The following is a 288,358-nucleotide window of genomic DNA, read 5'->3' as shown; positions in this document are numbered from 1 at the left end:
TGCTGCGTCGTAAAACGCACTTGTCAACACTCTACGACCTCCGAAAAGCGATTCCCACAAAACGCTTCTTCCACCTGCGTTGTATTTATGACATTGTTTCGAGGTGATGGCGCAACTTTCTCGTTTGCCATGCTGGCATATTGTTTCCTGCAAATAAGAACTCAGAGGCGGTTTTGCTCACGAATTCCTCTTCTGCCGGCCACACGGAGAACCTGGGGACGATTTTCACCGCTACTAAGACTTAGTCCTTAGTTGAAGGACTGGCATGTGGTGGAAAACGTGATATTAACAGCTGAAAGAGCTGTGTGTCATCTATTTACTGCTTCATACAGTCGTCCAATGACCAGGCTCACAACTTTATTTCTCTGCACCTGATAGTTCAATGCCCACAAGATAGCTAACTGAGAAGCAGATGAAATTCTGGAGATAACAGCCGATAGTAGAAGCTATTTTTGTACTAAAAATAGTTGTTGGAGAAAAACAGTCCAGATCGTAAACAGTTAATCGCTTTATTGGTTTCTAAACAACATCTGTTCGCTGAACAAAGATACGACATGGAAAATTGTAAATAGATTGCCAAAATCCCGAGCTGGTTGTAGGGCGCTGCCCATAATACTCCAAACGCTCTCAGCTGGGGAGAGATCCGACGACCGAGCTGGCCAAGGTAGGTTTTGGAAACTTCGGAGACAAACAGTAGAAACTCTCGTCGTGCGCGGGCGTGCATTATCTTACTAAAATGTAAGACCATATGACTTGCCGTCGAGGGCAACAAAACGGGGTGTACAATATCGACGACGTACCACTGTCCTGAAAGGACATAAACAAGTCCTGGAGTTACACGAAATGCCACCCCAGACCGTCACTGTTGGTTGTCTGGTCGTATGGCGGACGACAAGTACGTTGTTAACTCACCGCTTCCAGGACATCTCCAGACAGGTCTGTGGCCTGGAACTTCGTTGACTGGAGCAGAACTGTCTTCCGTGATGAGTCCCGCTGCGAAATGAGCCTGAAGAGCAGTGATGACCCAGCCAGTGGTGAGACAGCATCCCGACTGTCGCCCGTCATATGGCCTGACAACCAGGAGTGGTAGTCCAGGGTGCTACTTCTTTTCATAGCAGTACGCCCTCTGGCTGTCATCCGAGACACTCCTACAGCACAGTAGTACGCTGATGATATTTTATATCCCATTTTGTTGTCCTTCATAGTAAGGCATCTTGGGCTTACATTTCAGCAATATAATGACCGCCCACATACAGCGAGAGTTTCTGTTGCTTACCTTCTTGCTTCCCAAATGCTACCTTGGGCCAATGTCGTCCTTTCTCTGCGCAACGCAAAATGTTTGGAGTATCATAGGCAGGGCCCTTCAACGACGTCGGGATTTTGACGATCTGATAAGCCAGTTGGACAGAATTTGGTACAACATCGCTCAGGACATCCAACAATTCTCGGGTATCGAAAAAATTTTCACTCCATTATTTCGCCAACAAGGGGAGGAGAGGTGGTAGCTCACTGTTGATGGTGAACCATCCGTCGGATGAGGACGTTAAGCTTGGAGGCTCCCTTGGAGGTATTTCTGACGTATATACACACAATGCATACATTTAGTATTACGAATATTCTAATGAGGCATGTTGTAAATAAAGAAACAAAATGAAAAATAACTTTGTCAATCAATGCCTAGCGGAATAACTGCTTGCATGAGGGCCAGAGGTGAAACAGTGGGTTATTGACAAGCTCCCTTTGTGAAGCTTTTCCTATCGAATAAATCATGCAGTTTTTCTGAAATTGTAATCATTTATTTGTCTGTCCATCTACATCACATCTATAAATTTCCATCCCATTCGGATAATTATTTCGTGTTGCGTCGTTTTTTCTTCTTTTTTTTCCTTTTTCTCTTTGAGTATAATAATGACTTAAAGAGCGTCTGCCTTTTCTTTTATTGTTTATTAAATACGTACATACGAATTTTATGCTCGTTAGGGGTATGTTAGTATCAAATTTTATTCAAAATGGTTCAAATGGCTCTAAGCAGTATAGGACATAACACCTGAGGTCATCAGTCCCCTAGAACTTAGAACTACTTAAACCTAACTAACCTAAGGACATCACACACATCCATACCCGAGGCAGGATTCGAACCTGCGACCGTAGCGGTCTCGCGGTTCCGTACTGTAGCGCCTAGAACCGCACGGCCACTCCGGCCGGCCAGAATCTTTTATTCAGCTGGCAGTATTGGCGCACGATGTATTGCAGTAGTTCGAGTAACGAAGATTTTTGTAAGGTAAGTGATTCATGAAAGGTATAGGTTATTGTTAGTCAGGGCCATTCTTTTGTAGGGAGTTTTGAAAGTCAGATTACGTTGCGCCAAAAATATTGTGTGTCAGTTTAAGCACCATCATTTGTAATTTTTCTAACGGGACGTTTCACGGTTCCGGACTGAAGCGCCTAGAACCGCTCGGTCACAGCGGCCGTAGTGGATCTCTTTGAGGGAAACAAATATGGTGGTGAATTAGTGGGTACTACAGTCTACGGTCGACGTGAATGTGTAAAGAGTAAACACAAACACTGGCTCACTGACTGCTAATGCACAACATTGAGTTGAGAGACCTGCTGACACGTGATTAGCACGTGAAATGTTCGTGTTCGTCTCAGACTCTTGAGGTCTGCAAGCGGTCACTACTGGGCTGAGGCCGCTGCCAGCAAAGCTTAAGTACTGTAAACATGTCTCGTTACAGCTGTTCGCATCCTGGCAAGTTACTATCCTAGATTGTAAAAGTGTTCGCTGAGTGCCAACTGACATGCCTGTGTTCTTGAAAGTCTCTACTCCACCCAAGGTCGAAGAATATTGTAACGAACCCCACTGGCTGAGCACTAGCGGCCAGAAATTTTATTGGTTTTAGAAAAATTAGATGCTCGTGGTGTGTCTTTTTTCTGTCTTAGAGTGTATATCTGCTGTGAATAGATATCATCAGCACATAGGACCTCAAGAACGGTTCGTTGATGGATTTTGTCGTTAGTTCTATGGCACAGATGTATAACCCGCATTTTGTCTGATTTAACATTCAAGTCGCTGCTGTTCTTTAGTTTAGTCTACATCACAGCAACAAAGAAGATCGTCAAAAGTGTGGTAGCCATGCCAGCACCCTGCTTCGCACCATGTCATGGCTGTAATGGTTTGTTAATATAAGAGGTCAAATATTATTGATGTAAGAAGGGCCATGGACGCTATGAAAAGAATGGAAACTTTATTACATAGTAAATCACTGGCATGGAGGTGGAAAGACACGCTGCATATGGCCAGCAGGAAACGGAGAAAGCGAGCGCAACGATTAGCAAAACCCTGATGAACATTTTCCGCTGCCTCAGTCGCGGTCAATGCCATGCTGACAACACGTTACACACAACAGAAATAGCAACGGCAAGCAAATTACGGCCAAAATAAGGAAGTGCTGGAGGAGGTGGGGCGATTGTAGGCTGTTCGAGGGGATTCGAGAAGCTTCTGGAATGATTGCAGTCGTTAGAAAGGTCTTCAGTGGAAGCAGAAGAAAGCAACTCTGGCAGCAAACTCCTCCAGGACCCTGAAAAAGCAGTATACAAACCTCAACCGCAAGGTGTTCCGACAGTAGCAGATGAGTTAAGCAGTTAGAGAGTGAGTCGCAGACATAGCCGTAGATATCACCAGGGAGCAGCTGAGTCATTGGGAACTGTCGATGTAAGACAACAGATGCCGCAATAAACTACGCAAAGACTGTACACATTCATGGGAGGCACTGATTGTTCCAATAAGTGTCCAGTTGTAGTTCTTACGCTCAGTTTCCTGCCTGTTGGTAAACAAGAAGCTCTGTAGAGTTTTTCTGTAGAAGAAGCACAAGCTAATCCTATGTCTGTGTGGCAGAATATACAGAGAAACAAGTGTCTCCTAACACTTGTCTCCTAGCATCTAGTTTCGGGAGTTACAAGGAGGAAAATTTGATAGTTCACCGTGTATAGGAAGGATGGTTCAAATGGCTCTGAGCACTATGGGACTTAACATCTGAGGTCATCAGTCCCCTAGAACTTAGAACTATTTAAACCTAACTAACCTAAGGACATCACACACATCCATGCCCGAGGCAGGATTCGAACCTGTGACCGTTGCGGTCGCGCGGTTCCAGACTGTAGCGCCTACAACCGCTCGGCCACCCGGCCGGCTATGGGAAGGAATCAGCTGTCTTGCACTCGTCGCCTATCTTGATTCTAGTATTCGGTGACATCATCGAAACGAGTCGCTAGCAAAGCAATCGTCTTTGACATTAAAAGTTAGTACTCGGGAACTGGAGGTTGCTAGAGTGATAGAGTGTAATCATTGGTGGATAAGAAGCGACTGTAGGACAAAGTGTTCTTAAATCGTATGTGGAAGTGTTAGCATCCTTATTGACTTGCTACAAACCTCTCCTCTCCAGTCCAATATTACTACCAAATATCCTAGGAGTCTTTCTCCGTCTCACTCCGTTAAGGAGAAATTAGGAGATCTCAGTGCACACTGCTGTCGACGTCCTGATTGCGCCACGCATGTCACGTTCTCGTATAAGGCGGTTGGGACTAGACAGCCAGTTGTCACAGGTACTGATCTTTGAGGCTGCCTGCTGTGACGTGAGCAGACAGATGTCCCACCACAAAACGTATAAATCAAGTAATCGAGCTTCTGAGGCATTCTACTTGCTCTCAAACAATAACCAGGGCAGTCTTTGGCTTGTCTCCTGTATTTATCGTAATGGAATTTTGCGCTCCGTTCCTGTGCTTGCAGAAAATAATAACAAATTAAAGAGCGTCCGCCTTTTCTTGTGTATGAAATACATATATAAAAAATTTTGTCGTTTTTGGGAAAGTTACGTTTCATGTAGGTTTATTTTTATTTTTATTTATTTATTTATTTATTTATTTATTTTGCTTAAACTAAAACACAATTTGATGTCATCATATTCCTAACCTTCAAATAATTTGCATGTATGCATTTCACAAGCAATAAAAGAAAAAACCCACTGAAGATGCCACAACTGTGGTGAAATATGTTAAAAAAACAAAAGAAAATTGTTCTTGCAAGAAAGTGGACCATCTCTAATTCTTTACTACTCTCTCCTGTAGTTTATTAATTACAGGAAGAGCCTCGACAATGAGTCGATTTGGTAGTTTGGTAGCAAGCCACATGAACGTTCGGGAAGTGTTTGCTCCGCAGTAGAATTTAGACGTGTATTAATGGTGTTTGACACGACTTCTCCAGTTACTACTAATTGTGTCTCCCATGTGATTACATTTTCATTGGAGTGACATGCTTCATCATTGATGCTACCCAGCATTTAGTAGTCAATTATTTTCAATATTTCTCGTGTTGAGTCCGCAGGTGCCGAGACGGTTCTGATTTTGTACACCTAAAAATATTTTGACGCGTTTTGGATTTCATTGTTATTTCTTACCATCTATTCTTCTGAAGTAATGTCGACAGGAACCACCCAAAATACTGTTACAGACAAAAACATTAAACTGACTGTAATTAAAACAGTGAATCAAAATCGCATTGTAACCTATAAATGCTATAACGTTTTGAACTATGGCATATTACTGCTGGTGTCAAAGATTTGTTCACGTATATCTTTCATTATGAAAATACGTTCAGTCTTCTAAAATCGTAAATAATATTCACTTCATCCATGTGTGTGGCTTGTCTTCGTGGAGCTCGGAACAAGAAATTTAATTTCGTTCACTATATTAATGTTTAGGGAAAGCCTGCAACTCTGCCACTCATTATTTAAATATCGAAAACTGCACCAATTACTTATTTTTCGCTTCCTAGCACAACGCGTTTCGAGAGTTTATTCTCATTTTCAAGTGCATTTGAGCACATGAACGTGTTTAGTGATGTTTGCATGTGTGATTTTCTGCCTCTCTTGCGTCTATTAGAAATTAGACTGCCATTGGAAAATCGGACAAAATGAATTTCTTACAGTTTTCAAATGCTGATGTTAAAAATAGTATTTTTGACTGTTTACCCACGGGTATTGTGCCTCCTCCATTGCATAGGATAACATACATACGCAGATCATCACTTACACTGTTTGCTTAGAAAACATGTTGCAAAGATGTTACGACACTATGGCTTCACAAACACTTTGCGCGCAGTCAGAATCGTTACAGTGATTTCGATTATGTTATTTGTATATAACCACTATTCACATCTAAATTATCGATTACAACTTTTTTTAAATGAGTAAATGTACATATTTATGAAACTTGTCACAGTTATCAGATGCAGGAGAAACTTTTGATGAAATTAACTGATTCACTGTCTAGCTTGTCACTGAGATTTTTTTTTTTTTTTTCCTCTTGCTTTTTGCGGTGCACAAAAGTTTCACACTCCTTCATTAAATCATTGTATAAGAATCCTGGAAGTGGTGGAGAATCTTACAATCTTCTTGTATTTTTTCGAATGGGTGTTTTTCATGTGTTTCTATTGCTGATTTTGTAAACTGGTTATGTGTGTAACAGTTGATGTGATCAGTGTATCTAATTCGAAAATTCCTGTCAGCTTGTCCTATGTAGTAGCTTGAACAAGTTTTACATGTATTTTGTATATTCCTGAATCTGAGAATTTGTTTTTTATTGAATAATATGTGGACTGGTTTCTGTTGAAGTTCGTTGTTTGTGGTGAAAGCTACTTTCACTTCATGTGACCTAAGTAGATTTACAATTTTTTGAGAAATGTTACCTACCTAAGGTATACTAGCCATACATTTGATTGCATTATTGGTTCCTTCTTTTTTTGTTATTTGTCTTTACATACTGTCTATCAATGAGATGGGGAAATCATTCGCCATTCCAATTTTCTTGATGATGTCTAATTCTTTCTCCCTGTCCTCTTTGTTCGCTCTTTCTTCCTTTCACAATGACAATTCTGTGGCTTTTCTTGGACTTACAGGTTAGTGTCTGATTTTCTCGAAGTTAGCGGCAACAAAGAATGCAACAGACATTGGGGGGCATTTTTAAGGGGGGGGGGCACTGAAACCTGTGGGCATACTCCTTTTTTAGACTACGATCAGTGTGCAGTCATCCAACATTGATTGAATTTAAGCTTAATGAGAAGATCAGACAGGCAAGTACCAGAGATGTTAAAATATCACAAAATTCTCATAACAGTACAGTGAAAAATAAAGTTAGTATGTCACAAGATTCTCATAAAAGCACAGTGATGTTAGTGTATTGCATCAGAATATCAGGGGATATTATCAAATTGCATAGGATTGCCCCTTCCATTAGTGTCCTTCATTTTCTAATGAATAGCTGGATCCTACTTTCTCTACAACTCTTAAAAATGATTATTAAAAATGTTACTACTTCTATTTGTTAACAAACTGTTCATTGAATCTGATAGAAATACAGTCCTCCTGTGCTCTTAGTTGACCTGTTTCCCTTTTAACAGTATTCCAAATTGTTTTAATTTTATCATCAGATGTGCTAATCTCAGACATTGAATCAATTTCATCAAATGTTTCTCCTGCATCTGATAACTGTGACAATTTTCTTAAATATGTACATTTACTCATTATAAAAAAAGTTGTAATCGATAATTTAGAAGTGAATAGTGGTAAAAATACACTTTATTATTTATATATATATATATATATATATATATATATATATATATATATATATATATATATATAATCGAAATCACTGTAACGACTCTGTCTGTGCACCAACTCTTTGTGAAGCCATAGTGTCGTAACATCTTTGCAACATGTTTTGTAAATAAACGGTGTAAGTAATGATATGCATATGTATGTTATCCTATACAACGGAGAAGGCACAATAGCTGTAACTGAATTTAAAAGAATACCATTTTTAACATCAGCATTTGAAAACTGTCAAAAATTCATTTTGTGCGATTTTCTAATGGCATTCTAATTTCTAATAGACGCAAGGCGGCAGAAAATCACACACACAAACATCACTTAACACATTCATGTAAACAAACGCACAAATGCTCTTGGAAACGAGAATAAATTCTCGAAACACATTGTGCTAAGCTGCGAAAAATAAGCAACTGGTGTGGTTTTCATTATTTAAAACAAGATATTTAGTTAACGATCGACAACACGTTTTATCATTATGAAACAAGTCACGAAGGAAGATCACATTTCGTCAATCTATAAAAATTGACCTAACACTTGTGTACTGTCTTCAGCATGGTTTTCCATCAGATAAACTTATTGCAGATCACTGGTTTATCACGCTTCTTTGAGATATTGAAACTATATTAGTTACATCGCCTGAATTCATTTCAATATCAATTATTCGGACCGTGCGCAACTGTTAATCAAGTGCGGGATAGCACTTAGTTCGCCAGGCACATATCAAGAGTTCGTCGTCTGCCAGCCGTTAGGACGCTTCCGCCATTGTGTACTCCTGGAGAGATTTCACCATGCGTGGCACGATGTGTTGCGTTACTCTGACGATTCGGCTGCATGATAATGAGCGGAACACACAGTGGGCAGTGGGATACACAAAAATCAAATTTAATTGATTTAAAACAGTAACGAATTGTCTTAAGGGGCTCCGGAACGCCCTATACTTGCAATGTTAAAATAACGCTTATAAATTACATCTTTCCTCACAAAGTATTTGAGGTAGGAAGTTGAACTTTTCACAGATTATTTATTGAAATATGGGCTACAACTTAACACAGGGATTTTACAAAATTTTAGTTCAGTTATTAAAGATGATTTTTTTTTCAATTGAAAATTCACAACATTTTTTTGCAATTTTTTATTTATATATTCAAAAATATACAGTTTTTTGGAAAAAGGCTGTGTTAAATTATGCAGAAGGTACTGTGTAACATTTACTGAAAGTTTGAAACAAATATGTTTGGAAGATCCTTAGAAAACACGTAATTAGTATGAGAAAATAAAAGTTTTGGGAATCGAGCGACAAAGATTGGATTAACTTTTTAGTGCATTCCAGGTCCATAGGATGGATTATCTTCATCCTCTGCAAACTACTCCTCCAGCTTCCTCTTGTTCCTCCTCCTGTTTACTCTTGCTTGTATTTCTAGACTCAGAAAATTGCACCTGCAGTAGCACCCTTACCAACTGAACGCAGGGAATAAACAAATCTAATGTTGTGTTCGTAGATTTTGCTACCATTTTCTTCAGTTGCAGTTACTGCAACACTGTTCCAAAAGGTGGTCATGTATGAACACTTATCACATTTCAGTTGTATTTCACTAGCAAGTCCTACGTGCTTTATTATGGAGAGTTCCAGACCAACTTCACTACAATGAATACATCTTACACAGTTTGAAAAAATTCCTTTGAGAACCGACGTATCAAATATTTCATTCACATCCGATTCGCCCATAAAACATTCATAGTTTTCACTCATTGAACCAAGCTTCTTCTGTGAAGTATTTTCTTTCCCACTTTGACTGCTATGGGCAGGTGTACTTGAGAGGTTAGGTTCACTCACATGGTTATCGTCTTTATTGTTTACAGTAATAACACATGCCTTTGGCTTTCCAACATTTCTCCTTTTCTTAAAAGCCTTCAGAGGATTTCTAATAACTTTGCTTTTACTCATTATTATACTTAAACAAAACAGAGACTCAAGAAACAGAATTAATTACGAATATTTTCGAGATAACGACAGAGTAAATAAACATGAAACAATCGACAATCACACCAGCGATATATATTGAACCATCACAGGTCAGCCACAACACATACTTTATCTCACATCACTAAAATGTACCTGATGAACACGGACGTTAATAATACCATTTGACAGCAGTTTAACAGCGCCACAGTGGGTCACGCCCATGTAGAACACATTTCAAAAAAAAATTAAAAATAGTTGTCTTCGGAATTGAATAAATTATATATCTATTAAAAGCTAATAGTCTGCAGATTCAGAAAACGCAAAAAAGTAAAAATTGAACTTTTCATGATTTTGAGCCTTTCCGGAGCCCCTTAACTTGATTACGCAACAAAATTAATTTTGGACATCAATAAAACATGCTAACCATTGATAAAGACTTCCAGGAAGTAATTAGTAACTCAGACCGAACAAACATAATTTCTGTCAGTGATTATTTATTTTTCGCGATGATTGTTAAGGTTATGTAGGAACAGATCATGTTTCCTAGCTTTGGAAATGCAGACAGTGAGGTCATAAGCCTAAATGAGTTAGGATAAAAGTGTGGAATCTGCCATGACAGAAGGGATAGTAACTGCAGTAATTCCACATATAAGAGGAGTATCACCATTAGACCATCTCCCTCTCTGCAATAATTGTTTTATATTAATTGAAACTTGCCTAGGGCCGTTGAGACGAGTAGACAAAGTTATACGTCATTGATGGTACTGAAGTGTACGGAATTACTTTTCTTTTTTGTAGTACATATTGCAATATAGAGCTATTCAAGTATCAACTTTATCTGCGGAATAGTTTTCATTAGATGAAATTTTAAGTAACCGTGTTGTGTGGGTTTTGTTCAAATGAATAATTTGGAGTGCCATGCCAACGTACAAATTGTACGCCACGTATGGCTCAACGACAATGGAAATCTGTCCAGTGTTGGTAGAGATTTATACGGAATAAATTCCTTCATTGTCAACAGTTACATACGGACAGCTGCAATCAAACGTGGTCGCACTTCTGTTGAAGATGGTTGACTTGAAACACGCCTCAAAACTACAACCACACCATACACTCTGGTACCAGGTGATTGGTGATTAAACGTGTATGTAAGCACCTTAACATAAGGAGTACGCAACATTTAACGTGAAAAATCAACTGCAACAACACTGTGTGAAAGATGGGTACCACGTTTATTGAATACTGGTAATACGGAAATGCCGAATTTCTCAGCAACTTTTGGCCATATTATGCCTGAGTTGGCAGACCGATTTGTTGCTGAGACTGAGCAGCGTCACCACTTAAAAATGTGACAGTAGTCAAAGTTGAAGTGTTGAAGTCACCAGTCCTGAACAAGATAAGGAGAAGTACATTTCTGTGACAGGCCATTGTTTCTGGGATGCATCTATTATTGTTCTAAACACTCTATAGGCTAAAGTGATGTCTTACATAACTACTCAAATCTTCTGAACCAAAAGGATCAAAATACGCAAGATGAGACATGGATTACAAAAGAAAAAATCGCGATAACGCACCTGCCCACAGAGGTACCTTGTTAATGGAAGAAGAATTTATGAAGTAAAAATTGTAACACACCGTTTGCTGATTTGGTCTCCGCTGATTACCACCTACTCCATCTAAAGAAATTTACGGCTGGTGAAAGTTTCATAGCTAATGGAAAGGTTGTGTTAGGCTTAAACTGGTATTTTACAAACCTTGCAGAATCGCTCTTAAAATGAATCTGTATTACAGGGAACTTCTGTCGACAGTACATTCTTATAACTTTCCTGGCTGACAAAACTTTCGATTACTCTTTTGTCAACTTTTTTTACCTGAAATTGTAAGTCTGATGTTCAATGGGAGCCTATGCGGTATGGGAATATTTATTTACATTTCATTCTTCAAGGTTTTTTTTATAATGTTTAGGATCTCCGTAACTATCTTTGGTTTTAAGGAAGTTAATATCCTTTACATTGCTTTTGTTTCATTTTGACACTGTTGGCATATATTTTATATTACGCCATATTTGGTTACGAATTTTTCTCAGAAATTTTACTGTCCATTACATTAGGTATCGTTACAATTTTTCAGAAAAAACAAGCGATTTGGCATACTTCATAAATTTTATAAAACCTCCACTTCAAAATTACATTTAATAATATATAATTATTTTATTTCTATAAATTATGCTTATCTAAGAGAATCATAACTTCTCTGTAACAGTTCATTCATGTACGCAGGAAAATGTGTTCCAATATTATTTTGATCAATTACTGGTTCTGGAGCAATCTAGAATTCTAACCTATGATATAACACTGGGCTACGCGCCAAAAGTAGGACGGTCTCTGCTTAACTTCGTTTTTAGAGTTGCGTGGTATATTTGGTCTGAGCACTTTGAATGACGTGTGCATCATGAACGTCATTTTTATTCATACTGCCGACTTTTAATTGAAAATGTATAAGAAAAGTTACAGTCTTCTCAATTTTTGGACAGTGTTTAACATAAAAAAACGTGGAAGACTCTTATTTAGCACAGTGCACAATGCTGAGGCGTGAAGTTGATTGCCTGCCGTGTGCAAAATAGAAATAAACAACGATGTTCTGAATATGTGAATAACTATCTTCACTTATATTTAAAACCCTAGACCTGATCATCATGCCCTAGACAACAAGATCCTTTCTAGTCATTGCAGCAGTGATTTCAAAACTTGATTTCTGCATTGCTGTTTCCATTTCTACTCAACTACGTATTTACACAGCAGATGATCTTACTAAAGAAATGCAAATACATCACTAACAGTTTATGTAACAAAGATTTGTATTTGGACTTTAGGAAAGACAATGTTAGACACTTCAGGGTTACAATCAGCTCCCTAGAAAAAACTTCGGAGTTCATTGACCTAACGGGAGGCTAGCCTAACACTAAGTTTGACCCAAGCAGCCTTCCGTCGCCTTCCAGTATTCTGTTGACGGTTTCATGCCATGACAACCATTTACATCTTCTTTATCACTAGTTTATATGCCGTTTCTACACGTGAAGATGAAGCTTTCGTACCATACAGTGCTAATGATTCCATATAGTGGACTGTAGGCAGGATTTTCAGTTGTGTAACACCAGGCTTGCAGCGGTTTCGTACGACAGTCAAGGAGAAGTGCCGAAACCGCTTCTTTGGTATTCCTTGTGTGTGTCGTACATCATTCATTTCTATTCCCGACTTCCCTCTTTATCCTTCCTTCCTGCAACTGATACCCATTAATCCACTTTGGAAATCGAAAAAAGAACACATTGACACCGGTGTGTCAGACCCACCATACTTGCTCCGGACACTGCGAGAGGGCTGTACAAGCAATGATCACACGCACGGCACAGCGGACACACCAGGAACCGCGGTGTTGGCCGTCGAATGGCGCTAGCTGCGCAGCATTTGTGCACCGCCGCCGTCAGTGTCAGCCAGTTTGCCGTGGCATACGGAGCTCCATCGCAGTCTTTAACACTGGTAGCATGCCGCGACAGCGTGGACGTGAACCGTATGTGCAGTTGACGGACTTTGAGCGAGGGCGTATAGTGGGCATGCGGGAGGCCGGGTGGACGTACCGCCGAATTGCTCAACACGTGGGGCGTGAGGTCTCCACAGTACATCGATGTTGTCGCCAGTGGTCGGCGGAAGGTGCACGTGCCCGTCGACCTGGAACCGGACCGCAGCGACGCACGGATGCACGCCAAGACCGTAGGATCCTACGCAGTGCCGTAGGGGACCGCACCGCCACTTCCCAGCAAATTAGGGACACTGTTGCTCCAGGAATCGGCGAGGACCATTCGCAACCGTCTCCATGAAGCTGGGCTACGGTCCCGCACACCGTTAGGCCGTCTTCCGCTCACGCCCCAACATCGTGCAGCCCGCCTCCAGTGGTGTCGCGACAGGCGTGAATGGAGGGACGAATGGAGACGTGTCGTCTTCAGCGATGAGAGTCGCTTCTGCCTTGGTGCCAATGATGGTCGTATGCGTGTTTGGCGCCGTGCAGGTGAGCGCCACAATCAGGACTGCATACGACCGAGGCACACAGGGCCAACACCCGGCATCATGGTGTGGGGAGCGATCTCCTACACTGGCCGTACACCACTGGTGATCGTCGAGGGGACACTGAATAGTGCACGGTACATCCAAACCGTCATCGAACCCATCGTTCTACCATTCCTAGACCGGCAAGGGAACTTGCTGTTCCAACAGGACAATGCACGTCCGCATGTATCCCGTGCCACCCAACGTGCTCTAGAAGGTGTAAGTCAACTACCCTGGCCAGCAAGATCTCCGGATCTGTCCCCCATTGAGCATGTTTGGGACTGGATGAAGCGTCGTCTCACGCGGTCTGCACGTCCAGCACGAACGCTGGTCCAACTGAGGCGCCAAGTGGAAATGGCATGGCAAGCCGTTCCACAGGACTTCATCCAGCATCTCTACGATCGTCTCCATGGGAGAATAGCAGCCTGCATTGCTGCGAAAGGTGGATATACACTGTACTAGTGCCGACATTGTGCATGCTCTGTTGCCTGTGTCTATGTGCCTGTGGTTCTGTCAGTGTGATCATGTGATGTATCTGACCCCAGGAATGTGTCAATAAAGTTTCCCCTTCCTGGGACAATGAATTCACGGTGTTCTTATTTCAATTTCCAGGAGTATATATATATATATATATATATATATATATATATATATATATATATATATATATATATGAGAGAGAGGGGGGGGGGGTCCAAAAAAATGTATTCACCGTTTAACAGTCCATAACATGCAAACTATATGACGGAGTTGTTTCATTTTTGTTGAAAGTGTTGCTTAAAGTCCAAGTTAAAGATATCACTGTAGGTGTTCGAAATGGTCACCATCAACATCAAGACACAAACGATGCCGCCGAACTGCAGCACGAACTGCTGACTGCAACGTGTTCAGTTAGACATTTGCACATGAATGTACGATGGATTCTCGAAGTTCATCCAATGTGCGTGGCTTTTGTCGATAAACGACGTCCTTCAGTGTTCCCCACAGGTAAAAGTCCAGAGGAGTTAGGTCTGGGGAACATGGTGGATACTCCACAGCACCTCTACAGCCTATCCATCTTCCTGGTAGATTTTCGTTGAGATACGCTCTAACACGATTTTGGTAGAGGTCTGGGGCACCATCTTGTTGAAAGTAAACTCTTCCATCGCCATACAAGTCTCGGATGGCAGGTAAAATGGATGTCAGAAGCTTCTGAAGGTACACCTCACTGGTAACTGTACCGTCACAGAAGAATGGCCCAATCAAGCCCCGGCAAGACAACCCACACTACACATTTACTCCTGGCAAATTCACGGCTTTGTCTTCATGGACTTTCGAATTTTCGGCGGCCCAGTAGATGCAATTGTGGCGATTTAATGTAGCATTGAGTTTGAGCCGTGCCTCATCAGACCACACAATCATCTCTGCAAACTGTTCATTGTTGCGCACCATGTTAGTAAACCACTCGCAGTACCTCATTCTACGATCTGGGTCGTCCTCGTTCATTGCGTGTAGCAATCGTGGGATGCAGCACTTCCACTTTGCTGTCTTCAAAACACTGAAGGATGTCGTTTATCGACAAAAGCCACACACACATTGGATGAACTTCGAGAATCCATCGTACATTCGTGTGCAAATATCCAACTGAACACGCTGCAGACAGTAGTTCGTGCTGCAGTTCGGCGGCATCGTTTGTGTCTTGATGTTGATGCTGACCATTTCGAACACCTACAGTGATATCTTTAAGCTGGACTTTAAGCTACACTTTCACCAAAAATGAGACGACTTCGTCAATTAGTTTGCAAGTTATGGACTTTCAAACAGTGGATACATTTTTTTTCACGCAATGTACTCCTATGAAATTTTCTTATTTTAGATGGAAAGTAATCTTCGGACAGAGAAGTATACGGGGCGATCAAGAGATTGCCCTTTGAGTGCGTTGCTGCAGCGTATACGCAACCAACCGCGACTCCGATGCGACTATATAAGCACCGGCGTATAGGCAATCGATCAGTGTGGGCTTCGAACTGAAACTTTTTGATCTCCTCTTACAATTTCATCTGCACGTCAGAAAAGTGTCACATGACATTCGTTGCTGGTGTTAGATGTTGAAGTAATTTGCAGTCTTCTTGAAAATCATGCAGTAATTTAGAAGTCATTGTGTTTCAATAAAAAAATGTTGCGATATCTACGCAAAATATTAACGTTTCGCAACACGCAGGAATACCAAATGTCGAGAAATGTAATCGAAGTTGCAACCTACACCATACTATAATGGGTAATGTACACCGCCACCAAAAGATGGACTTAGGATGAAACCGGTTTTCATCAAATGAATCCTTGTATGCAAAATGTAGGCTGCTTTAGGATACAGCGCGAGAATCCTTAACTGCATATTAGTAAGCGCTGTGGGAACGAACCAGTGAGCGTGCGTAAGTCCAGTCCAAGTCTTCACACCGTCCAGCTGTCGGTACCATTAAGAAAATCTTGGTGTGGATCTCTTTGAGGGAAACAAGTATGCTGATGGGCTAGTGGGTACAATAGTCTACGGTCGCCGTGAATGCGTAAAGAGTAAACACAAAGACTGGCAGACTGACTGCTGGTGGACAACACTGAGTTCAGAGATCTGATGGCACGTGATGAGCACGTGAGATGTTCGTGTTCGCCTCTGACCCTGAGCTTTGCAAGCGCTCACTCCTAGGCTGAGACCGCTTCGCCCACAGCTTTAGTACTGTACACATGTCTCGTCACAGCTCTTCGCATCCTGCAAGCTACTGTCCCAGATTGTAGAAGCGTTCGCGGGGAACCTGCTGCAATGCGCAAGTTCTTGAAAATTTCTACTCCGGCCAGGGCAGAAGAATACTGTGAGCCGGCCGCTGTGGCCGAGCGGTCCTAGGCGCTTCAGTCTGGAACCGCGCCGCTGCTACGGTCTCAGGTTCGAATCCTGCGTCGGGCATGGATGTGTTTGATGTCCTTAGTTAGGTTTAAGTAGGTCTACGTCTAGGGGACTGATGACCTCAGATGCTAAATCTTATAGTCCTTAGAGCCATTTGAATATTGTGAGGAAACTCACCGACTGAGCTCCGGGTAGAACTGCCTTTCTGTGCGCACACATCTGTATGAAGTCTTATCAACTTACATTTGGTAGTCATTTCTACATATTCTCTGAGTACAGCCTCATTTGGACGAACCTGGCTACGTGTTTAATTTTCGAAGACGTCAGTTTACGTTAATTTTCAGTACTGAAACCTTGCTGTGCGCACACATATACACTCGGACAAAAAATAAGACACCAGGAAGGAAGTATCCGAAAGCGATGGAAATCGTTAGACGTGGTGTGCATGCACAGACAAACAGTTGATCGCAGATTCAGAAAAAAATGGATTTGGGCTGGATATCATTAAAAGAAAGGCGTTTTTCGTTGCGACGGAATCTTCTCACGAAATTCCAATCACCATCAATCTCCTCCGAATGCGAAAATATTTTGTTGACACCGACCTACATTGGGAGAAACGATCACCACGATAAAATAAGGGAAATCAGAGCACGTACGGAAAGATATAGGTATTCGCTCTCTCCGCGCGCTATACGAGATTGGAATAATAGAGAATTGTGAAGGTGGTTCGATGAACCCTCTGCCAGGGACTTAAATGTGATTTGCAGAGTGTCCATGTAGATAAATGCCCAGTCTTTGGAAGCGGTAACATCCATCAAGTATCTGGGTGTGACTATTCAAAATGATCTCAAATTGAGCGATCAGATTACACAAGTAACGGGTAAGGCGAACTCTAGATTGCGGATTATTGGTAGAATCCTGAAGCGATGCAGTCCTTCAACAAAGGAAATTGCTTACAGTACTTAAGTTCATCTGGTCTTAGAGAATTGTTTGTCTGTATCTGCCCCTTACCGGTTGGATCTGATTCAAGAGATTCAGAACGTCCAAAGAAAACCAGCACGATTCGGAGTGGAACAGGGGGAGGCAATTTTGACTTTGGCACGAATAGTGCCCTCCGCCACACACCGCTTGGTGGCTAGCGGAGTATATATGTAGATGTAGATGTACTCAAGAGAAAGAACTTCGCAAACTCAGCAAGTCAATAACGCGCTCGTCCACCACTAGCCCTCATGCAAGCAGTTATTCGGATTGGAATTGATACAGTTGTTAGATGTTCTCCTGAGAGAGATCGTGCCAAATACTGTCCAGTTGGCGCGTTAGATCTACAAACTTCCGAGATGATTGGAGAGCCGTGCCCATAACGCTCAAGATTTTCTCAACTGTGGAGAGAGCTGGTGACGTGTCAGGACAAGGTAGGGTTTGGTAAGCACGGAGACAAGCGGTAAAACTCACCGCGCGTGCGACAGGGAATTACCTTGGTCAAGTACACTACTGGCCATTAAAATAGCTACACCAAGAAGAAATGCAGATGATGAACGGGTATTCATTGGACAAAAACATTATACTAGAACTGATATGTGATTACATTTTCACGCAATTTGGGTGCATAGATCCTGAGAAATCAGTACCCGGAACAACCACCTACGGCCGTAATAACGGTCTTGATACGCCTGGACATTGAGTCAAACAGAGCTTGGATGGCGCGTACAGGTACAGCTGCCCATGCAGCTTCAACACGATACCACAGTTCATCAAGAGTAGTGACTGGCGTATTGTGACGAGCCAGTTGCTCGGCCACCATTGACCAGACGTTTTCAATTGGAGAGAGATCTGGAGAATGTGCTGGCCAGGGCAGCAGTCGAACATTTTCTGTATCCAGAAAGGCCCGTACAGGACCTCCAACATGCGGTCGTGCATTTTCCTGCTGAAATGTAGGGTTTCGCGTGGATCGAATGAAGGGTAGAGCCACGGGTCGTAACACATCTGAAATGGAACGTCCACTGTTCAAAGTGCCGTCAATGCGAAGAAGAGGTGACAGAGACCTGTAACCAATGGCACCCCATACCATCACGCCGGGTGATACGCCAGTATGGCGATGACGAATACACGCTTCCAATGTGCGTTCACTGCGATGTCGCCAAACACGTATGCGACCGTCATGATGCTGTAAACAGAACCTGGATTCATCCGAAAAAATGACGTTTTGCCATTAGTGCACCCAGGTTCGTCGTTGAATACACCATCGCAGGCGCTCCTGTCTGTGATGCAGCGTCAAGGGTAACCGCAGCCATGGTCTCCGAGCTGGTAGTCCATGCTGCTGCAAACGTCGTCGAACTGCTCGTGCAGATGGTTATTGTCTTGCAAACGTCCCCATCTGTTGACTCAGGGATCGAGACGTGGCTGCACGATTCGTAACAGCCATGCGGATAAGATGCCTGTCATCTCGACTGCTAGTGATACGAGGCCGTTGGGATCGAGTACGGCGTTCCGTATTACCCTCCTGAACCCATCGATTCCATATTCTGCTAACAGTCATTGGATCTCGACCAATGCGAGCAGCAATGTCGCGATACGATAAACCGCAATCGCGATAGGCTACAATCCGACCTTTGTCAAAGTCGGAAACGTGATGGTATGAATTTCTCCTCCTTACCCGAGGCATCACAACAACGTTTCACCAGCCAACGCCGGTCAACTGATGTCTGTGTGTGAGAAATCGGTTGGAAACTTTCCTCATGTCAGCACGTTGTAGGTGCCGCCAACGGCGCCTACCTTGTGTGAATGCTCTGAAAAGCTAATCATTTGCATATCACAGCATCTTCTTCCTGTCGGTTACATTTCGCGTCTGTAGCACATCATCTTCGTGGTGTAGCAATTTTAATGGCCAGTAGTGTATAATCCCAGGATGGCTTGCCATGAAGGGCAAAAAAAAAGGACATAATACCGTCCACTACCGCTATGCTGTAAGCGTGCCACGGATGACAACTACTATGAAAAGAAATGGCACCCCAGACTATCACACCTAGCTGTCGGGCAATATGGCTGGCGACAGTCAGGTTGTTTTCCCACCGCTGTCTGGTTCGTCTCCTGACACGTCTTCGGCTTAGGATCTCACTGACCGACGTAGAACCGCCTTCAGTGATGAGTCCATCTTCGAACTGAGCCCGAGGATCAGTGACCACCGTGTCTGGAGATATCCTGGCCAACAGTGAGGTACCAACCTACCTGTCGCATGCTGTACGGTCCGACAACCAGAAGTGACCGTCTAGGGTGTCATTTCTATTCGTAGTAGGACGCCTTTGGTTGCCATCCGCGGCACCCTTACAGCTCAATCGACGAAATTTTACGTCTCGTTTTGTTGCCCTTCATGACAACTATCCCGGGCTTACATGTCACCAAGACAATGCCCGTCCGCACACGTTGAGAGTTCCTGCTAGTTGTGATCATGCTCGGCAAACCCTTCGTTGGTCAGAAAGTTCGCCCGATCTCTTCAGAGCTGACAACATTTGGAGCATAATGGGCAGGGACCTCAAATCATCTCGGCACTTTGACAGTCTAAGGCGCCAGCTGGACAGAATTTGGCTTGATATTGCTCAGGAGGACAGCCAACAACTCTGTCAATAAATGCCAAGAAGAGTAACTGCTTGTATAAGGGCCAAAGGTGGACCAAAGTTTTATTGAGTTGCTCAATTTGTGAAGCTCTTCCTCTTGAAAACATCATCAAATTTTTCTGAAATTATTATTTTTTTCCGAACGAAAAGACCATGTATGTTTGTGGTCAACGTATTGTCCAAGACATAGGACGACACGATTCGTGCTAGCAGGATACGAAAGGGACCAATTGGCATGATCCTTATTTCATGCTATACAGAGTGGTCCATTGATCGTGACTAGGCCAAATATCTCACGAAATAAGCGTCAAACGAAAAAACTGCAAAGAACGAAACTTGTCTAGCTTGAAGGGGGCAACCAGACGGCGCTATGCTTGGCCCGCTAGATGGTGCTGCCATACGTCAAACAGATATCAACTGCGTTTTTTTAACGTAGGAACCCCCATTTTTTTAAATTACATATTAGTGTAGTACGTAAAGAAATATGAATGTTTTAATCATACAATGTAGGCTTTCGAGGCCGGTGTTCTCTTCAGTTGAAACTTCCGGGCTGAGAGGCCGTGGTCGATGTATAAAATTTCCACCTGACGTTTCGTCTCCAGCTGCGGGAGACATCTTCTGAGGTCGTCCGGCTACTGCCACTTAGGCTCCATGTACTCTCGCATTTATAGAGCGCATAGAGGGCACCACCATTCGTCACGTGATGCTGACGGTATGCCTGTCTTTGGACGGCGTCGTCGTTCTCGATTAAGAGTAATCGATTGTCATTCTGCTGGCGCAACGTCTACATCCATATTTTGTCCAACTTTAAAACTTCCTCTTTTCTATTAAAATTGTTAGGGTGTTGGTGAATTTCTATTGCTTCTTTATACATGCGCGCATAATAATGGGATGTTCGTGCTAGGACGCTGTCTCATTAAATTTAATTTCGTGATTCCCATCTCGAAGATAAACCACAGGTCCCGTTGAGACCGATTGTCAGTGCCATATGATCTCCAACACAAGAGGTGGCCAGATATCTCGCCTGCTTGCTGCAACGACACATCGGCAGAACGGACAGTTACATTAAAAACTCGGCGCATTTTATTGAAAAACCGAGGGAGATTAACGTCAGCCACTTTTATTTTCTTTCACGTCGTTATTCAGGGGCTAAAACTCTCGTATTCAGTTGGCTCAGTGATTTACATATTTCTTTTCCTGGACATAGTCATTTGCCGGAAATAAAAAAGAGGAACCACAGATCCACCTGGAGAAGAGGGTGTAAACCCTTGAAGCACGTCATGGAAGAAAACCAAACTGACTGACACACAGTATTGTTTTCATTTGTCCTTTCTAATAAAAAGAGTTCCACATCTACATCGTTACACTCCAATTCACACTTAAAGTGCCTGGCAGAGGATTCATCGAACCATTTTCATACAACTTCTTTGTCATTCCACTCTCGAATGGCGCGTGGGAAAAAAGGAACACCTAAATCTCTACGTTGGAGATCTGATTCCTCTTATTATTATTTCTTTACTTTCTCAGACGTTAAGTCTGGTTGAGAATGGAAAGTGACGCGGACCTTGATCAAGCGTCACTTCCTATTAACTGTACGGTATGTGTTATATTGCATTTAGGAACTTTCGGGTAATTGAACATGTATCAATAATTACGGATTTCTGTAGTTGTATATATGTGTTTGGATGTAGCTGTATTGCATTGATGTACTGGTGGATATTGTGTGGTATGACTCCTGTAGTTGATACTATAATTGGTATGATGTCAACTTTATCCTGATGCCACATGTCTTTGACTTCCTCAGCCAGTTGGATGTATTTTTCAATTTTTTCTCCTGTTTTCTTTTGTATATTTGTTGTATTGGGTATGGATATTTCGATTAGTTGTGTTAATTTCTTCTTTTTATTGGTGAGTATGATGTCAGGTTTGTTATGTGGCGTTGTTTTATCTGTTATAATGGTTCTGTTCCAGTATAATTTGTATTCATCATTCTCCAGTACATTTTGTGGTGCATACTTGTATGTAGGAACTTGTTGTTTTAAAAGTTTATGTTGTAAGGCAAGCTGTTGATGTATTATTTTTGCGACATTGTCATGTCTTCTGGGGTATTCTGTATTTGCTAGTATTGTACATCCGCTTGTGATGTGATCTACTGTTTCTATTTGTTGTTTACAAAGTCTGCATTTATCTGTTGTGGTATTGGGATCTTTAATAATATGCTTGCTGTAATACCTGGTGTTTATTGTTTGATCCTGTATTGCAATCATGAATCCTTCTGTCTCACTGTATATATTGCCTTTTCTTAGCCATGTGTTGGATGCGTCTTGATCGATGTGTGGCTGTGTTAGATGATACGGGTGCTTGCCATGAAGTGTTTTCTTTTTCCAATTTACTTTCTTCGTATCTGTTGATGTTATGTGGTCTAAAGGGTTCTAGAGGTGGTTATGAAATTGTAGTGGTGTAGCCGATGTATTTATATGAGTGATTGCTTTGTGTATTTTGCTAGTTTCTGCTCGTTCTATAAAGAATTTTCTTAAATTGTCTACCTGTCCATAATGTAGGTTTTTTATATCGATAAATCCCCTTCCTCCTTCCTTTCTGCTTAATGTGAATCTTTCTGTTGCTGAATGTATGTGATGTATTCTATATTTATGGCATTGTGATCGTGTAAGTGTATTGAGTGCTTCTAGGTCTGTGTTACTCCATTTCACTACTCCAAATGAGTAGGTCAATATTGGTATGGCATAAGTATTTATAGCTTTGGTCTTGTTTCTTGCTGTCAATTCTGTTTTCAGTATTTTTGTTAGTCTTTGTCTATATTTTTCTTTTAGTTCTTCTTTAATATTTGTATTATCTATTCCTATTTTTTGTCTGTATCCTAGATATTTATAGGCATCCGTTTTTTCCATCGCTTCTATGCAGTCGCTGTGGTTATCCAATATGTAATCTTCTTGTTTAGTGTGTTTTCCCTTGACTATGCTATTTTTCTTACATTTGTCTGTTCCAAAAGCCATACTTATATCATTGCTGAATACTTCTGTTATCTTTAGTAATTGGTTGAGTTGTTGATTTGTTGCTGCCAGTAGTTTTAGATCATCCATGTATAGCAAATGTGTGATTTTGTGTGGGTATGTTCCAGTAATATTGTATCCATAATTTGTATTATTTAGCATGTTGGATAGTGGGTTCAGAGCAAGACAGAACCAGAAAGGACTTAATGAGTCTCGTTGGTATATTCCACGCTTAATCTGTATTGGCTGTGATGTGATATTATTTGAATTTGTTTGGGTATTAAGTGTGGTTTTCCAATTTTTCATTACTACGTTTAGGAACTGTATCAATTTAGGATCTACTTTGTGTATTTCCAATGTTTGTAGTAACCATGAGTGGGGTACACTATCAAAAGCTTTTTGGTAATCAATGTATGCGTAGTGTAGCGACCTTTGTTTAGTTTTAGCTTGATATGTCACCTCTGCATCTATTATCAGTTGCTCTTTACATCCTCGTGCTCCTTTGCAACAGCCTTTTTGTTCTTCATTTATAATTTTGTTCTGTGTTGTATGTGTCATTAATTTCTGTTTAATGATTGAAGTTAATATTTTGTATATTGTTGGTAGGCATGTTATGGGGCGATATTTAGCTGGGTTCGCTGTGTCTGCTTGATCTTTAGGTTTCAGATAAGTTATTCCATGTGTAAGTGTATCAGGGAATGTGTATGGGTCTGCAATGTAACTGTTAAATAATTTAGTTAGATGTGAATGTGTTGAGGTGAACTTCTTTAACCAGATATTTGCTATTTTATCATTTCCAGCGGCTTTCCAATTGTGAGTAGAATTAATTGCTTGGGTGACTTCATGTTGCAAAATTATCACTTCAGGCATTTGTGGTATCATCTTGTATGTGTCTGTTTCTGCTTGTATCCACCGTGCATGCCTGTTATGTTGTACCGGGTTAGACCATATGTTGCTCCAGAAGTGTTCCATGTCTGTTATGTTTGCTGGATTGTCTATTTTAATGTGTGTGTTATCTATTGTCTGGTAAAATTTATTTTGGTTTGTGTTGAATGTTTGGTTTTGTTTCCCTCTATTTTCACTTTTTTTGTATCTTCTGAGTCGTTTGGCTAAAGCTTGTAATTTCTGCTTCTTTTCGTCTAATTGCTCTGTCGCTTCTTGTTGTGAGATTTTACCTAACCTTTTTCGTTTTTTTTCCGAGATTTCATTTCTTATAAATTGTGTTAGCTGTCCGATGTCTTTTCTCAGTTTTTCTATTCTGATCTGTAGCCTGTGTTGCCATGCTGGTTTTGTGAGTTTCTTCTGTGTGTTGGTTGGTTCTGATCTCTGTCTAGTGTGTATATTTAGTGTAGTGAGTGCTCCTATATAAACCAGTAGTTGTAACTCTTCCATAGTTGTGTTTTCATTTATTTTGTTGTGTATGATTGTGTTGATAGTTTTTATTGTTGTTTCGACTTGTGGGTTATTTGGCGGTCTATGCAAGAATGGTCTAATGTCTGTATTTGTGTCTTTGTATTCTATATATGTCAGCTGAAATTTTTCTTCTATATCTAACATGTGTGTCACTTCGTGTTCTATTTGTGCTTGTTCTGGTGGCTGTCTTAAGATTTCGTTTTCCTCTGATTGTTTAATTGGTGCGTGGTGTTCTTTGTTTGTTTGCTCTGGGATGTTTGAGTCCATTACTGTATTTTCTTCTTCTTCTGATTGCACATTATTTTGTTTCAGTATTTGTTGTACTTGTTGTTTGATGTTTTCTAATTCTGACTGGGGTATCCTGTTATTTTTGTTTATTACACGGATCTGATCAGCTAGACGTTGTTCTGTTAAAAATTTTAATTCTGGGTATCTGGTAATAAATGTTGTGTATACTTGTGATCTGTATCCAGTTGTGTTGGTTCCTAGGTTTGTTGCTTGGTAATAACAGAACATGAGGTGTCGATTAACTTCATCTGACCATCTCATCCTCTGTCTTTGTTTTCCTTCCTATTATTATTATTATTATTATTATTATTATTATTATTATTATTATTATTTCTCCCTACGTGAGTGGGTGTCAACAAAATATTTTCGCATTCGGAAGAGAAAGTTGGTGATAGAAATTTCGTAGAAATCAGATGCCAGTTATGAGTCGAGGGACAGGAAAGGGAAGCAGTGGTTGGGAAGGGAGTGAGACAGGGTTGTAGCCTCTCCCCGATGCTATTCAATCTGTATATTGAGTAAGCAGTAAAGGAAACAAAAGAAAAATTCGGAGTAGCTATTAAAATCCATGGAGAAGAAATAAAAACTTTGATGCTTGCCGATGACATTGTAATTCTGTCTGACAGCAAAGGACTTGGAAGAGCAGTTGAACGGAATGGACAGTGTCTTGAAAGGAGGGTATAAGATGACATCAACAAAAGCAAAACGAGGATAATGGAATGTAGTCGAATTAAGTCTGGTAATTGTGAGGGAATTAGATTAGGAAATGAGACACTTAACGTAGTACAAGAGGTTTGCTATTTGGGGAGCACAGTAACTTATGATGGCCGAAGTAGAGAGGATAAAAAATGTAGACTGGCAATGGCAAGGAAAGCGTTTCTGAAGAAGAGAAATTTGTTAACATCGAGTATTGATTTAAGTGTCAGGAAGTCGTTTTTGAAAGTATTTGTATGGAGTGTAGCCATGTATGGAAGTGAAACATGGAGGATAAATAGTTTGGAGAAGAAGAGAATAGAAGCTTTCGAAATGTGGTGCTACAGAAGAATGCTGAAGATTACATGGGTAGATCACATAACTAATGATGTATTGAATAGAATTCGGGAGGAGTTTGTGGCACAACTTGACTAGAAGAAGGGATCGGTTGGTAGGACATGTTCTAAGGGATCACCAATTTAGTACTAGAGGGCAGCGTGGAGGGTAAAAATCGTAGAGGGAGACCAAGAGATGAATACACAAAACAGATTCTGTGGGATGTAGGCTGCAGCAGCTTGGACCGGATAGAGTAGCGTGGAGAACTGCATCAAACCAGTCTCAGTACTGAAGACCACAACAAAAAATTTATTGTTGAAGGGAAAAGATAGAACAAATAAATCTTCATTAAACTCTAGTATCTCGTCTTTTTTCTACATCCACGTTGAGGGCAGCGTGGAACGTTAACTTCTTAGAGGGAGACCAAGAGATGAATACACTAAACAGATTCAGAAGGATGTAGGTTTCAGTAGGTACTGGGAGATGAAAAAGCTTGCACAGGATAGAATAGCATGGAGAGCTGCATCAAACCAGTCTCAGGACTGAAGACCACAACAACAACAAATAGATCTCACCGCAAAGAAAACCGCCTTTGTTTCAGTGACTGCCACCCCAACTCGCGTATCATATCAGTGACACTCTCACCCCTATTGTGCGATAACACGAAACGAGCTGCCCTTCTTTTGCACTTTTTCGATGTCCCCCGTCAATCCCACTTGGTAGGGATCTCACAAAGCGCTGCAATGTTCCAGCATACGACGCACAAGTGTAATGTAGGCTGTCTCTTTAGCGGGTTTGACGCATCTTCTATTTGTCTTGCCAACAAAGCGCAGTCTTTTTTTCGCCTTCCCCACAATATTGTCTACCTGGTCTTTGCAATTTAAGTTGATCGTAATTGTAATTACTAGGTATTTAGCCTAATTGACAGCCCTTAGATTTGTGCGATTTATCGTACCCAAAATTTATCGGATTTCTTTTAGTACCCATGGGAATGACCTCGCACTTTTCTTTGTTTAGTGCTAATTGCCACTTTTCACATCATACAGAAATTCTCTCTAGATGATTTTGTAATTGGAATTGATCGTCTGATGCTTTTACTAGACGGTAAATTACAGCGTCATCTGCAAACAATCTAAGGGTTCTGCTCAGATTATGACCTAGATCATTTATGTATATCAGGAACAGCAGAGGGCCTATGACACTACCTTGCGGAACGCCAGGTATCACTTCTGTTCTACTCTATGATTTACCGTCTATCACTACGAACTGTGACCTCTCTGAGAGAAAATCACGAATCCACTCACACAAGTGAGACGATACTCCATATGCAAGCAATTTGATTAATAGTCACTTGTGAAGAACGATATCAAAAGCCTTCTGGAAATCTAAGAATATGGAATCGATCCGAGATCCCTTGTCGACAGCACTCATTACTTCATGGGAATAAAGAGCTAGCTGTGTTGCACAAGAACGATATTTTCTGAATTCGTGTTGGTTATGTATCAGTAAGTCATTTTCTTCAAGGTGATTCATAATGTTCGAGTACAGTCTATGCTCCAAAATCCTACTGCAAATTGAGGTCAGTGATATGGGTCTGTAATTCATTGAGTTACTCCCATTTCCTTTCTTGAATTTTGTTGTGACCTGTGCTACTTTCCAGTTTTTAGGAACAGACCTTTCGTCAAGTGAGCGGTTGTATATGATTGCTAAGAAAGGCGCAATTCTGTCTGCATACTCCGTGAGGAACCTGATTGGTATACCATCTGGACCGGAAGACTTGACTATCTTAAGTGATTTGTTTCGCAACACCTAAGATATCTACTTTTATGTCACTCATGCTAACAGCTGTTTTGGTTTCGAATTCTGGAATATTTACTTCGTCTTCTTTCGTGAAGGTATTACAGAAAACTGTGTTTAGTAACTCCGCTGTAGTGGCACCATTGTCGCTAACATTTCCAATGCTGTCGCACTGCGACGGTATTGACTGTTTTTTGCCACTGGTGTACTTTACATACGACCAGAGTCTCTTTGAGTTTTCTACCATATTTTGAGACAATGTTTCATTGTGCGAACTATTAAAAGCATTTCGCATTGACGTCCGCACTTAATTTCGAGCTTCCGTGAAACTTAGCCAGTCTTGGGGATTTTGTGTTCTTCTGAATTTGGCATGCTTTTTTCGTTGCTTCTGCAACAGTGTTCTGACGCGTTTTTTGTACCATGGTGGATCAGTCCCGTCTCTTATTAACTTATGCGGTATGAATCTATGAATTGCTGTCGATACTGTATCTTTGGATTTGAGCCATATCTGGTCTACCCTTACATAATTAGCTTGGAAGGAATGAAGACACGTTCTTAAGAAGGCAGCAAGCGAATTTTTATCTGCTGTTTTAAATAGATAGATTTGGCATTTATTTTAAGTGGTTTTGGTTGATATGGTTTTGTGACACTCTACAATGACCCACTAATCCCTGTATCCGTCATGTCGTCTCTGTTAGATCAGGATTATTTGTGGCTAAGAGGTCAAGTGTGTTTTCGCAACCATTTACAATTCGTGTGGGCTCATGAACTAACTGTTAAAAGTAATTCTCAGAGAAAGCATTTAGTACAATTTCGCAAGATGTTTCCTGTCTACCACCGGCTTTGAACATGTATTTTCGCCAACAAATCGATGGTAGATTGAAGTCTCCACCAACTATAACTGTATGAGTGGTGTACTTATTTGTAATGAGATTCAAGTATTCTTTGAACCGTTAAGCTATTATATCATCTGAGTCGGGGGTCGGTAGAAGGAGCCAATTATTATTTTGGTACGGCTGTTGAGTATAACCTCTACCCATAGTAATTCGCAGGAACTATCTATTTCATCTTCACTACAAGATAAACTACTACCAACAGACACAAACACACCACCACCTACTTTATTTAATCTGTCCTTTCGGAACACTGTTTGTGCCTCTGTAAAAATTTCGGCAGAATTTATCTCCGGCTTTAGCCAGCTTTCTGTTCCTATAACGATTTTAGCTTCAGTGCTTTCTATCAGCACTTAAAGCTTAAAGCTCCGGTACTTTTCCAACACAGCTATGACAATTTACAACTACAATACCGACTGTTGCTTGGTTGATTTTCGTCGTTTCTTTGCCCTGCACCCTTTGAGACTGGAGCCCTTTCTAGGCTAGTGTGAGGACGTCCATTAATTACGTGAGCACAATATGAGAGGAGTGGGGTCCGGCAGTGTCTCACTAAATCTCATTTAAAAAGGGGGGAGGGGGTTGGGATGAAAATTTCACGTCAGCTATTTTATTCACAGAATATACATTATTATAACGGATGACATTTTGTTTTATGTAATTAGCATAGACAGTATTAAAGTGCGCACCAGTCTTTATGACTCTCTGAACTGAACTGAATGCATTACACGCGTACATGCTTAGGATTCCCCGATGTGAAACAAGTGCCGCCCAAGTGCAAAATATCATTCGGCAAGTGCCCTACCGCGCGGGTGGAAATCACTGCGCGTCAGTCAGAAAGTCAGTCGTAATATTCAACAACGCATATAAAGCCTCTGTTGTTGTATGCAACTTAAATTCGTATCAAAATTTTTAGAATGCATCTTTTAAATGGCAAGCCCACACACGTTTGAACAGGAAATTAGCCTGTTATTATAGGTTATCTGTCTTGAGCTGACTGCAGTGTAATTAAAAAGAATTACACCAGACGCGTTTTGATTTTATTTACAAAGTATCTTCTTATCTGCCTACAATAACAGATGTTTAACAGTTGCTGCGGAAGATGGTCACACAAACAAAAGTATTAGGAAGTTAATCGTTTGTGGAAGGAAGCTAAGCTAAAGTTCACATACAAGAATTCACTTATAGTTATGTAAGTAAAGAGACTGAGAAGCTACAGTGTGTAAACTTTTAGATGGCAGACCTCTCCCTAGTCCTGAATCGGTAGAAGTCGGCAATCGTCGGGAGGCTTCGGTAGGCACGCAGTTTCGACTGCTGCCAACATTACGTAGCTGACTGTGTTGCACAAGGTAGCCATTGTCGTCTGCTTCGTTATTGTTTTGCGCTGTACTGTTCTGCGTGTTTTTATTGTGAAGTTATGCTAAACATTATCAAAATGAGTGAAGAGGCAGTTGCTGGCCCATCTAGGGAGTTTTTTAGGAATACGCCCGTGGTTTTATATACTTTTTTAACACGTTTGCGAAACGTGTTGCGAATAGTGTTAGTAGTGAAGAAATAATAGAACAAAACGTCATGCCTGACGCGGCACTTTTTCACGCATCTCGATGTTTACCACGTCATACCTCCTGAATTATATGTCGTAAAGAGACATAAATTTGCCGGCGCGTTTACTGATATATGTGGATACTGTATGCGAAATTTGTTGCGATTAGAGTTAATAGTAACGAAATAATACATTAAAACGTCATGCCTACTGCGGCAGATTTACGGTATGTACTGAGAAAATGTAGTAAGCGACAACCTTTCTTCCTTTCATTATTTTGTGGGGGTGTCAGCGAGAAAAATTTTCGTAAAGGTTTGAAATTGTATGTAACGTTTGTTGCTAGCCGCTAAGTGCTCTCATTCTCAAATAGTAGATACATAAATCTGGGCATTTTCCGCGGTGGCATCTCATTGTTTATGACGTCATATCTCCTCAAGAATGTGTCTTATTTCTTTTTTTTTCGGCTAGGAACCTTCGTGGGCGTACGGACAACAAACCACAAAAATTTCATCGCAATCGGATGAATGGTTTGGGAACGCACAGAGGGCAGACATACATACATTGATTTTTATATATAGAGATTGACATAGTTACATTATACTATATGACCTGTTTAAGTATATGTAAATTTTATAATTAATAGTTTAACATTGCGGGGAATGAAATAAAATCAAAAAGAAATTACGAACAGTGGGAATCGAACCTGAGTCCTCAGCTTGACAAGCCTGTACCTAATCAATTGCGCTACGCATGCTACAGTGACATAATTGTTGAAACATTGTCCATTAAGCTTGTAGGGGGTTCGGAGAACAACTCACCAAAGTTTCATTGCAATCGGATGAATGGTTTGTGAGTGCATAGAAGACAAACATACATACATTCATTTATATATATATGAATTCATTGTCCCAGGAAGGGGAAACTTCATTGACACATTCCTGGGGTCAGATACATCACATGATCACACTGACACAACCACAGGCACATAGACACGGGCAACAGAGCATGCACAATGTCGGCACTAGTACAGTGTATATCCACCTTTCGCAGCAATGCAGGCTGCTATTCTCCCATGGAGACGATCGTAGAGATGCTGGATGTAGTCCTGTGGAACGGCTTGCCATGCCATTTCCACCTGGCGCCTCAGTTGGACCAGCGTTCGTGCTGGACGTGCAGACCGCGTGAGACGACGCTTCATCCAGTCCCAAACATGCTCAATGGGGGACAGATCCGGAGATCTTGCTGGCCAGGGTAGTTGACTTACACCTTGTAGAGCACGTTGGGTGGCACGGGATACATGCGGACGTGCATTGTCCTGTTGGAACAGCAAGTTCCCTTGCCGGTCTAGGAATGGTAGAACGATGGGTTCGATGACGGTTTGGATGTACCGTGCACTATTCAGTGGCCCCTCGACGATCACCAGTGGTGTACGGCCAGTGTAGGAGATCGCTCCCCACACCATGATGCCGGGTGTTGGCCCTGTGTGCCTCGGTCGTATGCAGTCCTGATTGTGGCGCTCACCTGCACGGCGCCAAACACGCATACGACCATCATTGGCACCAAGGCAGAAGCGACTCTCATCGCTGAAGACGACACGTCTCCATTCGTCCCTCCATTCACGCCTGTCGCGACACCACTGGAGGCGGGCTGCACGATGTTGGGGCGTGAGCGGAAGACGGCCTAACGGTGTGCGGGACCGTAGCCCAGCTTCATGGAGACGGTTGCGAATGGTCCTCGCCGATACCCCAGGAGCAACAGTGTCCCTAATTTGCTGGGAAGTGGCGGTGCGGTCCCCTACGGCACTGCGTAGGATCCTACGGTCTTGGCGTGCATCCGTGCGTCGCTGCGGTCCGGTCCCAGGTCGACGGGCACGTGCACCTTCCGCCGACCACTGGCGACAACATCGATGTACTGTGGAGACCTCACGCCCCACGTGTTGAGCAATTCGGCGGTACGTCCACCCGGCCTCCCGCATGCCCACTATACGCCCTCGCACAAAGTCCGTCAACTACACATACGGTTCACGTCCACGCTGTCGCGGCATGCTACCAGTGTTAAAGACTGCGATGGAGCTCCGTATGCCACGGCAAACTGGCTGACACTGACGGCGGCGGTGCACAAATGCTGCGCAGCTAGCGCCATTCGACGGCCAACACCGCGGTTCCTGGTGTGTCCGCTGTGCCGTGCGTGTGATCATTGCTTGTACAGCCCTCTCGCAGTGTCCGGAGCAAGTATGGTGGGTGTGACACACCGGTGTCAATGTGTTCTTTTTTCCATTTCCAGGAGTATATATATATATATATATATATATATATATATATATATATATATGACGATTTCAGATTTGTTTACGAACAACATTTAAAGCGAGTTTTACTTCCAAGCCTTTCGTCTGCTTTCGTAAGCATGACGCGCAATTTATAGTGCCAGCACTGCAACTGGTAGGCATGCCTTGTCCCCCCCCCCCCCCCCCCCCGACGGTTCCTTGCCCCTCGCAAGCCAATGCTTGCTTCCTCCTCTCCCCGCACTCCCCTCACATCTCTTCCGTCTTACAGTTAACACACTGTACGTAATCTTCCGCTTCAAAGGAAGGAACAAACAATGTTTTCTTTCATTCGCAAACTAAGTAAAACAGTGGTTCCCAACCTAGGGGTAATTACCCCCTGAGGGGTAAAATGAAACTTTCTGAGGGGTACAAACTAAATGATTTGATTCTGTTTCAGTCCCGAAACTGTTATTTTCAAAAGATCATTACTATTATCACAATTTTGTAAGACTCTAATATTGATTACATAAGTTATCAATAATTACTTTTTCTCAATTAGTAGCATTAATGCGATGGAGGTTACAGGTTCCTCACACAGTCCAACCACTGCGCACACGTGTCGTGCTTTCTCCCTCACATCGCTGACAGTAAAAGTGAGACATGTACGTAAAAAAAGCTAAATATCTCAAGAAAATGTCTTCTCCATTTGTAGATAGTACCTGCAGTAGTCCGGAAATTGCTTCATTGCTCGCTTCGAAACAGATACATGAATTAATTGTCAGCATGTCACGGCAGTAACTACGTAACGGCTACTACAGTACTGTACACAGCATTATTATCGTTATTATTCTATTATTATTGTTGTTTTTGTTACTATTACTACTAGTGGCAGTTGTCAGAAACAAAATATTGACAGCCTGAAGTCTTCCAACTTGTGCCAGTTCAGAAGTAAGGACTGCAGCAATCAAGTGACATACGAACATTAAGTTTAGTGCACACGTTTTAACTTGATTGACTTTCATTGGGATTGCAGTGTGCAGGTCACGCAAGTGCCACATTGGAGAAGAATAATGCAAGGGAAGCATGTTTGGTAACAAGTGTGTACCCTCTCTGCACATAGTTAGCTTTGTTGTCTGAGGAGGAGTTATGAGTAGCACTTGCCAGAGATTCCGTCGTCACACACACACACACACACACACACACAAACTAAATATCATTCATCTTTCTTCATCTTAAAAATAACAGTTTCAAGAAAAATTTTTCTTTCTACAATTTAATTAGGCGCTAAAGGTGGTGAGTTGGTGATAATATGGGCGGGGGTAGTGGGGACGGAGGGGTACTAGCTAATGTCTAATTGCATTCAGGGGCAATAGTCTAAGAAAGTTTGGGAACCACTGAAGTAAAGGATCAGTGACATTTAATGTCTGTACTTCGTAATATACCATCAAAACATAATTTTATTGCGATCGTTCAAAACGGTTAATACTATTTTCGTGGAGCCTTTTTCTCTGCCTGCCTCTGACAGTTTGTTCGTCCTAACACAACTCATGGCTGGCATATTAAAATAAATTCTTTGTAATCTCGTGTTTAAAGAAACTGTTAATATACTTTATAAAAAAAACATGGTGTTATTCAAGCGTTGTAATCTATGTTTAAAACAGATTTAAAAATTCCATTTTTACGTATTTTTATCCGACTACAACAGGATAGACCTCACGTAAGGAGATGGGGAGGAGATCCCACTACATCTTAACAGATTTCAACAAAGGGAAAGATGGAGGCCAAATTTTAAAGAAAGTCCCTCATAATGAGATTTTCACTCTGCAGTGGAGTGTGCGCTGATATGAAATTTCCTGGCAGATTAAAACTGTGTGCCGGACCGAGACTCGAACTCTGGACCTTTGCCTTCAAGTTTGGAAGGTAGGAGACGAGATACTGGCAGAAGTAAAGCTGTGAGGACGGGGCGTGAGTCGTGCTTGGGTAGCTCAGTTGATAGATCACTTGCCCGCGAAAGGCAAAGGTCCCGAGTTCGAGTCTCGGTCCGGAACACAGTTTTAATCTGCCAGGAAGTTTCAAAGTCCCTCATGTTGTTAATGGACGTACGTTACCATCCTCTGCTCTTCGCAACATGGAAATCATTGGTCTTACTCGACACAGCGGTGGACTACGAGCCGCAGGAAGGTGACTCGAAGCTCCATTTTTTTTTATGTTCGGTCGATCGTAGTGGAACACTGCCAGAGGGAGCGAGCAAGCAGTCCGCAGCCGCGGTTTCTGACGAAACGTGTTCACCGCGGACAAAATCGAACCGCGCAACTCGACGTACCCGTGAAATCGGAAGCACAATGACACGGCCGCAGTTTTAAAAAAAGGTCTAAGGAAAAAGAAAGGACAGGGGAGGAGCAGGAGGAGAACGACCTTGAGCGAACGTGCAGGTGATCCCTCCACCGCCGGCTGTATAGGCAACGGGAGCAGGTGGGGGAAAGGGGGGGGGGCTTCTTGAATCCGGCAGGACGCGCTTTTGTGGCTGCGAGAAACGCGGGCTCTCGCTGATCGGCGAACCTGCAGCTGGTTGCGTGTACGGTTGTTTGTCTCTCTCTCTCTCTCTCTCTCTCTCTCTCTCTCTCTCTCTGTGTGTGTATATGTGTGTGTGTGTGTGTGTGTGTGTGTGTGTGTGTGTGTGTGATCTGGTTCTTACTGACGGCAGCTCAAGAGCGCGGTCAATGTGTTACATTTTTAGGACTGTACGCTATACGGCGCGACATTGGAAAAGCGTGCAAATGTTGAGCTGGAAGCAGGTGAAAGCTCTCTACACAGCACGTATAGGTAATGTGTATTCTCGGGTTCTCCGTTGTCTGCTTGAGAACGAAGTGGAATGTAACACGTCCTCTGTCATTGTGTTCACCGTACGTCTCTCTCTTTATGCTCCGCTCTTTGTCTTCCTCCTTGATCCTTTCATAAACAGCTGGCTGTATCATTGTGCTTCCGATTTCACAGGCACGCTGACGTGTTAAGCAATTCATTCAGTCTTCCACCTCAAAGTAGCTGTGTCATACAAGTTGTGAATAATCGAGAGTTCTTGACCGTTAGACCGCTCCAGCGCAACAGAACTAACTTCATCATCGGCGTTCACAACCGTGGCTTTCACACGGCACCTCTTACAGTTTCGTTAATTTTTCTTGGGCTGTGCCCCAGTTTGGTCCCATTTTATGTAAAAATAAGTTGTTGGAAATTAAGGCACGGGAGAATATTGGCAAATGGTGCGCCGATGATTTCAAAGTTGGAAAATCTATGAAAAACTATCAACATGAAACATATTACTCCTACATGACAAACGGATTCATTAACTACTGTACTCTGGTTGTTCACTCCAGTATCTTTAACTGAATTCGTTCTTATTTTACAGTTCCCATTGGCAGGGCGACATAACGGTCCAGGCCTGGTAAAGGGAAGGCGTAGCGAATAGAGCTGTTCCTTCTTAACAACCAGCTAGCACCATTCCAGTTGTCTTTCACTTTCGAGGGAAAGTAGCTGTGATTGCAGGCACATTTCGTTCGTCGTTCGTTCGTTTCTGAGAGAAAATTTATTTGTTCGGGTATCACCAACGCGAAATGCCTGGTAGCACGTCGTTATCTGACAGACGTAAGTTTTCTTTTAAAACTTGGAAGTTCGTAAGTTGACTGTACCAGACAATCAATGCTGTTCTCGGCGAATCACCACTTCGCAGCGTATCTCTGCATGTTCCAAGCGCTGTTCATCATGAAACGTGGATCACGAAAGCTGCTTACTGCTTGAAAACCTTTGTGTTCCGAAATGAACGTAAATTATCGGCTCAAGCAGAGAATGTAATTACGATACTCAGAGCCAGTCCGCGAATATTTTTCCACACAAGCGACTCATCAATTTGGAGCCCCCCTTTCCTCCATTCACCTTCCCTCGTACACTTTGTCATGGCAGTTTCCGTTACTACTTGTGATAACACGCTGTACACAAATCTTGAACTTGGGCTTCCCTCTCAGCTTGGCACCCTAAGCTCGGCTTGTGTTGCTTGGGCCTCAAATATGCCCTGATGATACTTGTCAGTATGTATGTCGAAGCGCGGTTCTATGCCACCTCTATAGCCAAGGAACGCTTTCTCAAGTTCAACATCCGTCCAAATTTTTATAACTATATGGTTGTCGTGTGGCTTTACAAAATCTGAAAAATCAATTATGGTACCTGCTTACTAAATCTGTTGCCTTGGTGACAGCTCAAAATCTTAGATCCCAATTTGTTTTCCGAAACGAAATCAAAAGTTTGATGAATAACCAATAAATCAGAAGATTAAAAGTGTTCTAACAGGGATCGAGCAGTTCCCGAAAGGTATCAATAATGTGATGAACACTTTGTTTCTAATGAAACAAGACTATTTTTCCAAAATTTGACTTGAGTGACTAATATCTTAAGACAGATCCTTCAGAGTGAAAGGAAAATGAAGATTTCGTCAACACTAGAGCGTTATCTAGGTACAAACTGAAAGTTGTAAATGTATCACCTGACAAAGCTGTCAGTCTCAAGGAGAACTACAATAAATTACCTACAGAAATCGAGAGACACAAGCAGTACGTACTTCAAATTATACCTGAGAATCGTCCAAATTTTCGAGGGTATAAAAACACAATTTATCGGAGAGTAACGCTAAATGCTTCCCACACTAATAATTACAGTAGATCAGCAACAGCCACCCACATAAAAGACACAGGCTACCCATTCCATGATATTGCGAATGATCATACATTACGTAAAAAGGGTAAGGGACACCAAATAAACTTCTATGGAGAACTGGAAATCTTCATACATTGCACAGCACATGGAGATGTATTTTTAAATGATAAGCTTGAAAGTAATAATGTTAACTTCTTCAAAAACTTCTCCAACATTAAATGTTTATTTCATTGACAGGATATTTTTCATTAAGTATCCATGTAACATTTTCTATATTACCAATACATCTAAACAAAAGTTTTCATCTTCACTACAGCTATATATTACTCTTTGAAATTGTAAGTAGTTTAGCTTGTTGTTGTTGTGGTCTTCAGTCCTGAGACTGGTTTGATGCAACTCTCCATGCTACTCTATCCTGTGCAAGCTTCTTCATCTCCCAGTACCTACTGCAACTTACATCCTTCTGAATCTGCTTCGTGTATACATCTCTTGGTCTCTCTCTACGATTTTTACCTTCCACGCTGCCCTCCAATACTAAATTGGTGATCCCTTGATGGCTCAGAACATGTCCTACCAACCGATCCCATCTTCTAGTCAAGTTGTGCCACAAACTTCTCTTCTCCCCAATCCTATTCAATACTTCCTTATTAGTTATGTGATCTACCCATCTAATCTTCAGCATTCTTCTGTAGCACCACATTTCGAAAGCTTCTATTCTCTTTTTTGTCTAAACTATTTATCGTCCATGTTTCACTTCCATAAATGGCTACACTCCATACAAATACTTTCGGAAACGACTTCCTGACACTTAAAACCTATACTCGATGTTAACAAATTTCTCTTCTTCAGAAAAGCTTTCCTTGCCATTGCCAGTCTACATTTTATATCCTCTCTACTTCGATCATCATCATCAGTTATTTTGCTCCCCAAATAGCAAAACTCCTTTACTATTTTAAGTGTCTTATTTCCTAATCTATTTCCCTCAGCATCACCCGACTTAATTCGACTACATTACATTATCCTCGTTTTTCTTTTGTTGGTGTTCATCTTATATCCTCGTTTCAAGACACTATCCATTCCGTTCAACTGCTCTTCCAAGTCCTTTGCTGCGTCTGACAGAATTACAATACAATTGGCGAACCTCAAAGTTTTTATTTCTTCTCCATGGATTTTAATACCTACTCCAAATTTTTCTTTTGTTTCCTTCGTTTCCTTCACTGCTTGCTCAATATACAGATTGAATAACATCTGGGAGAGGCTACAACCCTGTCTCACTCCCTTCCCAACCACTGCTCCCCTTTCATGCCCCTCAACTCTTATAACTATCATTTGGTTTCTATACAAATTGTAAATAGCTTTTCGCTCCCTATATTTTACCCCTGCCACCTTAAGAATTTGAAAGAGAGTATTCCAGTCAACATTGTCAAAAGCTTTCTCTAAGTCTACAAATGCTAGAAACGTAGGTTTGCCTTTTCTTGATCTAGCTTCTAAGATAACCCGTAGGGTCAGTATTGCCTCACGTGTTCCAATATTTATGCGGAATCCAAACTGATCTTCCCCAAGATCGGCTTCTACTAGTTTTTCCACTCGTCTGTAAAGAATTCGTGTTAGTATTTAGCAGCCGTGACTTATTAAACTGATAGTTCGGTAATTTTCACATCTGTCAACACCTGCGTTCTTTGGGATTGGAATTATTATATTCTTCTTGAAGTCTGAGGGTATTTCGCCTCTCTCATACATCTTGCTCACCAGATGGTAGAGTTTTGTCAGGACTGGCTCTCCCAAGGCTGTCAGTAGTTCTAATGGAATGTTGTCTACTACCGGCGCCTTGTTTTGATTTAGGTCTTTCAGTGCTCTGTCAAACTCTTCACACAGTATCTTATCTCCCATTTCATCTTCATCTACATCCTCTTCCATTTCCATAATATTGTCCTCAAGTACATCGCCCTTGTATAGACCCTCTATATACTCCTTCCACCTTTTTGCTTTCCCTTCTTTGCTTAGAACTGGGTTTCCATCTGAGCTCTTGATATTCATACAAGTGGATCTCTTTTGTCTAAAGGTCTCTTTAATTTTCCTGTAGGCAGTATCTAACTTACCCCTAGTGAGATAAGCCTCTACAGCCTTACATTTAGCCGGCCGTTAGTGGCCGAGCTGTTCTAGGCGCTTCAGTCTGGAACCGCGCGACCGCTACGGTCGCAGGTTCGAATCCTGCCTCGGGCATGGATGTGTGTGATGTCCTTAGGTTAGTTAGGTTTAAGTAGTTCTAAGTTCTAGGGGACTGATGACCTGAGATGTTAAGTCCCATAGCGCTCAGAGCCAGCCTTACATTTATCCTCTAGCCATCATTGCTTAGCCATTTTGGACTTCCTGTCGATCTCATTTTTGAGACGTTTGTATTCCTTTTTGCCTCCTTCATTTACTGCATTTTTATATTTTCTCCTTTCATCAATTAAGTTCAATATTTCTTCTGTTACCCAAGGATTTCTAGTAGCCCTCGTCTTTTTACCTACTTGATCCTCTGCTGCCTTCACTTCTTCATCCCTCAGAGCTACCCATTCTTCATCTACTGTTTTTCTTTCCCCCATTCCTGCCATTTGTTCCCTTACGCTCTCCCTGAAACTCTGTACAACCTCTGGTTTAGTCAGTTTATCCAGGTCCCATCTCCTTAAATTCCCACCGTTTTGCAATTTCTTCAGTTTTAATCTGCAGTTGATAACCAATAGATTGTGGTCAGAGTCCACATCTGCCCCTGGAAATGTCTTACAATTTAAAACCTGGTTCCTAAATCTCTGTCTTACCATTATATAATCTATCTGATACCTTTTAGTATCTCCAGGGTTCTTCCATGTATACAACCTTCTATCATGATTCTTAAACCAAGTGTTAGCTATGATTAAGTTGTGCTCTGTGCAAAATTCTACCAGCCGGCTTCCTCTTTCATTTTTTACCCCCTATCCATATTCACCTACTACGTTTCCTTCTCTCCCTTTTCCTACTACCGAATTTGTCACCCATGACTGTTAAATTTTCGTCTCCCTTCACTATCTGAATAATTTCTTTTAGTTTAGCTTAGATTTTATAATTCTCTGGAAAGATGTTAACAGTCTTTGAAATTTTGATCAGTTTATCTTAGATTTTAAAACTCTGTGGAAAGATGTAATCAGATGCTTCTGAAAATACTAAGTTGTGATTTACCTGTTACTGTGCTCTGTGTGCCATAAAATAAAATCGTCAACAGAAATGTAAGTATACGTATTAATATGTTACCTAATCGTGCTATTCACGTAATGTACACACTGTAACAGGTTTATCCTTCCACACAGGTATATTTTTCGATTCTTAACCCCACTGGCACACACAGCTAATGTAGACAACCTATCAGCTGATAATTAACTGTATAAAGGATGCTGCCGAAATGCATTTTGCTAGTAAAATATTAGTAAAAAGTGACCGCAGCAGTATAAATTATTCCACATAAGTAATGTGACGAATTATATTATCGAACCACCGACTAAGGTGGCGCAGTGGATAGCACACTGGCCTCGCTTTCGGGAGGACGTCGGTTCAAATCGCCGTCGCCACATCCAGATTTAGGTTTTCCGTTATTTCACAAAATCGCTTGAGGCTCCTTTCTTTGAAAAGGGCAGGATGATTTCCCTCCTCATCCTTCGGTAACCCAGGCTTGTACTCCGTCTCTATAGACTTCTTTGTCGACAGGACGTAAAACCCCAATGTGCCTACATACCAATACCGAAGCTAACGTAGCAATACTAATAAAGTTGTTAAGAATAATTAACCCGCTACTTATATACATCGTTTTTCCGGAAAGAAGATATCAGAGTTTTACGCTGTTTCTAGGTTTTGTAAATGTGGGGTTGGCGACACTCCTTTAATTTTCGTACTGAGAAAAACTACAGATAACTCTTCCTTCCGTGTAGGAGAACCAAACTGGTGCATAGGTCATAGAAAAAATCCAACTTGAAAATCAAGAGCCATCCTTGTAGCCAAAACAATTAAAATGCCACAATTTCTGTTTTGTGCCGTTATTGACATTTATTTCGCCAAGTGAATGACATTAAAGTAATACCGACATAGAAATACTCTGTTAATTGATAGTCGGTTGAGGACAATATCCTCTTCGCTGCAAAACACAATCTAATCAGTATGGAGTCCTTGAGCTACGTCCATTAATAGGCGAGAGTACGACCAACGACAGAAGAAATCTACAGTTAGTAGTCACTACAAGTTTACGAGGTGGCGATTACATAGCAACATGAGCGAAACACAGTATTCCTTGCCACTGTCTGTAGATGTCGATTTATTTTCGGCTGTCAATCGGAGACCCCGCCCAGTGTCTGCCGGTGAAGCTCTTAACCTGATACTTCAGTGTCAGTATCGATACCTATGTCGTTCAGCTGTGCATTTGTCGGGGATACTATAGCTTGAACATAAGAGTGGAAGAAATAAGAAATGTTACAATTCAAAGATCTGTCGAAGTCACTAGAGTCTGGGGACTGGCATATTTGGACACAAGCTGCAGTATGTGGCTTGTGGAATGTATATATGTATTGGGCAGATGTCAGCCTCCATGGAAACAGTTGTTCGCTCAGTGGTTCGTTGTAGGACGCAGTGCACCTATACCAGATGACACGACGCCACTGGTAACGAGCCCGTCAAAAGTATTACGTTGTTATTCTAGCGTGACTGGCACACTGAGTCACACTAAAGCATTTTAACTCTTCACTGTTTTTACCAACGACCGCTTTAAATGTTTACATCGTATAGTTCTTGTTTCGTATCTCATCAACCGATCAATTTATCTGTCCCTAAAGTGGTGCTCGTGTGAAAAATTGGAAATTTGTTGTAACGACTATGGGACCAAACTGCTGAGGTCATCGGTCCCTAGGCTTACGCACTACTTAATCAAACATAAACTAACTTACGCTAAGGACAACGCACACACACACACACACACACACACACACACACACACACACACACACACACACACACGCCCGAGGGAGGACTTGAACCTCCGACGGGGGGATCCGCGTGAACCGCGACAAGACGCCCTAAACCGCACGGCTACCCCGCGCGGCGGTGCTCGTGTGATCTTGTGGTTCTTATGTGCTGTGAAAAATGTGCGAAGCTGCTAAATGTACTTTAGGAAAACAGAGGCGCCGAAAACGATGGAAAACAGAGGGAAACAGATTGTGCTTGATGTCTCCGTGCGGAGTTTAACAAAAATGTCCGCCACTGTCGATACTGCATGTTTCAAAAGTAAAATTAAAGTTCACGGCGTTTCTCTTTCGAATGTATTCAGCGGGCGGAAAGCAAAACCAACTACTTTTGGCAAACGATAATCTTGTGTTACAAATGAGACAATTTTTTTAAAGGTGTGCTGTGCGATCGAAGCTGTATACGCGGGAATTAGATGGTTTCATGGATGCTGTTGTTGATGAGTCCCCCATCAACAGTTCCAGTTGCGAGTGGTGCCTTATATTTTGATACGGAAGGAGATGTGAGATAAGTGGACGACTGGTCATAAGCATTGCATTTTGTGGGTTAAGTATTTGGTTATAAGGTGAAATCACGACGGCATGGATATGCATTACATAAGCCTCACTGGAATAAAATACCCTACGTTTAAAACAGCTTATTCTGCTCCTCGTGCTCTGTCGTAACTTCCGCTTTCCGCCAGATATCTTTGCGAAGCATATGACTAAGTTTTACCGTATATTATTTCATTATTCTTACTGACTGCACTAAATCGAATCTGAGGTTATACCGTTTGTCATCTCACCGTTTTCTACGAACCAAGTACACAGGAAATTTGACGATTTGTTGTTACGACACGTTAATGCTAAAGCTGCAGACATATCCTGTTGTAGTGCGGTTTCCAGCGATTATGAGGACAGTGCACTGGAGTTAAAATGCACCAGTAAGACGAAATGCCACCTGTGAGGAGGGCCTGCAGCACAGACGTACCGCAATAATCGTTTACGACTGTACGCGGCAGGGCGTGATTTATGTTCCGCAGACGGAAACACCACCGGTTAGTACACATCGTAAGTACTATGACGGGCTGTTTGTCCCTTCATATTTTTGCACAAGAACCTCGAGTGTCTACTGACCAGAATATGACGAGAGTGACACTCATCGAAACGTCCCGGAATTTCAACGCAGCCACCCGAATGGAAGCTCGAGAAGATATCGTCAGCAGTATACGTCGCGAAAGTGTACGTTCCCTGCTCATGTGTCAAGGATTCTCACAAGAGTCAAGAGAATGCCACCAGGTAGTTCGACTGGATTACTGAAAAAAATCTCAGTTTCTCGTTTAGAGCCGCTCAGGCTCTTGGGAGGTGACTGAAATGGATTTCACGTATAAGGAGGGGGTGAATGAAACTAAGGAAACACAAAAGCACAATACATTACCGTGCCTAATACGGCGTAGGAAAACAGTTTGTAACATCATAATTAATACTGTAAATATTTTGTGCTGATTAATTCCGTTCAATGTCAAGTTTGTATTTTTCACTATGTAATGTCTTTGACCTATTGTAATGAAGTGGAAAGTTGTGTAAAATGTTTTCTCTTTACTGTTTAAATTCTTTGCATTAATTGAAGGAAAATTTTATAAAATTATGTGGCTTTTGTGTTGACGTATTTAAATATTAAGAATTTTAAAAAGATGTTGGTTTACAACTATGTAGAAACTGGTTCATACCTAGGGACTTGCTTTGTATAAAATGAAAAGCAACAGTACTTCCCATTTGAAACGGAACTGAGTTGGCGCGCACCAAAGTGTGGTTGGCGCTGGCTAGAAGGTGGATGTGGCGCTCAGTCCGGGTGCCAAGTGTGAGAGCCCTGTGAATCGGCAGCTAGCTACTGGGCAGTTTTGGTCTGAGCTGCAATAGAGTGAACTGCGCAGGTGCCGGGTCAGGCTCCCAATACCTGGGTGTAAGATGGTAAGGCCTCGGATGTGTGTACGACTATATAATGGTGCTCTATTAATGGAAAAGGTTCTAATGCTGGAAATGTCATCGCCAAGAAGAAGATAATAGAGCCAATTACATCCGGAGGAGAGAACGGTAGCCATTATGTACTCGCCACCGATATTGTGCAATCGCTTCGGCAGTTGTAAGAGGTCTGAATTTTGTCAAAGTATGAACCAGTACATTTAAGTGTTATTTAATTTGCAACAATCAGGCAAATTATTTTAAACTTGTGTCCGATCCTTCATTTGGTTCCCCCTCGTGATACCTCTTAGTATACACTCCACATAAATATTAACATCCGAGTGTCCTGTGTGTTAAAAACTGGTGAAAATGAATATTTGTTTATTTGCATGATTCTCAATGCAAAAAAAAATCTAGAGATACTGTGGTTTCAATTGACGTTAAGGGAGAAAGTATTGCATTTATAAAAACTTCCATAATGTTTGATTTGGTTTTATTCAAAGTATTTGTTCTTCAGAGATTAACTGCTTTTAATTCTGTCAGTGAAAATTATTGGTTGTGCTAAAGGCAAAAGAAAGCACGTTATTTTGAAGTTGGGGTAAAAATGAATGTAAAGTCATACTTCAGAACCTGTATAAAAGATCACCGACATTGTTTTAAGAGTCATGCAAGGTGAGTGAAATTAGTGAGAGAATAAATACCAAATTTGCATCTTACAAATTGTCTCAGAAAAATGTGTTTAGTTTGTTTTATGGTATTGGACAGTTTAAGGGTCCCCTATTTTGAGTTGCTTAAAATGATTAAACCTGATTGATTACTGAATGTATTAATTGCATTTGAAGTTAATTTTGAATTTTGTGCACTTTGTGTGATGAAAACTGCGAAGACAGTTTGAGGCCCCCAGCTAAGTCTTTGCCTATGAAAGATAAAGTTACTGTAATTGCTTTTATTCACAAAAATAGAAACAAGATTGCTTCATAGAGTGTGTAAAAATCCTATTGCAAGTGACTTTTAATTAATTTGGAAAGTAACTGTTGAAATAGGACTAAGTCCATGTCCATTTCTAGTTTAATTTTGACTTTCATAACTTTTGGTGATCGCATAATTCATATATAACGAAGTAATGACTGTTGAGAAAAAATAAGCTGCTTACTGTCTCTGTGAAAACTTGCGTATACTATTCACAGCTGCTGGTATTCACTGTATCACTTATCTGATTGTTATAGAGTTTCACTGCACTTCTCTGGGAAAAAAGTAAGAGTAGCTTTCTTTTACCAAAATTCTGTACGGGTTCTTTAAATGTAATGTTTTATATTACTATTCGTAATTAGGCTGGCGACCGTATTTTATTTCATTTAAGTAAACTTGGTTACTTAAGAAATTTTCCAAATTTTAATGTTCAGCTTTCTGAATTCTACTGTTGTGTTAAATTCAGATTCGATAATCCAAATCCATTAGGTAACTCACGGTCAATTTACTTAAATCCTTCCAGAGGGTAACATTTACTGCAACGTAGTACCATATTTGGTAATACACATTGTACCAGTATAACAAACAGCGCAGTATAGTGTTATATTTGGCTTCCTTGTGACAGGGCTAAAATCTTATTGTCACTCGGTAAACTGCATAATGATATGACAAACGTTGTAGTAGTGTTGTAAGTTGGCATTTAAAATGGCTTCCATTCGTCTCGGAAAGGATACATACAGATCCTGTACTCTGTTCAAGGGAATCTTATACTATTATCCCTCCAAAATAACAAGTTCAGGTAACGACGATAGTGGTGGACAGCGATCAAGCACCCTTCTCTCCAAAGTAGAGCTCAAATGCTCGATAATTCTGAGAATGGCCACTGAGATGGGCAGGGTAGATAGGAAAATTCATCCTCGTCCTCACAAAACCTGTCCTGGACGATGCGAAGTATGTGATCAGGGAGCTTGTCGCCTTGGAACACAGCGTCACACTGTGGAACAACCATTGAACCATTCGACAGGCCTGATCAGCCAAAATGGTGACACAGTCCTTAGCACCAATGCGACCTTGCAGTGCAACCATTAGGCCAATGGAATACCACGATATGGGCGTCCAAATTATCACCGAGTCCCTACCATGTTTCACCCTCTGGTCATAAACTGGGCCTGCGCGGAGTGGCTACGCGGTTCGAGGTGCCATGTCACGGATTGCGCCGCCCCTCCTGCCAGAGGTTCGAGTCCTCCCTCCGGCATTGGTGTGTGTGTGTGTGTGTGTGTGTGTTGTTGTTGTTGTTGTTGTTGTTGTTGTTAGCGTAAGTTAGTTTAAGTGCGTTTAAAGTAGTATGCAAGTCTAAGGATCGATGACACCTCAGCAGTTTGGTACCTTAAGAATTCACACACACACACACACACACACTCACACAACGTAAACTGGTCCAGAAGTTGGAAACAAGACTCATTTGATCAAGTGACTTTCTTTCATTGGTTCACAGTCCGATTTTTATGTCTTCGGTGCTACGTTTTCCTATTACGGACGTTTGCTTCACTAATGAATGATTTTGGAATTCTAGCTCTCCTGCAGTCCATTGGTAATGGAGCTCCTTTCGTGATGTTTTGCTACTGACGAGGTTCGCGTGTTCGACATTAAGTATTACAATGACTTTTGCAGCTGTCGTCCTCTTATTTTTCGTCACAATCCCCTTCAATGACGATCTGTCGCGATCTCTCAGCACACACTTCCGTCAGTGTTGTTATTTAGCGGGTTACGTTCATCCGCTTTCCCTGTACGCGGTATAAATCTTAGAGATGGTGCCTCTTGAAACACCAAACATTTCCGCTACCTTGATTATGGAAGGCCCTACCATACAAGCAGCAACAATTTTCCCCTCGTTCGAAGTCATTTAATTCGGACATTATGCACTCACGACTACACTGCACACTGTTTTTGACCACGTCTTATACTTGTAACATATTGAGAATTTTGGACACGAGCCGTTCGTGATCAAATACAACAGCGCAACTTGCAGGCTTAGCCAGCATCTGCATGTATATTCAAGCACGTATTTCGCACAGTGTTTCCCTATTTACGTCCAACCTCTCAAGTAAGGACTACGTTCTGCTTCTAATACACTTGCTCCTCAAATTCAGATGTCAGACTATCGTGTTGAAAAAAAGCGTAGCTCGATCGTGGGATATTTGCAACTTACAGCAGCGTTACAGAAGTATATCTCGTATTCTGGAGCGTTAATCTGAACGTAGCTTCAGTTTAACGCGCAAAGTTAACTTTTTTGCCGACAGATACCGTCTGGCTACCTCTCCTCCCCTTGTCCCCCCGCCCCCAATCACCCCACATTCCTCAAACTACAGCAAGGATAGACGGGACAACATTCCCCCTTTTTTGTGCTGTCTTTTTGTCACGCCAATTAATCGAACTGGTGCTGTTTTTGAAAAGAAGAAAAGGTATGTGAATCGCTAACTCCAGAAATTCAGCAAGTCCAAAATTCTGAAAATTCGTTTTATTGCTTCAGTGAAGTCCAACTGGATAGGCGCATCGTTTACTACGGGTACGCAACTCGTCCACAGTTAATACAGCGCCTCTAGCAGCAGCTACAACTCACTGCTTCTTGCAGAAAAGGATTTTGACATCAGGAGAAAACTGAGAAACCAGGTACGATATCACACTGTTATTAAGGTGATAGATCTCATGCTGGATTCTTCACGTAAGAAAGACAAATCTAGTGTTGCTGTCATAAAAACAGAAGAATTTACGGATTACAATACTTGGTGGCCAAAACTCTCAATGAAACCTTGCCTTAGTAATGATTGACTGAGAAGGTGTTCCAAAGGAGCAAAATATTTCTTTTGCCCAACCAAAGTATCACGAATTTAGATTCAGCAGATACTCCAAATGTAGCTCAATGTAAGATAAATATTAGTGTCCTGTGAGCAGATGGATTTTATTTAAGAAATATTCAAATGAATCTATTACTTCCCAAGGAAGCTGCCTACAAAGCCAAATTAACCATAAACCTCTTCAGAATGAATGATGAAACTTCCTGGCAGATTAAAACTGTGTGCCGGACCGAGACTCGAACTCGGGACCTTTTCCTTTCGCGGGCAAGTGCTCAACCAACTGAGTTGCACTTGCACTTGCCCGCGAAAGGCAAAGGTCCCGAGTTCGAGTCTCGGTCCGGCACACAGTTTTAATGTGCCAGGAAGTTTCATACCAGCGCACACTCCGCTGCAGAGTGAAAATCTCATTCTGGAAACATCCCCCAGGCTGTGGCTAAGCCATGTCTCCGCAATATCCTTTCTTTCAGGAGTGCTAGTTCTGCAAGTTTCGGAGGAGAGCTTCTGTAAAGTTTGGAGCGTAGGAGACGAGGTACTGGCAGAAGTAAAGCTGTGAGGACGGGGCGTGAGTCGTGCTTGGGTAGCTCAGTTGGTTGAGCACTTGCCCGCGAAACGCAAACAACCTGAAATCGGCGATGAGGAAAGTCATCAGTCCGTGGCAAACATGTGCGGTACCAGGGAAAAATATATTTGACGCCAGATGCACCTACAGGGACATAATAGCACAGGCAGCCACCACCAGAAGCGCAGGTGCCATAATTTCGGTGGACTTCAACAAAGCCTTCGACAGGATCGACCACAAATATCTCGTAGAGACACTAAACAGACTCGGGTTTGGGCAAAAATTCATCGCAATCATCCAGAAGATACTAAGTACTGCGAGATCGACAGTAATAATCAATAGTTGGGAAACAAAACTGATAAAAGTGGACAGATCCGTGAGCCAAGGCTGTCCACTGTCAATGGCTCTATTCGCTATAGCACTGGACCCGCTGCTGCGGAAACTCACAACCGACATCAGAGGCTTCTCCGTAGGAGGCAAAGCAGTAGCATATATAGCCTACGCTGACGACCTAGGCATCTTTATTGAAGACCAGGAAGATATTGGGAGAGTAGAAACCATCATGAATACATTCCAAAATGCGTCAGGCGCCCAAACCAACCCCAGAAAAACAGTGCTACTGCCGATAGGGAATCAACGACTCAAACCAGACAGCCAGTGGTATAAAATAGCAGAAAGCCATAAAGTTCTTGGAATATATATATAGAGTCTTGTCCACTTAGAATGGCCGCATACAACTGGAGGGACGTGCTACACACCATAAGAGGTCTCTCCAGACAGCACGCGAACCGGAAGCTAACAATCCACCAGAAAACAGAACTGATAAACACGACGATCCTGCCGAAAGCTTGGTACCTGGCGCAAATCTTAAGCATCCCGACAGAAATTGCGCGAGCACTAACGAGCGCAGTGTACTACCTGTTGTGACGTCGAAATATATTCAAAGTGGCGCAAGCAACGTCCTCGCTGCCAACGAAAGAAGGGGGACTAGGTGTAGTTGAAATAAAGACCAAATGTGCAGCCCTTCTACTGAAACGAACGCTCGCCATCCAGGACAAAAACCCTGACAGCGTCACAGCCAAGATAATTGGAAGATACAAGCCCGCATCACAAGAAGCGCCGGTCGACACGAGACACATTCCCTTCAGAATGCGACACGTCAGGCTGCACTACGCCAACAAAAGTTACGTTCTGGACACCGTGGCGAACCCCAGCCACAGAACAGCCGAGAGAATATGCTGGGCCCTCAGGGGGAAGCCGGCAAAAAACAAAATTGAACAAAAACTCCTCCAATATAATTGGAAACAAATATGGGGGAACGTCTCGGAAAACGTGTTGCCTAAACATGCGAAGGAGACACGGTACAAAATAATTAACAGAACGTTACCAACCAACCAAAGACTGGCGGATATAAAACTCGTCGCAAGTGACAAGTGTGACGTATGTGGCATGACCGACACCCTCGAGCACCGATTCACCTGCGGGAATGCCATCAACATCTGGGAAGCGTGCCAGCAGATGGTGGCCCTTGTCAACAGAACGGCGCCGGGAAGCATCACAGTGGAAGCAGTCACCGCCCCAGACTGCAACCCATTTCCACGGCCCGAGCGACTGGCGACTCTCTGGATCCTCGCCATGACGGCACACGCCATCGTAGCGCGGAGGCAGACCGACCAGCTGGCCTTCCTGATGGACCTCTGGGAGGAGAACAAGACGGCCCAGCAGCACAGGCGATACCACGAGAACTTCAGAAACTTCCTGCAGATTCCACTGCAGACAGCAATCGCCAGAGTCCTTCCCACCCTGTGACCCTCAGCACCGCCACCAGCCACCTCACCACAAGAATGACGTGTGCAGTGATAGCGAACAAGTGCAACACAAAAGATAAAGTGCTTTCTCCTCTCCCATCAAATAGTCAAGTATAGTAGTGTAAAGTGTTTCTTCTTAGTGAAATCAGTGATACAAAGTGCTTCTCACCAAACATCTGTCATACTCGCAGCCAAAACGGTGTCAAAAGTATGCACAGTAGTACCACCGGTTTTTTTAATTAACTTTTCTTCCATTATTTGTACTATACTGAATAGGAAACAAGCATTACTTAGTGGAAAGTGCCAACTACTCATTATTATTATTATTAGATATTTTTTTAATGATTTCCTTTACTTTGTGCCTATAAAATTCTATTGATTACTCGCGCTATCCTTTCTGCTTCTCTTATGTAATACGACAAAATTTTCTCTCAAGTTTCTTCCACTTCTGCCCCACCTATCATGGTGACGTTTCCCTCATACTGTCTCACTTAACAGTGTAACTACAGGAAGAGATCGAACCAGAATACACAATGTGCCTGTGGCATCACAAGTGCATCACATACAGAAACATAAACTCAAAATCAATGCATCGATGCCAAATATAAACTGTTATGCCTGTCCTGCAATGTCTACCCCCCTCAAAAAAAAAAAAAAAAGACGACAAATGGCCATGTAAAAGGGTTTAAGGAACAAACAATAAGAGAAAAACGAAAAAGGAAAATATAAAAACGAAAACATATAAAATGACAGTAATATTAACCATCACTAGGAATACAATAGATTAATAGAATAAAATGTTTTTTTTTTAAATGTATCGTTGTTAATATATTTAAATAAATATATATGGTTACAAAAAAAAAGTTTGAGTCTCGGTCCGGCACACAGTTTTAATCTGCCAGGAAGTTTTATACCATCGCACACTCCGCTGCAGAGTGAAAATCTCAGAATGGATGACGTAAAAAAAAAAAAAAAAAAAAAAAAAAACTTTGATTTACATTCTACAAGAAAAGATAAAAGTTTAAATGAAATTTTGACATACTCGACAACATAGAGATATGAAACAGATGATAATGTTTAAATCCATGAACTCATTTCTGTGTAGTAACGTTTAAAATGTATTTAGCTTGAGAAAAATGCGTACAACAAATTTATGTCCTCAAAATATAAGGATTTTAATTTATATTTCACATGGTTCACTGCAAACAGGGAACATGCCCAGTCGAAAAAATTGAAGCTACTGGTAACACAAACCTGAATAAAAATCATCCAATCTAAAGCAGCGTACAACCACATATCTTTTTAAAAAATATAGAATAATTTTACTGTAGAATTTTTGCATGAAGCAGTTTTTCTCTCTCCTGTGAAGTTTGTAGTGGTGGTCTCGTTCCTTTACTGTAGTTAGCAACTCATTTACACTATTGTTTGTAAAATGCGAAGCACTCAGGACCAGCGTCTGCAGCACGCCACGATAAGAGGAAGTGTAGAACAACGGAACCACAATAAGTGATTTAAAAGGCAGAGAGGTGATGTGCATGTAGGCCCAGCAGCGCCGTCTCTTGTATGGCCAGAGAGGTAAGTGTTACGCAACAGTGCGCAGCTGTCATGTGAAATGGTTTTGTAACAAAGTACCACTATACCTCACCAACATCACACGGTGGAAGATCAGCATGTGAATACGTTCGAAAGGGGCAGAATGATTGGTCTACGGGTGCGGGACTGTCGTTCCGTGACAATGCGACTCGTACAGGGCACGTAACGTCAACAGTGAGGCGTATGTGGAACCAGTCGAGAGAAAAGGGCCTTACACAGTGCCGACAGCGTACTGGACGAAGTAATGTGAGCACAGCGTGAGATGTTGCCATCGTGTCCGCTAGGCAGTAACGGGTTGAACAGCTTCGTACACAGTGTTGGCGCGACGTTGGACCACTGCAGTGGGTCTGGATATACAGGGTGATTACAATTAAAGTTACACTTTCAAAACGCTCTAGGAACAACACCACTGATAAGAACGACGTCAAATTGCAACGGAATATTATCGGAGAAGGGGAATACGTATGGCAGAAGAAAAAAGAATGAAAATTGATCAATAGATGGCGCTGTATGTATCACGTAAATGAAAACGTATCTCATCCGCACGACCCACTGAAGTTAATACAGGCACGCCGGGGACACGGCTGTTCCTCCTTTCGCGTCTGCGACGTTCGACATGACTGTCTCAACGCAGGATCGCGCTCTGCTTGTAAAGCTGTTTTACAATAATGATGACTGTGAACACATTGCCTTGCGGAAGTTCCGGACACTGAAGGGCTTGAAAAAAGGCGTTGGTCCGATGACTGCCGTGGGTCTGGAGAAAATGATTCGGAAATTCGAAAAGACGGGTTCTTTTGGTGTGCAACCTGGTAGACGGAGGAAACGAATTGATTCGACGTCAGTGGTACCAGTGGACACAACAATGCAGGAGGAGATCAGTGGTGGTGTGAAAACGTGTAGTGGACGGAGAATTGCCCGAACATTGGACGTATCCGTGAGCACGGAGCGTAAAATCCTACGAAACATCCTCTTTGCTATCCATTCCAAATTACCCATATGCACTAGTTGCTTCCTGTTGACCTGCTGCCACGAGAGACCTTCACCTTAGAATTTCTTGCTCGCATGGAAGTGGACAATGACTGGCTGTGGAAGATTTTGTGGACGGACGAAGCCCACTTCCATCTGACAGGATATGTCAGTATACAGAACTGTCGAAAATGGGCAATGGAAAATCCACACGCAAACCAACCAGTACCACTTCATCCTGAAAAGGTCACTGTGTGGTGGGGGTTTACGTCTTCGTTTATCATAGGGCCATATTTTTTCGAAGAGACAGGTGCTTCCGGTCCTGTTACCCGTACCATCACTGGTAAGCCTTATGAGTGTCTTTCGCGCAACCACGTCATTCCAGCTCTCCAGCAGCGTGTATCTGTGGATGGGGTCATTTTTATGCAAGATGGCGCACCTCCTCACATTGCAAATCCAGTTAAGCAGCTACTGAAGCGCCGTTTCGGAAATGCTAGAATAATCAGCCGCGCTTTCCCTACAGCCTGACCGTCCCGATCATCTAATGTTGATCCCTGTGACTTCTGGCTGTGGGGCTATGTGGAAGATGTTGTTTCAGTGTTCCGATTGCAAACTTAACTGCATTGAAGGCACGCATTGCGCAACTCATTCTGAACGTGACCCCGGAAACACTTCGATCAGTTGTGGATTATGCTGTTTCTCGATTTCAACTACTTGCAGAAAGCGGTAGGCAGCATATTGAACATGTTTTGCGCCAGTCACACAGAAATTAATAATCCGATTTGATTTTGATTGATGCTTGATATGCGGTCTTTGGTCTCAGGACAATTAAAACCCCGATTTTTCCCATCCGATGTGATTTGAGCTTGCCGTTGTGGACGAGTTTACGTAACCAACAGTATCACACCTGTACACCCATGCACACTGAGTAGTGCAGTTTGTTTAAAGTGTCTGATTCATTTGCCATTTGTAGGCGACTGCTATTAAATCATGATGCTTACAGCGCCATGTATTGCTACATTTTGTAACTATTTTGCTTCTGACATAAGTTTTCCCCCTTCTCCGATAATGTTCCGTTGCAATTTGACGTCATTCTGACCAGTGGTGTTATTTCTACAACGATTTTAAAGTTCAACTTTAATTACCCTGCATGTGCGTCAACGGTTCGAGGCCGTCTTATGCGAGCTGGACTGGTGACACGCTTGCCATTGTGTCTGCTGCCACAGGCCAGACCCTACTAATGGCGCACACTACAATGAGCGAGTGAACGCCGACACTGGCGAGCTGAGTGGCAAAATGTAGTGTTTTCGGACGAGTCCCGCCTCACAGTGATTGCAGCATCTGCGTTCGACGTCATCGCTACGATGAACGCCCTCGGACAGAATGTACACTACTGGCCATTTAAATTGCTACACCAAGAACAAATGCAGGTGATAAACGAGTATTCATTGGACAAATATATTATACTAGAACTGACATTTGATTACATTTTCACGCAATTTGGGTGCATAGATCCTGAGAAATCAGTACCCAGAACAACCACCTCTGGCCGTAATAATGGCCTTCATACGCCTGGACATTGAGTCAAACAGAACTTGGATGGCGTGTACAGGTACAGCTGCTCATGCAGCTTCAACACGATACCACAGTTCATCAAGAGTAGTGACTGGTGTATTGTGAAGAGCCAGTTGCTCGGCCACCACTGACCAGACGTTGTCAGTTGGCGAGAGATCTGGAGAATGTGCTAGTCAGGGCAGCAGTCGAACATTTTCTGTATCCAGAAAGGCCCGTACAGGACCTGCAGCATGCGGTTGTGCATTATCCTGCTGAAATGTAGGCTTTCGCAGGGGTCGAGTGAAGGGTAGAGCCACAGATCGTAACACATCTGAAATGTAACGTCCACTGTTCACAGTGCCGGCAATGCGAACAGGTGGTGACAGACGTGTAACCAATGGCACCCCATACCATCACGCCAGGTGATACCCCAGTATGACGATGACGAATACACGCTTCCAATGTGCGTTCACCGCGATGTCACCAAACACGAATGCGACCATCATGATGCTGTAAACAGAACCTGGATTCATCCGAAAAAATGACGTTTTGCCATTTGTGCACCCAGGTTCGTCGTTGAGTACACCACCGCAGGCACTCCTGTCTGTGATGCAGCGTCAAGGGTAACCGCAGCCACGGTCTCCGAGCTGATAGTCCATGCTGCTGCAAACGTCGTCGAACTGTTCGTGCAGATGGTTGTTGTCTTGAAAACCTCCCCATTTGTTGACTCACGGATCGAGACATGGCTGCACGATCCGTTACAGCCATGCGCATAAGATGCCTGTCATCTCAACTGCTAGTGATACGAGGCCGTTGGGATCCAGCACGGCGTTCCGTATTACCCTCCTGAACCCACCGATTCCATATTCTGCTAACAGTCATTGGATCTCGACAAACGCGAGCAGCAATGTCGCGATACGATAAACCACAATCGCTATAGGCTACAATCCGACCTTTATCTTAGTCGGAAACGTGATGGTACGCATTTCTCCTCCTTACACGAGGCATCACAACAACGTTTCACCAGGCAACGGCGGTCAACTGCTGTTTGAGTATGAGAAAGCGGTTGGAAACTTTCCTCATCTCAGAACGTTGTAGGTGTCCCAACCTTGTGTGAATGCCCTGAAAACCTAATGATTTGCATATCACAGCATCTTCTTCCTGTCGGTTAAATTTCGCGTCTGTAGTACGTCATCTTCATGGTGTAGCAATTTTAATGGCCAGTATTGTATTGTTGAGCGGCATAGCGGACAAACGCCAACCATGATGGTTTGGGGCGTCATTGCATGTAACACGCGATCTCGCCTCGTATGTCTTGAGGGCAACCTGAACAGCTACTGGAAAATCACGGAGCTTTTACAGCCCGTGGCACTGCCTGTCCTGCAGACAGTTCCACATGCCATATTTCAGCAGGACAATGCACTGCCGCATGTGGCGAGGAATGTGCAAGCCTTCTTCGGAGAACGTCAGATACCACTCCTACCTTGTCCTGCATGTTCGCTTGAAAGGTCGACCATCCAACATGTCTCGGATATTTACGGTCGGGAACTTCTTCGTTCAGGTCCTCCTGCAGCTACAGTTGATGCTTTTTGGACACGCGTACAAACAGTGTGGCAGAGTATTTCCTAGCAGCATATTCAAGCGCTCTTTGATTCCATGCCACGACGTCTAGATTGCAGCATGTGGTGGCGCTACTCTGTACTAAATATCCACAGTCACAGTGCATGTACTAGTCTGCAATGCTTATCACTTGTATAATGTCATGTCCGTAATCGGCGGAATAAATTTCGTTGTGGTCGCATCTCTCGTTCTTGGTGCCTGACTTTACTGTTGCAGCCACCTCCAGCCCATGCAGTTGTGCACACCTCATAATGGTCTCCCAAGTTTTTCTTCGAACGAGAGGCAAGCGTTGGTACAGTGACCTGAGCTCAGCTTTCTGGTAACCAGTGTGCTGAGCCTCCGCAGCTTGACGCTCTCGACGGAAGGGCATCAGCGGGATGGTCGCCGGGACAACTTTCCCCATCTTATCAGCAGCAGCAGTAGCGGTAAACGAAGTGAGCCAAGTAGCCTAATGGGAGAAATCTGCCACTGGATTTCACCTCCACGTTCAAATATCTCGCTTCGCAAGTGCCATGCGATGAATAGCGCAACGCATGCGGAAAATTCTCGTGCGTGATATAATAAAGAACTTTTTAAATGTTTACAAGCTAGCAAGATATCTTTGTAGTTCACATTTTGCACTTTATCTTTTAGCTCGCTAAATAGCCGTTAGCTGCCGAAGGCCAAATAAATAAACAACTTGAATAAATGGAGGCGGAGCTTGGAGACCGTGAAAATCAGTGAAAGCTAACGCGTATCGATTTCTCAAACCTCTCTCCCTATCCCTTCCTCCAGTGCCCCCAAAGCAAGAAAGCTCGGTGCTCAGACACGAGGGCCATTACGGCATCAATAACATGCTAGTGGAAACCGCTGGGCTGACCAGTAAATGCAACGGCCATACAAATTTAACCCGTGGGGAAGGCAAACAGTTCGATCGGAAAGTACCGACAATTTGCAGACTGGCAGTGCAGGAGGTCACTCAAGACCCAACAGTGGAACGAACGTAAATTCTGGATTCTCCCACCACTCAGGCATTTGGTTTCTTTTAAAAAAATTCGAGTAGAGGAATCAGCAAAACGGCGTCTAGTATAATTTAGAATATCCCATGAAACACTGCAAAACACAACAAATCACTGTAAACTGGCAGAGAAACGCAACCGAATACTTTAAATTTTCTTTATTTATAGTTCCGTTACAAGAGCACATCTGCTTTATCTTTAGACTGATATGCTTTGCGCAAAACGGGTGTAAAGTACATATTAAAACATACTCGGCGTGGTAACTGGAAAAATAGTTGTCAACTGTAATTCGAGACTTTAGAACTCAAGCTTTTTCGATAGATCAGTTTGAACCACGACCTACGTAATAATAGACTTCCATCAGATAATAGTTTCCGCGTAGGAAGGATATTTCACGTATTAATTACAAGTAAAGGAAGCAACAGTACATTGTAAACTTTCTAGAGATCTGTTTCCATTCTGTCTTTTTATCTACAACACTCCAGATGGATTCATCTTCTTGGTCTATCGTTTTATTGCTCGGCTTTTTTGAGTTCTATGCAGCAGATCGTACTCCGCCTCAATTTCAGAATATATCATTTAACCTCAAGATAGCGGTTGAGTAACAGTTTTTTTATTTTTTATTGAGAACGGATTCTTCATTTCTTTTATTCCATAATACATTTCTTTGCGTCGTTATGTACACTTAGCAACACTCAGAAAAAAATGAAATCTCGGAGCGTTCGATGTAGATTTTTTAATAAGTAAGTTTACATTTTTGCAAACAACTAGTAATTATTTACTATCCTTTTCTTAGAAGCTGCAGTAGAGATGTACGTTCAGCTGCGGAAGATAGCGAAAACGATGCCCTAGACGGGTCAAGAGCTGCTACACTATTGGCTATCTGATGACGATTTAAACATCGAAACCATTCATGATTACAAAACTATACGACTGGAAGTGAAAATAAAATTGTTTTATACCATTTGCTATGTTCTAAACCAGGGTCATCAAACTATGGCCCGTGGGCCGGATAAGAACCTCCTAGAAAAGGAAAGCCCGTGCACTGGTATGTGGGATCACGCGCGACCAACGCGCTCTGTTCGGTAAAGGGACCTGTAAGTCATTCTTGAGGAAATCGATTGGAACGGCAACATTTCCTCTCTGAAATGACGTAATTATATTATTTGTAACTTATTGCTCAGTGCATTTGAATGGTTTCGAAACATAATGTTGCATGCTTATTTATTTGGTAATCTTCCGCAGCAGACGTTATGTATACATTACTGTTTTTTCCCGTCCGAATCTTACTGAAGGTTAAGAGAAGGTTTTCACCATAATTGTTTTGCTTTTATTTAGAAATTTACATTTATTGTTTTTTTCTCGTCTTACATTCACTCCAATTTAAAATAATCTTTTCACCAGAAATGTTTTGCATATATTTATAAACCATCTTCTGTGGGTGTTGGTATCTCTTCCTGTTGTTTACATGTTTTATAGCCCAGTGTGTTGCCTTCATTGTTAGCGGAGGCTCGAGTAAAAAAAAAAAAAAAAAAAAAAAATGTTTCCGTTAGTTCTGAGCGTGGAACAAGTGAAACTACAGTTAGATTTCTACGAAAACAACTTTTATTAAGTTTAAAAAAGTGAAATGAGGTGCAAAAACTCTAAAATGCCACAAAAGAAAGCGACTTTGTAAAAGCCGAGAAATCGCGAAAGGTAAACGTGCAGCCTTTTTTTTAAATTCCAGACTCCACTAACAACGAGGGAAATGACAGCGCACTTCAAAACCTGTAAACGAGGGGAGGAAAACATCAGTGAACGCAGATGTTTTGTAAATACAAGCGAAGATGTTTTGTAAATACAAGCGAAACGCGCCTGCTGAAAAATTTCTTTTTAAATTTCAGGAATGGTAAGACAAGAAAACATTAATAATTGCAAATGATGAATTGATTATCCTTCATAGCTCGTATAGCGTCTCCATTCAGATGTACCACTTTTGCAAGATTGCCATAAAGTTATGGCAGGCCTACCTTATAAATCTCGTGGAATTCGCTTTTGTCTGTAAGCTAACTACACTCCTGGAAATTGAAATAAGAACACCGTGAATTCATTGTCCCAGGAAGGGGAAACTTTATTGACGCATTCCTGGGGTCAGATACATCACATGATCACACTGACAGAACCACAGGCACGTAGACACAGGCAACAGAGCATGCACAATGTCGGCACTAGTACAGTGTATATCCACCTTTCGCAGCAATGCAGGCTGCTATTCTCCCATGGAGACAAGGAAAGTGTTAGGCAGATTCTTCATGAAAGTTTCAACATGAACAAAGTGTGTTCAAAAATGGTTCCAAAGTGTCTCACAATTGAACAGAAGGAACGCCGAAGAATGATTTGTTCTGACATCCTGGAAACTCCTGTTAACTCAGACACTGCTCTGATTGTTAAACTGCGATCTTGTCGAACAAGTTTACCGATTTTTTCAATGTTTGCATCACTTTTTGCTGACAATGGTCTTCCAGTGCGAGTGTCATCACTGGTGTCTTCGCGGCCATCTTTAAATCGTTTAAACCACTCAAACACTTGTGTTCGCGATAAACAATCATCGCCGTACACTTGTTGTAACATTACAAACGTTTCACTTGCAGATTTTCCTAGTTTGAAACAAAATTTGATGTTAACACGCTGTTCTTTCTGTACACTCAACATTTTCCGACGCACAGACAAAACGTCAACTACTTAAAACAGACGCCACGGGCAGACTGAGTGCAGGAGGCAGATGAAACTCGAGCAGTAGGCGGAGCGAGAGTCACGTGACAGGCCACGCGACTTTCAGCCTTATTGCATTCGTTTTATTGTTTCACCAGTACTAGTCCGGTTTTTTTCTAGCCACACCTCGTAGACGCCATTTTGATGCTGTACCACGGCTCTGCAATCTACTAGAACTTCACCGGCGCACAGAACAAACATCAAATGTGATTCGCCAACAAGGACGCTTGTCTATCTATATTAGTGGCTTTTTTAAAAAATGTGGAGCATTACTTACTGATGGACCCTCGTTCCTCTGGTGGGGACAAGTGGAGTGCTCCTCAATAATAACGACGCCAATTTTCCTCAGCCCGCTTTGGCCCCTACACATAGGTCATTAGGCACTGTTGTAACTGCAACGTATGGGTTCTTCACAGCACGTCAGTGCCCTGTGCTGTCCTGATTACTTCCCACTTGTATACAGTTCCGTCCAGGTCTCGCCTTCTCGCCTGCGAGCGGTGTCGTAAACCGGCCTCACAGAATCGTTTGCTAAGTACCAACGTAGCCAGCCCTGCCGTCCGATGTAACAGTCGGTCCCTTGACTACTACCTTCTAGCCACAGCTGCGCGAAATTTACAAGAATTCTCCAAATCCACGTCTGTACTAAATCATTGCGCAGCATTTTAATACATTTGTTCTTCACTACCAAAACTCTTCTACAGTCCAGTAGACTTAAGGAAATCGGTGTCACCTAGCAGTGCTACTGACATTTTTCACCTGTGAAGCACAAACGGCTGGTGGCGAAAAGATCGCCATCTATAGAGCTATCAAGAGACGCCATAGAGACGTTTACCAAACTGAATTGTAGACACGTGAATTAGGTGCGTCCGGCGTACAGAAACTCCGGGATTTTATGCTACAAACACAACTCACTTTTTGTTTTCGTTTCTAACAGAAAATTGGCAAAATAAATACCTGGGCAATGTCTACTTTGTGAGCCAGCAAGAATATACTGGTTGCAGTTGCCAGATTGGTTACTGGACGTGATACCATTGAATGTATTCTTCTCGGAGCATGGGAAGAGCATACGAGGTGCTATCCAAAATTTTCGGGACTGGTGCTGCCATCTGTGGAAAACCTTACCTTTGGACTAATGGTCACCCTCGAAGTAGTTCCCATCCGCATGTACACACCGGTCCCAGCACTTCTGCCACTGGAAGTCCTGTTCTTTGAGGGTGTTTATCACTGCCAGCGATGCTTCTTGAATCCTCTCTAGAGTGTCGAACCGACGGCCATTCAACTTGAGTTTGTTTTGGGAATGGCACGAAGTCGCAAGGTGCCAAATTTGGCGAGTATGTTGGGTGGGGTACAAACTCTATGTTGTTCATTGCCAAAAAGGTCGTGGTGAGTAAGGACGCGTGACAGGGCGTGTTGTCGTGATGCAGCAGCCAGTTCCCTTGACGCCAAACGTTTTCACGGAGCCGTCGCAAAACGTCACAGTAGTACGCGGAATTCACTGTTTGGTTTGGTGGGACGAATTCTTTGTGCACAATTCCCTTGGCATCAAAGAAAACGATGCTCATGCTCTTTACTTTGCTCTTCACCTGTCTCGCTGTTCTGGGTCTTGGAGAGCGCAGGCTCTTCCACTAGGACGATTGTTGCTTTGTCTCTGGGTCATAACCGTAAATCCAGCTCTCGTCGCTGGTGATAACCCATGACAAGAAGGTTGGATCATCAGATGCACTCTGACGAAGGTCCGTGCACACTTCAACACGTTGTGCCTTCTGATCAGCAGTCAAGATCATTGGCAAAAATTTTGTGGTGATACGATGCATGCCCAATTCATCAGTCAACATTCGTTGACATGTCCCATAACTAATATCCACTTCATCCACAAGGTCTTGAATGGTTCGACGTCGATCCGCACGAACCAATTGTTGAAGTTTGGCAACAATATCCGGCGTTGTCCGGCTAACGGGCCTTCTAGTGTGACCATCATCTTCGACGTCTGTACGGCCGGCCCTGAACCGAGCATTCCACTCAAACACACGCGTACGACTCATGCTCTGTCCCCCAAACACTTGTTGAATCATTGCAAGCGTCTCCGTAGCACTTTCGCCGAGATTCTCACAGAATTTGATACACATGCGCTGTTCTGTTCGCGGATCCATCGTAAAATCGCCACAAATCAAACACATTGTACTGCGGAAATGACTGTGGACACCCAACACGTCCTCCCAGCTGAATGCCATTCCGCACACTGCCTCATCAGATATGCAGCGGTGCTAAGATCTACTACTACTACTACTACTACTACTACTACTACTACTACTACTTTCCAGGTGGCAGCACCAGTCCCAAAAATTTTGGATTCCACCTCCTAGCTCACAATATTCCGGTAGATTCTGATGTGTACCTGATTTCTAGGATTGTAGCAGCCCCGGAAGTAGTACTCCAAACTAATGGGAGCGTGTAAAACACTTTGCCATGACCATGGAGGTCGACATTGTGAACAATACGTGTAAGTAGTGAACAGCTCTACATTTGTTAAACCCTGTGCACTGACAGAATAGATTGAACACACGATGATGAAAGTGTACGTGTTTCGTCTGAGGGTTGTTACATTACTCTGTGTTTTGTGTTATTCGTTTATGTGGATGAGTATTACAGACTTTCCCACTAGCGTGTAGGTATTGTCACATGAACAAAGGCGACTGGGGTAACGAACCAAATACTTAGATGTAAAACTATACGTATAGAATGTGATGTGCTTGGCTGGGGGTGCTTCACATGTGAGTTGTAGCATTTGTAAGGTTTCTAGTTTATTTTTGGTATTCAAAGAATGTGATGTGACATCTATATTTTCATTCAATGTGTCATACTTCATATTTGTACTCTGGATAGTTTTAAAACAGTAGTCTTCAATAGTCGATATGTTACGCGACAGAGGTTCTGAGTACAAGCAAAGTGTTCTTTGGTTGTCAGTAGAATTGTCGTTAGTTGCAGTCTGAGAGAAGTGAGTCGGGTGTTGAGTCACAGTACTGAGCGGTCTGGAAGTAGCTTGGAGGGCACAGATATATAGAGGCTGTTGTATTTTGGAAATATGCTTTGGTAACTATTAAACTGAGAAGAGAAGATTTTCAGGTAATGTTGGTGCTGCATTGCTTGCCTGCGCGTAATTTAGGATGTGTTTGGAAAACGGAAAGTTTTATTGGCTCAGGTTAGTTAGGTTCTTTGTTCAGACGTGAATAAGTAAAGTATCTGTTCACGTGGCTTTCATTCAGAAGTTACAGATTTAATACTTATTTACAATTTCAACAATTACTTTCATGGCAGAGCTATATTTACAATAAGAAGTAAGGTTTGTAAAAATGTAATTGTTAAGGAATGTATCATTGTATCATTGTAGTTTCTGAATGCTAACTCGCGGGATTAGCCGAGCGGTCTCATACGCTGCACTCATAGACTGTGCGGCTGGTCCCGGCGGAGGTTCGAATCCTCCCTCGGGCATGTGTGTGTGTGTGTGTGTGTGTGTGTGTGTGTGTGTGTGTGTGTTTGTTTGTCCTTAGGATAATTTAGGTTAAGTAGTGTGTAAGCTTAGGGACTGATGACCTTAGCAGTTAAGTACCATAAGATTTCACACACATTTGAACATTTTGAACGCTAACGCCCTTTAACCCATTACTGGCGATTGTCCCCTTTTGGGACGCGTATATTTTACTCATTTCTACGTAAGCAATGGAGCTTTTAGCCTTTATTGTTGCACCTGCAGGTTCAACTAACTGCTATAATGCCTGTAAATGTAAAATAAATAACTTTTTTCTAAGTACTTCACGTCAGGAAAATTATAAACTTGCCGATTTTTTGTTCTCGCACTTGGCAGCACTGTATGTCTGCTGGTAGTTCCTGGGCGACAATGAGCTGTGATTTAGTTGCCTGGGCGTGTTTGTTATGAATATATGGATGTCCATGTAAGATTAAGTATACTTCAGATTTTTTCAAGTAAGTGCAATATCGATATATTTTATGCGTCCCAATAATGGGACAATGGCATGTTACACTATCACTTATTGTTGATGTGCTCTATTCTTGTATACACGTATTATACAGAGAACAACTGCATTTTACGTTCTTTATATTTGCTTTTTTTCATGTTCTATTCGAATTTTAAGATTCCAACAGGATAAAAACATGCCGCGTGGACTTACACTGGAAGAAATTCTAGCAGAACTAGCGAACCATCAAGAGAGTGACGATGAAGATGATGACGTAGAATCGGTGATTATTCCACCCGATGCAGATGTAATAACAGATGAAGAAGAGATTGACAAAAATGTATTGAACAATGAGTCTGTCGTACAAGATGTAGACGGTACTTTAGAGAGAAACTCTCACTTTTGGATGTCCGACAGAGAATAGTGATGTTTTACATATCAAAGAAAACAGGATCAGTACCAAAACGCAGAGGACCACAAGGAAGCAAATTGATGGGAGGACGGGTGAGCACAGATGTACGACTAGATCCAGGAAATCATTTCATTGTGTCAAGTAAAACACGGAAGACAGTATAACACAGAAGAGATGTGCTTACTGCCAGCACAAAAAAAAAAAAAAAAAAAAAAAAAGTGATAGGTGCAATGTTGGTGTACACGACAAGTGTTTTGCTTCATTTCATACTGAATAGACATTCAATAATATTAAAACATTCTGTATTTATTGTTTGTGTTGTTTCTTACATTATTATGCATGGAGAATAAGGTTGTGAATTTGAATAGCGCATTTGACCAATGTCCCAAAAATAGGACGGTCTGTAGGTTTTGTTCTAATAAACTGAAAATTTTCAAAACAACTTTTTATTCAATTAATCACTCAATGTAACGTATTTATGTATAAAAGCTTGCAAAAAATGATCCGATAGAGTTTTGGCCAGTAATGGGTTAACATCATTCAGTAAATACAATGCTTAGAGCGATTTGAACCATTAGAACGTTGTTTATCAGTATGTTTACAAATGGTTGTAGCACGGGTTCCTAATCAAAATATTATGTACTCATTCCCCTCTACAAGTCCAAAGAGTTTGTAACGGGAATTCCCGACCACACTGTGCGATGTTTCCGGAATTCGTGCTGTAACTAACCACGAGTAACTTACACGAAAATAATCCGAAAATGTCACTTAACAACCTCCAAACATCCCTCTGTGATGTTGGTATTCCTCCTGCAGAGCAGAGGTAATGCAGGGGATAAGATGGGGACAGTGTACTTGGGTGACATTTTACGGCAGACACGTGTGGTGTATGACGTTCTTCATTACGGCCTAACCAGAAAGGCGGGGCTCGAATTGCGCGCTGTTTCCGGAACGAGTGGGTGGTGGGGGGGGGGGAGGGGAGGGGGTACCCGCAACGACGCGGCAGGCGTGCGGGGGCGGCCACGCACAATGCGGCGAGGTGTGAGCGCAGGTAGCCGCGCCAACAATGCGGCCATTCAGCGCCGGCGTCCGCCCGACCGGCCCATTGTGGCGTCGCAGTCCCCCGGCCCTGGCTTGTCACGCGTTCTCACGGCTGCGGCCGCCCTGCCCGGCTTTCCCTAAAGCCGGACCGCCAGCTGCCGCCCCCGACAGCCGCAGCCTCCCCCGCATTCATCAGCGCCTCGTACAGCCGCTGTTGTCCCTGCTCCGTGTTGTCGAACACTGGCCAGGCGACAGGCATTTCCAATTCCGTTTACATCTGCCCGAAACCGAATCCGGACGAACAAACGTAGAGGGAATAGAAATACACTGAAGCGCCAACGAAACTGGTATAGGCATATGTACTCAAATACAGAGATATGTTGTTGTTGTTTTCAGTACTGAGACTGGTTTGATGCAGCTCTCCATGCTACTCTATCCTGTGCAAACTTGTTCATCTCCCAGTACCTACCGCAACCTACATCCTTCTGAATCTGCTTAGTATACTCATCTCTTGGTCTCCCTCCACGCTGCCCTCCAATACTAAATTGGTGATCCCTTGATGCCTCAACACATGTCCTACCAAGCGATCCCTTCCTCTAGTCAAGTTGTGCCACAAACTTTTCTTCTCTCCAATCCTATTCAATACTCCCTCATTAGAGATGTGATCTACCCATCTAATCTTCAGCATTTTTCTGTAACACCACATTTCGAAAGCTTCTATTCTCTTCTTGTCCAAACTTTTTATCGTCCATGTTTCACTTCCACTCATGGCTACACTCCTTACAAATACTTTCAGAAATGACTTCTTGACACTTAAATCTGTACTGGATGTTAACAAATTTATCTTCTTCAGAAACGTTTTCCTTGCCACTGCCAGTCTACATTTTATATCCTCTCTACTTCGACCATCATTAGTTATTTTGCTCCCCAAATAGCAAAACTCCTTTACTACTTTAAGTGTCTCATTTTCTAATCTAATTCCCTCAGCATCACCCGACTTAATTCGACTACATTCCATTATACTCGTTTTGCTTTTGTTGATGTTCATCTTATATCCTCCTTTCAAGACACTGTCCATTCCGTTGAACTGCTCTTCCACGTCCTTTGCTGTCTCTGACAGAATTACAATGTCATTGGCGAACCTCAAAGTTTTTACTTCCTCTCCATGAATTTTAATACCTACTCCGAATTTTTCTTTTGTTTCCTTTACTGCTTGCTCAATATACAGATTGAATAACAACGGGGAGAGGCTACAACACTGTCTCACTCCCTTTCCAACCACTGCTTCCCTTTCATGTCCCTCGACTCTTATCACTGCCATCTGGTTTCTGTACAAATTGTAAATAGCCTTTCGCTCCCTGTACTTTACCCCTGCCACCTTCAGAATTTGAAAGAGAGTATTCCAGTCAACACTGTCAAAAGCCTTCTCTAAGTCTACAAATGCTAGAAATGTAGGTTTGCCTTTCCTTAATCTATTTTCTAAGATGGCAGAATGCGGCGCTGTGGTCGGCAATGCCTATATAAGGCAACAAGTGTCTGGCGCAATTGTTTCTTCGCTCACTGCTGCTACAATGGCAGATTATCAAGATTTAAGTTAGTTTGAACGTTGTGTTACAGGCTGCACACAAGCGACGGGACACAGCATTTCCCACGTAGCGATGATGTGGGGATTTTCCCGTACGATCATTTCACGAGTGTATCGTAAATATCAGGAATCCGGTAAAACATCAAATCTCCGACATCGCCGAGACCGAAAATAGGTCCTGCAAGAACCGAGCCAACGACGACTGAAGAGAATTGTTCAACGTGACAGAAGTGCATCCCTTCCGCAAATTTGTACAGATTTCAATGCTGGGCCATCAACAAGTGTCAGCGTGCGAACCATTCAATGAAACGTCCTCGATATTGGCTTTCGGAACTGTAGGCCCACTCCTGTACCCTTCATGACTGCGCGACACAAAGCTTTACGCCTCGCCTTCGCCCATCAACACCGACATTGGACTGTTGATGACTGGAAACATTTTCCCTGGTCGAACGAGTCTCGTTTCAAATTGTATCGAACGGATCGACGTGTACGGGTATGAAGACAAGCTCATGAATCCATGGACCCTGCATGTCAGATGGAGCCTCGGTAATGGTGTGGGACGTGCGCAATTGGAGTGATATGTGACCCTTCATACGTCTAGATTAGAGATGGGGGATCCGCTCCTGAACTGTTTTATAGAGTTGAATCTTTCAAAGGAGTGAACAATCAGTGATTCAGAAAAAAAGAACAGTAGCTCCAAACGTTTCCCAAAGCAGAGAGAGAGAGAGAGAGACGGAGCATATCAACGGGGCCTCTGCTGTTCAGAGCACACTGCGCGCCACACAACACAGCCAGCGCCGGCCTCTGCCCTGCTGCTGCCTTGGCTGCCTGCATTGTGCAGTGCCCCATTGGATTTTGTGTTTCACATATCCCGTGCCGTCTCTGTGCTTCCTCTGCCGCGTGCAGTGTCTGGCGCACCTTAGCATCGCACTCCGTCGGCGATCGTTTCAGTCGCACGTCCTGCCCTCTGGGCAGTTGATGCGAGCAACAGGACAGAGAGCCTCCTAGCAGAGAACATAAGAACTACTTGCAACAACCTGCTCGCAAGAGAGCGGACGATTTGTCTCGGAGCGGGTGACTGGTGGCCGCTCACCGCTCCCCCCACCCTCGGAACTCGCCCACTCAACGCTCACCCCACCGTTCTCGACTCGATTCAGAGCGTTGAGCAAAGCAACTCAGGTGTCACTCTGGTCTCTGCGGTCTTAGCTCACGCAGCAAAACAGCTCGCGGCTCGACCACCTTGACTCAGCGCCTCTGCATCGCAGTTCGTCTATACTGGATATTGTTCTTCGTACTAATACCGATGTGTATATTACATAATTATGTTATGTATACATCATTTGTTTTTATTTTATTTTTATTTGTTTAAACTGATCAGATGAGGTTCTTGACGACTCCTCTTACTATAGGATTTTTTATTATGGACACTCGAATTTACACTTTAATTACGAGCGAACCAATAAACGTATCGCAAAATGTGATACACCAATATTTTCCTTGTTTTATTCTGCATAAGGCTATATGCAGCACTTTGGTCTTACAGTCAAATTTATATTTTTTTTTCTAATTGTAGTACGGATTTTGCGATTTTGGGCGTCTTAGGAAGGAAATGTTCACTTTAAAAATATATGGCTTGGGATGTATTTGTATGAGGTTAATGAAATTTTAATACATTATAGCCAAATACATTGTTAATGTAAATCTCAAGTTACAAAATTTTCCGATCACCCAAAAAACCACGATAGTGCAAAATAAATCGATAATCAAAAACTTTGTCATATCGTGGAAATTTCAATAAACAATACAAAATTCTTACTCATTATCTGTGTTACTTCAAAATAGGATCAAATAAGATCAAAATACAGGTATAGTACTGGAATAAACCAAGTTTAAAGGGCAATGTGCCTTCCATTTATTTTCTATTGTGAATGAGTGGTGAGTCATGAAAAAGACCTAGTTCATTTCAGGGAGTGAACAGTTCGGATTCGATCTCTGAAAAGAACAGTTTTGCCCATCTCTAGTCTAGATACGACTGTGACAGGTGACACGTACGTAATCCTCCTGTCTCATCGCCTGCATCCTTTCCTGTCCATTGTGCATTCTGACGGACTTCGGCAATTCCAGGAGGATATTGCAACACCCCACACACCCGCAATTGCTACAGAGTGGCTGCAGGAACACTCTTCTGAGTTTAAACACTTCTGGCCACTAAACTCCCCAGACATGAACATTAAAGAACACATGTGAGATGCCTTGGAACGTGCTATTCAGAAGAGACCTCCATCCCCTCGTAATCTTCCTGATTTATGGACAGCCCTGCAGGATTCGTGGTGTCAGTTCCCTCCAGCACTACGTCAGACATTAGTCGAGTCCATGCCACGTCGTGTTGCGGCACTTCTGAGTGTTCGCAGGGGCGCTACACAATATTAGGGAGGTGTACCAGTTTGTTTGGATCTTCGGTGTATTTAGCTTCACTTTACGTATCGAAATATAAGATAAGGGGCAGTGGCGGCTTGTGCATAGTTTTACCAACGTGCTACAATATTACAAAAATAAAAACAGATTGTGCTTCCCTACGTCATCATGATAGGCACGAGTAACATGTTACGTAAATTGAAGGTGTAGGAGGCAGAAAGGAACGGAAAGGCAAGGAACTTTTGGTATCAGCTGCATCGGGACTTTATTCGGAATCAGTGACAACGAACGAAAATGTGTACCGGACCAGGATTCGAACCCGGGATCTCCTGCTTACGAGGCAGGTGCGTCAGGCACTGTGTTACCCGGACACAGTGTTTATCGCAGTTACGCGGACCATCTCGGTGCGCCCCTTGACCGAGTTACATTCCCACCTAACGCCATCTTTTCAGTCCCAGTCCATGTAATTCGTGCTCACTACTTTGAGATAAACGTAACTGTGGTTAACGCAACTGCGTAGTAAACAGGAGATCCCACGTTCGAAAATCAGTCCAGCGCGTATTTTCACCCGTCGCCGCTGATTCCACATCAAGTCTCAACGCAGTTGACATCAACAGTTCTTTCCCTTCCCTTCCCTTCCCTTCCCTTCCCTTCCCTTCCCTTCCCTTCCTCGTGTCTCCACTTTCAGTTTACATAACATGTATCACAGCTGCGGATTCTGCGTGGTGTCTGTTCTTTCAGGCAGATAGAACAGACATCACCCATTCTTATACGAGGAGCGTTTGAAAAGTCCGTGCAAAAATAAAAAATAGTTACGTGTTTGGGGTAAATCTTTTTTATTTTTCAACAGTCCCCTTTTAGACTCATACACTTCGTCCAACACTGTTCTAATTTGTTGTTCTAATTTGTTGAATAATAGGAATTGTCCAAGTCTGCAAAATAGCTATTAGTTGCTGCAATCACCTCCTCATTTGAATAAAATCTTTGTACCACCAGCCATTTATTCAAATTGGGGAGCAAATAGTTCTCCGAGGGAGACGAGTCTGGAGAATGGCGGGGGGGGGGGGGGGGGGAGAATGTGAAACGAGTTGGAATCCTATTTCCATTAATTTTGCGACCTCAACTGCTGAGGTGTTTGCTGGTGCATTGTCGTGATGGAAAAGGACTTTTTTTGCGGTCCAATCGCCGGTGTTTTTCTTGCAGCTCGGTTTTCTAACGGTCCAATAACGATGAATAATATGCACCTGTAATAGTTTTACCCTTTTCCAGATAGTCGATGAGGATTATCCCTTGCGAATCCCAAAAGGCAGTCGCCATAACCTTTCCTGCCGAAGGAATGGTCTTCGCCTTTTTTGGTGCAGACTCTCCCTTGGTAACCCATTGTTGATTGTTGTTTGGTCTGAGGAGTATAGTAATGTATCCATGTTTCATCCACAGTGACGAAACGATGCTTAAAGTCCTGCGGATTCTTCCTGATCGGCTGCAAACCATCGTTGCAACACTTCCCACGATTCCGTTTTTTGTCAAGCGTGAGCAATCGCAGAACCCATCTTGCGGATAGATCTGTCATGTCGAAAACTGTACGCATAACATTGTGAGCCCGTTCGTTCGAGATGCCCACAGCACTAGCAATCTCATGAACTTTCTCTTCTGTCGTCCATCACCATATCATGGATTTTATCAATGACTTCTGCAGTCGTAACCTCCACAGGGCGTCCAGAACGTTCAGCATCACTTGGGCATATATGGTCACTCCTAAAATTCTGTAACCACTTATAAACTGTTCTAATCGAAGGTGCAGAGTTACCGTAATGTTTATCAAGCTTCTCTTTAGTCTCCTGAGGCGTTTTGCCTTTAATAATGTAATGTTTAGTCACCACACGAAATTCTTTTTCGTCCATTTTTTGACAATCACTCGACTTCCTTAATTCACACGAATGCCATACACAAAGAAACAGACCAATATGTCTGAAACTTGGTGTGCATTCTTTCCAAAGATGCTACTAACTAAACATGACCTTGGACTTTTCAAACGCCCCTCGTAAAGGAGTCGCCTTGACGGACTATGAATCCATCACCTTCAGTGCTAATGCACAATCCTGTTCGACCTCCTACAGAAATCTCAAAGTAGCGAGCATGGAGGAGATAGATGAGGACTGGAGATAGGTGGTGCCAGGTGGGAATATTGGTCGACTGAGGGGTGTACTGAAATAGTCCACGCAAATACAATGAACACTGTGACTGCAAGGTGCAGTGGTTATCACAACTGCCTTGAAAGCAGGAGATCCCAGGTTCGATTCCCAGCCTGGCACACATTTTCACTCGTTACTACAGATTCTGTAGTTTTGGTACAGCTAATGTAAATACTTTCTTCCTTTCCTTTTCTTTCTCCCCCTCCAACTTCAATTTACATAACATTTACCTAATGGCTTGGTTCAAATGGCTCTGAGCACTATGGGACGTAACATCTGAGGTCATCAGTCCCCTAGAACTTAGAACTACTTAAACCTAACTAACCTAAGGACATCACACACACCCATGCCCGAGGCAGGACTCGAACCTGCGACGGTAGTGGTCTCGCGGTTCCAGACTGTAGCGCCTAAAACCGCTCGGCCACTCCGGCCGGCTTTACCTAATGCACTAACATCAAATACAGGGCGACAATTATTGAACTATATGAAAAAAATACGTAAGTTAGCTACAAACTACGGTGTGCACACAATGTATTCAACATGTAAACGTCACTACAGATATTCGGATTTAGGTTATGACATGTTCGATATGCCTGCCATCATTGGCGATATCGATGGCTGTTTTCAGCTCAGAAACGGTTTTGGGGTTATTGCCGTACATCTTGTCTTTAATATAGCCCCACACAAAGGAGTCGCACGTGTTCAGATCCAGAGAATATGGCGTCAATAGAGGCTCATGCCAGTGGCCTCTGAGTATCCCAGAATCATATGCGGTACCCCAAGTGCTCCTCCAGGACATCAAACACTCTCCTGCCTCGAAGGGGTCGAGCTCCGTCAGGCATGAACGACATATTGTCGGAATAAGGGTCACTTTCGATAATGGGGACGAAATCATCTTCCAAAACCTTCACGTACCATTCGGTAGTCACCATGCCATCAAGGAACATCGCACCGATTATTCCGTGACTGGACACTGCGCAGAACACAGTCACCTGTTGAGGGTGAAGAGACTCCTCGATCGGAAAACGCGGATTCTCAGTCCGCCAATTGCCCAGTTTTGCTTGTTGACAAACCCATACAAATGAAAGTGGGCTTCGTCGCTAAACCAAACTATATTCACATCAAAGTTCTGTTCGTCATTTCTGTGGACAATAGTGTTGGCGAAACACAGCCACTGTTCCATGGCCCTGGGGCTTAATGACTGACGGGTTTGAATTTTGTATGGGAAGAGATGCAGTCCTTCAACAATAACTTGTCGTCGTATCTCCCACTTGATTCCCAACTGTTGTGCAGCTCGTCTGATCGATTTCCTGGTGTTGGTTTGAAACACAGCGTGTGGCTTCTCGATGTTTTCAGACGTTTTCACCCTTTTGGACGACCGACATTGCCAACATTGTCATCACGAACACTACCCTTCTCTCAAACTTGTGAATCAAATTCTTGATTGTTAGCACGCTGGAAAGATTGTATTGAGCTTGAAATCGGTCGCAAACTTCTTTTGAGCCGCATTTGGGCTGTTATTACTCGCATAGTAGGCCTTCACAAACGCAATACACTCAGGCACGCTTTACCGTGACATTTGCACGTGCGAATGGCTGACAACAACAAGGCGCGAGTGCATGCGCACACTAATTCCCATCATACCCCGCGGCCAAACTTGCAGTTTGAGCGTCCTAACGCAGACCATTCAGAAGTTATGGCGATTTTATTTCATATAGTTCAGTATTTGTCAGCCTGTGAGTTGTTCATATTTTATGATTACCACTACATCGTTTTATTAATGCATTAATATGTCATAAATCTTTCAATCTTACTCTGTCATGCAACATTGTACCCTGATAATAAACATGGATAGCTAAAAAGTGCAATGTATCACATCTACAGATCCAATTCTCTTCGTATACTTTCATCGTAAATTCCCTCGTACACTCATTTTTTTTTTAAATTTTTTTTTACCACGACCTACAGCCTTTAGACTTACAAGGGTAGTTATCATAAGTAAACTTAATATATATGTATATATATATATATATATATATATATATATATATATATATATATATATATAACTGTTTAAATTTATTAAAATTTTTTAGTTAGTATTTTAACATTGCGAGAAAAATAAAAGTTCATTGTAGCACCAGGAAACAAACCCGAGCTGACAAATTGCCAGCCAGTCGTCTTAACCAATGGGTCACAGCACCATTATGTCAACCGCACCTTAAAAATCCCTCAACTATATGCATGCATAGTTCTTTACACACACTTTCAAAGGAAAACATTGAACTGGTGCTGTGAGCAACACAGCACTCGTAGTGTGAACGGGATTGTATCACATCAGAATATGCGCTGTCGAAAACAGACAGTGCGTCTCTTATCTGAGTTAATCGTAGTGCAGTTGTCCACTATTTCAGCAGTCTACTGGCTTCCTAGTTATAGCGGCGGAGCGCCATAAAACATGTTTCCGTCCATTTTATTTGCATACCAGCACCCATTCGAAGAGAAATGGCGTACTTTTAATCCGATTTCCGTCTCACTATCAAAGAGAAATGGCATTATTTATGTGCGATAGTTACAGTGTGCTGAAGCATATTGGCACATGATGAGCGACCGCCACTGATAAGAGGAATAGGTGATTTAAATTCAAATAGAGTAACCGACATTGAATTCCAGTCGTGACTTAATCTCCTTATATTAATCTGAATGAACTTGTGGCATAATCGACTGTTGACTATCGGTTGTTTAGCAAAAGTCTGTCACGACCACTAGCATCAGACTCCTTGCCTCCATCCTACGTTAATAATTCGCAATTTAAATAATTTTATGTGCAAGACCTCTCTACAACAATAGCAGTAGATTTCTAATTACTTGCTGAGTCCATAGATACCATACAACCCGTCTTAAATTTTATTTTAGGAGTCATGTAGGACGTCCATATTTCAGATGTTGAAACCAGATAAATTCAGCAGCCCATGTTTTCCTGCCATGATGTGAGTACCTATAACGAGTAAAAATCATAAAAGGATAATAGGCTTATTGGGTCACCTATTCCACAGTTGCGTCAAGGATCAACGAGAAAATTTATGACCCATTCGCAAAATTCAGTTAAACGACCATTTGAGACGTAATGTTCATCCCACCAGCGTTAGACAACAAAAGAACATGTTTTGCACAACCAACTAGAACCTAAGCGCATTAGGTGAACTATTATTAATAACATACACTCCTGGAAATGGAAAAAAGAACACATTGACACCGGTGTGTCAGACCCACCATACTTGCTCCGGACACTGCGAGAGGGCTGTACAAGCAATGATCACACGCACGGCACAGCGGACACACCAGGAACCGCGGTGTTGGCCGTCGAATGGCGCTACCTGCGCAGCATTTGTGCACCACCGCCGTCAGTGTCAGCCAGTTTGCCGTGGCATACGGAGCTCCATCGCAGTCTTTAACACTGGTAGCATGCCGCGACAGCGTGGATGTGAACCGTATGTGCAGTTGACGGACTTTGAGCGAGGGCGTATAGTGGGCATGCGGGAGGCCGGGTGGACGTACCGCCGAATTGCTCAACACGTGGGGCGTGAGGTCTCCACAGTACATCGATGTTGTCGTCAGTGGTCGGCGGAAGGTGCACGTGCCCGTCGACCTGGGACCGGACCGCAGCGACGCACGGATGCACGCCAAGACCGTAGGATCCTACGCAGTGCCGTAGGGGACCGCACCGCCACTTCCCAGCAAATTAGGGACACTGTTGCTCCTGGGGTATCGGCGAGGACCATTCGCAACCGTCTCCATGAAGCTGGGCTACGGTCCCGCACACCGTTAGGCCGTCTTCCGCTCACGCCCCAACATCGTGCAGCCCGCCTCCAGTGGTGTCGCGACAGGCGTGAATGGAGGGACGAATGGAGACGTGTCGTCTTCAGCGATGAGAGTCGCTTCTGCCTTGGTGCCAATGATGGTCGTATGCGTGTTTGGCGCCGTGCAGGTGAGCGCCACAATCAGGACTGCATACGACCGAGGCACACAGGGCCAACACCCGGCATCATGGTGTGGGGAGCGATCTCCTACACTGGCCGTACACCACTGGTGATCGTCGAGGGGACACTGAATAGTGCACGGTACATCCAAACCGTCATCGAACCCATCGTTCTACCATTCCTAGACCGGCAAGGGAACTTGCTGTTCCAACAGGACAAAGCACGTCCGCATGTATCCCGTGCCACCCAACGTGCTCTAGAAGGTGTAAGTCAACTACCCTGGCCAGCAAGATCTCCGGATCTGTCCCCCATTGAGCATGTTTGGGACTGGATGAAGCGTCGTCTCACGCGGTCTGCACGTCCGGCACGAACGCTGGTCCAACTGAGGCGCCAGGTGGAAATGGCATGGCAAGCCGTTCCACAGGACTACATCCAGCATCTCTACGATCGTCTCCATGGGAGAATAGCAGCCTGCATTGCTGCGAAAGGTGGATATACACTGTACTAGTTCCGACATTGTGCATGCTCTGTTGCCTGTGTCTATGTGCCTGTGGTTCTGTCAGTGTGATCATGTGATGTATCTGACCCCAGGAATGTGTCAATAAAGTTTCCCCTTCCTGGGACAATGAATTCACGGTGTTCTTATTTCAATTTCCAGGAGTGTATTAATCTCAATATTAAATCCCGGTAACATCGGAAATTTTACAGATTCGCGAGGTCTAACACCATTTTTGAAATCAGCATGAAATTTCCTTTACAATAAGAGAGTTTACACATCATTTCACTGTCGCTTTAACTTTCGTAGAAATTAATCTTATTTTATTTAGCTAATATGAGATAACGCTTTGGGGGAGGAATTAATGATTCATATGTTGTTGATACCACACCAGTATATATAATAAGTACTGCAGTACGCACAGGAGCCACCCTATTATGTAAAAACTAATGTGAATTAAAGTAGTGCTACCCATCAGGCAGCTTACTTCTACTTTGAAATGCACATTTATACTTCGTTTTTGTGACCTCATATCCCCTAAACTGGTGGGAGAGGCACGTCTAAACAAATTGTTGAGACATGCCAACAGGCAGTTCATCGTGAGCTAACAATGAGGTAGATGGCGTGACGGACAGTACGCGTATCTTTGGTAACTGTCTGCCAAAGTTAGGACGATAACAGTGGAAAAACATGGCTGACGCCTGTTAATTGTGATTGGGAGTATTAATTGTGTTTACATAACAAGCGTTATGTAACAAACATATTTTGACTTATTACTTGCTCATTGAACACAATACCAGGACAAGTGAACTCTGGGACCAAACTCCTAGGAATGAACTGCGGCCAGGTTAATTAATTCATCATGTTACGAAATACAAAACTTGGATTTGTGGTGTAATCTATGGATGCTCAGAATTCAATTGTTTATTGACCTCGAGTTTAGAAACTGCCACAAATGTTAATGTTAGTTAACACTGATTAACTCCACACATTGAATTCTGAACGAAAAGAATGAAATTAAGTTTACCGTGCAAGCCAAAAGCTGTAAAGCTGCACTCATAAATTGCTGAGCTTCCGGAAGTTTTGCCCGGTTGTTGCTGCCGTGTTGTTGTTGTTGGCGTTGTTGTGGTGGTGGTGGGGGTGGTGACGTCCAGAGACTGGTTTGATCTAGCTCTCCGTGCTACTCTTTCCTGTGTAAGCGTCTTCATATCCGACTAACTATTGCAATCTACATCCTTCTGAATCTCATCTCATGGTCTCCCTCTACAGTTTTTACCTTCCACGCTTCCCTCTAGTACTAAATCGGTGATCCCTTATTGCCTCAGAACGTGTCCTACAAACCGATCCCTTCTTCTAGTAAAGCTGTGCCACAAATTTCTCTTCTCCCCAATTCTATTCAGTACCTCCTCCACTTCATGCAAAACATTTCGAGAACCGACCCCGCTATTGTTTCAGGCGCTACGAGTATTGTTGTCAAGTACACTCGCTGCCTGGACTGCAAACAGCCTGTGAATTATTGTTGGTCCCATGCCACTATTTATTGTCGAGTTTGACGCTCGCTGCGCCCTTTGATGCTCTTTTATTTTTCAGAGCTCGCACCAATGTTCCGTGAAACGCAAATTCTCCCAGCGTTTGCCAGCTATGGTGGATGTGATGGCCGGCGAGTTCTTGCGTCGGATTCCTAGCCTTGTGTAAATTCAAACCTCTTCCGCTGCTTATCGCTTTTTCTGACATCTTTATTTCGATAAACTCCTTAATAATACTGTCCCAGAAATTTGGCGTTTACACTACGATCTGGTCTCATTTCATTTGACGATTACATTCGAGGCAGTGGTCGGCGACAGGTGGTTTGCTTTGTTGTTTTAGTCTGGCGTGTGGTTCATGTTCTTTACGTCTCTCGTCCCCTGTTCTTGTACTCTTCCCCACCTAAGACGTGTCACATTGGCATGGAATGCGATACACAGCCGGCTTTTGGAGTTTTAGATCGTCTTTAACATTACAAAGGATGTGGCAGCGAGGTTTGAGGCGCCTTGTCACGTATTGCGCGGACCCTCGCACTAGAGGTTCGAGTCCTCCCTCGGGCATGGGTGTGTGTGTTGTTCTTGGCATAAGTTTAAGTAGTGTGTAAGTCCAGGGACCGACGACTTCAGCAGTTTTGTCCCTTAGGGAAACAACAACTCGACAGAACACCCGGAAGCACACTATTAGTCAGTCGCGCCAAGAAAACATGAGAGATAGCATGTACTGATGTAGTTACCCTATACCTTTACTCAGACATGAAGACACCAGGATCAAGTAAATTAAATAAACATCACCTTCTAGCATTAGAGTTGCGGATACTATATTGTACCAGTTCTGTTAAATAATAAGTATGCATGCACCCAGAAATACTTTCTGTTAATTCGAAATGCATTGACACGCTAACCCTCGCAACGAACGTAATATTGTAAACGAGCCAGCCCGAAACATTTGTACACTAGCTTTCAAATTCGAATATTGTGCGGGTTACGGATCTCGACCAATCGGAACAAAGCACATTTATGATAGATTCTCATACACAGCGTGTAATGGCGGCCTGTAGCTTCGTTCACTTTATAAAGCTATTTATTTCTTACGTTAGAAACCAGAATATGCAAAACATGGCACATGCATTGAATGAAAGGGTGCAGGTACGACTATTAATTTACTAAATAGAAGAAAAATTGCAGGAAGGTGTTGTCCCGGACAAAAAAGCACTCATCGACACTGTGGTGGGATATTAGATTTACTTCTGGAGGAGGTCGAGTGGTTACTGCAGCACAAACAATGTACTGGATAATTTGGCAAGATATCCCTCTAAAGGACATCTAATTTCTCTGTCGAACAAATCCAAGCCGAATAACTGCTTGCGTAAGTGCCAGACGTGAACCAAATCGTTATTAACTTGCTCAATTGGTGAAGCTCTTTCCCTTATACAAATCATACATTTTTTCTTAATTGTAATCATTTGTATATCTGTACATATACAACTACTGATTTCCGTCCCATTCTAACAATTCCTTCGTAGTGCATCTCGTTTTTACGTAGTGTGTATACAAAGGCATCTTTAATGATATTTCTGGAATAGTTTACAGTCTACTTATACATATATTAATCATAAATTTAAAACAGTTTACATCCAGTTTTGTACATAAAACAGTAATAAGTTACTTTTTGCCTGCTCTGACGATATCTGTGTTTTCCCATATAACGTTACGCTTATGTAGGCGAGCTAATCGGTGGTGTAGAAATACTACGAGGTAAGATAAATGAATTTGTTGTTAGACAAAATGCTAGCGGGCCCAGGTCTGAGGCGTGCCGTGGCAGTTTCGGCTTACGGCTGGGTGACCGGTAGAGCGAGTCCATGTACCAAGAGTAGCAGCGTCGCCGGAAATGGGGAAAATCCCGAAGCTGGGAATTTGGACGGCTGTTACCATCACGCCTTTGTGCAGAAGACGCCCCAAGAAATGGCGGAGTCTCGGAGAATCTGAAAGATGGCTAAGTTACAGCTCTTTGAGACTCGACAATACCTCACTGTCAAATATTAGTGCAAATCTCAATACATCCGCTATCTCAGAAAAATAAAGCACATTCAATAAAACAGCAATATTTCAACATTTTTAAAACTACAGCAGTTAATATTTCAATGTGAACAAACATTTACACAATGAACCTCTGAATTAACAACTTGTAATCGTGTCAAAGAACGGTATCACAAGTGATAGCATTGCACGATAGCTATCATCCCAGAAAGCCAATCATCTGTACCTATTTTATATATTGACTTGTGACGTCGTCTATAACTATTTTGCTACGTAAATGTTCTTCAGAACATCATATTCTCCACATTTATACAACAAATGAACACATCAGTATCTCATATTTTGTAATATTTGTTTTTGTATTTGATAAACAATTTACTATTTTGCCAGTAACTTTATTTAAACATTGATTCCAAGTGCTGTTAAAAAACTGTGCTAATTTTAAAGTGATCAGTCGCATTTGTTAGCAGACAGCACAATTCAAATGAGAACAAAAAGACGTTTCTGTCAAGAAGGCATAAATAATTGTTTAGATAACATGTAATGACAATCTGTTTGTATTTATTGGGAGCACTCCTGCACAAGAATACTGGCTTATTTATTTATGGACAAACCTTTATTTATAATCATTGTAAGTTATCTGAGTGTGACAGAATGCTTATAAGATTTCTTTTTTTAAATATTGTTGTAATGTATTAGTTTAGTACCTGCCTGGCTAGTCGAGAGCACTAACGCACTGCTTCCTGGACTCGGGTAGGGGCTCTGGCCCTGGATCGAATCCGCCTAGCGGATTAACGATGAGGACGAGTATGACGCCCAGCCTAGATGTGGTTTTTAGGCGGTTTTCCACATCCCACTAGGTGAATGCCCCGGGCTGGTCTCCACAGTCCGCCTCAGTTATACGACTCGCAGACATCTGCAGATGTTCACACTATTTCATGGCTTACACTAGATGCAGTCAGCTGGGGTACACTACCTACATCCTGAGGGGGGGGGGGGTTCAGGGTGGTGTCAGGAAGGGCATCTGGCCACCCTCTGCCACTGACACTGCTCAATCTGTAGTAACACAACCTACCCCACATCGCGCGGGACACAGGCCGACAGAAAGAAAAGAAAGTATTAGTTTAGTGCAAGAAATTGGTATGCATCATACAAGTATGGTATAAAACACACGTGGGCAGTACCACAGATTCCATAGCAGTATAGTTTGTCAAGCAATATTTATGTAAGGGATCATTTGTAGTTTTTCCCTCAGTTTGTAATTACATTATAATTGTTTATAGCTTTGATTTTGTCTAAGTCGAAGTTGCCACTTTCCAAACTGATTTCACTTTTCTGTAAGCCTTGTTTCTACTTAATTATGAATCATCATTTAATTTTTTGTTGCAGTAATGACTTTCCTGTAGTAGTTGACATAATTTCAGAGCTGGATTGATTGGACTTTTTTACCCTTCAGAGGGTGGCATAATAGTGACAGTGAATTCTGAACACGTTCTTTCTGCCAGAATTAGCTGCTACAAATGAGCATCAAACTCCCATGTTGGTGGCTCCTAAGTAACCACCATGTTATGTGCTCAGTATGTGAATTTATATCAGTATTGATACGGCAGCTACACTTATCCTGACTTTGGTAAAATGCTTGTAAAAGTCATAATTTTAAGCTCTGTTCTCGTTCTTACAGAAAATAGTAATGAATTAAAGGGAATTCGCTTATTTGCAAGAACACAATTTTTGTTTTGTTTAATCCTCAAATACGTTTCACCACAGTTGTGCCATCTTCATTGGATTTCCTCTTTTGTTCTTTCCAAAATGTGTACATACAAATGTTATGTAGGTTAAGAATATACTAACATCAGAGTTATATTATGTATGAACTTCACCTTTTCATTACGTCTACTGAAAATTTTACGTAGAGTCTAATCTCTAAACTAAGCATTCCAGTAAAATAGTGCCATGTGCCACTTTATTAATACTCACCATTGTTATACGTAGTTGATCTGTCTTGATCTGTACTTGGTTAAAGCTTACCTGCTAAGTATGTTGTTGTTGTTTCTATGTTTAAATTGGCCTATATTCATCGCCAAAATCGTTTATGTTTCTAGTTTGGAAAATTATTCGGCATGGTTCGATATTTACAAATTGTGTTGTGAGTGTATAACAAAGTTTACTTACATTTTCTGTAACTCATTGGCGAATTTTTCATGTTAATACATTGTTAGGGCTTATGCACGTTTATGTTTCAGACATGCTGTCGATAATTATTTAACTGTTTTGTTTTGTGTTGATGGAAGCGAAGTTTGAATTTATTGTGTTTTCACTGCTCTTAAATGTTCAGAGTATCTTCTTCTGAAATTTGTACACGTCTGTCTCTCAAATACTGAAGCACAATCTTTGCAGGTTATATGGTATGTATCTGCTTTCCTAAATTTGTATAAGGCAGTGTTTTAATCTTTTTCCATAGTGTATCATTTGTTCCATGTGTCACATGCACTCCTTGCTTTCTTATAATGTTTCCTATTCTTTGGATTATTATCTTGTCAGATGGTAGAGTGTATCATGTGCTCCTTTTGTTTGTGGTTTCCTCATCTCATTTGTTGTCTACTGCACACTCATTTCTAATGTGTTGTGCATTAATGTTGTTGTGTGTGTTGTGTGTCAGTTGTGCTTTCAGTTTATGGTCCAATTTGTCTGCTGTGTTCAGTTTGTAACCATTTTTTGTGGTTGACTGATTATGTTTAGTACTGATGTACAGCTGTCTTTATCCCTTGGAATTCTGTTCAGTCTGAGTAGGAGGTATCTGAGGCTGGCTTGTTTGTGTACTGCGAGATGGTTAGATCTGTTGTGTGTTATTGTGCTTGTTGTTAGTTTTCTGTATATTGAGAACTGGTGTTGGCAGGTTTTGTTCTCTTTTGTGATGTCTAGGATGTAAACTTTCTCGTCAGTGTCAATTAGAAGTGTGAAACGGAAGTTTGGGTGGGCACAACTAATGTTTTGGTATAGCTGTATTATCCAGTCATGTGTTTCACTTAACAAACAAATACAAATAAAAATAGTGGTACAAATAGCCCTGTATTATTTTATACTGCTTAGGTTTTATTTCTTTAAAGATTTTGTTTTCAGGATGGTTAAGGAAATATTGGCCAATAAGCCACTTACAGATGATCCCAGGGCGAGTCCTTCCTGTACACTATAATATTCATCCTTAAACTTGAAAACTTTTTATTGGTGCCAGAGTATAAAACATGGAGACAAAATTATTTTTGATTTATTTTGGAATTATAACAACAATTGTCTCTGATGATGCACCATGTGCAAGAAAAATGCTAAGTTGTTAGGCTTAATTATTTTGTTTGTTACATTTAGTTCCATACATATGTCACAATTATTTTTGTTGATTACATCAACTTGTTATGTAAAGAAATTTTGTTTCTACTGGAACCAACTTTCAGTTCAGTGCACATGGTGAAATAACATGGATAGTGCAAGAGACGTTTTCTGGGACTATATTTTACACTCTGTCTCTAGTAAAGGCTTTGTTTCTACAAGAAACAGTTAGCATATTGTATTATGATAAAATCATCCTTCTTCACATTCATCAGCAAGTACTTGCTGGTGCCCCAATAGGAATATAGGCTGTAGTTACATTTCAGTATATGTACAACAAATTAGTTCACCTTTTGGGTGTGTTATGTCTTCAGCATTCCAGTATGAGCATCTATATGGAGAGTCTTAAAGATCATTACAAATTCCTTGCTGCCTGGACTTTTGTACACTTTAAGCAATATAAATGCACATAGTGCAAAGATGTGTCCTTTTCTCCCTAAAAACTGTTGATGTCACTCTATTTCAATGTCTTACACTTTTTTTCCAAATGAAAATTATCTTACGTTCGAACATAGCCATCTTTAAGGTAAGTGCACATTGGTCAAATTTCTGTCAGTGAGTTAATTTCATCCCAGAAGTGCGTGTTATGGTGCTAATGCCTTTAAAAGTATGCACTTTCATGACACAATTTACGTTATCAATGGAAAGAAAATAGCTGGCAGTATGAAATTTTAAGCATCAGCTGCTTGTAAGTCGCATAGTTCTGACAAATGGATCTAGCAGCTGGGGAGGGTAACAATGTAACAAGACAGTGACTGAAAGAATCTGACTCCAGAATAGAATATGACATGGTGTTTATTTTGAATCAAACAGTTCAAATGGCTCTGAGCACTATGGGGCTTAACATCTGAGGTCATCAATCCCCTAGAACTTAGAACTATTTAAACCTAACCTAAGGACATCACACACATCCATGCCCAAGGAAGGATTTGAACCTGCGACCGTAGTGGTCACACGGGTCCAGACTCAAGCGCCTAGAACCGCTCGATCACACCGGCTGGCATTTTTGAATCAGTGGTACAGTGAAAACTTAAAGAAATAACCCTTTGAATAAAGGAACTGAAAGTAAATTTGTGGCTGGTTGCTATCCCAACACCATCAACATATGTCTTATTTGTATTTTTTGAGTGTCAATGAGGGTGATGGATGAGTGTATAGTGTGGTGTTATGTTTGTGTTGGATGATGATGATGATGATGATGATGATGATGATGATGATGATGATGATGATGATGATGATGATGATATGATATAGCACTAAGAGGCCAAGAGAGCCACTGGCTTGATGTCCACATTCAATGGACGGATCACCATAAACAGTGTCACATGCCCTCACTTCATGAGAGACTGCAGAGAGGTTAGGAATTTAATGAAGGACAGTGGCGCAAAGACGGTTGATCATGAACTTTACACCACAGCTTTTACTCCCCTTGTTAGCCAAGAACGACTTGTTGCCACTAGACGAGACAAACCAATAACAACAAGGCTGTACATATGGTCATCTGAATAACCTTCGTCCTTCTATGAAACGGAAATGTCTTCGCTACTGTTATGCTTTGACGTACTAACATATGGGTCGCTCGTGAAACAAGTCTCTAAGCAGGCATGGCTTAGAACATGTCCAAAATTGTTCCCCAAGCTGACATCTACTGGCCAGATCCAAGTGTTTAATTGTTCAAATTTATATACCTGTGTGGGATGTGTAATGTGACTGCCAAGGTAATGAAATTTTGAAATTTGCCATCTTAACTAAACAGCTAAATCTTCAGTTTGGAATTAATAATTATAGTTAACCTGCTTGCACAAGTAGGGAAATACACTCCTGGAAATTGAAATAAGAACACCGTGAATTCATTGTCCCAGGAAGGGGAAACTTTATTGACACATTCCTGGGGTCATATACATCACATGATCACACTGACAGAACCACAGGCACATAGACACAGGCAACAGAGCATGCACAATGTCGGCACTAGTATAGTGTATATCCACCTTTCGCAGCAATGCAGGCTGCTATTCTCCCATGGAGACGATCGTAGAGATGCTGGATGTAGTCCTGTGGAACGGCTTGCCATGCCATTTCCACCTGGCGCCCCAGTTGGACCAGCGTTCGTGCTGGACGTGCAGACCGCGTGAGACGACGCTTCATCCAGTCCCAAACATGCTCAATGGGGGACAGATCCGGAGATCTTGCTGGCCAGGGTAGTTGACTTACACCTTCTAGAGCACGTTGGGTGGCACAGGATACATGCCGACGTGCATTGTCCTGTTGGAACAGCAAGTTCACTTGCCGGTCTAGGAATGGTAGAACGATGGGTTCGATGACGGTTTGGATGTACCGTGCACTATTCAGTGTCCCCTCGACGATCACCAGTGGTGTACGGCCAGTGTAGGAGGTCGCTCCCCACACCATGATGCCGGGTGTTGGCCCTGTGTGCCTCGGTCGTATGCAGTCCTGATTGTGGCGCTCACCTGCACGGCGCCAAACACGCATACGACCATCATTGGCACCAAGACAGAAGCGACTCTCATCGCCGAAGACGACACGTCTCCATTCGTCCCTCCATTCACGCCTGTCGCGACACCACTGGAGGCGGGCTGCACGATGTTGGGGCGTGAGCGGAAGACCGCCTAACGGTGTGCGGGACCGTAGCCCAGCTTCATGGAGACGGTTGCGAATGGTCCTCGCCGATACCCCAGGAGCAACAGTGTCCCTAATTTGCTGGGAAGTGGCGGTGCGGTCCCCTACGGCACTGCGTAGGATCCTACGGTCTTGGCGTGCATCCGTGCGTCGCTGCGGTCCGGTCCCAGGTCGACGGGCACGTGCACCTTCCGCCGACCACTGGCGACAACATCGATGTACTGTGGAGACCTCACGCCCCACGTGTTGAGCAATTCGGCGGTACGTCCACCCGGCCTCCCGCATGCCCACTATACGCCCTCGCTCAAAGTCCGTCAACTGCACATACGGTTCACGTCCACGCTGTCGCGGCATGCTACCAGTGTTAAAGACTGCGATGGAGCTCCGTATGCCACGGCAAACTGGCTGACACTGACGGCGGCGGTGCACAAATGCTGCGCAGCTAGCGCCATTCGACGGCCAACACCGCGGTTCCTGGTGTGTCCGCTGTGCCGTGCGTGTGATCATTGCTTGTACAGCCCTCTCGCAGTGTCCGGAGCAAGTATGGTGGGTCTGACACACCGGTGTCAATGTGTTCTTTTTTCCATTTCCAGGAGTGTACATTATGAATAGGAAACACGTAATTAAAAATACACATGCACTTTGACAGACTGAAGTTCGAGATCTATCAGATTCTGAATGTAAAATGTTGTTGTTATATGTCGTTCAAGAATCTGAATTTAAATGCATTTATGGAAAATTTGTAAAATACCAATTATGGTTGCTGTACCACTGTTTGATGTACTAAGAAGTCTTATGGCTGAAAAGTTGTATTTAGATGGGTATACATGGATGACAGAGACTACTAAATCTGATATGACATACTTTTTCAACAGTTCCTACTTTAATCCTTCAACCTTGCCATTGTCAATTAGTCGTTGAGGGCATGTGCACTATTACGATTTATTGTCTTGCCATACTGATCTGCCAAGTTCATTTGGTCAAGAGCACTCGGCAACACGCTTAACGGATCACTTTTTCGAAAACACATAATTGTCTCCCATTGCGACGCAAAAGTTCGAAATTAGGCTGAAAGGTGGTGCAACCTCCCTCTCTAATGGTGAAAAAGCGTGGCGCCCTGCGACGCCACCCTAGGGCTCGGGGATGCTTCAAACATAAAGATGGCGACACAGGCCAGAGCTCTGAAGTTCACGTGAGGTGTAAGTTGGATTAATAATGTCACATCGGTATCAGACTTCACCACAGTTCTGCCCAACGCCCCCGTGAACGTCCCTCGCGATGGGAAGGACGTCACACCCCCCGTTAGCCATATTTCACCCTTTCTCTTGACGCCTCTGCGATGGAGGTCAGAACAGCAACACACAGCATAAAATCACGGAAGTTTTCTTACGGATGGGCGAGGAAAATGTTTCACACACACCGCCGCTCGGAATCGACACGTAAAGTCTCAGGGGTTAACATAAAAGGTGTCAATGAAACTATCCCTTTACTTAAGGCATTAGATTCTCACGCTTGCCGGCCGGAGTGACCGAGCGGTTCTAGGCGCTACAGTCTGGAACCGCGCGACTGCTACGGTCGCAGGTTCGAATCCTGCCTCGGGCATGAATGTGTGTCATGTCCTTAGGTTAGTTAGGTTTAAGGGGGGTAGGACGTCAAACGGGCCGACTTCGAAAGGAGAGGCACCACAGGACATTTTAATTTGCACTGTCTATACTTTTACAAATAAATTCACAAAACTTTGTCAGCATGACCAGGAAGGATTCAGGAATCACACTCATAGCAGTGGAAGTTCAAAAACACGAAAAAATAAATTTTTAAATGTGAAATTTCATGATTTTTTTCACTTACTGTTGGCTGCATTTGTTGCTATAGGTACAGTTTTCTTCATAAGTAAGAGACATTCTTCGATGAATTTTGCAGAGCTTACAAACCATACTTACAGGTGTATGAAACTCTAGAATTTATTTAATCTATGGAAAAATGAATGGGCTGTTACGCTTTAAACTTCGTGTTTAGAGAAAACTCGAATTTTATAATTAATTATCTCAATTTTTACCACAGTTTTTAACAGATTTGGGAAATACTTGAGTTGCATACACCTGTAAGTATGGTTTGTATGCTGTGCAAAATTCGTCGAAGAATCTCTCTTACTTATGAAGAAAAGTGTACCTACAGCAACAAATGCAGCCAATACCAAGTGAAAAAATGATGAGATTTCACATGTAAAGAAAATTTGTTTTGTTATGTTTTTGAACTTCCTCTGCTATCAGTGTGAATCCTGAATCCTTCCTGGTCATGCTGAGAAAGTTTTATGAATTTATTTGCAAAAGTATAGACAGTGCAAATTAAAATGTCCTGCGGTGCCTCTCCCGCTCCAAGTCTGCCCGTTTCGCGTCATACCCCCCTTAAGTAGTTCTAAGTTCTAGGGGACTGATGACGTCAGAAGTTAAGTCCCATAGTGCTCAGAGCCATTTGAACCATTTTCTCACGCTTTTGTGGTCCAAAGCGATAGTTTGTAGTTCTATGAGCAACACGACGACGTAGTTGACAACCAATGACATCCCCCCCCCCCCCCCCCCGACACCACCTGGCGATCCAGCCCTTCTGTAAGAACAGCGTGGGCCTGCAACCCTGCTGACTGTGATCACACCCCTTTGGAGTGTACTGCGACTACGATTTTTGCTCTGGTGTACAGGGTGGAACCACTAGAGACCGTTCAAAGCCATCCGACGAAATTCGCATGTGATCTGAAGCAGCAAGCACCTCCTATGGCGAAATCACGGCAGGGAGTCGGATGTGCCACTTTGACACTTGCGTGAATAAGATGGCAAGGTGTTCCTCTCACGTCACCCAGTTGCCAACACCTGCCCGTCTTCATTGGACACTTTAAAATTGTCCCTGTACATAAACAGCTTTTCACTGGTTCCTAGGTGCCGACGTGGCAGACATCCCTTTCGACACACCTTAAATTTCACAAGTGGCCAGCAGGCACTAGTTCAGCGATGTAGTGCACTCAGGTGAGGTGTGCTGTCAGGTCGGCTCCTAGGAATGGGTATATGGCTGTCTGTGTACAGGGACATACACTATGTGATCAAAAGTATCCGGACACCCCCAAAAACATACGTTTTTCATATTAGGAGCATTCTGCTGCCACCTACTGCTAGGTACTCCATATCAACGACTCTTCAGTAGGCATTAGACATCGTGAGAGAGCAGAATGGGGCGCTCCGCGTAACTCACGGACTTGGAACGTCCTCAGGCGATTGGCTGTCACTTGTGTCATTCGTCTGTACGCGAGATTTCCGCACTCCTAAACGTTCCTAGGTCGACTGTTTCCGAAGTGATAGTGAAGTGGAAACGTGAAGGGACATGTACAGCACAAAAGCGTACAGGCCGACCTCGTCAGTTGACTGACAGAAACCGCCGACAGTTGAAGAGGGTTGTAATGTGTAATAGGCCGACATCTATCCAGACCATCACACAGGAATTCCAAACTACATCACGATCCACTGCAGGTACTATGAGAGTTAAGCGGGAGGTTAGAAAACTTGGATTTCACGGTCGAGCGGATGCTCATAAGCCACAGATCACGCCGGTAAATGCCAAACAACGCCTCACTTGGTGTAAGGAGCGTAAGCATTGGACGACTGAACAGTGGAAAAACGTTATGTGGAGTGAGGTATCGCGGTACACAATGTGGCGATCCGATGGCAGGGTGTGGGTATGGCGAATGCCCGGTGAACGTCATCTGCCAGCCTGTGTAGTGCCAACAGTAAAATTCGGAGGCGGGGGTGTTATGTAGTGTTTTTCATGGAGGGGGCTTGCACCCTTTGTTGTTTTCCGTGGCACTATCACAGCACAGGTCTACATTAATGTTTTAAGCACCTTCTTGCTTCCCACTGTTGAAAAGCAATTCGGGGATGGCGATTGCATGTTTCAACACGATCTAGCACCTGTTCATAATGCACGGCCTGTGGCGTAGTGGTTACACGGCAGTAACATCCCTGTGATGGACTAGCCTACACAGAGTCCTGACCTGAATACTATGGAACACATTTGGGACGTTTTTTGAATGCCGGCTTCGAGCCAGGCCTTACTGACCGACATCGATACCTCTTCTCAGCGCAGTACTCCGTGAAGAAACCTTCCAGCACCTGATTGAACGTATGCCTGCGAGAGTGGAAGCTGTCATCAAGGCTATGTTTGGGCCAACACCATATTGAATTCCAGCATTACTGGTGGAGGACGCCACCAACTTCTATGTCATTTTCAGCCAGGTATTCGAATACTTTTGATCATATAGTGTAGGTGCGCCAGTGGCACCAAATGTGCTGCCAAGGGTAGGGTGGGTGGGGTCGGGGGTCCTAGAGGGACCCTTTGCCTTTTTATTCACGCCTCTGTCAATGTTGCGCCTCCCCCAGCCGCCGTGATCACGGCACAGGCGGATGCGAAACAGTAGGGCTGAAAAACCATTAACATCCTTTGCTGCATCGGGTCACCTTCAAATTTCGTCAAATGGCTTGTAACGGTCCCTAATAATTTCCGACTGTACACCAGAGCAAAACTTTTGGTCATGCGACACTCCAGAGGGATGTGATCACATTCAGTGGGGGTTTCAGGCACTCGATGTCCTTAGGGAAGGGCTGGATCGTTCACGTGGTATCAACAGTGTCACCACGATATGTGTATCAACGCACCATGGGAAGGGGTGCTCTCATTGACGTCTTTCACGCCAACCCCTGAGGCCTTTCCGCGTCTATTGCAAGTGAAGATATGCCTGAAATGTTTTTCTCTGCCATTCGTAAGAAAACCGCTTGATTTCAGTGCTGGTCGTCGCGATTCTGACCTTCATAGTAGAGGCGTCGAGAGACGAGGTGAAATGTTGGTAAGAAGGGGGTGTGACGACTTTCGCATCGTGTGTCACGTTCACGATGGCGTTGGGCAGAAGGGTGGTGAAGTTTGATGCCGATATGACATTGTAGATCCACCTTTTGGCGATGTGACGTCATTAAGACACCTTACACCTTATATGAACTTCGAAAGCCAATTTCAAAATCTGCATCGCAATGGGAGATAATTGTGGGGTTGTGAATCGTGGATGTGCAATATTAGAATGTTTTTGTGTTCCTCTTGCAAAGTAATGTATTAAAAAATTCCTTTTTGCTTCCCAGAGATTACTGGTAATCCTTTGACAAACGGTGTCCCTTTTTTTGGTTCAAATGGTTCAAATGGCTCTGAGCACTATGGGACTCAACTGCTGAGGTCATTAGTCCCCTAGAACTTAGAACTAGTTAAACCTAACTAACCTAAGGACATCACAAACATCCATGCCCGAGGCAGGATTCGAACCTGCGACCGTAGCGGTCTTGCGGTTCCAGACTGCAGCGCCTTTAACCGCACGGCCACTTCGGCCGGCCTTTTTTTGGTGCAGGGTCATTGTTGGCCATCCACAGTTCTAATAGCGTATCATTACGGTGCGATGTAATCACACACTTCATCCGTAGTAGTAAAATGATAAAAACATTGGGAGAAATTCTCATTTAATAATTAATGAAAATATGGTCACGACTGATTTCAGCCACCCAGTTATTAATGGTTGGAAATGACAACATGTCTTTATAAAACTTAACCTTCTTTGAAAGACTTGCAAAAGAAAGTCAAGACAGTATTTCAGTTTATCCATTTCAACAAAATACGCAAACAGGGCGATTTAAAACGAAAAACAACCATTGACTCATGTTACTGGGCAAAACTTCATTGACATCATTTGTGTGTCAGCCCAATAAATATAGTTCTTTCCCTAATAAATCTGAAGATATATTTGATACCACAGTGCTATAGGAGGCAGTTCACATTCTGCCAAATGTGAACCAAGCCAGAGCAGGTAACAGTGTTCTGTGCAGTTAGGATGGTGAAAGCACTCGACTGTGTTACTCTTAGTTTGCCAGCTAGCGAACTTCAAAAACATACATGAGGTTCCTGAACAAAATGCACGAAACAATATGAAGAACCACAATAGGCACATTTGGCGAAAGCAGTACCTGGATAAACCTCAGAATCACATTCTTGAGTTGCAAAATCGAATGCCTATTCAGTCACATTCTTGAATTTAGCAACATGTATGGGAGTATAGTACCCAGCGGCTTCCCAGGAATACAGGGTGTACATAAAGTCCAGGAATACTTTCAATTATTTATTGCACAAGAACCAAACACTGTACAGATATCATATATATGTCATACTGAAGAGAAACCCTGAAAGTTTTTTTCATGTATACCGCCACAGCGTAGTTTGGCAATTTACCGATAGTCAGCGCTACTCGCAAACATGAAGTGCGGAGCGAGTTTTCTGTGTGTTGGGAGTTCGACAGAAACAAGTGTGCAACAGCTGTTCAACGGGTGTTTAGAATCATGTACGGTAAGAAGCCACCAACAAGGAAGGCCATTTACCACTGGCATAACAAATTCGTTACGATGGATTGCTTGTGCCCGGCAAAGAGAAGCGGACGTCCCAATGTGAGTGAAGTGAATGTGGAGCATGTACGAGAGAGATTCGTAAGGAGTCCAAAGAAATCGTTGCGTCGTGCATCCCGTGATCTCGAAATGGCTCCAATGACAGTGTGGAAAGTCCTGCGACAGAAGCTGTCTACGAAACTATCCGGGAGAGAATATGGGAAGCGACTGCCACAGTCGACGATGCCATGCTGGGACGGGTATGGCAAGAATTCGATTACCACATCGACATCTGCCGGGTCACTCATATGGTTCACATGTCGACTATTTGTTAAAAACAAAATTTTCAGAGTTTATCTTCAAAATGCAGTATGTACGAGGGCGAGTCAAATGAAAAAAAAATATTTTTTTTAAATATTATTTATTGTGCAGAAGTGGCACAAAGCTGTATCACTTTTCAACATAATCTCCCCACGCTCAATGCAAGCTCTCCAGCGCTTACAAAGTGCATAAATTCCTTTGGAAAAAAAAAATTCTTTTGGTACTCCGCGCAACCACTCATGCACTTCGTGGCGTTCCTCATCATCAGAACGGAACTTCTTTCATCCCATTGCGTCTTTGAGTGGTCCAAACATGTGGGAATCACTTGGGGCAAGGTCTGGTGAGTATGGTGGATGAGGAAGACACTCAAAATGCAGGTCTGTGATTGTTGCACGGGCAGTGTGGGGCCTTGCATTGTCATGTTGCAAAAGGACACCTGCTGACAGCAACCCAAGTCGCTTTGATTTGATTGCAGGCCACAGATGATTTTTAGGAGATCTGTGTATGATGCACTGGTGACAGTATTCCCTGTAGGCATGTAATGCTCCAAACTGACGCCTTTTTCGTCCCAAACGAGAGTCAGCATAACCTTTGCTGCTGATGGTTCGGTTCTGTTCGCAACTTCTTTGGTTTTGGTGATGAGGAATGGCGCCATTCCTTGATCGGCGCTCTCTTCGATTGCGGTTGGTGGAAGTGAACCCAGGTTTCGTCCGCAGTAACATGCATCGCCGTACTGAACCTTCATTCGTCGATTAATTTCAATAGGTTTCACACCTTCACTACGCAAAAACTGAATAACAGTACGCTGTTCTTCCCTGGTGCAAGTTACAAGTGGGGCGGCCATCTTTATTCTGATACTGCGATGGTATGTGTGCATCTGCACTCTGCTGCCACCTACAGGTCATTCTGCACGCTGTTTGTAGCACGCTTACCAACCTACAGGGTAAGGGCGCGAAATTTCGATTTGTTATTACAAATTTAAGGTTTTCACTTGACTCACCCTCGTATGGTATGTGTATAATGTTTAGTTCTTGTGCAATGAATAACTGAAAGTCTTTCTGGACTTTATGTACACCCTGTATTGAGGCATAGGCTGATACGCTGGAGCAGTCAGATGTTTATAAGTAACAGAAAGTTTTTTTCTTTAAGAAAGTTCTAGTTCTTATTTAGTGTCGAAGTCACGGCAAGGATTATAGTGTCTGCTGTTATCCTTCTTTCACATATTTTATATTGCCAGAGGAAACATACATTCAAAGGCTGTATGTATTTTGTTGTTTCTGGTGGAATGATCGTGCATTCAATGTCTTTACCTGCAAATGATTGATATGCTATTGTTGTGTCCTCCAAGAATCACAAAGTAATGTACACTACTGTTTCTTTGGGTCGCTGTCATTAACAATATTCACGAAAAAGGATTTTAAATTGTGTTTTGATACTTTCCCATTTGTGCAATCCTCTGAATGTATTTTCGGTGGAAGATTGCCTTCAAAAGCGTTGTTAACTTGTGGCCCGAAAGTTTCTTCCAGAAGACAAATATGTAATGTTTCTGTTACATGTCCACTCATTGAAAATCAACTATGAGTTGTATTGTGTGCAGACTAGACAAAGGCAACTGATGGATTATTCCCTCTTTTTAGATAGTGTGGCAGCAGAAGTTAGTTCATACTTAAATCCACTTTGATCAGTGTTCCAAATGCAGTATGCCTGTATGTGGAAACTTCCAGTTTTCTGGTTTACTTTTTTGACAAAACTGTTCCCAAACTGATGAATATCTTGTTCTACCTTTACATCTCTGGTGCCATGAAAGCGGTGGTGTATCTACTACACATTCTATATTCTTTCTTGAGACGTGCTATGAAAACTGCAGTACATTTAAACGCTGTGTGCCCAATTTCTCTTGCTTTTTGCATTGCCCCAAATTCCTGGTGCCAGTAATACACATTTTCCTTCATTTCTTGCTATGTCAAATTGGGAAAGAATGTGTTGTCTTATCTCCAGTTCTTTGATTGCCTTGTTTCCTCAAAATGGACGTTCATTACGTCGTTTTTTCCTCCACATAACCAAATTACATTGATGTTCCGGGAGTTATAAAGTCGTTTTCTTCATCCAATGCCCTACCCAACGTAATGTCAACTAAGCAGTCAAATGAATATTCATGTTTCTGAATAACCCGATCTACCTAAATCATTTGCAAAAGTGTCATCATTCTGTTTTACACTGTCTTCTCTTGGATAACGCCTTCTTAACGTGTATACCCCAACATTTGAAACGTTCCAAACATTAATGGTGTTCACTTTTGCAGTATATGTATGACAGTACTGACACATCCATTCTAAACATGTCAACTACGACGTAATGTAAACGATTGACTGGCCTGTTAACACCCCCCCCCCCCCCCCCCCCCCCCGCTTCCTCAAGATCGCGCGCACTGGTGTGTACACACCAAGATCTACATGATCACACAATTGCAGGTATAGTCACAAATATGAGATGGATCTCTGTACAAATGTTTAAATACAAATCGCTGTTCAATCCAAGAGACGGCTCTTGTAAGTATTGCTAGAACTTAAACTAACATTAGAAGTAGTTTTCAGAGTGAGGAGTATTAAATAGCAAACATTTGGATTTGTAGTATGACTGTACATTATACAATGTGAGACTGCACATTATTAATTTGCTCAGTTAAATATACATGTTCATAAGGGCAAATGTAAGAGTGAAGTTCATTTAGAACATGCAGTCAGTGTGTCGCTGTCATCATCATCATAGGTGCAACAGACCTCTGTGTGCCTTGGCCTTCTGTAGTAGATTATTTCACCTTCCCTGTTTAGTGCCAAACTCCACCAACTTCGAAATCTCATTTTCCGTATGTCCTCTCTGATGTCTTCCCCCCACCTTACCTTTGGTCTTCCTACTGTCTTGGTTCCTGCAGGCAATGTGCTGAATATCTTCCCAATCATTCTGTCATTTGCTCTCTGTACATGTCTGGTTCAGTATATCGATTTTACAATTCATAGCAGTCAATGTGTACCGTCTTCACAAGTGAGAAGTTGCCATCAAAGCAAAGGTTGGTTTGAGCACTACCCTGTTTTACTAGGTTTCGTTGTGTTGAGGCAGTATGCCCATACCTCCCTCCCTCCTAACTCTGAACTAATGTACCTAGACAGTTATAGTGGGACCTACAGTTCCGTATGGACTCCGAACAACAGTGCAACTTGGCCAGTTCCATGCTAAGAAATCATCACCAGACATGAATGAAGCTAACATTGGCAAAAAAAAAACCTTAAATTGACCAGTGAGTGCACCCTGGACATTTGGATCTGTAACATGACACTTACCCATCAAATCGTAAAAGTGTAACTTCTTACAAAAATAGAACCTATCAAATTTCTCTTTTGGTTGAAAAGACTGAAACCTCTTCTTTAAATTTTACAAAAGCAACCATCTGTAATCGTGGGGGGGGGGGGGGGGGGGGGTTCATTACAAGTTAAAAGGAAAACTGAAACTAGGCTACATCTGCACCACACGAAAGCTTCTCTTGATTCAGTATGAACTGCCAACATCTATACTCTGCAAACCACTGTGAAGTTTATGGCAGGGCAACACTGTACCTTGCTTTTCTTCTATACTGGGCATAGACTGAAATTCTGAGTTTTCATTTGTGCTCAGAATTAAAATCTTTGCTTAATGTGTACTGAACTGAGAAGCTCTCAAATGATGTGATCTGTGAGTGAAAGACTGATTCACACACAAATTGGAACTCTGTTATACTCTCCTTCAGTATGTAGGGATAATGCGATTAAGCATTTTATGTTGCAGGAGGATCTTGTATTTGCAGTATTGTACATAATTTTGAGCTAATCAATAAATTTACAGTTATGATGTACTGGTTAATGTGCTTTAGGTCTACTGAAATCCGGGAACATCTCTGTTGGCATGTTATATTCGGTGTTGACATATACATAACCACAATTTCCGAATAGAGAGAGAGAGGGGAGCAGCCCATTTTCCATCAGCCACAGTGTCAACATTTCATTTTAAGTACCTCCACTTGCTGTGATTAATACCATGTGAATGGCCGTTACCCCTTCACATGGGTCACATCGCTGCTGCTAACTTTCTATTTGTATGTTGAACATTAAATAGAAGTGAGCTGTAGAGGAATGGGCACACTGAGGAGTCTGCCTAGTACATTATCTAATTGATGCAGGTAACTGTTGAGCAGCACTGGTTCTTAACAAACAATGTGCTCTGGGCTCCATTTCATAATGGGCTTCTGCAATTTCAGGCCTGAGGTTTCACAAATTGTGTGTGTGCGTTTTTATTTTTTCCTCCAGTCTAACACAAGTTAATTTGATGAAACTAGAAACTTAAGACCTACAAATGACTGGGTTCAAGTTTAGGAGAGGTTTACCTTAATTTCTTTTGTAGAAATCACAATTGTGTGCCCTGTGCTTGCAGAAAGAATGATGATAAAATTACTGTCACTTTGTGTTTTCCTTTCCATAGAAGGGCATCTTATCTCATTTTTGTATTTTTACTTCCCTTTTAATTGCATCAGGCTTATTGTGATCATGAGAAATCGGGAATTTGCAAGGAAAAAACACAATATTCCAACATACAGCTCAAGTTTATTTTTATGGTCTTGTCTATAGATTTAACACAAATAAAAAAACAGAGAATTTCATATAAATAATACAAGACATGAAGGAACATTGAGTCAGACTAAGAGCTATAAAACAGTAATTTTAATAAAATGCCACTTGAGATTAAGTGTGACTTGATGACAAGAAGTTCGGAAGGGCTATAAAAGTTTTTACATTTGTTTAAACAAGTATATAATTATTGATTTTGAAATGAGACTAGACAAGCCACTGTTAAAAATACATAATATATTGTTTTGTTGCTGTTATTTAATAACAATTGGTTTATCGTATTCTGGGCAGTAGTGTGAAATCATCTGAGGATACGACTTGCATTCTACAGATGCACATAATAGTATTAAATAAATATTTATTTATGTTGTAAATTATAGTCTGACAGAAACAGAGAGACTTACAACAAAATATAGAAGACAAATACTTAAGTTCAATTACAATACAGTGCTTTATGTGTTTTAGAAACTTAAATACTTTACAATTGTTTATGCACTATATTGTTTCATATACACACACATCGAACACATTTTTACATGCATATTGTAACATCTTTTACACTGAATATACATGGTATATACATTATATTTACAAGTGAGGTATTACGTGTAAAACATCAATACAAGCAGAGGAGTACTGTACAGATAATAACCATTAAGCAATGGCTTCTTCAGTCCATCACAGGTACAAGGAAACAAAAAGAAATCACTCTCTGAATGCTACAATTTGGCAGATATTTGTTCCAGTTGTTCCTTATAGGATACTGACCCTCACATAAAATGCAATAAGCATTTTGTTTTACATATAAAGGGAAAACAGTAATTCTGAAAGCGTAAACACTGAATTAAAGGCAAATTGATACAAAAAAGTAAAATCTGTTGGCAGTGAAATGATTTTTTTGTACTAATTTGGGATAACAAGTTGCCAATATCTGTAAGTGCTCCATTCCAGTCTCCCAATAAACCAGTGACGTACACAGATAATTTGAAATTAATGCCTTGAGAATCTAATTAGTCCTGATGTTTGGAAATTTACTGCTTCAAATAAACAAAGATATGTGTGAATGTTCTGACTACTTTTGGAATTATATTGATGATATATAGCTTTTTAGGCATACATTAAAAGAGAAAAAATAATGCATACAAAAAATTATAATATTTAATTTATCAGTGTGTACATTGTCAGATACTAACAATCACAATTCAAATGTATTATAAATTTATAGTGAGTCTACAGTCAAAGCAATGCCTTGTAATGGTAAAAAAGTCTGTAACTGGCAGTATCATATGGCAAGACACATTGTTTTTTAAAAATCTAACAATATATACATTTCATAGTTAATAATATTTTAAAAATACATTGTATCAGCAAAAATTTAAATACTACTTTTGCTTTAAAATGCAGCTCTTCACTAAATTTTCAACATAAGTTACCTGAACTGTACTTTAATCTTCCAGAATACTCTGAAATAAGGCACTATTATTTCAAAAACATAAGGCTTTGCAGCTGGAAAAGCTGGCAGAAACTAACTTACATTCAGTAATTTCAGAACTGTTAATAACTAAAATCTAAAGAATATATTTGTGACTCTAATGCACCTTTCTATCTATCCAAAATATTAACTGTAACCATTTGCCTGAAAACCTTGACATCATCAGTACCACTAACATTGAACATATATTTACTCTTCTTTAACAGATTTTGTAGGCATGATTAACCCTCATAATTATGCAGTTCATTAAAATTTGACTAATTTCCAAATACTTGTGTGATAATAAAATAATGCAGTTTGTATCAAATGGTCGGCTTTCATAAAGCTATGAGTTACATGTCAATCTGTGGCACACCTGTAAATTGTAGTTGGTGAAACCAGATGTGTACAATAAAAAAGATAAGTTATATACTTCTACCATAAGTTCTCTTCTTGATTACAATGAAGTTGCTCCTGGTAAATGCACTAATCCACTGCAATAACGTTCTGACTTTCAAATCCAGTTTTGTGTTTTCTCAATTGAAAATTGAAATTTGTAACTATCTGCTTGTGACTTGCAACTAAAACTATCACAAAAACAGTTAACATTATGTATTTGCTGCAGTATAAAAACGTTTTCCATGTACAACTGGATTTTAACGCAATGTTGAGAAATTTTAACAAATAAAGTCACAAAAACATTTCATGCAGGTATCTGATTAACAGACGGTTGAAGTTATCGTATCAGGATTACGCTGGATTGGAATATATCTTCCCCCTAACAAAAGATTAATGACAAATAAAGGGGCTCATGACATCATACAAAATCTTTCCCTTTTCAGTCTTACAATGTTTGTCCCCCTCCTTCCCACCATAATTAGTCTTTTATTTATGTAAGCACATTTATTCACTGATACTAATGGAAGAAAAGCAATGTGATGATATTGAAGCTTTAAAATGCCCATCAAAATGAAAGGAAAATATGTGTCAAAAAGAAACAATCAAAAAGAAAGAACTACTTCATCAGAACATATTTTGTTTGTAAGCACAGAGGATACATGATTGCACAGAATATTTTTGAGACAAATAAGCAACTATATGGTGAAAATGATTGTGTATATGATAAAGAGAATGTGTAGTAGCACTAATTGCTTTGCCCCTCTGTAAGGATACTAACAACAACAACAGTTGCAACATACCTAACCAAAGAATAGCTTAAATACTCCAAAAGTGACTGCAAATTCATTTTCATACGCCTGGGGAATTACTTCAAGTTAAATCTTTGCAAATATTTCATAATACTGCCAGACGGACATGCCATAATTCTGATTGAAGTTTGCATTGCAGACAGTGATAAGGATTGTTTATAGAATGGTGAGGGCACTAACAGAATTACATTTTGCCATGCACGTACATTGTTAAACATGTAGACACACACGATAATTACAGGAACATACAAATTGTAACATACGTAATTGTTGGATGTGAGTTATATAACCCTACCAGTCAAAGCAGGTGATCGGAGCAACAACGGGTCATTTACCGAGGCACGTTTAATCCAGACTCCCTTACATTCCTTCGTCGTAGAAGATAATATTACAGAAGAATGAGGGTATACTGAATATTACGATGTGCGTCGAGTATGCTATTAGCCCCCATCGGATTGTGCAAAGCAGAGCTGGCCACAACACTGACCTCACTGCCAGACACACATGCCTTGCATGGCAGGGCTTATAATTTCTTCACATTTCCACTTACGGTGAATAAACACAGAAACACTGACAACAAGATTACAGCCATTTTTACACTGGTACAGTATAATTCCGGGGAGCTACATCGGTATGTACAGAAAGAATAAGAGATGCAATACACGTTTTGTACATATGAAAAGGAACGATTTTCATCTTTTAGGGGAAACTGAATAATGAGCTGTCGAGCACTGTAACACTTTGTGACTCGTGCAAAACAGAAAATTTACAATGACCACAGCACTTTTGGCAAGTGAAGACGTTTGAGAAAGTGTCTTCCCAGCTACAATAAGAGGATATCTGCTAATTTTAAACAGTAACGCAAACAGATGCTGTGGTGTACTCCTTCCAGATGGGTCACCAGGGTTTTCAATGAAAACCCTTTTCCCCTCTGCATTGACGAAATTTCTTTGTAAAAAGTGCAGAGAATTCCGGCTTCACACGTACGCCTGGGCTGGCCTGCCCTGCAGCCGGTGGAAGAACTCCCGCCAGCTGTTGAACGTCTTGCCGGACCATATCCAGAAGCTGGACGTGATGCCGACAATGAGCGCCATGAGGTACTTGATCATGAAGAACTCGAAGTCGGGCCGCCGGGGCGGGTCGGCGCTGGGCGGCGGGCACGGGATGGCGTACTTGCCGCTCTTGGAGCACATGTCGCGGCTCCAGGTCATCATCCAGCTGTCGAAGAGCGCCTGCTCGTAGAAGAGGCAGGCGAGCACGACGAGCGCGGGAACCGTGTACAGCACGGAGAAGACGCCGATGCGGATCATCAGCTTCTCCAGCTTGTCCGTCTTGGTGCCGTCGTGCTTCATGACGGTGCGGATGCGGAACAGCGAGACGAAGCCCGCCATGAGGAACACGGTGCCGAGCACCAGGTAGGCGAACAGCGGCGCCAGCACGAAGCCGCGCAGCGACTCTGCGTCCCACACCCCCACGTAGCACACGCCGCTCAGGATGTCACCTGGAACAGAGGATAGGACAGGATGCCATCAGTGAACGAGTACTCAACAGCATAGCCAATGGCCAACACCACAGTTTACAAAGTAAAACTGTATGCCCGACCGAGACTCGAAATCGGTACCTTTGCCTTTCGCGACCAAGTGCTCTACCATCTGAGCTACCGAAGCACGACTCACGCCCTGTCCTCACAGCTTTACTTCTGCCAGTATCTCGTCTCCTACCTTCCAAACTTTACAGAAGCTCCTGCGAAACTTTGAAAGGTAGGAGACGAGATACTGGCAGAAGTAAAGCTGTGAGGGCCGGGCGCGAGTCGTGCTTCGGTAGCTCAGATGGTAGAGCACTTGCCCGCGAAAGGCAAAGGTCCCGAGTTCGAGTCTCGGTCGGGCACACAGTTCTAATCTGCCAGGAAGTTTCATATCAGCGCACACTCCGCTGCAGAGTGAAAATCTCATTCTGGACCACAGTTTACAGCTAGCTGTACACAGTTCTGTCACGGGACGCAATGCCGGGTGATCAAAAAGTCAGTATAAATTTGAAAACTGAATAAATCACAAAATAATGTAGATACAGAGGTACAAATTGACACACATGCTTTGAATGACATGGGGTTTCATCAGAACAAAAAAAAAAAAAAAAAAAAAAAAAAAAAAAAAAAAAATTACAAAAGTTCAAAAAAATGTCCGACAGATCGCGCTTCATCCGATCAGAATAGCAATAATTAGCATAACAAAGTAAGACAAAGCAAAGATGATGTTCTTTACAGTGTAACGCCGGAAATGCATATCCTCCTATTTCCATCTATTGTACTATAAAGTTTTTTCCTTATTTTGTTACCTGAAGATATGGCATTTCTGTCTTCATATATTTTAATTGTTCTACTATATATATATATATATATATATATATATATATATATATATATATATATGTCGATGTATAATTGGTTTGTTTTGTAAATATTATTTGTGTTTTTACGCTGGGTCTGGCCTAGGGAAAACTATGCTATCCAACGATTACATCGATAGGTCGTGTGGAGAACCAAAGTGTTGAGCATCTTTGGTAGTGTGAACTCTGCCGCATGGAGCGCGGGCAGAGGGAGTCTGGCTGGAGTACGGCGATGGAGCAGGTGTGTGGTGTGACGCTCCCGCGAGTTGCCGCGCTTTCGGGGTTTGGCAGCATGTAATTGCGCTCGACTTGCTATTATAGTTTCTGACACGGTGTCGCGGACGGGAAGCATTAGCTGGAGCACATCAAGACCCCGTTTCGCCTGGTGACCGTGTCGAGAAGAAGGCGCGCCGACATCCAGCTTCTGCAACAGCGACGGCCGACAATGAGTCACTGTCGCCACCTCCTCGATCGACGACTGCAAACCTTCAATCAACCAACAAGGAAGACTGGAAGCACGTAAAGTTTTAGAACTGTATGGCAGACCTCAGATTTTAAAATTTGCCTCACAAAATTACAGCAACTTAGCATGAACCTTTGTTGCTCATTGTCCCAATTGCATTACCAAGCAGGGTCCCTTCCTTTTCCGAAATGAACCCGAGTGTCGTTGGAATTCAAACGCCAGCGTTAAAGTAATATAATTCCATTTCACTGTTTTAATTTAAAAGTTCAGTTAAAGTATTCATAGCTGGCTACAATATGTAGATTACACAAGCACAAATTAAGAGTGCGAGTTTTGTGACCATATTTTAGCTTACCTGTGACTGGTACGTACTAAATTTTACTATTGTTAATTGTTCAGAATCATTTAATTCAAGTTCAAAGAAAAATCTCTTATTTCTAAATTGCGTAGATTCAAGTAGCTTTTGAAATGAACCCAAGACTAACCTTATTTCACTGAATTTCGTAGTGCTTCAGAAACAAAGCTCACTATTAATTTCAGTCACTAAATTAACTTTAAATTTTCTGCTTTTATTAATTCTTCCGCTAAATTAAGTCAGAGTGTAGCGAAATTTATTACTTCTGACAAACATTCAGTTTTCACACAACATGTGTCAACCTTCAGTTGCCACGCTTTTAGTGCTAATTATATGTCCAATAACCTTTCTTTTTCAGTTATTATAGTAGTTGTCCATAGGACTGGCGACCGTAATTTTCCCCAAATCTCAAATATCTAATTAACGCCAGTTAACTGTTAACGTAACGACCGCACATTTACTTTCTTTATTATCTTTACCCCTTCTCAAAATTAATTTCCATCAGTTTCATATGCATTTTTCCTTTCATTTAGATGTAATCCTTTCCTCCCTCTTTACCGACAGATTGACTTCGGTGATGATTTCTTTTCCGAAATTTCCATTAGGTACACGCGGTTAAATTTTTACTCTCATTAAGGTAGATAAGCGAGGGGGAGGTTACAGCAGGAAATGATCAACATGTCCACCATCATTCCTCAACAATAGCTGTAGTCGAGGAATAATGTTGTGAAGAGCACTGTAAACCATGTCCGGAGTTATGGTGAGGCATTGGCGTCGGATGTTGTCTCTCACCATCCCTAGAGATGTCGGTCGATTATGATACACTTGCGACTTCAGGTAACCCCGAAGCCAATAATCGCACGGACTGAGGTCTGGGGACCTGGGAGGCCAAGCGTGACGGAAGTGGCGGCTGAGCACACGATCACCACCAAACGATGCGCGCAAGAGATCTTTCACGCGTCTAGCAATATGGGGTGGAGCGCCATCCTGCATAAACATAGTACGTTCTAGCAGGTGTTCATCAGCCAGGCTGGGGATGATGCGATTCTGTAACATATCGGCGTACCTCTCACCCGTCACGGCAGCAGTTACAAAACCAGAACCACGCATTTCCTCGAAGAAAAAAGACCCGATAACGGTAGATGTGCAAAATCCAACCCATACTGTGACTTTCTCGTCGTGCAATGGAGTTTCCACGACAGTTCTAGGATTTTCGGTAGCCCAAATTCTGCAGTAGTGGGCGTTGACAGACCCTCGGAGCGTGAAATGAGCTTCATCGGTCCACAACACTTTACTCAACCAATCGTCATCTCCCGCTATCTTTTGAAACTCCCACACCGCAAATGCCCTCCGCTTCACTAAATCGCCAGGTAACAGTTCATGATGCCGATGGATTTTGTACGGATAGCATCGGAGGGTACGCCTAAGTGCCAACCAAACAGTAATGTATGGAATGACGGTGCGACGTGCGACTGCACGAGCGCTGACTTCCCCGTGCATAGGCGAACCCGCTACAGTCTCCATTTCTTCCTGAACTGTCTCAGCAGCATTACGCCTTTGCTCGGTCGGCCACTACAGGATCTGTCGTCTAAACAGCCCGTGGCTTCGAACTTCGAAATAATTCTCGCCACAGCTGCATTTGTCAACGGACCTTTACTCGTTCGAATCCCCTTCCTATGGCGATAGGATCGTAACGCTGAAGTAGCACATTCCCCATTCTGATGATACAGCTTCAGTAAAAGCGATTTTTCAGGTAACGTCAACATGCTGCGACTGCTGGCGCATCTCTCTCATTACAGCTCCTTTTGTACGCGATTGTCATGCGCAGTCACTGACGTTTTGCTGTCCAGCGCCATCTGTCGGACATTTTGTGAACTTTTTTTTTTGTTCTAATAAAACCCCGTCATTCCAAGCATGTGTGTCAATATTTACCTATCTACATTATTCCGTGGTTTATTAAGTTTTCAAATTTATACTGACTTTTTGATCACCCGGTATACAGTATGGATGAGTTCTCCTTGGGCCTGGAGAACGAAAATTCGCTTTATACAACATGGCGTTAAACAATGATCTGGCGAAACTCGGCACTCTCTGTTCGTCAATGAGATACAGAGCACTGTGCTATGCTGAGGACGTGTTCCTTGACTTCAGGAAGGTATTCGACACACTTCTCCACTGTCATTTAGCGAACCGAGTATCGGACCAGATTTGCAGTTGGATTCAGGACTTTCTGGCCGACAGACCTCAACACAACCTCTTACTTCAGCAACAGGCAGCAAAAGGTCATTACTCACAATGTTGATAACGGCTGTGATGTGGGATCTGAGTGGGGTACTGTCAAGTGGGGGGGGGGGGGGGGGGGTGCCCCAGGGATCAGTGTTGGGGCCGCTCCTGTTCCTTATTTATATAAATGATATGCCCTCTAGTATTATGGGTACCTCTAAAATATTTCTGTTTGCTGATGACACTAGCTTGGTAGTAAAGGATGTTGTGTGCAACATTGAGTCGGTTTCAAGTGGGTGCAGTACATGACCTCAGTTCATGGCTTGTAGAAAATAAACTAACGTTAAATCACAGTAAGACTCAGTTTCTACAGTTTCCAACACACAATTCAACAAAACCCTACGTTTTGATCTCACAGAACGGGCATATGCTTAGTGAAACTGAACAGTTCAAATTCCTAGGTGTTCAGATAGATAGTAAGCTGTTGTGGAAAGCCCACGTTCAGGATCTTGTTCAAAGACTTAATACTGCCATTTTCACTATTCGAACGGTATCGAAGGTGAGTGATACTTCGACACTTCAATTAGTCTACTTTGCTTATTTTCATTCACTTATGTCGTATGGTATTATGTTTTGGGGTAACTCTTCCCATTATAGAAGGATATTTTTGGCCCAGAAACGGGCGGTTCGGGCAATAAGTGGTGTGACTTCACGAACCTCTTGTCGACCTCTGTTCACTAGTCTGGGTATTTTGACATTGGCCTCTCAATATGCATATTCCTTATTGTCGTTTCTTGTTACCAATATTAGTTTATTCCCAAGAATAAGCAGCTTTCACTCGGTTAATACTTGGCAGAAATCAAACCTCCATTTGGATCGGACTTCCTTAACTCTCGTGCAAAAAGGTGTGCAGTATACTGCTGCATCCATTTTCAATAAGCTGCCACTCGAATTCAAAAATCTTAGCAGTAATCCATGCGCTTTCAAATTGAAACTGAAGAGTTCCCTCATGGGTCACTCCTCCCATTCTGTCGAGGAGTTCCTTGAAAAATTAAGCTGATTCTTATTGTACTGCTGATAGCGTTTACTTAAACGTATGGACTGATTTTCTTTCAGGGTCATGAACATTTATTTTTATCTATTTATTACTTTTATTTTGTAATTTCATTTACTGACACGTTCCATGACCTTGGAGATTTGCTCCTCAATTTTGTCCTACGGAACTTGACGTGTAAATAAATAAATAAATAAAAATAAATTATTGGAACAAATCGACACAGTAAATTTCAGGAGAGCCCTCAGGGAGAATGATACGGCTTTTACTGTTTACTAACGGTCCCTTTGATAACGTTAGAGGCTCCATGAGACTATTCACGGAGGACGAAGATGATGATTACAAGTAAGATGAAAGGCCAGAAGACTGTAGCTCGATGCAGGACGACCTGCAGAAGATCGACAACTGGTGCAGGGATGGGCAGTTGACTCTGAACGTAAATAAATGTATTGCACTGCGCATAATTGTATGAAGAAATAACCAATGTTCGATTACTTTATTGACCTGAAATCACTGAAAACGGTAAATACTGTAAAATACCTAGAAGTAACCAAGAGTGGAACAACCAAACGGAGCTACATGAGTGAGAATTGCCTCCCCAAGCCCAAGGTCAGGGAGGCGGAGAGAGGTGTGCAGAGCACTACTCCCCCCCCCCCCCTCCACCAATACTGCATCCGAGTGAAGCCAGTGGCAAAGAATGACATGGCGTGCAGTCGGAAAACTGTGGTTTTCGTGCCTGATTATTAAGTTAGCTTTAGGAGAAGAAGACTGTGAAATGTAAACAAACATTCGTCAGGTCTGTGGCATGTGGTATCAGTTTACGGATTCAGAGAATTTATTTTATAACTGTCATACTGCTAATAGGCTTATGTACCGGTATAATAACTGCCGGCTCCGACTAAGTATGGTTTTCCTCAGAAAACTAACACCGAGCGAGGTGGCGCAGTGGTTAGCACACTGGACTCGCATTCGGGAGGACGACGGTTCAATCCGGCGTCCGGCCATCCTGATTTAGGTTTTCCGTGATTTCCCTTAATCGCTCCAGGCAAATGCCGGGATAGTACCTTTGAAAGGGCACGGCCGACTTCCTTCCCCGTCCTTCTCTAATCCGATGAGACCCGATGACCTCGCTGTTTGGTCTCTTCCCCCAAAACAACCAAACCCAACCCAAACAATCCAATCCAATCAGGCAAGTAAATGATTTCACTGTGCACCATAACCTGGGAACTGTGCGGATAAGCGAAATGCTTCCAAGCGCAAAGATCTGCAAGGGTTAACGCGTACCTATAGTTGCCACTTTTTTACCTTCAATGGTGCTACAATTACAAAAAGTTTCCTGTTGCTTCATGTATCATATAATCAAATTGCTCGAAGAACAGATTGTCTTAATATACAGCACGTTTTGCCGTGTTGACCTCGGTTTTATTAAAAATTATAAAAGACTACCGTAGAAAATACGATACTGCAGAGGCTGTGTTATGCTGAATTACGATACGAAGTTACCTTGGACATTCATCGACGTCCAAAGGAACTTTGCATCGTAATTCAGAATAACACAGCCACTGCAATATCGTGTTTATCCGCCGACAGCGGGCAAGGCAGACGACTTTCAACTAAAATGTCATACCTGTACGGGACTCTACATAATGGATGTAAGAGTAGAGGTTGTAGACGCATGTTTGACGACATACGGAAGTTTTGGTCTGACCGTGAGTCTTGCACGGATAGCCAAATGGTAAGGCGACCGCTCGCGACAAGCGGAAAATGCAGCTTCGAGTTCCGGTCCGGCACAAATTTTCATTTTCGCCATTCCAGTCTACAGCTGATTGTCCGCATTCGGAATTGGGAGTACATTTAATGTATACCGCCATGAAAGGGCGTAGGCGAACCCGACTGAAAAGCACTCCGTGCACAATATTAAATTCCAGGTAAGGCTTCACCGTTGCTAAGGTATGTCATATGCAATCATGTCTATTATTTCCACAGTTGGCAGACATTGCTTGTGCGTCAGTTTAGAGTATGATCTCTGACAATTATTGTTGTGGCGTAACAAGACAGCCACGCCACTCGGAAGTAGCCGAAAGGCACGCGTTAACTCACGCAGGCTAGTAGACAGGTCTGAAACAGGATACGTAATGAATGCTATAAAGAAAAGTACGTAGCTCCTGGAATACTTAACTTTAATCCATCCTTGTGGTACATCGCTCTTGACGATACAAGGGAGACTCTTTAGATACAAGCTATGTAATGCTAATGGCGCCTTGCTAGGTCGTAGCCATTGACTTAGCTGAAGGCTATTCTAACTATCGGCTCTGCAAATGAGCGAGGCTTCGTCAGTGTGCATCGCTAGCTACGTCGTCCGTACAACTGGGGCGAGTGCTAGTCCGTCTCTCGAGACATGCCGTGTGGTGGCGCTCGGTCTGCGATCACTGTCAGTGGCGACACGCGGGTCCGACATGTACTAATGGACCGCGGCCGATTTAAAGCTACCACCTAGCAAGTGTGGTGTCTGGCGGTGACACCACAATTATTATCGCGGAAACAACGGGAGTGGAAAGTGGTCATTTCGTAGTGCCATTTAGCTTGACGCTCAGTAACATAATTTCACAGTGGTAACGTAAATACCAGTCATCACTCTTTCCTCGTATTCTGTGACTTAAGGGGTGCACACAGCTTAGCGACGCCAGCTGACGAGCCACAGTGTAAGAAGTGGCGAGCGGTGTGTGACCTCCAAGCCCCACCATACCGACGGCGACCTGTCGGTCTTCATGTTGAATCGCAAGTAGTGCTGACGGCCTTCCTTTCATATGTCTTTAAATTTTTTTGAAGATACCTTTACTGATGCAAGACGTTTTCACACTGCAAATAATTATTATTGACAGGAGATATCTGAGTTTGACTCGACATTCGTCAGTTTGGCTGGGAAGAAATCAACCAGTGTTCGATTACGATATTGTCCTCAAATCGCTGGAAATTGTAAGTACTGTAAATTACCTAGGAGCAGCCAAAAGTGGAATACCCACATAAAACATAAGGTACAAATAGCTTTTCGCTTATCCGCATTGATCTCTGGGTTTGGCGCACAGTGAAATTATTTGTGTGTCTGTAGATCAGTATACTGGGTTGGAACTGGCAGTTATTAAACCGGTACATAAACCTATTAGTAGTATGACAGCTATAAAATAAATTATCTATCAGGGAACGTTAAATACCTTTGTTATTGAAGTTGATGAAATTTTTGATCAGATTGTCTCATATTTTTGTACACCGAAAACCTATGATCCTTTCTCCAAAAGGAGACAACGAATTGTACAGTGAAATGAAGCTAAAAGATGATCTATGAAAGGAATTCCGTAGGAAGAGGTGCAACATGTCTCTGGCCGGTCGATATGATTGTTTTATTTATTTATCATCCTCCATCACATTGTAATATTACGTATGACGGCCAACTTAAGGCATTATCAGCAGTGTTTTAGATTAACAAAGGTAGCACAATTCATGCAGGTTCATTTATTCTCCCCAAATACAATATTATATCAAAATTTAACAATTTATTGAAATACCACTTTCATATCTACATCGTGAGTTACCAATCTGTCAGTATTCTAGCATATGTACGGGTTTTCAGGGTGTGTGTTAATTTATGGGCGACGCCGAAGACTTGTCACACAACTGCGAATCTTATTTTGTAAACATCCGTTGTTAATTTATGAACCATGATTTATTGATGGGCCATCGACTTTCTTTACCAGTTCCTCCCTGAACACGTCTCTCCCTCTCGTTAACTTACTGCAGGCTAAAAGCAGATGGCCAATAGTTGGCTTTCCTCTATTACATGTGCACAGTGTTTAATCTATTATTTTAAACAGTTTATAACAGGCTTTCACTGTTCCATTGCCTGTTAACTGTAAAACAGTAAAATTCAGGGATAGTGATAGCTTAATAGAGTAATTTTGGCGCCTCGTAGGAGAATACGGTTTGGTGTGAATGTCTCACCCCCACCCCCCGATTTTTATTTCTTTGCCACACAATTGCCCCATTTGTTTCTAAACCCTTGTCTTAGTTTTTCTTTGTTGCAACTGATTTCCGCTATTGGGTTGCTCTCATAGCTATATTATCATGCACTTCATTTCCTCATACTCCTGCAGCAGTACTACTGGTGCCAACGCCTCCACGCTCCCCTGTCTAGTGTCCAGTTGCGAATGGCGCATCGAAACCACCGCTGTCGGCAAACCTTTGTAAGGGATAGAATTTCTCTGATTTTCTCGCCGTTGTCATTTCGTGAGATGACATGTATGTGGGATGGAGTAATAGCCCCACCCCACAATCTTTCCGGAACGTACGCTCTCGTAATTTAAATAGCAAACCTCTCCGTAATGCACAACGCCTTTCTAGTAACGTCTGCCAGTGAAGTTTGTTGAGCACTTACGCAAATGCTCTCGCACCGGATAAAAGACCCTACAACGAGACGCCTCTCTTTTTGGCGCATGTTCTTTATCTCTTCTACTATTCCAGTTTGGTAGAGGTCCTACACGAGCGAACTATACTCAAGAACCATTCGAACGAGTATTCTGTAACCACTTCTTCCGTCGATCAGTTACATTTCCTTACGTGACAGGTTACAACCATGTCTCACTCCCTTCTCAACCAGCGATTCCCTCTCATGCCCGTCGACTCTTACAGCTGCAGTCTGTTTGCTGCGTAAGTTGTAAACAACTTTTCGCTCTCTGTACTTTACCCCTTACTTCAAGGAGTGTAGTCCAGTCCAGTCAAAAAGAACATCACCCATAAAGTGGATAAATATCTTCAACTACCTTAGCACCCGCTGCTTCGCTCATGTAGACCGACTGTATGGCCTACAGAGAATTATTTTTGTTTTTATTTAATCGAATTTTTTATGTTCACAAAACAACACCTTCTAAGCTTTTCACGGTAATTAAAGCCATATAAGCATGGTCTTATCCGAATGTACTTCTGACTAAAAAGCGATTCTGGCAGTTGGAATCCAAAGTTTTTCTCAGTTATGCCTTTTCCGTTCTTGTGGAGATATTTCCATAGCAACTTTCATCCCCTAACAACTATTTCTCTATATCTAGCAGAGAAGTGAAATGCCAATTTTCATAAAATTAGTTTTAAATTTTTTTAATGTAACTAAAAATTTCTTCATTTTCGTCCCCTATTGCACTCTTAAGGGTAACACTGAAACACGTATTTGTTTTATTTCTAACCGAGAAGTCAATCAACGATTGTCGTAGATGCAGCCTCAAAAATCCTTTAGTAGTTCTTTACTAATTATTTATTTTCGAAATACTTGCACCCAATTTTTTACCCCCTAGTGGTTGAATTTCCAAAAATGCTGAAACACGTTTTATTTTTTTTCTGATATACTTTCAAAAAGCCTTTTGTCCCCTACTTCACCCCCTTATGAGTGGAATTTCGGACAAAACTTCAAGTTCCTATTATTAGCGGTTTGGGCTGGGCGATGGTGAGTCACTGAATCAAAGTGACCCTATTTCAACCGCATAGGGGTTGAATTTCCAGAAGCAGTGACAGGTGTATGTTTTATTTCTAGCAGAGAAGCTAAATACAATTTGTCATAAATTTAGGTTGTGCAATGAAATATTTCCATAAAAACTTTCATCCCCCATTTCACCCCCAAAGGGGCTAAATTTCCAAAAACCGTGCAAGTCAAGAGAAGCCAAGTTTACATTTTCATAGATTAGCATTTAAAAATGCTTCCACAATAAAATATTTTCATAAAAATCTCATCCACTATTTCACCCCCTTAGAGGTTCCATTTCCAAAAACACTGAAACACGTACTTTTTTTCAAATTTGTAACCGAGAAGTGAAATATCAGTGTTCATGGACGTAGCTTTAAAAATACTGTAGTAGTTGAATAGTGCATTTTTTTAAAAAGATTTCACTCACTATTTCACCAACATAGGGTCAAATTTCAAAAAATGCTGAAACACACATTTCTTTATTTTTTAAAAAACCTTCATCCCTATTTCACTGAGAATTTCGAAAAATCCTTTCCTAAACGACGCCTACAGTATAAGATCCACACCTCCAGATTCCAGCCGTAGCGGTTGGGGCTGGGCGGTGATGTGTCAGTCAGGATATTGCCTTTTATATACAGTACAGAGATATACAGATTGTTCGATAATGCATATTACATACTTCTAGAGATTACAGAGGGGAGGTAGGTAGATCGAGTTTTACATAGTACCCATGTGTGGAAGCGTCATCCAACGACGGTACAGAGCGTTGAAGTTATAGGCGCAGGTGCCTCTAATACATACAGGGTGGTTCCGTGACGATGATACAAACTTTCTAGGGTGATAGAGAAGCTAAATGTATCAATTTGACGTAAAAGTCCCTCTAGCGCAAACGAAAGAGTGCAAAGCCATAAGCGAATACCGTTCTGATCGTCTGATAGTGGAATACACGTACCGGTACTGTTGTTGCTAAGATTGTAGGGTAGGCAACTCTCACAGGCAGTAGTACGGACCAAAACAAGAAAAAATGACTAGTAAACATGCGCTCTAAAAACCATACCGTAAGAACTACGGTGTTTCACACTAGCGAAGGTATACATTGTAGAGCGCATGGTTACAAGACATTTTTCCTTGTTTTGGTCCATACCACCACCTCTGAAAGTTGCCTACCCTACAATCTTAACAACAGTACCGGTACATGTATTCCACTATCAAGAGGATCAGAACGGTATTCGCTTATAGCTTTGCACTCTTTCGATTGCGCTAGAGGGACTTTTACGTCAAATTGATACATTTAGCTTCTCTATCACCCTAGAAAGTTTGTAACATCATCACGGAATCACCCTGTGATTAAGCAAATTTCAAGGACCGGTGCCTATAAATCTGAAGCTCTGTAGCGTCGCTGGATGACGATTCCGGACATGGGTTGCTATGTAAGACTTGATCTAGCAAGTCCCCTCTACAACGTCGAGAGTTGTGTAACATGAATTGTGAAGCATAAAATTTTGAACATGGCTGCGTGATCAGCGACCGTTTACACAGTAAAATCAACAGCAATTGCAGCCCTCGGCCGCAAAAAAGGAGTTTTTGACTCCGTTTCGGCACTGGCACGAGTGCCTTCATCAGAAATATGTATTCTAGAATGATATTTTCACTCTGCAGCGAAGTATGCGCTGATATGAAACTTCCTGGCAGATTAAAACTGTGTGCCGGGCCAAGACTCGAACTCGGGACCTTTGCCTTTCGCGGGCAAGTGCTCTACCAACTGAGCTATCCGAGAGTCGTGCTTGGGTAGCTCAGATGGTAGAGCACTTGCCCGCGAAAGGCAAAGGTCCCGAGTTCGAGTCTTGGCCCGGCACACAGTTTTAATCTGCCAGGACGTTTCAGTTTAATATGTATTCTGTTTTACAAATTTTGTGACTACAGTTTTATCGCTTAATTTTTAGTTTAATACATGACATGACAATTTGAGAGTATTTTTGATGAAGGTACTCGTAGCAGTGCCGAAACCTGGATCAAAAGACTCCTCTCTTTGCGACCGAGGGCCGGTATTGCTGTGAATTTTAATTGTGAAACACATTGTAAATATTATATCGAGGCAAAATGTTTAACGTGTACCCCGAACCGCACGCTATATGCAGGTGTGGTAGAATGACGACAGAGGCCGGAGTGTCAGATGGTACAGCGGTGCTTGCTACTTGCGCTTCGCCAACACCGCCAGCTACCCTTTACGAGCACGTCACTGTGATAGGTCGGCACATTCGTGGACAAATGACAGTCCATTTGGAAGTTCCGCGACACTCGCCGTTCCGTTTAAGAGCGCACTCCACCGGGCTGCAGAGGTCGCCCCCGCGGTGCAGCGACTGTACCTGTCGATCGAGTGACGGCCGGCCGGTGACACGGACATACTGCGTCCGCGGCGGAGTTGAAATACAGGTTTGCCGGCGGCGAGGCTCGCCCACGAGTCGGCACGCTCCTCTTCCCCAGCTAGCTCCGCCCCCAGAGGAGCGTTTCTTTCCCGAATCGAGCGCGCTCATCTGGCCGCACGGGAGGGCTCCTGGAAACGCTGCATTCAACGAGGGCCACTCCAAAAGACATGCACACTATTCTTTTTTTAAATCCATCTTTTATTCTACACGTTTGAAAGTTTTACAGTGTGTAGATACATCCTTTAGGAACAATATTTTCATTTCTCCACATAATTTCCATGCCTCTCAACTGCCTTACGCCATCTTGGAAGCAGCGCCTGTATACCCGCACAGTAAAATTCTGGACCAACTTGTTGGAGCTACTGTATGGCAGCGTGCACAAGGGAGTCGTCATCTTCAAACCTCGTTCCACGAAGAGAGTCTTTCAGTTTCCCAAAGGGACAATAGTCACATGGAGCCAGGTCAGGACTGTAAGGCGGGTGTTTCAGTGTTGTCCATCCGAGTTCTGTGATTGCTTCCACGGTGTTTTGACTGACATGTGGCCGTGCATTATCGTGCAACAGCAAAACATCCTGCATTTGCCGATGTGGTCGAACACGACTCAGTCGAGCTTCAGGTTTCTTCAGTGTCGTCACATATGTATCAGAATTTATGGTGGTTCCACTTGGCATGATGTCCACAAGCAAGAGTCCTTCTGAATCGAAAAACGCCGTAGCCATAACTTTTCCAGCAGGTGTGGTCTTGAATTTTTTTTCCTTGGGTGAATTTGCATGATGCCACTCCATTGATTGCCTCTTCGTCTCTGGTGAAAAATTATGGAGCCATGTTTCATCACCTATCACAATTCTTCCAAGAAATTCATCTCCACCATTCCCGTACTGTTCCAAAAGTTCGCTGCATATCGTTTTTCTTGTTTCTCTGTGAGCCACTGTCAACATCCTGGGACCCACCTGGCACAAACCTTTTTTAACGGCAACACTTTCAGTATTCTGCAAACACTTCCTTCCCCTACCCCAACGTAGCGCGACAATTCGTTCACTGTGATGCGTCTGTCAGCAGTCACCAGTTCGTTAACTCTTTGCACATTGTCTGGAGTCTGTGCAGTACGAGGCCTGCCGCTGCGAGGACAATCCTCAATATTGGCGTGCCCGCTTTCGTCACGTAACCTGCTTGCCCACCGACTAACTGTACTGCGATCGATTGCAGCATCTCCGTACACCTTTTTTCAACCTCTTGTGGATGGTTCCCACTGTCTCGTTTTCACAGCACAGGAATTCTACGACAGCACGTCGCTTCTGACGAACGTCAAGTGTAGCAGTCATCTTGAAGACATGTTGCGACGGCGCCACTGACGGGAACAGGTTGAACTAAGATTGAAAACAAGCGGGACGGATGTATCTACACACTGTACAACTTTCACACATGCAGAATGAAAACTGTATATTTACAAAAATAGTGTGCATTTCTTTTGGAGTGACCCTCGTATGTCCTAAAGTCTTTAAAAAAACTTATTAATGAGACAGCCGACGAGTTCTAGGCGTGGGGGGATTCTGCCGCCGCGGGCAAAGGTCCTGCAGCTGCACAAAATTTACTGTAGTGCTAGGCGGAGGGTGTTTATTGCACGAAGGCCACTGTGGCACCTTGCCCGTCCTCCAAATTAGAGAGAGACAGAGAGAGAGAGAGACTACTACTGCGACAGGGCAGTCATTACTATGCAGCAAGGGCAGTAAAAGCGGTGCTCCGTAACCCGCCAGTTCCCATGCGAGCCTCGTTAAAACTCAAAGTGATTCAATCAGAGCCGCGGCGGAACCGGTTCACTCGCCCGATCTCGTCTCAACGAAAACGCCGCCCGCCACAGCGCCTCGCAGGCTCACCGCTGGATGCCGCGGCCGTACAACACAGTGGCTCCACTCTTCACTACGGTAACAGCGAGGGAATCTCCGACTCGAATACCACGAGAACTTCCAGTCGCGGAATTCTCGTAAAGTGCAATGTGACGGGAGCCGTATACTCCACACCACCTGCATAAACTGGGTTTTCCACTTGCAGTATGGCGCGAAATACGTGTTACGAAGAGTGTGTCTACTGTGGTTTAATTGCGTACCGTAAATTATTCTCCTTGCGATCTCTGACAATTGTACAGCTGATTCACGGATGTCTAAATTCACATTTCACGATAGAAATTGTAACACTGGAACAGCGTTTGCTGATCGTTCAGGTATTTTACGTAAATTCTGCAACAGCGCTTTACTGAGAGGCGCATTAAACAACACACTGGCCAAGAACAGCAACATCTGGAAGGACAAAATTTAAGCATCCTCTAATACAGGTTTTGCTTAACGTTTTCCCGGTTTTCAACAGGTTGGTGATTTATTTTGAAAAGACCAGATCCTAGATGGTTCCAGGAAGAGCCATTCAGGACGACCACTCTCAGTTGTAATCCTGGAGTGTAGGGAAACGAGTGAGAAGCTTACTGAATGAGGAGCGCCCCCTTCCCCCCCCCCCCCCCCATATAAACAAGGCATGCAGCACAGCAACTCAAGCTGTCACGGCGGTTTCCCCAGACAATAATGAAAGCGAAACTTCAACCTTCCCCCTCACAAAATTCAACTGTGTCAACCGCTGAAGGACAGGATTCTTTCGAAATGAGATGATTCAGGCCTCTGAAAATGGAACAGTCGACACGCATCAGATCTGGTTAGTGATGCGGCTGAGGCAATTACAGTGCCGCAACTTTGGGGTCGCTGATGCCGCCAGCAGTCTGCAACAGAGGACAGTCGACGTGAAGTGTTCCGGATGGTGCTGGCTTTTAACGATAAGTATTTGTGTGTGTGGGGGGGGGGGGGGGGGGGGGCGGGCAAACTTACTGCGCCTTCATTTTATTTTTATAGGTTACCATTTAATACACATGCGGTTCGATGTTCTGCCCCGTGATGCCAGTATAGGCTCTTAGGCGAAAAAGTTTGAAGACCATTGCTGCAGAAGGAAAATACTTTGAAAACCTTCTGTATTAAATTTCGCGTTGTCTGTCACCCCGTGTTATGCTGTAGTAGAAAAGCTCTCTAACGCCTGTTTTGCGCCACCCTGTAACTTGAACACCCCGAATAACTTCCTGTCTAAAAGCAAAATACAACATGTATCAAGCACGCGTCGTTTAGCTACCAGGAGCACATTAACTAGCATGATTACCTTCCTTGTAACTCTATTCGTTACGAAGATATCGACAGCAGTACGCCTTTTTTTAAGTAGCATCATCAAATACTTTTCATTCAGTAATTACCCGGAGTAGCATAACTCATTTACAGTTCATGCAAACAGACGTGAACACCATAAACAAGATGTGTGGTAGACTTCGCTCTGTTCGTCACCAACGTCGGACGTGTTGCCATCGAGTTAGGCGGAGCGCTTCATCACTACGTAATCTGCGAGAAGTTCGAAGTTAAGGGTGCTAACAGTACAAGGCAATTTAAAAGGCAAAGTTTTACATAGTCAAACACGCGAAGTGCTTCCAAGTGTCTACCACTGTATGAAGAAAGAACCTGTGCTCCACTGATACTAAAATCTACACAGAAACGAACTGCCGAAGCAACTGCCGTATCGTTTGCTTGCTTTCGGCGTATCAAGCGAGAACCGGAATAGTCCAGGCAAGTAAATCCTCCACATTTTCAGCACCTCACAAGGAAAGGCCCAGCAGATTTTGGAAGGCCAGTTTAGGCCATTTTAATGAGTATGTCGTTCACCGCATGATTAATAATTTCTACTTTACAGATAAAAGAAGATCCACTTTAAAGGACACTCATAAGAAGTTGCGAAGTATATTAAATTTCGAAGACTGTATGAACACACTTCGTAAAATCCGTCACACTCTAGAGTCTAGGATTTACATGGAAGAAGATGGCGAATAACAGGAAAGTAGGAACCAAGTAGTATCAGGAAAAATGTGTTCCTCCTTTAAAAATTATCCGACAGAACAGACGTGAGAGTCGTCCAATTGTCTTCTGGACGAGACATATGTTCACACTTGTCACACAGCATCATACGGATGCATTGACAATTCACTAAAAGGTATTTTGAAACTGGTTTCCAAAGGAAGCAGATTGATCATCATTCATGCTGGCGGGGAGGACGATTTTGTACCGAATGCATATGTAAGGTTCATACCTGGCCAGAAAACGGGATTATCACAACATGGACTTCTCAAGTTATGAAATGTGGCTCCGGAAAAGAGATTAATACCTAGTCAACAATGTCAGGTAACGCTCCGTTACAGAAAGTTACGGATTCGTGCTCTAACATCAAATTCCGTGAGAAGAGACAGGTACATGCTGAGACCCCAGTTGTACTCACTGATCAACATGAACACACCAGGCCCATCACTTATAAAATAGACAGCATTTTAACCGAACATGGTTATCCTGTGTTACGATTTCCTCTATACCACCCACAATTGAATCCTATAATGCTCATATGGGCAACAGTCAAGTTTTTGCACGTAATGTCACATTCAGAATGGACACTTCAGTAACACCTACAGATGAACCAGTTGCTTCCATAACAAAACAAGACTGGAAGAAACGCAGTGAGCACGTTAGTAAATTTGAAAAGCAGTATACTTCAAGTGAAGGTATACGGGACCAAGCGCTGGAGATGATCGTAAATGGGGAAGTGTTAAAAACTGTAATAGTAGTAGTCATAGTAATGGAAGTGAAACAGACGCGGCTATTGAAAATGAAGAAGGGTGGAGCATTTTCTGAATGTGTATCGCGTTTGTGGACATAGTTACAGTATTATGTCAAACGATCAGCTTTATTATTTGTAATGAGCAACTGTGTCTACAATTAAATATCTGCGAACATCTTAACGTTGACGCTCCTGTTTACGATCAAATCGTACGTTTCAAATGGCTATACTTTTAAAATAAAGGCGCTTACATTTTCTCATCTATGCTCGTGTAGGCTCTAACCCCTATGTTTGTCCGCTACACTGCAATACTTCTTCCCCTCCCTTGCATTTCCGCTCCTACGCACACGAGTGTCCTCTGTTTGAATGAACTGTACTTGCTGCAGCTGACAGTAAAGAGATTGTAACAAAACACGTCAATGCTGATCTGCTAACTTACATTCTCCGTACATGAGGAGCACTTCTAGCTTCTTTACGTTGGTGCACATTGTACTCTTGGAAACCTTCAACTGAAGATGATGACAGAATGACGGGCGTACATTGTCCTTGTGTTTCCATTTGTTTAGTACCACCTCCAGCAAGTGGACGACTTACGTTACACCGGTTACGTGCACTGAGAGCTAGTACAGAAGAGTCAAACTTACTTTTACGTTACGTTTTTAATAACGCCATGTTTTTTGTGTATGTTACATTGTGATACATTTTACGACAGGGCTTGTTACAAGAAAGACACTCGCGCTGGTTGCATTCGGGAGGAGGACGGTTCAATCTCGGGTCCGGCCATCCTGATGTAGGTTTTCCGTGATTTCCCTAAATCGGCCGACCAGGGAGGCCGAGCGGTTCTAGGCGCTACAGTCTGGAACCGCGCGACCGCTAGCGTTCGAATCCTGCCTCGGGCATGGGTGTGTGTGATTTCCTTAGGTTAGGTTTAAGTAGTTCTAAGTTCTGGGGGACTGATGACCTCAGAAGTTAAGTCCCATAGTGCTCAGAGCCATTTGAACCCTAAATCGCTTCAGGCAAATGCCGGGATGGTTCCTTTGAAAGGGCATGGCCAGCTCCCTTCCCTAGTCCGATGAGACCGATGACCTCGCAGTTTGGTCCCCTCCCCCAAATCAACCGTCACGCTGGTTAATATTCTCCTGGTGGCTAATAAAAGATTTGCTCGTCACATTTTTTATTAGCTTCAAGACAAAAAGTTATTTGTGCAGGTCACGACGAATGGGGCAATTGCCGTTAGTAGCATTGTTAGGGTATATAAGGGACGGGAAGAGAGTCAGATGTTGAGCGTTCATTGAAAGACAGGGAGATGCCGGGCACTCGTGTGAGACAGCGTTATCAGTGCTTGGCAAAGTTTGACAGGGCGCCCCACTGCGGGTCTCCGTTCGGCCGGCTGGTCGAATCGTGTAATTATACAGATCTGCGAGGCACTGGCATGTGACAGTGGTCCAGTGCTGGACCTCATGGTAACGTGTTGACAGACATACAAGTCGTCAAGGCTCCAGTTGACCACAACAACGGAGCATCGCCGTATTCTGCACCAAGCGCACTGTAATATATTCCTTCCGAAAACAGGTAAAGGACTCCGTGCAACATCCAGCTCCACTGGTCAGAGATTAGCATCAGCCGCTGCAGAGAATTGACTGTCCCATGCGTATGTTGCTGTTAACACCACTAAAAAAAACTGCTATGTTTGGAGTGCTGTCGTAACCCTTGAAGCATGGTCTGCTGATGAACGACATCGCATAGTGTTCGGCGATGAGTCCCAGTTCTGCACTGCTCCCAATAGTCATCGTCGAGTATGGCGGCGCCATGGGGAGGAGATATCATTCTTCTCATTTTCTGGAGAGGCGAAACGGTTGTTACTCCGGGAGTCGTGGGGTGGGAAGACACTGGCTGTGACTGCAGAACATGACTGGTACTGACCGAGCGAACTCTGACAGCAGAACGGTATGTGACAGACATCCTGCGAACTCGTGTGTTACCTCTCATGCGGCAGTTTCATGGTGCCATTTTTCATCAGGACAATGCTCTTTCACACATGGCAGGGATGTGTGTGTGATGTGTCTGCATCATTTTCAGGTACTCCAGTGGCGAGCAAGATCCCCAACACATGTCCCCGATAGAACAGGTGTGGCACCAGCTTGTACGTCAGCTCGGTCCTGGTGCCAGCATCCGGGAAATCAAGGACGACATATTACAGTTGTGGCCCGAGGTGCCTCAGGAGAGCATACAATAGCTCTGTGACTCCTATCCCAGCGGCATCACTGCATGCATCAAGGTTAGAGGGGCCCAAACCTTCACACAGGTATTTGGGCTTCTACTGCCAAGTTCATTGTGAATTTGACGCCACTTTGCAATCACTGAAATAAATGCCATGTCACCCATGTAGTTTTGTTTCGTTTCCGGCTCCCTTCTGTGAAGGCGGGTACCGAAGCTTTTCATTTTCTCTCGCTTAATAGAGTCCTCGATTAAAACATAATATTGGTACGAAATTGCCCTCACATTCACCAGTATGTTGCCTGCAGGAGTATATACAGGGTGTATCACAATTAATGGCGTAAACGCATACAGATGAAAGTACACGATACTAGAAGCAAAAACGTCTCAGTAAACATAAGGTCTAGAATGCATACTTTAAGAGCTACGAGCAATTTTTCATCTTCGATACTGTGAAACAAATCTCTTCTACTGCAAGATCTTTGCTTTCCATATTTTAGGAAGTGGTAGTATGGACCAAAATAAGATAAGTAAGACCAGCAAACATGTGCTCTACAACGCATACCTTAAAAGTTACGAGCACTTGATCATTAGAAGAGCTGCGTTTCAATGTAGCAAAGATGAACGAGTGCCCATAGCCCTTAAGGAATGCACCTTAGACCACATGTTTACTGGAAATTTTTTTTATTTTTTTGGTCCATACTAGCAGTTTCCAAACTATGGAAAGCAAAGAACTTTCAGCAGAAGAGATACGCTTCACAGTATCCAAGATGAAAAATTGCTCACAGTTCTTAAGGTATGCATATCGATCCTATGTTTATCGAGACTTCTTTTGCTTCTAGTTTCGTGTACCTTCGATTGTATGCGTTTACGCCACTAATTATGACACACCCTGCATACAGGGTGAGTCAGGAGGAAAGGTACATGCTTTGAGGAGTGATGGTATTAGTGATTCTGAAAAAAAAGTCTTCATATGGACGTATGCCCTATTCCGAATTTTTCCGAGATGCAACACATTTAACATCACTTTTGTACTTTCAATAACTAGGAAACCGCACCCTCCAGCGAAAAGCGTGTCACAGTACAAAATTCGCTGGAGGGTGCGGTTTTCGAGTTTTCTCAAGAAAAACGTATAAAAGTGATATTAAACGTGTTCTATCTCGGAAACCATTCGGAATAGGGTATACGTCGATACAAAGTTTTTGTATAGAATCACTACCGCCCCTCAAAGCATGTACCTTTCCTCCTGATCACCCTGTATATTTGCAGATGTCAGGATTCATCTACCTTGCCCCCTACAAGTTTTTTCAAGCCATGGGAAATACCTAGTGGACTGACAGAGCAATAAAATTGAAAAATGTTTACAGCCTAATGCAACAGGAGTGGTGGTAACTGTACAGTACTGCATCCAAAGGTGAAGAATTTCTCCAGGAACTCTTACGCCGTTTGCGCTTTTTATTAACGCTATACTTTCTGCAGGGAATGTCCGGATTCCGGAGAAGTATGCGTCATTCCTCTAATTTTGCGATGTGTCGCCATTCATTAACTAAGAATATGTATCTGTACAAAAGTGGTTATACTTGGCCGCAGCGTAAAAGTGCTTTGTGTTCGTGCAGTATTCTCGGCAAGCGCACGGACCGCACAATTTAAATAGCCCAGCAGCTACTTTGCTGCCGTCTCTTTCTTCTCGGGTGAATAGGTGCCAACTTTTATTACAACCGCGGCACCCCCCGTGCGAGGGAGATAATGAAAGAGCGCCCGACGGTGCACTCGAGGAGAGGGGGCGCTGACAACAGGCGAATGGGGGCGCCATTTCGATACCGGTACAGGAACTGCCGCTGCCGTGGGAGAGGAAGAAGAAGTGAAAAGAAATTGCGGCGGCGGCGGCGGCGGCGCTGGCGGAGGGACCAATCGGCGCCGTAGCCTCTGGCGGCGCGCAACAGGTTGCCGCGGAGGTACAGCCGCGCGCATTAATAATGCAGCTGACAAGTGCTGCCTGTAATCACCGCCTACTCGCTCTCACCTGAGTCACGGAGATTCGCATCTCAGCGGTTACAGAAACCCGGAAATTTGACATGAGCTTGTAAAAATGATGAGTGTACTACACTACTGCCCATTAAAATTGCTACACCACTAAGATGTGCTACAGACGCGAAATGTAACCGACAGCAAGAAGATGCTCTGATATGCAAATGATTAGCTTTTCAGAGCATTCACACAAGGTTGGCGCCGGTGGCGACACCTACAAAGTGCTGACATGAGGAAAGTTTCCAACCGATTTCTCATACACAAACAGCAGTTGACCGGCGTTGCCTGGTGGAACGTTGTTGTGATGCCTCGGGTAAGGAGGAGAAATGCGTACCATCACGTTTCCGACTTTGATTAAGGTCGGATTGTAGCCTATCGCGACTGCTGCTCGCGTTGCTCGAGATCAAATGACTGTTAGCAGAATATGGAATCGGTCGGTTCAGGAGGGCAATACGGAACGCCGTGATGGACCCCAACGGCCTCGTATCACTAGCAGTCGAGATGACAGGCATCTTATCCGCATGGCTGTAACGGATCGTGCAGCCACGTCTCGATCCCTGAGTCAACGGATGGGGACTTTTGTAAGATAACAACCATCTGCACGAACAGTTCGACGACGTTTGCAGCAGCATGGACTATCAGCTCGGAGACCGTGGCTGCGGTTACCCTTGACGCTGCATCACAGACAGGAGCGCCTGCGATGGTGTACTCAACGACGAACCTGGATGCACGATTGGCAAAACGTACTTTTTTCGGATGAATCCAGTTTCTGTTTACAGCATCGTCATGGTCGCATCCGTGTTTGGTGACATCGCGGTGAACGGAAATTGGAAGCGTGTATTCATTATCGCCATACTGGCGTATCACCCGGCGTGATGGTGAGGGGTCGCCATTGGTTACACGTGTCGGTCACCTCTTGTTCGCATTGATGGCACTTTGAACAGTGGACGTTACATTTCAGATGTGCTACGACCCGTGGCTCTACCCTTCATTTGATCCATGCGAAACCCTACATTTCAGCAGGATAATGCACGACCGCATGTTGCAGGTCCTGTACGGGCCTTTCTGGATACAGAAAATGTGCTGCCTTGGCCAGCACATTCTCCAGTTCTCTCACCAATTGAAAACGTTTGGTCAATGGTGGCCGAGCAACTGGCTCGTCACAATACGCCAATCACTACTCTTGATTAACTGTGGTAACGTGTTGAAGCTGCATGGGCAGCTGTACCTGTACACACCATCCAAGCTCTGTTTGACTCAATGCCCAGGCGTATCAAGGCCGTTATTACGGCCAGAGGTGGTTGTTCTGGGTACTGATTTCTCAGGATCTATGCACCCAAATTGCGTGAAAATGTAATCACATGTCAGTTCTAGTATAGTATATTTGTCCAATGAATACTCGTTTATCATCTGCATTTCTTCTTGATGTAGCAATTTTAATGGCCAATAGTGTACAACTTGATGTTGCAATCTTAAGAACAAGCACCATTGTATATCGAGTTCGAACACTGGGTTGGTACAAAAAGGGTGTGCCACAGGGTTCTTTTCGAGGTCCACTGTCAGGGCTGGTTTATGTTCCAGGCGACACAAGCTGAGAGGGTCACCAGAGGCCCCGCGAATGTAAGATTACTGTAAGGAAGTATCACAGTTAGTAGCGGCCGCTCGCTGGGGCACCAAACAGGCTAGCGGAAACCGACAAGACGTGAAAATGCAGCAGGGAAACTGGAGTTGGACAAGACACGAGGAGGAGGCAAATGAAAAGTCGCTTTTGTGGAAAAATGTTTTCGAGCCGGCCTCTGACCACTGTATACGCGACCTGTCACAAATTATTACAAACTGTTAAAAGTTTCTCTCAATCTGCGAATGACGCTGGCGTCTTTGTGGAAGAAAGGTTTGGTTGAAATGTAGCGCTTCGTCAACAGCGAGGTCATTACACACAAATCCCTAAGTCAGTTAAACAATGATAAGGAGTAAACAACATTCAGATTTTAAGATGCCGTTCTGGTATTCGACTGAAGATAATTACGTAAACGGAAGAAAACGTAAATCACAATGGCCGCAACATTATTCGAATCCTGGTCCAGTGTCTTAAAACACTGCCACACCTCCTTGTCGAGTTTGTGTCAACGACGTGCATTTTGCATAATGAACGTGTATAGAGAAGGGCAGCACGAATGGTCACAGGTCAGACTGTCCCATGGGAAAGCGTCACGGGAATTCCGCAAGACCTGAATGGCTGACACTTCCAAATAAACGCCAGCGATCGCGCGAAAGGCTACTTATAAACTTTCTGGAACCAGCTGTAAGTGACGAATGTAGAAATATTCTAAAACCCGGCACGTACCGTTCCCGTAGGAACCACGGACGCATACTGCGACGCGCGCAGAGGGGTTTAAGCAATCATTCTTTGCGACATCCGTACGCGAATGGCACGGGACGATGGTTTCACAGTTTAGAGGTAGAAATGTAATACACACGACTGGTACACAGAGAAGTGGTTAAAGTCGGCGCGTGACTTACGGGAGTCATTGTCGCTTAACTGCAACAAAACACAGAGTACACAGTTTCAGGAACAGACTATTTCTAAAAGTTATACTTCATTATGACAAAATGCTCATTTAGTTTGGTTATTTTCACTCTATTACGTCATACACCACAATATACTAGAGCAGAACTGTGGACTGACAAAAAGAAAGCCGGCCGCTGTGACCGAGCGGTTCTAGGCGCTTCAGTTCGGAACCGCGCTGCTGCTACAGTCGCAGTTTCGAATCCTGCCTCGGGCATGGATGTGTCTGATGTCCTTAGGTTAGTTACGTTTAAGTAGTTCTAAGTGTAGGCGACTGATGACCTCAGATGTTAAATCCTATAGTGCTTACAGCCATCTGAATAAAAAGAAGGGAAATAGTGGTTTATAGATCGGCGGCGACGAAGACTGATACGCGGCACAAGTTTTTTAAGGGGCCACTCCGGAATTAATTGAGCACTTGCCCGCGAAAGGCAAAGGTCCCGAGGTCGAGTCTCGGTCCGACACACAGTTTTAATCTGCCAGGAAGTTTCATATCAGCGCCTACTCCGTTGCAGAGTGAAACTATTCTGCACTCCAGAATTCATGCAAATCGACACTCCGTAACTATCGAAAAGCTAAATCAGGTGGACGGGCGAAGATCTGAAGCTCATTCCTCTCAAATGTGAGTCTAGTGCGCTACCCATTACGCCACATCACTACGTGGTTTCCAAAGGAACGATCTGTGGTTTAGTTCTCGAAGATAAAGTACGGCTTTACCTACGCGTTCAGGAAATCAAACAGTCCTCTCAGCATTTAAACTCCCTTAAAGGATTCGCCGTTGACTAGAACAACTCGTTTAAAAGCAAAAGCAGCATTCACTCGCTGAAAACCTGACAGAAGGACGATTTGCTCTCTCCTAACGTGCCCTCAATCGGTGCGAATTTCTGCAAGTTCCATTTGGAGAAGGTTACCTATAGGAATGGAAAGTATGAGATACTTCCTAACTGTTGGGAGCCTTTTTATTTATTGCAGTGCTGTCATATAGTTATTACTGTAATCATCAATCTGAGAACTACGCATTTACTGGCGACCTGGTTGACCAAACTGCACGGACATTGACTAAATAATAAAATCAATGAAGCCGCTTGTTACGTACACGACGCAATTTTGTCATCAGCGATGTACGAGACAAAGCACAACACATGTGTGAAATGGAGGGAGTATGTGAGGAACCAGTAACATCCACCGCATTAATGCTACTAACTGAGAAAAGTAATTATTGTGGCCAAGATAGACATGAAACCCACACGTACCACAGTGGTACAAGTTTATATGCCAACTAGCTCTGCAGACGACAAAGAGACTGAAGAAATATAGGACGAGATAAAAGAAATTATTCAGATAGGATAGGGAGACGAAAATTTAATAGTCATGGGGGACTGGCATAGTAGGAAGAGAAGGAAAAGTTGTAGATGAATATGGATTGGGGGTAAAGAATGAAAGAGGAAGCCGCCTTGTAGAATTTTGCACAGAGCATAACTTAACCATAGCTAACACTTGGTTTAAAAATTATGAAAGAAGGTTGTATACGTGGAAGAGGCCTGGAGACACCGGAAGGTTTCAGATTATATAATGGTAAGACAGAGATTTAGGAACCAGGTTTTAAATTGTAAAACATTGCCGGGAGCATATGTGGGCTCTGATCACACTCTATTGGTTACGAACTGTAGATTAAAACCGAAGACACTCCGAAAAGGTGGGAATTTAAGGAGATGGGATCTGGATAATCTTAAAGAACCATAGGCTGTAAAAAGTTTGAGAGACAGCATTAGGGAACGACTGACAAGAACGGGGGAAAGAAATACACGAGAAGAAGAACGGGTAGCTTTGAGGAATGAAATAGTAAAGGCAGCAGAGGCTCACGTAGGTAAAAAGACGAGGGCTAGTACAAATCTTTGGGCAACAGAAGAGATATGGAACTTAGTTGATGAAAGGAGAAAATATAAAAATTCAGTAAATGAAGTAGACAGAAAGCAATACAAAAGACTCAAAAATGAGATCGACAGAGAGTGCAAAGTGGCTAAGCAAGGACGGTTAGAGGACAGATGTAAGGATGTGGACGCATATAGCACTATGGGTAAGAGAGATACTGCCTACAGGAAAATTAAAGAGACCTTTGGAGAAAAGAGAACCACTTGTATGAGTATAAAGAGCTCATAAGGAAAACCAGTTATAAGTAAAGAAGGGAATGCAGAAAGGTGGAAGGAATATATAGAGGGTCTATACAAGGGCGATGTACGTGAGTGCTATAATATGGAAATTGAAGAGCACGTAGACAAAGATGAAACGGGAGATACGACACTGCGTGAAGAATCTGACAGAGCATTAAAAGACGTAAGTCGGAAAAAGGTCCCAGGAGTAGACAACATTGCATTTGAACTACTGATGGCTTGGGAGAGTCAGTAATGACAAAACTCTACCGACTGGTGAGAAATATGTATGAGACAGACGAAACACCCTCAGACTTCAAGAAGAATATAATTCCAATCCTAAAAAAAGCAGGTGTTGACAGGTGTGAAAATTACCGAACTATCAGTTCAATAAGCCACGGCTGCAAAATACTAAAACGAATCCTCGGGGAGGATCAGTTTGGATTCCGTAGAAATGCTGGAACACGTGAGGAAATACTCACGCTAGGACTTATCTTAGGACATAGATTAAGGAAAGGCAAACCTACGTTTCTAGCATTTGTAGGCTTAGAGAACGCTTTTGACAATGTTGACTGGAATACTCTGAAATCCTGAAGGTGGGAGGGATCAAATACAGGGAACGAAAGGCTATTTACAGTTTGTACAGAAGCCATATGGCAGTTAGAAGGGTCGAGGGGCATGAAAGGGAAGCAGTGGTTGGGGAGGCAATGATACACGGTTGTAGCCTATCCCCGATGTTATTCCATCTGTATACTGAGCAAGCAGTAAAGGAAACGAAAGAAAAATTTTGGAGTAGGAATTAAAATCCATGGAGAAGAAATAAAAACTTTGCGGTTTGCCGATGATACTGTAATTCTGTCAGAGACAGAGCAGTTGAACGGAATGGACAGTGTCATGAAAGGAGGATATAAGATGAACAGCAACAAAAGCAAAACGAGGGTAATGGAATGTAGTCAAATCAGGTGATGCTAAGGGAATTAGATTAGGAAATGAGACGCTTAAAGTAGTAAATGAGTTTTGCTATTTGGGGAGCAAAATAACTGATGATGGTCGAAGTAGAGAGGATATAAAATGTAGACAGGCAATCGCAAGGAAAGCGTTTCTGAAGAACAGAAATTTGTTAACATCGAGTGTAGATTTAAGTGTCAGAACATCTTTTCTTAAAGTATATGTAACCCCCTAGGTTGGGAACCACTGGTCTAACGCACATATAAAAAATAAACCGGAGAGAGACGTGACAACCTCACTAGCCAATAGGCTGACTGCAGTGATATGGTAGGACGACAGCGTGAGCAAAGGGCGCGGTGTTGCAGCGCGATGACGTGACGCATAATATGCGACGGTCTGTATGTGGAGAGTGTCGTGGCACGTGGCCAGTACTGCCGGCCACAGATGGCTGCGAACCTGCGGCCTGGCCGCCATCTGCAGAAAGGGCGGAAGTCAGGGCCCGGTTCGTTGGCAGCTGCTGTGCGACGTAGCGCCGTTGCGTTATGCACTGGCGTGACGCAACGGAGCGGCTGGCGAGTAGGCGGCTAACGACGCGCGACTGGCGAAAGGCATCGTCGCAATTCGTTTGCACGTTTCTACCATAGAACACTATTGCCTTGAATATTAGCACCGTTTCATCAGCTTATTATGTGTGGATATATCACTTATTTTTCTTAGCAGAAGTACAAAGTTCAGTAATTACGGTAATGATGAGATCACACCTAAAAATCTAACGAATACACAAAAAAGGAGGATCAACCACATGGCTCCTCTACTAATTGTTGTTGTTGTTGTGGTCTTCAGTCCTGAGACTAGTTTGATGCAGCTCTCCATGCTACTCTAACCTGTGCAAGCTTCTTCATCTCCCAGTACCTACCGCAACCTACATCCTTTTGAATCTGCTTAGTATACTCATCTCTTGGTCTCCCTCTACGATTTTTACCCTCCACGCTGCCCTCCAATACTAAATTGGTGATCCCTTGATGCCCCAGAACATGTCCTACCAACCGATCCCTTCTTCTGGTCAAGTTGTGCCACAAACTTCTCTTCCCCCCAATTCTATTCAATACCTCCTCATTAGTTATGTGATCTACCCACCTTATCTTCAGCATTCTTCTGTATCACCACATTTCGAAAGCTTCTATTCTCTTCTTGTCCAAACTATTCATCGTCCATGTTTCACTTCCATACATGTCTACACTCCATTCAAATACTTTCAGAAACGACTTCCTGACACTTAAATCTATACTCGATGTTAAATTTCTCTTCTTCAGAAACGATTTCCTTGCCATTGCCAGTCTACATTTTATATCCTCTCTACTTCGACCATTATCAGTTATTTTGCTCCCCAAATAGCAAAACTCCTTTACTACTTTAAGTGTCTCATTTCCTAATCTAATTCCCTCAGCATCACCCGACTTAATTAGACTACATTCCATTATCCTCGTTTTGCTTTTGTTGATGTTCATCTTATCTCCTCCTTTCAAGACACTATCCGTTCCGTTCAACTGCTGTCTCTGACAGAATTACAATGTCATCGGCAAACCTCAAAGTTTTTACTTCTTCTCCATGGATTTTAATACCTACTCCAAATTTTTCTTTTGTTTCCTTTACTGCTTGCTCAATATACAGATTGAATAACATCGGGGAGAGGCTACAACCCTGTCTCACTCCCTTCCCAACCACCGCTTCCCTTTCATACCCATCGACCCTTATAACTGCCATCTAGTTTCTGTACAAATTGTAAATAGCCTTTCGCTCCCTGTATTTTACCCCTGCCACCTTCAGAATTTCAATAATAGGAACTACAAAGAAATCCTAACGGAGGCAGTACTCCCCTTCTCTTTCCATCCGCGAATCAGCTCGCTCTTGCGGTCATTGGGAGAATATAGATGTTTACTGCACATCCAAACCACAGAGGCTAGCCTCTCCCCACAGCACGCGCAATAGTCTGTAAGAGATAAGTCATCTTAAGACAGTGTTGCCGTATCTAGCTGGGACCTCGTCGGGATACACTGGACGGGGGTGTAGAAATGAAGTAAAAAAAAATTATTCAATATAATTACTTTTCATTGAGAACAAAATTCCATGGAACTTGTTGCGGCAGTTGGTACACCATATTTTTCGGAAGATTTTACCATTTTCAGCAAGTTTTTTTTCCCCCCTTTTATGTATTTATAACCCTCCATTCAAGTCAGCTTGTAGTTAAACTGGCACTGTAAGATTGATTCCACTGTCCCTGTCAGCAATCGACTTCTTTCATCAGTCCACTGCGCCGACATCATCAGCTAAAATATTCTTTCCTGAGTGGCGTTGTGTGCCAGAATAGAAAACAAGTACTCGCATAATTTTTACAGTTGGCATTTGCGTTCAGGATTTTCGGTTTCCTTAAGAAACTAAATCCACCCTTCTTCCACGGATTTTTTTCGATTTCCGTTCTTCCGAGTCACGCTTCGTTTCTGAAAAGCGCTTCAGATATCTATATTGCTGAGAACAATTGTTGCCTGAAATCTTCAAACCATTTTTAGTCAGGCATATAACAGTGTCTTCAATCATCAACTACTCTGGGGTTTCAGATAGCGTTATCCAATCAAATTTTATTTATTAAAAGACAGTAAACAGTCGACAATAACATTTTAGTCGTCGAAGTAGAAAAAATGGTTCAAATGGCTCTGAGCACTATGGGACTTAGCTGCCGAGGTCATCAGTCCCCTAGAACTTAGAACTACTTAAACCTAACTAACCTAAAGACATCACACACATCCATGCCCGAGGCACGATTCGAACCTGCGACCGTAGCGGTCGCGCGGTTCCAGACTGTAGCGCCTAGAATCGCTCGGCCACTTCGGCCGGCGTCGAAGTACAGGTACGCTTCATGCCCTATATTCCCGCAGTAAACACCTCCGACATTACTAACTTGCGCTCTCTGTTCGTCTTACGTTTAGAAAGAATCGTCTCATGAGATCGGTATTCAAATGAAAACTGCCCGATTCTTCCGCGTGGCGCTGCTTAAATACGAGGGCAGTTCAATATGTAATGCAACACATTTTTTTTCTGAAACAGGGGTTGTTTTATTCAGCATTGAAATACACCGGGTTATTCCCCAATCTTTTAGCTACACAACACTATTTTTCAACGTAATCTCCATTCAATGCTACGGCCTTACGCCACCTTGAAATGAGGGCCTTATGCCTGCACGGTAGCATTCCACTGGTCGATGTCGGAGCCAACGTCGTACTGCATCAATAACTTCTTCATCATCCGCGTAGTGCCTCCCACGGATTGCGTCCTTCATTGGGCCAAACATATGGAAATCCGACGGTGCGAGATCGGGGCTGTAGGGTGCATGAGGAAGAACAGTCCACTGAAGTTTTGTGAGCTCCTCTCGGGTGCGAAGACTTGTGTGAGGTCTTGCGTTGTCATGAAGAAGGAGAAGTTCGTTCAGATTTTTGTGCCTACGAACACGCTGAAGTCGTTTCTTCAATTTCTGAAGAGTAGCACAATACACTTCAGAGTTGATCGTTTGACCGTGGGGAAGGACATCGAACAGAATAACCCCTTCAGCGTCCCAGAAGACTGTAACCGTGACTTTACCGGCTGAGGGTATGGCTTCAAACTTTTTCTTGGTAGGGGAGTGGGTGTGGCGCCACTCCATTGATTGCCGTTTTGTTTCAGGTTCGAAGTGATGAACCCATGTTTCATCGCCTGTAACAATCTTTGACAAGAAATTGTCACCCTCAGCCACATGACGAGCAAGCAATTCCGCACAGATGGTTCTCCTTTGCTCTTTATGGTGTTCGGTTAGACAACGAGGGACCCAGCGGGAACAAACCTTTGAATATCCCAACTGGTGAATAATTGTGACAGCACTACCAACAGAGATGTCAAGTTGAGCACTGAGTTGTTTGATGGTGATCCGTCGATCATCTCGAACGAGTGTGTTCGCACGCTCCGCCATTGCAGGAGTCACAGCTGTGCACGGCCGGCCCGCACGCGGGAGATCAGACAGTCTTGCTTGACCTTGCGGCGATGATGACACACGCTTTGCCCAACGACTCACCGTGCTTTTGTCCACTGCCAGATCACCGTAGACATTCTGCAAGCGCCTATGAATATCTGAGATGCCCTGGTTTTCCGCCAAAAGAAACTCGATCACTGCCCCTTGTTTGCAACGCACATCCGTTACAGACGCCATTTTAACAGCTCCGTACAGCGCTGCCACCTGTCGGAAGTCAATGAAACTATACGAGACGAAGGGGGAATGTTTGAAAATATTCCACAAGAAATTTCCGGTTTTTTCAACCAAAATTTGCTGAGAAAAAAAAATGTGTTGCATTACTTATTGAACTGCCCTCGTAGTTCCAGCCCCGAAATAAACTTGGCGACATAAATAAAACTAACTGGGGCTGCATTTACATGTCGTGCTAGCAAATGGCGTTGCTTCAGTACGTGTAACACAATTTCGCAAAATCGCGACGTCGGAACATGAAGATAAATAACGGTGAGGTCCCGACATATCGGGACAGATGGCAACACCGATTTGTTGTTGTATGTGTTGGAATCGAAAAAGCAGAGCATAACATTGGTGTGTAACCTTAGGGCCGGTGAATGTACCACAGACAGATCAAACTATAATTAACTACTAAATTACATACATAACTCGGTCACTGGAGAGCGTAGCTCTTCATCGCCTGCAGATAATGGAGAAAGTAACTGAAACGCCAAATGGCGCATTGTAATCATAGCCGACAACACAAGGTCGAACTACTGCTTTGGTTGGTTGGTTGGGGGAAGAGACCAAACAGCGAGGTTATCGGTCTCATAGGGTTAGGGAAGGATGGGGAAGGAAGTCGGCCGTGCCCTTTCAAAGGAACCATCCCGGCATTTGCCTGGAGGGATTTAGGGAAATCACGGAAAACCTAAATCAGGATGGTCGGACGCGGGATTGAACCGTCGTCCTTCCGAATGCGAGTCCAGTGTGTACTGCTTGGGGTTTCCCACCACACTGAGGGGCACACTGTAAAACCACGCTCTTTTTTTACTCACGATCAACAGACAGCATGAAAACAGAAGCAACAAACTAAGCCTTAAGTGTCACTATCAAAATGTCTAAAGGTATCAGTCTGTTAATAAAAAATCGCGAATGTGGTGGCGTAGCAAGATCCTGGATTCGTACGGAGTAACGCCAACTGCAGTGAACTCATATTCTGGAAAAATGACGGCTCAGATTCCTGTACGGTCAACCTAATAGCATTAGGCTAATGCTGAGATGGTTTCTTTGAAGAAGACACAAGCGCTTTCCATGCTCATTCTTGTCCAGTCGGAGTACGCTTCGTCTCCAATCTACTCTTTGTCAAATGGATGTTAAACCAGGACTGTGCAGAGAAAATCCAATCCATATCCTGGTCCGACAGTTCTAATCTAATTTTCTTAACCATATGTGCCCTAAATGTGGCCTCGCGCCATGAATGTTTCCTTCTCATATTAGCGCACTCTTTACTTAGAGACCGTATTGCATCGGGGATGGGTGGAAGAGGGGGTGATTAACAACAAGAAAACAATTATAAAATACGGACGCAATTTCCCGTGGTTTACACTATGCTTCGTAACAAATAATTTTCGAGTGTCTCAATGGTCTGGAGCTGCAAGTATTTTAATTGGCCGCCTAACACTCAACTTTTTCTGAGTAATTTTGAGTACTTACTGTGAGTCTGTGGAGAGAGACTAATCTATATACTATGTATCTATTTTAATGGAACGGGGAAGCGCTACAGTCAGTGAATAAACACGCTGCGCGAAACATCGCAATAAGCCTTTATGAGCTAGAGTATGTTTACATTTGTGTAATATCTCTGGCGCCCTACATTAACGTCGCGCATGGTCGTATCAGCGTACGGTTTTCAATAATAGTGAAGTAGAAGCATCACCGTGAAATACCGTTTTAAAACTTGAATCATAAAATTCTGTTCTACAAGCAGCATAACGCAGGATTATTTCTTTCATTTTTTTGTTCTGTTTTTCAGTCGCGCAGTAAACTGGCAGACTGCTCCACAGCCAAGGCTGCTTTCGGGGAGGTAGTTTTATCCAGAAACGTTTTAATAAAATATGCAAACAATAATTTGGTTGTTTGTACTAATAAACACTTTTTCCTTCTTAATTTCATGCAAGCAGTACGTAATGTACGAAACAAATAACACGCTGTCTGAAGATGGGCGTAGCCTTGAAATTGGTTAAGGCAAAGTAAACTGTAAACGTTTGCCATGTTGGTTCCTCTCCAAATTACTATGATTGTTGCCCCGTTGTGATTTGTTATGGCGGAGTCGTTACTAGCGTGGACTTGGGTTTTCTCCTGGCGAACTGTTAATTTCTTAAGATATGTGCTTTGCAGGGGAGGAAAGAAGAAAACTTTATGTTAGCTCTAGTATTTTTAATTCTGTTATAGTACACCGATAGTACTTAAGGATCTTTTTCCTTAGTCTCATCTACATTCATTCAAATAATTAATGAACAAGTGTAAGCGCATCTCGTCTGAGGACAAGCTCCCAGCCTCACTCATATTTCAGTAATTTGTGTCAGAAAGCGTCCTTGTGTAAGATCGCGGTCTGGTGCTTCAATGTAAATCACTAGATGCCTATTGTGAACATTCGACCGTCGAGCGGAGGTGTCGGCAGAGCGGAACATGAAGACATCTCAAAGTGTCTTGGAAGTTCTCAGGGAGGGAGAGCGTAAAAACCAGCGGGAGATGAGACAGAGTCACGATGTCTCAGGTCCAGCACTATGCCGCTCTAGCAGTTCTACCTGCGCCATTTTGTGCCCATCGCATGCTCGCTATTGGAGCGTTGACGCCCTATTCAGCAATACCACGAGAACGGCAGGTGCGCCAATTATATTGAATCCAGATGCACAGCTCGCAGTGGTTTTCAATATCCACTCACTGTATGCCCTTCCATTATTGTAAGGTCCTGTATGACGGGGGATCAAATCGACAGGAGGCGTGAAATCTCTACAACGTTGCAGTGAAGCTCCCAGATTGCATCAAAGAAAGATCGGTCTTAGTAACCAATAAACACGGAAATATAAATACACCAAGCAGTTGCGGAGAGCATAGCCCCCCCTATGGTTTGTGTTACCGGTCGCCCGAAAAACATTGCCTCGCCAGCACAGATATCGCCGTTGTCGTCTTGCATGGTTTGGCGTTTGCAGTCTCTGTTACGTTTACTTGTTCTGTACAGCACCAGACTCAAAGAGGAAAATTCTAGTGAAACGTGTATGCAGACAACACGTCCTCACTGTAAGCAATAAACAAGCGAGAATACCCTACCACTGATGATGTTTTAAAAGAATAACATATCATACCAAAAGCCGCATTCTAATAATTGCTTACACTATACCAATATTTATTATCTGTCCATATAGTAGTTATGATCACAATAAAAGAGATAGTTAACGGTTTTAGTCAGCAAGTATTAGGGCACAAAGGAGATGAAACGATTAAAAATATTTACTTAGCTCGAATCTCGTCACGTAAGCCACAGTTTCAACGTTGATGCAACTGCGTTCATGAACATGTTTTAAAACGACAGGTCGGCCGCTGTGGCCAAGAGTTTTTAGGCGCTTCAGTCTGGAACCGCGCTGCTGCTACGGTCGCAGGTTCGAATCCTGCCTCGGGCGTGGATGTGTGTGATGTCCTTAGGTTAGTTAGGTTTAAGTAGTTCTAAGTCTAGGCCTGTAGGGGACTGATGACCTCAGATGTTAAGTCCTATAGTGCTCAGAGTCATTTGAATCATTTTTAGAACGACACACTGCCTATTCTGCTCTACATCTCGTCACAGTGCACACCTAACTCCTTGCCGCATTCCTGTCGCGCGCTTTCTTCTCAGAAGCAGACAGAAAGCGTAACCTCAAGTCCATTCTAGACCAAACAACCTGCAACCCTCGACTGTGAGAACCTACAATCTACTGGTTTCCAGAGAGGATGTCGATAAGTAGCGCCAGCAAAATAACTGAACTGAAGTACCAGGTCAGCTATCGGTGGACGTTACTATGGAGTGTGTCCACCCTTGGCGTTCATGACGGCTCCAATTCTGCTGCAGGTACTATCAATGAGGTTTCTGAATGTCTGCGGAGGAATGGCGGCCCGTTCTTCCTCAAGAGCCGAAAGTAGAGAAGGTTGTGACGTAGCGTGCTGGGGTCTAGGGCGCCGTACTAACAAGGCGTTAGATGGTATTCCATTGCGTTCAGGTTGGGTGTCTGCACAGTCCAATCTCGTTTCGAGAATTTTATTGTCCACGAAAGATTCCCTCATACATTCTGCTTTATGAGAATGTGTATTATCATGATGGTATAAACAATCAGCGTCTCTAAGTGTTCCTCTACTGCACCCAGTACACAAAGTTATAAAATGTGTTCATATCCTTCCGCATTTAGTATTCTCTTAAGCGCAATAAGGAGACTACACTAACGACGAAAAACACGCCCATACAGTAACACCATGCCCTCCGTACTCGCTACTGCCACTACACATGATGGCAGGCAACCTTCTGCGGGTATTCGCCAACCCCAAACGTTTCCGTAGGACTGCCACAAGGTATGGCGTGATTCATCACTCCAAATCACTCGTTTCCAGTCTTCGCTTTACACCACCTTAGCACTGACTTCTGTGGCTTGTGACGAGCTGCTCGGCCATTGTATCACATACTTGTTAACTCCCTACACACAGCCTTTGCGTTAGTCGGGCTGCTGGTAGCACTTCGGAGCTCATGGCAAAAATGGCTCTCAGCACTATGGTACTTAACATCTGAGGTCATCAGTCCCCTAGACTTAGAACTACTTAAACCTAACCAACCTAAGGACATCACACACATCCATGCCCGAGGCGGATTCGAACCTGCGACCGCAGCAGCAGCGCGGTTCCGGACTGAAGCGCCTAGAACCGCTCGGCCACAGCGGCCGGGTGAGGTCTCACGGGTCATTACTTCTGCTGATTACACGCGCTTTTCTGCAACCACCCAGCGTAATGTTCGGCGGTCCCTGTACGTCGTACATGAGCTCTGCCTGGTCTTGGTTTAGTTGCTGACGCTCTTTCGCGTTCCCACTTCATCACGTCACCAGCTGTCGTCCGGGGCAGGTTCAGTAGGGTTGACGGATTTGTTAGTCAGGTGACATCCCGTGCCTAGTCCAGTTGCGGAGTCACTGAACTGTCCTGACTGACCCATTCTGCTGTTACGGCTTCCCTACTGACAAAAATAATACTTCCCGCCTTTTTTTTAAATACTAGAAGATCCGTCTCTCGTGGTGAACTCCGCATAACATTGACGTGTCCGGATTCTTCTGTCCAGATAGTGTACGTGACAGCAGCAATATCCATTCAGCATTATGAAGGAGTTGTCACAGATACAACAGCCATCTAATGGTTCCCTCACAGTGTAAATTCAGTCGCTAGAATTTGTCATTTAACTTGATTCTTGACATTTTTTATAATTTTACGGTCTGTTCTACTGTGTTGATTAAAGGATACTGTCCTTATTACCAGACGTATACTGATAATGATTATATGACGACGACGATGACAGCTATAGAGTGCTCAACGGGATATCCACAATCACGTGTCTTGTTTTGAATGATGTCTGTTGCTACAAGCGAAATTGCTGACATTCCCCTGGAACACGCATTAGCAGTTTTCTTCAGAATATCGGCATACGTCGACAAAAATGTGGGGTTCGTCACTTCAAAAAATAATTTATGAGTTAATTTGTCTTGTACAAACACATATCAATCGTTCGAAACGAAGTCCCTATGACACAATGAAATATGACACACTACTGATACCGCTGTTTCGATTGTGCGTGGTTGCATCTGCATTCTCACTGCCATCTTCGTAGTCAAAGGAATCTGTACTGAATCCGACTTCAGATGCTACTCAATTGAACAACTAGCAGCTAAGTAAAAGTGCTAAAATTATCAGTTGTATTTGGAAGGCTGGTCACTTAGGAAAAAACAGGGGCGCAGTTATCCTCTCGGACATCACTCACATCCCTTCCTCAACATTGAAGGTAGAAGGCCCGGCACTTCACAGAATTTTAGAATGGCTGATACACTCTTGTCGTGTTCAGCTAGGATGGTGGACAGGTGGGCAGCCAAGCTGCACATCACTAACTAACTTTGTGTTCTGCCTTACGGCAGGTCATCATGGGAGAAGCCTCGTCAGAGAGGACCACCACATGAGCGTCTAGGGAAGTGATTCCAGTGGTGGTTTCCCGTTGCCTTCGACTGATGACAATGATAAAATGATAATGAGGACAACGCAACACACAGTCCCTGAGCGGACAAAATCTCCGACCCAGCCGGGAATCGAACCCGGGCTCCTTGGCGTCAGAGACCGCCGCGCTGACCACTCAGCTAACGGGGCGGACGCTGCACATCAAACACACAGATAAAATACAGTAACTGACAAAGAAAGAAAAAAGTGAAACACCCAGTGACACTATCGGATGTCAGTGTAAGTTCTTGCGTGTACACATTATCGGTTGAATGTAACTGATTAAAGAGTTGCAGTTCTCTATGACAGGCATAAAGGTCACTATAGCGCGTTAGCTTTGTTCGTATTTAAATTTGTAACCGGACCTAATAGGGTGTATAACAGGCGTCAAAAGCGTCAGTTGTTGAATAGTCACTGGACACGCAGACGGCGCGTACTCGTATGAGACAGCGTTATCAGTACCTCACAGTTTGAAGGGGCGTCTCCTCTCGGCCGGCTGGTAGAATCGTGCAGTATTCAGGTTTGAGGGGCATACGGATGCGACAGTGGTCTGATATTGATCTGCCTGGGAACGTGAAGGTACGCATACTGGTCGTCAAGGTTGAAGTCGATCGCAACTGGCCACTACAATAGAGGATCGCCCTACTGCGCACTAAGCGTATCGTAGCACCTTCACACAAGCGCGCCTGCCGTCCGAGAACAAGTAATCGACTCCCTGCAACATTCTGCGTCGCCCCGCACATTGCTGGGAGATTAGTAATCACAATACAAACGGCTGCGTCTGGAATGGTGACGTGACTGGGAAACAGACTGCTTATGACTGACGTCCCACTGTGTTCAGCGGTGACTCTCGGCCCTGCATCAACCGCCGGATGACCATCGTTGGCGAGAATGGCAGCGACCTGCAGATACGTCCCCCCCCCCCTCCTCCAATGTTTTCGGAGAGAGACAGTGGTGAGCTGCTGTGTATGGCTTCAGATCACTGCTGATAATGAATGACGGCACAACGGAGAGTTAAAGCCACGACGAGTCGCCAAGTGTTGCCTCTCATGCGACAGTACTGTGATGCCATTTTTCAACACGACAATGCTCGTCCACACAGCGCGTGTATCTATGAACTGTCTATGTGATGCAGAGATACTCCCGTGACCACCGAGAACCTCAGCTCTATCCCCGATAAAAAACGTTTTGCACCAGCCTCGGGCGTCAACACTGTCCTTGTATGAGTGTCCAGGATGTCAAGGACCAGTTACAGAAGTTGTGAGTCAGCCGGCCTCTGGAGAGGATACAACGGCCCTTCACCAACCGATCAGAGCAAATATCAAGTTCCGAGAGGGTGCAACTTCATACCTACGAGGTGCATTCAAGTTCTAAGGCCTCCGATTTTTTTTCTCCGGACTGGAAAGAGATAGAAACATGCGCATTGTTTTAAAATGAGGCCGCTTTCATTGTCAATACGTCCTAGAGATGGCAGCACCGTACGGCAGATGGAATTTTACAGCCAGCGGCGAGAATGAGAACTGTTTTAAATACTTAAAATGGCGACGTTTTCCTTACTTGAACAGCGTGCAATCATTCGTTTTCTGAATTTGCGTGGTGTGAAACCAATTGAAATTCATCGACAGTTGAAGGAGACATGTGGTGATAGAGTCATGGATGTGTCGAAAGTGCGTTCGTGGGTGCGACAGTTTAATGAAGGCAGAACATCGTGTGACAACAAACCGAAACAACCTCGGGCTCGCACAAGCCGGTCTGACGACATGATCGAGAAAGTGGAGACAATTGTTTTGGGGGATCGCCGAATGACTGTTGAACAGATCGCCTCCAGAGTTTGCATTTCTGTCGCTTCTGTGCACACAATCCTGCATGACGACCTGAAAATGCGAAAAGTGTCATCCAGGTGGGTGCCACGAATGCTGACGGACGACCACACAGTTGCCCGTGTGGCATGTTGCCAAGCAATGTTGACGCACAACGACAGCATGAATGGGACTTTCTTTTCGTCGGTTGTGACAATGGATGAGACGTGGATGCCATTTTTCAATCCAGAAACAAAGCGCCAGTCAGCTCAATGACAGCATACAGATTCACCGCCACCAAAAAAATTTCGGGTAACCGCCAGTGCTGAAAAACTGATGGTGTCAATGTTCTGGGACAGCGAGGGCGTAATCCTTACGCATTGCGTTCCAAAGGGCACTACGGTAACAGGTGCATCCTACGAAAATGTTTTGAAGAACAAATTCCTTCCTGCACTGCAACAAAAACGTCCGGGAAGGGCTGCGCGTGTGCTGTTTCACCGAGACAACGCACCCGCACATCGAGCTAACGTTACGCAACAGTTTCTTCGTGATAACAACTTTGAAGTGATTCCTCATGCTCCCTACTCACCTGACCTGGCTCCTAGTGACTTTTGGCTTTTTCGAACAATGAAAGACACTCTCCGTGGCCGCACATTCACCAGCCGTGCTGCTATTGCCTCAGCGATTTTCCAGTGGTCAAAACAGACTCCTAAAGAAGCCTTCGCCGCTGCCATGGAATCATGGCGTCAGCGTTGTGAAAAATGTGTACGTCTGCAGGGTGATTACGTCGAGAAGTAACGCCAGTTTCATCGATTTCGGGTGAGTAGTTAATTAGAAAAAAAATCGGAGGCCTTAGAACTTGAATGCACCTCGTATAAGTGAGCTCATACTGCCTAGCTCTTTGTAAATTTGACTATTTTGTTATCACTGGGATAACATCAGATAACCTCTCAACCCACGACGTTACATTTCCTTCTCTCCTACCCTTCTGAGTGGTTCAATATTTATTTATTTATTTATTTATTATTTTTTTAAGGCAGTGTACGTTGTTCCTAAAACCGGTATTCCGCAAGTTTCACGTATACAAGGTGTGGCTATGAAACACACATTGTTAGTTGTCACCCTTAGCATATCCCCTCTTCTGGCGCTACAACGCTCCACGCGACGCTCTCATTGATGAAACAGCGCTGGAAGGAAGTCTTCCTCTGTGAGCTTTAAGTTGACGCGTGCCGCCTTTCCTTTTACTGCTTCAGCGGACTGAAATCTTCTTCCAGTTAATGGAGATTTGACCTTGAGCAACAGATAAAAGTCACATGGTGCTAGGCCAGGCGAATAATTGGGCAGTATAACAATGGGATGTTGTACTTGGCTAGAAACGTCTTAACAGACACTGCGGTATGAGCCGGCGCGTTGTCTTGATGCAGAACCCATCACTTGTTCCTCCACAAGTCGGTCTTTATCTTATTTTCTCACGGAGTTGAGCAAGAACCTCAAGGTAGTAATGGTGACTAAAAGTTTGACCTTCAGGGACGCAGTGAAGATTCACTATTCCATATTTGTCGAGGAAAATTAAAAAAAAAAAAAAATTATCACCGCTTTGAATCTTTATTTGCTCATTGGAGCTTCTTTCGCTCTCGCTGATGTTGGGCCCTTCTAATCCATGGATTGACGCTTAGTTTCGGGATCAGAAGTGGAAAAAAAAATTCAGCAGGTGTTCCCACTCTTTCCAAGAAAATAGAACCATTTTCAATGGTATTCAAAGTGTCAGTACAAACATTTCCACGAGCTTCTTTTTGTTCGATGTCTGAATTTTCGGCACCAGTTTCGCACACACTTTTCTCATGTTAAATGGGTTGCGTAAAAATTGCCTTACGGATTCTTTGCCAATTCCTACAACTTCAGCTATCGATCAGATACTCAACCGACGGTCAGATCTAACCAGATTACCTACTTTTTCGATATTTTCATCCTCTTCAACACCATCAGGGCCATCCTGGAAACGCTCGAAGCACTCAAAAACTCGCGTACGTGATAAACAGTCTCCGCCATAACCTTCTTTTATTAAAAGATAGGTTTCAGTAGCGATTTTTCCAAGTTTCACGTCAAACAACACGACCATTTCTGGCACTATTATTACATTTAACATTTTTCCCGCAAAGGAAGATAACAGCTTCGTCACAAACGAAGTCCACGACCACACTGATTTGCCAAGAGACGCCAGAGATGTCGCATTCGACTGAGAAGGCCAGTAATCTCTATATTACCTGGATGTTGAACGTCAGCTGTCTGATCTCGCCAGCCACAGATGCTCGTATTTCGTTTCTTGCCAAACTACAACATGGCTGCTACAAAATGTCACTAGAACACGGGAAGAAAATATTTCTCGATTCTGCTCCCACATCAGCCTATTACATCGCATGTTCACATAAAGTTCAAAATAAGAAATCAAAATGGCTCTGAGCACTATGGAACTTAGCATCTGAGGTCATCAGTCCCCTAGACTTACAACTACTTAAACCTAACTAACCTAAGGACAGCACACACATCCATGTCCGAGGCAGGATTCGAACCTGCGACCGTAGCAGCAGCGCGGTTCCGGACTGAAGCGCCTAGAACCGCTCGGCCACAACGGCCGGCACAAGAAATCAGTCTGCAAGTTTTTGTCAAGTACAGACAGATGGAAATTTGTTTACCAAACTATAAAATGGCAGACGATGCAAATCACATGAATCTGCAGTCACGCTGCAGTTCTATACTCAGAGACCAGACTTCTACATCTAGGCTGTATAGATGTAAGATGATGATATTTGGTTTGTGGGGCGCTCAACTACACGATTATCAGCGTCCGTGCAAATTCCCAATCTTTACACAGTGCAGACGCCCCACTTTAATGAACGATGATGAAATGATGCGGACAACACAAAGACCCAGTCCCCGACCCGGCCGGGAATTGATCCCGGGACCCTGTGATCCACAGGCAGCAAGGCTGTGCCACTAGACCACGAGCTGCGGACAAGTTGTATAGAGAGCACTGGAGAAGGCTTCACCAGCTCTTGGTCGTTTATCCCTGGCGCACCCGTACTTACTCTGTGACAATATCAGTCCCGTTACTTTATAGCCACACCTCGTACTGATGGATGATCTACATCTACATCCATACTCCGCAAGCCACCTGACGGTGTGTGGCGGAGGGTACCTTGTGTACCTCTATCAGTTCTCCCTTCTATTCCAGTCTCGTATTGTTCGTGGAAAGGAGGATTGTCGGTATGCTTCTGTGTGGGCTCTAATCTCCCTGATTTTATCCTCATGGTCTCTTCGCGAGATATACGTAAGAGGGAGCAATATACTGCTTGACTCCTCGGTGAAGGTATGTTCTCGAAACTTCAACAAAAGCCGGTACCGAGCTACTGAGCGTCTCTCCTGCAGAGTCTTCCACTGGAGTTTATCTATCATCTCCGTAAAGCTTTCGCGATTACTAAATGACCCTGTAACGAGGCGCGCTGCTCTCCGTTGGATCTTTTCTCTCTCTTCTATCAATCCTATCTGGTGCGGATCCCACACTGCTGAACAGTATTCAAGCAGTGGGCGAGCAAGCGTACTGTAACCTACTTCCTTGTTTTCGGATTGCATTTCCTTAGGATTCTTCCAATGAATCTCAGTCTGGCATCTGCTTTACCGACGATCAACTTTATATGATCATTCCATTTTAAGTCGCTCCTAATGGGTTAAAGGCGCTACAGTCTGGAACCGCGCGACCGCTCCGGTCGCAGGTTCGAATCATGCATCGGGCATGGATGTGTGTGATGTCCTTAGGTTAGTTAGGTCTAAGTAGTTCTAAGTTCTAGGGGACTGATGACCACAGCAGTTAAGTGGTGGTGGTCAGTGTTTAACGTCCCGTCGACAACGAGGTCATTAGAGACGGAGCGCAAGCTCGGGTTAGGGAAGGATTGGGAAGGAAATCGGCCGTGCCCTTTCAATGGAACCATCCCGGCATTTGCCTGAAACGATTTAGGGAAATCACGGAAAACCTCAATCAGGATGGCCGGAGACGGGATTGAACCGTCGTCCTCCCGAATGCGAGTCCAGTGTGCTAACCACTGCGCCACCTCGCTCGGTACAGCAGTTAAGTCCCATAGTGCTCAGAGCCATTTGAACCATTTTTGAACTCCTAATGCATACTCTCAGATAATTTATGGAATTAACTGCTTTTAGTTGCTGACCTGCTATTTTGTAGCTAAATGATAAGGGATCTATCTTTCTATGTATTCGCAGCACATTACACTTGTCTACATTGAGATTCAATTGCCATTCCCTGCACCATGCGTCAATTCGCTGCAGATCCTCCTGCGTTTCAGTACAATTTTCCACTGTTAAAACCTCTCGATACACCACAGCATCATTTGCAAAAAGCCTCAGTGAACTTCCGATGTCATCCACAAGGTCATTTATGTATATTGTGAATAGCAACGGTCCTACGACACTCCCCTGCGGCACACCTGAAATCACTCTTACTTCGGAAAACTTCTCTCCATTGAGAATGACATGCTGCGTTCTGTTACCTACGAACTCTTCAATCCAATCACACAATTGGTCTGATAACCCATATGCTCTTACTTTGTTCATTAAACGACTGTGGGGAACTGTATCGAACGTCTTGCGGAAGTGAAGAAACACGGAATATACTTGGGAACCCGTGTCTATGGCCCTCTGAGTCTCGTGGACGAATAGCGTGAGCTGGGTTTCACACGATCGTCCTTATCGAAACCCATGCTGATTCCTACAGAGTAGATTTCTAGTCTCCAGAAAAGTCATTATACTCGAACATAATACGTGTTCCAAAATTCTACAACTGATCGACGTTAGAGATATAGGTCTATAGTTGTGCACATGTGTTCGACGTCCCTTCATGAAAACGGGGATGACCTGTGCCCTTTTCCAATCCTCACCGGAAGAGGCAACTCTGTGTCTATGAACAGCGCCCTGTTCGTAACCTGGTAAGCAGCGCTCCCTTTCATCGGTGTGGGTAGCATGAAGTTCGCCACGCCTGGGTGGACGGTTTGATTCACCACTGTTCGTTGTTTAGCGCCTACAACCGCTGCAGACTGTGATTACAATTAAGCACGCAACCGGCAGCGGCCGCAGAGACTCGCAGTCCACCACGCGCGGGTTTCCGCTTCACGTCTCCGGCTTCCCCCTGGGGCGCGGGCAGAGCCGAGTCAACGCCCTGGAGCCGTGCGCGGCCTTGACGCGCTCCAGCTCCAGGCCGGCGTGGCCTGGATACGCCGCCACACCACGTCTTCAGGGCCGCAGCGGCCGCGGCCGGCCCCATTGCGTTTCTTTTTTCCCTTTTGCTAAGAGCCAGTAAAGGGGCTCAGACCGGTTACTCGGCGGTATTCATTTGGCTGCAACTCATCTCTAACGCACCCCCCGCCCTTACAGAAATGTGTTACGACCGGTCCACAAGCTACGATTTGTCTGCACAAACTTATCTGCGCGGATACACTCCCCAGTTTTCGTGCGGTCACACAGTTCAGCCAAGTCTACAGCTCAGGCTACAACTATGTGCTACACGACAGATAACATAATCCTTAAACGATAAACCTATTACCAACCGGAATGTTAGACCCAACAGCGCAGTGATTCACTAGCCAAGGTTCTATGGCCTATGTCCTTGCCTTCCTCCAACCAGTAAGAGAGTCATTTATTGAGAGTCGTACAGTTTAACTCCAAACCACGGTGCAACTTAGCACTTTTCATATTAAGAAACACTGGTTGATGACACCAAAAACGTCATAGGACTGATCAGCATTCGTATTCCAGATCTTTGGATCCATAGTTTGGCAATTATTTCATAAATAAATCAATATCTCAATCATATCACATTAACAGGAATAAACGCACGACATAAATTTTGTAAATGTTAAAAAATATATCGGGTCAACCACTTGTTTACAGTATAAAACACTAAGATTGACGCGTTTCGGAAGTCAAGCTTCCATCATCAGAATAATAAAAAGTAAAATAACCTGTTAAAACTCGATAAAATGGAACATGCACCAGGCACAATAAAATTGATAATAAAATTAAAACATCGTGGCTACTTCCCTTGTTGCAGCCGTCTCTTCCAAGGTGACACGGCTGCAACAAGGGAAGCAGTCACGATGTTTTAATTTTATTATCAATTTTATTGTGCCTGGTGCATGTTCCATTTTATCGAGTTTTAACAGGTTATTTTACTTTTTATTATTCTGATGATGGAAGCTTGACTTCCGAAACGCGTCAATCTAAGTGTTTTACACTATAAACAGGTGGTTGAGCCGATATATTTTTTAACACTGACATTCACAACCACGACCTCTAATCCAGTATGTATAAAATCAAAATAAATTTTGTATGTGTAAGCCATTAACGCCTCAGCTTTTCATGTCCACATTTTTAAGAAACCTACTGAATGACCTTGGTTTGTATGCAACGCCTTAAAATTTAGATGGAACTTACAGTGTCCGCTATAGGCACAAATACGAGGGCGTTCAATAACTAATGCAACACTTTTTTTTCTTTCTGAAAGCAGGTTGGTTTTATTCAGGATTCCAATATACCAGATTATTCCCCACTCTTCCGGCTACAAAACCATATTTTTCAACAAAACCCCCGTTCGATTTGACGGCGTTACTCCACCTTACTGGTAGGGCCTGTTGTATGCCCGCATGGTACCCTCTCTACTGGTCGATGTCGGAGTCAACATCTTGCTGCATCAATAAACTCCCCATCATTCACGTAATGCTTCCCGTGGAGCGCAACCTTCATTGGACCACGCAAATGCAAGTTCGGCGAGGCGTCGCAATTGGTGGACGCGTGTGTGACCACTATCGACAGAGACGGCTAGTTGAGAAGCAAGGCGTTTGATTGTGATCTGCCAGTCACTTCGAATGAGTGTGTCCAGACGTTCCAATATCGCAGGACTCGCAGCTGTCGTGAGGCCGGTATGCGGGAGATCGGACATATTTGATCCACAATGTTGACAGACGCCTCGCCAAACGACTCACCGTGCTTCTGTTCACTGCCAGCTTTCAGTAGACCTTCTGCAAGCGCCTCTGAATATCTGGGATGGTCTGGTTTCCCGCCACAAAAAACTCAATTACAGCTCTCTGCTTGGAACGCGCGTCCGTTATAGACGCCATTTTGAAAGCTACGTATAGCGCTGCTACCATCGGAATTTCATGAAACTATAGTCGCTGGAGCGGCCGATGTACCACAGCAAATCCGCATTTTTTCAACCGAAACTGGCCGAGAAAAAATGTGTTACATTACTTGTTGAACGCTCCTCGTAGTTAGACACCAAACTATAGCTCCAGCCCAACGTAGGTGATTATTCTTTCTTGAAATCCTGGTCTGTTCAGCATTATGGTTAAGCTGTCCGCCCCGATAGCCGAGTGGTCAGCGCGGCGGTCTGTCACGCCAAGGGGCCCGGGTTCGATTCCCGGCTGGGTCGGAGATTTTCTCCGCTCAGGGACTGGGTGTTGTGTTGTCCTCATTATCATTTCATCCTCATCAGTGGAAGGCAACGGGAAACCACCACTGGAATCACTTCCCTAGGCGCTCATGCGGTGGACCTCTCTGACGAGGCTTCACCCATGACAAGACCTGCCGTAAGGCAGAACACAAATTTTTCTATGGTTAAGCTGAGAATGAAGTCTTGTTGACGTCGTAGTCATTCGCGAAAAGTCAATTAACGTCATTCTGTAGTTTTGTGTTTGTAAGCCAACAGGTGTTGCTGGGCCACATACACTATGTGATCAAAAGTATCCTGACACCCCCAAAAACACGTTTTTCATATGGGCTGCACTGTGCTGCCACCTACTGCCAGGTACTACATATCAACGACCGCAGTAGTCATTCGACATCGTGAGAGAGCAGAATGGGGCGCTCCGCGTAACTCACGGACTTCGAACGTGGTCAGGTGATTGCGTGTCACTTGTGTCATACGTCTGTACGCGACATTTCCACATTCCTAAACATCCCTAGGCCCACTGTTGTGATACTGAAGTGGGAACGTGAAGGGACACATTCAGCACAAAAGGGTACAGGCCGACCTCGTCAGTTGACTGACAGACTGCTGACTGTTGAAGAGGGTAGTAATGTGTAATAGGCAGATATCTATCCAGACCATCACACAGGAATTCCAAACTGCATCAGAATCCACTGCAAGTACTATGACAGTTGGGCGCGAGGTGACAAAACTTGGATTTCACGGTCGAGCGGCTGCTCACAAGCCACATCTCACGTCGGTAAATGCCAAACGACGCCTCGCTTGGTGTACAGAGCGTAAACATTGGACGATTGAACAGTGGAAAGACGTTTGTGGAGTGACGAATCACGGTACACAACGTGGCGATCCGATGGCAGGGTGTGGGTGCGGCGTATGCCCAGTGAACGTCATCTGCCAGCATGTGTAGTGCCAACTGTAAAGTTCGGAGGCGGTGGTGTTATGGTGTGGTAGTGTTTTTCATGGAGGGGGCTTGCACCCCTTGTTGTTTTGCGTGGCACTATCAGAGCGCAGGAGCACAGGCCTACACTGATGTTTCAAGCACCTTCCTGCTTCCGACTCTTGAAGAGCAATTCGGGGATAGCGACTGCATCTTTCAACACGATCGAGCACCTGGTCCCAATGCACGGTCTGTGGCGAAGTGGTTACACGGCAGTAACATCCCTGTGATGGACTGCACCGAGTCTTGACCTGAATCCTTTGGGATGTTTTGGATCGCCGACTTCATGCCAGGCCTCACCAGCCGACATCGATATCTCCCCTCAGTGCAGCACTCCGTGAAGAACGGGCTGCCATTCCCCAAGAAACGCTCCAGCACCCGATTGAACGTATGCCTGCGAGAGTGGAAGCTGTCATCAAGGCTGAGGGTGGGCCAACACCATACTGAATTCCAGCATTACCGATGGAGGGCGCCACGAACTTTTAAGTCATTTTCAGCCAGGTGTCTGAATACTTTTGATCATATAGTGTACCTCACTCTTAAACAACATAAAATAATTACTGCCTCGGAGTATTCACTCGCATCCACTACTCGAAGGCTCGTTCAAGATAGTCACGGTATTAGTAACTATAGCAATTTCTCAGGCAAAATTACTGCAGGTCTAATCAACTGTTTGTTTTCGACACCTTCTTGTGACAAGCTATCTTCAGAGAACTTATTTGTTTCACTCCCACCTTTGGAATTCTGCAGGATAAAATACAGGGGGCGAAACCTTATGTAGAACTTGTACAGACATCAGACTGCAGTTTTAAGCGAGAAGGAAATGAAACGGAGGCATTAAATGAGAAGGAAATGAGATAATATTGCACTCTACTCCATTTTATTCAGTCTGTTCCACCAAATATGTATGTTAACTTCTCTGCTATTCAATGAGTGTTGTTGTTGTTGTGGTCTTCAGTCCTGAGACTGGTTTGATGCAGCTCTCCATGCTACTCTATCCTGAGCAAGCTTCTTCATCTCCCAGTACCTACTGCAACCTACATCCTTCTGAATCTGCTTACTGTATTGATCTCTTGGTCTCCCTCTACGATTTTTACCCTCCACGCTGCCCTCCAATGCTAAATTTGTGATCCCTTGATGCCTCAAAACATGTCCTACCAACCGATCCCTTCTTCTAGTCAAGTTGTGCCACAAACTTCTCTTCTCCTCAATCCTATTCAATACCTCCTCATTAGTTACGTGATCTACCCACCTTATCTTCAGCATTCTTCTGTAGCACCACATTTCGAAAGCTTCTATTCTCTTCTTGTCCAAACTGATTATCGTCCATGTTTCACTTCCATACATGGCTACACTCCATACAAATACTTTCAGAAACGACTTCCTGACACTTAAATCTATACTCGATGTTAACAAATTTCTCTTCTTCAGAAACGCTTTCCTTGCCATTGCCAGTCTACATTTTATATCCTCTCTACTTCGACCGTCATCAGTTATTTTACTCCCTAAATAGCAAAACTCCTTTACTACTTTCAGTGTCTCATTTCCTAATCTAATCCCCTCAGCATCACCCGATTTAATTTGACTACATTCCATTATCCTCGTTTTGCTTTTGTTGATGTTCATCTTATATCCTCCTTTCAAGACACTGTCCATTCCGTTCAACTGCTCTTCCAAGTCCTTTGCTGTCTCTGACAGAATTACAATGTCATCGGCGAACCTCAAAGTTTTTACTTCTTCTCCATGAATTTTAATACCTACTCCGAATTTTTCTTTTGTTTCCTTTACTGCTTGCTCAATATACAGATTGAATAACATCGGGGAGAGGCTACAACCCTGTCTCACTCCTTTCCCAACCACTGCTTCCCTTTCATGCCCCTCGACTCTTATAACTGCCATCTGGTTTCTGTACAAATTGTAAATAGCCTTTCGCTCCCTGTATTTTACCCCTGCCACCTTCAGAATTTGAAAGAGAGTATTCCAGTTAACGTTGTCAAAAGCTTTCTCTAAGTCTACAAATGCTAGAAACGTAGGTTTGCCTTTTCTTAATCTTTCTTCTAAGATAAGTCGTAAGGTTAGTATTGCCTCACGTGTTCCAACATTTCTACGGAATCCAAACTGATCTTCCCCGAGGTCCGCTTCTACCAGTTTTTCCATTCGTCTGTAAAGAATTCGTGTTAGTATTTTGCAGCTGTGACTTATTAAACTGATAGTTCGGTAATTTTCACATCTGTCAACACCTGCTTTCTTTGGGATTGGAATTATTATATTCTTCTTGAAGTCTGTGGGTATTTCGCCTGTCTCATACATCTTGCTCACCAGATGGTACAGTTTTGTCATGACTGGCTCTCCCAAGGCCATCAGTAGTTCTAATGGAATGTTGTCTACTCCCGGGGCCTTGTTTCGACTCAGGTCTTTCAGTGCTCTGTCAAACTCTTCACGCAGTATCTTATCTCCCATTTCATCTTCATCTACATCCTCTTCCATTTCCATAATATTGTGCTCAAGTACATCGCCCTTGTATAAACCCTCTATATACTCCTTCCACCTTTCTGCCTTCCCTTCTTTGCTTAGAACTGGGTTGCCATCTGAGCTCTTGATATTCATACAAGTGGTTCTCTTCTCTCCAAAGGTCTCCAATTTTCCTGTAGGCAGTATCTATCTTACCCCTAGTGAGACAAGCCTCTACATCCTTAAATTTGTCCCCTAGCCATCCCTGCTTAGCCATTTTGCACTTTCTGTCGATCTCATTTTTGAGACGTTTGTATTCCCTTTTGCCTACTTCATTTACTGCATTTTTATATTTTCTCCTTTCATCAATTAAATTCAATATTTCTTCTGTTACCCAAGGATTTCTATTAGCCCTCGTCGTCTTACCTACTTGATCCTCTGCTGCCTTCACTACTTCATCCCTCAGAGCTACCCATTCTTCTTCTACTGTATTTCTTTCCCCCATTCCTGTCAATTGTTCCCTTATGCTCTCCCTGAAACTCTCTACAACCTCTGGTTCTTTCAGTTTATCCAGGTCCCATCTCCTTAAATTCCCACCTTTTTGCAGTTTCTTCAGTTTCAATCTGCAGTTCATAACCAATAGATTGTGGTCAGAATCCACATCTGCCCCTGGAAATGTCTTACAATTTAAAACCTGGTTCCTAAATCTCTGTCTTACCATTATATAATCTATCTGATACCTATTAGTATCTCCAGGATTCTTCCAGGTATACAACCTTCTTTTATGATTCTTGAACCAAGTGTTAGCTATGATTAAGTTATGCTCTGTGCAAAATTCTACAAGGCGGCTTCCTCTTTCATTTCTTCCCCCCAATCCATATTCACCTACTATGTTTCCTTCTCTCCCTTTTCCTACTGACGAATTCCAGTCACCCATGACTATTAAATTTTCGTCTCCCTTCACTACCTGAATAATTTCTTTTATCTCGTCATACATTTCATCAATTTCTTCATCATCTGCAGAGCTAGTTGGCATATAAACTTGTACTACTGTAGTAGGCATGGGCTTTGTGTCTATCTTGGCCACAATAATGCGTTCACTATGCTGTTTGTAGTAGCTAACCCGCACTCCTATTTTTTTATTCATTATTAAACCTACTCCTGCATTACCCCTATTTGATTTTGTATTTATAACCCTGTAATCACCTGACCAAAAGTCTTGTTCCTCCTGCCACCGAACTTCACTAATTCCCACTATATCTAACTTTAACCTATCCATTTCCCTTTTTAAATTTTCTAACCTACCTGCCCGATTAAGGGATCTGACATTCCACGCTCCGATCCGTAGAATGCCAGTTTTCTTCCTCCTGATAACGACGTCCTCTTGAGTAGTCCCCGCCCGGAGATCCGAATGGGGGACTATTTTATCTCTGGAATATTTTACCCAAGAGGACGCCATCATCATTTAATCATACAGTAAAGCTGCATGTCCTCGGGAAAAATTACGGCTGTAGTTTCCCCTTGCTTTCAGCCGTTCGCAGTACCAGCACAGCAAGGCCGTTTTGGTTAACGTTACAAGGCCAAATCAGTCAATCATCCAGACTGTTGCCCCTGCAACTACTGAAAAGGCTGCTGCCCCTCTTCAGGAACCACATGTTTGTCTGGCCTCTCAACAGATACCCCTCCGTTGTGGTTGCACCTACGGTACGGCCATCTGTATCGCTGAAGCACGCAAGCCTCCCCACCGACGGCAAGGTCCATGGTTCATGGGGGAAGATTCAATGAGTACTCACAGACTCAGTGACGTTGGGGTATTTTCTGTGAGTATTCAATGAGTACTCACAGAAAATACCCCAACGTCACTGAAAATTGCAAAAGCAGGAAAAAATGGTACGAATGAATGTAAACTCCGATGATATGGAGGATGCCACATCAGAGGAGGCAGTTGGCAAACTCACTTTTGTGGCAGGGAGAAGATGAATGTGATGTCAAGCCTAGCCAATAAACAGCCACTCATGGAACTGGAAATGTGGAAGCAAGCACCACTAGGCCTCATTGGTTTCGATGGGCGCAGTATCAGTATGTGACTGAGTTCTAGCAGGGCACAGCGATTGGTCTCTGAGAAGTGCATTTCTGTTTGTAATAAGCATGCTGTTACGAAAGTGGTGTGCACAACACCAAGAGCATGCTATGTAGTTCGCATGTAACTGAATGCATTCTCTTGGAGGGCTTCCGCACCAATCCATGGACTGTCAGACGACATTAAGTATCGCTCAATTACTGCTCATGGAAGCAATCGTATGAACACTTATTAAATACGCTGCTGGCAGTATTGTATGTACACCGAACGCCCTTTTTGTTTTAAAGAGTTTTGTCAACAATATTAGCACGACGCTGAAACAACGCAACATTTGTGCACCTGTCTGCGTCGACGGTTCGACATCTGATGCGAGCTGGTGTTCATAAACAACACCCCCTCAAAATGCAACGCGCTACAACACAGTTGCTGATATACACTCCTGGAAATTGAAATAAGAACACCGTGAATTCATTGTCCCAGGAAGGGGAAACTTTATTGACACATTCCTGGGGTCAGATACATCACATGATCACACTGACAGAACCACAGGCACATAGACACAGGCAACAGAGCATGCACAATGTCGGCACTAGTACAGTGTATATCCACCTTTCGCAGCAATGCAGGCTGCTATTCTCCCATGGAGACGATCGTAGAGATGCTGGATGCAGTCCTGTGGAACGGCTTGCCATGCCATTTCCACCTGGCGCCTCAGTTGGACCAGCGTTCGTGCTGGACGTGCAGACCGCGTGAGACGACGCTTCATCCAGTCCCAAACATGCTCAATGGGGGACAGATCCGGAGATCTGGCTGGCCAGGGTAGTTGACTTACACCTTCTAGAGCACGTTGGGTGGCACGGGATACATGCGGACGTGCATTGTCCTGTTGGAACAGCAAGTTCCCTTGCCGGTCTAGGAATGGTAGAACGATGGGTTCGATGACGGTTTGGATGTACCGTGCACTATTCAGTGTCCCCTCGACGATCACCAGTGGCGTACGGCCAGTGTAGGAGATCGCTCCCCACACCATGATGCCGGGTGTTGGCCCTGTGTGCCTCGGTCGTATGCAGTCCTGATTGTGGCGCTCACCTGCACGGCGCCAAACACGGATACGACCATCATTGGCACCAAGGCAGAAGCGACTCTCATCGCTGAAGACGACACGTCTCCATTCGTCCCTCCATTCACGCCTGTCGCGACACCACTGGAGGCGGGCTGCACGATGTTGGGGCTTGAGCGGAAGACGGCCTAACGGTGTGCGGGACCGTAGCCCAGCTTCATGGAGACAGTTGCGAATGGTCCTCGCCGATACCCCAGGAGCAACAGTGTCCCTAATTTGCTGGGAAGTGGCGGTGCGGTCCCCTACGGCACTGCGTAGGATCCTACGGTCTTGGCGTGCATCCGTGCGTCGCTGCGGTCCGGTCCCAGGTCGACGGGCACGTGCACCTTCCGCCGACCACTGGCGACAACATCGATGTACTGTGGAGACCTCACGCCCCACGTGTTGAGCAATTCGGCGGTACGTCCACCCGGCCTCCCGCATGCCCACTATACGCCCTCGCTCAAAGTCCGTCAACTGCACATACGGTTCACGTCCACGCTGTCGCGGCATGCTACCAGTGTTAAAGACTGCGATGGAGCTCCGTATGCCACGGCAAACTGGCTGACACTGACGGCGGCGGTGCACAAATGCTGCGCAGCTAGCGCCATTCGACGGCCAACACCGCGGTTCCTGGTGTGTCCGCTGTGCCGTGCGTGTGATCATTGCTTGTACAGCCCTCTCGCAGTGTCCGGAGCACGTATGGTGGGTCTGACACACCGGTGTCAATGTGTTCTTTTTTCCTTTTCCAGGAGTGTACTATGTGGCAAAATATGGTCTTTAACTGGCGAGTCTCGCTTCAAACTGTCCTATGTTGGCTACATAATTGTTAGCACGCACTGCTGAGTGCAGTGTGGAGAAACGCTTTGTGTGAGCATTTGGACACCGTGGATCCATGGCTGATGGCGTTGTTAGCTCACGGAAGGCTGTATGTCAGTCCGTTGCGTACACACGGCGTGCGGGCTCTTGATTTAAGCTTCCTAGTGCCATGGCCCAAGCAAAATTTAAGGCTTACAGGGGAACGTCAACCCTCCCACCCTTATCGTTTCCTCCTCCTGTAACTGTTAGGGAAACTTCTCCCTTGGCCCGAAATTGTAGAAGCACACTGTTGCCACGGTGATGTATTCTGTTCGCTATCGACAAATTAGCATCAAAGGGGGAAAAAATAAAATTACAAAACAAAGGCGTACTGCTCGCTAGGTTTACGACGAAACACTGCGCTGGCACCAAAACAGCTGGGCCCACGTTCAACAATGGAGCTCTGTGTACAGTGTCGCTAAATCAGCTTATTTAGAGCTAACTCTCTCTTTTTTTAAATATCATTTAGTTGGCAAATGAGTAGTTCAGATGGGTTCCGGAATATGTCTTTTTCACAATAATTTGCCTGTTTTCTAGCTTCGCCCCCCCCCCCCCTCTTTCACTATACGAAAGCACTGAACTAAGATTTTATAACACGCTTGAATATTCTGTGGAAATGTATAATTAGACTGAATTACAAAGCACAAGATAGCAAAGTAAAGCTAGGTTGGCGTGCGTTTCAGGCACGTCAGCATACACACACGCAATACCAAAAACGTACTGCGAAACATAAACAGTTGAGAGCCTTAGTAGAAATACTGTAGCTTACAGCGAAGTATTGCAACTTCACAATAGTGAAGGAAGCTGTTCTAAGCAAAGCAGACTTTGATTTATGCAGATTGAATCGGAAGTCGTTGGGCTTCAAAGTAGCAATAAACAATGTGCCAGAGACTGAACCGAGGAGAGGAACAGCCAACTTCTACTTACTGCAGTAGTTTACTAAGTGTACAAAGTACCGTAGTGTAATATTACAGTGTAGATATTGTGAAGTCTGTGGTTTAAGTACCTACCAGAAACATTATTCATAATTTTAGTCTCAGAGAAATAGTATTGGTTAAAAACAGTCTTGGTTGCAATTTTATTTTTTTTACTTTTTTTGTAACTAAAATTGCAACCAAGACTGTTTTTTTAACCAATACTGATAGGCACTGGTGTGCTGTATGCCACGTATGGATTGGAAGAATTTCTCAGAGAAATAGTTATACGAAAGAAACTGACAAGATGATGTTTAAACACATTTTTGCGCAAAAAGGTCGAGGTTATAAAAATCGACTGATAATCTCAAATTGTTTTTGCCTTCGAAGTACAAGTGCATCAAAAACTCATTTTCTAATGAGATGCACAAGGCACACCTCTAAATTTTTGTTCTTCTGCGCTTTACCCTTTCTGGAAGCCTTACATTTTTTAATATCTACGTATTTTCTCTCCAGCTATTAAAACAATTAAAATGAATCACCATAAACGCATTTGAGATCTGATGCAAAATCCTGTGGAACAGTATTTCCTAAAATTGTTTTAAACTGAATTACATATTTGTTGCGTAAACCAAAGTACATCATTTTTCAAGAAGTTGAATCCAAAGCAATATGTATATATTCCTTCAAAATAATGCCAGCGTTGATTAAATTTTGGTGTGTGTGTGTGTGTGTGTGTGTGTGTGTGTGTGTGTGTGTGTGTGTGTGTGTGTGATCAAATACTTCCTCATACAGTTGGAGTTACCTAAGTCTGCACTTTATCTCAAAATATTTACTGTACCTGAATGCTTGCTTCCGTTTCCACTCAACATTTACGACACAGAAACAGATACATCGTCTTCATAACTAGAATCTTGAGATGTGTAATGTTAAAGCTGAGTCAAAAAATGGTTCAAATGGCTCTGAGCACTATGGGACTCAACTGCTGAGGTCATTAGTCCCCTAGAACTTAGAACTAGTTAAACCTAACTAACCTAAGGACATCACAAACATCCATGCCCGAGGCAGGATTCGAACCTGCGACCGTAGCGGTCTTGCGGTTCCAGACTGCAGCGCCTTTAACCGCACGGCCACTTCGGCCGGCTAAAGCTGAGTCGAGAGGTTGGCTCGGGCAATGTCCGTGCAGTTTTCTGTAGAGAATGTTCTAATGTAGATTACTGTGGATTATAACTTCAACTATTCAGCTCGGAAGCATCTACAGATCTATAATGAAATTGAAATCATTCGTAAATTGTATTTTCCGTATACGTACGCATTGTAGCAAAAATGTGATCAAATACTTCCTCATACAGTTTGAGTTACCTAACGGTACATTCCTTACTGCATTTTTGTATACGTCAATCCTCCCCTTAAATATCTTACACAGTGTAATTACTGCAAAAATAAAACTGCACTATAATACAATACTGGTTTATTTCAGCTCTTTTTGTAGACACATTTACTTAATTTCATTTTGGAGAGTTGCAATACTGGTTTGTTACTTCGCTGCAGTATTGTCGAATCGCTTCTGGGATCGCAACTACGCCCAGCCGCTGTGGGCTTACGGCGACGTCCGTATCGCTTTTGTCGTCCATTTCCCTTTCCTACATCACATACTTCTGCCGACAAGACACTGTGCTGGAGAAGATAAAAGCAGCAATGCGAACGTCGTTTCCATGTGCCATGTATTCATTATTATGTCAACAATAAGTCCACGGCACCAATCTTACAATGGACCGCGAACGTAACTGAAATGGACTTTTATTTGTCCTCTCCATTTCGTCACTATTTCTATCGCAGAATAATACTGGAATATTTTCGCTGAGGTCCTGTTAACACAGAGGAGCCCACCAGGTCCAATGGGTTAGTGGGTATGTTGTTTTTTTATGCAGCCATCGACGCCCGTGGCGCTGATAGAGCTTAACAGTTTTGATGCTGTACTCAGTTCCACTGACCGATGATTAATTCCTGGCAGCTCATGGTCACAGAGGTAAATTTCCCATCAAGAAAGACAGCGCCGCTGGATGCAGATTGTTAGAAGTAGGTGTGATCTCGTCAAAACGAACCAATCCAGCGTTTTGTTACCACGAAGGCACTTGAAACTGCTCTTTTACAGAATTCAGGTCCAACCCCATGCCGCTACAATGCGTACATATACGGAAAATACAATTTACGAATGATTTCAATTTCATTATAGATATGTAGATGCTTCCGAGCTGAATAGCTGAAGTTATAATCCACAGTAATCTACATTAGAACATTCTCTACAGAAAACTGCACGGACAACATTGCCCGAGCCAACCTCTCGACTCAGCTTTGACATTACACATCTCAAGATTCTAGTTATGAAGACGATGTATCTGTTGCTGTGGCGTAAATGTTGAGTGGAAACGGAAGCAAGCATTCAGGTGCGGTAAATTTTTGAGATCAAGTGCAGCTGACAGGAATGGCACAAGCTTGTCTTGTGTAAGCCTACACATAAGAGACTGGCTGACTTTATTAGATGGTCAGATTCCGTAAAACAAGATCTTCCCAGTCCCACGACCATAAAAGCTTCTCCCACACTCTTATTCACATAGGGCTATAAACTGCAAGTTTTATCGCTACGCAACAGCCGTTGCAGCTTGAACCAGAGTGAGGAGTGATAAAATCTTTGTATTAACGGAAATGTTTCCAACATGTCTGTTATGAAAATGCTGTACTACGTCTAACATTGCAAATCTTCGAGTGCTATACACGTTAACGCTGGTAGCGTAAAATGAGACAATTAGTATCGAAATACGAAAATCGAGCGCTCTTATATCTGGAGCCTACTTTGCGAAGACTGTAACTTTTTTCTTTTTTTTTTTTTTTTACGACGAGCGGAGGATATAATAGTCTACAGGCGTACACGAAGAAAGAGAAGATCTGCACTGACACCAGGGAATAAGGACCAAACTTCGAAAGATATGTTACGCAGCGAAAGCGAGCTTTACCTACCCCCAGTTACCTGGGAAAACTGAAGCCTTAAAGATATTTAACGACAGCAGTGTATTGTAAGAGGGGCAATCAAACGAAAACGAGACAAATGAAAAAAAGTAAGTGAACTGTTTATTATTAATAATGAACTCCACCATAACTGTTAATGCATTTATTTCACTGCGGTACAAGACGGTAAATGATTTCATGAAAAAAAAAAGAAAATGTTTGCGGTTGCCTGTGGAACCATGAGGTTCAAATGGCTCTAAGCTCTATGGGACTTAACATCCGAGGTCATCAGTCCCCTAGAACTTAGAACTACTTAAACCTAACTAACCTAAGGACATAACATACACCCATGCCCGAGTCAGGACTCGAACCTGCGACCGTAGCAGCTGGGCGGTTCCGGACTGAAGGGGGCTAGAACCGCTCGGCCACAGACGCCGGTGAGCCATGATGTACCCAGCGTGCACCTCTTCGTGCGAAGCGATCCAAAGATATGGAAATCGTATGGGGACAGATCGGCATTATATGGAGGATGTGTCAGGGCTTCCCAGCGAAAATTCTGTCGCTTTGTCGAAACAACGTTGGTAACATTCTGCAACAGAATGATGCTGTTCGTCAACTTTCCTGGCCGGCGTTTGAACTTGGCAGCGCCCTTTAATTTTCGCAGTGTCCAAGTACCGCTGTGCGTTAATTGTGGCGCCATATTCCAGAAAGATCTCATCGGTATAGGGTTCATTTAAGAGAACGGATACTCAGTCGAACAAGGATAGGAAACTGCAGATGATTTTCTCTTAAGATCTACCTAGCTTTCTCCTGAAGTGGCTTAAGGTAATCTTAATCACGTGACACTGGGATTCCACCTCGCTTGGTTGATGTTCAAGGGGTACTTCGCTGGGTTCATATACAAGGGGTATGCAATAATGATTTTCGAAGTCCCGAAACACTTAAATTTCAGGTTCTGTTTCACTCTGCGGAACAGTGGAGGAGTGTGGCAGCAAAATCTATAGAGTTTTATTTTTGGGCAAAAAACGAGCGTTGCACTATTGGAAGCGCTGTTGTGGTAGAGGAAGGAAATTTATACTCGTCACAATGCAGCCAATTTTTCTACAGTGTTTGCCACAGTCATTTTAACTCTTGGAGACTGTGGAAACTTGCTGTAATTCAACGTGGAATTGAATAACACCATCCAGAAATCAAGCCAGCATTGTTTTCGAGTAGGTTCTCACCTGTTTGTCTTTCATCAGTTGTGGCAATGAAGCGTTCTTTGACGTCTTATTGTTGCTTGGGTTCTCTGTCAAATCGTCTACGTCTCGCAACCTGTAAATGATTTTTGAGAAAAGCTCCATACTTAAAACAGAGTTACGTTATGGCAAGACTTCATAACTATTAAATATATGAAAAAACATCAACGAAAACAAGCATGCCGACCTAACTACCGCTTGCGCACAGATATTGGTCAGCTGATTCAAAATGATGTGTATGTAGGTGTCAAGCCGGAAAAGTCGCCACTGCATCCCACGCCCTACAGAGGAGAGAAGTTGTCCGAAGCCGGTGGGAGAGGGCTAAGGTTCCTGTCGATTTTTCGGCCTATTGGATTATTTCCATATTTCTGTTGGGTTATTGTACAGTGTACAGTTATTCACACCAATGATTGGGGAAACAGAAGGAAGAAGAGAAGCCAGCCGGAGTGGCCGACCGGTTCTAGGCGCTTCATTCTGGAGCCGCGCGACCCCTACGGTCGCAGGTTCGAATCCTGCCTCGGGCATGGATGTGTGTGATGTCCTTAGGTTAGTTAGGTTTAAGTAGTTCTAAGTCCTAGGGGACTGATGACCTCAGATGTTAAGTCCCATAGTGCTCAGAGCCATTTTGAAGAAGAGAAGCTGAAACCCTTGCAGCTACAGCCTCCTTTTTTTTTTTAATAACACCGAGGAAAGCGTCCATTGGTTAAAACATTTCACTAGTGTACTGGGTAATGGCGGTGGAGATCCACGACTGGCCCCATCCAGCCTCATGTTTACCTTGACCGGCAGATGACATTGGAAATTTGTGGTAAGTTCCTATGGGACCAAACTGCTGAGGTAATCAAATGGTTCAAATGGCTCTGAGCACTATGGGACTTAACATCTGTGGTTATCAGTCCCCTACTGAAACCTAACTAACCTAAGGACATCGCACACATCCATACCCGAGGCAGGATTCGAACCTGCGACCATAGCGGTCGCGCGGTTCCGGACTGTAGCGCCTAGAACCGCAGCGGCCACAACGGCCGGCGCTGCTGTAATCGGTCCCTAGGCTTACATACTTTGGACAAAACACACACACACACACACACACACACACACACACACACACACACACACACACACACACACACACGAGGGAGGACTCGAATCTCCGACGGGTGGAGCCGCGCGAACCGTGGTAAGGCGCCCGAGACCGTGCGGCTTCGGGAGATGATTTCCTTCTACAGTCCAAGCTTTCATTCTTTAAACTGTAATCTCTGTCTTTATTCCTCGAATTGCATCGTGAACGTCTCAGAGCTTAGCGTCTCTATTCGACGAACAAATCTCTGTCAACAGCGTCGCTCGCCACCGTTCCACAAGGAACATAGGCAACGACTAGCAACCCTGTGGTCAACAACTGTATGTAACCACCTCTCCTACACTTGTCGGACAACTGTTAGCGAGGAGCAGCCGTTTTATCATCATAATTTGAAACTACTATCTCAGTGTTGTTGCGCCTGAGTGCTCAAACCACCACCACCACCACCACCACCACCACACCCAGAGAATGCCCCTGAACAGTCTCCTAAGTTTTGCCGGCGGAGTTCTGCTTCATCCGGTATATTGGATCTTGTCCACCTCAACGCACAGTACACGAAATGTATCCGCAGTTGCGAATATGGACAACCATCAGCTGCATAATGGGATGACGACAGTGAAAATTTGTGCCGAGCCGGGACTCGAACCCGGATTTCACGCTTATCGCGAGCGGTTGCCTTATCATATACCTGTATGAGCACGACCTTCGGCCATACCCGAACTTCCATGTGTCGTCAACCAAGTGTCTACAACCTGTACTCGTACATCCATTATGTATATTCCCGTACAGGGGAGACATTTTACATGGAAGTCCCTCGCCCGGTGTCGGCAGATACATAACGATATTGCAGTGCCTGTGTTATTCCGAATTACGATGCGATGTTCCTTAGGACATGCATACACGTCCAAAGGAACAAGCACTGCGGTGACTACAGCCGTTATGAAAATGTATGCATACATGTTCGAAGGTTGCATCGTAACTCGAAATAACATAGGCACTGCAATATTGAGTCGTGTCGTATCAACGGAGAGTTGCGGTTCTCCTGTACGACGATATCTTTTAAGGATGGCCTTCCACCACACCGCACTTGTCCTGTGAAGGACTGCAGAACTCCATGAACTACGACATACCATGTTAACTGGTCATCTCCATCTATCGATACCACGGGGCCGCGCGGGATTAGCCGAGCGGTCTAGGGCGCTGCAGTCATGGACTGTGCGGCTGATCGCGGTGGAGGTTAGAGTCCTCCCTCGCGCATGTGTGTGTGTGTGTGTGTGTGTGTGTGTGTGTGTGTGTGTGTGTTCAGAATAAAAATGGTTGAAATGGCTCTGAGCACTATGGGACTCAACTGCTGAGGTCATTAGTCCCCTAGAACTTAGAACTAGTTAAACCTAACTAACCTAAGGACATCACAAACATCCATGCCCGAGGCAGGATTCGAACCTGCGACCGTAGCGGTCTTGCGGTTCCAGACTGCAGCGCCTTTAACCGCACGGCCACTTCGGCCGGCGTGTTCAGGGTAATTTAGGTTAAGTAGTGTGTAAGCTTAGGGACTGATGACCTTATCAGTTAAGTCCCATAAGATTTCACACACATTTGAACATTTTTTGATACCACGGGGGCGCTGTAAATGGTCTTAGAATTTAAGTGTAACAGCAGTTTTCGTTCAGGTACACGCGTTGCAAAAGAAACAATGTCTTTCGCGAATAGTGTTATCAAACTCCTCTCGATGTCAAAGCGTTTCCATTACTCTGTCAATCCAACCGACAGTAGAAATAGGAATAACTAGAGATGCCTCCCACGGAAGTGAGCGACAACCCTTTCTGTTCATGCTGCATATTAGTGACCCGGCGGAAAATATTAATTAAAAGCTTCAGAGCTATGATTCAGTTACCTGCAGTGAAGTACAATCTGAAAAAACGCAGTGAAGTGCAATCTGAAAAAAAAAGAGCTCCACAACATTCACTCAGACGTTGATAACATTTCAAAGTAGGAGGCGAGGTACTGGCAGAATTGAAAATGCGAGGACGGGTCGTGAGTCGCGCTGGGGTAGCTCAGATGGTAGAGCACTTACCCGCGAAAGGCAAAGGTCCCGAGTTCGAGTCTCGGTCCTGCACACAGTTTTAACCCACCAGGAAGTTTCATTTCAGAGTTGTACACAGATTAACAACTTGCTTTAAATGTACAGAAATGTAAAACTGTGTGCTTCACAAAACAATAATGAGTCGTCATCGGAATCAGTAAACTCATACCTATACCTGGGTGTACCAGCTGTTGCGACCTGAGGAGGTACGATCACGTACGCTCAATCGTAGGTGAGCATGCTGTATTCCCTCCCTTAAGTGTACTACGGAAATCAAGTCACTAGCTCTCTGCAACTTTGAATACGAACACTCTCAGCACCGATAACTCTTAAATACACGGCCGGAAAAAAATCTCAATAACACCAAGAAGGAGTTGTGCAACGAAAGTTGGCAAGCGTATTTCTACATCTGATTCATTATGTCTATTCAAATTTCATGCCAGTCGCATAACAGTGGCACTAGTAGCGCCACTATGATGATGCAAATCAGGTTGCACTACAAGAGTAGCTTGACCTTCTCGACCACCAGATTGTGTTGATACAGTGTAAAGTATGGAACCCTGCGCAAACAGTCGGTTAATACGATTTAAGCAACGTGCAGTCATTGAATTCTTGACAGCAGAAGGTGTCACCCCAAAGGAGATTCATCTGAGAATGAAAGCAGTTTATGGTGATTGCGTTGATGTGAGTACTGTGCGTCGGTGGGCGATTAAGTTTAAAGGTGTTGAGGCAGGAACATCTGACCTGCGAGACAGCCAAAGATTGCCCTGTGACAGCAACAACCGAGTTTCACAAGCAAAATGTTAACAGATTGATTCAGTACGATCGTCGTATCACTCATGCAAGCACAATCGGCATTTCATTTCACAATAACGTGTGGGTCACATTATTGCTTTGCTTGGCGATTAGAAGATCTGCGGACGATATCTACCCCGGATGCTGACTCCTGAAATGAAAGCGCAAAGAAATTTGCCAGGGACTCCCTCGCGTTACGAGAATGAAGCTGACGCCTTTATCCATTCAGTTGCGACAGGAGACGAAATGTGGGTAAACCATTACGGCCCGGAGACGAGACGTCAGTCTATGGAATATCGACACAAAGACTCGCCCCAGAAAAAGAAATTCAAGACGCAGCCCTCAGCTGGAAAAATCATGGCCACATTGTTGTGGGACGCAGATGGTGTTATCCATGTCGATTTCGTTAATCGTAGAACAACCACAAATTCAGGGCGTTACATCACAGCGCTGCGAACTCTGAAACGACGGCTAACGAGGGTCCGAAAGCAAAAGGGAAATGTTTTCCTGCAGCATGACAATGGCAAACCACACACTTCACGTGCCACCACAGCAGAACTTCAGAGACTGAATCTCACCACCGTAGGGCATCCTCCATACAGTCCAGATTTAGCACCGTCTCACTTCCATCTGTTCCCGATACTGAAAGACGATCTGCTGGGACATCATTATGCTTCTGATGAAGACGTTGAGAGACTGCCGTGGTTGCGGAAACAGAGTGTCGACTTCTTCCGTGCCGGCTTCAGAAAACGTGTTCATCAAAAATGGTTCAAATGTCTCTGAGCACTATGGGACTTAACATCTGTGGTCATCAGTCCCCTAGAACTTAGAACTATTTAAACCTAACTAACCTAAGGACATCACACACATCCATGCCCGAGGCAGGATTCGAACCTGCGACCGTAGCGGGCCGCGCGGTTCCAGACGAAAATATTCCCATCCAAACCCAAATAACCAAGGTGGAGGCATTACTTTGCGTTCAACCCTCGTAGATAGTGTTGTTCCTCGAACACTTCTGAGTAGCAATGGCCAATTGGACCCTCTCCCACATGCCTTTGGTAACTGGTGAATTCCGTTGGGCTGGAACGCAGCGAGTGGAGGTGTTGGCTGGGAAGTTTTACTCGCGCCGGCGCGCTCTCTTGCCGCTATTTAAGGCAGCGAGCAACGGGCGTGGCGATAAACCGGCGCCTGCCTGCCTGGACGCCCGCCTGCTGGGATCGTAAAGTGTTCCAGCGACCGCTCTCGGCTCCAGCGACCTTTCGGGCTTCTCTGCGCTGGAGGCGCGTCGCCAAGCGATCGCTGCGGTGAACATTCTCAAGAGGCTAAAACTCTGTGTGTAGGACCGAGAATCTCTGAACCAGCAGGGCCGGATTTACGCGTAGCCTAGGTAAAACGTGGCATAGGGTGCCGAGAGACCAGGAGTGACACATTTTCAGCACACTTGATCACACAAAAATGGAGAAAACAACGGAAGCGTACCCTTCAGCTAATAAAAAATTTGGTTTCCTGTCCCAGCTAACAAGGCCTGATGTAGATGGGCATCGCTCCGGTCCGACGGAGTATAGGGCTCTGTCCTCCGACGTAAAAGGTCTTCTAACGGGAGGGCCCACGAGTATGCGGAGCTTCTGGCGTACCACTGTCGGAGCGCCGCGTTTTACTTGCTTACATTTTATGCTCTGATAAGACGGCAACAAGTTTTCATGACAACCAGATGGCCACTTGTGTTGAAAGCCGGCCGCTGTGCCCGAAAGGTTCTAGGCGCTTCAGTATGGAACCGCGCTGCTGCTACGGTCGCAGGTTCAAAACCTGCCTCGGGTATCGATGTGTGTGATGTCCTTACATTAGCTAGGTTTAAGTAGTTTTAAGTCTCGGGGACTGATGACCTCAGATGTTAAGTCTCGTAGTGCTTAGAGCCATTTGAACCATTTTATCTGTTAAAACTTTCGGGCTGATAGGCAATGTCCGATATACAGGGGGTGGAAAAAAATACGGAACACCAGACACGTAACACATTACCATGCTTAATACAGTGTACGAAAACCGTTGGCTGTCGAAACAGGTTCCAGCCGTCTCGGAATGGATAGATACAGGTTCTGTCGCCTTGGAACACAACATCACCTCTGAGGAACAAACATTGGACCGTGGGATGAACCTGATCATCCAAAATCGTCACGTAATCCTTGGCAGTATGCGACCTTGAAGAGTAACTATGGAGTCCGTGGAATACCTGCCAAAAACCTCAGCGAACCACGCCATGTTTCACTCTTGGCAGCAAGCGGCCTGCATCGTAGACTTGGGATGGCGTATGCCTGACGTAAACTCGGAGGGAAGTTGGAAACAGTGCGAAAGAAAACCCATCCGACCAAACGAGTTTCTTTCATTGCCCCATACGCCAGGTTTACGGCTTCGGCACCACGTTTCTAGGTCACGGAAATTTGCATCGCTCATACGTTGTTTTGGAATTCCAATTCGCCCTTCAATTCTCTACTTACGGAGCTCCTTTCGTGTTCTTTTGGTGATGACAGGGATCGCGAGTGCGACATTCAGTTCTGCAGTGACTTTTTGCAGCTGTCGTCCCCTTATTTTTCGCTACAGTCGTTTTCAACGAGCGTCTTTCACGATCACTAAACACAATCCGCGTTGTGACTTAGCGAACGATGTTTTTTGCTTTCCCTGTCTGCGGTGTAAATCTTCGATCCGGTGCCTCTTTAAACACCGAACACTTCGGCTACATTCGTTACGGAAGCACCGACCATACGAGCACAAAAAATAAAGAAGGCACTGCAGAGCTGCCGTCCGTGGTCAAATACAGCAGCGCCACGTGCAGGTTCGGCTAGCATCTGCGTTATAAGTTCAAGCAAGCATTCTTCGCGATGTTTCCATATTTTTGTCCATTCCCTGTGTTCAACCATTCCCTGACGTTTCGTCCCCGACTGCGGGAGACATTCTCGAAGAGATACTAAAACTGCGCCATCACCCGACGAATGGTGGTTCCGTCCCCTCTATACAGCTCTACTAAAGTCGGAAGCTCCGCGAGGCTGTGAGACAGCTGCCGTTTTACCTCCTAAGATGTCTCCCACAGTCCGGGTGAAACGACAGGCAATAGTTCTATACATCCAGCACGGCACCTCACTCCGGAAGTTTTAGCAAAACAGACACCGGTTGTCGAAGTCTGCATTATATGGCCACTATTTTAAATAAGAACGAGACGAGAATGCAAAAGGTTTTAAGGCTTTACGTAGTGTCTGGATCCTTGCCCATATTACTGGGTAAGTTATTTTTATTTTAAGGTACCTCAAAGTGACCATAAATCAATTACTTAAATAGGTTTTTAGTTTTAATTGCGTGTTCATTTCTCCTTAGTTGTACATTTTTAAACAGAGACTCGGATTATTATTTTAGCACGTTTAAAATCCATGACTAGAACTTTTACGTAACATTTACTTGTTCTCACAGTGGCTGGCACTTTCCCTGCTTTTACTAAACGTCGGTGTACCTTTTTCTAGTAATTCTTGTTTTACTTAGGATTTCATGTCATACCTGTATTGTAGTTTTGTATGAGGAAAGGACATCAACCTACACGAAGACATACAAGCTCCCATGCGTGATTTTTATTATCCGTTTTAATGTATCAATAAGCGACAGTTCTGTGTGTTGCCAATAGCACACATCCTTTCAGATCTGTAACGGGTGTCCATGGGACATTGCCCCAAGATGACTGCTTATGAGAAAAGGATTTATTCTAATAGGGATCTGGTTCAGATTCTGTAAGGACGATGATAACTACCATGCGGAATTTATGTAATTACACCTTTTCCTTCGCTCCTGCGCATGTGGAACGTGCAAATGTTCACTAATTTTGTTTTCAGCTTTGACGTAATTCATTTTATTGTTTCATTTTTTACAGATTTCACTGCATGTCTTCATATATTTTAACTCTATGCTGTATGAATTTACACATTATTGGTTTTTTATCTCCCCCCCCCCCCCCCCCACACACACACATTAGGTCGTTCCCTTAGAAACATATCAGAATCGGAAAGTTGACGACAGGAAGTAAATTATGTCTAAACACACGTTCTAGTGCAATACGACATTGTTAACTGCACTCTGAGTTAGATTACGAAGGGCGTGCTCCTGCTTAATTTTCAAGATTTAGGAATTTCAGTGCTCAAAGGCAACGCAGACAAAATAATAGAATATTGTGTAGCATTTTAGTAGACATTATTTGGTGTATTAAACGGCTTCGTGTGCAGTCGAGTTGGGCAGTGGGACAAACAAAAGACTATCGTCCAAATTTTTCCGACTTCTACGGACCCAGAGCTATACGTACAATATTGCAGTTCCTGTGTTGTTCACAAATACTACGCAATGTTCCTTCGGATATGAATTTATGTCCGAAGGAACAGACACTACGACGACTATAGCCTTTATGAAATACATGAAATGTACTCGCCGTTGCAAATGTGGACAAATCAGCTGTATGATGGAATGACGACAGTGAAAATTTGTGCCGCAACGGGACTCGAACCCGCGTAACGCGAGCAGTCACCTTATCATTAGGCTATCCGATCATGCTCCACGGAATACCGCGACGTAATTCTGAATAACACACAATGTAAATTAATGTTTAAATGTGAGGGAAATACCCGAGAACGCGGACAATGCAGGTTGGCGCGTGAATTTGGCAGTGAGAGAGATGTGTTCTGGAACTGTTCAGATGCAGAACAGAGATTACGCGGCGCGAAAGTGACGGTTTAAGTACGGTACGGTAACGTTGGTTATAGACAGTTAAAAGTGAGCTTACAACAAACACGAACTGGATTTATGGTGTGTCAGCAAGGCAAATGGACAATAAGGCTTGCAGGATGCAACATTTCGACGGAGACGGCTTGTGAGCGATGTAGTTGTTGTTCCCGCTCAAAAAGCACATGGCACGCCTTGTGGAAGTCTGCGTAATTAACGACGGACTGCAGCGACCAGCAGCAAGGTATGAAGTGGCGAGTGTCTGCAGCTAATGTTGCAGTGTGATCTTACTACCATATGAGATCCATTGACGAGCTCACGCCAGCACAAGCAACGAACTAGTAGTTATCGTACGACAGTGTTTTTATGAACAGTGCATTTTATACCGCCGACACAACAAGTACATTTATCCGTAGCGAACCAGTTTATGTATTTATCAAGTCAAGTTCTCTACAGTGTAATGTCTGAGTGAAATAATAAGTTTGTGATTCAAAGTGCATTCCACGAGTGTCATAAATTATTTACAGAAAATAGTTCATTATTATCCCAAATCCATCAGTGTGTGTGTGTGTGTGTGTGTGTGTGTGTGTGTGTGTGTGTGTGTGTGTGTGTGTGTGCGTGCAGCAATACCAGTAAAAAGGCTATATTACGTGAGTATCGGCGTATTAATGCAACAGGAGGATATAATCGGAGTTAACGCCGAAATTTTCCAGCAAACGCCGGATTATACAACTGACATAAGACGCCAGGCACTGTGCCACATTAATTACAGTTCAACTCGATGTGGTGGCTTTTCAGTACATTATCAACGTAAAAACTCATTCAGTTTCATTAGAACAAAATGATTCTAAAGTAATGTTTTTTAACATCTCTAGTAACCATCAGTTCTATAGTGTTCATTGATTATTCAATTAAAGAGTTTGCCCGCATCTCGTGGTCGTGCGGTAGCGTTCTCGCTTCACACGCCCGGGTTCCCGGGTTCGATTCCCGGCGGGGTCAGGGATTTTCTCTGCCTCGTGATGGCTGGGTGTTGTGTGCTGTCCTTAGGTTAGTTAGGTTTAAGTAGTTCTAAGTTCTAGGGGACTTATGACCACAGCAGTTGAGTCCCATAGTGCTCAGAGCCATTTGAGCCAATTAAAGAGTTTATTGCCACCACAGTACTCATTGTACCTTCAGTACAATGCAAATGCAGTAACATTAAAATCATTACTGACAGTTGGTGTAGATCAATCCAACTTACAAGAAGTTCAAGTGTTTATCATAATGTGTGTGTGTATTGTGTTACGTAAATGTTGTTCGCCTGCTAGGCGTGATTAACGTACACCAGTTAGTGCATTCTGTTCAGTCGCTTCAAAGAGGTTATTTTTGTTAATGAAAAATCAGAATTCATTTAACATTCGATTTCTTGTAGGCCATCGGCAATATTTAGTCAGTAATTCCGTGTAGTTGTCTGAACTACATAGCAAAGCTATTCAGGCTTATTACACGCGGTAGCCGCTTTCCAGACGTCCGATGCCGCATGGTCTAAAAATATTACAGTACATTGGGATAGTGGAATCGCAAGGAGACGGCATACCGGACACTGGTCCGACCCATTGTTCAGTACTGTTCGAGTGTTTGGAACCCGCATCACGTTGGATTAAAGGAAGGCACTGCAGCAGTTCAGACGCGCGCTGCTAGATCCGTTACCGGAAGGCTCGAACAACATGCACGTCTTACGGAGATGCTTCGGAACTCAAATGGGAATCGATGGAGAGAAACACGTTCCTTTCGAGGGTCACTACTGAGTAAATATAGGGAATCGGCGTTTGAGGCTGACTGCAAAGCGGTTCTACTGCCGACAACGTACATTTCGCCTAAGGTTGACGAAGATAAAATCACATCGATTAGAGACGGTACGCTCTATTTGCGAGTGGAACCGAAAAGGAAATGGCTGGTGGCGGTGCAGGGTACCGTCCGCCACAGAGCATACGGTGGCTTGCGGACTCTGTACTGATATGGCGCGCGCCGCGAACCTGTGATCTTGTTCAGAGCGCGCACTGTAATCGATTATAGTTGGCTGTCCTGGTGCGGGTGGCGCTCCGGTAGCGATTTGCCATGACGTCGCTGGCGTGTGTTTGCGGTGGCCGGCGGGAAGCGAGAGGGTAGTCGGTTTTCCGGGAACTGGACGGAACGTGAAGTTCGCTCAGCCTGACCTGCTAGTGACTAGCGCTAAGGTTGTTGCGCCTCGCAATATGAGCAGAGTGGTCTGGGGCGGAGGAGACTCGCCCCTGTGCTGGTCATTGGAGTCGGCGTACTTGTTCCGCCTGCCTGTCTGATGTGGAGGTTCGGTGGGGTCCTGTGATACTCTGGCCCGGAGACAACTAGTTGCTGAATTTTGGACTCGTCTGCCAGGTTAGGGTGTGGGCTCGGTTGGCTCTTCAGATTTGCCCATGGAAGCTCCAGCAGCGGTTTCTGAACTTTTCTGATGTGGGACGGTGTGTGTGGCTCGTTACGATATTTGTTGGTACTAATTTATTTGCTCAACTGGAGTACTGCCCGGAGTTGCGTTGACGTATGGTATGTTAGGCATTTGTTGTGTTGGATAAAGTCCGCCTAAGAAAGGCAGTTTTGTACAGTATATACACAGTGAATTACTGCTGCTTCGTATGTGTGGTCTTCTGGGACCTGAACAACACGTAGTCAATTTGGTTGTGTAACAGCATTTAGTGGTATGTTCTGTATTTTTCTCACTGTGTTATTATTAACTTGGTGGAATAGTCGCGTTTGGTGTCGTTAAGGCACTTCTAAGACTCTCTTTTGACTATTCATGTGCGCTTGGCTTTTATTGTTTTGGTTTAAGGAGCGAGAATTGTTTATTAAGATTTGTGTGTGTTGGCTTCCGGCACTTATTAAGAGCGCCCGAGTTACAGGCGCCGTGGTTATGTGCTATAGGGATGTTATATTGTTATTTGACTTTTGAATGTTATCTTGTGTTGATATTATCTGTCGTGTGTTACAGAACATAACCAAGGTGCTTAAGTGATGGGCAGTTGTGGGAGGCATGTCGGGGAGCTCTCAGCGGTTTATTTCGGCGACCGTTTCTAGGGGGAAGGCTCCGAAGCTTTGAGAGCTCGCTTGTCTGTGATTGCGTTGGGAGTTGCCCTTGCCCGTTGGATGTATCAAATTATTATTTTGTTATTATATTTATTGGTTGTGTGTTGCGTTTCTTTCATTTTATGGTGCCAAGCGCCTTTATCTTTCTCAAAGTTTTTTTTTATATAAATCATTTTAAATTGTAATGCCAAGTTAACTTATTACTGGATTTTGTCTTTCGGGTAAACTCTAAAAGCACTATTGTAAAAGTTTCTTTGATTTGATGGTGGCAGACCGCCGTTATTGTTTTTAAAGATCACTCTTTTAACCATTTGTTACGTTCGGTAAGTTATATGAATTTGTTGTTATTTAAAAGAGTTTAGTATTGGCAATTTAATAAATTGTGTACAGAGTCGGCTGTTTGGATATTATTGGGTGGAACTCCTTGGATAGTTGTCCTATAAGAATACACATTTCATATATGTATGTATATATGTATTATGTACGTAGACGTAGATGTACTTTCGAAACAAGAGTGCGTGATCTCTGTGCACCTCAAACATCATTACCTGGGACTGCCACTATTTTGCAGGAAGAATCTATAAAATTACCTTGAAAATCATGGATGACCTGTAATTTACCCATTACGAGATGACTGGGAGCCGTTTTGAACGTCAACGTGTTTACTCCACCGTATTAGGTATGGTATGTGTTCTGTTTTTGGTGCTTGCATATTTTGTCCAACCCCTGTATGCGGATGGCAGGCCACTTAATAAACATCAGGTGACGACCTCTGCACTCCAAGAACACAGACATACTCTCCCCAACATTTTAGGTAGAAGCCTGCACACAGGTTCAAACGGCTCTGAGCACTATGGGACGTAACATCTGAGGGCATCAGTCCCCTAGAACTTAGAACTACTTAAACCTAACCAACCTAAGGACACCACACACATCGATGCCCGAGGCAGGATTCGAACCTGTGACCGTAGCAGTCGCGCGTTTCCGGACTGAAGTGCCTAGAACCGCTCGGTCACCGCGGCCGGCCCCCACACAGAAAGGAAGATTAGTGTTACTAAAATTCTTCAGGGTATGTGACAGCACTGCCAATATGTAAAATGCCACTGTTGCGAATCGCCGAAACATTGCAGAATTTTACTTACTGACAATGTAGTTACATCCCCTGAAGAATTTTATTGACAGTGACAACGGCCGTGGAAGCCTACGCTTATATTAGTGTTAAATGTCCCATCGACAACGATCGAGACCGAACAGAAGCTCAGTAATAGGAATGTTAAAGGAAATCGTACCCTGTGAAAGGAAAACTAGTCGCATTTGCCTTAAGCTGTTTGGTGAAATTACATGAAACTTAAATTAGATGGTAGGAAGGGGATTTGAACCGTCGTCGTCATGAATGGGAGTCCAGTGCGCTAACCACTGCGCCACCTCGCTTGGTTAGGAGGCCCGACACTTCGCAGCATTGTCGATCGCGTGTTACACCGCCGCCGTTGACAGCTAGGATGGAAGACAGGTCTCAAGGCAAGCACAGAGCCGCCCTTGTGACAGCACATAAAACACACGTAGTTGAAACATGTTTTGCCCTAAAGCGGTATTCCACAAGCTTCACATATATTGGAGGATAATCCTGCCGGAGGCGAATACTATGTGCTAATTGTCAGTGTCCTACTCTTAATCTGTTGAGCATCACTTCCTTTCATCGTTATGGCTGGCATGTTTGCCACGCCTGGGTGGTCGAATTGGCTGACCACAGTTCGTTGTTACTCGCACTCAAACATTCGTCTTTCCGCTGAGACGAATGGCACATCCAGTCACAATGCAACCACTAGAAACTTCCTTGTTTGCTTTGCCAACTGCGTCATTTCCCCAAATTACGTCTCCTGGCGCCCATCAGAATGCCACTTCTTCACCTTTGTTTTTGATCTGGTGTAACGTATCGTAAACAGGATGACTTCTTTTACTGGATGCATTTAATTACACAGGGTCTACATTAATAAAACCGAGAAAATGCAGGAGCGGATTCCTTTCTGGAAGTTGAGGAAAAAAGGTCCTACGAACATGTGTCGGGAAATGCATTGTTGCTACGGTAGATGACGCTGACGAATGACAGTTCCTCTGAACACGTGCCGCGTGTCACTTGTGTGTCGGAGGCTGAGAGATTGGCGCAGCGTGCTGTAATCAGCGGAATGGTCTAGCATTCGTGTCGGGAACAAGCCGAGATGGTGTTTAGGTACGGCTAAGCAGATGGAAACGGTCGAGAGGCAGCACGGCTATACCGAAACAAGTACCCTCACAGACACCAACCACATCACACAACATTCCAAGCCCTTTTTGTACGTTTGTGTGACCATGGGTCCTTTCAGGGAGGTACATCAGATTTACAGGACCGTTTTCTACAGGATATCGAGACGGACCCCAGAACTAGCTTCAGGCAAGTGGCCCGCCAGCATGGTGTAAGCCAAAGTACGATTTTGTGTATCCTGCATGACAACCACTACCATCCCTATCACCTGCAACGAGTACAACAATTGACAGCAACGGATTTCCCTCAACGAGAAAGATTTTGTTGATGGTTTTTGCACCATACGATCTCAATTACGGGGCTTCTGTCATCAGTCCTCTTTACCGATGAAGCACCCTCTACCAGAACCGGCATCATCAATCTGCAAAATCTTGATCTGAGTGCTACAGACAATCCTTAGGGAATGGTTGAGGCGTCTCACCAGCACCGTTTCAGCATCAATATGTGCACAGGGATTTGTTGCGACAATATAGTTGGACGCCGGCCGGAATGACCGAGCGGTTCTAGGCGCTACAGCCTGGAACCGCGCGACCGCTACGGTTGCAGGTTCGAATCTTGCCTCGGGCATGGATGTGTGTGATGTCCTCAGGTTAGTTAGGTTTAAGTAGTTCTAAGTTCTAGGGGACTGATGACCTCAGAAGTTAAGTCCCATAGTGCTCAGAGGCATTTGAACCAATATACTTGGACGGTTATTATTCCACAAGGCCTCGACGGAGGTACGAACCTGGACTTCCTGCACAGTACTCTACCTGGGCTGCTTGAGAACGTATTTTTACGACAGGTTATGTGGTTTCTGCATGACGGAGCACCCCCCCCCCCCCCGCTCCCCGCCCCTTTCCGCTTACAGCTCGCCGACACTTCAACATTTTCCATTTTCCCTAGATGTTGAATACGACGCTGTGGCCCTGTAGCGTAGCCTGCTAGATCACAGGTTGTGTGTGCTCAACCAGTTCCTAATGTGCAGATACACGACACCTGCGATACTATTCGGAGAGAGGCGGGAACGTAAGAAAGTGTTTGGCAATCCATGATGCGACGTGTGCGTGCAATGCATATCACGAAGGCAGCTTTGAACATCTGTTGTGACGTGGATACGATACGATACAGCTCCATACTGTGTTCCGGGACGGCCTGTTGTCGTTACACGCACACCTTCCATTTCCGGACGCACGTTCACACGGTCTTTTTTCCTCGATTTCCATTCAGGAATCCGTCCCTGCAGTTTGTCGGTTTTTATTCATGTTCACCCTGTATACTGCAAGACAACGATAGTGTCAGAGCAGATGACAAACTTTCTACTGCGATAGCTGTTCACTTGCTCCAGTGCCTTCACCACTCCGTCCATCTCGTCATCATAACTTTATTAGCTGTCCCGGAAGGCGAACTCTTAAGACCCTGTCAATGCGGAGTTTGATAAATTGTTGAACAATATTGTGGGCGTACTCTCAGTTACCGAATTTTGAAGGCAGGAAGGGCATCTGGCCACCCCTTCAAATTAACATGCCACATCCGATTAACCAGCAGACCCTGCAAGTCGGGATAAATGCTTGGAAAGAGGGAGACTCTGTTACACCGTCACTATGGATGCAAATAATATTCACGAATCGAATCAAGGTATGGTTTTACCTTACACAAGGCTTCATGTACAAACATCGTTGAAAGTTAATATTTCCTCTTTCATCCCCCCCCCCCCCAACCCCACATGCACTTTTTTTTAAGGATTCCTTACTCCAAAATGTGAAAACGGTACCCTTATAGGTTCACTCTGTTGTTGTCTGTTTGTCCGTCCGATTGTTAAGACCCCTTTTCCACCGAACGAGTAGACATATCAAGTTGAAATCCATGTCAGGTTCTAAGATCTACGGTCCCTTGCGGTCTGAAAATGTTACGCTACTAAGTCAGTGCAATCAGTACATACGGCCATTTATGTCACATATTTTGATACTCGCAATCACACGCATTAAAACGTATAAGGTGCTTCCCCTTGACGCAGAATCGTAAAATTTGGCACGAAGGGTTTCATACTACAAGTAATAAATAAATAAATAAAAAGAAAATCATGGAGAACTGTCAAAACTGAAGCGTCAAAATATCTGACAGAAACGTGTTTTTACGTTTCGATCACTACAAGAACTGTTATACTTATCGAGGAATGACAAAGACTTTACTATACATGCAATGTGGTCTTCGCTTCCAACTAGACGTCACCTCATAATGGCAATAAGCCGAAACAGGCCTGTCGTGTGAAATATTAAAAAAAAAAAAAGAATTACCTTACTGCAGTTGGTTTGAAGCATTCATTTCTATAATGTATTATTATACCGGCATGCACTATGCTGCGGACCCAACGGAACGTAAAAAAAAAAAAAAAATGTAATTATACCACACGAAGAAATATTTCTTCTGTCATTTATTATCCGACTTCAGATGTGAAAATAAAACATTTTCGAAAGACTTGGAATACCTGGGACCGATATCTTGCCAGGACCAATGTCGATAACAGGCAAAAGTCGCCGATCTTCGATTCCCGGAATGGATGAACTGTCGATATACATCACAGTCTAACGTAACAGTCGCGACACTCACAGCTGTGAAAGTTGTTACCATTTGACGGACGGAGCGACACTAGCGCTCCAAGCGGCGAGTAAGGTGAACATCAGACGCGTCGTAAGCATAATGTTTGTTTTGCATCCAGTTCCTACGTGATTTACGAAATATTTGAATTATTTTCTTGCCTCCAAGGGTTTGTGTAGTATCATAAGGCATACATGTTTCTAAAAATGATTCTAAAATACGCGCAAGTATGGACAAAAACCATGAATCGAGTGGCAACCTACAACACATTCGTGAAGGAACACTTGTAACGTTGGATAGAATTGCAGCTTACCTCGTTGATATCAAAAGAATATAAACACACAGATTCACACACGTAAGAAGCACAGACATGTACCTCTAAATGCAAAAGCGCTCGACAGCTCATTTATCGTTCTGTAGGCCTATTGTGTTTGTCATTGTCGCCTGTTGCCACAAGTACGACCTTCATCTTTATATTATTCTACGTGGGACAAGCAACTGCCAAATAGTGGGTGAAATATGTTGAAAACATTATAATGAGCTGATTACATTACATTTAACGCAAAACCAAATATTTGAATAATTTTCAAACAATCTGTCAATGAACAAGGTGCTAACAAAATAATGTCATCACACGAAGGAAGCAAGGAAAATTGACTAACAACAGAAGTGAATGAAATGCATACCAAACATTACGATTTTGTAACACACGAATAACTGCACTTAATCTAATAATTTCGTCGTCAAAGCAGGTTCGCGTTGACGATTCACACGAATCTGGCACTGATACATCCGAAGAGCTGAACTGGCTGCTTCTGTCTCATAGGACTATTTTACAGCTTTAGATGGATTGTCGAATCTTTGTGGCAGTTTTCTCTTCATCGTCAGTTGAGGTGGCTTATTTGGGATGCCAAACAGTGTGGGTACTGCATTCCCGACGAGTTTGTTATTACCTGCGTTCATAAACTGGTTATGTTCGAAATGTAGCGAACAAAACCTAATATTATTATACATTTAAACTGGGTCTTTTTTTCATAAGGTCTTCTCGTCTGCTATTAACTAGCCATTTTCTGCTCCTAAAACGAAACATTGATCATTAACACACAAGTTTGCAACTGAATCCTGACGATACAGTTTAGTAACATGATGGTATATACCTCTCAAGATCCTTAGGAAACTTAAAAAAAGACGGCTGTGATGTCTTATTCCTGTTGTTGCTGCAATTTATTGCGCTACAAACGCTCCCGCTTGTAAAAACCATTGTAGAAATCAAAATAAACAACCACTATTCGCTTTCACGATCGCGCCGAACTCACAGTTAAAGCTACTGGCCGCTTGGGGCGCTGCTGGCGCGGTAGGCAACAAAATCGAGGCGAAGTGTCGCGACTGTTATGTTAGACTGTGATGTACGTAATTAAGTTTGTACGGAACCCTCAGTGCGAGAGTCCTTTTTTAAATGGAAACTGTTAAAAGACACACACACACACACACACACACACACTTAAATAGTGAAACCGGCTAGCTGTCAGTGCAGTGGTCATACAGAGTGAGTCTAAGCCAGAGGGATAATACAAAAAAATAAAATAAAATAAATCGAACGTTAGAACGGATACTCCACCCACACCTAGATCCCTTCAGTTCAGCTGTTTTAACTTCGAGGGAAAATGAAGAACTTCCGAACAGCTCAGTGCATTATGCCCTCAGACGAGGTGCTCCGATGCAAATGACTTCCTCGACTCGCAGGCACGCGACGTTACGGCCGGCTGGGGGCGAACTTTAAGCGCAGCCGCCGGGGCAGGTGGCTATCTGCCAGGAACAGAGGCAGTGATTCCATCGACGGCGAACCGAAAGTAATTGGGGAACACCGCAATTACGCGAACGCGCAATTAAAACCAAATTAACGCTCCCCGCTCAATACGAACCGCGTAGGGGGGGGGGGGGGGGGAACGAGGTCGGCGTGGTTTGCACGTGGTGGAAAAGCGCATTCGCTCGTTCGGGCTTGGCGCCGGTTCAGCCGAGTTCAGGACTTAACGAACAGCGACACTGTGAAATCCTGAATGCTGCCTGGCGTTTCGTTCCACGTGAAAGGTGTTGGGTTTGGTGTGTGATACGGAACACTGGCTTCTACGCACAAAAACAAGACCAAACTATACTCGTATGCACGGCCAGATGCTCTTTCAAGCGGCGACCGATTGCTTCTCTTTCCCATGACCTACTTTCAGGCCTATGTTACACAACGACGGCTAATACATACGAACTCGAGTCGTAATACACCTGTCATACAAATTGTGCAATTCCCACGCAGACCCTTCTCAGACCGACTTGTCTATCCTCACTGTAAACAGCATTTAGAAACAATCCTGTCACCAACGACCTCGATGTACATGGGAAGTTTAATTCCATACTTTTCTTGCTGCGGATCATTCCGAAACTACTAAGCAGCCCAGGTGCGCGAGCGAACACGATGCGCCAGGATATGATGCTCCGAATTTTATAAACGTTGAACATCTAAGATACTCACCTCATTAAAATTCAAAAATTTGCGCTGCTGTTTCGGTTAAAACGGGACGAGCCTCACGACATCAAGATCAACTTTACTATGATTCAGTTATATTAGCACTTTTAAAACTATACACATCAATGCCACACCTTCCATCAGATTTTATCCGAATATGTGTGTGTGTGTGTGTGTGTGTGTGTGTGTGTGTGTGTGTGTGTGTGTGTGTCAAAAGATTGTTGGTTGTTTGGTTGATTTGGGGGAGGGGATCAAATAACGAGGTCGTCGGTCACGTCGGAAGAGGAAAGGAAATCGGCCGTGCCCTTTGCGATTTAGAAAAATCACGGAAAACCTAAACCAAAGTGGCCGGACACGGGTTAGCACTGTCGTCCTCCCGAATACGAGTCCAGTGTGCTAACCACTGCGCCACCTCGCCCGGGCCAAAAGATGGAACAAGTGTTAATAGAACATATCTGCTTTATTGATGACCCAGTTCAGTTTTTCTATAGTGGTGGCACACTTCAACAACTAATGATCAGACTTAGTATGGCAAGTTTGAAAGCATACATGAAAGTCGGCAGCGGTGGCCGAGCGGTTATAGGCGCTTCAGTCCGGAACCGCGCGACTGCTACCGTCGCAGGTTCGAATCCTGCCTCGGGCATAGATGTGAGTGATGTGCTTAGGTTAGTTAGGTTTAAGTAGTTCTAAATTCTAGGGGACTGATGACCTCAGATGTTAAGTCCCATAGTGCTCAGAGCCATTTGAACCATACATGAAAGCAATTACAAAACACGCCAAACATATCAAAAAGAAATTTATACAGTGACTTAGGCTCAGGGAAATGCTAAGTGTTAAGCCATGAAATACTAGTCTCATATTTATCAAACTTTGTTGGAAAATTTGGAAATTGGTAGTAACTTCCTATGGGACCAAACTGGTGAGGTCATCAGTTCCTTGGCTTATACATTACTTAATCTGACTTAAACTAATTTACGCTGACAAAACACACACACACACACACACACACACACACACACACACACAAGCCCGAGGGAGGACTTGAACCTCCGACGGGGAGAGTCGCGCGAACCATGGCAAGGCGCCCCAGACCGTTCTGCTACCCCGCGTGGCTCAAACTACTAACGCGTACTAAATGATTGAACTTTCGTTCCATTCGGAAGATGTCCTTAATATCATTATTTTGCATAAGGTCTACGAAATTACGAGATATTCGGAAGCATATAGACAGTCGTTTTTCCCTCGCTCTGTTTGCAAGTGGAACAGGAAAAGAAATGACTACTAGTGGCATAGGGTACCCTCCGCCACGCACCCTACAGTGGCTTGCGGAGTATGTCTGTAGATATAGGCGTAGTGTGACTTGTTATCCCCACGGGCACGAATACATTGTTGTATTCATTGAGACATCCATGAGGAATTTCTCGTTATGCCTGCAACACATGCTGTGTCAGTTCATTGATAGTGCAGACTGGGGGCTGATATGAAACGTCTTCCCATCACATCCCAGACATGTTCTGTAGGTCACAAATCCCGGAACTAGGCAGACTGTCAAGGATCTGTACATAGATCTAGAAGCACGTGGTATGAACTGCCCGTCTCCTGGTACTGAAGGGTATGACAATAGGGTTCACCACCCTTGCCTTATGCTGGTGAGCATTCATTCATTTCCCCTTCAATAATTACTGAAGCAAACCGGTTGTGATATCAGACAGTTCCTCACACCACGATTCCACGTGCTGGATATTATGGGTCTCGACAAACGCTATGCACAGTGACCTTTCATCATCTCTTAAGTGCAAAAATTGGAGTATACCCGACAGCCACAAACAGAAGCGAGACTAATCGCTGAACACTACATAATGGCGCTCAGTATCCTATTGTCTCTTGACTGGTATGATGTCACCGACGCGCGACAATTCAAGATCTCAACCCAGATTCCAATAATCTGTTTCCAAAAGTACGGGTTGATATTCCGCACGTTACCTCTGCGTATATGTCAGCTGTTGTCATCCGTCTGCTCGTCACACTCAGTGGACCCATCTTAAATCTTTTCACGGTGCAGTCCTCCTGCTAGGACTCGTGCCTATTGTTGTTGCCATGCTGTTGTCCGGAGTCCGTCCCGTCACCACTCGTTCTGCAGTCATTGCGCTACGGGCAGGTCACAGTGCCGTCTGCCGGTATGCCACCGCCCATGTCCTTCGTGCCAACGACTCGCGAAGAGACCATGAGGATAAAATCAGAGAGATTAGAGCCCACACAGAAGCATACCGACAATCCTTCTTTCCACTAACAATACGAGACTGGAATAGAAGGGAGAACCGATAGAGGTACTCAAGGTACCCTCCGCCACACACCGTCAGGTGGCTTGCGGAGCATGGATGTAGACGTAGACTCAATCTTTCTCAAAGACCATACTACGGCGAGAAGCTGCACGTGTTAGTCCTTAGGGCATGCTGTGTTGCAGTGTCCAACCGAACAGTTTCCGTAACGTTACACACACCCAATAGCCGTCATGTACTGTCACAATTTTGCACGAATCGATTCTTTCTGCACTTTCTTTCTTTCGCTTACCCCATAGTCCCGCAGCGATCGCAGGGTCGGCGCGATTAGAACGGATTTGGCAAGGTTAGTTTTAGGGGTGGCCGGATGCCCTTCCTGCCGCCACCCCGTACCCCCAGCTATGTGCGTCTAGTGTGAATCGTGAAATAGTGCGAAAGTGTTTCATATGTATGCGACGCGTGTAACTGAGGCGGAACGTGGGGACCAGCCCGGTATTCACCTAGCGGGATGTGGGAAACAGCCTACAAACCACATCCAGGCTGGCCGGCACACCAGCCCTCGTCGTTAATCCGCCGGGCGGATTCGATCCGGGGCCGGCGAGCCTACCCGAGTCCAGGAAGCAGCGCGTTAGCACGCTCGGCTAACTTGGCTGGTTGGATTCTTTCTGCACTCTTAGAAGATAAATAAATGACCCTCTGGCACTGCTAGCCGGAAGGGCCCATCTGCGATTGTGTTGCCTCCTGGTGCAAGCCTCTCTATCTACGCCGCTTCGGCAACTCGAGAGTCGATGGAGATGAGATGGAATGATGAGGACAACACAAACACCCAGCACTTCGCCAAAACACATTGTAATTGAGAATAAAAGGGCTTGCCACACCAAAACATGAAAGCTACCTGTAATAAATAATACACAAGTGGTTCTGAAAAAACACGCAAACTGAGTGTACAGATTAAATAAAACAGAAACCCACTGACGATGGCACAGAGGTGCTGAAACTTGTTTGGGAACTTGGAAAACCCGTGTTTCGCATAACTGGCGGACCCTACATCCAACAATTTTAACTGCAAACACGGTAAACACAAGGAGCTGCAAAACCAAATGATGATTGCACTGCTCTAATGTTTGGGATCCGCACCTGGTCGGATTAAGACCAGGTTCTCATTCAGAATGGTCGAAAATTCGATTTTTACTGCATTTTTTGAAAGGTATATTTGTCTAGAAAGTTGGGACGAAAAAGTTTTTTTATTCCATGTGCTACAAAATTTTTTATAGACGATTGTTCGAAGCAGTGTCACAGCCGCCGTGGGAGGCTCTCAGGTCAAGTAGAAACCGTGACGTGACCTGACATACGTTCACATTATGGTTTATACTGCAGTGTGCACGCAAACATATTCGCCAAAAATGCTGAGGAACAAAGTGTGCAGCCTACCGAACGAAGCATATCGAGCTCAGCCAGGTCAGCTTGAGTCACCAAGAAGAACGAGGGAATTGCTCTCCAGGAACAGTTCGAGTTAGAGGAAGGGTTAATATACGGATCTGAAATTGTACGCTAAACCTAAGTTACGAAAACACTTTTTTTAAGAAATTTGGTCAAAACATAATTTTTAGTCTGTCATATTGGATTATCCATTTTGAATTTCAGAATTGTGTTCAGCGACATCAAAAATATATAGCAACATGTAGTTTTTATGCAAATTGAACTAATAATACATATAAAATTTTTCCTTGAAATTTAAACAGGATTTTTTCAAAACTGGATATGATAAAAACGGTTCAACTTCTTCCTTTGACCCCCGAAAAGTAAATACTTTTACTGGAAGCTTATTTCAATAATCTCAGAGAATAATCTATGAGAATGGGAAGAAAGGAGATGGAAGTGACAGAGGAATTTACTTACCTGGGAAGCAAAGTCACAAGGGATGGTAGAAGCCCGAAAGAAATTTCGAGCAGAATACAAAAGGCCAAAATTGCATGTAATCGGAGACGGAACTTACTCACCAGCAACAACATCAGTCTGAAAATAAGGAAACGTATCATGAAAGGTTTCGTCTGGAGTGTGGCCCTATACGGATGTGAAACTTGGGCAATTGGAAGAGAAAGAGAGAAGACGGCTAGAGGCCCTGAAGATGTGGTGCTATAAAAGGATGAAGAAGATCAGCTGGAGAGACAAAGTAACAAATGAAGAGGTGCTTAGAAGAGTACAAGAAACCAGATCTCTGTGGAGGCACATCCAAACAAGAAGAGAGAAACTTGTAGGGCACATCCTACGACACAACATCATCATTGGAACCATAGCAGAAGGAGGTACTGAGGGAAGGAATCTGCGGGGGCGACCAAGGATATTACACATGCAACAGATCATGAATGACGTTGGATGTAACACATACGTGGAAATGAAGAGGAAGGCAGACAGAAGAGAGGAATGGCGCTCTGCTGCAAACCAACCTCAGGGCTGGACACTAAAAGAAGAAGATTCCAATAATTTGTGAAATTTGTTAGTATTTACTATTTTTTGTAAAGCCATAAAGAATGAAACAAATCCCCAAAAATCGAACTCAAGAGTTCGAGTTAGCACCATATCGTTAAATTTAAGGTTATTTCATTGTGTTCCCATAAATTTAACGTATTATCAACTGATGTCACCCATTTTTAATTTTAGATGACTCCTGAGGGGCTACACTGCACGCAGTCTGTGTAATTCAAACTCGCACGCACTTGGTCAAAACATAATTACTTGCGCCCTTTTTTGTGTTGAAAATCTAAAATAAAGTTCACAGTGTGATGAATCATAATCCCTAAACAGATCCTTTGTATGTCGTTTCATTGTCTCAAACAAATTTCCAAACTTTGCCTATTTTTTTGTTCATTTGAATGAGAACCTGGCCTTAGAAGTCGACATCGAAGCTTTTTAGACGCGTGCTGCTGCATTTGTTACCGGCAGATTCTGTCAACGCGCAAATATTACGGAAACGCTGTGAACTCAAACTGGAAACCCTGGAAGGAATACAACGCCGAGAAAAGTTTAGAGAAACGGCATTTGCGACAGACTGCAGAACGATTGTACTGGTACCAACGTTCGTCTTGCGAAAGGACCAGACAAGATAAGGGAAATCGGAGCTCGTACGGAATCATATGGGCAGCCGTTTTACCTCTCTCCATGTGCGAGTGGAACAGGAGAGGAAATTACTAGCTGTGGTACAAGGAACCCTCCGCCATGTACCGTTATGCTGGCTTGCGGGACAGATTAGATTAGATTAGTACTTGTTCCATAGATCATGAATACGACACTTCGTAATGATCTGGAACGTGCCAGGTTAATAAAAGGTGTCTATACAAGATATTACATTACACAAAATATTACATTACACTTAATGTTTTTAATTTTTTTGTGGGGGTTGGGGAAATTACCCACTTATTATATCCAAAAATTCATCTAATGAGTAGAAGGAGTTGCCATTAAGAAATTCTTTTAATATCCTTTTAAATACTATATGGCTGTCAGAATTTTGATGCTATTAGGTAAGTGACCAAAGACTTTCGTGGCAGCATAATTTACCCCCTTCTGGGCCAAAGTTAGATTTAACCTTGAGTAGTGAAGATCATCCTTTCTCCTAGTGTTGTAGCCATGTACACTGCTATTACTTTTGAATTCGTTCGGACTGTTAATACCAAATTTCATAAGTGAATATATACAGGGTGTTTCAAAAATGACCGGTATATTTGAAACGGCAATAACAACTAAACGAGCAGCGATAGAAATACACCGTTTGTTGCAATATGCTTGGGACAACAGTACATTTTCAGGCGGACAGACTTTCGAAATTACAGTAGTTACAATTTTCAACAACAGATGGCGCTGCAAGTGATGTGAAAGATATAGAAGACAACGCAGTCTGTGGGTGCGCCATTCTGTACGTCGTCGTTCTGCTGTAAGCGTGTGCTGTTCACAACGTGCAAGTGTGCTGTAGACAACATGGTTTATTCCTTAGTACAGAGGATTTTTCTGGTGTTGGAATTCCACCGCCTAGAACACAGCGTTGTTGCAACAAGACGAAGTTTTCAACGGAGGTTTAATGTAACCAAAGGACCGAAAAGCGATACAATAAAGGATCTGTTTGAAAAATTTCAACGGACTGGGAACGTGACGGATGAACGTGCTGGAAAGGTAGGGCGACCGCGTACGGCAACCACAGAGGGCAACGCGCAGCTAGTGCAGCAGATGATCCAACAGCGGCCTCGGGTTTCCGTTCGCCGTGTTGCAGCTGCGGTCCAAATGACGCCAACGTCCACGTATCGTCTCATGCGCCAGAGTTTACACCTCTATCCATACAAAATTCAAACGCGGCAACCCCTCAGCGCCGCTACCATTGCTGCACGAGAGACATTCGCTAACGATATAGTGCACAGGATTGATGACGGCGATATGCATGTGGGCAGCATTTGGTTTACTGACGAAGCTTATTTTTACCTGGACGGCTTCGTCAATAAACAGAACTGGCGCATATGGGGAACCGAAAAGCCCCACGTTGCAGTCCCATCGTCCCTGCATCCTCAAAAAGTACTGGTCTGGGCTGCCATTTCTTCCAAAGGAATCATTGGCCAATTTTTAAGATCCGAAACGATTACTGCATCACGCTATCTGGACATTCTTCGTGAATTTGTGGCGGTACAAACTGCCTTAGACGACACTGCGAACACCTCGTGGTTTATGCAAGATGGTGCCCGGCCACATCGCACGGCCGACGTCTTTAATGTCCTGAATGAATATTTCGATGATCGTGTGATTGCTTTGGGCTATCCGAAACATACAGGAGGCGGCGTGGATTGGCCTCCCTATTCGCCAGACATGAACCCCTGTGACTTCTTTCTGTGGGGACACTTGAAAGACCAGGTGTACCGCCAGAATCCAGAAACAATTGAACAGCTGAAGCAGTACATCTCATCTGCATGTGAAGCCATTCCGCCAGACACGTTGTCAAAGGTTTCGGGTAATTTCATTCAGAGACTACGCCATATTATTGCTACGCATGGTGGATATGTGGAAAATATCGTACTATAGAGTTTCGCAGACCGCAGCGCCATCTGTTGTTGAAAATTGTAACTACTGTAATTTCGAAAGTTTGTCTGCCTGAAAATGTACTGTTGTCCCAAGCATATTGCAACAAACGGTGTATTTCTATCGCTGCTCGTTTAGTTTTTATTGCCGTTTCAAATATACAGGTCATTTTTGAAACACCCTGTATATTATGAGGCTACAGTGAAGATTTATAGTTCTTTAAATAAGTGTCTGCAGGATGATCTTGGATGAGCTCCAGCAATTATTCTGATTCCACGCTTTTGTGCAATGAACACTCTTTTACTTTACCCCAGAATATGATGCCATACGAAAGCAGAGAATGAAAATAGGCGTGGTTGGTTGGTTTTGGGGAAGGAGACCAGACAGCGTGGTCATCGGTCTCATCGGATTAGGGAAGGATGGGGAAGGAAGTCGGCCGTGCCCTTTCAGAGGAACCATCCCGGCATTTGCCTGTAGTGAAAAAATAGGCGTGGTAAGCTAACTTACTCAGATGTATATCGCCAATATTTGCAATGACCCTAATAGCATAAGTAGCTGAACTCATACGTATCAGTAGATCGTCAGTGTGTTTTTTCCAGTTAAACCCCTCATCAGTGCATACACCTAAAAATTTTGAGTATTCTATCTTAGCTACCGCTTTCTGATCGAAGTCTATATTTATTAATGGTGTCATTCCATTTACTGTGTTGAACTGTATATACTGTATTTTGTCAAAGTTTAATGAGAGCCCATTTGCAGATACGTACGCAGATGCACACTTTGGAGGAAAATTCCTGATGAAACGCGTGTATCGGCCGCTGTACTGGTCACGCTGTAATTGGAGGCAGAAACAGCACGGTTCACAAGTCAGTTTCGTGGAGCGAGGTTCAGTGAGACAACAGAGGACTCCTAGAAATATACCGCCGCTCCAGTCAGCAAACTTGCACGCTGCCCGGAGGGTAGATCGATATAGAGCGGGCGCAGTGTGTATGAACAAGATAATGGCACCTGTTCACAGCGCAAGGTCGGCAGGGGGGACTTTATCTACACTTGACTCGCTTTTACTGGGTCCTGATTCATACCAGAATAAATGTTTCTCTTGGGAGAGATGGAGTGTCACGGCATATAGTTTTATGATCGTCCCTCACAAGTTCATTCCGTCGTAAGTTAAAATGCGCCGGGTGGAAATCTCACCAGTAGCTTTGTCGCTTTAACTTTAAAGCGTGCCTAGTGTCAAATGCAGCTGAACTGCAGACCTTGTCAAACGCCTTTGCCAACACGGATGCATCTCCAAGTTTTGCCTTACCTTTCGCTGTTCGATGCTCATTTGTGCAATCAGTAAACAAATATTGCTGCTTCGAAATAGACTGAAATCCCGCTTCACACACTTTTGCCTCATGCAAAAGAGAAGGTGCATTATATACAATTCAATTGTGATGACGGCCTCCCCCTCCTACTGCCACGGCGGAGAGAAAAGCTGCACTCTACCGTTTATGGGCTTGAGCCACAGAATTTACCTCAATCTATAATAATTATAAGAGGATTCTGCTACGGAATATGAAATGACGTCAGATGCCGAGAACGATGAGGGAAATACTGAAACGAAAATGAGCTTCCAGAGTTAAAGACTCTGGTCTTGCATTCAGCAAGATGGCGGTTCAAATCCCTATCTGACCATCCAGATTTTTCGGTGACTTTCAGGAAAATCACCGCCGGTACGGTTACTTGGGAAAGAACACGCCAATTTCTTTCGCGGTCCTAGCTTCCTCCTGTCGAAAGGCAGAGTGTCAGATGGCACTCGCTGCAAAACACTGCTTCTGGTATCGTTTACACTTTAAAGTGTCAACATTGTTCCGAAAGTGTACTAACACATACCGTGGAACCAAAAGAAGGAAAATTAAGAAAGATGGTCTTTTAGCATCCCGTCGATGAGATGTCTGTTAGAGACTGAGCACCACCTGGGATTGGACAAACAAATCGGCCATTTTCTTTTCAAAGAAACTCCCGTCATCTGCCGTAAGCTACTTGGAAAGCCACGGGAAACCTAATTCTGGATGGCTGCACAGGGATTTAAACTGCCATCGTCCTGAACTCGATCACTGCACTGCCTCGCTTGATACTGGGTAACGATAGGACAGGAACGCGACCGCTCCGTTGAAGGAATAACTCCAGTATTCGCCTCTGGTGATTTCAGGAACAGAAGGAACGTCTCAATAAGAGTAGTCACATAACGACTTGGATACTACTCCTCTCTAACATCTCGTTCTGTTTGAGAAGACAATCTGTCATAAGGCAAGACCGCTAGACAATCACGCGTTCACTTCGTCACCAGAAAACACCGGCTTGGTCTGATTTCTCAAGTTTCCTCAAAGTGGTTGGTTAAAGGCATGTTTTCGGTCTTCCTGTGTAGTTGGTGATTACTTTAGCGTACAATATCTCGACGAGTAACCTACTTGGATTCTTCAGGTGGTCCGAAGTATCTGTCCTGGCAGCCCGGGTCTTACAGGTCAGCAGCCGAAATATTATTCGCAAAATGAAAACGTCGATTCGGGTAATACTCAGAAAACATATAACCAATTGCCTGGTATGTCTGCTTTGGTCTAAGAGTAAACTTGGAACGAATCTCTATCCACATTCTCTTTTCATACGTCAAAAGAAAGAATTCGGAAAGTAAGACAACGGTTACCAAATAATTTTAATGGCAGTGCACTGTACTGTCCTCGGTGCAATAAAAATGAACTTAGGCGGAATCAGTTACTTTTTAAAAAAAGTGGGTCCATGGGTTCATTAGAGTTACAACGGGCTTTCGTGACGCACTGATTACAGACTGTTGCAGGGGCGCCCATGTGTGTACTTGTCCACGAGACACACACATTTAATGCGCAAAACTTACTAGTAGCCTTTTACATAACCTTTGAGGGCTTGTACAGGTCCTAACCTAAGAAGGTGACAAAATTTGGCGCCCCTACATTACTGAATCGGATTGGGGAGAAGACAAATTTTCTGTACAACCTGAGTAGTTTGGTTGATAGGCATTAAGGAATCGTCAGTTTAGTAATGGTTGTAAGTGTTGCAGATAAAAACTGCAGAGGGACATTAGGGCTTGAGAGGCGAAGAGGCTTGCACAGGATATTATTACTATATTATTACTGCAACGACAACCTCCAATGGGCATCTAGTGGAACCTGCTCCTTCTCAATCACGATGTCATTGCACTTGACTGTTACCAAAAACATGCAGTGACGTTACAACAACAAGTACAATGGTAACTAATAAAACGCATCGTAGTGTCAGTGCTTTTAGGTTAACTGTGCGTGCAGTATCGACCCCGATTAGGGTACAGCGGGGCTATTCCGCTCACGAGACTAATCCGTTTAAGATAATAAATGTTGCTACAGTGCGCTAGTTCCTCACGAAGTCAAGTTCGTTTTGCTTTAAGGTTGTGCCAGTATCCCTGTGTCGCCGTATGTGATTGTAGTAAGGATGTTTTATGTTACATTATTGACAGGACACAAGAGCAAACTCTAGAGGTGAACGAATTATGATGGAATATTGCCACATTTACAGAATACAGCCCAACAAATTAAGGTGTACCATGCACAATAATGAGAAGTTTTAAACTCACTGTTACTTGTACAAGAACACAAGTTATGTTGTGTATCAACAAATACTGCTGGCTGTTTTCACATAGGTCTGATTTGCCGTGTCCTTCGAAATGTCTGCACATGGCGTTGTTTCACTCCGTACACGTTATTAATTTAATTCACGTTTTACGGCGAATTTCTAGAGAATACGTTTTCCTGCTTTGTTTTCAGATAGTCCGTACAGCCAAAGGGAAAAAGCCAAGCCCTTCATGGTCCGAGGATGATATCAAACAAGTAGTAAGACGTGTTACAGGCAGCTCTTCTCGGATAAAGTGTCAGTAATGTGCCACATGGTTTCATAAAGTGTTTTTGGGAGCAAAAGGACGAAAAATGTTTACTTGTGATAAATGCCTGTGATTTTGGCACTGGAATACGCTGGGGAGGAATAACCTCTTGACTGAGTTGAATTGCCCTACCATATTTGTATACCGTGATTTCTGCATTGTGGAAATTTGTGGTACGTTCCTATGGGACAAAACTGCTCAGTTCATCAGTCCCTAAATCTAACGTTAACACACACACACACACACACACACACACACACACACACACACACACACACACACACACACACGAGGGAGAACTCGAGCTTCCGACGGGAGGGGGAGCCGCTCGAACCGTAGCAAGGCGCCTCAGACCGGAAGGGGTAGCTTTCTTTAATATTTTGTTCATGTGAAGGAATTTCGACCTTTCATATACTGGAATATATTCACAACTAACATACCATAATTGCATCATATTGACAGCTTTTTTTAATTTTCATGTCATATTATACAGGGTGGTCCATTGATAATGACCGGGCCAAGTATCTCACGAAATAAACATCAAACCAAAAAAACTACAAAGAACGAAACTCGTCTAGCTTGAACGGGGAAACCAGATGGCGCTATGGTTGACCCGCTAGATGGCGCTGCCATAGGTCAAGCGGATATCAACTGCGTTTTTGTAAATAGGAACCCCATTTTTTATTACATATTCGTGCAGTACGTAAAGAAATGTGTTTTAGTTGGACCACTTTTTTCGCTTTGTGATAGATGGCGCTGTAATTGTCATAGACGTATAAGTACATGGTATCACGTAACATTCCGCCAGTGCGGACGGTATTTGCTTCGTGATACATTACCCGTGTTACAATGGACCGTTTACCAATTGCGGGAAAGGTCGATATCGTGTTGATGTATGGCTATTGCGATCAAAATGCCCAATGGGCGTGTGCTATGTATGATGCGGCATTATGTATGGTAAGGCATTATGGGAGGAAGGATAATTGGCCCCCATTTTATCGATGGCAATCTAAATGGTGCAATGAATGCTGATTTCCTACGTAATGTTCTACCGATGTTACTACAAGATGATTCACTGCATGACAGAATGGCGTTGTACTTCCAACATGTTGGATGTCAGGCAAATAGCTCGCGTGCGGTTGAAGCGGTATTGTATAGCATATTTCATGAGAGGTGGATTGGTCGTCTAAGCACCATACCGTGGCCTGCACGTTCACCAGATCTGACGTCCCCGGATTTCTTTCTGTGAGGAAAGTTGAAGGATATTTGCTATCGTGATCCACCGACAACGCCTGACAACATGCGTCAGCGCATTGTCAATGCATGTGCGAACATTAAGGAAGGCGAACGTACTCGCTGTTGAGAGGAATGTCGTTACACGTATTGTCAAATGCATTGAGGTTGACGGACATCATTTTGAGCATTTATTGCATTAATGTGGTATTTACAGGTAATCACGTTGTTGCAGCATGCGTTCTCAGAAATGATTAGTTCACAAAGGTACATGTATCACATTGGAACAACCGAAATAAAATGTTCAAACGTACCTACGTTCTGTATTTTAATTTAAAAAACCTACCTGTTACCAATTGTTCGTCTAAAATTGTGAGCCATATGTTTGTGACTATTACAGCGCAATCTACCACAAGCGAAAAAAGTGGTCCAACTAAAACATTCATATTTCTTTACGTACTACACGAATATGTAATAAAAAATCCGGTTCCTATTTTAAAAAAAACGCAGTTGATATCCGTTTGACCTAGCGGGCCAACCATAGCGCCATCTGGTTTCCCCCTTCAAGCTAGACGAGTTTCGTTCTTTGTAGTTTTTTCGTTTGGCGCTTATTTCGTGAGATATTTGGCCCGGTAACTATCAATGGGCCACCCTGTATAGGGTTTCTAGTTGAAATGAGCGGAACAGCCGCGCTGTATCCTACGTCCTGAGTCACGTTATGCCGACCGGTGCCTCTAACCCCAGGTGGAATAATACTGTGGTCGAGTTATACTACATTCCGAGTCACTGCTTCAGTTTTTATTTATGCTTGAACAAATACGTATCCAGATTTTCTCATGTCGAACTGAAAATCCAAAATTCAGAACAGAAGAAAAACTGTTACAAAGTAATTTTAATGATACTGGAATAAAATGGCACACCACATACGCAATTTACTCCTTTTTAAGAAAGTGGACCCATTAGCGTTACAAGAGACTTTCGCGACGCACTAATTACAGGCTTGTCGCGGAGGTGCCCAAGTGCGTAGGCACGCATGAGAGAAAGGGAAAGGTGACGACACACACACACACACCAGAGAGAGAGAGAGAGAGACTGGGTTTAATAAACCGCGTCCAGTGCCCGGTGGACAGTGAAAGTGAGCGCGCTCGCTCGCAGGCACAGCCAGTGGCGGCCGCTGGCGGGTAGCTAGCAGCGCGAGCCTGCCGCTCCTTTGTTGTCTGCGCATCGACAGCGAAATTTATACAGCGGTCGCCGGGCTCAAAGCGGGCCGCGGCGGGCCTCCCCAAAAACGACGCGCTTTTTAATGAGCGGGCGCGCCCGCCCGCTGACAATGCGGCTCGCCGGCGGATTCTGCGCTGCTCCCGGGCTGAGCTGACGTGAAAGACGAGTCGCCGCTGCTTACTGCCTGCATAATCAGCGCGGGAGGACAAGCGCCGAGCAGCCTTAGCCGCCGCGGCTGCCGGCGGATCTGTTCCGAAGTCGCAACGTCGAAATCGTCTCTCAGCGATGACTCGTAATACTGTCTGGCTTTCAAACACTGTAGTTCTCGAAGACTGTAGTGGAGAGCAAATACAGGGTGGCGCACAAAATGTGTTACCAATTGTTTCTTTCGCAATTTACGACGCACATTAGATATCGAGTGAGCCGTGGCGGCTCATATCGATAGTGCCCCTCTGGTGGTTTATCTTTCGTGCCACGGTCAGGGCGGTAAGCAGCACCCTCTGGGGCCTACGCGAGGAGTAACGAGGCGAGGTCCTGTGGGGGTGTGCTTCGGGGAAGTGGTGGAAGACGGTTGTCGGGTTGACGCCGATAGTGTGGGACCGGACCTATCGCATGGAGATATACAAGTTGGCTCTGAACGGAAGGCGCCGTAGCAAGCAGCGGGAAGCGGGCGTCCTCTAATTTGTGTGAAGGAGTAACCATTTTTGCATTGGATGTCCCAGGGGTTCCCGAGAGTTGCGGTGGCTGCTTTCGGAGAAGAGAATTGGTAAGAGCTTGTGTCTACGCTCTTTTCCGTGCGATGTTGCTACCTGCCGTTATAAACGGGTGAAAATCAGGCGCTCGTATTGACTATACGGGGACTGGTTATGTAAAATTACATTTTTGATTGAGTCTCACTTGTACTGTGACAATTTAGAGGCGAAAATTGTGGTGGTTTCATTACGTCTGGTTCTTTGCTGTGCAACTAAGGGAGTAAGTTATTTGGGGTAACTGAGGGAGCACCATTATGTTGGTTTAAGTGATACGTTCTCCACGTTTTGTCTATGGCTTTGCGAATCGAAATCGTGGGGGAGTACACGTGTGAGTAAATTGCTGTTGTATTAATGGTTATGTTGTAAAGACTGTTCTCTGGTGTGTTAAGTCACGCGCTGATTTGTAGCCAATCTAAGCAGAAGTCACCATTGCTATGTGCTACTGTCTTTATGATTGGCGTTGTTTCTCTTTTGATTGTGGGTGTGCTCACGTTTAAAAAATAAAAAATTAAAAAAAAATTACGGCTACTATTCATAAGGGTTTGTCTACTAAGGAAATTGCTTAAGTTTTTATCATATGCTGGTCTACTTGCCTATCACTTTGGCTTTCTATGCAGTAACTGAAGGAATGTGTATGGTGGTTCAAGATTGTAGGCTGAGGTTAAGGGCGAGATCAGCAGCCCGCAATCCGCACGCTGCACGAGGTTAGATGTTCCTCTGTTGCGGAGCCGGCTCTCTGTTCTTGGATTTTGTAAGGATACGTGATGAGTGCATCGCTGTGGCTTTTCGCGTGCGAAATTGCGGGGTGTCGGTGCCGTCCTAAGGCTAGACTTGTGATGTATGTTATGTTTAAAGGGAATTAACTGTACCAAACTTAAGAGTGCTTTTAGTTTGTTTTAGGTCTGTACATGGAATGATGCTGATATTTTGTCGACTGCGGCAATAACTTCCTGTGTGGGGAGGTCCTATGAGGGACTTGCATTGTACTGTTGCAGTGCAGTCCATCTGAAACGTGCTGCTTAAAACTTGGGACTGCAGCTCTCTGAGGTTATATATTACTGTTTAATCTTAAATGTCTTGGATGTAATATGGTTGTTGAGGATAATGTAATTTTGATCGCCTGGTTCCTTAAAGGAAGTATTTCGTTTTAAAATATGTGCTCGGTCAGAGCCTATTTAAATATGATTTTTAACTCATCATTCAAATTTCCTAGTCTTGCCTTCTTAAAAGGCTTTCAGTTAAATGACTGCTATTTGCCTGTTTAAATGTTTGAGTGACTGAAAGGAAAAGAATATTATTTTGTAATTTGTACTGATTGTTCCTTTTGGGTAATACCTGACTTCTGTGTTCAATAAATGTCTAGTCAATGGTGATGCACTGTTCTATTGCTAGCCTACCCCTTCCACTCCACAGCCTAATGAGCTGCTTTGTGTCGAAGTTGTGTTCAGAACACCCCTCTGACTTGACACCTCACGCAGTACCAGCAGAGCTTGGAAAAACAAATGAGTTACGAAATGACGCTTAATTCACGATGCCGCCGCTAGCAGACTAGTAAGCAGCAATGGCTGACAATGGAAGACTGACAATACAGCAACGATCGGCAATTGTATTACTTTTTCATGAAACGAAAAGCCTTGTTGTGACTCAGAGGCGTTTACGACAACAGTTTAACACACGATGGGTCCCTCGCAAGAAGAGCATCCACAGGTTGTACGATAAATTTGTACAGAAAGGAACAGTATTGGAAGCGAAGCGACCTCGACCTAAGCCTGTTTGTTCGCCGGAGAATATTGAAGCGGTACGAGTAGCTGTACAGAAAAGTCCCGGGAAATCGTGTAGAAAGGCAGCAGTTGCAACTGGGAATATCCAGACGCTCCGTTCAACGCATTCTTAAAAGTGACCTCCATATGTACCCACACAAGATGACCTGTGCACAGAAGCTCACTGAAGAACACAAGCAGCAGAGACTACTGTTTGCTCAGTGGCCGGAGGATAGGGAAGAAACTCTCAACAACGTTTGGTTTTCAGACGAGGCGCATTACCATTTAGACGGTTTGGTTAACAAACAAAATGTAGGCTTTTGGGCCATTGAAAACCCACAAGTGCTTCATGAACGACAACATTATGCCATTATTGTACGACTACACAATTGCAGAACACTCACTGGAAGCAATCACATCCAAGGTGTATGCCCAAGAAGCGATTTAAAGCGGTACGACCATGAAAAACTAATCACAGGTAACGCAGGTGGCAGACAGATGCAGTGGAAGAATCCACGAAAGAAGTAATACACAAAACCTTCGCTCGACAATACTTCAATACTGTTCGTCAGTCTGGGTTGCGTACCAGATGAGAATACTAATGGAGTAGATCCAAAGAAGAGCAGCGCGTTTCGTTGCAGGTTCATTCAGCCGTGACAGACGGCACAAAGAAGCGTTGTGCATCACGGTTTGGTTCTCTCTTCAAGTCGCAAGAATACTTCCTAGACGAGTCACCCCATATACTGCTTGATCCACCGTATCCCTAGCGAAAAGACCCAGAAGGTAAAATTAGATAAAGATGACACGGTGGTTTAGCAACAATCAGTCTACCCGCGGACTATTTGTAACTGTAACTGGGGATGAGTGGAAATAACAGCGTTACACCTAGTACCCTCTGCCACACATCATTCAGTTGTTTGCAGACTAGATGCAGCAGGAGGCACGGCTGGGTATTCAGCCAATCTCACGAGTCTTGTAGCCATAACCTTCACCCCCACCACTACACTTCTCGCCCGCACAATGCTTCCGCTTTAGGCAGTTTTCTGCCGTGTGTGATGGATCGGGCGCGCTGTGACTTTGTTTTCTTTTCTTGTAGTAGCGGCAGTGCGTGATGTAGAACGACGTAAGAAGCAAGTTCGTCAGATTTTACGAGTAAAAACGTTCGACGTCGTTCTCTTGGTCGGCTGATTGCCGTACGAGGTTAGTCGAGAGAAAGGGCTCGTACGCTTCATGTCTACCTCGAGAAAGAAAAGTGTAATGGGGGCGGGTATCTCCGTTAAGAAGTTGATCGAAAAACCTGCTGCAACTTCGAATAGACGCATAAATACTATTGTGAAGGTTAACAAGGAAATGTAAAAGAAAGAAGAGGAAATCAGAAAATTAAGATGGCCCCTCGGGGGAAGAACGCTGTACGGAAAAGCGAATTACCAAAGCTGATTTATTTGCTGAAGATGCGATACGTCGTTATGTTTATAATTATAGTCCCAGAAAGGAACAACCGTTATTCAGCCAACTGTTTGTCACTCTTATGAAAACAGGTGTTTCTTAAGGCATTTGCACACCGTTATTCACCGTTCTGCAAAATCTGGGCTCTGACTATGGACATTTTTCTGGTCATGCAGAGGGATAATGAAACCCAGCAGGTGACCACTTAACACTTGACGCAGCGGAGCGGAGCGTTAAGCGTCCGTAACCCTTTATAGGTTTGTGGTTGATTTTTCGACGACCGCATCACATAGGGCGCATTTTATCATTGATTTGTGTTGTGATTTAGTCCTTATGGCTCCAGCACATCAGTGACAACGTTTAGTGGTTGGAAACATAGCCACAATGTAGTTCGTTAAATTCTCAACAGATGGCAGGGGCACATTGTCATTGTGGTTGAAAAATCGACCACGGAATGTTGCCGAACGCGTCAGAGGCATTTATCGCTTTTGTTACTTTGCGGGCAAGCGTATTATTGTTATAAAAATTTTACCCATTGTAGTCGCTCACTGAAGTTTTATCTTTGGAAAAGTGTCAATAGTGTCATGAAATCGAAAGTTAGTCAGTCTTGAAATTAACGATTTGCAATTACACTGTTCAGCAAGCTCTTCATTACTGCTATTCCGCCGAAACACAGGGCTGTCTGTTTTTGTAAACTATGACCCATCATTTCCATACATGCTTTTTGGTAAGTGAAATATTGAAAGAGCATTCCCACTGAGATGTTATTTTCAAGTTGTATGCACATTTGGCATGCTGCAGTACTGAGTTGGACATCCTTCATTTTCTTCTGTTTGGCGTCAAGACGATTTGCTTTGAAGTAATTCTTATGTACGAAATATCTATCTTAGCTGCTTGTAGTATGTACTATAAGAGCGTTCAATGGTTTTTATGGTTATTACTTTCCTTTGTGGTCAGTAATGGGTACATTAGCGAAATTTCTTTTGTAGTGAAATGCCTAGACAAAGATTGAACGAAGCAGAGATACTGCAGATTCTTGAAGATCCACATTCTGATGTTTCTTCGGCTGATTCTGAGTATGGGGGTGATACAGATGTAGAAGATTCACGGATTCATCCTGATCCCAGGGCCTGTGCCTCCCTGATACAGTTCATCCTGTGCAGGATGGGAGTTCGACAGAGGAATTAAGACTTCAATGACAGTACCTGTGATGTACGTGAAGATCCTGCAGTTATTACTCAGCCTCCACATTCCTTGACAAGTTCTGCTACTCACTCAGATAGTGAATCAGAGACTGACGGCATAGCAATAACACAGGGGTAATATCAGTTCACTAAATGTGGTGGTGAATCAAGAAAATTCAGTGATAGTGTGTATAATGAATATTTTGGGCCAAATGTTCCAGTAAATTTAAGTTCCCCATCTGAGATATTTTCACTGGTTTTTTTTCTGACACTTTTCTCAATTTCATAGTTGGTCAGTCCAACAAGTATGCTATTCAGAGAAGAGCAGCCTCAGTCTGAACTTAGAGGAGCTGAAAGCTTTTATTGGTACACTAATTATAATGGGATTCCATTCTCTTCTGAGCATTCTCTAGTATTGGTCAACTGACCCCCCCCCCCCCAAATTTCACGTACCAAGAATTGTAAATATTATGTTACTCAATGATTTCTAAACATTGTTCGTTATCTGCATCTGAATGACAATGAAAAGATGCCCAGTAAAGGCTCTCCAGGCCATGACACACTTCATAAAGTAAGACCACTTTTGAATCATGTGAATCAAGTTTTCAGAGCATCATTCAGTCGAAGTAGATTCCTTTCAGTAGATGGAAGTATGATAGCATTCAAAGGCAGGATCTCTCTCAAGCAGTACATGCCACTCAAACCAATAAAGTGTGGCTACAAAGTTTTTGCTATATGCTGCTCTGTAACAATACATGTTGAACTTTCAGATTTATGAAGGAAAGACGGATGAACGTAATACACCCCTGGCAGAGAAAGTTGCACTGTGACTTTCATCATCGTTCCAACATCATGGATACTGTTTGTTTTATGATCGTTTTTTTCTCCAGCTTCCCTCTCCTATATAAATAGTTGCAGAAAGGTATTTTTGAGTGTGGGACGATTTTATCTTCGAGGAGCTATTTCCCAAAGGGAATTCTTTCAACCAACGAAGAACTTAGTATGGGGGAATCTGACTTCGCTACGTCAGGAGATGTGTCCGTAACAAACTGGAAAGACAGGGGTACTAAGTCAGTCATTATTGTAAGCAGTATGCGCAGTCCTACAGAGAAAACATTCCAGAATGAGATTTTCACTCTGCAGCGGAATGTGCGCTGATATGAAACTTCCTGGCGGATTTAAACTGTGTGCCGGACCGAGACTCGAACTCGGGACCTTTGCCTTTCGCGGGCAAGTGCTCTACCAATTTGCCTAAAGCCGTCGTCACACGGACCGTGCTGTCGAACGTTAACGTTGAGCGTGCCAAGTTCAGCGTGCTGCTGAACGCTCAGGAACGATGCGACTTGTGCATACGGTACGTGGGCGCCAACGTGGTATACGCGATCGCAACGCACTCCAGCGGCAGTTGAGGGATGTTTCTAGCTCGTAAATCACACTGTTTACTCAATTCCCACGTTAGTTCTATTAAAACGCACATTTCCTCCATCGTCCACGAAAAGGGAGGTACTATGTCCAATCAATAAGGACACAGGCTTATAAAACTTCCATTACAAACAGTGCGGTACAAATTTGGAATACTTCTCCGCATAAGAATAATAAATAATGTTTATTATTTCATCATTCCCACATTTTAGTAAAACCCCAAGGTCAGTCTTACTTGATCACTGTTCCTACTCACTTGCAGAATCCTTGCAACATGTGAATTACGAAGCGTAAAAGAAAAAGGAGCAAAATATCTTTATACAAGTAGCGCAAGCTGTCTAGTAGATTAAGTCAATCGAACAGTCACCCCTCAAAAAAAAAGGTGAACTTATATTTACATAACATCAAATATTATAGTCTATACTTATATTAAACTAATAATAAAGTATCAGAACCTAATAAAAACGCGAATGTTAGGAAAAAAATCTGGAAGTGTCTAGACGCGAACTACCGCCCCGACAGTTAACTCACTATAAGTCGGTGATTCTACCCATTACGCTAAACGAACGACAAATCTCTTGTTCTACTGGTAGTATCTTATTGCATGCTGAAACCTTCATCGTAGATAATTACTAATAGAAATTTAATTTTAACAAATTGTACCAAGAACAATGCGTTTTGGTGGATCTTCAGCGTGTCGCTGCCCTCAAATAGCCTACTCTCATAATACACAAGTTACAATAATTCGTTCGCCACGAATATGATGTTTGGGCCGGCCGCTGGTGGCCGGCGGTTCTGGCGCTACAGTCTGGAACCGCGCGACCGCTACGGTCGCAGGTTCGAATCCTGCCTCGGGCATGGATGTGTGTGTTGTCCTTAGGTTAGTTAGGTTTAAGTAGTTCTAAGTTCTAGGGGACTTATGACCTCAGCAGTTGAGTCCCATAGTGCTCAGAGCCATTTTTTTGAATATGATGTTTCTCATTATTTTATTGGAACGGCTCGCACAGTTGACAACGGGTTTTCCAGTGATTCTCAATTTTCTGGTGCTCAGAAACGGCATATATACATATAGGCTTGAAATGAATGCCAATATGGCGCCTCACAACTCTGTACTGAAGAGAGACGGCGTGCGTGTGACGTAGGTGGCGATGTGCCACCTCATTGGTCAACGCTCAGACGCACGCTCAGAATATCTGACATGCCAGATATTGCTCTGCACGTTCGGAAAGACTCCCGAACGTGCTATTCCACGCTATGACGTCAGAAACTGGGCACGCTCAACGCTCGGATGCACGGTCCGTGTGCCGACGGCTTAACGCAGGCAAGTGCTCTAGTTGTTAGAGCAGTTGGTAGAGCACTTGCCTGCGTAAGGCAAAGGTCCCGAGTTCGAGTATCGGTCCGGCACACAGTTTCAATCTGCCAGGATGTTCCAGAGAAAACATTTGTTACACGTTGTCACACGAAGGGAAGGAAGCAAATGGTCCCTTGCCCTCAAGCCATTGCTGATTACAACCACTATATGGGTGGTGCAGATAGATCTGACCAGCATCATGCACCCTAGAATGTAGCATGGAAGTCTAGGCGTGGATGGATGAAATTTTTTTATTATTTTATAGGTGCAGCAATAGTGAATGCCTATGTTCTGTACAAAGAAACTAGCAAACTAGCCATGCACAGCAAACAGCAGTCACATTTAACATTCTGGTGCATACTGGCAAATGATCTAATAGGTAGTTTTTGTTCCAAATCAAGGACGGCAACTATAGCACACCCAAAAGTCCTTATTAGTAAGAATAAATCACACATCACTCCCAAGGCCTGCTTGTCTCCTATTACTGCAGCAGACATGCCTGTGAAAGGTACTTCAAGGAGGTGCGCAATGTGCAGTACCCGAGCAAAACAGAAAAGAAGTTCCCTTATTGTAGTTCCTGCAAGGTAGCACTTTGCAAGCAATGCTTTGCCCCATTTCATGGTATGAAATGGTTGAGTGTTATTGGATGCACTTTGTTTGGTTATCAAAATAATTTTGAAAGATGGATATACTTACAAAATTTAGTTAGAAAGGTAAAATTTTTATTTTCAATACAAAAATTGTTTTGAAAATGTGAATTTTGTTCAAAGTATTTGTTTTAATGTCAAACCCAGGAATAAAATTGTTTACCTGCCTCAAGAGATGACTTTTTACTAATACATGAGTTAAATATGGGTCTAAAGATTGTGGTCAAAAAATCAACCACGAAACATTCAGGTAATAGATGTGACCTTAAATGGATTGTGGTTGATTTTTTGCCAAGCAAAAATTCAATTTTTGTTTGTGAGTGTAAAAAGCCATATTTTGCTGTTTCCATGTGTGAATAGAAACTTAGTAATTTTCGTGTTTACTCCTTGGAAGGAAAAAATTGCTGTGCCCTATAAAGGGTTACGTGGTTGACGAATGAGCAAATTCCTATGGACTTGGAGTCTCTGTTGACATCAATAATTTGGGATTTAGCTTCGACGTAGGAAGACACTTTGTGACTGGCAAGCTCCGACTACACACTAATCGACTTTTTAAGCACATGTTTCAACTGCTGCGAATGACGGATTCAACTGATCATGTGACTCCATTCCAGTCGTAGTGAGGTACTGAAGACATTAAAGCGTCGATAAGTTTAGTTCTGTGGGAGGAGGACCGTCTGGTCTCAAACAATGACGATACCGTGGAGTATCATAAAGAAGCCACTTCCCATTGTCAATCAGCATCCTGACAAAAGAAAGAACCCTTCTTAGTCCCCATCGATACAATTTCAAACATTTTTTTATTTTTTATTTCGGAATGCAAGAGACGAATGCTGTGCTGCCACACGGGCCTTCAGAGATATTAATTGCGCACTTGATAATAGTTACACGGTTCAGACTAGGCCATTCATTAAGACACTTGCCGGATGTTATTCAAAGGGCAACACAGCATTTAATTTTCACAGACTTGAGAACAAACTTAATAAGGTACTACAAAGTGAACGAGACGAGGGTCGTTCAGCTGTAAACCTCGTGGAGCCGATAAACTTTCCCATTTACCTCGGTCTGCGAGCCTGCTGTGTCACAAACGCAAAAGTTAATGAATACCCAATACTTTTTGCATATATAAGCGCTACTATGCATTCCTTTGGGTAATTTATTTGCATTGTTTAGAACTGTTTACTGCCATCACAGAAATATGGAAATGAACAGCAGGTAGGAAGTTAGATCTACAGCTAAAGAACTACCTCAGAATTACAGGTGTCCGGCAATCACCAACACGATTACAGAAATCTACGGCTCCCGAGTGGCGACGAACTATGGCAAGGAAAGATGCAGCATCTCGACTATCAACTTGCTGTAGGTTCTGCAGATTAACACGGAATACGAACGATGTTACAACTTGTCATTTTTCATATACACAAACATAGTGTCAGAGGTGAAAGATACGATAAGCGCTTCGAATTTTTTTAAAAAAAGTTATACATTTTCTACGACCGAAAAGGGGCTAAACTCGAGCCTCTGAATCAAGCAGACCGAAATCTAGCCGCGAGTCACGTGTGAGTACAGCTCAACACATTAAAAGGGATTTTTTAAATCTGTAAACTGTGTGTTAGACATGCTGTTTAAGTGATTTTACCAGAGGTTGAAAATACTGCTTCAGTAGTAAATTTCTTTCATTACTACACGATCGGTTTCGGGCTCTTGTAAGCCCATCTTCAGGTGTTGTAATCGTGCTGTGGTCCCCGAGCGCCGCGGTGGACGTGTACTAGGCGCGGTGTGCTACCTATGAGCGCAGACAGAACAGGGAGTGTGCGCTCATAGGTAGCACACCGCGGCGCTCGGGGACCACAGCACAATTACAACACCTGAAGATGGACTTACAAGAGCCCGAAACCGATCGTGTAGTAATAAAAGAAATGTACAGCTGAAGCGGTATTTTCAACCTCTGGTATAATGCTCAATTGTGGATGTTCTTCCAACAGGATTGTTTGTAAGTGATTTTAGTTGTTCAAGACATAAAAAATAACATTCTGAAATTTTTTACGTGGACTACATACACATTAATTGATTGAGGGTGATGTCGACACTCGACCTAGGAGTACACTAAGTTTAACTCCTTTGCAATCATGACATGGCAAAGCTTCGCTTTCCACATTCTGCGCACACTTCTCACGAAAGCATTTTTTCCTTCATTTTCCAATACACTGTATCCCAGGTTGACGAGACTTATCTGCATAAATGCCGCTAATGCTTACTGCACAGTAGTTAGTCATGACTCTTCTCCTCGAAAAGAACCGAGCCAGTCGTACTGTCATCATCCTTTCCCCGTCAAACTTATTTTTAGAACGTTCTTGGTAGTGAATTTAAATATCTGCTGCCTTTGGTCTGCGAGTGTTAAAGGAAAGCCTTTGGGATGTAAGAGGCAAAGATGACAGGCAGAGTGGTCCACCGAATCTTTGTCGACAAGATGTTCCTTAACCACTTTGCCTGTCGTGTGAGATCCCTTTGATCAGCCTCGAATGCCGAGTATTTCTTCGTCCGTTGAATCGTTCCACAACTGTAACTCGGGGCATCTTATTTTCTGCAACTATTTCGTTGCTCCAGCCATTTCTTTGACGTCCTACTGTCGAAGAATAACTATTATCTTACACTTCTGCGATAAAATACAAATGATTTGTGTGTGCGTGTGTGTACAGGGCGCACGGAGGATCTTACACAGATCCTAACATATGGAACGCCCTTACCTGGTAACGCATCTCTCTCAGTTCAGATTACACTTTAAAGCAAGATTCTCGTTGGCGTTCGACCAATTTACATAGTGCTGCTTTTACGCCTGATGACCTGTTACTCGCTGGTGCGATTTGTTAACAGTGTCGAGAGCTCCCTCATCAACTCTTTCTAAAAGGGTCAGCCTCCACAGAAATCTGCTCCTTGTAGATATTACACACACAAAAACTGCAGTTTGCAATAAATCCAATGTTTTGATTGAAATGACCAGAAACACAGCAGAAGGTAAAAGCAGCACGTTAACTGTAATGAGGCACTTATATTCATACTAACTGGAAAAAACCCGGCGTTGCTCATCTATTTATTTGTAGCTGTGCGTCCACGCCCGTACCACGCAGGCTCTAGCCCCGTGCTTAATGACGTCATATCTCCTGAACTGTGTGTCGTCAAATGATATAACTTTGCAGGTGTTCAAAATGGCTCTGAGCACTATGGGACTCAACATCTTAGGTCATAAGTCCCCTAGAACTTAGAACTACTTAAACCTAACTAACCTAAGGACATCACACACACCCATGCCCGAGGCAGGATTCGAACCTGCGACCGTAGCAGTCCCGCGGTTCCGGACTGCAGCGCCAGAACCGCTAGACCACCGCGGCCGGCCCTTTGCAGGTGTATTCAGCGGCATATGTGGATATTGGCTGCAAAATGTGTTGCGAATAGGGTTAATACCAACGAAGTAATAAATTTAAACGTCATGCAGAATGCGGCAGTTTTTCCGCATCTCACTGTTTATGACGTCATATCTGCTGATACGAGGTGTGGCTAGAAAAAAACCGGACTAGTACTGGTGAAACAATAAAACGAATGCAATAAGGCTGAAAGTCGCGTGGCCTGTCACGTGACTCTCGCTCCGCCTACTGCTCGAGTTTCATCTGCCTCCTGCACTCAGTCTGCCCGTGGCGTCTGTTTTAAGTAGTTGACGTTTTGTCTGTGCGTCGGAAAATGTTGAGTGTACAGAAAGAACAGCGTGTTAACATCAAATTTTGTTTCAAACTAGGAAACTCTGCAAGTGAAACGTTTGTAATGTTACAACAAGTGTACGGCGATGATTGTTTATCGCGAACACAAGTGTTTGAGTGGTTTAAACGATTTAAAGATGGCCGCGAAGACACCAGTGATGACACTCGCACTGGCAGACCATTGTCAGCAAAAACTGATGCAAACATTTAAAAAATCGGTAAACTTGTTCGACAAGATTGATTGGGTACCAGAGGGACAAACAGTGAATCAGCATTACTACATTAGCGTCCTGGCTACCCTACGTGAGCGAGTACGGAGAAAACGGAACGATTTGTGGAGAAAAAAGTCATGGATCCTTCACCAAGACAATGCCCCAGCTCACAGTGCGTTGTCAGTGAAGACGTTTTTGGCAAAACACAACATTCCCATCTTAGATCATCCACCCTACTCACCTGATTTGGCCCCCTGTGACTTTTTTCTTTTCCCTAAAGTCAAGTCAGCTTTGAAAGGAACTAGATTTGAGACTGTTGAAGCAGTAAAAGAAAAAGCGACGGAAGTAATGTATGGACTTACCGAAAATTATCTGCAGCATTGCTATGAACAGTGGAAAATTCGTATGGAGCGCTGTAGAGACCGAGGAGGAGAGTACATTGAAGGAGATAACATGAAATTGTAAATAATTGTAAATAAATGTTTTTTCCAGCATCAGTCCGGTTTTTTTCTAGCCGCACCTCGTATAAGTGTCGTTTTATGACATTTTGCTCTTACATTCAGCAGTATATGTGCACACTGTCTGTAAAATGTGCTTCGAATACAGTTAGTAGTAAAGAAATAATAAATTAAAACGTCATGTCTCATGCGATACTTTTACGGCATTAACAGCTGAAAAGTAGTAAGCGGTAAACATTTTTCCTTTCATCATTTCGTAGGGGTTGTCAGAGAGAAAGTAATTTCGTAAGGGTTTGAAATTGAGTGTAAGTTTTGTTGCTAGTCGCTAAGTGTTCTCGTCTCAATTACTGGACAAATAAAGCTCAGGAATTCACACGTCGCAGGATACGCTTCTTTTTCACTCCGACCCATTTTGATACATTGGTGGTCCTTAATTCCACAGTGATAGTCGCCTGATTATAAGGTGCATATGTACCAAGTTTGGTTGTTGTTGTTATTGTTGATGTTGATGATGATGATGATGACGTTTTGAGGTGAGGAGCCCTGAACATAATGGTCGTCAGCACCCTGACGAAAAGTCAGCATGCCAATGTCACGGGTGGGGACGAAGTTGGCCCCACATGCGGAGCAGTTTATAATGCAATAAAATCTGTCTCCCTTCCCCATCAATTTAGGGATGAGGCCTGGCAGTTCACAAAATTTCACCACTCTTGTAACACTGGAACCAGTACCGGCGAGGATGGTGGACAGTTCTCCACAGAGACTGAGGGCTGCCCTAGTATCAGTGTATAGGACACAAGTCGCCAAAAATTTGCTGAACTGAAGTGGCACACCGCAAACTTCACAAGAGTGGTGGATCCTTCCGCCAGGGGAGGAAGCCACGTGTTGAAAGGGGCGTAGCCCGGTAAGCAGAACCTCCTTTCAGCGGTAAGGCTGACATGAAGTCCGCCATGCCTGTACGGTCGATTTCAGCGGTCGCAGTTTGTTTTCTGTCACCTCCAACCATTCAGACTCCCCCTGAAGCATGATGCGTCTATCGGAAAATGAGATGACGACGTGCAACGGGATGGGATATTGACGGGCAACACCATCCCGACACGCTTCCTTGGCTGCTTTGTCGGTCATGTCGTTTCCCTGTATCCCGATGAAGTTTGGTTGAAACTGGTCCAGTGGTTTAGGAGGAGATGTAGAAAACACACACACACTTTTTATAACAAAATTATGTATTAACTCCAGAGAAGTCATACATGACAATCAAACTCATTGTGTGTGTGTGTGTGTGTGTGTGTGTGTGTGTGTGTGTGTGTGTGTGTGTGTAGCCGCGCGCGACAGAGAATATGCGCGGAGGATGATGAAGGCTGTTCTATGGATACGAAATCGCGACAATTTTAATGTTCGTAAGGGGAACAGTCAGCCCTGTGATGCGAAATGAGCAGCAGTAGTCGAAGCAGCATCCTACGTTGTGGGCAGCAAACAGGCAGTCGAAAAACACCTTAAGGCCTAATCAGTGAGTCGTGTTTACCTGTACTACGAGGGTTGGAGCTTTAATAGTGGCATGTATTTATTGACAACCGATACAACAGAGTTACATGACTGCACCTGTTAGTGTCCTTCAAAGTAGTCACCAGCGTTGTGTAGAACCCGTTGCCAGCGATGTGGTAGGCGTACTATACCGTCAGCCCAGCCTGTTCTGTTGGTGGTACGAATGGAGCGGTCTACTGCCTGTCGAATCTCTGGAACAGTTCTGAAGCGAATGCCACGAAGTGGTTCCTTCATCTTCGGAATCAAATCAAAGTCACAAGGACTTAAGTCCGGGGAGTATGCTGTATGGTACAGTACTTCCCAATCCCATCGACCCGACAGATCAGCCACAGCTTGCGCTGTATGCGCCTGAGCATTGTCGTGCAAAATGATGGGTGGAGTGCGCAGAAATGTCGCCGCTTCTTTTCGCAAAGCTGGTCGCAGGTGATGCTCCAAAAACGAACAGTAATACCGAGCACTAAGCGTCTATCGTGGAGGAACGTAGTGCGTTAGGATAACACCTTCACAATCGTACACGAGAATCACCATAACTTTGACCATACTGGGGCTCTGACGCACTTTCGACTTTCGCGGCGACCCACAATGACGCCATTCGTTGGATTGGCGTTTCAGTTTGGCTCGTAAGATGTGTCCCATGTCTCATCAAGTGTTACGATACGGCGTAACAAAGCCTCTCCTTCCCGCCCATAGCGCTCCAAGTGAGCAGCGTTGTAACGCATCGATTTCTGCATTTCCTTCAAGTCGTGCGGAACCCGTCGTGATGCAATTTTTCGCATGCTCGGGCGTTCCTTCAGGATGCGAAGCACAGTCGTATGCGCTAATCTGGTTTCGTGGGCGAGCTAACAAATCGTATGGCGCCGATCTCTGACCATTAACGCGGCAACAGCATGGACTTCCTTCTTCAGAGATGCTAGGACGACCTGCCCGATGCATGTCTGCCACAGTTTGCCGACCTTCGTTGAAGGCTTTTACCCAACGTGCCACTGCTCTGTACGGCAATGCCGATTCCCCGCACGCCTCTTGAAGACCTTGATGACACTGTCGTGCTGTACGAACTATGGCACATTCAATCTCGATCCAACTCCGTTGTTCCTGTTTCGGAAACACGTTAGACCGCTCACTCAGTGAGTGTTCCCCTCGAGTGTGCGCACGCCGGTGACTTGGGACAGGCGAGTCCATTTGCTCAGAGGTAAGGTAGGTCTGTCAACAACGTTTGCTATCGGCGACAATAGTAGATTCCATTGCATAGTGTCTCCACAGCACCGTTATATTATGACTACGAAGAGATTTTCCTTTTTCATTTTCGTCTCCAACATTTGCGACGGCCTTACTTCGATCTCCACCCCCTCACAAACGGAAGCAAAACATGTGTGCGCCATTTACGGGGTATGTTCGTAATGACGTTTCAGCTATACTACCCCCTTAGCGTGTTAGGGAAGATTATTCCACATATCATTCTGAGGATGCTGACGGGCGAAAGGCCGGAGATTATGGGGTTTAAACACCAGAACTCCAGCAAACCCACAGCTATAATAAGTACTAAGTCCAGGCTGCAACCTGAGCAACAACATGCAACCAAAGTGTTCTCTACTGTGCGTAGTATTATCACATCGGAGAGGTTACCCGTTATACTCTTATCTTTTACAACTTCTTATCTTATCGTTCTCCAGTAGGAGCGGAAAGATAAGGTACCGCTAAGCTTACTTTCAAAAAATTACGAGGCTTGGATCGAATATCATCACCCGTCACTTGAATAGCATATTCTGCTGAAGCTTGGGAAGCAAGAGCAACAATACTGATGATTATGACCATATTTCCATTTGGATTTTCGATCCTGCATACATCAGATTTGGGACGTTTCACACCTTACTAATATGGCCGTCGGAGAGACGTCAAACAGACACGAAAATAACGATGGTTATCCGAAAAGCAGCGAGACAAATCACAGAAAACCTCCCTGAAGAACTTTATTTTGGTTTTAGCTTTTATGTTTGTTGTTGTTGTTGATGTTGTTGTTGTGGTCTTCAGTCCTGAGACTGGTTTGATGAAGCTCTCCATGCTACTCTATCCTGTGCAAGCTTCATCTCCCAGTACTTACTGCAACCTACATCCTTCTGAATCTGCTTAGTGTATTCATCTCTTGGTCTCCCTCTACGATTTTTACCCTCCACGCTGCCCTCCAATGCTAAATTTGTGATCCCTTGATGGCTCAGAACATGTCCTACCAACCGGTCCCTTCTTTTTGTCAAGTTGTGCCCCAAACTCCCCTTCTCCCCAATTCTATTCAATACCTCCACATTAATTATATGATTTACCCATCTAATCTTCAGCATTCTTCTGTAGCACCACATTTCGAAAGCTTCGATTCTCTTCTTGTCCAAACTATTTATCGTCCATGTTTCACTTCCATACATGGCTACACTCCATACAAATACTTTCAGAAACGACTTCCTGACACTTAAATCTATACTCGATGTTAACAAATTTCTCTTCTTCAGAAACGATTTCCTTGCCATTGCCAGTCTACATTTTATATCCTCTCTACTTCGACCATCATGGGTTATTTTGCTCCCCAAATAGCAAAACTCCTTTACTACTTTAAGTGTCTCATTTCCTAATCTAATTCCCTCAGCATCACGTGATTTAATTTGACTACATTCCATTATCCTCATTTTGCTTTTGTTGATGTTCATCTTCTATCCTCCTTTCAAGACACTGTCCATTCCGTTCAACTGCTCTTCCAAGTCCTTTGCTGCCTCTGACAGAATTACAATGTCATCGGCGAACCTCAAAGTTCTTATTTCTTCTCCATGAATTTTAATACCTACTCCAAATTTTTCTTTTGTTTCCTTTACTGCTTGCTCAATATACAGATTGAATAACATTGGGGAGAGGCTACAACCCTGTCTCACTCCCTTCGCAACCACTGCTTCCCTTTCATGCCCCTCGATTCTTATAACTGCCATCTTGTTTCTGTACAAATTGTAAATAGCCTTTCGCTACCTGTATTTTACCCCTGCCACCTTCAGAATTTGAAAGAGAGTATTCCAGTTAACGTTGTCAAAAGCTTTCTCTAAGTCTACAAATGCTAGAAACGTAGGTTTGCAGCGAGACAAATCACAGAAAACCTCCCTGAAGAACTTTATTTTATGTTTATGATAAGTTATTTTTCCATACACTCATTGATAACGTCCACACAACCTGTGAGAACGGTTTGCAACGTAATGGAATGTCTCTCGACCTTTCTGAAGCTCATCGATCCTCACAGTCTTATGAACAAGAATTATCTTTTCGAATTTAGCAAACCGAGTATGAATGTCTAGAAAGACACTTCCCTCGGAAGAAGAAAATAGACTGGCCATTGAAATTCTCTCTTAATTGCAAAAGGGATCAGGCTGGGAAAGCGACGTGAGGCTATAATAGCATATAAAAAGAGCCGCGCGATACCGAATTATATTACACTGCCGCGACTGTGCCAAAATTCGTCAATCGAAGAACTGAACTATGATAATAGACACGCCATAGAAATATCTCTAAAAAACAATCGTGATCTCTGTACGCGTGCTACAGACAGTATGTAACGTCACCAGTTTTTCAGCTTTCGTATACCCCTTAACAATGAACAGTTGCAAATGATACGAACTATAATGAAACTTGTAGAAAGAGTAAAGCAATGCAATAGTCAAAGTCTTTTCTGAGCACAGGCGAGCAATGAGCAAACTGGCCTCTGCCGCTACTCTTTGGGTAGCTGGCTGTGGGGAGGCATGACTACATTGTTGAGAAGCTACGTGCTTAATGGCTCGCTCTGTACCAGCTATCAGCTGTCCGACACGTGTCAGTACGCATTACTGACTGAAAGAGACCTCATACACAAAGACCAAGTTCAAGCGCGGTAGCTTATTTTGCCAACATTACACCGCCACCTTATCGGACGCAGTCCCACTCCTGCCAGACGCTATGAAGCACTTCCATGGCATGAACAGGGCGAGTCGGGAGTGCAGTGGACGACGCAGTACAATGGCAGGAGACGTTTCGTACCCAAGGAAGTGGCTACAGTAGCGTCGCTGTATGCTGCCAAAATCAAAGGGTCTCTCCGTCACACAGTATTCCATCAAATCAATGCTTTCGAGATGATTCTTAAGACTAGGGCCGAATTTACGCGCAGGCTTATCAAAGCTGCGGCAGCTTGGACCCACAACACAACTCTGTTTATTTTAATACTATGGTTCGGGGCCTCATATAATCATACAAGAGGTTGACGTAATTTTTCCGTGTATGGTTCTTCGCCACTTCAATCCTAAAGCTTTTAAAGCAATGCGTAACGAAATTTTGGCAGATGGAACTGAGTCAGATTTAGTAGAAAATCAGTTTCTTCAATACCTCATTTCAATCAAACAAAGTCCCATTATTATTATTTTCGATTATTCCAATTTAAAGGGAGCGTTTGAATTTGAAATCCTTTATGATGATTGTTTGTTTATGTTTTTTCGAGCCAAAATTTTCTTCGTGTGTTCACTGTGTTGTTTCTTTCGCTTCGCTGTCCATTTGCATCCTGGTCTCTTCTGTGTTGTGATGTCAAATTTATGTTTTTTTGATGATGTTCCTGAATTCAGTTCTATTTTCTGCATCGTTTACTGTTATGTGTGCTTGTCTGAGGTCCTCTTCAACTTCTTTTATCCATTTTGTTTTTCCCCTGCCTGAGCTGATGACTTTAAGAATTCGCTTTGAAATTTTGTTTTCATTGATCCTGTGGATATTTCCGTAGAACTGCATTCTTCTTTTCCTTACTATATTCTAATCTTGTCTGTATATTTATATAATTCTGAAGTTGGTCTCTTCTTCCAGATTCCTTGCTCTTGTATCGGGCCAAAACTTTTCCCTTCTTGTTTCTCTATTTCTTTGATTTTAGATTGACCAACTATTTGTGTTGTTTCAGATGCATACAGTGCCTCCGGAAGTACGACAGTGTTGTAGTGCCTCAGTTTTGCGTTAATGGTTCAAATGGCTCTGAGCACTATGCGACTTAACATCTGAGGTCAACAGTCCCCTAGAACTTAGAACAACTTAAACCTAACTAACGTAAGGACAGCACACACATCTATGCCCGAGGTAGGATTCGAACCTGCGACGTAGCGATCGCGCGGTTCCAGACTGTAGCGCCTAGAACCACTCGGCCACTTGCGTTAATGGATATGGACTTTTTGTTATAATAGTTCCACGTGAGTTTATATACTATCTGTAGTCTTTTTATTCTTTCCTCATTGGCCTTTAGGTTGATCCCTGATGGCTGGATGATTTCTCTCAGGTACTTAAAAAGTGGTACTTCTACGATTTTCCCATGGGTTGTCACAATAGGCAATTTGTCTTGTGGCACTCTATGTACTGGGTTTTCTCATACGAAATTTGCAGGCCAGTTCTTTGTGGAATTTCGTGTAACTTCTCTACGGCGTTAGTGGCTTCTTTTCTATTACTTGTGAGGATTGCAAGGTCATCTGCAAAAGCTAACACTTCACATTGAATCTATTATCTTTTCTAACGCACTGTCGCACTCCAGTTTGGACTTCAAATGGTTCAGAGATATCCCCCATAAATTTAACCTTGGAGACTGTGTCAGTTAATGTTTGCCGAATGATTGCTCTTGTCTTTCTGTCAATGTTGAATTCTTCCAGCATGTTGCAGAGCGCTACTCTGTCTCTTGAGTCGTAGGCCTTTTTAAAACCTACAAAAGTGCGAAAACCAGCCTGATATTCTTCTGTTTGTGGGTCAGCTTGTTCTTCTAATCTATTCATGAGAACTTTTGATAAGATTTTATAAGTGACCGGCACGAGTGAGATACCCCTGTAATTATTTGGTTCAGTTTTGTCCCCTTTTTTGTGAAGTGGATGAATGAGTGCGCATTTCCATTCAGAAGGGATCTGTTTTGTTTCCCAAATGTTTAATATGATTTTGTGGATTTTTCCTGTTAATCTTTCATCGTTTAGTTTCCATAGTTCTGCAATAATTCCATCTTCTCCTGGGGCTCTTTTGTTTTTCAGTGTCCTGATAATTTCTACTGTTTCGTTGATGGTTGGTGGTTTAGCGTCGGGATTTGGTGTAGACGTCTGGTAGTGAATCTCCTCTGTTGGTCTTGCGCAGTTGAGAAGTTTGTTGAAATAGTCTGCGAGGATTTGGCAGTTATTATTATTTCTTTCCTTTCTCAGACGTTATGTCTGGTTAAAAATGGAAAGTGACGCGGACCTTGATCAAGCGTGACTTCCTTTTAACTGTACGGTATATGTTACATTGCCTTTAGGAACTTTCGGGTAATTGAACATGTATCAATAATTACAGATTTCTGTAGTTGTATATATACGTTTGGATGTAGCTGTATTGCGTTGATGTGCTGGTGGATATTGTGTGGTATGACTCCTGTAGTTGATAGTATAATTGGTGTAATGTCAACTTTATCCTGATGCTACATGTCCTTGACTTCCTCAGCCAGTTGGATGTATTTTTCAATTTTTTCTCCTGTTATCTTCTGTATATTTGTTGTATTGGGTATGGATATTTCGATTAGTTGTGTTAATTTCTTCTTTTTATTGGTCAGTATGATGTCAGGTTTGTTATGTGGTGTTGTTTTATCTGTTATAATGGTTATGTTCCAGTATAATTTGTATTCATCATTCTCCAGTACATTTTGTGGTGCATACTTGTATGTGGGAACGTGTTGTTTTATTAGTTTATGTTGTATGGTAAGTTGTTGATGTATTATTTTTGCTACATTGTCATGTCTTCTGGAGTATTCTGTATTTGCTAGTATTATAAATCCGCTTGTGATATGATCTACTGTTTCTATTTGTTGTTTGCAAAGACTGCATTTATCTGTTGTAGTATTGGGATCTTTAATAATATGCTTGCTGTAATATCTGGTGTTTATTGTTTGATCCTGTGTTGCAATCATGAATCCTTCCGTTTCACTGTATATATTGCCTTTTCTTAGCCATGTGTTGGATGTGTCTTGATCGATGTGTGGCTGTGTTAGATGATACGGGTGCTTGCCATGTAGTGTTTTCTTTTTCCAATTTACTTTCTTCGTATTTGTTGATGTTATGTGATCTAAAGGGTTGTAGAACTGGTTATGAAATTGCAATGGTGTAGCTGATGTATTTATATGAGTGATTGCTTTGTGTATCCCATTCCTCCTCCCTTTCTGCTTAATGTGAATCTTTCTGTTGCTGAATGTATGTGATGTATTCTATATCTGTGGCATTGTGATCGTGTAAGTGTATTGAGTGCTTCTAGGTCTGTGTTACTCCATTTCACTACTCCAAATGAGTAGGTCAATATTGGTATAGCATAAGTATTTATAGCTTTTGTCTTGTTTCTTGCTGTCAATTCTGTTTTCAGTATTTTTGTTAGTCTTTGTCTATATTTTTCTTTTAGTTCTTCTTTAATATTTGTATTATCTATTCCTATTTTTGTCTGTATCCTAGATATTTATAGGCATCTGTTTTTTCCATCGCTTCTATGCAGTCGCTGTGGTTATCCAATATGTAATCTTCTTGTTTAGTGTGTTTTCCCTTGACTATGCTATTTTTCTTACATTTGTCTGTTCCAAAAACCATATTTATATCATTGCTGAATACGTCTGTTATCTTTAGTAATTGGTTGAGTTGTTGATTTGTTGCTGCCAGTAGTTTTAGATCATCCATGTACAGCAAATGTGTGATTTTGTGTTGGTATGTTCCAGTAACATTAAAGCCATAATTTGTATTATGTAGCATGTTGGATAGTGGGTTCAGAGCGAGGCAGAACCAGAAAGGACTTACTGTGTCTCCTTGGTATATTCACGCTTAATCTGTATTGGCTGTGATGTGGTATTATTCGAATTTGTTTGGGTATTAAGTGTGGTCTTCCAATTTTTCATTACTATGTTTAGGAACTGTATCAATTTAGGATCTACATCGTATATTTCCAATATTTGTAGTAACCATGAGTAGGGTACACTATCAAAAGCTTTTTGGTAATCAATGTATGCGTAGTGTAGCGACCTTTGTTTAGTTTTAGCTTGATATGTCACCTCTGCAACTATTATCAGTTGCTCTTTACATCCTCGTGCTCCTTTGCAGCAGGCTTTTTGTTCTTCATTTGTGATTTTGTTCTGTGTTGTATGTGTCATTAATTTCTGTGTAATGACTGAAGTTAATATATTGTATATTGTTGGTAGGCATGTTATGGGGCGGTATTTTGCTGGGTTTGCTGTGTCTGCTTGATCTTTAGGTTTCATGTAAGTTATTCCTTGTGTAAGTGTATCAGGGAATGTGTATGGGTCTGCAATGTAACTGTTAAATAATTTAGTTAGATGTGAATATGTTGAGGTGAACTTCTTTAGCCAGAAATTTGCTATTTTATCTTTTCCAGGGGCTTTCCAATTGTGCGTAGAATTAATTGCTCGGGTGACTTCATGTTGCAAAATTATCACTTCAGGCATTTGTGGTATCATCTTGTATGTGTCTGTTTCTGCTTGTATCCACCGTCATGCATGTATGTTATGTTGTACCAAGTTTGACCATATGTTGCTGCAGAAGTGTTCCATGTCTGTTGTGTTTGGTGGATTGTCTATTTTAATGAGTATGTTATCTATTGTCTGGTAAAATTTCTTTTGGTTTGTGTTGAATGTTTTGGTTTTGTTTCGTTTCATTTTCACTTTTTTTGTATCTTCTCAAGTCGTTTGGCCAATGCTTGTAATTTCTGCTTCTTTTCATCTAATTGCCAAAAATCTCACAACAAGAATGTTGTGAGATTTTACCTAACCTTTTTCGTTTTTTGTCTTATATTTCATTTCTTATAAACTGTGTTAGCTATCTGAAGTCTTTTCCCAATTTTTCCATAGTTGTATTTTCATTTATTTTGTTGTGTATGATTGTGTTGATACTTGTTTCGACTTGTGGGTTATTAGGTGGTCTATGCAAGAATGGTCTAATGTCTGTATTTGTGTCTTTGTATTCTATATACGTCAGCTGAAATTTTTCTTCTATATCTAACATGTGTGTCACTTCGTGTTCTATTTGTGCTTGTTCTGGTGGCTGTCTTAAGATTTCGTTTTCCTCTGATTGTTTTATTGATTCGTGTTGTTCTTTGTTTGTTTGCTCTGGGATGTTTGATTCCATTACTGTATTTTCTTCTTCTGATTGCACATTATTTTGTTCCAGTATTTGTTGTACTTGTTGTTTGATGTTTTCTAATTCTGACTGGGGTATTCTGTTATCTTTTATTATTACACGGATCTGATCAGCTAGTCGTTGTTCTGTTAAAAATTTTAATTCTGTGTATCTGGTAATAAATGTTGTATATACTTGTGATCTGTATCCAGTTGTGTTGGTTCCTAAGTTTGTTGCTTGGTAATAACAGAACATGAGGTGTCAGTTAACTTCATCTGACCATCTCATCCTCTGTCTTTGTTTTCCTTCTAGAGTGGTTGCAGGAAGCATATCCTGCAAAACACCTCTATTTGGATTTAAATCATTTTCCAGTTGGCTAGCAGTGTCGTTACCATTGTGGGCGGGCATAGGGTTCAAGCGTCGTCTCCGACCATGACGGCGCTTGTCCGAGGCTTCATTAGTTCTGTCCTGAACCAACTAATCACACTAAAAGGGGGATTAGCCCTATTAGTGGTTTGTTCTTTTCGTCGCCTTTTACGACTGGCAGAACATACCGGAGGCCTATTCCTTTCCCAGGCCTCCACGGGGTTTATTATTATTATTATTTACTTCCTATCGCCAGACGCGGATTCTTGAGCTTATAAAGCTGGGGACAACCAATTTGCAGATAACTATTTCTTAGGGAGATACTGAGGGAGAAGCATCAGATGTTTCAACGCTCAAAACGTCTGGCTCGCTCGTGACGTCATAGCAAGGTCAGGGGACCACTGTAAGCGTTTTCCTATGAAGTTATTTCATTAGTACGAAGTGCAGGCACGAAGAAATTAGTCAATAAGATGATTTAAAATTTTATTTTGAGGCTGATTGTTTGGGAAAGTATTGCATTTATATATATATATATATATATATATATATATATATATATATATATATATATATATATATATATATATAATGGTCCAGTACATTTCCTTGCTGGTCTCTTTGTCTCTCAGCTTCCTCTGGGTTGGTATCTGACGATTTTTTTGGGGCCTCTAACCGGTCTTCATTCGTTGTACATGGTCTTTCCAAGAAGTTCTGTACTGTGGTGGCAACGGGTTTTACTTCTTCATGTCATAAATGCCATGTCATACATCTTTTCGTGGCCCACAGTGTGTAGCCGACTGCTCTTCTCATGACCAGCACCTCGGCATTCATTAGTCTCCGTTCATCTCTACGGAGTGTCCAAACTTCGCTGCCATAGGAAAGGGAACGTTTGGCCAAGGCACGCCAGTGAACAAGAGATGGTCTGAAGATGCTGTTTATTGATCCTTTTGCTTTTGCAAAGTTTTTGAATTTTGTTTTACTTATAGTTTTCTTGAATGTAACTGAGATTGTGCGCTAGATATCTGGCTGCTTCTACTTTACTCGATAGTTGCGCTGTTTACTGAAATTTAGGTTCTCTTGTGGACTTTACGGTTGGCGGCTGTAAATTTGGTTTCCGTAGATCATACCCGGATTCTATAAAAATTACTTGGTTTGTCTGTCTATCTTGACTCTACCATGGGATTTTTTCTCCATTAACAGATGATTTTACTTATATATTTATGTTACACGGAAATGGTGAGAGACAACATCCTTGTCTAACTCCTTGGACGATATACGTATATCCATTCCGACAGTTGTCGTCCAGTTCTGACAGCAATCACATTTCGGCTGTGTATGTTATGAATGTTTTTTATGTAGTGTGGTGGTGTGCGCATTCTGCCAAGATTTTTCAAAGTTTCCTTCTGCCAACTGCATCGAAAGTTTTCTTAAAAGCAGTAACTGCCAGATGTGTTTGAAGTTTTAATTATCTTCTTTTTCTAGTTAGCATCTAGAGTGTGAAGTGGCCATCTCCGCATGATCTGCTTTCCGTGATCCATTCTGTTCTCCTCCCTAGAGTGGCTCATAATTTTTTTTTTTTTGAGGATTTGGATTTTATGTAGCTGGAGTAAATTTTATAGCGAATGATGAGTAAGCTTCTTCCTCTCTAGTTACTACAGTCTCTGATATCACCTTTTGAGTTTCATCAATTCATTAAACTATAAACTGTACAGTCACATTTTATACAATTAAATAATGTATCTTAAATTCGGGTTTGCTGTCATAAAATTTCCCTTGGTGAGTCCGCACCACCATGCTTTTGGTGTAGGGGTCTATAGATCCAAAATATGGCCCAGCTTCGGAACGTAAACCACGGATGTTGCAGGCACCTTTGTATTGTGGAATTAGCCCACTTTACTTTAAGAGGATGAGCATAAGTGGCTATCTGAAGATTAGTGGGGCGTTCTTATTGGTACGTAGGAAGGGAGGTATATCAGACTCTGATTGTTATCTCTGGTGTAGAAGGAAGAGCATTGGAAGAGTCCATGACCTCAGAGGACGGACCACTCCGACATTTTCCTGAAGTAATGTAGTGGGGTCACAGGAAACCTAAATGAACATGGTTGGACGTCCATTTGAAAGCCAAACAATCTTACTTTTTATCCGCTACTCATTCTTGCACGCTTGTGTCGCTCTGGAGGAATAGGGTGAGCTACGTTTATTAATAATCGATTACAACCGGTTTTTGTGAGATCACCTTTAAACGTGCTTCAACTATAAAAAAAGTCAGCAAACAGCCTTCTAATTTGACAGTTACAACAGTAACTAGGTACGCAGTCTTCTTAGGAAGGTAATCTTAATGTCAACATAAACTCTAAGTTCTTCATTAAACAAAATAAATATTTATTCTTCTGGGACGGAAAACGAAGAGATATTCACAAACTTTTGTCAATTCAACTAGACTTACAAAGAAACAATCTGTAGTTACGTAGTAATATTTCTCATTTAAAGCTACTTTATTAAGAACGAAATATTATTTTAAAAATATTTTCGTTGAACTCTTCACAAGACAGTTTGAAATTACACAAAAACATTTTTGTAGCCGTATAGGTTTGCAGTTTATTGCATTCCTGTGTCCACTAGGCGTTTATGAAAGAGAACGCCCTTTCGACGTTGGTATTATGAAGCGAAATTTCAAAGTAATATTCTGCCAATTTCAATAACTGCGGATAAAATTCTTCATAACGGTGTAATTTGAAATAAGCTGTGCACTTTTTATGTGCCAGAAGCTTTTTAAAAGGAAAGTAGTCTTTTTCTGGTAACACGAATTTTGTGAAATTTTTCCACTGATCACAGAATGTGTCATCCAGCTTTGCGTTTTTCTACACTAAATATGCGTATTTTTTGCTTCATGTTCCGACGCTGGAACATCAGCTAACGTTATCCACTGAAAGTGCTTTAATTGGATGCTTTAATTCGCATGCCCGGGATTTTAAGTAGTTTTTGGCGATTATATACACATAATTAATGTTCGTTCTAAATTCTTCTGCCTGATTTAGCTTCGGCTAATCGGCACATTCTACTTTGCCTAGCTCGCTCTGCGCGTAACGTGGTTTGCACTGTGTGTTTGGCTCGTTACGAAGGATATCGTAGGACACAAACCTATCAGTATTGTCCCCCTCGACGCGGCGGAGTGATAAGCAAAGAGGCACGAGTTCGATTTCCGACCGGGTCAGGGATTTTCTTTCGTAACGTCATAATGGGGGGGGGGGGAGGGGAGAGAGAGAGAGAGAGAGAGAGAGAGAGAGAGAGAGAGAGAGAGACTTTGATTGGTACATCTATACAACCTCAAGGCGCATGTCATTACTTCTCGCGACTACCTCATTAGCATGGAACGGGACTAATTGTGCTTTCTTCACGTAATCGCTAAAGGTCTGACTAAAGTAGGACAAGCTGTACTTTTACGAATTTGGCCGGACACGACCGTAAGAAGCTGGACATCTCACAACCCCATGTGGGGTTTAAGACAATTTTTCAAGCCTTAAACAAAGTTTAGACTGTCTGCTTCGTTGCGACACTACATTACGCTCACCTTCCTCTACTCATAACGCTACATTGACAGTAGAAGATTCAGAGTTCAACTGAACACGCGCCAGTGCATAAAATCGGTTTCGTTACGTATACAGTGTAAGAGAACTTCCCTGCACTAGGTACACGATCTTCACCCTAGGGATGCTTGACTAATAATATCGTTGGCGCAGCTATGTTTCTTCTTCGGGGACCTTCACCAGCATGTCAACTGTTTCCATGGGAGCTGACGAGGCGCTCAGCTGTGCAGAAGATGCCGGGCGCTTCCCGCCAGACACCCCGCTGGAACGCAGTGTTGCCACAGTTCCCACAACGCGTGCCGACACCTGGGGTGACCGCCGCGCCGGCACACACGGCGGGCTTGCTTCCTGCCACCGCCTTCCTCTACGCTTCGTGTACAAGGACCTTGTTATGGAGTAAAAGAGCTCCGTCAAATACAATCTATAAGAAACGTTCCTTGAAAAATCTTTAACGGTGCTTCGGATACTTTCATGATATCCTTTTATTCGAGTATATGAAGGTTGAAGCGTCGTCACAGTTGTACAAAAGTTTGCCAAAGTTGTAACTTCCTAGCAGATTAAAACTGTGTTCTGAACCGGGACTCGAACCCGGAACCTTTTGTCAAAATTATGACAGTGTAATAAAGACCTTGGTGACGTGCACATCGGAGATTAAATTTCAATATAAGTAAGAGGTGTCACTTCATTCGTGGGCGGAGCAAGAGACGGTCGACCGCTTACAAGTATATTAGCGTTCTCATAAGCGCTGCAACTCCGCAGATAATGTCAATGAAACGAAGCCAGGCTCACGTACTTGTTGAAGGTACCGATGTCATTAGCCCGAACGTTGGTCTGAACACTACACTACTTTAAAAAGCATTGTGGTATGACCTCGGCGTCCCACTATTTCTGAACTGACTTGCTCCGCCAGATACAGGGTACCTATATGTTCTAAGTGCACTAGTTCCACGGTGCAACAAACATTATCAAATGTGGAGGGAGTGATCAGTGACAAACAGCTAGCACTGATCGGGTATCGAATCTCGGAACTTTGGATTCGTAAGTCTTGTCAGGCAGTTAACCCATGAGCAACAAAATGTACCATATTTGAAGAGCTTAGCTATAAACAGTGGTAAAGGACAGTCCATGGGATATGTAAATATTGCTTATAAAACGTGATGAGTGATTAAAAAACTGTCGTGTGACTAGGGCCTCCCGTCGGGTAGACCGTTCGCCGGGTGCAAGTCTCTCGATTTGACGCCACTTCGGCGACTTGCGCGTCGAGTGATAAGTGATGTGCTATATTCATATTAGTTGACAGTCCCACGATAAAATGAGAAATGACAGCTCTATCTCTAATTTCAGATTCTCGCTAAAGGCAACTTTATCAGGATGCGCGCGTTTAAAGAGTGGTCAGTGCCAAAAACAACGGATGTGGTGTTTGCGACAGGAAAATGCTTTTCAGGTAAGACTTGTACGAATCTCAAGATGAAGTGGATAACTACAGCTCAGATAAGGATCAAGAATATTTCAGTAAATTTACGTGGCACGGTGATGGTAGAAACGTTAAGGGCCATCCTTAGCATTGTTACCTGCTGCAGTAAGGTGACTGCTAAAATTAGTTTTATACTGTGCTGAACCATCGGCAAATTTTTGAGATTGTTATACATCGTAATTGTAGAAACTGCCAACTGAAACCTTAGTATCAAACATTTATGTTATTGAGAGGTTTCGCACTAATGTTTCATTTATTCGTACGGCAAATGAAGAGTGGAAAGTCAATGCTAATCCTTGCTAAGTACACTCAGTTTGCAAATGGACAGTGGTGTACCCATTGACAAATTTTAAAAACTATTTTCGGTAGAATCCATCATTTTAAGACTTCGTCCTTACTATTAATATATTTGACAACAATGACTTATCTTAATAAAAAGAACTTATTGCATGTGGTTGAAATATCTCATTTATGAAATTTTATTAAAACTTTACTGACCAATTTCTCAAAACAACGAACAACCGTTGTTTACAGCCGAGTCCCCACTGTTATATTTAAATGTAGTGCACAGTTATGCATATATATTATCTTTGCCTATTACATTTATAAATAAAAGATGGCTAACAATCAATAGTAAAAAGTGAGTCATTAACCAGAATACGTACTGATCGTGTTCTGTTACATATCGAATGTAGTCGTGTCCCTGCTAGACCACTGAATTCGAACAAGCTTCTAATTTGAGACTGCCTATTTTCCGCGGAGTGTACCAATAGGTTGAATTGGGAGTCGGAATCCTCAACCCCTGCCTTTTCTGTGCAGTCCACTACAAACTGTGCCTTCCGTCTCAGACAGTCGAAGAGTTCTTCCAGTTTGGCAAGTGTTTCAACCCGATCATCTAAACTCCGCTGAGGTTTTACGTTGTCGGAAATGTCCACCGTAGCGAATACTCAGCTAAAGAGCAGAAAAATGTCATCTCAGTATCACCCCTATGATTAACCCAAACTTTCAGCTTTATCCTTTCTTCCATATGTACTAGGCCAGTAGCATAGCAGGTGAACCTCTGCCCAGCTGCGAAGGATGAAGAGAAACAAGTAACAAGTTTAAACTCTTGAGTGTGTCAGTGTAGCGTGCAGGGATACCATAACTCGTAGTGTACGGCATATGAAGACCACGGGCCCGAGAACTTATCCCGATCCGGAACGCACTATCAACGTTTTAATTTCATATATTTTCTACGTAAAATTATCGTTACGTTTATTTACTTGTTTGTTATACCGGGTAGTTGAAGTGCAGTTACTCACAGAGGTCCAGTGTGGGCTGTAATCATGGTATGGCAGCAACACTTGGTAAATTTCGTGATGCGTTAAGGCGGGAACGATTTACGCTGGAAAAAAATTAGTTCCAATTTTGGCCACCAAGAGTAAATCTATGACATGTATTCTCAGTTGCCAATGTGGACTACCATCAGCTGTACACTGGAAAAACGACAACGAAAATTTTTAATTTTTGGCGGACCGGGACTCGAACCCAGATTTCCCACTAATCGCGAGCGGTCGCTTACTTTAGGCTACCTGAGAGCACTTCACGGGCCACATCCAAACTTCCATGTGTGCCTACAATCTGCACTCGTACATCCATTATGTATATTCCTGTACTGGTGCGACATTTTAACTGAAAGTCGCGGGGAAGGCGTAACGTGATTTCATTATTTATCGGCGCTTACACAATTTTCTCAATATGAGAGACGTCGAGATGCTGTACAGAGCCAGATTTGCACCTGGTGTCCAAAATTGTAACTAATTTTCTTCAGCGTAAATCGGTTCTGCATTAACCTGCTAGCCTACCTACCAAGTTTCGCTGTCATACGATAATTACAGCCCACATTGGGCCTGTACTTTAATTATTTCAATTATAACCACAGACTACATGTTACTACAAATAGGCTTTGTATGCCGAATTTCAAAGACCACAATAGTAGATTATCCAGCTATTAAAATAATTTTATTCTATTAAAGTTTGTGATTGGCACTGGCGTTTCGTGTTCTTAGTTCCACTTGGCTCCGCATGGTTGGCAACGAGTGCATTATGCCAAGCAGCAGCAACTGTAAATCTTAATACCGTTCCCGATAAATGTTATTACACAACAAAAATGTTAACAGCTTCAATCATTATGTATGCAATAATGGCCAGGTTGGAATCCAGTCGGCGAGTACGCGGAACCCACCTCGGAATATTGTGAATGACTCGGCTGTACGTCCGAAAACGAAGAAAACTGAGATCACAATATTTATATGGTTGAAGACTATTTTATCTTCGTTTCGTACCGTCACAGGTTGCCCTCAAAATCTTATGATATAAAATCAATAACTTGTGATACTTAATTTTAGTGGAGTCATCCTGGTGATAGCGAGGAATTTTAAATGACTGGTTGCATAGGCCTATATTAATATTTAGCTGAGAGTCATAAGTCAAGACTTCACATAATGCTATATTTATTTGAAGTCTGATGTGTGCAGCAGCTGCTAAAGCTCTCAATTCAGCTCTTAACCCGAATGAAATCATTATAATGACTCCTAGCGTACATACAAAAATAAAGTATCTTCAAATAAATTACACGATCACAACAGATGAACGCAGGCAGTGTGAAGAGTCCCAGACAGGCACTCACTCATTCTGAAAAGACATGAAAGCCAGTGATTCATTCAGATACAGACGTCGTCAAACGACATATTATATCGCTCTTTCATAGCTGGATATCATCGTATTTTATAGTTGAAATTCTAACTTCTGCAGAGTTGGCAGCTTGTTTCAAATGGGCATCAGTGTTGGCTCAGCCGCGGAAACGGGGCCAGAATAAAATAGCGTAAAGTACTGTAATCAAATAATGTCGAAAAATAATCTAGCGGTAAGTTTACGAAATAAATAACCATACAAATGCAGATTTGGGGGAATGCGAACAGAAAATTTAAGTTGGCGTAATGATTTCTAAAATTGGGAGTATAGCATCTGCAAAGAAAGCAGCATGCAAAACCCGCAAGCGATCTGATATACATCATACTCCACAAGCCATGTAACGCCGCGTGGCGGTGGGTACTTTGGTACTACTAACTATTCCCACTTACCCTGTTGCACTCCGAATGGCGCGCGTGGGAAGGTGAATTGTCGGTATTAGACCTAATTTCTCGAATTTTCAGCTGTGCTCTCATTTTGCGAGATATATGTGCGAGGAAGTAGTATGTAGTCCGACTCTCCTCGTAATTTCAATAGTAAACTTCTCCGTGATACACAACGCCTGTCTTTTAACTTCTGCCATTGGAGTTTGTTAAGCATCTCTGTAACTCTCTCGTACTAACTAAACGATCCAGTGACAACATGCCGCTCTTCGCTGGATCTTCTGTATCTCTTCCATCAGTCCTTGGTAGTAACTCATACTTTACGGCAGATACTGTTTCCAGTAGTCTCTCATGAACAGTGTAGTAATTTTCCTATGCATGCACAACGCCTTACATTTATTAACGTTCTGAGTCAACTGCCAGAGCCTGCATCGTTCATCAATTCTCTGGAGGTTTTTGGTTGGTTTGTTTGGGGAAGGAGACCAGACAGCGTGGTCATCGGTCTCATCGGATTAGGGGAAGGACGGGGAAGGAAGTCGGCCGTGCCCTTTGAAAGGAACCATCCCGGCATTTGCCTGGAGCGATTTTGGGAAATCACGGAAAACCTAAATCAGGATGGCCGGACGCGGGATTGAACCGTCGTCCTCCCGAATGCGAGTCCAGTGTCTAACCACTGCGCCACCCCGCTCGGTCAATTCTCTGTAGGTCATTCTGCAAATCGATACTGCCTTCTGGCGCTGTTACATTCTTACAGGCAATCGCATCATCTGCGAACAGTCTTAAAGAGCTTCCGACGCTATATTGTTCATTTAATTAGTGTTTTAATTGGCTGATTCAGTCAGCACAAGTCAGTCAGAGACCAGAATTGGGAATGCTGGAAGAATGAACGGCTGTGCAGGGCACCGATACTGATTACACAATCTGTGTCGTAGTATTCCAAAATATCGTATTACTTCAACGCAGGTAATCACACGACCTATTTTCTCCTCTTCATTCACGAATGATACAGGAAAGACAATATGTGTAAGTGTCAAACTAACTGACGCAGAAACTCCATCACCAAATTAGGGCAAAATATTAACTGGATCGTTTATACATCGACTACACGCTTTTTCATACTGAGATATACTAAGCAAGTGAAGTGTGCTCCTGTGGATGAGCACACTTTGCGCTTACAAGGTAAACAGATGCTGACGTACTCACGGCACATGAAAAATGGAACCCACAACATACATTTATGCTTCATACAATAACTCTAAGATGTTGTATATCTTTCCGCGGTAAACAAGGTAGACATCTAGTTACCAAACATGTCGCAAGCGGACACAATGAAGATCGAAAGATATATACAGTAATCACTGTCAGACCTAGAATGGAGAGACCTAAGTTACATTTGAGCAGAAATCGATTGATGCTTATTGGTTTACACTACAGCGATTGATATGAGAACGTGGCTAAGTTTATATTACTCAGTGGTTTCTAAATAAGTTTTCTGTTCCCCAAAACGATTAATTTATGAGTCTTGCTTTATAAGTGAGCACCGAAACAATATAACAAGGAAAAACAGCTGTGTGTACCCCGAATGCGCATCTTTTCTCCTACACATTGCTACCCGTTATGCTAGTTACTACTGTTCGTCCCACATGTGGTGAATATCAGTTATATATTCTAATAACGGACAATAATAAATAACGGAAAATTAAAATTTTCGTGTTCGTCTTCACGCTTGTTAATCGTCGCGTACATACAGGCAAAATTTGCATTTCAACACCACCGCTGTTGGTCATGTTTTTTTTTCTGTTACTATTGCTATTAAACGTTGGGAATCACGACTAACTGAGAGAATTGCAACACAAGATCATAGCGCAAATAGCCCAATACGGGACTTTCCAGCACTTCGTGAACCGAAACTATTATGCACTGCTCTTGGTCCTATGAGTGTTTGCATCTACATTCGTTGGCTATGATGCGATTGCAAAAGTAACTGCGTGTTTCGAAAGTTTCATGGGAACAAACGCAATTCTAACTACATTCAATACCATTTACTAAATCTGACTGCTAAATGCATGATTTTACAATACGTGTTAGCTGCACATACACATCAAATAAAAATGCGTAATTACAACGCTATCGTCTGGATATAGTTGAGTATACCAACAATAAGCTTCTGGATTACTGCACGTACAGAAAACTATTCCAGCGCTGTGTGAAATTCTCAATTGCCACTACGAAAGAGGTAGTGCCCACAAACATAGTCAAAAATATATAGGCCTACCTGAAGTTTGCGTTCAACACTTCAATGCGTGTTGACATTTAATTCTACTTGCAAATAAGAGCAACTGAAATCCAATAAATTTACAGGTACTTCTGTGCTACAGCAATCACTATGTGGAAGTGATGGTTTGGCGCGAGTTACCATCTTCACCTTCACGCTCCCTTATGTCAGCAATACCTACTTTGTTACCGAATACTGGATTTTTCAAAATATTGTGACTTCAGCTTTCGCGAAGCAGTACTGCCTGCAAACTCAGACTTTTTGGCGTCGTAACGTGGCAATCTCCAGGTAATCAAAGAGACCTGAGGCCAATCCTGCTCTCCGTCTGTTTATATACCCCATGGCCTCAATATAGGTTCCATATTTTCGATCTATGAAACTTTGTAATTCAAGTAAGCGATTCACAATACAGCTCTCGCACATACTAACTTGTTTATTAGCATTCTAAGAATGATTTTATGCCTACCCGACATCTGCGATAGCCTATATTAAATATATATGACCGTTGTAGTCTCCACATCTACACTGATCGTCACTGCCAGATACATGATACTTTGTTACGAATGATTGTCCACACGGATATTAATGCTCTCCCTTACACTTCTCTTAAACCTTGATAGCCCGTTTATTTTAACTAACCCAGCTCCTCTTCAGAGTCGGAATACGACAGTTTTATTACCAAATGTATGGTGGGATATCAAAAACAATGTAACAGTTTAACACGGGTATCCATACTTCGGTTCCCACTTCACGCATGATCATTCGTTAACAGCTCAGTGATTGAACAATTATTTTAACGTCGATGGAACGATCCTAAAGGCACAATTAATTTCAATTTTCTGTTGAAAGTTTACCTGTGACGATCACAAGTTCCTAATACCTCCTGCAAACTTCTATGATAATTTTTGCAATCCCCCACAGTCCAGCACACAGTTTTAATCTGACAGGAAGTTTCAATCCCCCAACATACCAAGCACGAAGAGGTGGTCGTTGTTCGTAAGTATATATTTATTCATTACATCAGCCTGTTTTCTGACAATCTAGTTAAACTGTCTTTGAAGTGTTTCGCTAGTGAATCTTCGCTTCGCTTTTCGTACATACAGTGTACAACGCAATGAAAATTGCATCTGTCAGTGTACCGAAACAGAAATATCAGTTTCCACAGTTACTGTTCTGAACACACTTCTCCTGGCGTATCATAATAATAAACAGTATTCAGTTCCAAACATCGAGGGGAGGAACTAGGCTGCACCGAAGAGACTGAACTTATCCATGCTGTATGATCACACACGTTTGACGCATGCTAACCACAATAGACGAAGATACGGAGGAGCAATCAGGCCGTGTGCTTGCTCTAAACCTAACGCGATTTACAGAAACGAATGAAACCATACGTACGCCAAGTGTTAAGTACCACGCCAGTAAGCTCAGTGTAGAATTTCACTTTTTTAAAATAACACTTACTAAGCAGTAAAGGTAATGCTAAACTGAAAATATCCCCCGTTATGCAAATATCTTGAAACCTCCGTAATACTACATAGTACAGTAGCTATAAACGAGACAGCAACAGAAGCGACGTGAAAATGGATCAGAATGTTAAAAGTGAGCTTTTCAGAAAAGAACCCATATAGGCGAATTGTTATTTAGCATGCAATGAGGAAACACTAACTGACAATTTCATCCTATGCACAGAATTACATGTTAAGAGTTCATCTCTTAACGAGGAAGTAATGAAACAGCTTTTGGTGTAAACCTTGAGCGAAAATGCACATGCCACAAATATGAACACAGATCATGTAGACTAACACTTAGTAATTAGTTCTCTTTAACAGCTAGTACAACAGCTCACCTTCTACTTTCCCCATGGCCAGGATCGTGATGGTTTTAATTGCAGGAATCGCCCACGCTGCCAAGTGAAAGTATTGGGAATTCGCCTCAATGGCTTCATGACCCCACTTCAGACCGGCAGCCAAGAACCAAGTCAGTGTCAATACGACCCACCAGATTGACGATGCCATACTAAAAAAGTAGAGGACCATGAAGAGTATTGTACACCATTCATCCTTCGTTCCTTGCGTGATTGTAGAAACCATCTGAAGCTGTGCAAGTTCCACAGGTGCCTGGAATGGTCTTCGACACGCAACAGAGTCACCCGCGGCAAAGCCCACAACATACGCCAGAGCTATCATGAGGTAGCACAGTGAAAGAAATATGATTGGTCTTTCTGGGTACCGAAAGCGATCTGTGTCAATTAAGAACGTCAGTACAGTGAATAAACAAGATATTGCACATAGGATTGACCACACGCCTACCCACACACGGGCAAAACTCCTCTCGTCACTTGTGAAAAACATGCCATCACAGGGTGCACCGCAATCTTCTTCAACTTTGTCACCAACTTTCAACGAATAACCATACATTTTGGGAACTTTAAACTGAAGAGGGCAAACGAAACCGCGATCTTTTCCTCCAACTGGAAACTTTGGGCCTAAATCGTCAAGTACAGAATTAGAACCAACAGCAGTGGTATCGAGTGGGTAGCCAGACGGGTTATTCGTTTCTTTCTTTGTGTTATTTTCCCCAACGCAAAGTTCATCTTGATCAGGGAAGCGTGAGCATTCTAATTCCTCTGGCCATTGAAAACCAAATCTGTTCATTAGGTCCTCACAACCACTTCTAGCAGATAAACAAAGTGATCTGCATGGAGGAAGGGGATAATCCAGCACAGTACACACAGGAACATACACTGAACACAAGAAGAACTGCAAGTCTGGACTACATTTCACTTTCACTAACGGAAAATATTGGTGAACAACCATTCCAGCGTCTTCTTGTTTCTGATGATGAAACATATTCGGCATGATAGTCGTATTATATTGCAAATCCAAGCAAAATGGAACAGTTATGGGCTCACATCTTCCATGGTGTGGTAGGGTGTCGGTATCAGTTATTTTCGATGTTCCTCCGTGTTGAGATGCATATACGGAGACTAAAGTAATTGCCCAGTTCCACAAAAGCCACCGACTTACATGGGCATTCATCGTTCCAACAAATTTCAGTACACTGTTTCGGGGCACATTACATTTCTTGTTCTTCACATTATTGTCACACTGCAGCTACAGTCACTGTTGCACTACTTCTGCTCAGGCTATAAACATTAACACTCGCGTGACTCTCACATTCCAAAACACATTTCAGCGTCACGTTCCAAACCACACTACTAACACCACCTTCGCCATCAACACAACTGAACTCACTGAGCTACACAACGCATGCGGCCTTGCTGCGCATGCGCCTTACCGCTCAGTCGACGTAGCAGGGCAGGCAACCTTACCGAGCTTTTCTTCCAAAGTAAATTCTATTTTCCGACAACCAAGGGAAGGCGATACTCTGCTTATTGAGAACATTGTTTCAAATCTTTGATTGCTTAAGCGTTTCACAAATATTATTATACTTTCTTAGTAACGAATAAACACAATGTCGTTGCAAACGAAGAAGAGATACATTCAGTTCGTAACAAGGGCGGAATGGGTCGAGTGTGCGCTCACTTGAAATGTATACAGACACTTAGTACAAATTTAGTATTCATAATATAGTTTAATAATGACATTATAATTTTCAGTGCTTCTTCTCAGTAAAGAGTAATGAGCGATCTTAGTTTTTTTGTAACCTCTTACGTACTTTAATAAACGTATTCTCTACCTGCAAGTAACATATATAATTAATCCCAAACATGACTGTGAATAGTTTTCGCATTAAATGCAACCTTTCTTTTCACCAAAGAAGTCCATGGTATTTGGTCATTTCAGTTTACGTCAAATGATGAATAAACGTATTTTCATATTCCATTATGCCACGGGCTAATAATAGACAACTTCCAATAGTTTGCAAGTGACTAAGGTCAATCACAGACACGAAAATTAGATTATTGTTGACTTTGTAATGTTTTATTCAGAACCTTAAGAATGAAATCTAAATAACGGATCACTACTGCATGAAGCCCTTGCAATACAAACAAGTTTTCAGTCTCTCTCTGTTTACAACATTTTCTTTTCATCAGAAAATAAGGAAGATCCAGAGCCGTCACTCAATGTGATTTAGCGATGTTCAATTGCTAGTCTATAAACATCGCTACATGTTTGCTGTATAATGAATCTGAAATACCCGCCCAAACGCTTTGCCGTTGTCATCGAAGTTTTGTATTGATCTGATTATGTCGACGTTCTCATAAACCAGGAAAACATATTTATTGATTACCAGTATTTTGAAGCAATGGTACTATAGAAAAACTTGACGTTATAGAACAAAAATCAATTTAAAGTTCAAGTCTTTTGTGCGTATGAATATCTTTGCAGCAAGATCTTAGGTAGTGTGTATACAAATGCGCCAGTGTTTTGTTTACTTGTAAAGACGTGTTTGTATTGCCGCTGTATTTGTTTCGTGTACAGTTGCTAAGATAGTTTTTCATGAACTGTAACAGGAATGAATACAAACATGAAACGAAATATTCAACCTGAAAATTTAGCAGATAGCCCAGAATCTGGAAAAAGAATACGAACAAGGTACGTTACACACTGAAGTTAAACAGGCAGTAGTGAGCGTCTTGTATTTACGAGGGCATTCATGACTACTTCGCTATTTTGTGAACATACTTATAGATTTACATTCACAAGTATCTATGGGGCCTATTGATATACAGGAGAAGTACAGAGCTGTTTTATTTTGTTGTTTTGCATTGTACTTTCTGTAAAAGCTATCGCTGCCTGTAATGAATTTAGTAACATATTTACAGGCTTATGAGGAATTTAACTTGAGTTGTTTGCCGGTTTAAAGGCGTTTGTCAAGTATTTGTGTAAGAAATTCACATTAGACTACACTGGGCCTACGTCAGTTTTGTTGAAGATGTGTTTCACTTACGATAGATTATAATCATGCGCTTCCACTACGGATCTTAAATCGTGCTTATAAAAAACTTTCTCCTGTCACATTGTTCTTTTGGGTGAACAAATAATCACTACTATCTGTTAGATTCCACGCATTTTCCGTGAATTTCCAGACCTCGATAATAGAAAACTATTATTTATGTGAAATAATAGTGTAGTAAGAGAGATGTGGACACTTACAGAAAGTTAGCTCAAAGCAAAAGGAATTTATAATTACCAGTACATGCAGATAGATTATGTTGTAACATTGGACGATGGTATTCACAGTGATGTTTGAAATGTTATATGAGCTATTGATATTTGATTTATGCTTATAAACTTAATGCTGTGGTAATAATAGAGCTGAAGCATTTCTGCAGAAATTAGGACATTGCTGCATACATAGTCTGGCAAGAGTTTCTTTTACAGAAATAAATGCAATGCAGTACACTTGATTGTTTGAATTTCACTGTGGCTTCTGTTGGTTGTTTAATGTTCATAGTGTGTGCTTTTAGGTACCAATTGACCAGAGAACGCCTATTGCTCTGGTGAGGTTTGGAATCACTGTTGTTTATTTTTGTTGAATAATAATAAAAATTTACGGTCATGTCCAATGGTGTCTTCAACACTCAGTCACTTTGTGACCTGTTAACACAACCTAGACCTCAGGCTGTGCTACAGATCATCCTGCCACTATAACCTTCTTTCTAGAAAATAGCATGCTATTGTGACAGATCCAGTGACTTTGCCAACAGACAACCAATTTATCACCTTTCAACACAACATAGAACTCAGATTATACTACTTATCGTTCTGTCATAACAGCATATATTTAAAAAAAAGTAGGCCTATAGGAACAAAATAAATATAATCAGTGTTTGGATTTATTTCTTTTTGCTCATTTATTACATCACACAGTACATACATGCAAAAGTCAAAGCCATTGTTTAGTAGAGTTTTTTCAGTTTTGATGTAGACAAAATTTGCTGCTATCTTGACACGAATGCTGAACCTTATAGCCTAGAGATAGGAGTCCTGATAGAAGGTATAAAAAATAATTAGATCATAATTTATTGGCCATTACCTCAAGATGGAACCAAGTCAGCTTGTTGTAGAATCCTGCAAAATAAACAACTCAACCTGGCAGAAAATCCAAGAACAATTTAAGTTACAGATCCTCCCTAACTGCATATGGAGACTGTCATCTCATTTTTGGCTTGAACTGTGGTTTGGATGGTTGCCTACTCCAAACTGAACTGACTGGTCCTGTCCTCTGTCAGTTGTCTGTAGGAATTGTGTACCTCATTTGTACTTCTTAGTGAAGTCTCCAGCAGTTTAACTTGGATTCATGCATTTTGTGGGCATTTGGTTACCAATCATGCTATCTCAGTGTGTGTCGCACAAAGGTTCAACTTTTCACACACTGCTATTCTTTTCTTCCCAACAATGCAGAGCCTTGTTGTTGCTGGGAAAGAAACCTTTTGCTCTGTGCAATCTCTGTGTAATGTTGATTGTAATAGCAAGCTAACACTCTGTGCTTGACACAAACTCAAACCTGTATTCCTTTTGTTTGCAAGCAGTGTGCCGCCAATCACACCATCCAACTACACCTCATTGCGAGTGCCAGTCTTGTCAATGCAGTATATACTCTTCTTAGTATAAAAGATTTCTTTCTTAGTAACAATCTTGATGCTCTGGGTAAGCCAGATTCCACAGTCTTTCTCACAGAGGTGCTAGTCTCACAGCGCTGTGGGAGAACTTCTACAGAGTTTGAAAGGAAAGTTAAGCCTTTCATTTGGTTTATGAGAAAACCTCAGTTCCTGTAGTTGGTTCCACACTACTCACAAAACACAAGAATTCCAGTCAAAGACACGGTTTTAATGTGTCACAAATGATCAATGCATTATATTGAGAGAGATTTATCTGTCAATAAAATTCCCGTCTCTTTCTACGGCACAAGTTGGATGCAGATCTGCATACCTAAAACTTATTAAATGCTGACTTTTACTCACAATCACCAATTCATGCAGTGTCTATCTCAGGTGTAGTTACCAATTTTGTGTCAGAAGTGTTGCATTTGCATGTTATTGTCTGTTGTTATGCTTTGTGATGGTCACCCTGAACATGGAACATCCTTGACAGTTTCCTTCCCACCCTAAAAGCATTTGAAGCTGTTATTAAGATCTTTTCTGTATGGTATGTGGTCTCTGTTGGGTCATTCCATGTCAATTCAACCAATTTGAGAAAATGTTCCAGCTGATAGTCTCAGATGTGCTACCAAGTGTGGAACACTCATGTACAAAATTTTAAGTTCCCCTGCCTATTAGTTCCAGAATTATGGCTTGTGAATGAAGGTGGCATGACCCGGAAATTGCAACCCGCATCTGGCAATCTGTCTTCAGACCCAACTTCAGGTCTTAATAACTTTGGAACTATTCCACACAGTCCAGTGAAATTTTTACAACCCAGTAACATCCACTTAGAGAACACACTCTATGAATCAGTAACACCAACAACATATTTCTGAGGGAAAATAAAAAATTCCAAAATGTGAGTAAAAAAACGTAATACGTTAAAAGGTACATATTGTAGGTGCTCTCTATGCCAAATATAATTTACTCAAAAAGGGTATAATTTTATTGTAGTAAGCTTAATGTGGCCTAAACACACACAGAACTCATGTTGCCCATATAAGTCACACAAACAGAGTTACATGCACACGAAAATACAAAAATGTGAAAAATTACCTGAAAAACATGGATTTTCGAAGTGTGGTAGCACAAAAGGGACAAGTGATATCCAAGCCAAATTTCAAGCACTGCATAAGTAGACCATAACATAATATGTGGCAAAATTTCAACTTGTTATTGCAAGGCATTTGTTTACAATAAAAGTTGACAGAGATGTATTTGGTTACGTTTCTTTTAACACGATATAGCAAGTAATAGTGATGATGCAGAGAGCTTGTGTCAGATAAAGCTGCAGCAATTGTTGGCAACCATTAGGCAACAGAAAGTTAAACAATGGTAGTTTTGAGGGACAGAATGAGTCATTGTTAGCAGGAACAACAAAGGAAACAAGCAACAATTACTGGTTACTCATATTTTTAAGATTCTAGTTCAGTCTGGCCAGTACTGTTGTGGAAAGTCAGTATGGAGGCAGAAGAGTGTGCTAGTGGTGCTTTTGTTCAAGCAAGTTGCGGTATTGGTAGAGCACAAGCATCTGAATGTCATAAAACAACATATGGAACAAAATGTGGCATTCACTTTGTACTGTATGATCTGGATGAATCGGCCCAAGATTTGTTGCTGTGGAGATCCGGGATACACCCTGTGGGCACAATAAGTACAGTTCCAGGAGACTTTAGTGTTTGTTATCATCACATGAAAGTGTTTCTGGATAAGTATTCTTTCCTACAAAGAAGTTGTTTTGATCCATTTCGGATTCATAAGAAGACAGTGAAGTGTAGCCTCTGAGAAATTGATATAAAATCAGTATTGGAAGTAAATCAGTGCATGGGACCTAAAATGAAACCAGGACAAAAGTTATGTTCCAGGTGTGTTACACTGCTAAAAAATGAAGAATATTCTGATAATTTACATGACAGTGACGATACCTACAACCACAGTGGATCAGCAATTAAATACTTCAGTGACTGCTCTTGGTTTGTCTCCCATGAAGACACACAAAGTTGGGAAAAGAGACAGGCCCAGCTATGGCAGAAGAAAACTACAAGAAGCTCAAATGGAATTAAAACACAAAATAGCTGACGCACTAATGGTGGAAGAGGAAGAACTATCTGCTCCAAAGGAACAGAAATCGTGCCAGAAATGCTCTGATTTGGACAAAATTGTGCATGATTTGAAAGAAAAACGTGCCATATCAACACGCCAGAAAAAGTAGCTATCCTTACTCTTGCACCTTCCAGCTGGTCTATTGACTACACTGCAGAGGAATTCAATGTTTCTACATGTATGGTAAAACAAGCTAGGAAAATAAAAGCAACCCAAGGAGTGCTTCCACAACTTCAGCAGGCTCAGGGTAAGCAACTGAGTTCAGAAATAAAGGTTCTAGTGTCGGAGTTTTATGAAAATAATGACTACGGCTGAATAATACCTGGAAAAAAAGATTATGTAACGGTGAAAATGGGAACTGTACATGTACAGATGCAAAAAAGACTGTTGCTATGCAACATATCAGAACTACATGTAGAATTCAAGGAAAAGTATCCCAATACTTTTTTTCAATCTTCGGCCAAAATGGGTTGTGCCTGTAAGTGCAAGGGGCACACACAATATTTGTATATCTGAGACCCATCAAAATGCTAAGCTGATGTTTGCTGCTATAAAGGATTCTGGTATGGATTACAAAGGTACAATGAAGCTGTTAGTGTGTGACATCAGTTCCTACCAGTGCATGATACACAGGTGTGAAAAGTGTCCTGGTAAGGCAAATCTTGCAGAACACATGAATAACAAACTGCATGGTGAACTCCTTATGGATGATGATGAACTTGTTTCTTAAAAACAATAGACACACATGGATCGCACATGTCTTTAAACAAAGGAAAGTACAGTGGAAGATTTTGTTGAAATGTGTTGTCAAAAAACGGACAGCACAATCGGCTTATCTCCATTTTTTGTAAGGATAATTTGAAACAAGATGAAATTATAGTAATACTAGACTTTTCTGAAAATTGTGCATTTATAGTTCCAGTTGCCATCCAAGGATATCATTGGGACAACAATCAAGGAACTGTCCAGCCAGTTGCGGTTTACTATAGAGGTGAATCAGGTGATGTGTCTGTCATGAACCTGTGCGTTTTTAGTGACTGTTTAATTCATGATGCCATTGCCGTTCATGCCCACATTCGCATTGTCATTGCATATGTGAAAAACAAGCTGCCTCACATACATTTACGAAATACTTCAGTGATGGGGCAGTTAGTACAAAAACTGTAAAAATCTCACAAATTTATGCATGCATTACCATGATTTTCAGATTCATGCAGAATGGAATTTTTTCTCAACAAGTCATGGTAAAAATGTATGTGATGGTACTGGTGCTACCATTAAGTGCATGGCATCACAAGCTAGTCTGCAGCACCCTACAGAAGGTCACATTCTAACACCTCTTCAATTATTTACCTGGGTACAGAAAAATATCTCTGGTGTACAATAATTGTATTTTTTGAAAGATGAGGTGAAATCAGTCAAAGAGTTGCTAAAAAGCAGACTAGAACACGTTAAAACTGTTGCAGGCACGAGGAGCCATCATCACTTCTCTCCAGCGGACTCTGACAATGTGCAGGTGAGCAGACTGTCCGGTTATAACTAGGTTCATGCACAACATGTGTCTTCACAGTGTGTCTGCCTCAGGATTCAGAAGCAAAAGCAACATACAGCCAGATTGCTATGTTATTGCTGTTTATGACAAATGGTACTTAGGATGTGTTGCAGAGTGCTGTGAAGCAGAAGGTGATGTATTTGTGAACTTCGTGGCACCAGCAGGACCAGCAAGATCATTTCATTGGCCACATTTGGCAGACAGGTGTTAGATTCCTTTTGAACATATTCTTATGACAGTTCCAGTTCCTACCACAGTGTCAGGAAGACAGTACAGTTTGCCACTCAATATACAGAGTACAGTAGCTAAATTGTGGGAGAACTTCTGTTCGAAGCACGATCGACTGGTTTTTAGCAGTTAAGGTGCAGTAAACATTAATGATAGGTTGTGTTAATCTGTCTATATGTTGTTGCTTAGTGATTAAACAGTTGTGGGAGAGGATAAGAAGAGGCAGAACAGTTTATGATACGTTTTTACAAAATTGTGTTGTGGTACAATGGCCACATTACCAAATACATTGGTCAACTTCCATTGTACACAAATGTCTTGCAATAACATGCTGAAATTTTGAGATATATATCATTATGGTCTACTTATGCAGTGTGTGAAATTTGGCTTGGATATCACTTGTCCCTTTTGTGCTACCACACTTACAAAATCCATGTTTTGCAGGTAATTTTTCAAATTTTTGTATTTTCGTGTGCATGTAACTGTTCGTGAGACTGATATGGGCAAGATGAGTTCTGTGTGTGTTTAGGCCACATTAAGCTTACCACAAAAAATTTATACCCTTTTTGAGTAAATTATATTTGGCATAGAGGGCACCTACAATATGTAACTTTTAATGTACTACATTTTTTAAATCACATTTTGGAAATTTTTATTTTCCCTCAGAAATATGCTGTTGGTGTTTTGATTCACAGAGTGTGTTCTCTAAGTGGATGTTACTGGGTTGTAAAAATTTCATTGGACTGTGCGGAATAGTTCCAAAGTTATGAAGACCTGAAGTTGGGTCTGAAGATAGATTGCCAGATGCGGGTTGCAATTTCCGGGACATGCCACTTTCTTTCACAAGCCATAATTCTGGAACTAATTGGCAGGGGAAACTAATACTTTGTACACGAGTGTTCCACACTTGGTAGAATTAGTGCACTGAATTTCAGTCAAATCTGAGCCTATGAGCTGCAGCCCTTGGTTGAACTGACATGGAATGACCCTGTTACATACACTTGCCATAAACATTGCTGTTTTTGCAGTTTGCAACAAAACTTTACATTTATCTTCTGCATCATTGTACTACATTGCAAGCCTTCTCACTCACTTTGAGCTTCAGCATATTGTGTTGAATGCTACATGGCGCTTCATGATAGCTCTCTCCATACTCGCACATCAATTTTTAACAGATGTTACTCTTTCTTCAACCTTTTTAGATATATTTCATAGTTTTCATTCCCAACAAATTCATAAGGTTTTAATGAAAATCTTATGCGAAAAACGTGTAGGTGCTGACAGTGATGGGTCGAGTCCTCCCTTGTGTATGGATATGTGTGTTGTCCTTAGTGTAAGTTAGGTTAAGTAGTGTGTAGGCCTAGGGACCGATGACCTCAGCAGTTAACTTTCCTGAGCAAGCCTCTTTACCTCCTAGTAATTGTTGCAACCTACATTCTTCTGAATCTACTTAATGTATTCATCTCTAGGTCTCCCTCTACAATTTTTACCCCACGTGCTTCCCTCCAATACTAAATTGGTGATCCATAGATGTCTCAGAACACATCCTACCAACTGATCCTTTCTTCTAGTCAGATTGTGCCACAAAATTCTCTTCTCCGCAATTCTATTCAGTACTTCCTCATTAATTACATGATTTACTCATCTAATCTTCAGCATTCTTCTGCAGCACCACATTTAAAAAGCTTCTGGATTTTGTTCTTGTCTAAACTGTTTATCGTCCATGTTTCCCTTCCATACACGGCTACACCTAAATCAATACTCGATGTTAACAAATTTCTCTTCTTCAGAAACGATTTCCTTGCCATTGCCAGTCTACAGTTGATATCCTCTCTACTTCGACCATCATCAGTTATTTTGCTCCCTAAATAGCAAAACTCCTTTACTACTTTAAGTGTCTCATTTCCTAAACTAATTCCCTCAGCATCACCCGACTTAATTTGACTACATTCCATTATCCTCGTTTTGCTTTTGTTGATGTTCATCTTATACCCTCCTCTCATGACACTGTCCATTCCGTTCAACTGCTCTTCCAAGTCCTTTGATGTCTCTGACAGAATTACAACGTCATCAGCGAACCTCAAAGTTTTTGTTTCTTCTCCATGGATTTTAATACCTACTCCGAATTTTTCTTTTGTTTCCTTCACTGCTTGCTCAATATACAGATTGAATAACATCGGGGATAGGCTACAACCCTGTCTCACTCCCTTCCCAACCACTGCTTCCCTTTCGTGCCCCTCGACTCTTATAACTGCAAACTGGTTTCTGTACAAATTGTAAATAGCCATTCGCTCCCTGTATTTTACCCCTGCCACCTCCAGAATTTGAAAGAGAGTATTCCAGTCAACGTTGTCAAAAGCTTTCTCTAAGTCTACAAATGCTAGAAACGTAGGTTTGCCTTTCCTTAATCTAGCTTCTAAGATAAGTCGTAGGGTCAGTATTGCCTCACGTGTTCCAATATTTCTATGGAATCCAAACTGATTTTCCCCGAGGTCAGCTTCTACCAGTTTTTCCATTCGTCTGTAGAGAATACGCGTTAGTATTTTGCATCCATGACTTATGAAACTGATATTTCGGTAATTTTCACATCTGTCAGCACCTGCTTTCTTTGGGATCGAAATTATTATATTCTTCTTGAAGTCTGAGGGTATTTTGCCTGTCTCATACATCTTGCTCACCAGTTGGTAGAGTTTTGTCAGGACTGGCTCTCCCAAGGCCGTCAGTAGTTCTAATGGAATGTTGTCTACTCCCGGGGCCTTGTTTCGACTCGGGTCTTTCAGTGCTCTGTCAAACTCTTCATGCAGTATCGTATCTCCCATTTCATCTTCATCCTCTTCCATTTCCATAATATTGTCCTCAAGTACATTGCCCTTGTATAGGCCCTCTATATACTCCCTCCACCTTTCTGCTTTCCCTTCTTTGCTTAGAACTGGGTTTCCATCTGAGCTCTTGATATTCATACAAGTGGTTCTCTTTTCTCCAACGGTCTCTTTAATTTTCCTGTAGGCAGTATCTATCTTAGCCCTAGTGAGACAACCCTCTACATCCTTACATTTGTCCTCTAGCCATCCCTGCTTAGCCATTTTGCACTTCCTGTCGATCTCGTTCTTGAGACGTTTAAATTCCTTTTTGCCTGCTTCATTTAGTGCATTTTTATATTTTCTCCTTTCATCAATTAAATTCAGTATTTCTTCTGTTACCCAAGGATTTCTACTAGCCCTCGTCTTTTTACCTATTTTATCCTCTGCTGCCTTCACTACTTCATCTGTCAAAGCTACCCATTCTTCTTCTACTGTATTTCTATCCCCCATTCCTGTCAGTTGTTCCCTTATGCTCTCCCTGAAACTCTGTACAACCTCTGGTTCTTTCAGTTTATCCAGGTCCCATCTCCTTAAATTCCCACCTTTTTTCAGTTTCTTCAGTTTTAATCTACAGCTCATAACCAATCGGTTGTGATCAGAGTCCACATCTGCCCCTGGAAATGTCTTACAATTTAAAACCTGGTTCCTAAATCTCTGTCTTACCATTATGTAATCTATCTGAAACCTGTCAGCATCTCCAGGCTTCTTCCATGTATACAACCTTCTTTTATGATTCTTGAACCAAGTGTTAGCTATGATTAAGTTGTGCTCTGTGCAAAATTGTATCAGGCGGGTTCCTCTTTCGTTTCTTAGCCCCAATCCATATTCACCTACTATGTTTCCTTCTCTCCCTTTTCCTACACTCGAATTCCAGTCACCCACGACTATTAAATTTTCGTCTCCCTTCACTATCTGAATAATTTCTTTTATTTCATCATACATTTCTTCAATTTCTTCGTCATCTGCAGAGCTAGTTGGCATATAAACTTGTACTACTGTAGTAGGCGTGGGCTTCGTGTCTATCTTGGCCACTATAATGCGTACTCCTATTACCCATACTCCTATTTTCTTATTCATTATTAAACCTACTCCAGCATGACCCCTATTTGATTTTGTATTTATAACCCTGTATTCACATGACCAAAAGTCTTGTTCCTCCTGCCACCGAACTTCACTAATTCCCACTATATCTAACTTTAACCCATCCATTTCCCTTTTTAAATTTTCTAACGTACCTGCCCGATTAAGGGATCTGACAGTCCACGCTCCAATCCGTAGAACGCCAGTTTTCTTTCTCCTGATAATGACGTCCTCTTGAGTGGTCCCCGCCCGGAGATCCGAATAGGGGACTATTTTACCTCCGGAATATTTTACCCAAGAGGACACCATCATCATTTAATCATACAGTAGGATAGGTCAGTTGCACTAGATTTTAAGTGTAAACTCTATGTCAGTAGCAACTACCTCATCTTCAGATATTTGTATGTACTGTTTATCATTCATCTGTAGGTTAGTGATAGCCTGTACTGTTTTTTATGTGTTGTTTCCATCTTGGATTCGCATTATAATATTGACAATACTTTTGCTTTTCAGTAGCAAAATGGAAGCTGGTGATGCAGATGAAGGAACGCCAATAGGTAGAGTCACATTGAGTTTTTTCCTTACTGTGTGTAATAACTTATCACAAATGTTTGGTAAAGGTTCAAATACCCGTGTTAATGTGATCGTTGTTTAATTTTTATGCAAAAGTGGAAAACTCAAAATGGCAGCTTTCAAAAGTTGATGTGAAAGAAAGGTTGGAATATTTGAGAACTTCAGCCAGTTTCAGCGACTGCGTGCTGCTTGTAGGAAGTGGTGATGCCGTAGAGGTCAGTGTTGCAGACATGTCATTTTAATTACTGTGTTACTTTATTTATACTATATGCCAAGTCAGATGATTATGATAAATTTTTTATTTTTCATAAGGATAATCTGTTCTAGTTTGGTGTTACTAGGAGTATATCTTGTGTAGTACTGTAATTGGTAGCTGGGCCGAGTAGATTGTAAACTACAGTAAATGAGAAGTAGACTATGGTCGTACCATTCTTATGCACAGTATGGTAATAGCATTTTACAGCATTATTGCTATTGCAAAATTGCATTTAGCAATGAAAAAAATTAGAATAATTGGTTAGCATTTACTTCTAGTCTTAGTTGGGGATCGAGCTTGATTTTCTGTTCACCATTAATTATACTAGTGTATGGTGGAAGTGTATTGTTTTTAGTTTCAGAAATTCATATTTTGGTCATTTGTGCTTTAAATTCTCTTTTACACTTTCTGGAGATTACCTGCTAATGCGTAGAATGTCTCATTTCTATTGTTTTCAGAGCTGTAACTATTGTTAGAGAATAACTCAATTTTTTTTAATTGATTTGGAGTGCTGTAAATGACATAAATTGAATTAATGAAGGAAATTTCCCACGAAATGAAGCTACAATTAAAAATACAAAAGCATTGTTTTTATGATGCATCATTTAAGGAAAGACACCACTCACCTGCAGATTGTTGATGTGTGGTGCATAGAAATACACACCAGAACACATGTTACTAGCTTCTTAACTACTACTCTTTTTTATACTTTAAATACACATTCTGACACACACGGTCACTGAGGCAACATAAACATACAGAGATGGTACTGAAACTAGAGAAAAAGCAATAGCTTTAATGCTGGTAATGTCTATGCTGTTACATCATTTTATACACTGTGGGTCAGTCAGCTAAAGATGAATTATTGCATTTCCTCATTTTTGTTTATTGTTTTCTATTTTTGTAATAGGCACCAGCAGAAACAGACATTAACAAAAGGCAACACAAATATCAGCTTCAGAAATCAGTTTCCTCATCAAAATGTGAGGAAAGAAAGGAACAACTAGAGGTTTAAGGAGGGAAATCACTCAGTATTTCTCACCAGTGAGAACATGAAAGATATGATGGGTGGGAAATTAACATAATAACGAAATAATAATAAGTATTATTATGGTTATCATTTTCCAATAGATGATATTTGAAAACTTGCGAATTTGGTAGTGGCACGGCACTCAACAAGTTGGAAATAAAGGAAGGAGAGACATAAATAAGACTTTTTATTGTCCAGATCTTATATTGTATAGCTTCACTTGCTTCTCCTTTCTTTTCTTGACTGTGATAATACTGATAACTTAGTTTATATGGTTTAACAGAGATGCTGTGTCGGTACAATGCTTGAGAATGGTTTCATCTTTTCCCATAAAAAATATTGCGCCACTATTATATCATTAGGAAACAGCTGTAAACTGGTGATAACCAGCTTTTACCACAATTTTCTTAGAAGATGTACAGTATTTTGATTATATGCTGTGTAGTCATCATCATTAGACAGTGTAAGCTATGACTCTATATGTGCTCCCAGTTAGGATTCCAACCATACTGTGTAAAAGATGGATTCATCAGTCTTCTGCTATTCTCAGTGGGAAGACTTGACTATGATTTTTCATTCTCTTCTAAAGAAACACATAATAGGGATCTGAACACTGTCTCGTATATTTTGTTTTGCCAACATATAGCCTATAATATGATTTTTTAAATGGCTTGTAAGTTCAATAAATTTGACATTACTGACACTTTAATAACTAAAACTAGATTACTGTGAGTCAGGAAATAGATATAAAGGATTCTATATAGGAGATGATTTTATATTAAACTTGATAATAAAATCGAGCTACTGTCTCTTCAGTTATGTTTTTCTTTGCCAGTGTACATTTCAAAACACTGTTTCATCATCATGGTTTCAGTTGGATGTCAAAGCATGTTAATTGTGATGTCAACATACCGTAAATAGTTATGTGCCAATTCTGCTGATTTCTGTTATATACAGGGTGAGTCACCTAACATTAGCGCTGGATATATTTCGTAAACCACAACAAATACTGACGAATCGATTCCACAGACTGAACGTGAGGAGAGGGGCTAGTGTAATTGGTTAATACAAACCATAAAAAAATGCACAAAAGTATGTTTTTTAACATAAACCTACATTTTTTTAAATGGAACCCCGTTAGTTTTGTTAGCACATCTGAACATATAAACAAATACGTAATCAGTGCCGTTTGTTGCATTGTAAAATGTTAATTACATCCAGAGATATTGTAACCTAAAGTTGACGCTTGAGTACCACTCCTCCACTGTTCGATCATGTGTATCGGAGAGCACCGAATTACGTAGGGATCCAAAGGGAATGGTGATGGACCTTAGGTACAGAAGAGACTGGAACAGCATATTACGTCCACATGCTAACACCTTTTTATTGGTCTTTTTCACTGACGCACGTGTACATTAACATGAGGGGTGAGGTACACGTACACACGTGGTTTCTGTTTTCAATTACGGAGTGGAATAGAGTGTGTCCCGACATGTCAGGCCAATAGATGTTCAATGTGGTGGCCATCATTTGCTGCACACAATTGCAATCTCTGGCGTAATGAATGTCGTACACGCTGCAGTACATCTGGTGTAATGTCGCCGCAGGCTGCCACAATATGTTGTTTCATATCCTCTGGGGTTGTAGGCACATCACGGTACACATTCTCCTTTAACGTACCCCACAGAAAGAAGTCCAGAGGTGTAAGATCAGGAGAACGGGCTGGCCAATTTATGCGTCCTCCACGTCCTATGAAACGCCTGTCGAACATCCTGTCAAGGGTCAGCCTAGTGTTAATTGCGGAATGTGCAGGTGCACCATCATGCTGATACCACATACATCGACGCGTTTCCAGTGGGACATTTTCGAGCAACGTTGGCAGATCATTCTGTAGAAACGCTATGTATGTTGCAGCTGTTTGGGCCCCTGCAATGAAGTGAGGACCAATGAGGTGGTCGCCAATGATTCCGCACCATACATTTACAGTCCACGGTCGCTGTCGCTCTACCTGTCTGAGCCAGCGAGGATTGTCCACGGACCAGTAATGCATGTTCCGTAGATTCACTGCCCCGTGGTTTGTGAAACCCGCTTCATCGGAAAACAGGTAGAACTGCAATGCATTCTCTGTTAATTCCCATTGACAGAATTGCACTCGATGATTAAAGTCATCACTATGTAATTGCTGATGTAGCGACACATGAAACGGGTGAAAGCGGTGACTATGCAGTATGCGCATGACACTACTTTGACTCAGTCCACCGGCTCTCGCAACTGAACGTCAGAGGTTTCAAGCGTCAACTTTAGGTTACAATATCTCCGGATGTAATTAACATTTTACAATGCAACAAACGGCACTGATTACGTATTTGTTTATATGTTCAGATGTGCTAACAAAACTAACGGGGTTCCATTTAGAAAAACGTAGGTTTGTGTTAAAAAACATACTTCCGTACATTTTTTTATGGTTTGTATTAAACAATTACACTAGCCCCTCTCCTCACGTTCGGTCTGTGGAATCGGTTCGTCAGTATTTGATGTGGTTTACGAAATATATCCAGCGGTAACGTTAGGTGACCCACCCTGTATAACAGCACAATGAAGTAACACACATGAATTTTTGCACAATAATATCAACATACACAGTAAAAATGCTGTTGAAAAAATACTAAGTTTCCCATTCACTTCACTGTCTCACTTTTAACAAGAGTAGCCCCAATGGTCACCATGAAAAATTATGTTAGTCTATAGTTTGAACTTACTAAACACAAGGAAAGTAATAGAAGTGATTTAGAAAACTACCCACCACTATCTTTGACATACATTTGTTGCAGAATCATAGACTACATTCTGAACTGAAACAGAAGGATTAATGAAGTATCACAAACAGTATGCCCTTCTCCATGCTAGCCAGTATGGATTCCAAACACACTCACCATTTGAAACCGGACTCTCACTTTTCTCACACAACATTCTGAAAGTCATCAATCAAGGCAGACATATGCAGTATTCCTTGGTTTCTGAAAAGCATTTGACTCAGTACTACAGCTATGCTTGGATCAAAACTATGATCATGTGGGGTATCAAACCAATTTTGTGATTGGACGGAGAAATAGAAATAGCTTTGGGTGATCCCCAAAGAACTGTGTTGGGATTCTTGCTATTCATGTTATATATTCTACATCTACGTGATTACTCTGCTATTCACAGTAAAGTGCCTGGCAGAGGGTTCAATGAACCACCTTCATGCTGTCTCTCTACCGTTCCACTCTCATACGGCACATGGGAGAAACGAGCATTTAAATTTTTCTGTTCGAGCCCTGATTGCTCTTATTTTATTGCGATGATCATTTCTTCCTATGTAGGTGGGTGCCAACAGAATGTTTTCGCAATCGGATAAGAAAACTGGTGATTGAAATTTCATAACAAGATCCCAGTGCAACAAAAAAGCCTTTGTTTTAATGATTGCCACTCAAATTCATGTGTCATGTCTGTGACACTATCTCCCCTATTTCGTGATAATACAAAACAAGCTGCCCTTCTTTGTACTTTTTCGATGTCATCCGTCAGTCCCACCTGATTCGGGTCCCACACCGCACAGCAATACTCCAGAATAGGGCGGACAAGCGTAGTGTAAGCAGTCTCTTTGGTAGACCTGTTGCACCTTCTAAGTGTTCTGCCAATGAATCACAGTCTTTGGTTTGCTCTACCCACAATATTATCTATGTAATCGTTCCAATTTAAGTTATTTGTAATTGTAAACCTTAAATATTTAGTTGAATTTTCAGCCCTCAGATTTGTGTGGCTTATCGCGTAATCGAAATTTAGCTGATTTCTTTTAGTACTCATGTGAATAACTTCACACTTTTCTTTATTCAGGGTCAATTGCCACTTTTTGTACCATTCAGATATCTTATCTAAATCATTTTGCAAGTCGTTTGGTCATCTGGTGACTTTATAAGATGGTAAATGACAGCATCATCTGCAAACAATCTAAGACGGCTACTCAGATCGTCTCCTATGTCGTTAATATAGATCAGAAACGATACTTTCTTGGGGAACGCTGGATATTACATCTATTTTTCTCAATGACTTTCCATCTATTACTACGAACTGTGACCTTCCTGACAAGATATCACTAATCCAGTCGCACAACGGAGGCGATACTCTGTAGGCACGCCGTTTTGTTAGAAGACGCTTGTGAGGAACAGTATCGAAAGCCTTCTGGAAACCTAAAAATATGGAATCAATTTGACATCCCCTATCGATAGCACATATTACTATTCGTGAGTATAAAGAGCTAGTTGTGTTTCACAAGAATGATATATTCAGAATCCGTGCTGACTTAAATGTCAATAAATCATTTTCTTTGAGGTACTTCATAATGTTCGAATACAGTATATGTTCTAAAACCCTTCTGCAAATTGACGTTAGTGATATAGGCCTGTAAGTCAGCGGATTACTCCTACTTCGCTTTTTGGGTATTGGTGTGATTTGAGCAATTTTCTAGTCTTTAGGTACGGATCTTTCAGTGAGCGAGTGGTTGTATATAATTGCTAAATATGAAGCTATTTTATCAGCATACTTTGAGAGGAACCTGACCGGTATACAATCTGGACCGGAGCCCTTGCCTTTATTAAGTGATTTAAGCTGTTTTGTTACACCGAGGATATCTACTTCTCATCTTGGCAGTTGTTCTTGATTGGAATTCAGGAATATTTACTTCATCCTCTTTGGTGGAGGAGATTCGGAAAACTGTGTTTAATAACTCTGCTTTAGTGGCACTGTCATCAGTGACTTCACCGTTCTTATCGCACAGTGAAGGTATTGATTGCATCTTGCCACTGGTGTGCTTTATGTATGACCAGAATCTCTGGGTTTTCTGCCAGATTTCGAGACAGAATTTCGTTGTGGAAATTATTAACAGTATCTCGCATTGAAGTACCAACTATATTTTGAACTTCTGTAAAACTTTGCCAATCTTGGGGATTTTGCGTTCTTTAAGATTTGGCATGCTTTTTTCGTTGCTTCTGCAACAACGATCTGACCCGTTTTGTGTACCATGGGGGATCAGTACCATCACTTATTAATTTATGTGGTATATATCTCTCAATTGCTGTTGATACTATCTCTTTGAAAACATTCCACAACTTTTCTACACTTACATGATCAGATCGGAAGAAGTGAAGACTGTCTCTTAAAAAGGCATTAAGAGCATTTTATCAGCTTTTTTAAATAGATATTCTTTGGGTTTCTTTTTGATGGTTGTAGGTGTTACGGTATTCAGCCTAGCAGCAACTGCCTTGTGGTCACTAATCCCTGTATTCGTCACAACACTCACTATTTGTCCAGGATTATTTGTTGGTAAAAGGTCAAGTATGCTTTCGCAACCATATACGCTTTGAGTGGGCTCATGAACTAATTGTTCAAAATAATTTTCTGAGAAAGCATTCAGTACAATTTTGAATGATGTTTTATGCCTGCCACCGGCTTTAAACGTATAATTTTTCCAGCATATCGAGGGTAGATTGAAGTCACCACCAACTATAATTGTATGAGTGGGATACTTATTTGAAATGAGACTCAAGTTCTCTTTGAACTGTTCAGCACCTATGTCTTCTGAGTCGGGGGGTCAGTAAAATGATCCAATTAATAGTTTAGTCCGATTGTCTGGTTTAACCTCTACCCATACTATTTTACATGAATTATCTACTTCAATTTTGCTACAAGGCAAACTACCTCTGACAGCAATAAATACTCCACCACCAACTGTATTTAATGTATCCTTTCTGAACACTGTTAGATCGTTTGAAAAAATTTCAGCTGAACTTATTTCCAGCTTTAGCCAGCTCTCTGTACCTGCAACTATTTGAGTTTCAGCGCTTTCTATTAGGGCTTGGAGCCCTGGTTCTTTTCCAAAACAGCTATGACAATTCACAATTACAATAACAATCGTTTCTACAACTACCTGACTGTGTTTTACCTGCTCACTTTTAGACAGACTCCCCTTCTGTGGTTCCCTGAGACCCCCTAACCTAAAAAACCGCCCAGTCCCTTCCACATAGCCCCCGCTACCCGTGTAGCTGCCTCCTGTGTGTAGTGGACTCCTGACCTATTAAGCAGAGCTCGGAAACCCACCACCCGATGGCGCAAGTCAAGAAATCTGCAGGCTACACGGTCACAGAATCGCCTGACCCTCTTGATTCAGATCTTCCACCCGGCCCTGCACCAAAGGACCACAGTCATTTCTATCGGCGATGCTGCAAATGGTGAGCTCCTCCTTAATCTCGGAAGCAAGACTGTCAGTCTTTACCATTTCCGCTAGCCGCCCGAAACCAGACAGAATCTGTTCCGATCCAAAGCGACACACATCATTGGTACCCACATGAGCCACCACCTGCAGTTGGCTGCACCCTGTACTCTTCATGGCATCCGGTAGCACGCTTTCCACATCCAGAATGACTCCCCTCGGAATGCACATTGGCTTCCTTCCCCCTCCTTGTCAGCCATGTTCCTAAGGGGCCCCATTACGCACCTAACGTTGGAGCTCCCAATTACCAGCAAACCCATGCCCAGATCTTGCTAGCCGAGAAGCTTCCTCTGTAACAGGGCGGACGACTGCACCTGGCTCAGAGACATCGTCAGCCACAGATAACGCCCGAAACATGTTCGGCAAACTAACCGGGGAGGCCCTTCGGTTGGCCCCTTGGAAAGTTTTTCGCTGTCTGCCAGACTTTGGAATAATCTCCCACTCGACCACAGGTGAGGGGTCAACCTCAGTGCAGGCAGTACCCGGGAAGGTCACAGCAGTTTAGTGGATCGATCGGAGGACACGTGGGACACGCTCGACACCCCTCGCATCCGATCCCCCACAGTGACGCCTCTTGGCAGCAGCCTCAAGCTGTGTGATGGAAGCCAACTCAGCCTGAAGCTGTGAGCGAAGGGTCGAAAGCTCAGCTCGCATCTGTACACAACAATCACAGTTCCTATCCATTGCTGCAGTTACTCCTGTTTGAAGCTCATAAAAATATGTAACAACTGAACGGTGTATTCGCCTTATTAATAGCAGGAACTAGTGGTGCGCTCTCGCTGATGGTCTAACTGTCACTGAGCTGTTCTGAGCAAACAAACAAAAGCCTGCACAATACGAGAGTTGATGCAGTGGTTGATAGCAACGGTGGTACTGTACACTACACTGTTATTGAAATAAATGTTGTGCCTAGTAAGCACTCGAACACGCAAGAATTTACAAAAATAAACTAGTAACTACACAGATAGCTGAAAATAAGTCACTCCTGTTTGAAGCTAGTAAAAATATGCAACAAATGAACGGTGTACTCGCCTTATCAGCAGCAGGAACTAGCGGTGCACTCCCGCTGACGGTCTGACTGACACATTAGTGACCCTCCTGACAATATTAACAGTAATCTGCAGATAATGCAGCCTTCTGTAATGAAGTACTGCCCGAAAGAAGCTGCGATAATGTTCAGTTGATAAGTTTGGCAACTTGCTTTAAATGCAGAAATGTAATATTGTGCATGTCACAAAATGAAGAAATATAGTATCCTGTGACTACAATGTCAGTAGGTTCAGCTGAGATCAGTCAACTCGTACAAATACCATGACGTAACAATTTGTAAGTATATGAAATAGAATGATCACATAATCTCAGCTGTAGATGAAGCAGATGACAGACAGACGTTCATTGGTAGAACAGGCTACCGAGGAAATGCAATCTGTCTACGAAGGAGACAGCGCACAAAACACTCATATTCTCCATCTTAGAATATTGCTCAAGTGTGTGGAACCCATACCAGATAGGATAACAATGGGTATTGAACAAATACAAAGAATGGCACAATGGATGGTCGCAGATTTATCTGATCCGTGGGAGAGTGTCACAAAGATGTTGAAGGAACTGAACTGGCGGGTACATGAAGATATAGGCAAACTATACCATGAAAACCTACTTAGAAAATTTCTAGAACAAATATAAAGTGATGAATCTAGGAATGTATGACAACCCCCTAGGCTTTGCTCTCGTAGAGATTGCGGAGACGAATTTAAACTAACTACAGCATCCGCAGAGGCATTTAAGCAATCATTCTTCCTGTGCTCCATACACAAATGGGACAGGAAAAAGCCCTAATAACTGGTACAATGGAAAGTACCTGCTGCCATCCATATTTCAGTCATTTGCAGATTATTGGTGTAGGAGTAGACAGAAATAATGCTATACTTACGGGACTTTGCCACTTTTATACATGCATTTATGATTAATATTACACTTCTGTCTTACCACATTCTTTTCATGGACTAGTAAGGTCTATTCTTCCACATACACTATGTGATCAAAAGTATCCGGACACCTGGCTGAAAATGAAAGTTCATGGCACCCTCCATCAGTAATGCTGGAATGCAATATGGTATTGGCTCACCCTTAGCCTTGATGACAACTTCCACTCTCACTGGAAGGTTTCTTGAGGAATTGCAGCCTATTCTTGACGGAGTGCTGAGGTACCGATGTCAGTCGGTGAGGCCTGGCACCAAACTGACATCCCAAAACATCCCGAAGATGTTCTGTAGGACTCCGTGCAGGTCACTCCACTACAGGGATGTTATTGTCGTGTCCCACTCCGCCACAAGCCGTGCATTATGAACAGATTCTTGATCGTGTTGAAAGATGCGATCGCCATCCCCTAATTTCTCTTCAACAGTGGGAAGCAAGAAGGTGCTTAAATCATCAATGTAGGCCTGTGCTATGATAATGCCCCGCAAAACAACAAGGGGTGCAATCCCCTTCCATGAAAACCAAACCACGACCACACCATAACACCATTGCCTCTGAATTTTACTGTTGGCACTACACACAGTGGCAGATGACGTTCACTGGCCATTCACCATACCCACACCCTGCCATCAGATCACCACATTGTGTACAGTGATTCGTCACTCCACACAATGTTTTTCCACTGTTCAATTGTCTGATGTTTACACTCCTTACACCAAGCGAGGTGTCGTTTGACATTTACCAGCATGATGTGTGGCTTATGAGCAGCTGCTCGACCATGAAATCCAAATTTTCTCACATCCTGCGTAACTGTCATAGTACTTGCAGTGTTCGCTGTAACAGTTTGTAATTCCTGTGTGATGATCTGGATAGATGTCTGCCTATTACACATTACGAACTTCTTCGACTGTCGGCGGTCTCTGTCAGTCAGCAGACAAAGTCAGCCTGTTCGCTTTTGTGCTGTACGTGTCCCTTCACATTTCCAGTTCACTATGACATCAGAAATAGTGGACCTAGGGATGTTTAGGAGCGTGGAAATCTTGTGTACAGACGTATGACACAAGTGACACCCAATCACCTGACCACGTTTGAAGTCCGTATGTTCCGCAGAGTGCCCCATTATGCTCTCTCACGATGTCTAATGACTACTGAGGTTGCTGATGTGAAGTACCTGACATTAGGTGGAAGCAGAATGCACTGAATATGAAAATCATATGTTTTGGGGGTGTCCGGATACTTTTGATCACATAGTGTAAATATCTTCTTTATCTCATTGTCATTGTGGTGGTGGTGGTGGTTAGTGTTTAACGTCCCGTCGACAACGAGGTCATTAGAGACGGAGCGCAAGCTCGGGTTAGGGAAGGATTGGGAAGGAAATCGGCCGTGCCCTTTCAAAGGAACCATCCCGGCATTTGCCTGAAACGATTTAGGGAAATCACGGAAAACCTAAATCAGGATGGCCGGAGACGGGATTGAACCGTCGTCCTCCCGAATGCGAGTCCAGTGTGCTAACCACTGCGCCACCTCGCTCGGTCATTGTCATTGTAAGAAATGTGCTGTACTGTCTTGAAAACATGAAAGATAATTTTTGTGTCATGCCGTAAGGTCTGAAACAATCTTATTGTTTCTAATATGTTTCTTGTTTGTGAAGTCTTTGTCGAAGGATCAGTTTAGTTTCCAATAAATGGATGTACAAACAACAATGATTTCCAGAATAATGCATTTGTAACTTTTGGACTAAATGATTTAATTCAGTTATCATTGTGCCCCCCCCCCCCCTCTCCCCCTTCTAGCTCCATCTTAAGCTGTCTGCACTTTAAGAATGTTTTTCACCACACACATTGGGCTTTTATTTACAAATAATTTTCAGGGTTCATTGTTGAGGTTTTTTTCCTTACAGTAAAAAACATTTGTAATTTGCAGTAAGCTTAAGATGGGAAAATGCAGTAATAGTTGATATGTAACACAGGGTGTATACGACCCGGGACAACCGGGAGATCCGGGAAAAACCCGGGAATTTTTTCATCCCGGAGAAAACCGGGAAAAACCCGGGATATTTTTAGAATTTTGGGAATTTTTCATTGTTTTAGTTTTCAGTTAAATGATATTACTGTATACCACTACTGCAGAATAATACTTGAACAATAAAACATAAACGAGAGAAAATGCTCATGCAAGCGTCTGCCAATTGAAAATATGTCAAAGGCTTTAGGAAGACTATGCAGTGCTTCATAACAACAAATTGCTTCCAATGAGCGTGAAGTCGCAACTGGTTACATTCGATTTCTTTTAGAAGTTACGCGCGGGCTCATGCGCATGCGCAGTTGAGTCACGTTTGAGTTGTAGATTCTCCCGCTTCTGGCAACAGCAATGTGGCTGTTGGCTGTGCAAGCTGTCGCAGCAAGCAGCTAGATGCTACCGGGAAAAGGGGGCGCCAAATTCATATTCTCGAGGGAAAAAAAAATTGTTTCCCAAAGCACCTAGCATCCTGCGCAGGTTTGCCTATCGATTATTCATATGATTTTGAAAAGCTTGCCTGTTGGTTTTTGAACATTTTTGAACACATTTTAAGTTGATTTCTGAATGAATCATAAGTTTACTTTTGAATGCTTGCATAGTGTACGTGATGCCTCTGTCAGGAGAATCCTCGTCATATCTAGAAATAAACTTTCCGCAGACAAAAGGGGACGGGGCTATAGCTGAGGGAGTAAAGCCGAACGGATGAATGCCAATCGCTGTCTGATTATGTGGCTGATTGGGTTTTGCGAATGAACAGAATTGTTATAATTACTAAAGTGCGCGTCATATATCTTGACGGCCGAGTTTAGGTTCGTTCTGCGCATCTGACGTCAAAACATACAGTCAGCCAATGAACAGAGAACGACGTTGCCAGATCTCGACTGTAGTACAGAGGATGGACGAGTGTCTTCAGTTTTAGAAACGTTGTTATAAATAAAGTAATAGAACAAAAGCAATGTCTTGATAGCAGACTTCGTTTTTTGAAAGTTTGGAAAAACCATTCTTTATGCCAATTGCTTCATTTTCTATTAATTAATTAAACCAAACAAGCAATAAGACTCTTAATTCAGGCGATAGCAAGGAAAGGTGTTTGTATCAATTTCACGAACCGCTTTTTCGCAATAAATAACAGCGGTAATTGTTTATTTCCTATTGTACTTCGACGAAGTGCGAGTAATTCATAGGCATACCAACAGTGTTTGTCAGAATTTTGCGTGACGTGTTAGAGTCCTTATGGAGAAATATTGCAGGACGAGCTGTGTTGGCGTAATGGTTAAGGCGTTGGATTCGAAAACGATAGGTAATGAGTTCAAACCTTGTGCGATGCTAAATATTTTTTTATTTTAAAACAATATCGAAGTGTCTTACTTCACGAATTTTATTCGTTTGAATGCAGTTTTTTGAAATTTCTAGTGCTTTGTCTCTTCATTAACCCTTTCGCTGCTGCAGTCATGTGCTCCCCGCATTCCGCGCTGTGCGCGATTTTGTCATCACTGCACTGCTCGCCTGTGCAGACACACGGTGTTTCCACTGCTTTGACACACTTATCATTCGATTTCACAAAAACTATTTGGCCCAAAAATTAGATTTTTACACATCTTCTTGACTGATACCTTCCCCCTACAAATAACTTAATTTTGTTTCGATGTTCAAACCAGTTATTGTGCAGCATTAAATGTAGTAAACCATTGCACGAAATTTTGAAGAGTTTGCAGAGGTAAAAGTCCATAGCGTATACTTTCCGTATGGTCGATTTTAGTTGCCACAATGTTGAGAATGAAATGTGGACAAGGTACCTAAATTTCATATAAAATTTACTGTATAACAATATCTCATTTAATTTAAGTACCACATAGGTGTCGTATGTAATAGTGAGAAATATTCCGTCTTTCGCGACTGTAATAAAAGTTTTATTTACACCGGGCGCGTTTGGCTTTATTTTGAAGCACTTCAGTCAGTCAAAGGAAGTGGGGGGAAGGTATCAGTCAAGAAGATGTGTAAAAATCTAATTTTTGGGCCAAATAGTTTTTGTGGAATCGATTGATAAGAGTGTCAAAGCAGTCGGAACACAATGTGTCTGCACAGGCAATCAGTGCACTGACAAAATCGCGCACAGCGCGGAATGCGGGGAGCACGTCTCTGTAGCAGCGAAAGGGTTAATGCGGCTGTGGTGGCTTTACTTCATAAACTGCGCGCTCCCCCCTAAACGTAAGCTTGCGAACTATACTGTACTATGGTGCTGTTTCTCTTGGCGCGTGCGTCGTGTGCAACTGGCAACGCAGCAATCTCCCGTGTCTGGGCGGGCATGCGCGAGCCGCCAAGATAAAAGAATTCAACTATAGCGAAATCCATAGATTCAGACTACCATAATGGAAGTAAACGACTGACAGGAATAACACGTGAGAAAGATTACCTATTATCTTCTCGGTGTATCCAAGAAAATGAAATTTTGACAGAAAATTTTTGGCCAGATCGCTACACTAGTAAGAACCAGTAGTACAGTCACCGGCTAGCAGCCGCGTAAGTTCTACTCTGGAAGTAACGCGGAAAAGTGTTGTTCGAACACGCAATAACGCCTAACCGGAAAATAATCGCGGGACAACTAAACCTGTGATTCTGACAGGGTCAGTGAAGTTAATCGGCGAACACATTTTGACAGTGGCAGCAATAACTACAGAATTGGTGATGACAAGATTGTTTGTTAGAACGAGGAAAGAGAAGAAACGGGGACACCACACAAATTATGGAATAATCAGACGATTCCATATTTATATAAAAATTTCGTAATACTACTTTTCGATCTCATGCTTGAGAAGCTGGTGCGTATGAATGAAATGTGAAACTATTTCGTAACATAAAGCTTTTTGTTTGTAGTAGGCCTAATAGGCATTTGGTATTGGTACCTATTGGATTATATTCTGTCGTGTTATAAAAATGGCCATTTGTGCCAAAACAGTCTCGTTTATTTGGGGTGTTACAAAATTGCTGCCATATTAGAAAGGCCTATTTTGTTTTATCTAGCAGACAGTGACAAAATAGACGTAATCATATCGAGAAGCCACACCAGTCTGGGGTATTATTTGTTCAAAAAAAAAAAAATGGCTCTTAGCACTATGGGACTTAACATCTATGGTCATCAGTCCCCTATAACTTAGAACTACTTAAACGTAACTAACCTAAGGACAGCACACAACACCCAGCCATCACGAGGCAGAGAAAATCCCTGACCCCGCCGGGAATCGAACCCGGGAGGTATTATTTGAATTAATAGCTTTTTAAGTATTAGATAACGACATTTCGATTTTTCATGTAGCAAAACGTTTGACGAACTTTGATGAGGTAATAGATTCTTTCGCAGAAAGGAAAGCACCCCATGTAAAGTTGTAGCAGGATCAGAGAGAAAAAAATGCTAGGAGCTAACGTTTGAAGAAATGTGTAATTTCTTGCTTATCTCTTGTCAGTATTGGTTTTATAGAAATGTGTAATTTCTTGCTTATCTCTTGTCAGTATTGGTTTTATATATCCTATATTTAATTTTATGTCACACAAAACAGCAAGTTATTAACCAATAGGAAATAGAGTTCAGATTTTCTGAAGAGTTCTTGTTCTCTCGATTATAGATAACCCCATCCCTATTAATTGCGAGATTTTTTTTTAAAGAGAGGCAGGCTGTCAAACCGGCCGACTGGGAGCAGGAGAGGCACCACAGGACATTTCAATTTCCACTCTCCTGAATATAGTTTGGACGTGCGGTAGAAAAATGCTTTATGAAGAGGCGTGGCACTGCACTTTGACATGCTTAAGACCTAATAATATGCCTTACATTTCCTCGAATACATATGTTTTGTGTTTCAGACTTTTCAGAAAGATGTGAGCTACAAGACGAACATATTTTGAAAATTCGATTTTTTTATTTTTTTTATTTTTTTATAGTATTGACCCGGTTCGCAAATGTAGATCCGGGGCTGATGCGCAGAGCAGTCTGAGTTCTAGTGGGTAGTCTGCACGTGACCCGTGTTTACATTTAGTGATTTTGCTGTTTCCTCTTCGTTTACTCTCACGTAAAATGAAAACAAAACGGATATCTATGGCCGGGAGCTATCAAGTAAATTAAAACACATTCACAAAATTACGGAAGGCTGAAATATGTTATTAGTTTCCGGTTTTATTTTATTTCCACCTTTCTGACAGTCAAGCATTAATCGCCTTGCGGAACAATGAAGTTATTTTTGTCTGTTTGCTAAAGAAATTTGACTTTTGTTAACCTTTTTCCGCAGAGGCAGTCAGTTTATTTGAAACGAAATGTTTAATTCCACAGTACTGGCTAGTTTCAACTGTTCGGTGCATTTCAAGCGCAGGTTTTCATTTTCTAGCACGTATGGCATTATGTCATAATAAAGAACCAAACATGATATAATGCAGTACTGGTGCTCCAAGAAAATTTACATCCCGAAAACCATACTGAAAAGCTTAGTATCAGGTCGAAGTCTACTTCATTGGGAATCTGGATATACAAATGTGTCCTTTGAGTATGCACTTTAAATGCGCACATTTTAATATCGTTCACGAAATTCCGATGCTCTTGCAGTATCCTCTGATGACTTGTTTCTTTTGTGACATAATGTATGATCTTTGTGTTTTACACGTACGTACATACGAGCTTCCTACGTCATGATAGCTACCCAAGCACGGTGTCGCCTGTTATCTGCGCTCTCTGGCAACTGCTGAAACGAACCTATTTCTAACAGGTCGCGGGAAAATATTGCGAATAGTGGTTTGAAAAGCGTTACTTTCAAAGTAAATATCCTTGTACGTAAGTTGAACTATGTGCAAGAATGTACCATGAATTTATTAGATCACAGAGCGTTTGACTCTCATTTAAAAATCAACTCTTTGATGACGAGCCATTTAGAAGAATTTTTAACCCTGAAGATCAGACATTTATGTCATTATTAAAAATTTTACTGGCACATTTGGGTGATATATCTTGAAGTGTAGCACACGCAAAAAAGATCAACAGTATATGCGAAAGCTTAGCTTCTCTTGCTGCTTATATGTGAAAGCTTTGCATTTCTTATAGCAGCACTATGTATATTAATTTAAACTATTAGCTATCCCTGTTTGTGTGTTCGTGCTACGTAACAGTGATGTTGCTGTTGGCTGATTACATCCCGTGTCCTATGCTCTGAATATCCGCTGTCATCGGCTGGCGAGATCACGTGACATGAGCTACGAGCGGCTTTCAAAAGCGCATCGAAATCTCGATTTCGATGATTAGGAAAGTAACATGCGGTGTTTGGTGGAATTCCAATGTATGCTTTCGTAATACGAAAATACGCAGCGTACATGTTACTGCACATCAAAGATATTTCCTAAGCGTGTCTTTTTCCCTGAGTTTCGTTTTCTAAAGTGCCGGGAAATTGCACGCCCGTGTATAAAACCATAACCATTCAAAGGATTGATAAGGGAAAATATACTGTCACCCGGGAGAATGTGTATTTTTAACCGGGAAATCCGGGAAAAATCCGGGAATTTTTTTCCATGTCCACGTATACACCCTGTAACAGCTACTGCCGAAGATGGCCCTGGAAACATAAAGATTTTCAGACTTGGTCCACTATTAGAATTTTGGGTGGACTCGTTAATACACTTAATTACCTTGGTTTATTTCTGGTTGATAAATTATTCTGTGAGTATCGCAATGCAGTATGTTTTGTTTATTTTTCTGTTACAATCAAAATCTATTAAGTTTAAATTAAGAAATGTGCAGGATTTCCATTCATAATGTAATTTGAAGTACTTGATTCCAGACTATACGGACGCATAAAATGGTTCTTTGCATGTCAAGTGTGAAATTCGAGGAAATTTTATTGACTCGTTCAGCAGAAGATGCCATTACCATAACTGATGTTGAACCTCGTATATTTCATTTGATGCTTGAGTAAGTAATATAAGAAAATTTTTTGTAGTCTCTAGAAAGCTTTCAAGCAGTGAGATGAATGAAGATAACTACTCACTGTGTAGTATTTGTATGGAGTGGTGGATGATCATATGTTCCAGTTTTTGTTTATACTGAGCTCTGGATAGGCTCTTAAACATGTTCTGAGAGAAGTGCTTCTGTACTTCCCTATATGTCCACTACTATGAGTAGTTATCTACACTCATTTTGTGAATGGGTGACATAAAATAATTAAAAAAGACCACAATTGTAATTGCTCCAGACTCCATCTTAATCACACTTTTATTGTATAAACTTAGGACATTTAAACTTCAGAATCTGTCGGGTAAAGAGACATGAATGAGAAGCAGTTTGTACAAAATGTAACATACGTTTATATAGAAGCAAACAGACCATATTATTAGGTCATGAACCCATAGCATCTCGTCAAGAATTCCAATGTGTAAGTGTACCATGAACTAGTGCTAGTGTTTAGTGACATATGCTGCCCTACATAAAGCAAGCTGTGGCAGTTGGGAGGCATTAGTATAGCCACTCTTTTGAATATAGTATCTAAAAGTTTTAGTAGTAGACCTATAGTCATTTTCTGTAAAATAAATAAATTTGTAAACATATAAACTGTACTATGGAATAATCTGCACTAACAGTATACATGTAGGCACACACCATCCCTCCAAAAAGTACAGTGACTGATTTAATTCCTGCCTGATAAGGAACATTAGCACAATAACTATGATGACAGCTTGAACTAACAACTGGAAACAACAGATGCGCATTTGACCAGTCAGTCGTAAATAGGCAATGTTAAGTAGTGAGTATGTGGCCATAGTGTGCAGCATTGTTGTGTTTCAAACTGCAGTGGAACATCATCTCTAAATCCAGTGTTCAAGGTATTCTCCAGAATGTTTTGAAGAAGGGAAAATAGTGTGAAAAGCTTGTTTTGCAAACTACTGAAGAAAAACAACACCTACCATGATTTGAATTAATGATTTAAATGCAAAACACAAGCAGTTCTTTTCTGGGAAGAATCGTCCTGGCTGATGAAACTTGGTGTAATCAGTACTAACCAACTTCAAAATGGCATATTTCAGAAATTCAAATGACATAACCAACAATGAAGCCAGTGTGTCACATGAGCTGATCACCATCCCAAAGGAGGACTTTTGTGACAGTTTTGCGTGGTTGTATGAATGTTCTTTGCATTGCACTCAAGTGGTGGGAGAATAAGTAGAATACCTGAAGCATTAAAATCACCATCTTAACTTTCCTGTAATTTTTATTAGCTTGGTCTTGAAACTTTTTGGACTGGCAGGGTATGTGACATTTTGTGATGTGTAAGTTGCATACCTCTCATTTGTATCTTTTTATCTGACAGATTCAGTAAGATTGCTCAAAGTTGAAACACACAAAATTATAAAGTTATACAATAGAAAAACTAGCCAAGACGGAGTGTTACATTGTCCATACTCACTTCATTGCATGTATGCTCCACAGGATTTTTGAGTATCATACTAATACATGTGCTTTTGTTGCTCTCTCTCTCTCACTTTCTTTCTTTCTTTCTCTCTTTCTCTCTTTTAATGGAATATTAATTCTTCCAGCTACATGTATTTGGATAAACCAATCATCAAATCATCAGAAGATGCTTGTTTGCTGTACAAAGCTGCAGTAACATATCAGATGCCTCATCTATGTGAAATAAGTGCCAAAGTTTTATCAAAAAGTTTAAATCTTGATAATATCTGGTCAATATTAAAGTTGGTATCAGACACCCAAGAATCATCACTTAAGGAAGAATGCGAAAAGGTACATTGACATTCAATTTGTGATTATCTGTTTTGGGCGTAATATGATTTGTTTCCTTTTATATGTATTTCCTTCTCAGTTAATTTTGCATATTAATTAAAATATCCAAAGTTATGAATGAATATGTAATTTCATGTTTTTTTCCCTCCATTTCAGTTCATCAGAAAACATCCATTAGCAATTCTTCGGCATGACAATTTTATCAAAGTTGATGCCAATATCGTGCTTTTGATGGTTGACCTGGACTGCTTTGATGTTCCAGAAATAGATATTTACACTGCAGTAGATAAGTGGGCTGAACATCAGTGTGAAAAAGTGAACATAGCGGCTGATAGGAACAACAAACGAGAAGTTATTGGGTCAGATATACTGAGGAAACTGCGTTTTTTGGCACTAAATAAAGAGCAGTTTGTGGAAAAAGTGGCGTACACTACGGAGAATTCTACTACTTGTTTATTATCTATTGAGGAAAGTTATGCTGTGCTGATGAATATGACAGTACCTGGATGTTATCCAATGCCTACAGGTTTCACAGTTGATAATAAACCAAGGAAGTTGTCAAAATTGCGCTGTATACGTAAAGTTCAGCCGATATCTGCCCAGCCACCTTATGCTTCATACAATACTCCCCCATATACGTCACCTACAACATTTCCCCATATGGCTGTTGTTGCCATGCCTACAGCTTCACCAAGTGGAAATCTTGGTGGAAAAAATTTTTCTTTGGAGATAAGAGTTGATTTTCCCATAATGCTGTTTGGAATCCAAGTTCCAACACTGTTGTTTCCATCTCAACAGGGACCTCTAGGACCCAGAGATTATGATGAATCTTTTATTGTTACTGTTCTAGACTCTTCGGGAAGCCCTATCAGTCATACTGTTTATTCTGGGAAAGTTCCTTATGGGTCTGCATTTGACATTAGCCTTAAAGATCCTGTTCTTCTGCAGAAAAATGCAGGTTATAAAATTCAAATATACACAAGTAACACATACTTTTTGTGTAGGAAGCTTTCTAACATTGAGCACTGCCCACCAGTGAAATTCACTTTCAAAGATTCTACAAAAGTTGCTCCTCCAAATACAAATCCAATGTTTGTGACAAGCAACATGAAACAGGACTCTGATTTTGGTTTTGTCACTCAGATTATATATTCTTTATGGGGTTAGCTTGGTTATACTGTTGAAAGGTAAGCAGTATGAATCCTCATTTTTCATTTTTTCACAGCATTAATCCCTTTTCTGCTCAGGTGCTTTTCCACCTTTTACATTTGCAATCATCTGGAATTTTCCATGAAGTCAATTGTTATATGCAGGTTTTTTAGTAGCACTGTGAATGAATGTTAAATACATCGTATCATATGTATTTTCTTCGTGTGTGAACTGAACACAGGCTGAGTAAGTACTATGTTTTATTTGACTGATCTTTTATGTAACTGTCAAAACAGTACACTGTGACATTTAGAGTGAGCAAAGGTATGTGTAAACATATATTCCTACACAGACCAGTAGATATAAGATAAAATGAATATGTACATATATTTTCATGACAACTTGCTGTAATGGCGATAGTTTTTTCCTTCTGTTTCCAGTGTTGTTTTTCTTTCAGTACATAGAACTCCTTTACAGAATAGCTTCATTGTATATTACTATGTTGAATAGAGATAAGCTTTTTTGTTTAAGGAAGCAAAAGTTTGTTTTTAATGAGGAACTAACCCTCATCACCAATGCTTTCCCTCCACCCTCTCCCCTTTTCTCCTTCCTCTTCTCACTTTTCCTGTCTCTCAACATAATCCCTGTAGCAAATCTGTTGTGCAGTTAGTAGTATTGAGTCTTTGTTTGTGTAAATAAGTTATTGGGTAGTGAAGATATGTGTATTTGTGAATGTAAAACTTGTAAATGCTATAGTAAATATTTATTTAATGGATGTTTTGAAAATCACCTTTTGATAACTGCTGCAAGTACACTTTGTCTTCTAATGGGTATGCTTGTAATAATGCATACTTTCTCAGTATTGTAAAATAGTAACATAATAAGAGTGCAGGAAATCTCATTTGTGTATATACACAAACAAATAATTTAAAAATGTCTCCAATATTTTTGTATGTATGAACACAAAAGTTGAATGGCTGAATTTTGGAAGGTTGACTGTTCTTACAGATCTGTCGTGCTTTCCATTATTTGCTTCTATATGTATATTTCTGTATGTAAATGTGATTAACTCAAGATTCTTTTTCGTAGAAACAATTGCTTTTGGCGCTGTTATGTAAAGAACTCATGTTCTTTTTGTAGTGTACATTATTGGCTGTTAAATAAAATTGATAAATACAAGGCAGTTAATGATGCCTTTTACACCGTTTCACCTACATTTTCCAATTTAGGTGTTATTTTTCATAAAGTATTTACAACAATATTTTCAGTAAGACTGTCATCTGAACTTGTTAGTGTGAAACAAGGGTTTCTGTGGTATGATCAATGTTTCTGTGCAGATAGTAAGCTACCAGTTGGAGATGAACGGCAGCTATTTAATGTAACTGAGAAAACGGTAGCAGCTTTCTGGCTAATTATGTTTCTCCTTTGTTAAAGTGTGTTCTGACTTATTCCACATTTTTAGATTTTCTCCACTGTGATGAGATATACAAAATGCAGTGAACAGATGATCAAATGCCATTTTAATAACCCCAGCCATATCAGTCAGTAAATAAAATGAAAACAGCTCCCAGATTCGAAAGATTGGCACATGCTAGAATACCAAGGTGGTGCATTGCATTATACTGGATCAAGCAGGAACATTGACCAGGCTTAATTATTCCTGTTGAAAATCAGGACAGTTTCTATTTGAGCATGTGTGTCATCCTGTTGTACCGACCATGAGGATTAAGTCACTGAGTAATTAATTTTTTCCCTGTGTCCAATGGATTAATTTATTCATGAACCTTAAATTATAGATCAACTAAATGCATCTCATTCAATAACAGAAAATCAGCAGCACTAAATCAGTGTGATATTGCTTCATGTCTTACTCTTTGGAGCTGTGTGTAACAATGCCACAAAGAAGGCACTAAATATAATAAATTGTCATCCACTCGAGAAAATATTATGTGTGTGGAAGCATTCAGCTGTCTCTGAAGATCAGTGAGGAAACATGAAGTCCAAATCTGGACAGAAATGTGTGAAAATTTTTCCATTAAGTTTCAAAATACCATTTATGTTAAATGCAGACCATGCAATGACTCTAGCGAAATTACAGTATGTTAGTGTGATTGGATTTCTGTGACTGTTAAACCATTTGACAAATCAGTATCTGGCTCTAGTTAATAATCTCCTAATGGGTTTCAGGGCCCACTTTTATGTTGGTGATTGCCTAAACAAGATAAATGTGAAATATATGGTTGTAGTCAACCTATGTGAAATTCATCAATTTTCTGTTTGTCACAGAGGTGAAATATTAGTGTGCTGAATTGACTGCACAAACTTTTAGGCTGTAATTGTTTGAGAATAAACATAGGAGCCGCTATTTCTCTGAACCTGAGAGATTATGAATATTCAATTCAAAGTTAATTTGGCCATATTCTGTGGCTCAGTAATTCATTAGCTAAAGAGCAGACTATGAATGGGAACATCCAGGATTCAATGACCAGCCATTAATTGGGCTTTTTCTGTCATCAACCACTTTTTTCCACCTCTGGCGTTGATTTCTTAATGTACATGTAGTTCAGAGTCATCATTAAACTGTAGGTTCCCATGTAACTGGTTCAGTAAAACAGTTCCAAGCATGGAGGAAGTTGAGGGCATACCACCTCTAATAGAGCCATGTCTTGTGAAGCACCATGGTGTTAAACCAATCTTTGGGATGAGAATGGCTTTCCTTTCTTGGTATATAAAATTTGACATCATGGAGACTCATGTTTTCAGCTAGCTGATGAAATTACCCATACAGTTGGAATCAGAATTATAAGGCAATTGTTTGAGAAAATCTTGCTTTCCTCATAGGAAATGTTTATGACTGTTTTGTCATTAATTGGCTTGGAACCTGACACAGGATTCCTCAAGGAGAAACAGCAACTAAGAACCAGCAAGTTAGGAACAAAGATATGCTCATCCAAGTGGAAATTACATATTCAGGCACAAACTGTGATTTTAAATGAGTTTGTTTCACCACCATAAAATGCTTTGAACTGAAAGTGGTGTTCATTAAAAGATGGTGTTTATAAAAAGTTGTGTATACTTCTTCAAGATGAGGAAATTCATTTTAATGTGATGTAATGACAGTACAAAGATGTACAACCAATTATTTTTTGTATTAAAACCTGTTCACTAAACACATTTAAAATGTAGTTAATTTTATTTTTTGGCATCATTATCACTTTTAAACTGAGTCATTTAATTACTAAATGGCTGCAGTACATTTAGGAACATCAGTGATTTCGTAGACTCTGTTGTGTAACATATTTACACGTCTGTGCCCTCCTTTGAAAACAGCTGTGTGTTATTTGTAAGAAAACTACAGTGTATTAAATGTATAATTGACATACTTAGCCTTGACTTGACATTGGAAAATCTGGGATACCCAGAAGAACACAAGTATATAAATATATCTAAAAACAAAGATGATGTGACTTACCGAACAAAAGTGCTGGCAGGTCGATAGACACACAAACAAACGCAAACATACACACAAAATTCAAGCTTTCGCAACAAACTGTTGCTTCATCAGGAAAGAGGGAAGGAGAGGGAAAGACGAAAGGATGTGGGTTTTTAAGGGAGAGGGCAAGGAGTCATTCCAATCCCGGGAGCAGAAAGACTTATCTTGGGGGAAAAAAGGACAGGTATACACTCGCGCGCACACACACACACACACACACACATCCATCCGCACATACACAGTCTGTGTATGTGCGGATGTGTGTGTGTGTGTGTGTGTGTGTGTGTGTGTGTGTGTGTGTGTGTGTGTGTGTGTGTGTGTGTGTGTGTGCGCGCGCGCGCGCGCAGTTTGTTGCGAAAGCTTGAATTTCGTGTGTATGTTTGCGTTTGTTTGTGTGTGTATCGACCTGCCAGCACTTTTGTTCGGTAAGTCACATCATCTTTGTTTTTAGATATATTTTTCCCACGTGGAATGTTTCCCTCTATTATACAAGTATATAAATAGTTGTATTCCAGTTTTGGTTTATATGCTTATCCATTGGTAAGGGACTCCAGTACACAGTGAAGGGCACCTTTGATCATTCTGTTGTTTATATTTAATACTGACATTGGTAACACAATGGTACAATTAGATTGGTATGTTAGTACACCATGTGTACAATTTCTTTTATGTGACATTGTTTGCTCTAGCTCTCAAAGTTACACCATTTAGGTGCTGTAAGAATCTCATCTGGCGAAGATAAAACAGTAAAGTTTGTGGTACTCAACCCATGAACAGGCCTCTGGCCTGAGTGCAGCATTCTGTTCGCCACAGCACTAGGAGGTGGATTATGGTGAGCCCATCATACCAGCTGCCTTTTACCCCAGGAGTGACCTGCGGTACTCAGCTTGAAAGCAGGCTGAGTGGGCCTGGAACTCCTGGTGAGACTGGAGTGGGGACCATTCCTGGTCCTACCCAAGACCTCCAGAAGGCCAGAAGTCTTGTGCTCTATCTGCTAGACCACCATGACCACCTAGAATTTCATTTATGTACCTTATCATTTTGTTGACAAGTTCAACAATCACTCCCACATACCAGAGAGGGTTATGATATAACACTGAGTAGTCAGAATTATATTTATTTGCTCTTTTGTTTACCAAAGTTTCTTTTTTGTAACAATGAATACAATCAATTTTTGACAAAATAATTTATTTGTATAGATATAAAAGTTACTTATCAAGTGACAGTAGACACACACATAAATGAAGGTTATAATTAGGTAAGCTTTTGGGGCAAATGGCTCCTCCTTCAGGCAGAAGGGTTGAAGGGGAAGGAGAGGGGTGAAGGAGAAAGACAAGAGAGGTCTAGAAAAAGAGGTATATTCCAAGAAAGTAACTCAGAACTGTGGGTGAGGGTAGACTTACCGGCCAGTAGGAGAAGGAAAGACTGATTGTTGGGCACTGCATACAAGATTTGAAAACCTGAGAGCTTAAAGGTGAAAGATACGGTAATTTTGAAGACAGCGATTACTGCTTAAATGTTGTGCATGAGTTAATAAGAGTGAAAAGCTAAGTGCATTGTACATAACAGAGGTGGGAGGGGGCCAGTGAAAAATAGATGGGTAAGACAATGAAAGATGTAGAAAACTGAATTGGAGTGAAGAAAAGAGTAATTACTGTAAAGAAATGGTGAGCAAGAAGAAATTAACGTAAAGTAACTGCTCTTTTCTTCACTCCGTTTTGTACATCTTTCATTGTCTTACCCGTTTATCTTTCACCACACCCTTCCCACCTCTGTTTTGTTGCATTTGGTCTTTCACTCTTATTAACACATGCAGTATGTTTAAGCAGTAATCTATGTCTTGCATATTACACTGAGTTTCACCTGTAAGCTCTCAGGATTTCAAATCTCGTCAGATGCAGTGCCCAACAGTCAGTCTTTCCTTCTTATCTCATTCGGTAAGTCTCACCTGATCCAGGGTTTGAGGTGACTTTCTTGAAATTGACCCCTTTTCCTAGACATCTGCAGCCCTTTTCCTTCCCCTTCAACCCTTCTGCCTGAAGAAGGAGCCACTGGCTCCAAAAGCTTGCCTAGTTAAAACTTTCTTTTATGTGTGTGCTCTGGCACCACTTTGTGAGTATTTTTTTATCCACCCAATTAAATTATTTTGTCAGAGCTTCTTTTTTGTATTTCATTTAATTTATTATGTTTTGTTAAGAACATCTCTCTTGGTTGCAGACTTTGAATTATGGTTGCCCGTATATACAAAGTTTGCTATCTGTTATATTGTTTTCATGTTAATAGTGCGTGGTTCCAGGTCTTCTGTTGAGTTATTGTTTGCATTTTGTTCACAGTATTTCGACAAAGAACATAGCTGTCTTCTTCAGCTGCTGGGAGTTTTTCTGTTATGTGTGCTTGCTTCCTGGACTCCATCCAGATGACTGGGTTGGTAGTCAAAACATTATGCATAAAACAAAAACAACAGCTTGGGCAGGACACATGGATCTGCACTATTAATCAGTCATGCCTGAAAAATCTGAGGGATGTTTTGGTTCAAAATGGTTCAAATGGCTCTGAGCACTATGGGACTCAACTGCTGAGGTCATTAGTCCCCTAGATCTTAGAACTAGTTAAACCTAACTAACCTAAGGACATCACAAACAACCATGCCCGAGGCAGGATTCGAACCTGCGACCGTAGCGGTCTTGCGGTTCCAGACTGCAGCGCCTTTAACCGCACGGCCACTTCGGCCGGCAGGGATGTTTTATATTAATTAAAACTTCTATTCTTTAAAATATTTTTACTGGTTACAACCATTATTTCTTATTACTTTCTCAAACTTTCATACTGTATTTTGTGAGAACATTCTCAAGTTTTCATTTCTTTGTAAATCAGCTTTGATTTTCAAACAATAGTTTCTGGTCTTCTCCTAACAATGACATTCTCAGCAATGTGTTTTTGTCATTTTGACACAAGATGAATTTGTTTCTTTCTAGATATTAACTATTTTGTTGTGATTGAGTCAAGAAGTTAATTGATGACATTATATATCAATGAAAATAATCTATTTTGAAAATATAATGTAACTAGAGAGATAAAGAAGAGTACTCACCAAACAGTGGCTGGAAAGAAACACACGCACACAAAATTTAAGGAAATATGCAAGCTTTCAGAGCCAGTGGCTCCTCCTTCTGACAGAAGGGTTGAAGAGGAAGGAAGAGGGGTGAAGGAAAAGACTGGCGACGTTTAGGAAGTGGGGAGAATTACAGAAAAGTCACCCAGAACCCCTGGTCAGGCGAGGACGACGGTTCAATCCCGTCTCCAGCCATCCTGATTTAGGTTTTCCGTGATTTCCCTAAATCGTTTCAGGCAAATGCCGGGATGGTTCCTTTGAAAAGGCACGGCCGATTTCCTTCCCAATCCTTCCCTAACCCGAGCTTGCGCTCCGTCTCTAATGACCTCTTTGTCGACGGGACGTTAAACACTAACCACCACCACCTGGTCAGGCGAGACATACCCGATAGGATGAGAAGGAAAGGCTGATTGTTGGGGACTACGCCAGATGAGATTTGAAAACCTGAAGGTTTCTCGGGATCCAAAATTTTTCGAATGTCTACATTTATTCTGTCAAATTTCCTATTCTGAATCCCAAGCCACTTTCCCTTACATTGACCTCATCCTCACTGAGGGTCAGCTACAAACTTCTGTTCACATTAAACCTACTGATAAATAACAATATTTACATTTTGAGAGTTGCCAACCTTTTCATGACAAATGTTCCGTGCCATACAGCCTTGTCATTCAAGGCAAACGTATTTGTTCTGATACAGACTCATTACAGCAATATAGCACGGTTCTCACCTCAGGCTTCACTGGATGTAATTACCCCACGAAACTAGTTCAAAAACAGATTTCCTGTGCCATCACATCCAATCCCGGTACTGCTGCGGCCCCCCCCCCCCCCAAAACCCAGCTGAAGAGTACATCTGTTGTCATTCATTACTATCGCGGTCTTGAATGTATTAATTTGCTGCTTTGACAAGGGGATGAACTCCTAAAATCGTTCCCTGAAATGAGGTCCATTCTGTCTCACATTTTGCTCACCACACCTTGAACAGCTTTTCGTTGCCCCCTCCCCAGTCTTTGCAATATCGTGGTCAGTCCCTTGGTCCTTCTCTACTGTGTGGCTCCTACCCCTGTGACCATTCCCGCTGTAAGCCTTGCTGTGTGTGCCCTCCTATCACCATCATTTCCAGCCATGTAACTGGCAAAACACACTATCAAAGGGAGAGCTGCCTGTGAAACAACACGTGCTATGTACCAATTGTTATGTAAAAACTATATGGCTTTCTATATTGGTATAGCTTCCATCAAGATACCAGTAAGAATGAATTGGCTTAGACAGAGGGTGTATACTGGCAACGCAATATCCTGCTACAAACCATGCTCTACAATGTGGTGATCATGAGCTTGAGGCCTGTTTCATCAATGTCCAATCTACATTCTCCCTCCTGACATCAATTTCTCCAAACTCTGCAGGTGGGATCTGGCATTAGAACATGTCCTTTGTTCTAGCCACCCACCTGGCCATAATTTACATTAATTTCTTTGGTCTCAACATTTCCTGCAAAGTTTTGTCACTCAGTTTCTAGGCGGCTTTTCTGAACTCCCCCTGTTTCCTAAACCTTGCCAGTCTTTTTCCTCCATTCCTCTTCCCCTTCAATCCTTCTGCCAGAACAAGGTATCACTAACCCCAAAAGCTTGCACAATTCCTTAACTTTTGTGTTTGTTTTTTCCTGTTGCCACTCCATAAGTAGATTTTTTTAATTTATCAATTACAATTAGTGAACTTGCATTTTATGCCTTGTATGTCATAAGCACATTATTTTCTAGTGATTAAGGAAAAAAATTATGGAATCAAGATGCCAGTGGTATGGATTAACAAGTGACTGAGAAACAGGAAAAATAGAATGGAAGAATTATAAGGAAATATAAAAAAAAAGGAAAGGGAGGTTAGTATTTATTCAACTATGGGATTAGTTTGATAGAGTAGAAACTATAACACGAGGGTTGTTTGAAAAGTTGCATCTTGCCACATGTTAGTGCTAGTGGAATGAGATTCCCACATAATAATAGGTCATCCTTTACGAGTAAGCCAACAGCTGTGCCCCAGTGGTAACACCAGTACCCGTCGCACTAGCACTTGACTTGGTTGGGTTACCATCCATGACTGCTGAGCACTATTAGCAAGTGGGGTGCACTCAGCACTTGTGAGGCCAGTTGAGGAGCTACTTGATTGACAAGTAATGTCTCTGGTCACAAAAACTGACAGCAACTGGGAGAGTAGTGTGCAAACCACATGACCCTCCATATCTGCATCTAGTGACACATGTCGGCTGATGATGACACTGTAGTCAGTTGGTACTATTGGGCCTCTGGGCCTCCAAAGCCTGTTCAGACAGAGTTCTTTATGAGTGAATACATGATGAGTTGATACTCGGAGTAGCATGGGGAGAAACTCATAAGGGGACTTCCAGTAACACGACCTTCCTTCACTGTTGGGCCACCGGGAGCGCTGCACCTTTATCAACCCGTCATTTCTTATTGGCTAATTTAAAGTTGTCCACATTAATTCTCATTTCATGGTAAAGAGAAGTTGTTTTCATTCATTGTGTTCTGGATTAATCTTTTATTTCACTTTTTGAATTGTATTCTGAATATGGTGCTTGTATTGTGCTTGGTTTGTGCTCACATTCATAATATTGATGCAGTAAATGATTCCATAATTGTTTCATGCAAAACAAGTTGGTTTCATTGGATATTATTCTGTGGACATCTTTTCTTGCCTACAAATCCATGTGCTATATTTAAATACATTGTAAGTGTGTTGCTGCTCACCATATAGCAGAGATGCTGACTCCCAGAGAGGCACACCAAACAGCATGTTGGAAAGTTAGCTTTAGGCCAATAAGGCCTTATTAAAAAATAGACAACACACACACACACACACACACACACACACACAGTCTGGCAGCTGGAGCCAGATTGCCTCAGTGCCGCATTATGGAAGAGGCAACTGGGTTGGGTTAAGGGGAAGGCTGGGGCAGGGAGAGGGAGCAGAAGCAGGGCAGTGGTGGGGGATGGTAAATTATTGCTGGGAGCGTGTAGGGATGAGGTGGAGAGTAGGGCAGCTAGGTTGAGTTGGGTGGTTAGATGGAGGGCAGGGGAGAGAGGGGGGTAGTGGAAAAGGAGAGAAGTAAAAAGACTGGGTGCATTGGTGGAATTGAGCACTGTGTAGTGCTGGAATGGGAACAGAGAAGGGGCTAGATGGTAAGGACAATGACTAACAAAGGTTGAGGCCAGGAGGGTTATGAGAACATAGGATATATTGCGGTGAGAGTTCCCACCTGAGCAATTCACAAAAGCGGGTATTGGAGGGAAGGGTCCAGATGGCACGGGTTGTGAAGCAGTTATTGAAATGAAGAACATTGTGCTCAGCAATAGGGTGGTCCAGTCATTTCTTGGCCACAGTTTGTCCGTGGCTATTCATGCCGACGGACAGTTTGTTGGTTGTTATGCCTATGTAGAATGCAACACAGTGGTTGCAGCTTAGCTCATATATCACATGATTGGGCCCTGCCTTTGATAGGATAGGTGATACTTCTGACCGGACTGAAGTAGGTGATTGTGGGAGGATGTAAGTGATAGGTCTTGCATCTAGGTCTATTACAGGCATACAAGGGAAGGGGTTGGGAGCAGGGCTTGTATAGGAATGGATGGGAAGGATAGTGGGTAGCACATCTCTCATTTTAGGGCACGATGAGAGGTAGTCAAAACCCTGGTGCAGAATGTAACTAAGTTGCTCCTGTCCTGGGTGGTTGTGAGTCATAAGGGAAATGCTCCTCTGTGACCAGACAGTGGGCCTTTGGGAGGTGTTGGATGACTGAAAAGTTAAGGCACAGGAGATCTGTTTTTGTGCAAGGTTGGGAGGGTGATTATGATCTGTAAAGGCCTCAGTGAGACCCTTGGTATATTTTGAGAGCAGCCACACGTCACTACAGATGTGATGGCCATGGGTGGTAAGGCTGTGTGGAAGGGACTTCTTGGCATGGAATAGATGGCAGCTGTCGAAATGGAGGTATTTCTGATGATTGAAAGGTCTGATATGGGCAGAGTGATGTAGCCATCTTTGAGGTGGAGGTCAACATTGAGGAAGGTGGTTTGCTGGGTTGAGTAGGACGAGGTGAAGCAAAAGAGGGAGAAGTTATTGAGGTTCTGGAGGAACGTGGGTAAGGTGTCCTCACCCTCAATCCAGATCATGAATCTGAACCAGATCAAGGGTTTAGGATTTCTCTAGGTGGCCCATGAATTGGTTGGCATAGGATACTGCCATGTGGGTGCCATGCCTTCAAAGGAGAAGTAACTGTGGGTGGGGATACAGTTGGTCATGGCGACTAAGAAGGAGGTGGTTGGTTTGGAATCCGTCAGGCATAGGGAAAGGTAGTGTTCAATAGCAGTAAGGCCATGGGCATTAGAGATGCTAGTGTAAAGGGAGGGGGTAGCATTAGTGACAAGCGGGGCACTGTGTGGTAAAGGAAGAGGAACTGTGGGGAGTCGGTGGAGGAAATTTTTAGTATATTTTATATAGGAGAGTAGGTTGCACATAATAGGCTGAAGGCATTGGTCTACATGAGCAGAGGTTCTTTCATTGTGGGCACAGTAACCGGCCACAAAGGGGTGTCCTGGGTGGTTGGTTTTTTGGACTTAAGGAACCTTGTAGAAGGTAGAAGTGTGGGGAGTGATTGGGAAGAGGAGAGAGATTGACTCCAGAACGAGGTTCTGGGAAGGTTTAAGGATTTGCGAAGAGTCTGGAGATCCTGCTGGATTTCTGGACTTGGGTCACTGTGACAAGGTTTGTAGGTGGATGAATCTGACAGCTGATGGAGTCCTTGTACCAAGTAATCCTCACGGTTCAAAAGACCAGTGATGGAGGCTTTGTGAGAAGGTCTGTATTGATGCTACTATCATAGATCCTTGCTCCTTCCATCAGCGTCATTGCAGAAAAGTTTCCTTACCCTAGACAGAACCCAGTCCCACATACTGTTTTTGCATTGTTGCATGGCTCATGGAATCCCCCCATATGGCCTTAGCATCAAATTACCCATCTCCGGCTGCCACCCTTCCTTCCACAATGACCTCCATCCGTTCAGATTTTGCCAATCCTTAGTCCTCAGCAACATAGCCCTGCAGGACCGTGCCAGTCAGGCCCAAACCTCTTTGCAATACTTACTTGCCATCCGTAAAATTCTCCTACTATGCAATCCCAAATTCCTGGATCCCATAACACACATCGAAGCTCATGCCTTCCAGGAAGTAGAGCAACACAACACCACCTCAAAAAAACTCTCCAACCTGCTCTCTTTATAGTGCCCCCAGAATTTTACGAAAGTCTGGAGACACATGTGTTCCAGCCGTTTCGAACACGCGTTATTTTAAAGCAAGGCGTAAGGATGAGCATGGGATACTGCACCCATTTATTGTTTGTGCAGGCGAAACTGGAAGGGAGATAATTCGTCAACACTGGCAAGTGTTCAGCATGACGTGCCAAGAATAAGCAAATACGGCCCGGAAGCTTCGTGGCCGGCTGCAAAGAGTAATGTAGCACTGTATTATTAAAAAACAAATGGAGAGACTCGAAATAGTGACTGATTATTAGACGTTGAACTGCTGTTGAGAGTACGTGGACTGGACGTGGATAGTCAGCCACGATAAAAGCTTATGTATTAATTGTGTTCAAAAACGTGTAATGAACTGATTCTGGGTGACCGGTAATGTGTGGGCTTACGTCATAAAATTTAGTTTTTTTTTTTTTTGTACAAAGTGGAAGTAAATATGTTCTGGTGCATTGAATGGTATTCCAAGAGTAGCGTATTTTTTAAACAAGAAGAGGGAGAGTGAGAAAGTGAAAATTTCCCCTTCCTAGCAGTGAAATCTTCAGAGAAGTGTCCAGTGCTAGCAGAAGACATCGGTGCTGCAAGAAAGCAGAACCAGCATTCTTCAACAAGTAAGTCCACGAAAACGCTTAAGCTGTACAGAGAGAGCTTAACATTACACCGGGCCACCGCAACTTCCTACTCCCACGTTGGTCTACACTATCTACTACCACTACGACGGCCTCCAAATCTTCCCCATGTTCCCTCATAGCTGACAAACCCTGTCTCGCAGACCTGCTACATTTACACCATCCTCCAAAACTCCCTCCCACCACCACACAGAATCCAGAACCTAAACAGACCCAAAACACAGTCATGAAACTTCCTTTCAAAAGCCTTGGCCCCGCAGTAGTATCAGTCCTTCCCAAAGGCATCACCTTTTTCGCCACTCCCAAATTCAGTCATGCAGGACTTGTTAAAGACCTTCTCTCCTACTTCCAGTCTCTATAGTGGAAACACTTTTTTGCCGCCAACCCTACCAATCAGACTCAAACAAAGACCAATGTTGAACCCTGCCTGACTCAATTCACTCCTCCAGCCAACTGTGATCCACCCCCACGGTCCACAAATCATCCACCTGTTAATTTTCCAGAATTTATTAACCTCGAACCTTGCCTTACCATCATTCCCCAAATCCCTCAACATGCAAGGAACCTTACGCCGACAAAAAGATCCACAGTTCACCACCTAAAAACTGATCCTGATCTTATAATCCTACTTGCTGACAAAGGCTCCACCACTGTTGTTTTTAACCTCATTGATTACTGGCAGAAGGACTCCGTTAGCTGTAAGATTCATCCACCTACAAACCTTGCCACAGTGACCACATTCCAAAAATCCAGCAGGATCTCCAGTCTCTCCTCAAATCCTTAGGCCCATCCCAGAACCTCTTCCTGGAGTCCATCTCTCTCCTCACCCCTACCATTCCCTGCCCTTCTACATGTCTCCTAAAGTCCATGAAACTAACCACCCAGGACACCCTTTTGTGGCTGGTTACTGTGCCCACACTGAAAGAATCTCTGCTCACATAGACCAACACCTTCAGCCTATTTCCCACAGCCTACTCTCCTATGTAAAAGATAACTGCCATTTCCTCCATCGACTCACCACAGTTCCTGTTTTTTTACCACATAGTGCCCTGTCATCACTATTGATGCCACCTCAGTATACACTAACATCCCTGAAGCCCATGGCCTTCCCAGTGTCCAACAGGTTCCAAACCAACCACCTCTGTCTTTTTAGTTGCCATGACCAACTATATCCTCACCCACAATTACTTCTCCTTTGAAGGCATTACCTACAAACAAATCTATGGGTACCCACGTAGCAGCATCCTGTGCCAACCTATTCATGAGCCACATAGAGGAATCCTAAACCCTTGATCTGCTTCAGATTCATTGGTGACATCTTCATGATCTGGATCGAGGGTGAGCACACCTTACCCATATTCCTCCAGAACCTCAATACCTTCTAACCCATCGAGCCACCTTCCTCAGTGTTGACCTCCACCTCAAAGATAGCTTCATCACTACCCATATCAGACCTTTCAATCATCAGCAATACCTCCACTTTGACAGCTGCCATCTATTCCATGCCAAGAAGTCGCTTCCATACAGCCTAGCCACCCATAGCCATCGCATCTGTAGTGACGAGTGGTCGTACTCGAAATATACCAAATGTCTCACTGAGGACTTTACAGATCGTAATCACCCTCCCAACCTTGTACAAAAACAGATCTCTTGTGCCTTATCTTTCCAGTCATCCAGCACCTCCCAAAGTCCCGCCGTCTGGCCACAGAGGAGCATTCCCCTTGTGACACAGTACCACTCAATACTGGAGCAACTGAATTACTTTCTCTGCAAAATGAGAAATGTCCTACTCACTAGCCTTCCCACCCCTTCCACAGTGGTATTCTGCCGCCCACTGAACCTACACAATACCTTCGTGCATTCCTATACAAGCCATGCTCCCAACCCCTTGCTTCCTACCCCAGTAATAGAGCTAGATGCAAGACCTGTCCCATACATCCTCCCACCACCACCTACTCCAGTCCAGTCATAAACATCACCTACCCTACCAAAGGCAGGTCAACCTGTGAAACCAGTCATGTGATCTACAAGCTAAGCTGCAATCACTGTGGTGCATTCTACATGGGCATTACAACCAACAAGCTGTCTGTCGGCATGAATGGCTACTGACAAACTGTGGCCAAGAAACAACTGGACCATCCTGTTTCTGAGCATGTTGCCAACACAATGTTCTTCATTTCAGTGACTGCTTTCCCAGCCTGTGCCATCTGGATCCTTCACACCAACACCAGCTTTTGTGAATTACGCAGGTGGGAACTCTCGCTGCAATATAACCTACGTTCTCATAAACATCCTGGCCTCAACCTTCATTAGTCACTGTCCTTACCCATCTAGCCCCTTCTCTGTTCCCATTCCAGCACTACACATTGCCCAATTTCAGCAACACACCAAGTATTTTTTCTTTCTCTCCTTTTCCACTACCCCCATCTCTCCTCCACCCTCCATCTAACCTCCTGACTGCACCTTGCTGCCCTATTCTTCACCTCGTCCCTACACACTCCCAGCAACACTTTACCATCCCCCAACCCTACTCTGCTACTGCTCCCCTTCCCTGCCCCAGACTCCTCCGTACCCCATACCAGTTGCCTCTCCCATGATGTGTTTCTGAAGCAGCCTGGCTTCAGCTACCAGAGACTTTGATTGTGTGTGTGTGTGTGTGTGTGTGTTTTGTCTATTTTTGATAAAGGCCATGTTGGCCAAAAGATAACTTTCCAACAGTCTTTTTGTTGTGCCTTTCAGGGACTCCGCACCTTTTGCTCTATGGTGAGTACTATTCCGTTCGTAATATTGTTACATTCCATCCTGGATTTTCCAATTTAAGTATAGTGTTCATATTCTACTTTATTTTAGTTCACATCCATTTTTTGTGCTTTCTCGCATTTAATGAAGAATTCGATGTTGGCAGCTTTTGACAGAACTGATATTCAACGTTATTACATCTTGTCATGGACTGGATATGTATGTTTGCCTTAAATGGTGTCAATTCTTGCCGTTCAGTATACTTTGTAGTGTTTGTGACAGACTCTGTAGTTAGTACTATTACTCCTATGCAGCAAAAATATTCTACATTGATGTGCACATTTATACACCGGATTGTTTGGTATAGTATTGGTGTACTTGCACCTTACTGAATGTTACTGCATTTTGTTAACTCACTTTGTACAGAATTCAATAACAGGTCCAATGATGAAAGTATGACATTGTGTAATACTTGCTTTTACTTTTTAGTGGAGTGGGAGGATGAGTGTAGTAGCCTACATTGATTTCTGCTTAAATGTATTGTTTGTAGCACCTGTTAATTACATGTGGACACAATTATTTAACTATTGTTGAGTTTCAGGACTTGCAAGGACAAGTGCCATAGACACTAAGACTACAAGGCATACTCAGTTTGCAAGAAGCAACATCATTCAAAGCAGAAATATATATAGCTTATTCTTTTACGTTCCTAGCTTTCGGAACAAATGTTCCTTCATCGGGGAGGAGAGAGGGGAAAGAAAGGGAAGAAGGGAAAGGAGATTCAGTTACTCACAACCCAGGTTATGAAGCAACAGGGAAAGGAAAATAGGGAGGGTAGCAAGGATGGAGGCATGGTTGTCAGAGGGAAGCCAAAGATATTCTACTGTAAGTACTGTGCCAGCTTCAGACCAAAGAGGATGCATACAGAAGTAAAGAGGTATATAGTATAAAGATAAACACAACTATGTAGGATGAAAATATGCGTGAATGGCTAAAGAGGAAAGGGAAAGAGGAGAAGACTGAAGAGTAAATGAGAGTGAGGTTGTTTAACGTAGGTTCAGTCCAGGTGGATGGCGGGATGAAAGGATGTGTTGGAGTGCAAGTTCCCATCTCCGCAGTTCAGAGGGACTGGTGTTGGGGTGGGAGAATCCAAATGGCACATACGGTGTAGCAGGTTCCTAGGTCCCTAGAATTATGCTTGAGGGCATGCTCCGCTACTGGGTATTGGGCATCTCCTAGGCGGACAGTTCGTCTGTGTCCGTTCATGCGCTCAGCCAGTTTAGTTGTTGTCATGCCGATGTAAAAGGCTGTGCAGTGCAGGCATGTCAGTTGATAAATGACATGTGTAGTTTCACATGTGGCCCTGCCTTGAATTGTGTATGTTTTACCAGTAGCGAGGCTGGAGTAGGTGGTTGTGGGGGGATGCATGGGGCAGGTTTTGCAGCGGGGTCGGTTACAGGGGTAGGAACCGCTGGGTAGAGAAGGTAGTCTGGGAATATTGTAGGGTTTAACAAGGATGTTACGGAGGTTAGGGGGGCGACGAAAGGCAACTCTGAGTGGTGTGGAGAGAATTTTGTCAAGGGATGATCTCATTTCAGGGGTTGACTTGAGAAAGTCATATCCCTGGCAGAGTAATTTGTTGATGTTTTCGAGGCCAGGATAATATTGGGTGACAAGGGGGATGCTTCTGTGTGGTCTGGGGGTAGGAACATTGTTGTTGGACGGGGAGGAATGTATTGCTCGGGAAATCTGTTTGTGGACAAGGTCTGCAGGTTAGTTGCGGGAGAGGAAAGCACTGGTCAGGTTATTGGTGTAATTGTTGAGGGATTCGTCACTGGAGCAGATACGTTTGCCACGAATACCTAGGCTGTAGGGAAGGGAGCGTTTGATGTGGAAAGGATGGCAGCTATCAAAGTGAAGGTACTGTTGTTTGTTTGTGGGTTTGATATGGACAGAGGTGTGGATGTGAGCTTCAACAAGATGAAGGTCAACATCCAGGAAGGTGGCTTGGGTTTTGGAGAAGGACCAGGTGAAATTCAGATTCGAAAAGGAGTTGAGGTTATGGAGGAAATTAAGGAGTGTTTCTTCACCATGAGTCCAGACCACAAAGATGTCATCTATAAACTTATACCAGGCCAGGGGAAGCAGCTGTTGGGTCTTCAGGAAAGCCTCCTCCATGCTGCCCATGAAGAGGTTGGCATAGGACGGAGCCATCCTGGTTCCCATTGCCGTTCCCCTGATTTGTTTGTAGGTCTGGCCTTCAAAAGTGAAGTAATTATGGGTGAGGATGAAGTTGGTAAGTGTGATAAGGAACGAGGTTTTTGGAAGATCCTCGGGTGGGCGTTGGGAGAGGTATAACAGCTTTGTAGGTTGAGGTGTCGGAGAGTTGACGCAGTCCTTCTGCCACATACTCCACACGGTCAAGTACGACAGTTGTGGAGCCTTTATCCGCCGGGAGGATGACGATAGAGCGGTCTATTTCCTCTGCCCTTGAGCACTACCTCTCCCAACGCCCACCCGAAGATCTTCCAAAAACCTCGTTCCTTATCACACTTACCAACTTCATCCTCACCCATAATTACTTCACTTTTGAAGGCCAGACCTACAAACAAATCAGGGGAACAGCAATGGGAACCAGGATGGCTCCGTCCTATGCCAACCTCTTCATGGGCCGCATGGAGGAGGCTTTCCTGAAGACCAAACAGCTGCTTCCCCTGGCCTGGTATAGGTTTATAGATGACATCTTTGTGGTCTGGACTCATGGTGAAGAAACACTCCTTAATTTCCTCCATAACCTCAACTCCTTTTCGAATCTGAATTTCACCTGGTCCTTCTCCAAAACCCAAGCCACCTTCCTGGATGTTGACCTTCATCTTGTTGAAGCTCACATCCACACCTCTGTCCATATCAAACCCACAAACAAACAACAGTACCTTCACTTTGATAGCTGCCATCCTTTCCACATCAAACGCTCCCTTCCCTACAGCCTAGGTATTCGTGGCAAACGTATCTGCTCCAGTGACGAATCCCTCAACAATTACACCAATAACCTGACCAGTGCTTTCCTCTCCCGCAACTAACCTGCAGACCTTGTCCACAAACAGATTTCCCGAGCAATACATTCCTCCCCGTCCAACAACAATGTTCCTACCCCCAGACCACACAGAAGCATCCCCCTTGTCACCCAATATTATCCTGGCCTCGAAAACATCAACAAATTACTCCGCCAGGGATATGACTTTCTCAAGTCAACCCCTGAAATGAGATCATCCCTTGACAAAATTCTCTCCACACCACCCCGAGTTGCCTTTCGTCGCCCCCCTAACCTCCGTAACATCCTTGTTAAACCCTACAATATTCCCAGACTACCTTCTCTACCCAGCGGTTCCTACCCCTGTAACCGACCCCGCTGCAAAACCTGCCCCATGCATCCCCCCACAACCACCTACTCCAGCCTCGCTACTGGTAAAACATACACAATTCAAGGCAGGGCCACATGTGAAACTACACATGTCATTTATCAACTGACATGCCTGCACTGCACAGCCTTTTAAATCGGCATGACAACAACTAAACTGGCTGAGCGCATGAACGGACACAGACGAACTGTCCGCCTAGGAGATGCCCAATACCCAGTAGCGGAGCATGCCCTCCAGCATAATTCTAGGGACCTAGGAACCTGCTACACCGTATGTGCCATTTGGATTCTCCCACCCAACACCAGTCCCTCTGAACTGCGGAGATGGGAACTTGCACTCCAACACATCCTTTCATCCCGCCATCCACCTGGACTGAACCTACGTTAAACAACCTCACTCTCATTTACTCTTCAGTCTTCTCCTCTTTCCCTTTCCTCTTTAGCCATTCACGCATATTTTCATCCTACATAGTTGTGTTTATCTTTATACTATATACCTCTTTACTTCTGTATGCATCCTCTTTGGTCTGAAGCTGGCACAGTACTTACAGTAGAATATCTTTGGCTTCCCTCTGACAACCATGCCTCCATCCTTGCTACCCTCCCTATTTTCCTTTCCCTGTTGCTTCATAACCTGGGTTGTGAGTAACTGAATCTCCTTTCCCTTCTTCCCTTTCTTTCCCCTCTCTTTTCCCCGATGAAGGAACATTTGTTCCGAAAGCCAGGAACGTAAATTTTCGGTTCTGTTTTATGTGTATCTATCGGCTGTATTGAGCTGAGGTAAGTACTGGCCAGTCCCTCTATCTCTTTGTTAGTATTTGTTTCACATCTTTATATGAGATTTTTCATTAATCATTTTTATAGCTTATTCTTTCCATGACAAGATGTACTATAGTTAAATACCAGTTCTGTAAAAGCTGCTAATATGATGTTCTCCATTAAATGCGAGAAATTATGAAAAATGGATGTGAACTACATTGTAGTAGAATAGGAACAGTATACTTAAAAGCATTTAAACCAAGCATCTCACACGTGGATTCGTAGGCAGGAACAACTTTCCACAGAACACTATGTGACAAAACCAACTTCACCCCAATGAAACCACCTTCTGTATCATGTCATGTCAGATAATTTCTACCTTTTGGTATGTCCCAGGGGTCAATTATTTCCTCTTGATAATGGTGATACAGTGAAAATTGCAATAATGGGTTTCACAAATAAATAAATTTTGTCAAAAAATGACCATGATGTCACTGTGAATCCCAGTTACAAGACGTTAATCATTCTTTTTGACTGAGATGTCTTGAATATATTGCTTTGTGAGGTCACAAAAACCATATGATTTCCTGGCACGCACTTCACCATGAAAGGAATTCAATAAGTAAAACAACATTTTTTTGCTGAAAGCAGGTTGGTTTTATTCAGGATTCCTATATACCATATTATTCCCCATTCTTTTGGTTACAAAACCCTATTTTTCAACTTTTCTTCGTTCAGTGCGATGGCCTTATACCACCTTACTAGGAGGGCATGTATGTCTGCATGGTACGACTCTACTGGTTGATGTCAGTGCCAACACCTTGCTACGTCAATAGCCTCCCCATCATCCAAATACTGCTTGCTGTGGAGTGCATCCTTCATTGGGCCAAACCTGTGGAAGTCAGAAGGTGTGAGATCCAGGCTGTAGGGTGGATGAGGAAGAACAGTTCAATGACGTTTTGTGAAGTCCTCGTGGTAGCACAGACTTGTGTGAAACCTTGCATTGTCATGGAGTAGGAGAAGTTCGTGTTTTTGTGGCATTGAGCACACTGAAGTCGTTTCTTCAGTTTTTTGAGGATACACACACTTGTGAGTTGATTGTTGCACCATGAGGGAGGACACCAAACAGAATGACCCCTTCAGACTCCCAGAAAACTGTCGCCATGACTTTGCCACCTGAGGTGTGGCTTTAAACTTTTTCTTCGGAGGAGCAATGGTGTGGCACAACTCCACGGATTGCTGTTTTGTTTCTGGATCGAAGTGATGAACCCATTTGTCATTGCCTGTGAAAATGTCTGACAAGAAATTGTCACAATCATCCTCGTGACACATGAGCACAGTTGATCCTTCATTGCTCTTTATGGTCTTCTGCTAGGCAGCGAGAACCACCGTGGGCGCAAACCTGTAAATACTCCATCAGGTGGTCGAATGTGTCAGCACTACCAACAGAGACATCAGTTGTGCAGTGGGGTGTTTAATTGTGGTTTGTCATTCACCATGTATGAGAGTGTCCACATGTTCCAACATTGCAGGAGTGACAGACTCAGTGTCAGCTGTCTGATGGAACACTCCTCCATTACAAATGTCATTTTGAAAGCTACATATATCGCCGCCATCTATCGGAACTTCATGTAACTAGAGGGGCTGAAGTAGAAATATTCCATGGTGAGCCACAGCAGATTCTCCATATTTCGGCTGAAATTAGCTGAGGAAAAAGATGTGTTGCATCACTCATTGAATGCCCCTCATACTAGACCACAAGGAGCACCTACAAAGTACAAATGTCCAAGATATTATCGTCTAAACTGGGTATTTCTAATTAAAAACACAGATTTTTGCACTATATTTTCTTGTACTCAGAGTTCACTTCCTGGCCCTAAGGTGCACTGCTGTCATTCTCTGTTTCCATATTACAATTGAGGCTTACACTTATGATATTTTGGTGTTCCAGACTGGGTGGAAATCTATAGTGTGGATGTGTGTCTGTTGTTGTTGCTCCTGTGTAGTGATTTGTGAAGATGGAAAAAAATTGGGATTTAAACAGTGATTAACTATGTGGTACAGAAAGGTATGAAAGCAAAGGACATTCATAGCTATTTTCAGAAAACACTGGGACTCTGCTCTTTCATATTCAGCTGTTGCGAAGTGCACAAACAAGTTTACATTTGGTTGAGACAGATTGGACAGTGATCGGCATAGCGTTCGACCAAGGTGTGCCACTGTCTCATAAATTATTTTTAAATTGCTTAAGATGATCATGGAGGATGCTGACTGAAAGTGTAAGAAAGTTTTGATGCTGTAGGGATGTCACCTAAATGGACAAATCACATTTCAACAGTGAAAATTGTCTGCTGGATGGACTTGCAACTCCTAATGCAGGAACAGAAATTCTTCAGAAAGGAAATCTCCAAACAATGTTTGACCCATTTTCAGGGCAACCAACAAGATTTTTTGTGCTTGTTTGTATTAACAAAAAGTATCATAAGGAAACATTAAATGCTTGTCTCACAGCAGTAGGCCGGCCGGTGTGGCCGAGCGGTTCTAGGCGCTTCAGTCTGGATCCGCACGACTGCTACGGTCGCAGGTTTGAATCCTGCCTAGGGCATGGATGTGTGTGATGTCCTTAGGTTAGTTAGGTTTAAGTAGTCTAAGTTCTAGGGGACTGATGACCTCAGATGTTAAGTCCCATAGTGCTTAGAGCCATTTGAACCAATTTGACAGCAGTATCTGCAGTGCAGTGGCAACCTGGATTTCAGGAAATAGCAGTGACTAATGCAGATGACTTTAACAGTTATTTTATTGGCACTGTGGAAACACTGTAAGTACAATTCCTGTACCTCAATATAGACCCTGCAGCTGCTGTAATACGTCACAAAATGGGCACCTCGATGAACTGAAAGGAATTACAAAAACATGAAATAATAAAGACTGTAAAATCTTATAAACCTTTGGATAGAATATAGAAGCAAATGAGATGTCCACTAAGGTTCTCAAGAAAATTATCTATGAAATTTCTTAACATTAACTGCAGTAATTAATACACGTTTCATTGCCGATGTTGTGGTGTCATCATTAAACAAGACTCGTGTGCTGGTTCAATCCCGTCTCCAGCCATCCTGATTTAGGTTTTCCGTGATTTCCCTAAATCGTTTCAGGCAAATGCCGGGATGGTTCCTTTGAAAGGGCACGGCCGATTTCCTTCCCAATCCTTCCCTAACCCGAGCTTGCGCTCCATCTCTAATGACCTCGTTGTCGACGGGACGTTAAACACTACCCTAACCTAACCTAACTCGTGTGCTGGCAGTGAAAAGTTCACCAGTGTGAATGTCAGTGTCTGCAGACCCTGAGGGGTAGTGCCAGTGTGGCAGTATATGCAAATCACATGCCGTACCTTCCCTCTCCCCAAAGATTACAGAACACCAGCGCCCTCTCCGATGCTCGCATGAAGGACACTGTTGCAGCATTCAGTGGCCAGTTCTTCAGTGCAGATTATCTCCTCAGTTTGACAGCTTGGTTCCACTGGACAGTGGCTGCCATCTTCATAGTTAGTTAGGTCTACGAGAACCAGCACAGCTAGAAAGATAGTTTACTGGTGAGTCGACGAAAGACTTTATACAGAGATTGGAAATGCTTGCTATGTTTTACAGTTCTGCTTCTCAAAAGAAAAGTAAATATGTTTGATTATTCAGTTATAGCACTGTCTATTGATATTCTGCAGTGTGCACAATTACCCTGCTCTGTCTCCTACCTCCTAGTGTACAAATTACTGTTGTGACCACCTAAGATGGACAGGTGTATTTCCTGACGTTCTGAAACTTTATAAAACGGATGGCCCAGCCTTGGTAGCAAACTTCAGACCAATCTCATTAATTCCAGCCTTCACTAAACTCATTGATACTGCAGATTAGATTAGATTAGATTAGTTTTTTGTTCCATAGATCCATGCTGAGGAGATCCTCGTGGATGTGGAACATGTCAACTTTTTTTTTTTTAGCTGAAATAATAATACTAATAGTATGAACATGTACAATACGTCATTTGTTTCTATTAAAAAATTTGTCAATGGAGTAGAAGGAGTTGGCCACTAGTAAGTCTTTCAGGCTCCTTTTAAATTGATCTTTATTTGTAATTAAATTTTTTATGTTTGCTGGCAAATTATTGAAGATGAGTGTTCCTGAGTAGTGGACCCCATTTTGAACAAAAGTAAGTGCTTTTAAGTCTTTGTGCAGATCGTTTTTGTTCCTGGTATTGTATGTATGAACTGAGCTGTTTGTTGGAAAAAGAGATACATTATTTAGGACAAATTTCATTAAGGAGTAAATATACTGAGAGGCAGTGGTTAGTATACACAGTTCTTTGAAGAGGTTTCTACATGACATCAGTGAATTTACTCCACAAATAATACGTATTACACGCTTTTGGACTCTGAAAACTTTTGTTTACCCCAAAATATTATACCATATGACATTATGGAATGAAAGTAGGCAAAGTATGCAAGCTTTTTCATTTTTATGTCGCCTATGTCTGCTAACACTCGAATTGCAAATACAGATTTGTTAAGGCGTTTCTGCAGTTCTGTGGTGTGCTTCTACCAACTGAATTTATTATCAAGTTGTAATCCCAGGAATTTAAGACTGTCAACCTCTTCTATCTGCTCTTCTTCATACTTTATGCCATTTATTAATATCCATGAAAATATCATTAGCAGATCTTTCTAGAACTACACTCGACATACTATTTATTGCAATACTTGTCATCTGCAAATAAAACGAACTCTGCTTCTGGCAGCGTAACTGATGAGAGATCATTAATGTACACAAGAAAAAGCAATGGCCCTAAGATGGATCCTTGTGGGACACCACATGTAATTTCTTCCCACTCTGATGATGACTGATGACTTAATTCACTAGTCCCTTGTACTGACACCCTTTGTTTCCTGTTAGCTAGGTATGACTTGAACCATTTTGCAGCACTGCCCGTGACACCATAGAATTCTAATTTATTTAAAAGGATGTTGTGGTTCACACAATCAAATGCCTTTGACAAATCACAGAAAATACCTGCTGCTTGTAATTTGTTATTTAATGAATTAAGTACATTTTCACTGTAGGTGTAAATAGCCTTTTCGATATCAGAACCCTTCGGAAATCGAAACTGTGTTCTTGATAATATGTTATTTGTGGTC

General features: G+C 42.7%; 2 protein-coding genes across 4 annotated transcripts; one reads left to right on the top strand and one right to left on the bottom strand.

The window, feature by feature from the left end:
• Positions 1-96,849: 96,849 nt before the first annotated feature.
• Positions 96,850-231,429, bottom strand: LOC126262496 (frizzled-7). Its single transcript, XM_049959162.1, has 2 exons — positions 230,037-231,429; positions 96,850-101,073 (listed from the first exon to the last, which is right to left on the bottom strand). The coding sequence occupies exons 1-2, from the start codon at positions 231,226-231,228 to the stop codon at positions 100,550-100,552; spliced, it is 1,716 nt and encodes a 571-aa protein (XP_049815119.1). The 5' UTR covers positions 231,229-231,429; the 3' UTR covers positions 96,850-100,549.
• Positions 231,430-232,571: 1,142 nt separating this feature from the next.
• On the top strand, positions 232,572-264,891 carry LOC126262944 (BTB/POZ domain-containing protein 1-like). 3 transcript variants are annotated; one of them, XM_049959885.1, is made up of 6 exons: positions 232,572-232,749; positions 243,141-243,181; positions 243,294-243,412; positions 260,600-260,730; positions 262,350-262,554; positions 262,711-264,891. In XM_049959885.1, the coding sequence occupies exons 1-6, from the start codon at positions 232,670-232,672 to the stop codon at positions 263,719-263,721; spliced, it is 1,587 nt and encodes a 528-aa protein (XP_049815842.1). In that variant the 5' UTR covers positions 232,572-232,669; the 3' UTR covers positions 263,722-264,891. The 3 variants fall into 3 exon arrangements, with proteins under 3 accessions (XP_049815842.1, XP_049815841.1, XP_049815840.1); XM_049959884.1 differs by having other exon boundaries at positions 243,138-243,181; positions 243,297-243,412; XM_049959883.1 differs by having other exon boundaries at positions 243,138-243,181.
• The last annotated feature ends 23,467 nt before the right edge of the window (positions 264,892-288,358 follow it).

The sequence above is a fragment of the Schistocerca nitens genome, chromosome 6 (assembly GCF_023898315.1).
Source record: "Schistocerca nitens isolate TAMUIC-IGC-003100 chromosome 6, iqSchNite1.1, whole genome shotgun sequence".
Lineage (NCBI taxonomy): Eukaryota > Metazoa > Arthropoda > Insecta > Orthoptera > Acrididae > Schistocerca > Schistocerca nitens.
The sequence above is the reverse complement of the archived record's forward strand: the minus strand, read 5'-3'. Positions and strand labels throughout refer to the sequence as shown.

Coding starts and splice junctions, on each gene's coding strand:
- LOC126262944 (XM_049959883.1), top strand. CDS start 232,670: ATGAATACAAACATGAAACGAAATATTCAACCTGAAAATTTAGCAGAT. Junction 243,182..243,293: donor AGATGAAGGAACGCCAATAG/GTAGAGTCACAT, acceptor TTTATGCAAAAG/TGGAAAACTCAAAATGGCAG. Junction 243,413..260,599: donor GAAGTGGTGATGCCGTAGAG/GTCAGTGTTGCA, acceptor ACTTGATTCCAG/ACTATACGGACGCATAAAAT.
- LOC126262496 (XM_049959162.1), bottom strand. CDS start 231,228: ATGAATGCCCATGTAAGTCGGTGGCTTTTGTGGAACTGGGCAATTACT. Junction 101,074..230,036: donor GGCCATGGGGAAAGTAGAAG/GTGAGCTGTTGT, acceptor CCTCTGTTCCAG/GTGACATCCTGAGCGGCGTG.